Raw genomic sequence first — 205,088 nt, forward strand, 5'->3', positions numbered from 1 at the left:
CTTCTTCTTCTTCTTCTTCTTCTTCTTCTTCTTCTTCTTCTTCTTCTTCTTCTTCTTCTTCTCTGGGTATATTTACCCTGAAGAAGAGAAGACTGGGGTCAGAGAGGCATGATTGTTGTGCTCAAGTCTTGGAAGGGCTCTCATGGCAGGAGTGGAATGAACAGAACTGGCCTCTAAATCAGAAAGATCTGGGGTCAAGTGTCACCTTTGACACAGCCTGGTTATGTAATCTGAACCTCTTAGTTCCCTACGTAACTCTCTAAGACCATCAGTTACCAAGAAGGTGCTGCCTTGACTTTGTAGAAGGAGCTTACTCCCTTGGGAGTTCCCTATGCCAGTGAAATAGCATCAGGTCCAATCCTGATCCCTCATGTAGAAGAGGAATTAGCCACATTCTGCTTGGTCCCAGAGGGCAGAACTGGGAGCCGGGTTGGAAGTTACGGTTTTCCTAACTGTAGGTTACTAAAAAATGGAGCTGTCTAAAAGCTCCAGAAGTAGTAAGTTTCTGGCATTGGAGGTCTGTAAGAGTCAAGTGAATGACCCCTTGATGGGTAAGTTGTGGTAAGGATTCTTGGTCAGGTTTAGTTTGGTCCTGAGCACCTCTGAAGTCCCTTTCCATGCTGGGATTCTGAAATCCCCCAGTTTTGAAAAAGATCTCTCTCTCTGCTTAAATTTTCCTAGAGTCCTTTGTTCTTAATCCATACTATTTGTGTATATTTAATATCATCTCTCTTAGACTGTAAGCCTTCTGAGGGTAGGAAATATGTAATGTCTCATCTTTGTATGCTTGGGACCAAGCATAGAGCCTAGACATAGCATAATAGGTACTTAATGCTTATAAGACACATTAGATTGTAAAGCTCCTTGAGGGCAGGGATTATGCCATTTCTCATTTTCATGCTTGGGACCAAGCATAGGGTCTAGTCAATGCATAATAGGTGCTTAATAAATGCTTACAAGACACATTTGATTGTAAGCTCTTTGAGGGCAGGGTATATGTCATTTCTCATCTTTGTATGCTTGGGACCAAGCATATAGCCTAGTAAGTGCACAATAGGTGCTTAATAAATGCTTATAAGATACATTAGATTGTAAGCTCTTGAGGGTGGGGGCTGTCTTTTGCCTCTTTGTATCCTGGTATGCAGTAGGTGCTTAACAAATATTTATTGAATTGAGTGGATTAGTTAGTGACTGCTGGGGTCTGAGCTCACTTTGCTCTGAGGACTCTACCCCAGTTCCTGTTTTGTTTCCAATTGCTGTGTGCCTTTGAGCAGCTCCCTTCCCCTCTCTGGGACTCAGTAAGGAGGCCTCTGTAAAAAGAAGCTCAGTGTAAAGACAGAAATCCTCTCAGGACATGAGGCACCAATGGCAGAGCAGGGGAGGGCTGGAGTGAAGGCTCTTTAGCGTCTAATCTTGGTACAAATGCTTCCAGCCTGGAGAGGACAATAGGGGAGCTGGAAGCCTAGAGTCTGGGAAACATAATAGGTGATTTAATTCCTAGGAGAGGAGGGGAGGAAAGCCTGGCCCTGCTTGGAGGGGTGACGCCACCAGCACCGGTGATACCAGCTCTCTGGCCCCCAGAGCCTTGTAGGGGATGGACCTGAGAGCTGGGCTGGCCTGGCCCGGCTCCGATTTCTCCGCTTCTGTCCTGCTCCAGGTGATTGGGTGAAGAAAGAATATTCTTGAAATGGAGATGGCAAAGCTGAGCCGAGCAGGCCTTATAAGACAGAAAAGTTACGGGAATAGTACTCATGCTATTGGAGAGAGGAGACTTCCAGGTAGAGGGAATTAAATGGAGTTAAATATATACCCTACAGCGCCTGGGTGCTTTCGAGGTCCATGTGGGGGCTGAACAAAGGGGCAGGAACACGGGGAGCTTATGTCTATCAGAACAAAGATAGGATTTCTTTGCACCCAAAATAGTTTGGCTTGGTCAATGTGGGTCGTAAGTGCCAAAGGGGGTGGTGTCCCTAAGAAGAAAGTTGGAGGAAGGATGGTTTGACTGAAAAGGCCCTGGCTTTTTTGTTTGTTTTGCAGGGAAATTGGGGTTAAGTGACTTGCCCAAGGACACACATCTAGTAAGTGTGTCAAGTGTCTGATTCCGGATTTGAACTCAGGTCCTCCTGACTCCAGGGCTGATGCTCTATTCACTGCACCACCTAGCCTCCCCAGGCCCTGGCTTTTGAGTCAGAAACCTGGGTTAGAATTCTGACTCTGCTTTTTACTTAGCTCTGTGACCTTTGGCAGTTCACTTTTTTGCCATGAGTCTATAAAATAAGGGGTTTCAACTAAGTCATCTTTGAGGTCCCTTTTTCTAATCTCTCTCTCTCTCTCTCTCTCTCTCTCTCTCTCTCTCTCTCTCTCTTCCCCTCTTTCTCTGTCTCTCTCTCTCAGTTATATGTTGCATCCCCCATTAGAATATGAGTTCCTTGAGGGCAGGAACCTTGTTTTTTGCCTTTGTATCTCTAGCTTAGCATAGTACCTGATATACAGTAGGTGCTAAATAAATGTTCGTTGACTAACTGATTGAGTGAATCATTGGGAAGGGATGCTCCTGATGTGTTCTTAGAGTAAGGTCTGACCTAAAAACATTTCATGGTCTGGGCTCAACCCTAAGGACCCCATGTTTTCCTAAGAAGGCTACACTGAACCCTCTTCTGTGCCTGGGGGCTGATTGGGAGAGGAAATGACTCCAGAGGTTCAAGAGACTGATTTCCTTCCCCAGCTGCTCTCTATGGGTGGGATCACCTGGGATTCCTTAGTACCATCAGGGTTTGGGGAGGCAGATGTCACAGGGCCAAAGGGCACATACATCAATAAACCCATGAGAAAGGGTGAGTAGGCTCCTACCGTCTGTTCACAACTATGGAAAGTAGAGTCACTGGAAAAAGCCATAGAGAGCATCAAGATTCTGGAGAGAGAAGGTCCTTAATGCCTTGCTGAGTACTCAGGACAGGAAGAAGTGGTGCTATCTGTTTGGGGACTACATTTCCCATTTCACTCAGCTAGGATCTATTCCCCAAAGAACCATTCTTCTCCAAATCTCACTAGACTGCAGTTTACAGCCAGGGACCTAAGACCTAGGGAAGGGAAAGAATCTGCCAAATCTACATTCCTAGTATTTTATGAGGGTAGAGAGACCACATGAATTTACACTCACTCACTCACCAATCGAGACAACTCATCTTCAGTTCAGGGGTTCCAAATATGAGCCAATGAAACCCTCCACGCAGTGGAGACATCGTTTTTCCCTGGTCTGGTTCAGAGGTGCTTTTATGGAGGGAGCAGGGAGTGAGGCTTTCTGCCTCAGCAAGGAAGAAGGCCAGAGAAGACCGTTTCTGTAAGGTAAATAGCATGATAGCTAGGCAGATCATGAAGTCAATGGTTTGGTCTGCATGTCCCAGTGGTCTCTGGGAGCAGAAAACAAACCAGGAAAATGTCCAGGTGCTCTTGGGGTGCCCGGCAGAGCAGGGACAAAGACCTCATCTTGAGAAGATGCTGCACACAGTGGACAGAACATCTGGGTTCTAGGCCCATCTCTGTCCCTGGCTCAGATAGTAATAGTTAGCATTTCTATGGTGCGTGAAGGTTTGCAAAGCTCTTAAAGTTAACTCAAGTAAGCCATTTTCTTTTTCCAGGCCTCAGTTAACCTCCTTTATTAAACGAAGGTGTTGCCAGTAGATAAGAAGTGGTCAAAGGATGTGAGAAAGCAGTTTTCAGGACATGAAACATCCTTATGAAAAAATGCTCTAAAGCAAAAATGGTAAGATAAATGTAAATTAAAATCACATGGAGAGGCAAAGGTGATAGATGGCAGACAGCGTAGAGAGAAGGGGCCGTGGGGCTCGGGCACTAATACACCATTGATGCAATGGTGACTCAGTGTAACATTTCTGAAAAACAATTTAACTACCTGATAGAAGGCACTAGAATTGGTGCCATTTACCCTAGTGATCCCCCCACTGGGCATTTACTCTAAAGAGACCAAAGATAGACAAAAAGGTCCCACATTTACCAAAACACTCACAGCTACTCTTTCTCTGTTAGCAAGAAACTGGAAATAACAAGGCAGGGACCCATGGATTAGGCTGAAAAAAATGTGAATGTGGAATAGCATTGGGCCATAAGGTAAAGAGATGTCTAGATAAAGTACAGTACAACCTTGGTTTATGAATTTAATTCATTCTGAAATTTTATTCGTCATGTGATTTGTTTGTATTGCAAAGAGAATTTTCCCATAGGAAATAATGTAAAGTTAGACGATCGGTACCGTATCCCCAAAAATATTCATATAAAAATAGTTCTTTTTAATTTTAAGTAAGTTTTGTCCCCAGTGAACCTGAAATACAATAGAAATGATTATTATACAATATAAACCAAAAATAAAACAAATTAACCTACAGAGGGGGTAGGGGTAGGGCTAGATGGGTTAGGGAATTGAAGGACTCTAGGAGAGGGTCTGGGTCTGAGGACCAGGGTCAGAGGTCGTGGCTAGAACTGGAATTGGGGGAAGAGGGATGGCCTGGGACCTGGGGGTAGGAGGGATTTTGCTTCTGCTGCTGCCCCTCACCCCTACCTCCGCCAAGAATGGCCAGAATGTCAGCTGAGGCCACTGGCCTGGGATACCCGATGCCCTCTCCCCTGGGGTCCCAAGCCCCCTGGACAGTCACTGCCACCTACACTTCCTATCCTCAAGACCCTAGGCATAGGTGAGGGAGCTGCCTGACCAAGCAGGACCTCCTGCTCAAAGCTAAGTTCAGTGGCCACATGGAGTGCTCACAGACTCGTAAGGCAGGTTGCTGATTGATGGGAGTGGTCATCATTTTGGTATAATCCTGAACTTCCTTCAGGATAGGTCAGCGCCTCTTCCAGAGGGCCCTCGGAGCTGGGTGAGCCTTTGGATGAAGCACAATTCCTCTTGGGGAAGGGGTTAGCTGAGGATTGCCAGTTGGCTCTACAGCAAAAGAGGGAGAGCCCTTCCCCACTCCGCCTTACTCCCATGGTGACATCTCCCTAAAGAGCAGCAGCTTCTGGCTAGCACCCCTAAGCTGGCGGTGAAGCAAACAGATGTTCCTACTGCGAATTTTGGTTCATCCTGCAAGACAAATTTTGTGAAAAATTTTTCCTCGTCCAGCGAAGCATACGTGAACCAGATTACCAAAAACCGAGGTTCCACTGTATTTATCAAGTACTTACTATGTACTAGACCCTGTACTAAGCACTGATAATGGAAATATAAGTAAACAAGACTGCCCCTGCCTTAAAGGGGTTTACATTCTAACGAGGGAAGAGATAGCACAAAGAAAAGGACTGGAAAAGGAGAGAAAAGAGACCCAGAACAGGGGCATAGTGAGGAGTGACCAGATGTTTAATGAAGAAGAAAGAGGAGGAGGAGAATTCAGAGAAACTTGGGAAGAGTTGGATAGACTGATGCAAAGCAAAGTAAGCAGAAACAAGAAAATCCCATAGAATAACATATATCATGACCACAACAATATAAAGGAGAACAACACGAAAGCCATCAGAATTCAGAACAATACAATGCTCCTTCTTAAGTCTAGAAGGCTGGCAATAGAACATACCTCTCTTCTCCACAGAGAGGTGGTGGCCTACTGGTGTGGAACGAGGCAGGTGTAGACAGACAGGAGCAATGAATCAGTTTGTTTTGCTTAACCATTTCTTTGCTACAAAATGGATACTATAACAGATGACCATGAGAAGGGAAGGGGAAGGGAGGCTCATATATCAGGGTTTTGAGATGTGGGGTAGTTCTGAGGGGGGGCGGTATTAGGAAATGCAGGAATTTTTAAAAAGCATCAGCAAAACATCTAAAAAATTAGATGAAAGGGTTATTTATTCCACAAGCATTTCTTCAGTGCCTGTTCTGTTCTAGGCACATTGCTAAGCCTTGAGAATTCAAGACCTTGAGGGTCTTTCCCTCAAGGAATTTATATTCTATTGAGACATACAAGCACATGTATGCACATACGAGTGTGACACGGAGGAAAAGAGGGCTTTGTTTGGGGTCAGAGAGTCTGAGATCAAATCTTGACTCTTCTATTACTTATGTGATCCTGTGTAAGCCACTTTGGGCCTCAGTTTCCTCATTTGTAAAACAAGAGGATTGGCCCAGATGGCCTCTAAGGTCCCTCTCAGTTTTAATGCCATGATAAGAGGCTCTGACAGTCACCAGGTGAGTGCTGGAACCAGCTACATCCGACTAGGGAGAGCTGAAATCAGCAGACTGTAAAATGGGTCTTGATTTATTAATTTGTTGATTTCTAGACTTTAGAAAATGATGGAGAAAAATGTTAATGATGTAGATGAAATTTTAAATGCTCTGCATACTTTCTGGAGCGCCAGATGCCCAACATTTACCACCCTATCCATGGTGATAATACACACATGCATGTACAAATACATGCAGACCTATGATTCCACTGCTACGAGGAACTCCTTCTCTCCATGCAGGCCAGCACTTCCTCTGCAACTTACAGTCTCAGAGACATGCACAGAGCACTTCACTGACCTGCAGCGATCACATAGTCAGTCTATGGCAGAGGCTAGATGTGGACCCAAATCTTATTTTTTGCTTTTTGAAGGGTAGTTGGGGTTAAGTGACTTGCCCAAGATCACACGACTAGTTTTTTGTGTTGTGTCTGAGTCCGAATTTGAACTCAGGTCCTCCTGACTCCAGGGCCAGTGCTCTATTCACTGTGCCACCTAGCCACCCCAACCCAAATCATCTTGACTCTGAATCTCACTCTCTATGCATTAAGGCCCACTGCCCCTGATAGACACACATGAACACGTGCAAACATATATATGTCAGAAGCACTTGCATAAACACACACGAGAACGCACGATCATATTTTTCTCTCTTTTTTTCCCCTAAGATCACACACGCCCAGGGAGTAGAGAACACAGGTTTTCACTGGCCCATCCCACTCCTCAGCAAGGCTGCCCTTCCCCTTCCCCTCTGGGAAAAGGTGAGTTATGGGCAGGTCAAAATAAAATATTTCGTTTTCAAATTAAATGCCAGCTAAAAATATTCCCAGTGCAGTGGAGTCATTAATGTAGATTCCTACCCAGAGGGCAAGTAAAACCTCCTGGCCTGGCAGACCTATAACTCCATAAAGCATTCTGGGTGTCACTGGGTGCGTAGCTGGTCTCAGGTGCCTGTGTGAAGTGGGAGCTGGCCTGATGCGGAGGGAGAGTGGGGGGGGTGGAGAGCAGGGGTGGCCTAGATCCCTCTCCTCTCTGTGTGCCTCTGCAGGGAGATGCCTCCCCGGGCCTCCACCCATAGAGGGGCTGGACCAGAGCATCCCTTCCAGGCTCCTTGCTGATGAGTGTGAGGGAGTGGGGAGGGGCAGTCACACAGGGTGTGAAGCTCTTCAATGCCAGCCCTGCTGCTGTCATGTTTCTCAGGGGGTTTATGATGCTGAGCCCATGGGAGAGTGAAGCGAGGCAGCTTATTAGGTAGGCTGTATGGGGAGCAGCTTCCAGCTGGGACAAGCTCTAGGCTGCTCCCACTCTCCCACAGGGGCTTGGGCAAGGAGGCTCCTGGGTTCACCTGCAACAGCTGCTGTCTTCAAAGCCCTCTGACTCACCCTGGAGACCATGAAGGCCTAGAAGGAAGAGGGCCCTCCCCACTCTTCCAGCTGCCACATGACTTCTGGGACGAGCCAGTGGGCCTTCCAGCCCTCCCACGGAAGGCCTTCTTTCCCCCATTCCGAAGCAGCCAGGGGAGAGAGGCTGGCCTCCTTGTTGTCCTTTGAGGAGGGAACAGGCTACTTCTCAGATGTTCTTTTCTACTTGCTCCTCAACTGTAAAATGAGTAAGTTTGACTTAGCTGGCTTCTGAGGCCCCGTGACTATAGAGGTCTAGTTCTATGAGCCTGGGACCTCCCTTGGGCTTAATTTCCCCCTCTATAAGACAAGGGTGCTGGATTCGGGATCTCTAAGGTGCCTCACCCCTGGCATTCTATGAATCTTCAGCATGAGCCTTATTGAGAGGAGGCTGGTGGGACACTGCTTAGAGATGCCTCAGAAGAGAGACCTGCTCAAAGATGGGCTTGATGGTGTGGGTAGAGATCTGCAACTTTCCAGAGTCGAGTTTAATATGAAATCCTTACAGACATTATTGACCCGAACCTTATATCCTGGGGCCATACCTTTCTCCTCTTAGGAGGATTTGAGAGGTAGCAGGCACTCTGGGCAAAATGGTGCCTTAGCCCAAGGGAAGTCCTCTTTAATGGGCCAGGGAGATTTTAGGCATGGCTGATGGGAGACATAATTTGGGGCATCAGGACCTTGCTAGTATTCATGTCAAATGCCCTCTTCATCTGAGAATAATCAAGCTATAATAAGCATTTCTTAATCTTCTCCTATATACTAGGCACTGTGCTGAGGCCTGCCTTGCCCGAGAGTCAGTGGTCTTAGATCTGCCTCTGCTCAGCCTAATCTGAAAACAAAGGGGTTCCTCAGTTTCTTCTCCATCCGCTTCTCTGTTTGCTTGGTAAGAAACAGGGTTGGGTTCGAGCCATTGCAGGTGATCTTTGGAGAAGAGGGGCTCAGTACTCATGGGAGATGGGAGCCAAGGAGTCAATGAACATCAATCTCTCAGATCTTCTCCATCCATCCTTCCATTAGCAATTTAGTCAATACATGTTTCCCGAGTACCAGAGAACAGTGGGTACACCCCTGTGCTTCACTCTAAGGGGAGGGGGACAAAATGATGGTGATAAACAACAGCTTTCTTGCCCTCGATGAGCTCAAAGTCTACTAACAGACAAATGGCATAGAGGCAACAGTTCAGGAGTCAGAAGACTGAACTTGTAGCCCCAGTTCCACTGGGCCAACTGTGGGGGAGTGACTTCTTTCTCTGAGCCTCAGTTTCTGCATCTCTAAAATAGAGGAGCAGGACGAGAGACCGGAGGGTCCTGACAGATTTCACAATCTGTTAGTATGCAAAAAGATAAGTAGCCATGTGTGATCAGTGCCAGATGAGGGCTACGGGGTCGAGACAGGCTTCTTTCAGGAGGTGGGAGGTGAGATGGAGAGAAGGGAGAACCTTCCTGCTGGAGAATTCCTTAGTCCTATCTAGTCCAATCCCTGTATTTGACAGAGGAGAAGGAGGAGAAGACAAAGAGGAAGAGAAAGAAGAAAAGAAGAAGAGGAAAAAGAGAGAAGAAGAGGAAAAAGAGAAAAGAAGAGGAAGGAGAGAGAATAGGAGGAAGAGAAAAAAGAGGAAGAGAAAGAGGAGGAGGAAGAGAAGAAAAGAGGAGGAAGAGGAGAAGGAGAAGAAGAGAAAGAAGAAAAGGAAGAAGAGGAAGAAGAAAGGAGGAGAAATTTGGAAAAAAGAAGTGATTTACATGAAGTCACACAGCAATAAGGTAAGCAGGAATGGGGGTGGAATGAGGAGAGCAGCTGGGGTAGAAAGCTTGTGGATGGGGATAAGGGGAAATGAGACTAGAAGGTTAGGAGGGGACTTGAATGTCAGACTCGGGAATGTTGACTTGAGTTAGCAGGCAGTAGGGAGTCAGTGAAGGCTCCTGAAGGTGATGGGCACCTCCTCAGTATTGAAATCAGCATTGGGTTTTACTAGGGGAGCCACCATCACTAAAGGAGGCCCCGGCTTAGAAGCCTGGGTTCTAGGCCCATCTTGGATGCCAACTGAATGACTTCGGACTGGTTTACTTCCCTCCTATGAGCTTCACATTCACCATCTGTAAAATCAAGGGTTTCAATCAGATGATCTCTAAGGACCTTCCCAGCTCTGACATCCTGTGTTCTAAGGGCCCTCCCAGCTCTAACATTCTCTGTTCTAAGGCCTCTCCCAGCTCTGACATTCTCTGTTCTAAGGGCCCTCCTGGCTCTGACATTCTCTGTTCTAAGGGCCCTCCCAGCTCTGACATCCTCTATTCTAAGGTCCTTTCTAGCTCTAACATTCTAAGAGATTATGACTCTTGGAGGGTCTGGTGATAAGGTATGCTTTAGGCATACAAGACTAATTTGTAAGAGATCAGCAGTGATCCTGTGGGTCAAGATCATAGGATTTCGAGCTAGAAAGGACCCTTAAGATCAACTGGTTTAACTCTCTTGTTTTACAGGATAGAACCAGAGAGGCCCAAAGTCACAGAAGCAATGAGGAGCAGAGCCAGGATTTGAATTCAGGCATGATGGAAAAATTCCAGAGGCTCCCAGGGAATGGTCCTTCCATACAGAAGCCCCAGGTACACAGTTGGGCTTTCTTTATCGGTCCAGGTCTTCTCTGTCTATGGCCTGCTGGCACCCTACAGGAAGCAGATGGCAGGGGAATTAGAGGCAGGGAGAGGAGTCAGAGCAAGAGGCTTTTGTTTATGGGCATGGGCAGATGAATAGGCCCAGGTTTTGTGGGGTGAGGTGAGGAATGACTAAAGGGCCTGTGGGGGGAATGAGATGGGTGTGGTTCCCTAGGAAGGGGAGGAATTCTCTGGAGTGGTACAAAGGAGGCTTAGTGGGCTGGGATGGACCCGTGCACGGCCAAATGAGGGCCCAGACCAGCTGGGGATCCCTGCCCTCCCAATCAGCTGCCTGACAGTGTCCCCTGGAGAGGGGAGCTGAGGAAGGCCCCAGGCCTGAGTCATCCCCAACGAGACTGGACAGGGCTCAGGGTAAGCCTGTGGCTGAGGGGTGGCCCTGATGAACTCATAGCACTTTTCATCTAGGACATGTAAGGAGCTGCCAGCTAGGGTGGGATCTAGGGGAAGAGCATTGTCTCCTAATGGGGTCCCCTTGGGAGTTCCTGCTGCCAAGCTGGGGCCCTCCCTTCCTCCCTCCCCTCCACCCCTGACAGCTTGCTCCTTGAGTCCTGAGATGACCGTCCTCTGAGAACCTTGCACTGGATTCCCCAAGGCTTCATGTGGGAAAAACTCCATAGGAGGCTTGTGTAGACCAGGGGAGTTGGCTCAGGTGTGCGGCCCCAGCCTCCACTCTGCTGCTCAGAGTGTCCGAGGGGACATGCTAGGAGGGCATAGTTTGGTCCCAACACTCACTTGCCAGAGGGAAAAACAGGCCTAGAGAAGCCCCAAGGTCAGCTGAGCTGACCTAGCCAGGGTCACACAGGTGATACATCTCAGGGCTGGGACTCGGGGCCAGATCCTCTCATTCCAAAGCCTAGGCCTTCCCACCACACTGCATGGCCTTGAGCAAGTCACTTTCCCTCCTCTACCTTCATCTTCCCCATCTGTAAAATAACCTCATCTCTCAAGTCATTTCCCCCTCCTATGTTCTAGGTTTCTTCCCTGCCTCTTGCTTCCTATAGCCAGAGCCCAGATCTCCTGATGCCTTCTATGGGAGCTATGCCCCTGGAGGAGTAATCCCACCCTGTGTGGCGGCAGTTGGGGGTATGGTGAGGAAGGAGGGGAAGGAGGGTGCTGTCATCTCTTCAGTATTTTCTGAATTTCTAGGTAGAAATTGGCTGAGGGATCTGGGTGACAAAGGACCGTATAGGTGAGTGTATGTGTGTGTGTGTGTGAGTGTGTGTGTGTGTGTGTGTGTGTGTGTGTGTGGTCAAAATGGGAAAGACTCCTCTGCCTAGCACGTAAGGCCCTCCACTGCCTAGTCCCTTTCCTGACAAACCTTATAGCCTATTGCCCTTCATATAGCAATAGGACCTGGACCTGAGAACTCCAAGGTGAAAGGGACTCTCTCAGCACTTTCTCAGAGATGATGTCCTTCGTTCTTGAAGAGAACCATGACATCAGGAAGGTGAGGCCATGACTTGCAAATGAATTGGATTACAGTGAGGCAGGTCTGTGCAAGGTCACCAGCCTCACTTTCACCTCTGGAGCCATCTGGGTCTGGTGGCCAGATATAGATCAGGATGACTGGAGACAGCCTCTCTCAGAGTGGCCTATAGCACTGAGAGCCTTAGGGACTTGCCAGGGGTCATACAGCCAATGTGTATCAGATTGGAACCTGACTCCAAGGCCGGTTCTTTTTTTATACTGACATTGCCCCCTTTTGCTTTGCTTGTCCCAAATGGACCATGCTCTCCCAGATTTGTGTCCCATGCTTTCCTGCCTCCTGTCTCTACCTCAGGGTTACTCAGAATGTTCCGCGTGCCCCATCCCCCTCTACTTGTCAGAGACCTCCCCCCTTATCCTATTTCCTGCCTTCTCAATGGGTTGGAGAGGAAGGGAAGTTGGCCCTCAAAGTTTAAAAAAATTAATTTTCAATTAACAAACAATAAAGAAAACAGAACCTTAGAAACAAAACAATCCCCCCCCCTCCATCCTTTGAGGCTCAGTTCTATTGCTACTTCCCCCAAGAAGCCCTCACTGATTTCTCCCCAAGCCCAGTTAGAGGTGGTCTCTTCCTCCCTTTGAACCTCCATGGTACATTAACCTCCTCTTCCATGTCTGATCCCCAATCACACCCTCCAAACTGTGACCCTCTGTGAACAGGGACTTGTCTTCTATTATAACATCTGCCCCTGTCCTGAGTTCAGGACCTGGAACCCAGCAAGAGTTAAATGGATACTTGGAAACAGCACCTAAGGTGGAATCTAAGGGCTCCAACTCAGTTCTAGTGATGCAACAGGGCCTGTCTTCAGAGATCTTAAGTTTTAATAGCAGAAAAACTGGGACACAAATAACGGTGGCCTACAGGAGACAGAAATAGGCCCAGGCAGACATTGGAGGGATTGTTACATTTTCAATGTGAGCATTTACTTCTCAGAAATCAGCAAACACTACAAATCACAGTAGGATTTATTGTTTTGTTGACTGCCTATACTTAAGAAAATGATGGAGAAAATGGGAATAATGCCATTTAAATGTAAAAACATGTCGTGCTTTTTGGAGAGCCCATTGTTAAACATTTACCAGCTCATCACTGGTTAGGGCCTAACTTCTGGGATCCTACAATGTTCATTGTAAAGAGGAGGCTGAGGCAAAGTGCTCTGAGAAAGATGAAAAGCCTGAGTATGCTGATAGCTGTTTAACAACCAGCTTTCCAAAAAAAGTATGCATGATACATTTCAAAGTTTAATATGCACTATTAAGACTCTTTTGATCACTTTCTTAAATCTAGATGATCCACAAAGCAAGGAATCAGGCCTTGACTTGTCGCATTTGCCAATTTCTGAAGAGTAAATTCTCACATTGGACATTGAATAATAGGCTCTAGTGTATCCCTCTCTGAGGAGGGAGAGGTCATTCTTATCTGAGTATATGTAGGACACGAGGGGGTCTAAATAGGACAGGCTTTTTAGAGCTGGCAGGACCTGATCTGAGACCTGAAGAAGGAAAAGGATTTCAGCAATTGGAGGGGGGCAGGGTTGGAATGAGGAGGGAGTCCGTTCTAGGAAGGAGCAAAGGCACACAGAGGTCTGGAAGGAAATGGTCAGAGAAGTCAAGTTTGTTAGAATGACAGGACATAGCTGGGAAAGCCAGTTGGAGTCAGATGACAGAAGGCCTTGAATGCCAAGATAGGGAGGTCATCTTTTGTTTGGGAAGCCACTGGAAGGTACTGAGTAGAGGGGTGATGGGTTTGGAAGAAGAAGATGGTCCTCCTTGATCAGAGGAAAGGCCTCCCTGGTTTCTTCAAACCTTTCCTTCCACAGGGGGCCAAGCCCAGGATCCAACCTGAGCCCATCCCTCACACCTTGGCTCAAAGCCAAGGCCAGAGCTGGGTCACCAACCTCCCTGTGTATCCTTCGGTGATTAGAAAGGAAGGAAGGATCCTGAGGAAGGAAGTGGGCCAGAGAGGCCTCTGTCCATCCACTGCAAGCCCTGCAGCCTGCCCACAGCCTCAGTAATGCCTGACCAATGAATTCAGTGCAATGCTAAACTGCCCATCTCAGAGGTGTAGGAGAAACTTAATCGTCTAGATAAGGGGGGTACCCAGCAATATAAACAGTGCCTCTGTGGCTTCACTACCCAAGGCAGACACAGGGGCCCTGGGCTCTTCCTCTCCCATCCCCCCCACTCCCACAGAGTCCCTGAAAGAGGATTTAGCTGCCTCTGACCTCCCCACGGCCACCTCTATGCTCACTCCCACTAGACATTAAATTGAGGCTGCCAAGGTGTCGTGGAAAAAACCAGGAACCTAGGGTCAGACTTTGGGGCCTCAGTTATCCCTGCTGAAAAATGGGAATAATTATAATTATCAGTAACACGCTAACTGCCTTGAGAAATTATAGAAAAGGCAGAGCACTGAACATGCCTAAAACATGAATCTGAAGGGGGAACTACATGGTGTGGCTGAGGTAACCCCGTTCTGAAGGCAGGAAGACCCGAGTTCAAATCCTGCTTTAGATAGCTGTGCGACTGATCTTTTTCTATGAAATGGGGTTGGTAGTAATGCCTTATAGAGTTGTTGTGAGGACCAAATGAGATAATAGATAGAAGTGCCTGGCAAACTATAAACTTTGACTATTATTTTTATTCAATTCCATCTCTCTGGAACTCAGTTTCCTTATCTGAAAAACGGGGAGAACACTATTAGCAGTGACGTTGTTGTGAGGAAAGTGTTTTGTAAACTGCAAAGCGTTCCAGGACCGTGGCTTATGATCCTAACAACAGTTGCCATGATGGTGGTGATGGCCTTTTTCAAGGCCACACCGTCCTGGATATCGGCCCAGAGCTGGGGCTTAATGTTCATGGTGAGTCAACAGCTAATAGAAGCTTATTCAGTCTTAGCTGTGGGAAGGGGTACTCGATGTCCAGAACATGAGGAGTGAGCATCCCGCTGCCCTCTGCCCTGCTCAGAAGACATGTGGGATTTTTTGTTTGGGTCCCATATTTTATCAGGGACACTGGCAAGCTGAATTGCATGCCAAGGAGGACAGTTAGGATGGCGGGGAATTATGAGAACAGCAGATTTACGTAGCATTGTGCAAAACTAGAGCAGAGGTGGTTTTAAAATCTTCTTTACAAAGGGTGTCATTTAATGATAGTCATCTTAATTGTTATCATTATAGAGTATTAGAGCTGTATAAAATGTCTCATTTGGTCCCTCAATAACTCTGGCAGGGAGGTGCTATTATTATCCCCATTTTACAGATGGGGACATGGAGGCAAACAGAGGTTAAGTGATTTGCCCAGGGTCACCCAGCCAGGAAATGTCTGAGGCTGGATTTGAACCCATGTGTCTTCCTGACTCCAAGAAGCACTAAGCATCCTCACTCAGTCCTTGCTACAAGGCAGACTGAATGCCCATGCTGTGAAGAAAAGTCAAAGAGAGACCCTGCTCTTGAGGAGCCTACAGGGCTTGTCATTCCAACTCCAAAGGATGCAATATGGTCCAGTGGCAACAGCACTGTTAAAAGGGCCATCTCTGCTCCCTACTGCCTCTATAACCTTGGGCAAAGCACGTGATCTGGAGCCTTGGTTTCCTCTTTTGTAAAATGTGTTCCTTCTGGCTTCAGAGTTAAGGTCATCTGATTCTGGACCCAATGTTCTTTCTATTACTCTGTCTTCTTCTTGTTGTTTGGGAGAGCAGGAGATATAATTTCATCAGTGGAGGGATCTCCCTTTACCAATGCAGGTCAGCCCCCTTCTCTAAGGACTTAGAGAGTTCCCTGGGGGCACTGCAAGTTAAGTGACTTGTCCATGGTCATACATATACTGGCAGTATAGAGTGAAGGCAGGATTTGAAAACAGGTCTTCCTAACTCCTAGGCCTCCTCTCTCTGCTGTATCACACTGTTTCGCCAAGTCCTGAAACAGTCTGTAAAGTGGGGAGAAAGGCAGAGAAGAACTGAGATTTACCATTCTGCCCAGCATCCATGACTCCACTTGCCCTTATCAATTCTTCAGTGTATTTACTGTGTGACAGGCTGTGCCAGGGATTTGGGGAGGGAAGACAAAAAAGGCAGAGGCATGGGTCTTGCCTGCAGGGAGGTGGAGGGGGCAGGCAGGCTGGTCCTAGATGAAGAGACAAGACTTACACACAAAACACCAAGAGAACAAAATGAAACGGACTGTGCTCAGGGCTGAGGAGGATAGGCAGTTCTGGAGGGAGATCCCAGAGATTAAAAAACAATTATAAACTGCCGGGAAAAGGCCCTGAAAACTCTGCTGCTTCTTGACCTCAGAAGGTTTGAATCTGTCATTGCTTTGAAGGGAGAATACCTTCTTTGTGAAAGGAAGCACAGAAGGGCAAGAGGGAGCTGGTGGAGCAGAAGTTTTGAACCGTATCCACATAGGTCAATGAGCCCCCAGTAGCGGGACTACCATTGTACAGGGCAGTAGACAACAGAAGAACAGAAGTGACTCCAGTTTGGCATCTTTTCAGAGATGTCTCTGGGACAGATGATGGTACTGGTGATGTATGAAGATGAGTGTCCCAAGGTCTTCTTAGACCCTGAGAGTGGCCTTCCTGGTCTATGGGGGAACCCTGGGAACTCCAGAGATTAGATTGGCCAGCAGGCTGAGGTCCCAACCAGTGGAGGATGGAGAGAATCTATTACTTGGGAGGCAGCATGGTACAGTGAGACCAGTAGGGGTCAGAGGCCTGAGTTCAAATCCCACCTCTGCCATGCACTATAGGCATGATCTTGGGCAAGTGTTTTAACCTCCCAGACCTCAGTTTCCTCCTTTGCAAGATGAGGGGGTTGAACTCAATAGCCTCTGAGATGCCTTCCAATTCTAAATCTAAGCGCCTGTAATTCTCAATTACCACAGCTTTCTTCTTATTTCTGTATTTGTCCTTCCTCCTTGTGAATAAATCCTAGAAACTGGATGCCTGTAGTGGGGAAGAAGTGAGGACAGTGGGAAATTAACACATGTAGAGTGCTTTAAGATTTGCAAAACATTTTTTATCCACATTATATCATTTGACCCTCATCACCACCCTCTGGGGGTAGGTTCTAGAGTTATCATTAACCCTCATCTTACAGATAAGGAAACTGAGGCTCAGAAGCTTAAGAAGAGATATCCTCAATCACATAGTTAGTGACGGGCAGAGCCAGAACTCAAATCTAGTTCTCTCCTGACTTCCAAGCTCTCGTTCCTTGCTCAAGGAAGAAAAGGAGCAAATTCTAGGTGGTTCAGTGAATGGAGCAGCAGGCCTGGAATCAGAAAGACTCGGGTTCAAGTCTGGCTTTGTATACTCCCTAGCTGAGTATTCTTAAGCAAGTCACTTAATTTCTGTCTGCCTCAGTTTCCTTATCTGTAAAATGGGGACAATAATAGCACCTGCCTCCCAGGGTTGTTGTGAAAATCGAAGGAGATAATGTTTATAAAGTACTTAGCACAGCGTCTGATACACAGTAGGTGCTATGTATGTGCTAGCTATTATTATTAGTGTTAATTATTATAGCCTGGTACAATGATACAGTGGACAGAGGCAGGAGAAAGGGAAAGGAGTCCTGAGCCCAGAGGCTGAGGCCAAGGATGCTCAGAGACCAGGATCGGGGGGAGGGGGTCCTCTGGAGCCTGATGAGGGATTATTGGTAGAGTTAAGAAGTGATGAAAGCAGAAGCCCCAAACCAAGCATGACCCAGGCTGGCTCTGGGGAGGAGCTGATGCCCTAGGAAGAAGTGGTCACCAACAAAACCAGAGCCTTTGCAATGCCCATACTGACATGACAGATTAAGATTAGAAAGGGAGGGGGGGGGAAGAGAAGGAGGAGGAGGGAGAGAAGAAGGAGAAAGAGGAGGAGGGAAGGAGGAGGGGGGTAAGAGTGGGAGGAGAAGGAGGAGGAGGAGGAGGAGGAGGAAGAAAAGGAGAAGGTGAAAGAGGAGAAGAGAAAGAAGAGGAAGAGGAAGAAGGTGAAAGGGTAAAAGAAGAGGAAGAGAAGGTTAAAGAAGAAAGAGGGAGAGGGGAAGGGGAGAAGCAGGAGATGGGAAGATGGAAAGTAGGAGAGAGAAGCAAGAAATGAGAAAATTAGAGAAGATTGGCTTGGTTTCATGCGTGACCCTGAGCCTCGAGCTGCTGCGTGAGGGAGTCCAGTGTCCCCTATGTGCCTCAGAGGCATGATTCTGGGGCAATCTCTATTCAGCCTAGAATAGGCTCCGACCTAAGTCTATGTTTGTGAGCAGCAGACCCCTTGGTGGGACCCAGCTGGGATGGTGCCTCTGTGTGCCCAGAGGAGTTCTGGGGCCTGGGGGGTGGGGGAGGGCCTACGGCAGGACCACACCTGTGTATCCTGGACGTAGGACAGTTCTCAAATCTGGAGCTAGAAGGGATCCCAGGGAGACCATGCAGACCAACCGCCCTTATTTTACAATAAGAGAGCACTTTAAGGTCTGCAAAGCACTTTATAAATAACCACACTGGGAGGTAGGTGCTATTATTATCCCCATTTTACAGATGAGGAAATTGAAACAAACAGAGGTTAGGTGATTTGCCCAGGGTCACACATCTAGTGAGTGTCTGAGTCTAGATTTGAACTGAGAAACAAGGGGGGGTAAGAGGGGAGGAGACAGAGAGAGACAGAGACAGAGAAACAAAGAGAGAGAGAGACAGAGAGGGAGACAGACAGAAAAAGAGAGAGGAGGGAGAGAGAGACAGAGCAGAGTCAGGGAGAGACACAGAGAGAGAGAGAGAGGAGAGAGGGGAGGAGAGAGAGACAGACAGAGCAGAGTCAGAGAGAGAGACACAGAGAGACAGAGACAGAGAGAGTCAGAGACACACAGAGAGAAACAGAGAGAAAGAGAGGGGGGGAGAGACAGACAGACAGCAGAGTCAGAGAGATAGACACGGAGAGAAACAGAGACAGAGAGAAGAAACAGAGACAGAGAAACAGACAGAGACAGAGAGAGGCAGAGAGAGACAGAGACAGACAGAGAGAAATGGAGAGACAGAGACAGAGAGAAGAAACAGAGACAAAGACAGAGACAGAGAGACACACAGAGAGACAGAGACAGAAAGAGACATAGAGAATGTTGCCTAGAGTCACACAGGGAGTTAAGTAGAAGGAGCAGGATTTGAACCCAGGTTCTCCAGAGTCAGTGCTCTTTATGCTGAAGGCCACCTGCCTTCCAGAGATGGGAGTCACAGAAACTGGGGAGGTTGAGGAATTGGGATGCCAGCGTGTCTGAAGAGGGCAAGGATGGGGTAGAGGAGAAGACTTTCGCTGCCAGGAGGAAGGAATGACCTGGAGGTCCCTTGATGGCAGTGACCGGGATCTGAACAGGATGAAATAACCTAGAAAGGCCATGGATGTCCAGTGATGGAAGCAGAGGCTGGCTCTGAAAGCAGCAGGTGAGAGCACAGAATACGGCCACCTGCTTCCGAGTTCCGTGTGACAAGGGAGTGTGAAGGAAGGAGGAGCATGCCCTCGAGAGAGTGCCAAGGCAAAAGGCATCTTCAGGTGATGGCTTCAGGCTACAGGGCGCAGCAGCAGGGGGAGGGAAGCCCCCTGGGATGAAGGGCACTGTAACCATAGAGGAGGCTTCTAGAGCAGAGAGAGCTGCAGAGGACAGGGACTGAGAAGGGCTAGGGAGCTCTTCATTATGGATCAGTTAGAGAGGGTGGCAGATGCTAGCACCTGAGGACTTTCCCACAGCCTCTTTTGTCTTACTGTGAGCTGATCCTCAGCATCTGTCCAGGGCATGCACTTTCCCAAGCAAGGTATCAGAGATGACAGAATCTGCCATTCTTTCTCACTCTTTTCTGTGTCTTCCTCAGTCAGGAGTAAGGTCTCATCCAGAGGAAAAGTAGCATGGGATGATGCATCGCCCACCAGATATGGAATCACAGAGTCAATTCTGTCATAAGAACATTGTCTTGTAGCCAGCAGGGACCTCAGAGATCCCCGAGTCCAATTTCTTTCTTTTACAGGGGAGGAAACTGAGGCCCAGAGAAGAGAAGGGATCTGCTCAAGGTCACACAGGTGGTAAGCACTCTGAGAAACAGGATTCAATCAATGGACTACTTGCAAGCTATACAACCGTGGGCAAACCACTGTCTTTGCTGCTTATAAAATGGGGTGGGGGTCCTGACTGATTTCTACAACACATTGTAAATGCATAATAAATGTTTATTGATTGACTGATTGTAGTCCCTTTAAGCTCTAACTCTTTTGATACTGTGAGGAAACGCGCAATTCAATGTTTTTTGTGTATACGTGTATGTGTGAGCATGTGTGCGCATGTACGTGTGCACGCATGTGCGCGTGTATATGCATGTGTATGTGCGTGCATGTACGTGTGAATGCATGTGCATGTACGTGTGTGCATGCACACAGATACACGTGCTTGTGTGCATGATTGTGCATGCGTGTGTATGTATGAGTGTGCGTGCACTGATGTATTGCTTGTGTGTGTGTGTGCATGTGTGTGTACGTGTGTGTGATGGAAGAAGCCCTGTTTTGGAAGTCAGGAGACTTGAGTTCAAGTTCACCGTCAGGGCCTGCCACTGGCCCTCTGTGTGGCCTTGGATGCCCCACCATTCCGTCCAGTTCTGCCATCTGAGGACTTGGGTTTTCCTCCTCCTTAGAGGCAGAGATCTGCCTGAGAGTGCCAGCTTCAAAGGCTGGTCCCCATTTTTTCTCCAATCCCCAATCCCCTTCCCCACCTCTCTCATCTTAGACAAAAGATTCCTTTTGAGTCTCCTTTGTTCGTCCTGGAGATGGGCGGGCAGAGGAGGGCAGCGGGAGCTCTATCTTGCCTGTTTTGGGAAAACAAAAACAAAAGGCCTCCGGTGATCAGTAGGCCCCCTGGAAGAATGAGTGCACACCCCCCGGGGGTGCAGGGAGCAGGGGGCCCTTCGGCCCTCCTGGGGAGAGGAGCAGTCCCTTCTTCCCACAGCTGCCCCAGGCAGCCTGGCTGCTGGGCAGCCCTGGCTGGCGGGGGAACCTCCTCGTACCAATTTTGGTAATAGCGCGCTACGCTACGTGACTAGAGACTGAGTCAGCCCAGAGGAATGAGTGGGGACGCTTTGTTCTCCCAGCCATGCTGTAATATGAACGTGCCCGATGGACCAAGCCAGCTCTTGGCAGAGAGGGAGACAGAGGTTAATGAGTGACATAATTGTGTATCTAGAAATGCCACCCGGCCAGGAATGAAAGCGATGTAGGGCAGAGACAATGCCTGCCCCGCGGCCCCTCTGTCCCCTGGGAAGTACAGTGGCCCTCCCTGGATGGGACAGGCCTCACCAGCTCCACACCACGGCCCCATCCCACACCACATATGGAGGTCTGGCTCCAGGCCAGGCCAGGAGCAGATGGGCCCTGCTTTGGCCTTACCTCACTCCTGCCCTGGACAGGCTGAGGGAGGGGGCTGGGTGGGCAGCGAGGGAAGGTACAGAGCTCTCTGGGCATTGGGGGTGGGAGAAGAGAGACCACCAGGCTCCTTTGTCCTGAAACATCCCATTCTGGGTCAAGTGGCTGCTGAAGTTTGAGATGGGGGTGATGGACTCTAGTCTAAACCTGTTAGTCATTGTGAAACTAATCCTTTTCCAACTTGGGGTCTTAGTTTTAGCATCTGAAAAATGGGCATGCTCATCCTGGCCTTGGCTCCCTCCCAGGGATGTTTTGAGTCAGTCAATGAGCATAGGATGTCGTAGAATCATAGAATCTTAGAGGCAGAAGAATCCTTTGGAAACCCACTCCCCACACCCTTCGTTTTATGAGAGGCCCAAACAAGAAAAATGATCTCAAGGACACATAATTTATAAATGGCAGAGTCAAGATGGAAACTCCAGCCACAGGATCATAGGCTTTCTAACCAGAAGGAGGCTTTAGATACCAGAGAGGCTGAGTCCCTTATTTCCTATCGATAGGAAAATTAGACGCTGAAAATCTAGGGGGCTCGCCAGGGTTCGACCCCTTAAGAGGCTGGATTTGGACCCAGGTCCTCTGACCCTAAATCTAGAGCTCTTCCCAATATCCTCTAGGTGGCTTAAGGAACAGCCTCCCTTCTTGTGTGGGACTTTGGATGCGGCCCCTGACACAGAGACATTTGCAGGTAGCTGTGTGGGGATGCCTACCCAGCCGAGTGCTTCTTATAGAAGTCAGGGGACTTAACTTCACCTTTGGTCACTTATCGCTGTATGATTGTGGGCAAAGGGTGAAAAGCAAGCAGGAGACTTGGAGTCAGGGGACCTGAATGCGAATCCCTGCTCAGTTTCCTATGATCCCCAGAATTGTTCTTTCTTATCCAACTAGAACAGTATTGCAGTTTGGAGGTATGTGTGTGAGGGAGGTTCGGGTCTGAATTTAGCACTCGTGATTCTGTTGACCCTCAGGTGGGGGTTCAGGGGGGCAGTGCTTCAGGCTCAGATTTGAGAATACCTGGGTTTAAATCCTATTAACTTCTCTGGGCCTCAGTTTCCTCACCTGTAAAATGTAGAGGCTCAACTCCAAGACCTCTGTGGTTCCCTCCAGCCCCAAATGTGTGACCCCATGCTCCCTAGTTCCTGCTTACTTTCTCACACTCTTTCATCTGGATTTCTCTAACAAGGGCTTCTGTTGGAAGTATATGGGAGAGTGTCAGAGATGGACTCCTCCCCTGCCCAGGGGATTCACCAGGAATAAGCTCTCTTCTTCATAAAAACCATCCCTGAGGGCCACTCCAACCCCACCCAGGGAGAGCCATGGATTCATCTAGGAATGTCCTTCATGGCCTCCAGGCCCAGAGAGCCAACGGAACCTTCTAGAGGCTGAGTCACCACTAGGGAGGGACATAGGCCCGAAGGGGGAGAATCTGAATGTCACTCCTGAGTTATCCTGAGGTTGCCTTCATACTAGCATCTAGTCATACTTTATTCCCAAAGGTCCTGTAGGAGTAGATAATATAACTTTTGTTGGACCTGTTTTTCAGAGAAGAAACTGAGGCTTAGAGAACAGAAATGGCTTATCCAAGCCATGGCCATCTGATGGCAGAGCTGGGGGAGGGTTTATGTGACATAGGCTTTTTTATGGTCATTCCTCTCTAATCTTGAGTTTCCTTATTTGTAAAATGAGGGCCTTGGCCTAGCACTAAATCTCTGATCACTCTCCCCTCCCAGATTCAGGACATGACTGGGTTAGGCCTGAGAGCTGAGACACCAAGGACTCAGGCAGGTCCCCCTGCTTCCAAGGAATGCATCAGACCCCAAGGTAATTCCTCTGTCTCCTCTCCAGGGGACATGGTGCAGGATGGGCACGGGTGCAGTGTCCCTCTCCCCATTGGGCAGGAAAGGAGACGCAATAGGAGAAAGATCAGGCAGGTCCCCACCCCAGCCACAGAAATCTTCCCACTACTGCCACTTGTCACTTGACCTCAAATTCCATCATTAGAGAATGCTGACTTGAAAGCCTTTCGATCCACCAGAATTCTCTCTTAGAAAACTTCCATCCCACCTGGTTGTCTGAACTAACATGAAATTGTAGACTTTCCTAGCTAGAAGGGACCTTGGAGATTGTGCAGTAGAAAAGGGAACTTTACTGGGAGCCCGAGTACCTGGGTTCAAATCCTGACTCTATTACTGCCTACATATGTGATTCTGGGGTAGGTCACTTAATCACTATAGGCCTCAGTTTCCAGCTTTGTAAGTAAAATAAGAAGATAACTTCTGAGGTTCATCCCAGCCCTAAACCTACATTCCTATGATCCAACCTCACCCATCTCTGTTCAGGGATCCTTCTTATGGCATCCCTGAAAAGTAGGCTTACCCAGCAATAGAATGGACATCCTGGTAGGATCCTCAGCATTGAAGATGCTGTCCATTCTATTACTGGGCAGCTCTGATAGATGGGAAGTCCTTCCTCATGCAAGGGTGAAATCTGCCTTTAACATCAACCCAGGGCCAAGGGCATATATTTGGAGGCCCCAGAAATGGTTCTAAGAACCAGCAGATGCCATAGGGGTAGGGGTGCAGAGGCTTCCTGGTGGGCCCTCCTCAGGGCAGCTCTCCTGAATGCTCCAAAGAAATTCAACAGGCATCTCAACTGGTCCCCCCTTTTCTATTCCTCTTCTCTTCTAACAATGATGGGCATGAGTTTGACATTTCATGAGATAATATGTCAGTCAAATTCAAGGGAGAATTTGGGTTCCAGGGGAGGGGAAAATGGAGAGGAAGAAGAGGGAGGCAAGAAAAATTGGTCCCAAGTCCTTTCCATAGACAAGGGGAGGGAGTATGGATAAGGATGGCATCAGAGATGGGCAACATTTTATAGAAGAAGTCAAGGCCTTTCTTTATCTGATGGACCTGCACTGGGTGCTGCCTGTATATTATTATCTGTGGACCAGGGACATGAGGAAGACACCCCATGAGGATTCTCCCAATTGTTGGGTGGGAGCAACATTTCTCACAGATTTCTGGAAAAGGAGCGAGGTGGCAGACACACGAAGGGCCAGTGACCAGAGATGTAACTAATATGGGGCAACTAGGGCTTTGACCTTGGGTGACTATATCCCAAGCAGAGGATACTTTCTTCCCTCGATAGTAGTACTAGGTTGGTGCACAGGGAGGAAATCTGCCCCTGTCCATGTCCTAGCCTCTGCTCACTCATATGGATCTTGGGCTGCCATTTGCTGAAGCTCCTATTACCATCATACCCTTCTCTCAGGTCTGCCTTTCCCAACCAAGGTATTGTATCCAAGTGGGGCAGACAACCTGGGGGATGAAGGTCAGTGGTGATGGTGGGGCCCACCAGCCTTGAGTTGTCTTAGAGTGGTGGCATTCAGGGTTCCACAGTGCCTCCAGAGTATCTCTGAGCCCTGCCCCCTGTTCATTAGCCTGTCTCTGGGCTAGGGGTCCCTCGTTGAGAGACAGCCCGAGGCTTGATTGGAGGTCTTCAGGAGTCCCTAGATTGGGACAGATCGATGCAATGTCCATATACATCATTTCTGCATTTCAGCAAGGATCTGCTGAAGGAACAAGGGATGGTTAGTCCAGAGAAAAGAACGTGCTGGCGGTGGGAATCACTGACTTCCTGTGCTTGAAGAGCTATTATGCCAAAGAGATGCCCCTGAAGGCCACTGGACAGAATTCCACGTAGATGCTTAAGGAGTCAGTTAAAGCTTATGTATTAAGAGTCAATTATGTGTCACAGGCATTGAAGCAATAGGTGTGAGTGGACAAGAAGCAGACCCTGGATCTTCTTAAGGAAAAACCCAACAACTCCTGAGCAGCAGTGCTGTTGCAGGAGCTGGTGAGGTCCCCTTCTCTAGAGATCTTGTCAGAGCTATAAGAGGGGATCTCTCCTTTACAGGCTAGACACACTTCAGTGGTCCTTCCAGGTCTGGAATTTAATTTAATTCTATTTTCCCCAAGGACAGGAAGCTGGACATGGGGGAATTTTGGAGGGGACAGCAGCTGCCCATTCCTGAGGACAGACAGTGTGCAGGAAGGGATAGAAATACACATGGGATGTGGACTGGAACCGCCTGAAGTTCTGCCAAAGAGCCACCAGGGGGCAGAGCTGCACAGGGCATGCCGCCATTCCCACCCATCTACACTGGGTGGAACAAAGTCTGCACAAGGCAGGAGATCGAGGATTTGGTCTCTGCTGACTCTGGCCGTGTGACCGTCTTCCCTCTCTCGGCCTCAGTTTCTTCCTCTGCCAAATGGGGTTGACAACCCCCCAGTGTGGAAAGTAGCTGATAACATGATGCTAGGACGCTTTAAAAGGATAATAGCTCTTGACCCATGAGACTGTCTTTTGCTTCTTTTTACAGTGCCTGGAACACAGTAGGAGCTTAATAAATGTTGATTGATTGATTGATATCAAAAGCCATCTAGTCTAACCCCCTCCTTTTACAGATGAGGAAAGTGAGGCCCCTCAAGTTGGCAACTAACCAACAAACAAGTCAATGTGCATTTATTAAACACCTACTGTATGCACCATGCTAAATGCTGGGAATGCAAGAAAGGCAAATAATATCCCCTGCCTTCAGGGGGTTATCACTTTAATGGGAGAAGGCAGTATGTAAACAGCTACGTACAAACAAACCACTGACAAGATATGTTAGAGGTGATTGGAGACCTGAGTGTCAGCTGAGCAGAAACAGGGAAGTTTACGTGGGGAGGAATTGGTGAGTGCAGGAGAGAATAATATTGTCAGGAAATAAACATTTCCTGTGCATCTGTGAAGTCCCACTTCTTCGTGCCATGAGGACCAGAAAGGACAAATCCTTGTCCAAAGTCACATGGTGAACTATTGGCAGAGACGTTACTGGAACCTGGGTCTCTGGACTCCTGGGGTTGTACCATTCTGACTTTTCTGAGGAAAAGGTCCACATGTGCATGTATGAATGATGCCAGGCATTGGTGCCAAGCATGGGGGGCACCAGTACCAAGAAGGAAACAATACCTACTCTGGGGAAGCTGAAATTCTGTTGTGCTATGGAGGGGAGTTAGAAGAGAGCTGTTTAATCCCTGAATTTCTCCTTATTCTCCAGTTTTTATTCATGGTTGATAGGTCAGGATAAAGATAAAAAAGCAGATATAGAAGGATCCATTTAGGGCTAGAAGGGCCCTTGGAACCATCCAGTCCAATCTTATTTTACAAATGATGGAATTCAGGCCCAGGAAGGCAAGATAATTTGCCTAGGAGTGTATAGATAGTAATAATAACTTAACATGTATATAATACCTACTATGTGCTAAGTGCTTTACAAAGAGCATCTTATTTGATCCACACAACAACCCTGGGAAGGTATGGTTATTATACTCATTTTACAAATGAAGAGAATAGGCAAATGTAGGCCAAGTGACTTGCCCAAGGTCACACACTAATAGTGTCTGAGGTCACATTTGAACTCCGGTCTTCCAGACTCTAGGTCTGGCGCTCTGTCCTCTGAGCCACTTAACTATCTTAAATAAAGGCATCAAAAGTAGAATTTGAATCCAGATCCTTTGACTCCAAAGTCAGCTCTCTTTACTATATCAGAAACAAGTAGGGTTAAGTAGTAAGGATGGACAGTGGTGTCCCAAGAGGATGGTGTTCAAGTTCCAAGTCTTGGAGGGGGTGATGGGAAAGGAGAAAGGGTGAGTCCCCGGGGGGTGAAGAATTCTAGAAATGTTGAGGACGCCCAGTGGGGAAGGCTGAGGTTCAGAGGACGACAGCTGGGCAGGAGAAGCCCGGGGGCGACTTCCCGAAGTGCTGGAGGTGGCACCTTCGTTTGGCTGGATGGCAGGAGTTTCAAAGACGAGGTTATTGATTGGTGTTGGCAGAGGGCAGGTCTGGAAGCGGGGATGGGGAGGGAGGAGTGTGCCAGATCCTTTTGGCTTTGAGAGAAGGAGTGGGGGAAAGAGAGGCCAGCCCTGGGGAGGGAGGCTAGAGAGGGCTAGTATGCAGGGGAAATCCAGGTTTGCATATATAAGAAGGGAGATGGGGCATTAAAAGTCGAGGGTCATTAGCTCAGAGATTTAGGGCTGGAAGGGCCTTAGAGATCCCTAGCCTAGCCCTATCGCTTTACAAAGGAGGAAACAGAGGCTGAGAGAACCCAGGGCCACCCCAGGCCTTCCTGACTTCAAGTTCTCCCACTATAAACCATGGAGCCAGTGCTGAGGAGGGTCGGGAACTGTGCTGGGGTGGGATTGGGAGGAGCTGGGGGCAGAGCTCCTGGGAGGCCTGCTCCCTCCCATCCTCACCTTCTAGTCCCACTGTGCACAGGTGGAGAGATGGCTGTGGATTCCCAGAATTTGGAAGGACCCTCAGTGGCCATCTCCAGTATGGCTGACCAGGGGTCAGTCCATCACCCCCTGCTTGAAGGTATTCAAGAATGGGGAGCTCACCATCTGCTCAGGAGGCCCAGTTCTCTCTGCACAGCTCTCACTGTTAGAAAAGCTTTCTGATACCAAGCCTGGATTTGGTTCTTTGCCCCAGATCCTCCTGACTTAAGCCCGGAAGGTATCTTAGCAGCTGCCCAGGATAACAACAAAGCTGGAATGTTGGCAAGCCTCACAACAACTCCCGCAGGTAGGTGCTATTATCACCCCCATTTTACAGGCAAATAGCGGTGAAGTGACTTGTCCAGGGTCACACAGCGAGCAAGTGTCTGAGGCTGGATTTGAACTCAGGTCTTTCTGACTCCAGGCCCAGTACTCTATCCACTGAGCCATCTAGCTGCTGTGCCCTTTGTTTTCAGAGGAGAAAATCGACCCAGAGAGACTAGAACCCAGATCCCCTGTGCCTTCTTCCACTGCAGTCCAGGACTTACAGAATAAGGTAAAACATTCCTGCACATGCCGGCCCTCCCAACAATTACACAGCCATCCTGTCCCCTGAGTGTTCTCTGTTCTAGGTCTTCCCTTGTTCCTTCAACCAGTCCTCATACAGCATGACTTCACGGTCCTTCACCATGGCCGGGCTAAGATTCTGACTAAGGAGAGGCAATGTGCAGAGTGGCCAGGGAAGGGGCTGGCCTGCATTGGTGGAGGGACATTCCCATCCAGTGAAGTCACAGGTGCAGCCCCCCCCCCCACCTGTGTGCATGTGGACAAGGCCTGTCTCCTCTCCGAGCCTCTGTTTCCCCATCTGTAAAACGGGGTTAACAGGCATTGGCACTGGCTAGGTAAAGTATTGCATGAATCTTCAAGGGCCCAAGGAATGTGAGTGGTTAATATTGTTTCCGTTGGCTCATAGCACACTGCAGAGCACCTTACTTTAGGTTTGCAATCACTGTGGCTCAGAGAGGGTGGGTGTCTCCCGTGGCTGGTGCTTTCAGGGACACCACAGTGGATTTGTTGCTGGTGATAACAGGGGCCCTTCTTCTCCCCGTTCCCTGGCCTCTGGCCTCACTGTGCCAACCCTTCTCAACTCCCGCCCGGGTCTTGCCCCGGTGCTTGGGCCGGGGACAAGATTCCTCGACTGCTCGGGCCCACGCCTCCCAGTGCCTGGCAGCTTCACCGCCAGCTGCCGCTGTTTCTCACGTAGGCCTGGCTGCAGGAGCCCCATGCCTAAAAAGGAGTGAGCTGGCCGCCGTGTCACTGGAGGCTGCCATGTCACCTGGTGGCTGGGGGCCCGCCCTGCCAGCCTGCAGACAGACAGCTGTGGTGGGGTGGGGGCAGCTTGGCAGCCAGCCTCCGGGCTCCTTGCATTCTTGTCCCATGAGGCCCCAAAAGACTGTTCCACTAAATAAACAGACAGGTGGGAGCAGCAGGCCCTGGGGGAGGCCGGGCTGAGGCTGAGCTGCCTTGTTTGTCCTTGGCATGCCGACAGACACGGACTCCTCTCTGGGCCTGGCCTGAAAGCAGTCTGAGGGGGCCGAGAAGGGAGGCCGGGAGACTAGGCTTTGAATCCTAACTTCACTCCTCACTCACTGGGTGGCCCTGGGCTCACACATCCTTTCCCCTCTAGGAACCTCAGTTTCCTCATTTATAAAATGGAGGTGATGATACTTTTGCTGCCCATATGATAGAGTTGTTGGGAAGAAGGACTTTTTAGATCATAAAATATGATGAATGTGGGATGTGCTGTTCATATGACCCCTAGAATTTGTGGGTGGCCACAGGCCCTCCCCTCTTACTACCACCGTTAGCCATCCATGAAAGGGCATGGTAGCTGCTTCACAGAACTCTGGGGCATTAGCCTGGGAGGGCCCTGAGGTGACTGAGTCCCACTGCTTCCTGTTATGGGGGCCAGAAAGGACAAATCCTTGTCCAAAGGTCACACCATGAATTATTGGCAGAGTTCTTACTCGAACCCAGGTCTCTGGCCTCCCTGTCTAGGGTTGATCTCCATTGTAGCATTCTGCTGTACATGCATGAACACAGGCATTACCAGATGCAAACAGGGGCACACTCAGGTTATGTACCTGCACACATACATTTATGTGTGTGTATGTGTTGTGTATGGGTGAACATGTATACATGATCATGGCCTTAAACAAGCAAAGGAATAAATGATGTAACGATCTGCACAAATGGGGACGTATACAGTGGCCCAAAAGTCTCAGTGCAGTCTTAAAACCTTTTTTTTTTAATTCGCTAATACTTTTGAGACATTCTGGGATGTCATATGTCCCCTACGGACCCATACAGGGTTTCCCTGGTTACCTCTGCTGAATCTTGAGTTTGTACATGTGTGGACCCATGTATAATTATATGTGTTATTGTTCAGTGGGTTCAGTTGTGACCTGCTCTTTGTGACCCCATTTGGGGTTTTCTTGGCAGAGACACTGGAACAGTTCTCCATTTCCTTCTCCAGCTCCTTTTACATATGAGGAAACTGAGGCAAACAGGGTTAAGTGACTTGCCCAGGGTCACACAGCTGGTAAGTGTCTGAGGCTGGATTTGAACTCAGGACTTCCTCACTCCAGTCCCAGCACTTCATCCACATCCCACCTAGCTGCCCTACAATCACTGTGCATGAGGATAAATGTATGTGTCAAAACCAATACATGCATCCTGGTCTGGAAAGCTAGGAGCAGAGCTCTGGGGAGGCCTGAGGTCCATGGGCTGCTCATCCCCTTCTGTTGCCTCCTGCCGGGGGAGTGGGTCCGGGAGTGACAGCAGGGAAGGCTACCCTGACTACTGATGTGAGATCTGTGCAGAGGAAGGCCCAGGTGGGAGAAACAGGGTCTTGGGGTCACCGTTGGGGTGGCCTAGAGATAGAGGCCTGTGGATGTTGACCTTTTCAAAGCACCTTCCCCCATGTTCCCTCCCCTCATCCCGGAGGGCCGAGCACAGGTGAGATCATCGGCCCCATTCTACAGATGAAGAGCAGAGGTTTCTCGAGGAGAATCGTCTGCCAAAGATCACACAGCAGGCCTGTAACCCTGCTCTCTCGACTTCCATTCCAGGGCAGATTAAGGAAGGAAGGTGACAGAAAGGCGAGTAGCATCAACAGGGCTGGGGCCTACAAAGCCCTGAGCAGTGTAAGTGAAAGGTCTGAATGCTTGGGCCAGGCCCAGGGCAGGACCAAGCCACCTCCAGGCTTTAGCAGGTCTTCCCAGGCCACCTCTGCATAATCCTGTGTCTATATTTAGCTTGCCTCCCTCCCTTGCTGCCCCAGGTCCCCAGGTAAGCAAACAGCACAGCTGCCAGCCATCCTTCGGTCACGTTTCTTGCCTGCAGGCCCACCTTCCACCCCACCCAGTCAGGCCCAGCCCAGCCAAAGCTTCCCAGTCTTTGGCTGCTCCTGGTGCCTACCAGGGTGAGGTAAGCAGAGGTGTCTGGGGGGATGTGTGTGTGCTGGGTGGGGGGAGGAGCAGCAGGAGGACCTGGGCTTGCAACACCCAGTGGCTTACTCTCAGGGCTCCTCCCACATGCCTTGGAAGAAGCTAAGCCAGTTGTGGGGCGTGCAGACACGTAGGGACGATGTGCTAATCCAGCCTTGGCCCAGCTGCTGTCTGGCCTCCCCGGCCCCATCCAGGGCCACTGCCCGAGGTGAGCTAAACTTACACTTGTTTCACTTCTACTACTAGTGACCTATATGACCTTGGACAAACTTATTTGCCTCTCTGACACTCAGTTTTTCAATGAAGGAGCTGTACTAAAATGACCTAAAGCTCACTTCTAGCTTTGATATATTATTATCATTTTGTTTTTTGTTTTTGCTTTTTGGAGGGCAATTGGGGTTAAGTGACTTGCCCAAGGTCACACGGCTAGTTTTTGTGTTAAGTGTCTGAGGCTGGATTTGAACTCAGGTCCTCCTGACTCCAGGGCCAGTGCTCTATTCACTGTGCCACCTAGCTTTGATATATTATAATCCTATGGATGTGCACACAATGAAAATTGAAAATATATAGGTCTATGTGTGTCCAGATGTACAAGATATATATATCTTGTGCATATATATATATGTGTGTGTGTGCATATATACACATACATACATATATATACACACATATACACACATATGTACACACATACAGGGACCTTTCACAAAGGCACACCTTTTCTCCCACCTTCCACCCCCACATCATGTTTTACAGAACCTAGAAAAGTCTTAGAGGCTGGAACTGGAGAAGCTAGGAGCTCAGGGGCCCAGGAGAAAAAGAGTTAGAGCTCAAAGGAGATGGGAGAATGGGTGCGCCCTACTTAGCTAGACTTGGCCCAGAAGAGGGGATTGTTCAATGTGAGTATTTACCCCTTGGAAAGTGGCAAATGCAAATCAGGACTTGATTTATTGTTTTGTTGACTAGGCTTAAGAAAAGGGACAGAGAAAATGTTAATAATGCAAATCAGACTTAAAAGTGTATGGAGCTGGTTGTTAAACAATTACCAGCAGGACACTGGGCAGGAGGACACATGTGAAGGTCATGAGGGTCGTGTACCCCCACCCCCTCTTGCCTCTTAGAATCCCTGGTTTCCTTCAGTGCCTAGCTCAGATGTCTTCATAGGCTTTAGCTATTCTTGTTCTCTATCCAGCCCCCACCACACCTCCCCCTGCCAAGTGGTCATCATTTTCTCTTTAAAATTATTTTGCATTATTATTTATACTTTTGTACTTCTCTGCATGTCTATGTACCTACTCTCCAAGAAGGAATTGGTTGTTTTTGTCATAGACTCACAGATTTAGTGGGGGCAGCTACGTGGCACAGTGGATAGAGGGCTGGGCCCAGAGTCTGAAGGACTCGTCTGCCTACGTTCAAATCCAGCCTCAGACACTTACTGGCTGTGTGACCCTGAACAAGTCACTTCACTCTGTTTGCCTCAGTTTCCTCATCTGTAAAATGAGCTGGAGAAGGAAATGGCAAACGGCTCCAGCATCTCTGCCAAGAAAAGCCCAAATGGGGTCACAAAGAGTACAGCATGACTGAAACCACTGAACAACAGTAACAACATGATTCAGAACTGGAGGGAGCCTTAGAAGTTATCTGGTCGCACCTTCTCATTTCATAGAGGCTTAGACCTGGGAAAGGACATGTCTAAGGTCACATGGCTACCAAATGACAGCGATTGGAACATTTTAATTCTGGCCCTCTGACTCCAAATCCAGTGCTTTCCACTATCCCACGTTGCCGTTTTTTGGTATCCCATACCAAGCATGTAGTAGGTGCTTTAAAATATTTGTTGCATTGATTTGCATTAATACACTTTACTGAGGTCACAATTTTTGTCATTTTGTTGAGCTTCAGGGGAAACAGGCAGAAGGAATTAGATTTTACAAGAGCTAGGAGAGACCATTCTCCTCTACCCTCCACCCCCAAAGAAAGTCTTGCTTGTGCTTGCAGGGACAGATTAAGGAATGGAAAGGAGGCTGGTCTTGCAAAGGAGAGAGCTTGGCATGGCTCTGTTTGACTCTCATGTCCACTGGTGTGCGCAGGCTGACTGGGCTGGATTGGTGGATGGTGTGCAAGGAGCTGGCACCTTCTTTATGCTGGTGGGATTTTAGAATTGACAGGGTCCTTAGGAATTATTATTATTATAGGCTACTTGACTTGGAGGAAGAGCTGAGTTCAAATCCTCCCTCCAACCCTTACCAGCTATGTGACCCTGGTCAGGTCACTCAACCTCAGTCTCCTCATCTATAAAATGGGGATGATGACCGTACTGAGCTCCCAGGGTTGTTGTGAGTATCAAGTGAAATAATATACGCTTTGCAAACTTGAAGTTGCTATATAAGGGCTAGCTATTAGGATATAGTCTAAGCCTCTCATCCTACAAGGAAGGAACAGACCCAAAGGGAGGAAGGCATCTGTCCAAGTAGGTGCAGCCTTTTGTGGAAGCATGTGGAGCTCCCCACCCTGTCCCTGCCAAGTTCTGGCCTCCCAGGTTGGTATTAGGAGGACGTGCAGGCTGGAGAGAAGGGGAGCAGAGGCGGGGCGGAGTGCCAGGGCCTGGGACGTGGCCGCTCCATGCCTGATTGGGCGCCACCACCCCGCCGCCTGGCAGCCTTGTATGGCCCTGGGATGCAGACCGAAACGGGAGCGTTGATTGGGCCAGCCAGCCTCGCCGCTCTTTCTCAAAACACCTGGTAACTGGATCTGGTCTCACTGACAAGGCAGCCTGGGCAGAGGGATTAGGAGGCCCGGGACCGCTCTTTTCTTCCCCTAAAAGGGAAAAGCCAGGTCTGCTGCCTCCAGGAAGCAACAGGGTGACAGGCTGGAGAACACAGAGGCTGCTCGTGGGAAGAAACCAGGGCCACAGGAGGCATGGGAAGGCAGGAATGACTTCAGGGCTCAGGGTAGCCAAGAGGGCACAAGGACAAGAATGGGGAAAGGAGGGGCAGGATGAGAAGGGCACAAGAGATGCAGGCCTGTGCTGTCATCTGGAGGGTAGACAGCCTGGTCAGGGCCCCGAATACTGGATGGGAAGCCAGAAGACCTTGGTGAGGGGAAGGGTTCTGGCTCTTCTGTAAAATGAGAGGTTTAGACTAGATGCTCTCTCAGGTTTTTTTTTGACCCTGACTGCCTATGGTCACCTATGAGTGTAAAGCAAGCTGGGGTAAGGTTTGGGAGGAGGCAACATGGCTTAGTAGGGAGGGCACTGGCTCAGTAAGGAAGACTTCACTTCAGACCTGGCCACGAACACTTGCTAACTGTGTGATCACGGGTCACTGGACCTCTTGGTGTCTCAAGTCTCTTTATTTGTAGAATGATTGGGGTGGGGGACTTGATGCTTTCCAAAGTGTCTTCCAATCCAGGAGTTAATGAATGACTCAAGAACAGCTTCAGCATTTAGAGAAGTATGAAGGAATGAAGGGAGGGAAGAAGGTCAGAAGGAAGGAAGAAGGAAGGAAGGAAGGAAGGAAGGAAGGAAGGAAGGAAGGAAGGAAAGGTGGGAGAGAGGAAAGAAGGAAGGAAGGGAGGAAGGAAGGATGGAAAGTAAGGAAGGAAAAAAGAAGGAAGGAAGGAAAGGAGGAAGGGAGGGAGGGAGGAAAGGAAGGAGGAAGGAAGGAAGAAAGGAAAGAAGGGAGAAAGGAAGGGAGGAAGGGAGGGAGGGAGGAAGGAAGGAAGGGAGGAAAGAAAGAAGAAAGAAGGAAGGAAGAAGTACAGAAGGGGGGAGGAAAGAAGGAAATAAGAAAGGAATAAGCATTTATTAAGAGCAGGCACTCTGTGCCAGGCACTGTGCCAAGCCCTTAACAATTATCATCTCAGTTGATCCTCACAACAACTCTGGCTGCTACTATTATCCCCATTTTATAGTTGGGGAAACGGAGGCAGGTAGAGGTTCGGTGAATTGCCCAGGGTCACCCAGCTGGGAATGTCCAGGCTGAATCTAAGCGCAGGTTTTCTTGACTCCAGGTCCGGCGCTCTCCACTATGCCAAGGGAGTGAGAGTATCATGTTTAGGATGACAATAATGAGGAGGAGGAGGGAGGAGGAGAGCACAGCAGAGAGCCCCTGCTCTGCAGGCAGAGGACCTTGGGGTTGTCTCACCTCTGACACTTACTACCTTTGGCTTTGCCTCCTGAGCCTTGGTTTCCTCCTCTGGATCCATCACCGCCATTTTCCAGGTGACTCACTTGGGCTTAGAAAGGAGGAGAGACTTGTTCGAGGTCACCCAGTGGGCCAGTGACCGAGCTGGCTATTGAACCCAGGTACCCCTCTGCAGGTTCTGTATTCTTCCAAAATTCTTTCCACTAATTTGTGCTGCTGATAATCCCTGCCCAAGGCCCTCTCCTCTTCAGGCAGGTACAGGCATCAGGGACCGCTGTGGACACCAAGGACAAATGTGTCTCTGTCCTTCTTGTCATTCCATTACTTAGAGCCTGTGTGACCTTAGGCATTTCAATCTACTTTCTTTGTGTCTGAGTCTCTCCATCTAGACAGTCAGAAGTCATGGTGGATAGAGTGCTGGGTCTGGAGACCAAAAGACCTGAGTTCAAATTTGGCCTGAGACACATATTAGCTGTGTGAACCTGGATAAACCTCAATTTCTCCATTTGTAAAATGGGGATGATAACAGTATCTACATCCTGGCATTATTCTGAGGACCAAAAGAAAGAATATTTGTAAAGCATTTGACAATCTTTAAGCACTATGTGAATGCTAATGCTTATTTTCTGTAAAATGTGGTAGTTGGACTCTAATGTCCCTTTCAGCTTTCTACGATCCTAAAGGTGATTTGGGTGGGGTGATCATGGCAGTGCTGGAATCAGTGGGTTCCAGTCTCAGGTTTGTCACTCTCTCCCTCAAGTATCGAGATCTTGTCTCTCTGCACCCCAGTTTCCCCATCTGGGAAAATGAGGGGGCTTGACATGATGATGTTGAAGGCTCCCTCCAGCTCTTATGTTCGGTGAGTAAAGGTCACCAGCCAGGCAAGGAGGGCTATGTTGGGACTTAGAAAATTTATTCCAACATGCTGTTTAAAAAAAAAAATAGACCCAGACTGAACAGACAGCCTGAGCTGTAATAAATTATTATACTTGTAAAAACTTCTCATTCACAGTCCGGACATCATTTACAAGAAGAGTTGGGAACATCACACATGGAATATTGTTTTCCTCATTTGTACATAAAGAGGCTGTGCTTTAAACCTGGGTGGGCTTTTGTTGTGAGGTTTTTGCACCGATATATACCATACAGACATTGCAAGATGCAACTGTGGAAACCAGAGTTTAAATAAAATTACAGGCAACTCCCCCCCTCCCCAAACCCCTCTGTACATATATAGCCATATATCTACAGAGTTCTTTTGGAATGATTACTATTGCCATTTGTAAGAACACAGAAATCGTCTGAAGACATGCCCACTTACAGAATACCTTCACGCTTTAGCACAGAGACAAAGCATGGCATGAGTTGGCATGAGGGACTTTAGCTCCCTAATGTGACCACCAATGAGAAACAGATGGGGTGTGTGGCCTTCGAATTGGGTTGGTTTCTGCAGCCTTCTCCTCTCCCAATGCCCCTGAAGGTCAAAAAATATAGCAGAAACTCAGGGGAAAAAAGAGAATGAGAACAGGGAGGGGAGAGGGGTACCCAGGTGAATTGGGTCCTACTGGGTGGCAACATCATCGAGGGAGTGAGCATTTTCAAAGCAACCCACCACACCTCCCCACCCAAGAAAATGAATCAGATAGAAATATTTTCTAGGTATTGTTGTTCCCAATTGATCTCAGAGGGTATGAAAATGCCAGAGGGGGAGCAGGTGTGGAGGAGGGCGACCAGAAAGACAGAGGACTGAATACCATAGTGTAAGAATATTGAGCCTGGAGAAGAGAGAACCCAGTGGGGCACATGATCCACTATTTTAGAGGATTTGAGGGGCTGCCATAGGGAAGAGGGAACAGATGGACTCTGTTTGACCCCAGGGGGGGGGACTAGGGGCAACGGGGGAAAGTTGAATAGAGGAAGATTTCAATTAGGGAAACTTCTCGATTTCCTTCTGTTCTAAGTTAGCAATGGGCTGTCTCAGGAGGTAGTGAACTTCCCTTCACTAGAGATGTTCAAATCAAGGTCAGATATTGACTTGTCAAAGATATTGGCTGTAGAATTACAGGTCAGGTTACTTTCAGTTCCACATCCTAAGATCTTATGATGAATAACCTATTCCTATCCCTGGCTCCTCTGTCCTACCCTCAACCAAACCATATTTTAGCCAGAGTCCTTCTTTACCCTAAGGGGGAGAAAGGGATCATATGGTTTTGACACACTGGTCTTTCACACCTACATATTCCTTCCTTGACATCTTCCTAGATCCTTGGATAGGGCATGCCAACAGATGAAAAGATGTTGGAATTTGGTGACCAAATAGTAGGGCAAAGAATATAAAAACCTACCTTTTAATCTGTGTCCCAATGCCTGAGAAAATTGTTGGCATTCCTGATTACTGGTCAAGAGCAGGATATATGGCACCAAGAATCAAGGTCAAGTGACAGGTGGCAAAAGGCAACCTGACCTCAACTATAACCATCACTTCCTACAGAAATGACAACTAAAGGAGACCCAACCTGGCTGGCCTCCTTAAAGAGGTTTCAGAATATTTAAAACTGGAAGGGACTTTAGAGAAGGTCTATTCCACTTTCTCATTCTACAGAGGAGGAAACCAGTGATGCTAAGTGACAGAACTGAGATTGTACCTAGATCCTTGGGCTCCAAAAACAGTGCTCATTATACCACAGCAAATTGATCAAGTCAGGTCAACACTGAGCCATTCCCTAACACCTGCCAATAACTCCTGTAGCAAGAATGTTCTTATGAGCACAGTGAGCACCAAGAAGGGGTGTGTGTTTAAATGTTTAACAACCAGCTCTCCAAATAACAGGGCACACTTTTCAGTTTAATTTGCGTTATTAACATTTTTCTCCATCACTTTATTTCTTTTTTTTTCTTCCGCCATCACTTTCTTAAGTCTAGACAATCAACAAAACAATAAATCAAAGCCTGGCTTGTAATGTTTGCTGGTTTCTGAGGTATAAATGCTCACATTGAAAGTTTAGCAATAAGTTTTCTGGAGAGGTGCTTAAAGCTGACTCCAGCACACCCCTGACACCAAGTCTCCTTCCCACTCACAAGCTCCTTGACTACTTTCTGCTTTTTTATATAAGCTTTTTTTTTTGAAGGATAAGGCAGGGCAATTGGGGTTAAGTGACTTACCCAAGGTCACACGGCTAGCTCTGTGTGTGTGTGTGTGTGTGTGTGTGTGTGTTAAGTGTCTGAGGTCAAATTTGAACTCAGATCGTCCCGACTCCAAGGCCAGTGCTCTATTCACTTTACCATCTAGCTGCCCCTATATAAGCTTCTGAAGACACTGCAGACAGATGAATTAGAAAACAGCTTCTAGATAGTAACCTGCCCAGAAGGAGGGACCCAACCAGGGAGTACTGTTAGAACCAAAAAAAAAAATGGGGAAATGAAACTGAGATCAGCAAAGCCCATTTCATGTCCCAGGAGTGCCAATGTCCTTTCTTCATATCCCTGACAGTATGGAAAACAATTCTCTATGAAAAGTGCAATAGCCCATCATATGACTCTGACTCTACAAGACTAAGTGTGTCAAAGAAAACAGGAGACTCTGCTTTCTAGCAGAGTGACATTGGATAAGTCACTTGATTCTTTGGACCTCAAATTCATCTGTAGAATGACCTCTAAGGTCTCTTCAGCTCTAAATCCTGTGACCTAGAATCCATGAGACTAAGTGCTTCTGATGATTTATTCACTAAAAAGAATGAGAGACTCTGCTTTCTAGCTGTCACTTGATCAAGTCACTTGATCCTTTAGATCTCAGCTGTATCATCTTCCATATGAATGAGTTGGAATACATGTAACCTTTCAGGTTCCTTCAGCTCTGCATACGATAGGGGATCCCATGGCCACCTAGACCCCAGGGAGATTTAAGACCAGAGTTTTATGAGGTATGGGGCCAACAGCTCCAATCCCCAAAGATCTTTCCAAGCGTTAGGGTTTGGTAAGTCATTCACTGTCCTCTGTGAAATGGGCAGCAAATGTGAGCTTCTAACATCCAAAGGACAACTCAGCTTTTTGGGGAGGAGGGAGAGGGAGACGGGCAAACGTCTAAACCCTAGTCTTTCATACTTGGTACAGGGGGAAAGGAGGGGCAGTTCTGTACCATCTTAGCCAGCTAGCCAATGTCACCAATGTCACCAGCATCACCAGTGTTAAGAAAGCCAGAACAAGAATCTCACGGCCCTAAGAAGTACCATTCAGATACTGGCTCCTCTGTTCCTCTGTTTGATTGCTTCCTGTATCCTGAATGTGAATCCTCAAAGATGAAGCTTCTTTTCCTTTCTAAAATACTACAGACAGAAAATGATGCTTTCTGTAATTGATGGGGGGTCTGGGGCAGGCCATCCTCAGTCTGTCTGGTGGTTGTCAGGCTTCTCTCCTCAGGCTACTCCCAATTTGGAGGGGGGGTGGTGTCGTTAAAGTGGAAGGCATTTCCAAACTATCTGAGGGTATGGGGAGGGGGAAGGCCATCAAAAAAAGACAAGCAGACAAGCGCTTGGTGGATGATTAAATAGAGCCTGCAATAAATAGGAACCATAAACATCTGTACAGAGGAACATTTTTTTTTTCATTTAATCAGTATAAAAAAAGGTTTCTTGGGTTTGTTTTTTTTCAGTGCATAACCTCCCGCAGTAAACAGCTGCCTCTCCCCGGCCCTGGCAGGGGCCGGGGGACATCCAGCTCACCATGACTCCAGAGGACACCACTCAACCAACCCCCTTCGAAAAACTCTACAAAAATATTCACAGCCTTAAACACCTCATTTGTTTTTCCTTTTAAACATTTCAAGCAAAAAAGGGTATCAGAAAAGGCACAAGTAACTGCATACATGGGAAGATAATACCAGACGGGGACAACTCAACAAGGGATGTTTCTGTGAGTTTGGTCGGAAGTGAGAGTGCGTCTGCGTGATGACTATTAGACTGCAGGAAATAGTGTTGGAAATGTCTTTTCCTTTCTACGGAAAGCCTAACGCTGATGCAGAGCGGGGAGACCTAGGACCTGCCTTCGTCCGTGTCCTCCGGCCTCCCGGGAGTCTGTCCGGGCCCCTCGCTCTCCAAGGGCGGGGAGCCCAGCTGACGACAAGGGCTGGCCGAGGGCCTGAGCTCCCCTGACAGGTTCCTCCTGCGGGTCGCCAGGCACCGGCTGGGCTCCATGAGACAGCCTGTGGAGCTGCTTCGATCCAACGTCTGGGAAGGAAACACCGAGGGAAAAGTGCGTGGTGTCTCAGAGTCAGTGCAGGGGCTGCTGTGGGCTGCCTTCGGGCTAGGCCTCTTGGCCTGCCCTGGCCTGCCAGGGGACGGCCTGGGAGACTGCTCAGAGCTCGGGCTGGGGCTGTCTGTGGGGGCGGGAGCCTTGGGCTCTGAGGACATTCCTCCGATCCTGGCTTTCTCCCAGTCGGGCACAACCTGACCCTCACTAGTCCTCGTTCTCTCTATGGAGTAGCTGCTACTCTCCAGCTCTGAGGAGAGAGTGAACTTGGAGACCTTGGCCACTGGAGACACAGATGCCGAGGAGGTCTCTGGTGGGCCTTCTCGGCTTCTCTCCTGAGCCTGCCGGGAGTCGGTCAGGTCGCTGCCCCCGCCAAAGAAACAGGTGGACCATGGCCCCCCAGCCCCAGGCATCAGTGTGGGATGGGTGCTGGGCCTGGCCTGGACCATTTGGATCCCCCCAATGGGGATCATGGGGCATGGGGTCCTGGCTAAGCGCTGGGAATGAAGAGGGAGATGGCTAAAGAGGTTCTCTCCTGTCCGGCCTGGGATGTGGCCATGGAATTCGTGAAGTGAAGAGGAGGGTCTGGAGGGAAACGGGTGAGCAGGACCTGGTGAGCAGGCAAGGCTTCTGGGCTCCAGCTTCTGCATTGGCAACAAAGACACACACAGAGACATAAGGGATGAGCACAATAGCAGGCTCATTACCGGCTGAATAACAGGATCACAGGGTGATGCGGGTCACAGGACTGTTAGAGAGGCCAGGCCTGGGCACCACATATGGCCAGGAGGGTCAGGGCGGCCACTGTGGGCGATAACACCCAAGATTCTAGGTCTCCTTTCTGCTTCCCTGGATCCCCTTGCTTGAAATGGTGCATGCCGTTGGAAGGCAGGCAAAAGAAGCTAACATGTGGTCTGGACACAGTGCTGAACCCCACTCACCTCATCTGCCCTCCCTCCCTGCAAGACCTCTATTAGAAACAAAAATACATGCTGAATAAATAGAGAAAAAAGATTTCCTAATCAGAGATCAGGCAAGATGCTATTTTACAATGTTAGGTTCTAGACCAGTGGTGTCAGATTTTAAATGGATCCCTGTTGGCTGCAAATAGATTTAGAAAACCACAAATCAATATTATCCATGTTATTCTGTATTTTTATTTATTTTGTTAGATGTTTTCCAATTACATTTTCATCTGGTTCAGGACCACCAGGAGTGCTGGCTGAGGGCCACAAATTTGACACCTCTGTTCTAGAAAATAGCGACTGTGTGGATATAGCAGACCACACGCCAACAGACACTGATGAAAGGCCTAGTAAGTGGTAATGGTGGTGGTGATGGTGGTAGCGGTAGAGACGGTGATGGCAGTGATAGTGAGGGTACTAGGGGCAGTGATGGGGGTGGTGATGGTGATGGTGAGGGTAGTGATAATGGGGCTGGGAATACTGCTTATGATGGTGTTACAGGAAGAGATGGTCGCCATGGTGATGGGGTGATAATGAGGATGCTGATGGTGGGAGGGATAGTGAGGGCATGGATGGTGATCATGGTGTAGATGGTGACCACAGTTTTAGGCTATGGCATTAATTCTTTAATATATCTATAGGAACAATTAAGGACTGGAAACTCCACTGCACAGGCTGAATGGTAAACCCATGGGGAGGAGCTGTCACTCTGATCTTGTTCAGAGGACACAGAACTTTTGAGAATGACTCTACCCTTCCTAACTTCTTTCTCCTTTTATACCCCAAGGGGAAATGTCTTAAATGCAAAAAAAATACTCTTCTTAAGAAGATCCCAGGAAAATCCACTGAAGGGGCACAATAACTCACCATCTTGGATTCAGAGGTCTCCACGTTTTTGCCAAGGAGCTTGTGAGGTAGAGGCTTTTGAGAGAAGAGACCATGCTGAGCGACTGTAATACTGCCCAGGGTTTGCTCGTCCACTGCTGTGCCACTTCTGAACACTAAGTCATTTTTCCCTGGCAGTGGGTACCGTGGGGGGGACTCAGAAAGTCCTGGAGACATTTTCTTGGGGGATGAGTGTCTTATGGGTATCATCTCCTGGCCAGGAGACAAGTTCCTCTCTGGAGAGACCCTGCCCTCTGATGAGAGATAGGCTCGTGGGGATAGTTCTCTTCTTGGGGACAAGTGAGTTGAGGGTGACACACACCTGAGAGGAGATGCCATCCATGGACTGGGTGAACCCCCTCTCCCAGGAGAGCCACACTGGAAGGATGGAATTTCTCCAGCTGGTGCAAAACGCTGGGGAGGACTTTCATTTTTGGTTAGTGAGTGTTTTCGGGGGACCATGGGTCGGCTGCTGCAGGGCTCCTTGCCTGGGGACCATGGCCTTCTTGGGGATGGGGCCTGGGAGCTCAACAATGGGCCCATGGCTAAGATCCCCCCGTGCTGGTTTGGGGCCAGTTCCTGCTCACCAGGAGCCAAGGGCTCCCGGGACATCAGAGCTGGCTGGTGGAGACATAAGTGGCTCCGGCAGGTGGTGGCTTGACTCCAGTCTGCTGGCCATCTAGCCTCCACTCTCAAGCTTGCTGTGAGCTGGTCACGCGAGGTCACATCTTGGGGCAAAGATGGGGTTGCTCGGGGGCTTTTGTCCTGAGCTGGTGGAGAGCTAGCCTTTGAGTGTCCGGCAGGTGGTGGCCCTTCTGAGGGCTTCAGAGTAGGCTCATCCTGGCTCTCCTCCTCCTCCTCCTCCTCTTCATCATCTTCATTGTCCTCTTCCTCATCGGATTCCTCCAAATCAGAAAACTGGTGCTCCTCCACTGCCTCAGAGCCCTCCCGCCCCTCGGAATCCTGGAAGGGGTCATCGCTGGCTCCTGAAGGAGAGACAGACAAAAGTCAGGGGCATGGACAAGGTCAAGCGTGCCGGGCCTCAGACCCTCTCCCTCCTCTCCAAAGGCATTGGGATTTAGCGCAGAAGAGGAGCTTTTTCCAACTAGGGCATCTTCTGCAAGAGAGTCCAGCACAATGATGTCCAGATCACAAAAGGATGCATGGCCTTGGGCAAACTACTTCCCCCTCCAGACTTCCCTTTCTTTCTCTATAAAATGAAAGGGTTGGCTTGGAAGACCCCAAAGGCCCCTGAGCTCTGATATTCTATGACTCTAAGCCCCTGGTCACTGGGGGCCTCTCAAAGCCAGAAAGAGTACAACCTGTACCCCACTGAGCTCTGGCCTAGATGACAATCTGGCATCAAATAGCCTCTGGCCCTTAGAGTACTTCCTTGGATGGGAGCATAGTGGTGTAATGGGAAGAGCCCTGGGTTGGAACCAAGGTTTGAATCCTTCTTCTGGGTCTAACTCACTGTGTGACTTTTGGCAAGTTATGTAACTTCTCTGGGCCTCAGTTTCCTTCTATGTAAATGGAGGCTAGGGAAGATTGGACAGGATGATAACAATGCTAGAGCTTTGAGCCAGGAGGAAGGTTAAGCTTCCTATTTGTACCACAGGCACAATTATAGATGTTACAGATAACATCAAATCCTGAGGCCCTCTATAAATGCCAGCTATCATCATCAGCTTTGCCATCAGCATCTCTTCCAAGCCCATCATCTTACAGGTGGGGAAACTGAGGTGCAGGGAAGTGATTAAACAGAATTATAAAATTTTGTCATTTAAAGAGACCCCAGGGGGGCATATTTCAGTAGAAATACTCTCTATCCCAACTCCAACAAATTCCTTTTTTTTTTCTTTTTGGAGGGCAATTGGGGTTAAGTAACTTGCCCAAGGTTACACGGCTAGTTTTTTTGTTTGGGTGTTAAGTGTCTGAGGCCAGAACCGAACTCAGGTCTTCCTGACTCTGGGGCCAACACTTTACTCACTGCGCCACCTAGCCACCCCTGCAAATTGTCTTTCAACCTGTGCTTTTTTGGCGGGGGCCAATCAGGGTTAAATGTCTTGCCCAGGGTTACACAGTTAATCTGAGGTCGCATTTGAACTCAGGTCCTTCTGACTCAGGTCCACTGACACCGAGGCCAGAGCTCTCTCCACTTCACCAACTAACTGCCCCATTCAACCTATACTTAAAGATGGCCAGCAATGAGAGCCTCACGGCCCAGCCACCCCAGCCAGGACATTCCACTTTTGGACAGTTCTAACTGTCAGTAAGTTTGCCCTTCAATGGAGCTGAAATTGATCTCTCTGGAAATTCTTGATTGCTCCCAGTTTTTCCCTTCAAGTCTAAGGAAAACAAGTTTAATCTGTTTTCCACAAATAGCCCTTTGGGACACCTGAGACAGGGATTGGGTTCCCACCTTCTCCACCCCAAACCAAGCTTCCTTTTCTCCAGGTTAAACACCTCCACTTCCTTCACCCAATTCTCATTAGGTCTCTAGGCCCCTCCCCATCCTGGCCCTTCATCAGACTATGAAGTCCCCTCCTCCCCCATCCCACGTGGCCTCAGAACTGAACACAGCCATCCAAAATGGGAGGCAGGGAAAGTTAGGGGGAAGAAGCTCAGGGCTGGGAATCAGGAGATTCCTGGTCCAAAATCATCCTTTCAACAAGTGTAGTTATGTGATGGGGGATGGGGGGGGGGGGGGAAGAGGTGAATATCTGTGCCTCATTTTCTCCTCTGTGACATTAAGGGACTGGACTAGGGCTAGGGGTGAGGAACCTGCGGCCTTGAGGCCACATATAACCCTCTAGGTCCTCAAGTGCAGCCAAAGGGCCCTGAGGACTCAGGTTCCTTACCCCTGGTCCAGATCCATTTCTAAGGGCTCACTCATTCTTTGTGATTCTGCATCCTGGCAGACAGATGGCCCCTGAGGCCTCTGAATGGGGGTGGGTTGTTCTCAACTCACCCCACTCCACCCCACCCCACCTCCACCCCCAGTGTCAGAGCAGGAAGAAAAGCTGCAGAAAAGCCACTGGGAAAGCTGGAAAATTGGAAAAGCCAGTGATCCTGGAGGAGAGCTTCAGGGATCCGACCACTGGGGGGCACTCACGTTCAATTCAAAAGATCATCTCTGCTGGAATTTGCTAAACCAGGCAGATTTGGAGTCAAAGAGGAAGCTTGCTTAGGGATTATCAAAATGAACTTCCCATTTGGGCCACAGACTTGAAGTGCAGACAGAAAGAGGCAAAGGCCTGAGTGTTTGATGCACAGAACCATGGGTGGTCAGGGGGAACACTGAGGCCTACAGAGGAAAAGGGACTTAGAGTCACAGTCACAGAACATGATATCTAGGGGACCATCCAAGCTTCCTGATTCTCAGGCCAGTGCTCTTACACTGCCCTATCCCACTTCTCAAGGCCACTAGGATCCCAGGCCAGGGAGCTCTGCTAGGGCCAGGGTTGGGCACAGGCAGGGCCCGTGGGGATCATACCTTCCTCGGCTTCCAGCTCCACCAGCAGCCCCATCTCCTGGCACTTTTTGCTGTGAGCCTTGGACTTCATGTGCTTAGTCAGATTCCCTAGAAGGAAGCACAGAGAAATAGAGGCAAAGGTCAGGGTGTCTCTCTCTCCTGAGGGACTGGCAGAAGAGGCGGAGAGGGGCCTGAGGAGATACAGGGAGGGTAGTCTCAGCAGAGCCAGTCCTAGGTACATCTGCAGAGCTGGGGCTAGTTTAGAGCCTGGTAGAGGGGAAGGGGGATGGAGTGCAGGGATGAGGGGGACCCAGAGTAAGCAAGCAGAGCAGAGCAGAGCACAGGCTGCTTTGAAGGCATCATCTCTAAATGTGGACATTCAGCCACGGCTACCACCACCCAGAAAAGAAGCTGGAGCCTAGGAAGGGGGAGGGATAGGGAAGAACGGAAAAAGGGAAGCCAGGGATGGAGTGATTCAGGATAGGATGAGGGCAGGTGGGATGAAGGTACAGGAAAGGCCACAGATGGAATGAGGAAAAGATGGGATGATTGACCTTGGGGCGGGAGGGGATGAGAGTGAGTAGAGGATGGAATAGTGATGGAATGAGGTGGGAGATAGGCTCATGTGGGGTTTGTGAGACTGGGACATGATATGACTGCTGATGAAGGTAGGATGAGGAGGTTGGGTAGTAATGGTAGAATGAGATGGTGATGGAATGATGTGGGATCAGATGACGGTAGCTGGGATGAAGTCAGGCTGAGTGAAGGGTGAAATGGTTGGAGTTAGAGGATGCCATGAGAAAGGGGCAGGATGACAATGGTGGGGTGAGGGTGGAATGGTGACTGGATGATGATGGATGGGGTGGGATCAGGGTGCAGAGACAAAGGAGTGAAGTAGAGTTGTATGACGATGGGGACGTAGGGGTAGCATAAATAGAGTGGGGTGGGATGAAGAATGCTTGGGTTGGGGTGCAGATGGGGTAGTGTGAGGATGGAGATGAGGGTCAGGGACAGAGTATGAAATGAGAAGATAAAATAAGAAGAAACAAGATACAAATTATAAAGTTCCTCTGGCTATGGACTTGTTGGCCATTGTCACCATGGTCAATGAAGCCCTTATGGCGTCCCACCCCTGGCCAAGGTCTTCTGCTCCTATAAAGTTTTCCTATGGCTCAAGACATACATCCCCATAGTCCAGGTCTGGTGAAACACCCAGGGCTGTAATTGAAGTTTCCCTCAATTGGCAATATCTAGGGGACCAAGCTAGGTGTCTGGGAGTAGGGTGGGATGGGGGTGGTGTCCTGGTCTACTGTCATCTTTGGTATCAGAAGGGCAGATTAAGTTGGCAGACAAAGCCCCAAGCCTAGCCCCCCTCTCATGGAGCCCCTGGAAAGCTCTAGGAAAATGAGCCATTCAGGGCCACGGTCAATATACCAAGGCCAGGGCCAGGGCCTTTTCCCCCTCCCTAGGCTGTGAATCCCTGAAATCTCTCTGCTAAACTGGTACATGCTTGTCTTTGAGGGACAACTCAAAGGAGGGGGCAGAGGGAAAGAGAGAGAGAACTTTCAAACTGTTTTTCTCATTTCACCTTTACTGGCGCAGGTCTTAATGAAGCATTATCTCAGACCAGGGCTCCTGGTGAGGTTGGGATGTCTTGGGAATCAGATATGAAATGCATTTGTCTTTAAAGCTAAGGTATCTGGGTAAGATACTAGGTTTTCTCTTGGAGTCAATTATGTCTATAGGTCCTCCCTCCCTCTCCTTTGCCCCTTCCCCATCTAAGGTGATCAGACCAACCCTAGCCCAGTTTTTGATTACCTGTAGAGGGAGGACATATTTTCCAGAAAGATAATGGAGTCCTTTTTTTGGTTTCAATACTGCTGCAGATAAACTGTGAAGTGTGTTGTTTACTCTGTGAATGACCACATCCAACCCAAACCAATAGCATGGTTATTCACAAAGTTATTAAATTGTTTCACAGTTGTTTTATATCTTAGAACCATGAGGGCTCACAGCTGCTATATAGGGAGCCTAATGAGCTCTCTTGGGCTGAAATTCCCTGGTGATCTCAAGTCCCATGGAGGGAGAGGAGGGAGGGAATTTCCTCTTGTCACCTCCTCTGTCAGTGCCACCTACCACAGACTGGAGATTGGAAAGAAGGATGAGGAAATGAATTTTTCCTCTTTATCTGACTCTCATTCACTTCTCACCCATTTCGTCTCTTCTCCATCCTTTTCATGCTGGCTGATCAGAAATCTAGTCATCATACCCTTGGATGAAAATGGCTACAGTACCACTTCTCTCCCTATCCTCTCCCCCTATGATTCTCATGACCTCTTTTCTCTTTTTCATCCCCTCTGCCAACTGCCTGTTGCTACCTTCCTGGTACCAGAGGGCTTCCCCTCTCCTTCCTCCTTCCATCCTTACCCCCACCTCAGAGCCCGAAGCCTTCTCCTTCAGTATGGCTCTTCATCAAGGGTTTATGGCTTATCTGGACCTTGTATCTGCCACCCAATGGGCCTAGGGCTCACCCAAAGAAGTCTCTTAATCAGTGTTTGTTGAGCTGAATTGAATCAAACAAATCCCTATCTGGGGTAGCTAGGAACCAGGCTTTTTGGACTGAGCCCAGTAGGAACTTCAAAAGGACTCTCCCATCATGTTGGAGGGGACTCTTGCGTTAGGAAGAAAGAGGAAAAGTTGGCCACCGCCCTTGGTATGGAACTGGCTGCACCAAGCACATTGAGACTAGGTGTCTCCAGGAGAGGGATAGGGAGAGAGAGGGGGCAGACCCAGGAGGGCAGACTAATGGAGGTAGAATGCTAGGGTGTAGTAGGGAAAGGAAGGAATGATTGGAAAATGGTGCCGATGGTGAAGGAAGAGATGCTCCTCTCTTTCCAGGAATGCCAGGCCAGAGAATGATTTCAAAATGGCCACACTCTTCCTCAGTAACAAGAACACTGGCATTTTTTTCCCCAGAAAATAAGTTTGATCTGCACCCTTTTGTCTTTGGGGGAACTTACAGAAAAATAAATTTTTGGTTTTCCTCCCCTATATCTTCTCTCCCCACTTTCCTCTTTATTTGCATTTTCAAACTTTCTTCCTTATCATCTCTCACAATATGCCTGGCATAGTCCCACCTCCATGCTTTTGGACACACTTTCCCCCTGCCTGGGATGCCCTCCCTAGATCACTGTTTATCTACATTCTTCTGATGTTTCAAGGTCCAGCAGAAATCCCAGATCCTCTGGGAAATCTTCTCTCATCATCTTAGACCTCAATGACCTCTCTTGCTCCTCAGCTCCCATAACATATAGGATTCTGAGCAGGAAATGAAATTAGTGATCATTGAGTCTGAGACCCTTATGATACCAGTGAAGCCCAAAAACAAGGGACCAGGCAGGTGTCAGTGATAATTAGGAAGGCAAGGGTCTGAGCCCAGGGCCTGTGGCTCCAGATTCAGGGCTCTTTTCTACCTATCATCTGTGGTCTTGTTCCTTGGCTAGCTACTTGGATCCCATGGCCAGTTATCATGGCACCTGATTGGGCAAAAACAGTCTTATGACTATGAAGAGTAAACTCATTCCAAATCTGCCCTGATGCCCATCACCAAGCTTTGGGTACTGCCCCTGACATCCTGGTTGTGTGGTAGGAGACCTGGAGGTCCACGGGACCATGGCTGCCTCTGAGAACAAGGGGACACTTTGGGACCTCTTTGCTTCCCAGTCCTTTTCCATTTCTAGGACTCTTCCTTCATGGGACAGCTCAAGAGGGCAAGTGGTTACCCCAGTTAGAAAGCTGGGAAGCATCAACAAGAGCGCAGCTTGGGAGTGGGTGGGAGTGAGTGGGCTCAACAACACCATTACAGACACAGGAGGCCTTAGAGATCTTCTAGCCCAGCTTCTTCATTTCACAGGGAAGAAAACCAAGGTCTGGGAAGGAGGAACGGGATTGTCCAAGGTCATGTAGCTAGAGAATGGAAGAGCTGAGATTTAACCCAGAACTTTTTATTCTGAATTCACTACTATTGGAGCAAAGCCACACCAAGTACTTCCTCAGCTCCCTTCCAGCCTGGCCTCCAGTCAGACAGGAAGGACAGTGGAGCTGGGCTGGGTTAAGTGAATGATTGACCTATCAGGAGCACCAGAATTTGGAGGAGGAAGCAAGAGAGGCACAAATGTCAATTTTGAGATTCACAGATTTGTAGGCTACCAGAGTTGGAAAGGACCTTAGAGACCATCTAATCAGACTCCTTCATTTGACAGAAGGGGAAACTGAGGCCCAGGAAAGGGAAGTAATTTGCCCAAGGTCATACTGCTAGCAGAGGGGCAGAAGCAAGACTAAAATTCTGGGGCTCCTGAGTCCCAAGTCAGTACTCTTGCTTCCACTGCTAATATCCAGCAATAATAATAATAATCCAGTCCTCACTCAGGCATATTAGGTGGTACCAAGTTCTCTTAATAAGCCCTGGTGTCATTTTCTGTCACTCATACTCAGGAGTCTGGTGATTAAATTGTTAAAGAAAGGTAGTTAGGGTTAGATAGGGATTGATCAATGAGAGTAGGCACCTGGGAAAGGTGGAGGAAGTAGGTCAGATGAATTATAGCCTCAGTTTCCCCTTCCTCTCTTCCCTTCATCATCCTCCAGGAGTGGGCTCCATTGGGCTTGTAGCCCTTTGGTTGAGAAGCACAGTTATGGTTTTTAGCTACTCCTTTCTTGGCAGGGAGATAGGCTCTAATTTTCAGGGAAGAGAGATTTCAGTGACCTGGGTCTTTTGTGGTTGTCCCAGAACGCAATTACAAGGCTGGAGGTAGAAGTCAAGAAAATGGAGGAAGGATGGGGTGTCTGGATTTTGGGTCTGGAAAAGAGACCACTCTCGACTCAAGTACAGTGGCTAGTAAAGTCTGTGTTGCTCAGCCTCGAAGACCTGCCTACCAGCCCCAAAGCAGGACCTTCCTAGACTCAGGAAGAAGTCCATGGTCAACTGTAGCATGGTACCTGTGGATCAGAAACCAGAGGGCTAACCACCAGCCTCAAGATTCTGCACAGGAGTGACCCTTTCCCGCTCGACCCAACGCCTGACTGAGGAATCAAGCCCCCAGTGCTCTGCCCTCCTTAAGGCCATTGCCATTGACCTTGTAATTCTGTGCCAAGAACTCTTCAGTTGGCTTTCGGAGAAGCTAAGTCAATCTCACTCATCTGAACGTAGAGACCAAGACAGGAAAGCAGACAGACAGACAGGCAGACAGGGGAGAGAAGCAGACCAACAAGCAAAGACAGACAGCTAGTAGAATGCAAGATCTTCCAGGAGAATATAAGCTTCTTGAGGTCAGGGACTCTTTTTCCCACATCGTCCCCCTTTTCCACCCATTTTTGTTTCCCCCAGGACTGACAAACCACAGGGGTTTAATAAATGATTGTTTAATGGAATTTCATTGATCCCAGGAAGAAGGGGTAATAGAGATGTGTGGGCCATGCTGTCTGAGGGCAGAAGACTTGATGGGTGCCAGTTCAGTACTGGGGAAGCACTTGAACTCCATGTCCTTGGTGGAGACTCGCAAAAGCATGCCAGTCTTCCCAGAGAAGAACAGGGAGCTTGATGTAGGTAGAGCCATGACTTCAATGTGTGGATGTTGTCCTCCCCAACCAGGGCTGGTCCTAGCCATAGTCATCAGTTATCTGTGGGGTCCGATCCGAGGGATTCCCTTTCTGACACTAGCTGTCACAGTGCCTGAAATTCCACCATTCTAGATTTGTTCCTTTAGAATCTCAAAAGCATTTCAATCTTCCAGAGTCCCCTGTTAAATTTAACCTCCACTTGGGGGGAGAAAGGGAATATTATAAGCTAATACTTTATCTAATTAGCTAATAGCATCCCCTCTCTAAAAACACATCATAAGGGAAAGGGGAAGAAGATAGTAGGAATGGTATAGTACCTCCGAAGTAGAAAGGTATACAAAAATGAGGGGTGGGAGGCACCTCCTGTATTTGATTTGGGGAGGCTGGTCTGAAGCTCCACCAGGCAGAATTGACATAGTTTTGGCTCCACTGGAGACGATTTCTCAGATGAAGTTCTGGGAAGGGAGAAAGCCCACAGATCCTCATGATCTGTGGTCAGCTTGGAAGCTGGGCCAAGGCTCAGCCAGAAAGGGGTTTTTAGTGTAAAGGAATGGGAATGATGACTTGTCCATTCCAATCCACCAGGAAGGCCAGTGGTGCTTGTGAGCAGAGCCTTGGAGAGAAGGCCGCCCCAATCACTGGGGTCCACCAAAAGCAGAACTCACTGCTTCTGGCCCTCTCTCTCTCAGAGAGACAAGGGGGAAGAGAATATTTCCAGGGGGGTGGTGTGATGTTGCAGAGGCTGGACAACAGCAGCAGTTGGAAGATTTTGAACAAGTCCCTTCCCCTGGCTGGTCAATGGCCCAGGGAAGACAATGGGTTATTGGTGTGAAAGCCAGATTCATTGCATCCAAGGGAAAAAAAGTTCTGCTGACATGACTCTGCTTAAGAAGAATGTGGGAAAAGAGGTCCCACATCCATCTACAAAAAAAAAAGCCTTAGGAAACCCAGGCTGATGCCAAGTGCAAGCTAGAGAACCGAGGAGAACAAAAGGAGGCCACAGGAAGTCAAGGGAATCCTAAAAAGTTGAAGGAAATCAGAGAAGATGAAAATATCCCAGAAACTGTAAACAGAAATGTAGAGAAAAGAAAGATAGCCAAGAAATGGCACTGGACAGGCTAAAGCGATGGTGGGAACCACAAAGCAGCCATCATCTTTTTCAGTTTCAGGGAGCTGTTTGTCTAACAAGGAGAAGCCAGCCAGTCAGCAATATGATAGAAACTTCTTCATGACAAATCTCAGAGACTGAAAGGCTCCTTATTGGGCTGGGTGGCTGATCCTGAGTGCAAGGCAGCTTCCTACCTCTCTCCTCCTCCTCTCCACCTTCCACGGCCTCCTGGAAGTTTGGTGAAGTGGTAAGGGCCTCCTTCGGAGTGTTTGAATACATTATTTCATTTGACTCCCTGTTCCCCCAGCTATAAAGTGAACTAAGTACTACAAGGTGTCCTGATTACTCCCACTTGATGAATGAGGAAACTGAGAAAGGTTCAGTGATTTGCTCAAAGTCACATAACTACTAAGTGTCAGAGGTAGAATTTGAACATGGGTCTGTTCTGACTCCAAGTCCAGAGCTCTGCCCAATGCTGCCTAACTTGAGAAGAAAAAAGCCCTCTCTGGGCTGAATCCAAGCTTATTCTTTCTTTCTTGATTATGTGCAGAGTAGTAAGGTTAGAAGGGCCCTGGTGCAGGTCCCTCCATTTACAAATGAGCAGGTTGTGGCCCAGAGAGGCGTGTCTCAAGGGCAGACAGCTGGTGGATGGTAGAGCACAAACCTTGTGAACCCAAGGCCATGGCTACTTCCATTGCACCACCCTACCTTGCAATATACCACGTAAAGGCAGCAGCAGCATTGTCAGCCACGTAGACGTGAATAAAACTGACCTGCTGGGCAGGATCCTGTGTCCTGCTCAGTCCTCATCCAGCTCTCATTCTTAAGCCCCGGGCCCTTAGTCATCTGGTGCTGCCATCAGCAGGAGAGCCCAGAGCCCTCCTCTGCCAATGCCAGGCCTTCTTCTCTTTGCCCCGACAGACCTAGATGCTGGTTAGAATGCTGGACCTCACTGTCCCACTTCCTGTCTCTTCCTCTGGTCTCCTCTCCACCCTGGCCCAAATACATTTTGCCAGCCAAGGAAGTGAATTGTGGCTGGCAATGGGGAGGATGAAACTGCACATGTGAAGGACAGAAATGGGGTATTGAGAAGAGGGAGAGGAGCCATGGGCATTTCTGTGCTGGGGAGACGGGAGAGAGAAAAGGTGAGTTTGGGATGAGGTGGATGGATTATGGCAGTGGGTGAGGGTGGGGGCAAACTTTGCTTGCCATGAGCAGTGGTCATGTGTGAGTTTTGTGGATCTGAGCAGAATGGACTTCCAAAACCAGTAAGACTTCTGTGACTGAGTATGGATGCCAGGTTTGATCAGCTCACTGGGGAAAGGAGTACAGAGCTATGCCAAAGGAAAGGAATAATGAGGAGAAAGCTGAGGCCATTTCCAAGAGAACAATGGCAGTCAGGGAGCACATTCGCCAGGATGGGTTCCAACCTGAGAGGATGGAATGAATGGACCAGGGTCTGGTTTCTGGGAATAGGGAGCCCTTCTGCCTGCTTTTTCCTTCTTCCCTGATTGTGGTTGGAAGCCCCCTCCTGGAATGTGGCTGGAGAGCCAAAGGGGCGCTCCTGCTTGGTGCCTGCTCCCTAGGGCCCCCAGAGCTGATGCTCAACAGTGTGAGGGCTCTGGGAGAAGGGAGCCTGGCTGGTCCCGCGAGGCCAGGGGTTGCTCACTGGCAGGAACGGCCTGGACACAGGAAGGGAGCGGGAGCTCCCCATCTCTTACCTTTGGTTTTAAAAGCAAAGTGACAATGCTTGCAGACATAGGGCCTGACGTCAGTGTGCGTGCGAATGTGTTTCTTCAGCATGCTTGGTTTCCTGCAGCGAATTCCACATTCCTCACAAACATATTTCCCTCGTCCGCGGCCTCTCACATACACATATTCTTCATTTGATTTGTACCTATGAGCAACAGGTGTCATGATAAAAAAAAATAAAAGGAAGAAGAAGAAGGAGGAGAAGAGGAAGATTCCCCCACCTGGGAAGATGTGGACCCCTGGATTGGTTCAGCAGGTTAGGGACACCCAAAGGCAAAGATGCATGACCACGGGAGGACATGGAGAGCTGAGGCAGACACAAAACACAGCAGAGAAGCCAGACGCTCTGGGGGCATTAACACTTGGCCCTTTTGGGAAACAGGGTCATCCCTGCTAGCCGGACCTCTGCCTCAGAGCTCTGGGAGTAGCAGGGGCAACTCCACACCTACCAGAAGGAGGGCAGGATGGAGCATGTCTCTGCCTGACCCAGAGGAAGCAGGTGAGGAAAACCTGGCCTTCGGTGATGAAGAACGGTGTTCATTGCCATTCCTCCTCCTCCTCCTCTTCCCTACAAGTCACCTACCTCTCCTGGGCTCCCAGGAGGAACTTTCACTCCGAGAGCTAGGTTCCTGAGCCATGTTCTCCCCGAGTCTAGGTCTGAACTATGGGGCCAAGCAGATCAAGTCTGATCCCTCTTCCAATGCGACGGCCGGCTCTTCAAATACTCGAAGGACAGCCATCTACTCCCCCCTCCTCCCCCCATCTTCTCTTCTTTCAACTGTACCATTTATTGCACACTCTCAATCACAAAGTCCTCATTCAGGCTCTTCTTCATCTTATCAAAGTCCTGCCCAAGACATGACTCCCAGAAAGGCACGCAATAGATTAGATTTGTTTCATCTTCAAAGGATCTAAATGATTTACATTTCAAATAACTTGAGCATGAATACTTGAGGCTTCTAATTTATATTTACAACCTTCCCAAATTCTGCATCATTCATTCACATTTTCTGGCATTCCACGCAACCGTTACACTTTCCCCCTAAATGTTGATGTCTCCGCAGGAAACCGCCCACAGGATGAAAGAGATGTTAGAGGAATAGACCTTAGATTTCGAGCTGGGAGGGGCTTCAGAGACCACCTTGTCCTCCCCCTTCCTTTCATAGATAAGGAAACTGAGGACAGCAAAAGTCAGGTAGCTTGTCAGCAAGGGACTAAGTAGCAGAGGTGGAATTCAAACCTGGGGCTCCAAATCAAGGACATTTCTTGCTGTGCCATGCTCTGACCAGGACTGAATATAGCAGGACTCTCTCCTTCATGCACATGACACTTTTAAATGTAGCCTAAGAGATCATATTCACTTCCTCCCCATGTCACTTTATACAGATTCACCTCTGTCTCATAAACAGATTTCAAGAAACCGCTCAAGCACCAGATCCCCCTGCCCCTCAATTTGAGAACATTTCCTCCCTATTTCCCTTGTGTTCATTCTATATGTTCTTAAACATGCACATGTTGTCTCTTCCAATAGAACGTAAATTCCTTCAGAGTATGGATTGTTTCATTATTTGTTCCTAATACAGTGTCCAGTACACAGTTGGCGCTTAATAAGTGCATACTGATTAGCTTTATGCTCCCAGTTCTCTAGATCTTTTTCAGATGACTACTTGTGATCTAGCTATGTTTCACCCATCTTTTACTTGTGAGGCTGACTATGATGGAAGAGACCTTAGAGAAGGTCTAATCTAGTCCAATTTTCTCATTTTATAGAGGAGGACACATAGGCACTAAAAGGGAAAAGTGATCTGACAAAGATCACACAGCAAATGTTTGGTAGGGCTAGGATTCAAATCCAGATCTTTTGATTCCAAAGATCTATTTTATGATGGTTAACAAGTGGTGATGATGGTGGCTTTCATTTTAAGAGTCACAAAAGTGATTTTGCCACAACACTCTCATGAGGAAGGTAGCAGAAGATCAGACACTCCCATAAGACAGATGAGAAAACCGAGGCTCAGAGAAATTCGTAGTCAGCAAATGTCATGGTGTTCTTCCAAGAATTGACCAAGGTCTCTTTTAAATGCCTTAAGAGGTCCCCAGATGGCAAGAGCGACAGTGTAAAATGGCCATCAGTTTTTCAGGCCATTCTAGAACCTCTGGGCCATTTGCCATGCCTCTGTGGGAATGAAAAGAGGACTTCCTGGCATTACCACATATTTCTGTTTTCATGCTGAAAAGAAAAAGTGTCAGTCCCGTGAGGCTCTGTTAGAACATTGTCACAATGGCTTTGCTGATCAAATATTCTTCAGGCTCTCTGGCTCCAGACAATGGTCATAGCAGCTTTCCTACTGAGTCTTACATTATCTTCATTTCTCTCTGCCCTAAGGTATGGCACACAATGTCCCATGTGCGATAATTCCATGATGTCGGAAGGTATGTGCTCTGAGAATGATGCTCTGTCAGACAGTGATTCATGATGTCTCTGGTAGCTGCCATCAGGAGATTAGCAGGGCTTTTTTGGGTTAGTGTAAACAAAGCAGTGAGACTTTCTTAAGCCATGTTTCTATTAGTTTTTCAACCAAAACAGGGGTGTGCTGGTAAATGTTTAACAACTAGCACTTAAGAAAAAGAGACATACTTATAAGTTAATGTCTATAATATTAACATTTTTCCTATCAGTTTTTAAGTTTAGAAATCATCAAAAATGGTAAATCAAGCCTAAGTTTGTATGATTTGCCACTTCCTGAGATGTAGATGTTAGCACTGAAAATTAAACAATCAGCTCTCCTAACCTGTCCATGCTAGCTGCAGCATCTTGGATATTCACCCCCAAGTGTTACCAGTATCTTGAAAAATGAATAACCATATAAGTCAAAACAACAGAAGCAAGTCAAATTTACTTTTAAAACCATGTGATAAAAGGGAAAATAACTTCTAAGTACAAAAAAGTATACTTTGTCACTTAAGTACAATAAAGTTCATTTCTAACCTGTGCTTTGTTTCTCCTATTTCATTTTGGCTCCATCTCCTCCGGATTATTCTCAATGGTTAAGTAGCCTAAGTGATTTTTATCAATATATAGATGGAAGAATGTAGCCCTGGGATGATGATAATGGTCTTTGAGGCAGGAAGCTGCTGTCTATCCTTCGGTTTCCTGGTTGATAAAATGATAGGAATAGTGGTTTCCAGCTGTCTGTCAGTTTTAAGGGTCCATGTTGGCAAAGCAATTAGGGTAGTATATGAGGTAAAAGATACTGTGGAAAGAGCCACAATGACATCTCATCAATAGTGGGTGCCTTGAGTATCCAGGAAGCTTTTGCTAATAGGACAAGATGATCAAATCCTTACTCTTTTGTTTAGCGTTCCCCCAAGATGGTAGATATGAATAAACTGCTCTGTGGGAGATAAGGATAGATTTGATCCTAAGCTTAAAATCCACAGAAAGATTCGCCTATCTTCTACTGAATCCTCTTTAAGGTCCTAATAACTTTCATTAAAGATTTATCATCCCTTGGGGCAGCTAGGTGGCACAGTGAATAGAGCACCAGCCCTGGAGTCAGGAAGACCTGAGTTTGAATCTGGCCTCAGACACTAACACTTACTAGCTGTATGACCTTGGGCAAGTCACTTAACTCCAACCGTCTTGCCTTCCCCCCTCCAAAAAAAAAAAAAGCAAAGATTTATCATCTTCTTTCTGAGCTCCTCCAACACTTGATTTGGGCTTTATGACCAAGTCTTTAATTTTATCTTCTCTCTTAATGTCCTCAAATTGTTGGGATTTTTGTTTCTTTTATTTGATAGTAAACTTTCTGAGGGCAGGTCACTCAAGAGATTTGTAACAAATAATCATTGATTGATGGAACTCTCTTGATAATAATTGATCTATCTGGATAGCACCTGGGGTTCAGCGTCCTAGCTCTGGCTCTGAGTGTGACCATGGACATTTCACTTCTCCCTGCCTTTCCCAGTCTTCAAAGCACAGATAATGGATCCAACTCCTACCTACCTCACAAAGTTGAGAGGGTCAACTGAGATGGGAGAAATGGCAACGCTTAGAAATGTTTCCAAAGTACCACTCATCAAGCAGTTTCATCTGTTATCCAGTCTGCTCCCAAGAGTCTCAGAAAATAGAGTCTTAGAGGCTAAGCATTTACCAGTGAAGCAGGGAGTCCTCAAGTGTCTGTGTCTTTTTGTAAAGTTTGAAATCAAAGGAACTGAAGAAGAATTAAGTCTTATGTATGGGTGCCAAGAAGGCTTTTAACACTGAATTTCCCTCCTTATAATTTACTTTGTTTCAGATCTTAATTGTTTTGGCTTATAGAAAAAAAGAAAAGCACCATCCTTCCATCCATCCATCCATCCATCCTTCCATCCATCCATCCATCAATTCATTTACTCACTCACTCACTCACTATTCCACAAGAACCTGCTGTAGACCCAGAAAACGTTGGTAGGCTCCAGGGGGATACAGAGGATCAATAAGATGTAGCTCCTGCTTTCATGGCCTTACAGATAAGTGGCAGATCGGATACAGAACTCAACACACAACATCATGTGATAAATGAAAATTGCAAAACAAAACAAGACATGAATTTTCTAGGGGAAGGTCATTGTTGACCAGTGAGAATAAATCCAGGCCAGTAATGAGAAGCTGAGGTCAATAATGCAAGTAGGCTTTTTTTTAAATTTTTTTTTATTTTGTTATTTTATTTTTTTAAGCAATTGGGGTTAAGTAACTTGCTCAAGGTTACACGGCCAGTTATTTCTGGGTGTGGTGCTGAGTGTCTGAGCCCGGGATTCGATCTCCAGGTCGTCCCAACACTGGAACCGGTGCTCTTACTCGCTGAGCCACCTGGCCACCCCTTAGGCTTTTTTTTTAAATGTCTATTTTATAGATGAAGAAATGAAGACCCAGAAGGCTGAGCTGACCTGCCAAGGGTTACACAGCTAGTAAATATCAGAGCCAAGACTAACACCCAAGTCTTCTGACTCTGGGTCCAGTGATCTTAACATGACACAACACCACTCCAGCATCTGCCCACATGGGGCTTCCACGGAATATTTTTGTTGGTGTAAATGCTAACCTTCAAGCAGGCAGGGATGGGCATATACCACCAAAGCTGACCAGTGGGGTCAGGTAGTTTGTTGTTCAGTTATTTCACTTATGTCTGATTCTTCATGACCCCATTTACAGTTTTCTTGGCCAAGATATTGGAGTGGCTTGCCATTTCCTTCTCCAGCTCATTTTACAGATGAGGAAACTGAGGCAAATGACTTGTCCATGGTCACACAGCTAATGAGTATCTGAGACCTGGTTTGAACTCGGGAAGATGAGTCTTCCTGACTCCAGACCCAGAACTCTATTCACTGTGCCATCTAGCTGCCCCAAGACAGAATTGCTACTGTCCTATTTGACAATACCAACCCAGAACCCAACTCAGATCCTGGTTTCAAACATGGTGGATGGACAGTTACAACGTAGGAAATGCTCCCTACCACAGAAGACTTCTTAGCTGGGCTGCACTCCCTGATGCTCCTGGAACTCACACAATGAGGATAACGCCCACTCACATTTCTATAAGTACCACGTTATACTTACTGAACAGCGCTAAAATGTATAAGAAATGTACTTTCCCCCTAACATCCCTTCAAGGTAGCACCAGTATAACCATTCTTATTTGCAGATGAAGAAATCACTCAGTGAACTTCCTTTCCCATGATCACACAGCTAGCTAAGTGTTGGAAGAGGGATCTGGAACCAGATTTCCTGACTCATTGTCCATATTCTATTGACCATATATTCCAGCATTTTGTTCTGTCTAGGATCTCATAGCCAGCAAGTGGCAGAGTGAATAGGGACCAGGCCTGTGATTTCCCCAGTGCAGGTAGCTCCATGGTGAGAGAACTCCTACCAGTGTGGGTTGGTACCTTTTCTATACCTTATAATTTTCTAGAGTTGTCTGGGGCAGTGAGAGGTTACCCAGATAAATATGTAAGAGGTGGCTCTTCCTGTCTTCAAGGCCTGGCTCTCTATCCACTGGGTCTTTTAGTAGCTTAGCTAAGCTTTCAAATCCCTTTCTTTGAACTGCAAAGACCTTTCCCTTATAACACAGCTCTCTGCTAAGAGCAAAGACCCGGGAAGGGCCATTGCCAAAGTGTATTTTGAGGCAGACAACAGCTGATGTGTCTAGTCTAGGCCTGTGTTAACGACTCCCTGGGCACAGATAGAGTTATTAAAGCTTTGGTGCCTTCTGGATTTCTGGTGCAGTTACCAGCTGGCCTTTTTGGACTGTCTCGATGACTTTTTTTGTTTGTTTTTTTGGAATGACTGGAAGCCAAACATAGGAGCAGAGATCTCGAGGCTTGTGGGCCCTCTAGTCCAGTCCTCTTATTTTAGAGTAGAGGCCCATATAGGTTAAGTGATTGGCTCAACATCAAACAGGTGGTTAGTTGGAGGTGGAATTTATCCTAAGTCCTCCTGACTCCAGCCTGCCTTACCAACCAGGTCTCTGGGGAAAGGGCAGACATTTGTTCCTGAGGGTGGTATGAATCAGACAAACCTTAGACACTGGCAAGAAGTGAGAGGGATAGGTAAGTAGAGCTAAGCATATCTGAAATTAGTTAAATGGTTGGTCCCAAGAAGTGGCAATTAATGGGTCTATGTCAGCCCAGAATAAAGTCTCCAGTGGAGTACCCCAGGAATCTTTCTGTTAACATTTTTTTTTCATCAATGACTTAGAGGAAAGTGTACCCACCTGGGCTCATTTGTTAAATTGTCTGCAGATACCATAAAGATAGAAGGGAATGGATGTCTAACTCACTAGATGGTTCAGGCTAGATTTTTGAATAGGCTGGGATGACAAGCCCAATGTAAAAAAATTTGGATGGTTAATTAGAGTTAGCATTTATATGGTGCTATAAGGTTTACAAATTACTTTTATAAATATTATTTCATTCGATCCTAACAATAACTCTAGGAGGCAGGTGCTATGATTGTGGCCATTTTACAGATAAGAGAAATTAGACTGAGAGAAATTGTGACTTGCCCTGAGTCACGTAGCCGGTAAGGGTCTGAGGCTGGATTTGAATTCAAATCTTCTGAACTCCAGGTCCAGGAATCTGTCATTGTACCACCTAGCTGCTAGTGATCGTACATACGGTATACAAGATGGGAGAGATGAGATTAAACAGAAATCTTAGTGAAAAAGATCTGGCAGGTTTAGTGGACTGCAGACTCAATATGAATGAATATCATGTGGAAGCCAAGAAAGCTGATGCAAGCTTAGGACACATTTTAAGAAGTACAGAGGAAGAGTATAATGATCCTGCCGTTTTCAGTCCTGGTCAGACCGCATCTAGGGCCCCACGGGTTGAGGATGACATTGACAAACTGGAACCGGCCTAGAGGAAGGCAATCTGGATGGGGAAGGGACTGGACACCGTGCCATGGCCTATGGAACAGGAGAAAAGAAGACTGCAGGAAAGGATATGGCGGACATCTTCAAGTATCTGAAGGGCAGTCATGGGGAAGGAAGTGGGATCATGCCTGTTGTCTTTGGTCCCAGAGGCAGAACCAGGGTCAAAGTGTGGAAGTTGCTAAGAGGTAGGTTTCCGGGCAATGTACGGGAAAACTCTCTAATAATCAGTTCTTTCAGGAGGTAGTGAGCTCCCTGTCACTGGAGGTCCTCAGAAGAGGCTGGATGACCTCTTGTTAGGAATATTGACGAGGGATTCCATCCCAGTACTCCAGATCTCCAGATATGGTCTGCATGGGGCAGGGCACCATGAAATTGATACCTGATGACTATAATCTGAGGATTCTTCACCCCCAAAATTGGACGGTCAATGATTGCGGCCACACAATGACCCATCTTTAGTCCTATACTTTCTGAGGCCTTTTTAGGCCCCTTCATTCCTAAGAAATTTCTCCCTTCTCTGGGTCCTTAGTATCTTTCCCACTATCTGGCCTTTTAGATATAGTGCCCAGCTTTGGAAACAAGCATTGGATTTGGGATTAAATGCCAGGTCTGACACTTATTATTGATGTCACCTTGGACGTGTTTCTCTGACCCTCAGCTTCCACATCTATAAAATGGGGATATTTATATTTGCATTCCTAGTTCACAGGCAAAGAGTTTCATAAATCTATAGATGGGGGGTCTATTATCATCTGACCTGTAGCTATCAATTTTGGCACCGGGGGCAGGGAATTGAAATACTTCCTCAAATCAACTTTAGTATTCGGGATGTGAAAATAATACAATAAATAATAAAGACAAATTCAGTTGAGGCAGAGCAGGAATTACTCTAGTGACTCATAAGTGAGTGCTATTAACAATGTATGCCATCTGGTAGCTTGCTATTTTAACTAATTATTCTTGTTAACGAGGTGCTAAGTTCAGTCATTTCTACTATGCTGAAGGAGTGCATGTATCATAAACATAATGAATTTTTTTTTAAATTGTACAATTTTTTAAAATAATTTTTAAAAAAATATTTAAATTTCCATCTACTATTTACTTGAAATTTTAGTGCCCTGGAGCAAAGCTCTGCTTGCTACCCACTAGTTACAGAGCTGATAATTGTTATTGAAAGCCAGTCTCTCCACATCTATATGCCTGGTTTTGCAACTCCAACGAGAGCACTGGCATGAGGGGCCTTCCATGTTCAAGTACATTTTAAAGGTCAGATTGGAATGATAAAGACTGGGAGATAGGTTATAATTCATATCTATAAACTCATGAAAGAAATAGATAGGAATAGCACAATGAGTTGTTTTCCAAATCACAGAGTCTCAGGGGCCATTTAGTCCAACAAGAAGTACCTATGTGACCCAGGATCCTCTTTGTGATAACTCGTATATTGCTCTGGAATCTTAAAAAAGGAAAGTTTGGGATAAACAAAGAAAAATGCATTTTTGCATACAGCACATAGTAAACTCATGGGACTCATTAACCCCCCTAAGAGGTGATGTGGAATGAAAGTAGAAATACTTTTTTCCCCCTAGAGAATGGTTTTTATAAAATGGTATGTGAAGATTTTAGTTTCTCTGTTGTATTGATAAAATTTCAGTTTACCAGCTTCTGTCTTTGAGCAAAGGGCTTTGAGAAGAACCTGAGTCAATCACCAAACATTTACTAAGCACTATTTGCCAGGTACTGTGCTAAGTCCTGGGGATACACTTATCCCTCCAAGAAACCATATACATAGATGCCAAGAGACATGTTGCATTGTTATTAAACCTATCCCCCTCTTTGTTCATTGTTACATACAGCCTCCCCCTTAATGTGGATGGCTTTGCACCAACATATCGAAAATATAGGTTCTTTAAATCAATCATCAAGCATTTGTTAAACACCTACTGTGTGTTAGGTGCTCTGCTAAGCTTTGGGGATAGGAAAACAAAAATGAGGCTGTCCCTAACCTCAAGGAGCTCACATTCTGCTAGGGAGGGACACCACATGCAAATACTTTTTTAAAACAAAATTTAATTAAACTCATGGAGCTGTACCCATTAGTGGGAAATGACAATATTCTACAGTCTAGTGCTTCTTAAACTGTGGGTCGAGAAAAATTTGGCAACAGTAAAAGGTTTCTGAAAAACTCATTCAAGTAATGAATCTGTTGTGTTTGTGGTAGCATTTGCCAACTTCACTGCAGCCTTGGTTCTGAACATACAACATGCACACTTTGCACTGGGCATGCCCTCTGGCCAGGCAATGCCAACAAACGCTGCTGAAAAAAATAACCAAGTGGAAAAAGTTGAAAAAGCCCTGTACTCTGGACAAGTACAAGATTATAACTGGAAAGGACCTAGGAGACCATCTAACCTAGTACAGTTATTTTTTTCCTAAAGGAGGATTTTTCTAGGGACCCCTTCCCATGCCAGAAGCCTGGGCTCTCTGTTTTCGTCAGCATCCTGCAGGCAGCCTCTGAATGGAGGAGAGGTTGGGGCTCTTTTTAGGGCTACAGTAGCATCTGTTACTTTCCTACCTAACAGATCCACAGAACCTCACACTGTTTGAGCTGGAAAGGAGGGAGCTCAGTGAGCAGCTGACCAGCCATATCTATACCTGAAAAGAGTTCTGTCTACAAGATACTCACGTGGTAATGCAGCCTGTGCTTGAAGGCCCCCCAGTGAAGGGATATCAGTAGCCCTGACTCCTGGGTTAGAGTCCCAGTGACTTGCCTCACCAAGTAGACTATAATCTCCTTAAGGCATGACCCATACTTTTCTGTATCTCGTGATAATAATAGCTTCATAGTTTACAAAGCTCTTTCCTTAGGGTAGCCCTGTGAAGTAGGTAGGGCATTTTACAGAACGAGAAACTGAGGCTCAGGAGAGGAGGTGATTTGTTCAAGGTTGTACAGTTAATAAGTAGCAGGTCCTAGGTCCCCTGACTTTCAGTCTAGGGTTCTTTCTATTCCCACATATCATCTTATTGATAAGACAGGCTTAGAACAAGGGAGGACCATTCATTTCCTAGATGTATCACGGATGTCCAGGAAGTATCCATAGGTCCAGGATCTCAGAGATTATATAGTCTAAATCCCTTGTCACAGATGAGGAAACTGAGGCTCAGAGAGGGTAAGTGACTTACTCAAAGTCACACAGTGAATGACACAGGTGGAGAGCTGGTTGATTACTTGCCATTCATCTTGACACATCCCTCCAAGCTACATCCTTGGTTCTACTGGTGCCTTCCTAAACTTATTCAACTTTCAGCTCTGGTCATTTTTCAGTTAGCAATGGACATTAAAAAGGAAGGTTTTAAAAATCACAGCCAGCATTAATATAGCACCTACTACGTGCTAAGTGCTTTATAGCTATTATCTCATCAGATCCTCACAACAACCCTGGGAAGGAGGTGCTATTATTATCGCCATTTCACAGATAAGAAAACTGAGGCAAGCAGAGGTTAAGTGACTTGCCTATAGCCAGTATCGCAGGCTAGATCTGAACTCAGATTTTCCTGACTCCAGGCCCACCACTCTATCCACTGTGCTACCCAGCTGTCCAAGATGCAGAGAAGTAGATTACAACCAAGTTTAAGGAAAAAAAAAACTTCCCCCAAATCAGTGCTGTCCAAATCAGAGTACAATGAGTGTCTTGGGAAGTAGTGAGCTCCTCATCACTGAAGGTGCTCAAGTGAAGGACAATTGTTCACTCGTTACAGGCAAGAGAGTACAACACTTGATTTGGGAGTCAGAAAAACATGGGTTTTAAATGTTGCCATGGACGCTTACCAGCTGAGTGGTCCTAGACAAACTACTTAACTCTCTGACCCTCAGTTTCCTCATCTATAAAGTGGGGATAATAAAAAGTACCCACCTCCCAGGATTGTTGTGAGACTCCAGTGAGAAAAGACACATAAAACACCTTGGAAAGCTCAGAATGCCCATAACTATGGTGATTATTATTTAGAGAGGATTCTTATTCAGGTGTGAGCAGGACTCTAACATTCCTGCTTCCAGGACTCTGAAACACTGAGCTATCCAACAACAGGAGGTCCTGAATGCTTCTGTCCCTAGAGATATTCCAGTAGACGCTACAGGAAAGAATGTTACATTTGGCAGGAGATTGGTTCCTTCAGATCTAAGCTGCTTTCTCTCGGCAAGATGAATTCTACAACCAATCATGCTCCGACAAAGGTTGTACATCTTCTATTTGTCTGAAATTGGGCATTTTCACACTGATTCAAATAGTTTTCCCCTTTGGGGACACAGCAAACAAATCTATCCACGGTCAGCTGAACGGAGAATTCTTCCTAATCTCTGTGGCTGATAGACACCTCTCCTTCGTCCCGCCTCTCTTTCTAGAGCATTCTGTCTGGACACCTTGCTAGTCTCCCCATGCCCTACTTTGTAGCTCACACAGGCATGTGTATAGTGTATCTACTGATTAGAGGGTAAGCTCCTTGAGGGCAGGAACTGTGTCCTTTTTCATTTTTGTATCACTAGCTCCTAGAACAGGGACTGATACTCATGTGGTTGGGTTTTCTACCTGACATTCAATTCACCAACTTGTTGAGCCAATCATCTCTTAATAGAAAATCATCATTTTATCATTTTAGGAAGGGCCTCAATAAGCCATGGACCAGAGAAAAGAGACCTGATTCTAGAATCAGGGAACCTACTTTGGCTACTAATTACTTGTGTGACCTTGGGCAAGTCATCGAGCTGCCCCAAATTTCAGTTTCCCCATCTGTAAAATGCAGGGTTTAGATTAGAAAGCTGAGTTCCTTCCAGTCCTAGCTCTAGGGTCCTCAGGTGCTGAAAGTACTTAGTGTCTGACATATAGTAAGTGCTGCATAAATGTTAGTTATTATTATTATTTAAGGGAAAAATTCCTAATAATTCAAACTCTCTAAAAGTGGTCTAGGCTCTCATGGAAGTCCGTGGGGTCCTCTTCACTGGAGGATGATAACTTATCTGGTATGGTATAAAGAGGGTGATTTTTCTGGTAGATCTAGTCTCAAGTTTCCTTATCTGTAAAATGGGGATAATGTCTCACAGGGTTGTTGTGAGAACTAAATGAAATAATAATTGTAAAATGCTTAGCACACTGTCTGGCACATAGTAAGTGCTATATATGCATGTTATTATTATTATTATTAATTATTATTTAAGAGGAAATTTCTTAACAATTCAAACTCTCTAAAAGTGGCTGGGGCTTTCTTGAAGCTAGTGGAGTCCTCCTGACTGGAGGATGACTGATTGTCTGCAATGATATAAAGGAGATTCTTTTTCAGGTAAACCTGACCCCCCCCCCAGTCCCTTCCAACTCTGAAATTCTGTATAATCAGTAACTCAAACATGTGGTTTAAAAAGAATTACTGATGTCTGTTGCCAAACATCTTTTCATAGTACAGGAAGAGAACAGGCATCATGGTATTGAGACTGGATTTGGGAGGAAGGAAAATTTGAGTTTGACTCCTGCCTGTGTGACACCTGCTGACTGTGTGACCCTGGGCAAGTCTTTTAACCTCTCTGAGAATCAGTTTCCTTATAAGCAAAATAGGAGCTTTGGATTTTATCTCTAAGGCTCCTTCCAATTCTAAATGTATAATTTCATGGAACAAGGATTCTTAATTTGGATGCATGATCTACTGACAGAATTCAGAGAATTTGTGAACTTGGATGCTAATAAAAAAAATCTTTATTTTCACTAACCTGTAACTAAAATTTAGTGTTTCCTTGAATTACAAAGTTAAAATACACTTCACCAGACTGCCAAAGGGGGCCACCACACACACACACACACAGAGTTTATGAACTCTTGCTATGAACAGTCTCTGATTTCATTACACAGCCCAATTGGAAACTATGACTCAAGAGACACCAGTCCACTTGGAATGGAGGCTCATTTTCCCAGAGGGCTTCTGTTCTGTACTGCGCTGCTCTCATTAATCCTCCCATCCTGGGTAGCCGGGAGAGCATGGCTGTCTGTTTGGCTTCCAAGTATTGGGGTAAAAGCTGCCCTAGGAAGAGGAAGGAAAGAGAAGGGAAGTCTGTAGGGAGAGGAGAACAATGATAGGGGTGTGCTGAAAGATGTGAGGCTGCCAGGAGGAAAGGGGCTCCTCCTGAGCATCTGGGCCTTCCTCTTCCCCCATTCCCCCCTTGTTGAGATCACTCAGGATGTTAGAAATGCCACCTGATGGCAAACACATTGAAGGCCAGGGCCTCTGTAGGTCCACGTGGAAACCACAGGCTGAGGGAGCCTCAGGGGCCACCATTCCACAGCAGATGCAGAAGAATGTGAACTCCTGGGCGCAGGACCCTTTTCTCGCTTTTCTCCTTGTTTTTATTCCAAGCACTTCTCCTGGTGCCTGGCCCATGGTGGGTATTTAGAAGCATATTGGATTAGTAGCTGGGAAGACCTCAGTATGAATATACTACCTCTGAGATTTGATATCTCTGCTATGCCTCTGATACCTAGCTGAGGGACCATAGGCTTATAGATTTAAAGCTGGAAGAGACATTAGTCAGAGGTCATGAAGACCAACCTCTTCCTTTTTCAGATGGGGAAACTGAGACTTAGGGAGATGAAGTGTCTTGCCCAAGGTAATGTAGATGGTAAGCAGCAGATTGGGGATTCAGATCCAGGCTTTCTGACTCCAAATCCTATGCCCATATTGTAAAGATAATCAACTCCAAAAGACTTAGTAACTGATCAATAACAATGATGTACCACAATTCCAAAGGACTCATAATGAAAAATGCTTTCCACCTCCAGAAAGAGAACTGAAAGACTCAAAATGCAGACCAAAGCATATATTTTTCTCTTTTTTTTGGAACATGGCTAATATGAAAATATATTTTGCATGACTTCATACGTATACCCATTGGTATCATAATTCTTGCCTTTTCAGTGGGTGGGGGAGAGGTGAAGGGAGAGAGAAAATTTGGAACTGAAAATAAAATTGACTTAAAAAAAACCTCAAAAAATTCCATGACTTTTCTACTGAACCATTCTATAGTTATTTCCCTTCTCTAAGCCTCAGTTTCCTCATCTGTAAAATGAGGATAATAACACATAGTACTTTACCTTAAAGGGTTTGTATGTAAAGTGTGTGGCAAGCACTGACAAAGCATATCATTGTTTAATATTGTTATTATCGAAGAATCACAGATCTAGAACTGAAACAGACCTTGGAAGCCTTCTAGTTCAACATCTTTGTTTTATAGATGAGAAACTGAGGCCCCAGACAGGCAAGTCAAATGATTTGCTCAAGGTCACAGGGGTAGAAAGTTAGAAGAACCAGGATTTCATCCCAGGGCCTCTGACTCCAAATTTGAAGTTCTTTCTTTGCCCCTTAAATGTCCATTGCTAATAGAACCTCATTCTTTTGGTTCTTCAAAGTCTCCTGTAAAATGTGAATACCTCTCAGAGCAGATGGGATGAAAGAAATCATTGTGAACCATCAACACCTTGGGAAGAATTATGACAAAGGGAGCTTAGAGTAAGGCCCTGTGGGAATGGTCCATAGGATTGGAGACAGGAGGAAGAGAGTCTCTGACAGAGACAGAATTAGGAATTTTTCCACTTGGGAAAGCACTTCACAAACTATACCCAGAGGTAGCTGCACAAAATGTGCCCTCACGAGGGTGTGAAAGGGTAAGGGCTGAGGGCTGGGGTTGTGAGCTAAGAAACAGGGTGGAACGTGGAAGGAATTCATAGTAGCTCACATACCAGTAGAATCCACTCTTCTTTCTAGATGCTAAGCTCTGATTTTTTTTCGCTTTTTTTTTTGGAGGGCAATGGGGTTAAGTGACTTGCCCAAGGTCACATGGCTAGTTTTTGTGTTAAGTGTCTGAGGCAAGATTTGAACTCAGGTCCTCCTGACTCTAGGGCGGGTACTCTATTCACTGTGCCTCCTAGCTGCCCCTAAGCTCTGATATTTCTATGCTGCTGAAAGTAATACTGTTGGTGCCATTTAAGTTCGGCACTCTGGGACAAAGCTCTGATCTTCCCACCCTAGTTGCATCTCTGTCACTGGACTGGAGGCTCTGGTAACTACCAAGAGCATTTATTTCCTTCAGGAGCACTGACAGCCTTCAGCTGGAGTCTAGACTCCACCAGGGGTGGGGAACCTGTGGCCTCGAGACCACATGTGGCCTTCTAGGTCCTCGGGTGCAGCCTTTTGACTGGGTCAAAGCTTTATAGAACAAATTAAGGGGATTTGTTCTGTGAAGTTTAGATTTAGTCAAAGGGCTGTACTTGAGGACCTAGAGTGCCACATGTAGCCTTACAGGCTACAGGTTCCCCACCCCAGCTAGGTTCTAGAGTATAGATTTCATCTGGGTTCTGGGTGAATTTTTCAGACCTGGAACCTTCAATGCATGTCTACCCAATGCCTAGAGCCGTCATACAGACATTTGGAGAAGCCTAACTCTGACATTTTCCCCCAAACGGGATATGCCTTTGTACAGAGCACTTTTGGAAGGGGCCCTGATAGAGGACAGAATAACTCGGGGGATGGTGGTGCTCTAGCTACCGAATATCTTTCAGGCAGGTCTCCAAGCCTTTGGTGCCCAAAAGAAAAACAGCTGATAGGGCGTTCTAAGGTATGCAGAGCCCTTTACATTCATGGTCCCACTGGAGTCTCACAACAGCTCTAGAGGTGGGGACTATGGGCATAGTTATCCCCATTTTAGAAATCGAGAAACTGAGGGGCAGAGAAGTGAAATAATTTGCCCATGGCCACAGAACTAGAGAGCATCATCAGAGGTAGCATTCGAACCCGGGTCTTTTCTGATGCCCAGACCAGTGCTCTTCTGACTCTTTTGCACTGCTGAGGAAGGCAGCTGACTCAGACAGAAGATGTAACTAGGGCAGGTGGTGGAAATCTGATGGGCCTGTCCCTGATTGGAACCATGTGGGCTCAGCTGGCAGGGGCAGAAGTCTGGCGGTCCTCTAGCATGCTGTAGGACAGCCCACTTAGACTGCCAGATCTGAGAGGTAGCTTCAGCTCATCCTGTCCTCATTGTCCAGGGCTTCGACAAGGAAAAGGGGATATACCCATGGAGATGCATTAACTGAGACAAAAGGGTCAACGACAGCCTAGGCATCCTGGGACACAAGCTAGCTCTCTGTTTGCTATGCCAACTCTGATCCTGGCCATTATATCCAGATTAGCATCTTAAACTCTGCAAGTCTCAGTTTTCTCATCTGTGAAATGGGGGTAAATAATCTCTGCATACTCCTTCACAAGAGAAAAATACTTTGTAAATCTGAAAGTGCTTTACAAATGGGAATCATTGTTACTGTGCCATTTTCTGGTGTGTGACCTGCTAGTGACCCTGCTCCCATCTGCCATGTCTGTTCCTGGCTGGGAATTTCCATAACAGGGATGTTCTTTGAGACATATCTTGGCTTGCCAAGTGCAGATACTGGGAGTTTTCTAAGGGAATGCCCTGGACCTCTTGGACCACATATGGCTCAAAGCAAGGTCAGGTTCCCTCAGATCTGTTTATCTTCCTTTATCAAGACTTTAAATGGCTGACTCATTGAAACCCAGGCAGGGCTGGGTGGAGGTGGGGGCCCATCCCATAAGAGTCTGAGCACCATTCTCAGGCTGGACTTCCTGGATGGGACAGTCAGAGTGAAAGTGGGAAGTTGAAGGTTTTAGTTTCACTGTACCCATGAAAAATATAGTAGGACATGGGGATTTCTCAAAGTCATCAGACACAGAATTTCAGAGCTGGAAGAGAATTCAGAAGCCATCTAGGCAACCTCATATGTAAGCAGGAATCCCCTCTAGAGTATGTCCCCAAATGGTCTTCCACCCTCTACTTAAAGACTCTCTTCCTTTCCTGCATCCCTAGATGGGGAACTCACTACCTTCCAAGCCAGTCCATTTCACTGTTGGGCAACTCTAACATCAAACTTGCCTCTTTGCAACATTCATCTACTGCTCCTGGCCTTGATTTCTGGGGTGAAACAGAATGAGTCCTGTCCCTTTTTCATGTGACTGGTCTTTCGAATACTTGAACTTAGCTCTCCCATCCCCTGAGTCTTCTCTTATCTAGGCTAAGCACCCTCATTTCTTTGAACCAATCCTGATATAAAATATAAAAATTATAGAAAATTATATAGAAATCAATAGGCATTTACTTAACAGGTGTTGAACACCATGCTAAGCCCTAGGAATACTGAAACAAGCAAAAATAAAGATACTTCGCAGATTGTCAATGTCTTTCCTAAATGGTGGTAACCAGAACTAAACATACTATTATGGTTGTTGTCTGAAACCAGGTCTTCTCCAACTTGTTGTCTGAAGTCTTTGCAAAGATATCCATCCGCTAAAGGAAGTCTAACAAATGGTCTTGAGCTGAGGCACAGCAGAATAAACTTCAACCAATCCACCAATCAATCAATAAGTAGTTGATTTAATTGATTGGGTGACATAAAAAATTCCCAAGGAAGTAAATTTAAGGTATATACCAAGTAATATAAAGTAGATTGGAGAGAGAGAGAGAGAGACAGAGAGAGAGAGAGAGAGACAGAGACAGAGACAGAGACACACAGAGACACACAGAGACAGAGAGACAGAGAAGAGACAGAGAGAGACAGAGAGGGAGGGAGAGATGGAGAGAGAGTTCTAATACCTAAGAGAAATCTGGAAAAGCCTCATGTGGGAGGTAACATCTAAACTGGGCTTTGATAGAAGGTAGGAATTTTAGGAGGCAAAGGCAAGAAGTCGATCAAGATGTGGAGGATCATGGAGATGGGAAATGGAAGTTTGTGTACAGGAAACATACTGCAGTGCCCCTTGGGATGTCCACCCCACTGTCCACAATCTCTCTGTTCTCTGTAGCCTTGAACTTTCTAGCTAACACACTTTCCACATCCTCATCCTAATGGAAGCTCATTTCTCCTCTGAGGCTACCACATCGAGTGCAATCATCTCCATTAGGGGTCATCCCATCCACTTTCTCTGACTTACAATGATGAGGGGAAGGGGGATAAGCATATTCCTTGGTTTCTGTGGGAGATTCTACACCTCTCCTTTTATGGCACATAGAATATGTACAGAATCCATTAGGCAGCCTCTCTAATCACATTGGAAGGGCTAGAAAATTAGAAAACCCATTGATGGATTATAAAATGGATTCCTTATACCCCATCTAAGATGCGTTCTCCAGCAAGAATAGCATTTTCCAGGCAGTGACCATCCACCCATGACTATGATATGGGCCTGAGTTGGTCATCCTGGACCAAAGTCTGTCCCCTTGACTTCTGTCTGACCCTGGATTTTGATGACTCTGGAGGAGACAGTGAGGCTGACGACTTTGCACAGCTCTTCCTCACTTAAACCCAATTCACACACAATTCAAGACATTACCCTCCTGATGTCATTAATCCTCTTAGACAATGAAGGATGAACAACTTGGCCAAACAAGGACTGAACCATGATGGGTTCTGTAATCTGCCTGCTTCTGGGGCTAATGGCTGCATGTACAGAGAGTTCATGGGGGCTTTAGCTGAGAAACACTGGAGGTAACATCCAGTGGAAAGACGACTAGAATTCGAGTCAAATAACCTTGGTTCAAATCCCATTTCTGTTAACTTGCTGTATGACCTGAACAAGCCTCTCTGAGCACCACTGTCCTTACCTAATGAGGAGGATAGACTAGGTCACCTCTTAGGTGCTTTCTGGATTTAAATCTTCAATCCTAGGCAGCCCATTCAATCTATCTGATCTACTCTCTTCCCACCCATTCTGATAACCTATTCAATAACACTCCAAGCTCCCATGTAGAACCTTTTCTCTGAACCCTTATAGCACCCCCATGTCACTATTTGTCAGTTCCTTCCATTCTTCCCCCTCTCCCGGTCAGGAGTGGCCATGAAGCTGACAGAAAGTAAAAAAGTATAGTTATTATGATGGACAACAGAAGCAGGGCCCCCCAAAATCTTAGGAAGTTGGAATATGGAGTCAAATCTGATAAGGTAAAATGAAATGGTTTGATTATACAAATTCAGGGTGAGGGAAGGCCAGTTAGACTGCAGTTCTTGCACATAGATGGTCCAGGGGAGAACTGGTCCAACCATCTAGGATATTCATGTTGAATGAGACAAGAAAAACATTAAATCATTCATTCCCCCTACTCCAGCATACATTCCAAGAAGGACAAAAATAGAGACAAATTAGCAGCCATTTTTTGGAAAGAGCTTTAAGATTTGGAAATGGCATTACTCTACATGTTATATACATATTATATTACACATAAAATCTCATATGATCTCACAACAACCCTGTGAGGTAGGTGCTATTCCTATTACCTCCATTTTACAGATAAGGAAACTGAGACTGAGAAAAGTTAAGTGACTTGCTCAGGGTCACACAGCTACTTGATGTCAGAGGAAGGATTTTAACTTAGGATTTCTGACTCCAAATTCATTATCCTTTTGGACATTCCACTTAGTTACCTTTAGAAACAAAGGTTTCATATATACCCAAATGTGGCTATCAGCACTTCTTGTGGTAGCAAAGATTTGGAAACAAAGTAGATGCCTGTTTTGTTTTGTTTTTGCTTTTTGGAGGGCGATTGGGGTTAAGTGACTTGCCCAAGGTCTCATGGCTAGTTTTTGTGTTAAGTGTCTAAAGCCAAATTTGAACTCAGGTCCTCCTGACTCCAGGGCAGGTGCTCTATTCACTGTGCCACCTAGTCACCCTAGTAGATGCCTGTTAATTGGAGAACGGAAATAGTCATATAGGAATGTTGATGAATGTTACTATGAAATTAGAAATGGCAAATAGGAGGAATTCAAAGAGACAATGGGAAGAACTGTAGGAATGGATTCAGAAAAAGAGAATCAATAATCCAATATTCACCATGACTACAATAATGGAAATGAATTGATCATTTCAAAGGAACTAAACCACAGGTTACTGAAGAACCAATGCTAATTCTGGAGAACGGACACCTTGCTTCTCTCCTTTTGGGAGAAGGTCAGGGGACTAGTAGGGCAGAATGTTTTATATATTGTCAGACCTGTGTGCCACATTGGGTGTCTGTTTAATGATTTTGTTGTTGTTGTCATGAGAGAGAATTCAATTTGGAGCTAAAAGAAGGAAATTTTCAGAAAAAATTGAAATGATGCAAAAACAAAAGGCATGTGTGAAATGGATTACAAGAAAAAAGAAATCAATCACTCAACATTTATTAAGTGGTTACCATGTGCAAGGCACTCTGCTAGCTTCTGGGAATACATAGACAGTAATGACAGGGTCCTTGTCCTGAGACAGCTTATGCTCTACTGGAGAAGCCGACATGTGTGCACCAAACAAACAGCAGGTGATTTTAGGGGGAAGGCACCAGCAGCTGGGAGGATGAGAGAAAACTTCATGTAGAAGATATGCTTGAGTCCAAATGTGAAGGAAACCGGGGATTCCAGAGGGCAGGGATGAAGTTAAAGGGCCTTCCAGGGATGGAGGAGAGTGAGTTCTCATGGAGATGACCTTACGTATGTGCTCTGTGTGTGAGCAAAGAGCAAGAAGAAGAAGGTCAGTGTGGCAAGAAGAGAAGCGAAGTAAAACAAGGCTGGAAAGGGAGGTTTCAGGAACATGACATCGTTTTTCCTCATGGCATCCCTATGGGAAACCCAGTGGATACATTTAATCAAGCCATTTTAAGGATGAGAAAAAAGTTCTGGGAATTAAGGCAAGAGGAAACAGATCCGCCAATGCCCTGCTCTATCCAATTATTCCAATTACAATCCATGCTTTGTCAGTGGTTACCATCATGGTTACCCAGGGTCTCGTGAACGTGACCTGGCCTTCCCTGCTTTTGATCACTTTGCTCTCTCTACCTACAAATGTCTTCCCAATCTGATCCAATCCAAGAAGCTGGCAAGTGCCTCCTATGAGTAAGGTGAACTTCTGGGTGATGAGGACACAAAAGGAAAATGAAACAAAGAGCTCACACTCCGGGGGGGTGGGGGTGGTATACAACATGTAAATGTGTACACATGTAGTAATTAGAAGAGGCAAAGAACACTAAGGGCATAGTGCCTCAAACACAGTAGGTGCTTAATAAATGTCTATTGACCATTGACTGACTGATTGATAGCTAGGTGAATCAGACAAGACTTCCAGAACATAGAACCTGAGCTGAGCCTTGAAGGAAGTCAATGATTCTAAGAGGCAGAAGCAAGGAAGGAGGGCATCCCAGAGACGGGTGGAGGGGTGCAGTCTGACAAAAAGCATAGATATTACTACTGAGACAGTACCCCCAAGCAAGTAGGTCAGTGTGACTGGCATGTGAAACAATTCTGGGAAGGTAGGCATAAGCCCAGCTGTGAAAGGGCTCTCAATGCCCAACTGAGGAGTTTATATTTTATTTTAGGAGTTTGTACTTTAGTAATAGGGAGCCACTGAAGACTCTTGAGTATAATTAGACTTGTACTTTAGGAAGATTAATATTAGCAGCCACATGGAAGATGTACTGGAGAGAGGAGAGGCTGGAATTAGGAGGCTGGTGTGATAGACCTATGCTGGGGCCTGGAGTTCAAATTCTACTCCAACACTTATTTTTTTTGTAACCATGGGCAGGTCTCTTCATTTCTCTAAGACTTCACTTATTTCAAATACACCTACCTTATGGGTAGGGTTGTTGTGAGGCCCAAATGAGATCAGGGATATAAAGTACTGTGTGAACCTTACGGCTTTATTTTGACTCTTATTGCCATTGTGGCTAGAAGGCCAGGCTCAGAGACATGTTTGGTTTGTGCCCTGCCTCTGACACATACTGGCTTGCGTTGCCCTGGCCAAATCACTTCACCTCCAGGTGCCTCGAAGGACTTTAATACTAGAAGCTGCAGAGAAGGTGCTGGTCTGCTTTAAGAGAGTTTCCTTATCCTAGAGCTTGCTCTGTATACTGATGAAATCACAGGCTGGTAAGCAAATAAATAAGCAAATGAATAAAAATATCTACGTATTTATGTATTAGAGTATTATATATAATAGGAAACATATTAATACCATATATTAGAACATTATTGGCATCATATTGTAATGGTATTATAATACAAAATAGTAATAGTTTCAAACTGAACTAAGACTTTTGGGACTTTTTTCTGTGTGTGTATGTTCATAAATATATATTCACACACATATTGTTGTATGTGTGACACATATATGTATATATATGTTATTTAGAAGATGGAGATGAATGAATATTCAGGGGAGGTTAAAAAGAACTTCACATTTTAAAAGTTTCATTCCGACTTTTTAAGCTTAAGTGAGATCTTTTTAAAACAAGTGAAATGGGCCCCACAGTGAGCTATTCTCCATCTGGCACTTTGAAAAATAACTGAGCCCTTAAAGTCTCTGCATACAAACCATGGAACACCACACTCCTCCGGGAATCAAGATGGCTGGTGACCCACATGGCCATGGAGAGGCACATGGGGGGCAGGGAGGGGGGGGGGATGCGTTTTTCAGCACAATGCAGAAATAAGCTTTGTGTATGAAGCAACATCAAAGATAAAGCTATACCTGGGAAAAGAGGTGGGACAGTCATGTGGGAAGAGAGCAAAGGGTGGGAGTGGAGTGGTCCAAGGGCTTCCCCTCTTCTCTTTCACTCACCAGCCCAAAGTGCCTCTCCCTAGGCTTAAAGTCTCCAAGCTTCAAGAGGCCTAAGAGAGGCCCCTGCCCCAAATCCTTTTGCTTAGGGTACCTACTACTCCCACCAAGGAATCCTCCCCCGCCTCACGCCTTCTGCCAATCCAAACCCTTCCCATTCTTCAAGACCAAGGTTTTCCTGACTTTGAGTTAGATCTCACTCCATTAGGCAATGTCTCTCAGATAACAACAACAATAACAACATCAACACAACACCAGTAATAATAACAATAATGGATATTTCAATAATTTTTTAAAGTTATGAAAAAGCGTTTTACATATACTATTCCATCTGAGCTTCATGGCAAACCCTGAGGGGAAGCACATAGGTATTATGATCCCCATTAAAAAAAAACAACAGTGCTTTTCTTTTTGAGGTAAAAATGAAAATGCCATCCCAAATCCTAACGTTGCTTCTATAGTTTTTCTCTGAGATTTCAACGTCCATGTGTTAGTTCTGATTGGCTTTGATTTTTTAAAAAATCTTTTTTATTTTGAATTTTAAAAATATATAATGCCCATTTTACGAATGAAGTTGGGCTTTAGAGAAATGGAGAGTGTGCACACAGTTGGTGCCATCCAAACACAAGCTTTCCTGATTGCAAGTCCAACCCTCTTGTCCCTGGACCACTGTGCTCCCGGGAACAGTCACGTCCCCTATGCCTTCTGTGCATAGAAACTGTGGCTAAAGTATAGGATGCTTTAGGAAACCTTTTCCTCTTTCCTTTCATAAGAGACTTTTTTCATTAGTGCTCTCTACCCTGCTATTTACCACGAAAATGTTTTGTTGACTATGACTACTGTTAAATTTGACTAATACTTCTCTGAATTGTACAATAAAGCTTAGTTTTTTTTTTTATTTAGGACTACTGAATACGATGATTTGTGATATTGTTATATGTTCAGATGTATACATTCACAAAATTCACCAGAATTGTTCAATGGAATTAAAATTTGAAAAAGTCTGAATATAATAAAGCACCAAATTTAGAAGGTTAACTCTTTTTAATCTTCACAACAACCCTGAGGGATAGGTGCTGTTATTGTCCCCATTTCACAGTTGAGGAAACTGAGGCAAACAGAAGTTAAGTGACTTGTCCAGGGTCAAGTGATTCCCCCCACCATAACAGCTGGACCAGCTCTGGGTATACAACAGACGCTTGAGAAGTGTTTGTCTGATGGCTGTGCAAACACAGTGAATGCTGCCAAGTCCGGCTTCCCGGGGATGTCACCAGGATCCACATAAGAGAAGAGCTGTCAAAGGGCTCTGGGAAATGTCAGCAGGCCTCTCATGAATGCCAGACATTGTCATTAAAAGGGGATCATTGCTGGGCCAGCCCATCCTTTTATTCACAGAAATATGGCAAGAATCTCCCAACATTCAAAATGGCTCTTTTGATGGATGATGGGGACCTGAATCAGCAAGCAGTACAGGCCTTTTGAATAGCCAGCTGCCATGAAATTAAGACTGATCTGGGAGGCTTAAAACAGAATAACCAAGCAGGCTCAGGAATCACCCCCTGCCAATTTTGAAAGTATGATGTGTGTTGCAGGAGGTTGTAGGAAAGAACGCTGGACCTGTTGCCAGTGAGACTTGGGTTCTAATTCTACCAGTGACATTGATTGGCTGTGTGATCATAGGCAATTCCCTCATTAAACCTCTCTGGGACTCAGTTTCCTTATCTGTAGAGTGAGAGCATTGGATCAAATGACCTCTAAATTTAGACCTTCCAGCTCTAAATTTGTGAGTTTTTGCATACATGATTGTGTTTGATAATGCATACCACATTCCATACCTGTTGTCCCCCACCTCTCTTTGGAAAGGAATGAGATAGGCTCTAGTTCATCTGGAAATTCACAGGGAAACTAAGTGCTCTTTTACTGATTCCTCGCTTTTCCTGGGTTTCAACTCCCTGTGACCCCCCTCTGCAGAGCCTACCATTCTACCTGCAGCACATACTGAGGCCAAATGCTCATTGTGTTCAATCATTCAGTCATGCAAATTCTTCATGACTATAACATGTCAGTCCTTTCTATCCTCCACTATTTCCCAAAGTCTGTCAAGGTTCATACTCATTGCTTCCACAATACTCTTTCCATCTCGTCCTCTGCTGTCCCCTTTTACTTTTGCTTTCAATCTTTCCCAAGATCAAGGTCTTTTCCAATGAGTTCCATCTTTGATTATGTGGCCAAAGTACTTATTCTTCAGCTTCAGTATTTGACCTGCCAGTGAATAATCTGAATTAATTTCTTTAAGCATTGACTGATTTGACCTCCTTGCTGGGAGGGGACTCTCAGAAATCTTCTCCAGCACCACAGTTCAAAAGCATCAATCCTGGAGCACTCAGCTTATAGTCCCACTCTTATATAATGTTACTGGAAAAACCATAGCTGTGATTATACAGACCTTTGTCAGCAAGGTGATGTCTCCGCTTTTTAGTATGCTGCCCAGATTTGCTATAGCTTTCCTTCCAAGGAGCAAGCGTCTTTTAATTCCATGGCTGCTGTCGCCGTCTGCAGTGATCTTTGAGTCCAAGAATATAAAATCTGACACTGATTTCATTTTTTCTCCCTCTATTTGCCAGGAAGTGACAGGACCAGTTGCCAAGATCTTAGTTGTTTTTTTTTTCTTTATGTTAAGTTTCAGACCAGCTTTTACACTTTCTCCTCCTTCCTCCTTATCAAGAGGCTTCTTAATTCCTCTTCACTTCATTGAGTGCCTAACTGCTCAGGCCAAAGAGCTATCTAAAGGCTCTGTTTCTGGAATGTAAAGGTCAGCTGAGACCTCATCTCAGATCAGCTCGTTAGAAAGGCCTGCCCCATCCTTCACAATCCTCTTGACAATTCCTCTAGCAATCCAATCTGACCATACAATTCCTCAGCATACTCAGCTCTGCCATCCTCCCTCCTTAGCAGATCTAAGACAGGACCCACCTGAGAGTTCTCTTTGCAAAGAGAACAGTGAGGTTGTCCAGAGGACTGGGGTGGGGCCAGGTGGGAATGTGAGTATTTAGAGTTGGGTACCTAGGAAGCTAGGGGAAGGCTTATGAGGCTTCAGCAACTACCCACTACTTGACCTAGCTTGATGGAGTCATGCTGATGTGCCGTAGGATCCATCTCTTGCAACTGCTCTTATGACTTTTATCTCATCTCATGGACTCATGTCTGTCTCCCTAACTTCCCCTGCCTTAGAGTGAAGGTTTTCTCTAACCCATAACACTCCCATTACCACATCTTCCTGTCCCTGAACTAACTCACCCAGAAACCTCCTGGGGAGGAGAACTTTTTGTGAGTCTGTACTTTTATTCCTAGAGCCTAGCAGTGTCCAACACATATTAGGTGTTGAATAAATGCATGTTGATTGAGGTGCCACTTACTACATGAGGCCTTTCCTCAACCCAAATCTAATCAGCTTTTGCTTTATATTTTATATTTATTTACACGTGTAAAAATTGTTTACTCCAGTTGCATTTAAACTCCTGGAGGGCCAAGAGTTTCTTTTTGTGTCTGGAAAAATGTGCCTAGCACATACTGTAACAGACCACTGCCAGAGAGGAGAGGTCCCTTCCAAGCCCGAGGTTCTACGATTCTGAGCTTGGTCCAGAAGGTCCTGCTGGTGGGCACCTTGGCACTGCTTACTGACCTACTCTCTTTACCCTTCCCAAAGAGGAATGGGGTGAACTTGGTGCCAGTAACTGATGCCTGATGATGCAGATGATAACCAAGTAGAAAAGTCACACACACACTCATCATTTGTCTAATGCCTTAAGGTTCACAAAAAGCTTTACATAGGCTGTCTCATCTGATCCTCACCACAACCCTATGAACCAGGTACTATGACTATTTTTGGAGGCAGCTGGGTTTCTCAGTGGATAGAGCACTGGGCCTGGAGTCACGAAGACCTGAGTTGAAATCTGGCTTAAGACACTTTACTAGCTGTGTGACCCTGGATGAGTCACTTAACCTCTATTTACTTTAATCCACCAGAGAAGGAAATGGCAAACCACTCCAGTATCTTTGTAAGCAAACTTATGGACAGTATGGTCCACGGGATCACAAAGAGTCAGACATTACTGAACCACAAAAACAAAACTATTATTACCATCCCTATTTCACAGATAAAGAAGCCGATGGGTTAGGGGACTTGCCCACAGTTACAAAGCTCGTAAGCGACTGAGGCAGAATTCAAACTCAAGTCTTCCTGACTTGTCCTCTGAGCTATCGATTATGGCAACCGTTCCAAAATATTAGTAACAGCACTTTTTGTAGTAGTGAAAACCTGGAGGCAAAGTTAATCTCCAAGATAACAAGACTTCATTGGCCAGGCTTTCCAGCACTGGATTTGTCTTCTGTTCTTCCCCAGGATACACTGGTCCTGGAGGGAGAGTCTCCCCATTGCCACTTCCTGACCCCCGTCACCTCCCCCCACCCCTCCAGTCAGCATGGTCCAAACTCTCCTTGTATTTATTAAGTACATATTCTGTCTTCTGCATAGAACATGCCCTTAGGGGGAGGGACTGATTCATCTTGTCTTCGTGTCCCTATTTTACCTGGAACATTGTAGATCTTTAATATGACCTAATGACCCAATAGACTGACAGGCTCAGCCAACCCAATTTCAGGAGCAAAGCATGGTCCTGAAGGCCAGGCTGGATCATGGCATTCATATCCTACTCACTTGTCCACCAGGACCACCTTGCCACCTTCCTTGCTGTTCCTAGCCTGGGGCTAGGCTGTCTTTACTTGTAAGTGAGATGGAGGAAATGGCTTGTTTAGAAGATCTTTGTGTGGAGGGCACACTTGGCTTAGGGAGGCATCCTCTGGGACATGAGGTTGCTTCTTCCCTTCCAGATGTGAGGCTTGTTGACAAGTTGCTTGCCTTCTTGTCTCCAACATGGCACTGGGGTTCCCCCGCCACTAAGTGGGACAGCAGAGATTTGTGCCTCTGAGCTCTCAGGTTGGACAGGCCACTAGGCTTTGCTTTTCATTGCAGAAAGCAACCTTGCTACTGGGAAATGTTTCCCAGTCCAGAAAAGACTGAAAATAACCTTTATTGGCTAAGACAGTCAATCAAGGGGCCTGACAATTCCCCCAGGGTTGAGGGTCTATAACTGATTCTAATAATCCTTTCTACCTGTCCTCTGCCTGCCAGCCAAGTTTACACTGGAATGAAATGCAGCTCAAAAGACAAGTTCTAAAGGGACTCTCCAATCTCATAAGGGGTAAACTGATTAAATTAGAAAACATAGCTACCCTCCTACATGGCCATCCTCCTTGCCCCCACACAACAATGTACATGAACCAAAGGGGTCTTTGATCCTCTCCTCCCCCAACCCCAACACACAAACATACACTCAATACAGATGATGATGCATTGGACCCATCATCATCAGGTCAGCACCTTTTCCATGAACATCAAGGAACCCAAACAGGTCAGGGAGTTGGGGACCCAAGTGATACGGACACAGCTTCCCTTCCAGTAGAATGTAACCTCCTTGAGGGCAGGGACTGGTTCCTTTTGGCCTTGGCATACCCATTGCTTAGCCCAGTGAACATAGCAGACAGCTCTAAAGCTTGTAATTGCCTGCGCTTAAAAAAATATATCTTTAAAGGATGCAGTTGCCTGTAGCCTAGGTTTTGGACCACAGTGCTCAGTACAAGGACAAAGCCATATAGAAAACTGGTGACCTCTAGTGGTCAAGACTGCACACTGCAGGCAGGACTCCTAGCAGTTTACTCCAAGCATGAGCTGCACTCCACCGCCTCTGCCCTGTAGCAGAAACCCACAGACCATGCATGGTTCTAGAGTCACTAGATTAGGCTAATCTGAGACAGAGGCTAATTAGCTGTGTGCCTTTGAGGAAGTGGGCAAATGACTTGGCCTCCCTGGGATGATGTGGAAAATCTGGAGCCCTGTCAAGAGACCTGGACCCATGTTCTGGCCCAGCCAGGGACCAGCTGGGTTACCCGGAGTGAATTACGTCACCTCTGTTTCCTCATTTGTAAATACGGATTAAAAATACGTCCCTTTATCCTAAAGGGTTAGGTTTTCTTTTGGGGGGAATGGGACGATGAGACAAGTGTTTTGTAAACTTTAAAACCGTAGAGACTTGAATTGTTGTCATTAATAACGTAAAGCTACACTAAGATCCTCTGAGGCCCTGTTGCAGTCTGGAGGTGACCCTAAGATCTCGGTGAAGTAGACATTCTAGCAACTTCTAGATCCAAGACTTTAAATGTGGGCCCAGATCACGTGACTATTGTCCAAGGATTTGGCTAGCAGCGACATCACTATGGCAATGCTTATGCATTTGGGGGGCGGGGCAGGGTAGTGTCCAGATTAGTGCCTTCATCTATAATAAGGTCTCCCAGTGTGGAAATGCCCTCTTCTGATGCAGACTGGCCATTGTAACCTAGAATCTCAAAGAATTGCCTGGAGTGGAGGTGAGGAGGTGGGATGGGGACTGAGAGGTCTGTAGGGGTGAAGACTTGCCTATGGTCCACAGCAATTATGCATTAGAGGCTTGAAGCAACTGGCATTTCTGACTTCAAGGCTAACCCTTTAGCCATACTATGCATTTCTTTGTACACTATAAGTGTATAATGAATGTTTGTTGGATTGAATCAAATTCTGGTTTGTGGATCAGGGTTGAGGAGGAAGATATTTATCTGGGAATGGGTTAGGAGCGTATCCTAGTTGATAACTACATCATGAAAAGCCTTGAGAGATAAAGTTCATGAAACCCTCGGTGTGAACCAATCCCCTTGGGACTAGGACTGTGGTCTGTTAAGGACCCATGAAGCTGACTGGATCTGAACCTTTTTCCTCATTTTTATCCCCCTCCCCCCCAGCAGAATGATAACTTCAGGGCAGAGATTTTTCTATTTTCTCATTTAATCTTCAGTGCCTAGATTAGCAACGTTGTATATTAGGCACTAGGTCAAATTTCATTGGATTGAATCAAATTGAATCCCCTGGTTTGGGATGAGAGGAGGGGGAGGAAGGGAGGTGTGCTCATAACAGAAATTCCTGCATAGAAAGGGTTCGGAACCACAAGGGACCACTCTGGGGTCAAGAGACCAGAAGATGAATTATTTACCTCAAAGAGTAAAAGGCAAGAAATGCCTACAGGAGAAGCTTGGTCAAAACCAGGGGTCACAACATGATCATGAGGGAACAAGTGAGAGGAGACATTGACCTCCAATGGTCTGGACCCTGGCGGGTAATGGGGAGCTGAGCGAGATAAAGAGCCGTCCCAATTCATTCCATTCAGATGTAAGTCTGTATCTGCACTTTCCGGTTTCCTCTGAAGCTCCTGCTCCTCATAAAATGTAAACTTAGTAAGGGCAGAGGCTGTTTCTTGTTTTGGTGAGGTAAAGAAGCAAGCATTTTATAAGCAAATACTATGTGCTAGGTACTATCACTGTAAAATGTTGTCTCATTTGATCCTTACAACACTGTTGTAAGGTATGGTTATGATTATATGTATACTATTACATATTGTATCTTGTAGGTATGATTATGATCCCCATTTTGCTGTGGGGAAAACTGAGGTAGACAAAGGCTAAGTGACTTAACCCAGGGTCACATAGCTAGTAAATGTCTAAGACCAGATTTGAACTCAGGGCTTTCTGACTCAAAGTTGAAAGCTCTATCCACCTAACTGCCTTTGCCATTGAACTTGGAGTTATGAGATCCAAGCTCAACAACAATAACTAACATTTATATAGTGCTTGGTATGGACTGAGCTCTTTACAATTATTACCTTATTTCATACTTCCAACAACCCTGAGATGGAGGTGCTATTATTATTGCCATTTTATAGGTGGGGAAACTGAGACAAACCAAGGTTAAGTGCCTAGGGTCACATAGCTAGTAAGCATCTCAGGTCTTCCTGACTTTATGGCCAGTGACCTAGTTGCCCTCACTGTGTGACCTTGGGCAAGTCATTTAACCTCTATGAGCCTCAGTTTCCCCATCTGTAAAATAAGGGGGTTAGCTTATATGACTTCTAAGGTCCCTCCATCTGTGAGTTTATGAGCCTTTGACTCCCTCTCATAGAAGCAGGCTTTTGATCAACATTTCTTAAATTGTAGTAAAGGTGACACAAGGTATAAATAAGGCAAAAGGTCCTTCATGCTGGCGCAGTTGATTCCGTCCCAATCCAGCTCTCCCTACACCTGCCAACCAAAGGTATCACTGGGAGGCAGCGGCAAAGCCAGATCTGGGTGAGGCAACAGAAGGAAACAATACTCATGGCCTATTTGGAGGACAAGGAGACTAGAAGGGAGGAGGATTCCCGCACCTGCCGAAGGTCACACAGCTAGTTTATAATAGTGTCCTCGGGCCATCGAGTGAAAGGCACTGATGCAGCTTGCCCAAGGGCACACGGTGAATTGGTGGAAGCCTGGTGAGTGGGCTGCCCACAGTTTCAGGAGAGCTCCATCATTCAGTGATTCTTCAAGGAGGTCTTCCTGGGCAGAGGAACACAAATGATCCAGATGCAAATCAGCAGCCTTCAAGCACTTCTCAATTTATGTGTCAGGTTCAGTATGGGCCAGGCCATGAGGCTGAGCAGACAGATTTGATATCTTCAAGACCTGTGCCATTTACAGTTGAAGGCTGGCCAGCATCTGTGCTGGTGATTTCATGTTCTCATTCCCAGGGCCAGCTTTCCCATTGGGGACTTTGAGTTTTAGGCAAAAGATCCTTTATATTGGTGCAGTTGACTCCCTCCCAAACCATCTTTTTTTTTTTTTTTTTTTGCTTTTTGGAGGGCAATTGGGGTTGAGTAACTTGCCCAAGGTCACACGGCTAGGATTTTGTGTGTGTGTGTGTGTGTGTGTGTGTTAAGTGTCTGAGGCCAGATCCGAACTCAGGTCCTCCTGCCTCTAGGGCCAGCACTCTACTCACTGCACCACCTAGCCACCCTCCCCCCCCAAACCCTCTTTCACAGAGTAGGTCTCCCTACAGCTCCCTTCTTTAATGAGGAGGAAATGAAGGCAAAGGACTCTCTAAATCTCAGACTTCAGAAGGGACCTCAGTGACTAACTAGCCCCAAACCCTGTTGTTGTCGTTCAGTGATTTTAGTTGTGTCTGACTCTTTGTGAACCCTTTTAGGGTTTTCTTGGTTAAGACGCTGGAGAAGCTGGTCATTTCCTTCTCCAGATCATTTTATAGATGAAGAAACTGAGGCAAACAGGGATAAGTGACTTGCCAGGGTCACTCAGCTAGTAAGTGTCTGAGGCTGAGTTTGAACTCAGGTTTTTCTGACTCCAGCCCCTGCACTCTGTCCACTGTGTCACCTAGCTGCCCTGGCCCAAACTCTTACCTGACCAAGAATTCTTTCTCCAGAATCCTTGACAAGTGGTCATACACTCGGTACTCTAGAGTCCAGCATATAAGGCACATTTTCTCTGAAGTCCTAGAATCCTAGAAAGGAGACTTGCAAGGGGACCTCAGAGACTGTCTAGTCCAGAGATTCTGAACCTTTTCTGGGTCACAGACCCTTTCTACAATCTGGTGAAACCCACAGACTCCCCAGAATCATGCTTGCAAATGCAGAAAATAAAACATTTATAATTACATTTTTTGTACTAATCCTATTGAAATGCAGCGAACAAAATATTTTTTAAAAACACAAATTCCTCAATCCCAGGCTATGGATCCCTGCTCTAGGCCACCCTGGACCTGACCAAGAATTCTCTTTCCAGCATCCCTGGCAAGAGGCCACTCAGTCTCCACTTGAATAGCACCAGTGAATGAGAACCCACCATCCCTCTAGGCAGCCTGGTTCACTTCTGGACAGCTCTAATTAGGAAGTTTTTTCCTTATATCAAGTCTAAATCTTCATTTTTCTAAGTTAGTACAGTGTTTAGCACATAATAAGTGTTTAATAAATGCTTCTTTCTTTCTTCCTTCCTTCCTTCTTTTCTTTCCTTCCTTCTTTCTTTTCTTTCTTTCTCTCTTTCTCTCTCTCTCTTTCTTTCTTTCTTTCTTTCTTTCTTTCTTTCTTTCTTTCTTTCTTTCTTTCTTTCTTTCTTTCTTTCTTTCTTTCTTTCTCTTTCTCTTTCCCTTCCTTCCTTCCTTCCTTCCTTCCTTCCTTCCTTCCTTCCTTCCTTCCTTCCTTCCTTTCTTTCCTTCTTTCTTTCCTTCCTCCCTTCTACTCATTGTTCTTCCTTCAACTTTCTGGGGCTAGGGGGAAACTACTCTAATCTCTACTCCACCAATAGCTCTTCGCATAAAGTCAGTAAGCAAATCTTCCTAAGTCTTCTATTCTCCAGAATAAACATATCCATTGTCTTCCAATAATGTCATGGTCTCCAGTTTTCTGCTCAACCTGGTTGCCCTCCTCTGGACATGGTTGTCATTATCCTTCCTAAAATATGGTGCCAAGAACAGAGTCAGAAAACTCCAGATGTGGACAGACCAGGACAGAGGGCTGTGAGACAGTCACCTCCCCTTTGTGGCTGTCATGCCTTTATTAACATGGCATCAGATCCCATTGTGATTTTGATTCTTGCCGGGAACCCAAAGCACCAAGAAAAGACACCTAGTAGGTCTACCCAAGATGATGGGATCATAGATATGGAGCTGAAAGGAACCTGAGAGACCTTCTAATCCAATCCCTTCATGTTAGAGATGAGGGAAATGACGAATAGGTATGACTTGTCCAAAGCCAAAAAGCAAGAGGAAGGTACAGGATTCGATATGCATGTGGGAAAAGGCATAAAAGGCCCCATTAAAGACATGTGCCACTGGAGAAGGGGAGCAGGGGGGGTGGGGAGGGTGGTAAGAGTGAACAGTTGGGTGTTGCTTTATTATCTACCAAACATTGAAAGGATCAAAAGATGGCCTCTGGCATGGAATAAAGCCTGGTCTGAAGGCCTGTGGTATGATATGTGGTTTTGCTGGTCACCTTCTTATTTTTCTGAAAAATTAGGATGACATTTTCCTGTCTCCGATCTTCTAGTCGCTCTTCTCATCTCTAGCCCCAATTATGGCTGTCAACTGTCCAGCAGCCACATTCCCAGGTGATTTCAGGATCGCAGGCTACAGCTTGACTGCCTCTGTTGACCTGAAGTCACGGTAGGCAGCTTGGTACTCCCTTCCCTTACCCTTGGACTCCCTTATCTTGGGGTTGAAAAGATTTCTGCTCTCTCCTCTCCCTATATGAAGACTGGAAACCAAGAGGGGCGTGTGTGTGTGTGTGTGTGTGTGTGTGTGTACACATATGTGTGTATTTTGTGTGTAAGTGCATATATCGAAGAAGCAGCAGGAAGCAGTGGAGAAGCGGGCTGGACTCGAAGTCACTCAGTCAACTCGCATTTTATTAAATCTCCGCTATATGCCGGGCATTGTGCAAAATATTGGGGATACAAAGAAAGACAGAAACAAAAAAACCAACAAGAAAACCCCCCAAACAAAGGAAAAAATCCCTGTTGTCAAGCAGCCCACAATCCAATGGGGACACAACGTGCAGACAAGTATACACACACAAGATGTGTGAAGGATACATCGGGAGGCATTAAGACTGAGGGGTCTGGGAAGCCTTCTTACAGAAGGTGGGATTTGGTGGAGACTCGAAGGAAGCCGGGAAGCAGGAGGTAGAGAAGAGGAGGGAGAGCATCCTGGGTGTAAGGGCTGCCCAGTAAAAAGGCTCAGAGTTGGGAGAGGGAACATCATGTGTGAGGAGCAGTAAGGGGCCCAGGGCCACTGGATTGCAGAGTACATAGAAGGGAGAAAGATGGAGAGGAAGAAAGGGCCACCAGCAAGTCAGACAGAAGAACCAGGTTCAAGTTCACTCTCTGACCCAGGGCAATCCGTGTGATCTCTCCTTTCCCTGGGTTTAGGCTCAACGACAGCTGATCTGCGTTGGTGAAGGAAGATTTCTCTCTAGGTGTTCCCTACACTGATGAAATCCCTATCCCTGGTCCAATCCACTTGTTATCTTTGGTTTCAGTACATGCCCATTTCTTTCAGTTGAATATGTCCTTGGAGACACATTGGTAAAGTTGAGGAAGAGATTTAGGAAGAAGTAAAGCAGAAGGATAGGACATTGTGAAGACAGGAATTTCCAAATTCTGAATCACACCTGTTATGGATGATGGTGGATCAAAGACAAGTTGCCTTGAGACAGCTGGTGTTACAGTGATAGACTATTGTAACTAGAATCAGGAAGACCTGAGTTCAAATCTGGCCTCAGAAACTTAGTAGCTGTGTGACCCTGGGCAAGTCATTTAATCTCTGCCTGCCTTGGTTTCCTCAACTGTAAAACAGGGATAATAATAGCACCTCTGTTGCAGGGTGGTTGTGAGGATTAAATAATATAATATGTATAAAGTTCTTAGGCATATGGTGAATACTTATAAATGTTTGTTTTCTTTCTTCCTGTGTGTTTGGTTGAAATAGAGAAAAGATGGAGGTCACCGATGCTGCGGAGGTTGAACTGGAAGAAGAGGATGTCAAGGGGACATCACCATATACACTGAAGCCCCTGAATATGAGAGTCAGAGATTGGTGTACAGGAGAATACTGTGGGACAAATAATGAAGGAGGGAGGATGGAGCCTGGAAGATGAGAGCAAGGTCTCTCTTATGTGTCCCTCGCTATGCCCATGGCTACTAAACTAACTCAGGTCCATGGTGCCACCCACCTAGACCCTCCCAGTGGCTTTGTCTGGGAGGTAAGAGCCTTGTAACTGGTCCTCATGCCTCCAATCTCTTCTCTAACATAGCCTTCATGTGCCAATTGGTTAATCTTCAAAAGGTCCATCTCTGAGGCCATTTCCCTATTCAAAAGCCTTCAATGGATCCCCATTACTTAACAGGATAAAGGTCAATTCCTCAAGCTACATTTTCAATCTAATCTCCCTTTGCACTCTTATAGAGATTGTGTGGTCCAGCCAAATGGGAATATGCTGTTCTCTAAATACAATATGTTCTTTATCTACCTCTGAACTTCTACTCACACTGTTCTCTCTGTCTGCAAAGTCCCCACAGTCATCTCTGCCTATCACAATTCTATTTATTCTCTAAGGCCCAGATCAAATACTACCTCTTATAGGAAGCCTTCTCTGATCTCTACAGCTAGCAGATCTCTCTCCCTCTCCCTCCCCTCCCTCATTTCCCCCCTTCTCTCTTTCTCTCTCCTCCTGCTGCTGCTTTCTCCCTCTCCTCCTCCCCCTGCTGCCTTCTCCCTCTCTCTTATACTCCAACATATCATACAGTATTTCCCTCATGGCATCTATGACATTCTGCCTTGATTTGGACTCTGTTGTGTCAATCTCTTTCTTCATATGGGCAGGGATCTTTTGCTTCTTTTTATCTGGTGAAGTAACAGGTTCAAGGCTTTCTTGGCACAGAGTGGAAGCACAATGAATGATAAATGAATGATGACCACCAGGCTGAGGCTCAGATGGTAAAAGGCCAAGGGCTGAGGGCAAGCCTGGGAGTTTATATGCACAGGAAGGAGAATAGCAGAAACCTCAGGTTAGACAGGCCAGAGATCCAGAGAGGGAGACAAAGGCAGAAAGGAGCAAGCAGGTGCTGTGGGTCTGGGCAGGCAAATGGTCTGGAGTCCAGGGAGGTCAAACACTTCAATTCAATTCACAGAATCACAGTGTTGGATAGGACCTCAAAGGGCATCTAGTCCAACTCGTACCTGAACAGGAATTCCATCTACAATATCGATGACAAGTGGCCATCCCGAATTCACTTGAAAATCTCATATAGCTGAAGAATACAGAGAAGCATGGAAAAATTTATATGAACTGATGCAAAGTGAAGTCAGCAGAACCAGGAAAACAATATTTGCAAATGACTGCAGCAATGAAACTAGAAAGAACAACAATAATAAAAATCAAACTGAGTGCTATGAAATTGTAATGATTGAGTTTGGCTTCAAAGAAGAGAATTGTACTTCTCTCCTTCTTTGCAGAGGTGGAGGGTTATGGGTATGGAACCCTGCAAAATAGGTTGTGTGTGCTGGCTAGTGTAGCAGAACTGTTTTTTCCTCATTTTTTATTCTTTGTCATACAGGATGGTTTTCTGGGAAGGGGATAAGAGAGAGAGAGATTCAGAAATAAAAGTGACATAAGAGCAAACTGTGTCAATAAAACATTTTAAAATTGAAACCTCATACTTAGTCCTCAATTTGCTCTCACTTATGTGTTACTTGTGTGGGGGTCCTATTCTCCTCCTCCATGAAGGTGGTATCCCCTACATTTTATATGTCTTCCAATTCCTAATTCAGTGCTCTACATTCTTTAGGTGCTTAATAAATAGTTGGCAAGCTGTATTGTAATCTAGAAAGAAGGAACCATGTAAACATAAGGAAAGGCAGGAAGGAGGAAGAGCTGTTCTCTCTGAAGTTGAGAAGGCTATTGATCAAATCTAGGGGCTTTTGGTACAGCTCTAAATTCTGAGGATCTCTCTGTAGCTGCTGACCTCCCTACATGGAGGAAAACTGGGAATGATGGTCCCAGGCAAAGGTCCTAGTTATTACCAGCAGCTCCCATTTTTGAAGGTTGCTAAGTGCTTTCCCTCCTAACAACCCTGAGGGACCAGATTTTTTTGGGGGGGGTAGGAAGAAGGGGAGAGGGATCTGTACTTGTGATTACATCAGTTTGAGGAACTCTGGTGTGGAAACTTCCGCTACCAATACAGATGGATTAGCTCTTCTGCAATTTTTAATCTTTGCGTCAGAAGAAGGCTTTAATTCAGGCCGCCTTGATTCCATCACTGGTTCCCTATCCACTAATAGTTAGCTAACAACACTAGGTCAAGCTGCCCCATATAACCCTACTACATGCTGCAAGTATACCAGGAATTTAGAGAGGGTCAAGAGTAGTCTGGGTTGTCGATGTCAAAAGGAGGCTGGAAGAGGTGATTTAATCTTGAAGGATGGGAAAGGTTTTGATTGGCAGAAAGGGTGAGGTGGGGAGAGGGTGTTCTAGAAGAAAACACTAAGTAGCATAATCAAAGCTACTTTGGGCAAGAGCTCTTAGGTCTTTTGAGGTTTTCTGAGTCTTCTACCCTAGTGAGTGGTGGTTTGGGCACCTGTGTGAAAGAGAAAAGGGTCAGCCCCAACCCTTTCCTCTCCTCATTTTGGGTGAGGACCTTGCTTTGCTTAGGCCTTTTGAGGCCAAGAGTCTCTGAACCTACAGAGTGTATGCTGATTCTCAAGAATGAAGACTATTCGCTCAATTTTACAAATAAGGAAAGAGAATGACTTGCCCAAAGGGACACAGATAGTGAATATTAAAGGCAGAGCTTAAGCTCAAATTTTCCAACTTGAAATCAATATTTTTTTAATCACAGTCCTGCTATATGCTCAAATTTTTTATTCTGTATTTATGTTGTAAATACTTGGTATAGAGAGATAGTCTGTTGAAATGGATAGTAAGCTGGCCTCAGAGCCAGGAAGACCTGAGTTCAAGTCCTGTTGCTGACACATACTAACTGGGCAAATCATATGACTTCTCAGGGTTTCCGGTAATTCTCTAATATTTTAAGTGCAGGGAAAGTGGCAATTTGCATCGGGAGGAGTTTCCTCATCCAGTGGTATACCAATAAAATCACAGGCCAAGGGCAGCCAGGTAGCACAGCGAGTAAGAGCACCAGCTCCAGTGTCAGGAAGACCTGGGGATCGAATCCGGGCTCTGACACTTAGCACCCACCCAGAAATACCTGGCCGTGTAACCTTGAGCAAGTTACTTAACCCCAATTGCTTAGGGGCGACCAGGTTGCTCAGCAAGTAAGAGCACCGGCTCCAGTGTCGGGAAGACCTGGGAATTGAATCCGGGCTCCGACACTTAGCACCACACCCAGAAATAACTGGCCGTGTAACCCTGAGCCCGATTGCTCATAAAAAAAAGAATCAAAAAAAAAAATCACAGGCCAAATCTCAGTTCTTATATTTGGTATTTACTCATCCATATACGTGCAGTTTCTCCCCAGAAGACCGTAAGCCCCCTGAGGACAGGGACTATTCCCTTTCTTGTGTTTATATCCCTGGCACATAGTAGGCATTTAATAAACACTTATCGAATTGAATAGAACTTGGGGGTCCAAAGGGTGGAGTAAATGGCTGAGGACGTGGCTGTCAGAGGTAGGGGCTCCAGGGGGGCTCCCTGCCTAGTCTCAGAGATGGGCGCTCTCCCAGTGTGAGTAGCCAGACCCCACACAAGGAGGCAGGTGGGCCCAGCTGGCTAGGCCAGGCCTCCAAGGGGGTAAGGTCAGAGCCAGCTGTTGCTGATAATGGGAGCCTCTTTTTACCAAGTGGTCCAAGTCTTTCCCTCCCCTTTCCCATTGGAAGGAAGCCTTCTCTCCCTCTGGGTTGGCCAGGTTGGCCTGCACAGAGTCAGAGGCAGAGATAGATATACACAGAGCAAGGCCAGCCCTTCCGCTTTAACACACCAGGCGTGTCTGCGGACAGGCCCTGGAATCCTGAGCCTTCTCTCTGTTTCACTCTCTTCCTACAGAGACCAAAAGCTTGAATCAGGTCCAGGTTTCTAATTATTTGTACTAGAAAGAAGAGTATGTGGGCTGAGCCAGGCTCCTGCCATCCCCCTTCCCTTCACCCTCCTCCCAGCTCCGCCTGGCCCCGGGGAACCCTGGGGGAGACCACAACTTTCTGCTTTCAAGACTGAAATCCGGCTTGACTCGGAGGGTGTGGGAGCGCTGACAACCCAGCCATCTGTCACCGGCTTGCTCAAGCACTACTGGCAAAGGAAACCAAACAGGAAGGTGAGAAGTAGGGGGTTGGGGGGGGTCATGGGCTAGCCACAATCTCAAGCCACAGAGAGCTCGAGCATCTAGGGGCGCTGCCTCCAGAAGGCTGCAGAGAACAAACTAGCCGCACAACAATAACAATTATGAACCAGGCCTGTCTCCTAGGGTCTTTATCACAGCTCTGGGATTGAGGGACTGCGCTCCCCCATTTGACAGATGAGAAAACTGAGGCTCAGAGATGCTTATGACTGGTAAATATCACCTGAAGCCAAGTGTTCCAACTCTAGCATCCCAGGGGTTTTCCAGGCTAGTGCACAGAGTGCAGTTAGTGGGGAACGAAAAACACAAACTCCACACTGTTCTCCGCAGTCATCCCTCCTCTCCCTTTCCCTGTTTCCCACATATACATCAGAGGCTCCAGGCTTTCTGAGTTTCCTACATCAAGGAGGACAGGAAGAATGGCCATTTGCTCCGACTTGAGGGGAGCCAGATGTAGCTGGCCTGAGAGGGTCACGGCTCTCCTCTTCTCACCCCACAAACTGTGTATATACTCAAGGTTCCCGGGAAGGCCCCTGGTGCAGCCAAGACAAGAAGCCAGTGACTGTGGATTGTAAACTCAAAACCCTTATCCACTGTTAGAGCTGGATCCTAAGCTCAGGAAGTCCTGAGGAAACTGAGGCCAATATCACTATATGGTTTGAGAATGAATGGCAGTCAAAACTCCAATCCAGGTTATCTAAAGAAGCTGAGTTTAGCCACTGTTGTCCTTAGTTGCCTGGAAGAGGAGGGGTATCGATAGGTGGGGGAAAGTTGGCCTCTTCCTCTCCTGCTCCCAACTCATGTTTCAGGGGTTTCCTCTCCTAGCCTTGGAAACAGCTTTCCCTGAACTTTCATGCACTCCCTCAAGGTAAATCTCAGACGAGGATTGTGGGGAGGGTCCTGGTATGGAGTTAGAGGGGACTCAGGATTGAAGTCTGTCATTGAATATTTAGTACCCCTGTGACTTTAGATATGTCACTGCCACGGTGTAGAATCTTTTATCCTCATCTATAAAATGGAAGGATTGGATCAGAAGGCCATCTAGGTCCCTTCCAGCTCTCAATCTGTGATTCCATGATGAAGAAACAGATTATTTACAAGTTAGGTAACTCAAGAAACTGGATATAGATTCTGGCTTAGCAGGCACTTCTAACAGGGAGGTCCCTCCATTGACCTGGGCCAACTCTTCTGGCAAGCAATCCTTTCATCTGGTTCTCTCCATTCCACATCTGGGATGAACAAATGGAAGGAAAACCACTTTGAGTGCCACAGAGAGTGGGACACAGATGCATTTAAAATAGGACTTCTCTGTGCACCCATATATTTCCAAGGCTAGAAAAACACTATTCTCCCTGGAACGGACAGAGAGGAGAGCCCAAAATGCTCATACGATCCCAGGTGGCCTCAATAGGATAACAGTATCCAGAGCAAGGGTGGTGATAATTCAGCTGCCCTCTGCTCTGGTCAATCCGTGGCAAGAGAACTACTGGGTTCAGTTCTGGGAACCACATTTTAGGAAGGATATTGAGAAACTGTCACAGGAGGGCAACTGGGATACTGAAGATACTAGAGATTATGGCACAGGAGGAACGAACCAGAGATATTTATTTTAGAGAAGGTCAGGGGTAGAGGGTTGGGTAGAAGCGATATAATAGCTCTCTCTAAGGTTTTAAAGAGTTGTTACATGGAAAAGAAATCAGACTTGTCCTGCTTGGCCCCAGAGGTCTATGTGAGGGAACTGAAGAGACACAGATTTTATAGATTGAGGTAATTGGTAGTTGGAGGGGAGGAAGGGTCCAAGATTAAAGGCAAATCTCGATGGCCAATGCCAGCTGGAGACCAGGGGTCAGGTGGTTGTCCCTTTAGGGTGCCATGTTTTCACCCTTCCTTGTGCCTTGGCACTTTCCCTCTTGACTAAACTCTGGCCCAGAGTTGGATGGGACCTCAGAAACCACCTTCTCCAACCCATACACACAAAAAACAGATCTGAACTATAGTCCTCAACAAGTGGTCATCCAAACCATGCTCCAAGACTCCACAGTGGAGTGCTTATACCATATTATCTGAGAACATCTAATCCAACCTGTGCCTGAACAAGAATTTCCTCCCTGCAACATCCCCAAAGAGCCATCTAGGCTTTACATGAAGAACTCTACTGGGAGGGAACGATCTGCCTGCTGAGACAACCCATTTCACTTCAGCATCGCACTAATCAGTAAAAAGCTTTTCTGCACACCAAACTAGAACCTGACTTTGCTTTAAGCCCAACTCTCTGTACCTTAACTGCTCCAATGTCCTTCCCCAGTGCATGGAGTTCCAGATATCTACATCTAGTTGGACATCACTCATGTTCATCCTCCTTCCAGACCCCACTTGTCCTAATTTCCTCCTTTTTGATACTTTGAGAAGGGTGTGGGGACCTCAGATGCCGTTGAATCCAATCCATTCATTTCATAAATAAGGAAGACTTTCATAGAGTAGGTAGTCATCTTGTCTGTATGAACTACAGCATTCAGGAAGGGCACTTCTTCTTGTTAGTGGGCATCTTTTTCTAGTGACCAGGGAAGGACTGAATCATTCTCCTTATTCAAGAAGGAATAGAGGAAAGGCAACTATGTGGTTCAGTGGATAGAGTACAAGCCCTAGAGTCAGGAGGACCTGAGTTCAATCTGGCCTCAGACACTTACTATCTGTGTGACCTTGGGTAAGTCACTTAACCCTGATTGCCAGAAGAAGGAGGAGGAGGAGAAGAGAGAATAAGGAAGAAAGAGAAAAAGAAGAAAGGAGAAAGAAGGAGAAAAAGAAGAAAGAAGGAAAAAGGAGAAGAAGGAGAAGGAGGAAGAATAGAGGAATCTGTGACCTTTAGAGTAGTGTGTGGGGCCTGGAGTCAGGAAGACCTGAGTTCAACTCTAGCCTCAGATACTTATTAGCCACATGACCTTGGGCAAGTCACTTAACCTCTGCCTACTTAAATTTCCTAACTATAAAATGGGAAAAATAATAGCACCTACCTCACAAGGCTTTTGTAAGGCTCAAATGAGATATTTAAAGTACTTTAAAGAGTTTGGTTTATGGTAAGCACTTAATAAATACTTGCTCCATCCCTCTCTTCCCCCTTATCCTTCTTGTGGCCACCAAAGACTTTCTTGCAGTCAAATTAGAGAGGGATATAACCCTGAAGGCCCATGTGGCCCAGCTCCAACCTAAGAATATAACTTTGCAGTGTTGGGTAGTTTTGAGAATAGGCACCTGGGGCTACTTACAGTCTGTTCCATTAGGACCCTTTCCTGTACAGGCCACTCAGGAAGATGAGTTGCTTAGCCTCTTGGCCCAGACCTGGTCCTGGAACTTCCTTACTCACTGAGCCAAGGCAGGGTTTGTGTTATCATGGCTCTGGCCTATGTCCCATAGAGAGGAAACGGAGTGGCGGCTGCATGATGATGAGGTAACCTTTCTGGTCAAGAGAGCCCTTGATACTTGAAGCCATGAACCACACACCAAGAAACTCCACCACATCCAAGGGACAGTTATCAACCTTGCCAGCAGTTTACAAACCCTTAGCCAGAATTCTCCTTGGAAAAAGATGGTACTCGGGGATCAATTTATGGAGGGATTGTTGGCCATGGCCAAGGATGAAGCAGCCTAGCTGAACAGAACTGGCCAGCCTGCCCTCATGCAGAAATGTCGACGACTTGAGGAGCAGCTAGGGATCTGACTGGGGGAGATGTCACTCCTTACATACATCAGCTAGCTGGGGACACTGACCCCAGTCTGACCGAACTCCTCCTGTCTCTTGGCTGAGGGCCTCAGTCTACATTGTGGGAAACATGGGCCACTTTACCATGAACTATTTAGTCAAGAGGGAACAAGGCACAAGGAAGGGTGAAAACGTGGCATCCCAAAGGGACAACCACCTGAGCCCTGGTCTACAGCTGGCATTGGCCATCAAGATTTGCCTTTAATCTTGGACCCTTCCTCCCCTCCAGCCACCAATCACCACATGCTCTGAGTGTGGAACTCATTCAATAAACTCTAGTAACTCCCTGTCATCTCCAGGATCAAATGCAAAATCCTTTGTTTGACTGTTAAGGTCCTTCATATCCTGGCTCCTTTCTACCTTTCCATTCTTCTTACATTTCACTCCCCACCATTACTTTTTGATCCAGTGACACTGGCCCCCATCCTTCAGCTCCAGGCATTTCTCGGCAGTCCCCCAGGCCTAGAATGCTCTCTGTCCTCTTTATCTCCTGACTTTCTTCCCACCTCAGTTAAAGTCCTACCTTCTGCAAGAAGTCTTGCCTGGATCTCCACCTTAGTGTCTTCAGTTATCTCCACTTTACTGTGTCTCTATATCTTATCTGTATGTAGTTATTTGTAAGTTGTCTCCTCAGTTAGACTGGGAGCTCCTTGAGGGCAAGCACAGGTTTTTGCCTTTGTTTGTATCCGCAGGGCTTAGCACACTGTGCCCAGAACACAGAAAAGGCTTAATGAAAGCTTGTAGACTTGCCTGAAGCAGAAAGCCTACCTTTCTAGGTTTATTGCAAATTGCCCTCTGTTAAACACTCTAATTTCCAGCCAAAGTGGCTGTTCCCTGAACTCAGCATTCTATTTCCCACCTCTGTACCTTTCTCTTTATTAACCATCTACTATGTGCAAAAACATCAAGGCTACCAAGACAAAAATCCAACTTGGATTTTACTTTTTAGAAGCTTGGATTCTACTGGATTGTTGCATATAGCATTCTTACATTTTACTGGGGAAGAGGTCCCCACACCCAACAAAAGACTGGTCTTTGGGGCCAGTATGCCTCCCCACTCCCCCACAAAAGGTTTTCGTGACCTTTCATGGTCTTAGCTCCATGGTGTCAACATCTACTTGGATGACACCTTAGCCTACCCTCAAGATCCTGAGCACCACACCCCATGAATCTATGTGGTCTGGGCTCACCACTATACCTCCATGCTGAGTTTAACAAATATCACTGTTAGGAAGTAAAATTTTCTTGGGCATCTGATTTGTAGGTAGGGAGCCAGGATGGATTACCAGAAAGCAAATCTAGTGGGGAATCTTGAGGGGATGGCAAAGAGTTTCCCAAGAATACAAAAATATCTGCAGTGATACCTGGAGTTTGTGACGTCCTTTGGGGATTCATCACCAAATAAGGGATCCCTAGAGTTCTACTCTTGGGCATGCTAGAGACCCGCCCCACTGGTCTTAGCTCTCTGACTTGCCAAGTGGCCAGATGCTGCCCAATATATAGCACCAAAATTTAAAAAGACCTAAATGCTTGCTCTTCTTGAGAACAGATACCTCTGAGACGATGGCATGCGCTATCTTTGCATAGGGAAAATGTAAGAGGTAAAGTACAACCAAGCTATCTGGGAGGGGCAGGGGGAGTAACCAGTGGTGGTCAAGCCAATCCCTGAAGCAGGGCAATGTCTCACGGAAAGAGCACCACTCTAGGCTGTGCCCAGAGTGACTATTTGCATTTAAAGTATTTTCTGCCTCCAGATGAGCTAAGCCCCTGTCAGTCCGGTGGGTCCAGTTATTTATCCAGCTCAACTTGAAAGTCAAAACCTTCCTCAGAAAGCAGAACTGATGAGCGGAGACCTCCACCAGGAAGCTGGAGGCCCCAGGGTGGGGCCACCCTTGCAAGCTTTCCTCCAAAATGAGAACTGTCGGCTGGCCAACTGTCTGTGACCTCTCTGAGGTCCTGCTGTAGTAACAATGGGCTAGGATAGCTGCCCCTCAAGCCCTTATCAGCAAGAGAGAACCAACTCCTAGATCTGGGAAGTCTTCCATGGGTAAGACCACCCATACCACCTGCGACACAGCTGGCTGTCAACTCAACTCAAGTCAGTTCAGTCCAGTTCAGTTCCATTCAATTCAAAGCATTTATTAAGCACTCTTAATATGCTAGACTCTGTGCTTGGTGCTAGGGATACAAAAGGACAAAAACAAAACAGTTCCTGCCCTCACGGGGCTTACATTCTACTGGAGGGAACTGACAGATATGCAAATAAGTAAATACAAATATATACAAAGCAAATACAAAGGAACTTTTTGTAGAGGCCAAAGAACCCTAGGAAGCAGCTCGGTGCCATGGAAAGAGGGCCAGTGCTAATCAGAGGACCTGGGTTCTGCTGATACTTAATACTGTGTGACCTTGGGCAAGTCTCTTAATTAACCTCTTTAGGCCTTGGTTACCTTATCTCTCAAAAGAGGGGGGTTGAACTCATTTTCAGGTCTAGAAGTATGAATTATAAGGAGATCAGGAAAGGCTTCCAGGAGGAGGGGGTCCTTGAGGTCAGCCTTTCAGGGAGCTAGGGATTCAAAAGGTGAAGGTGAGGGTAAGGAACATTCCAGACTGGGGTGGGGGACAGGAGGAGGGAAAGGGAGGAAGTAGGAAGGAAACGAAAGTGGGACACAAAAAATATTCTGCCATGACTGGTGGGAAGCCGGCCATGTTGGAGGGTTCGGGATACCTTTGGAAAACCAGTTGAGTGGTTCCAGCTCCTTCCCACCCCATGGAAATCTCCTGAGCTTCTTTTTTTTTTCTGAGGACTTGATCATAGACCTGTCACCTCACAAGGCTAAGGGGCCCATCTTGATATCGGACAATATTTTGACAAAGGAAGTTCCAATTCTTCCCCATGCCACACCCTTCTCTCTACTGCCAAAAGGACGGGATTATTTTTCCTAAGGGGCTCCCAGCTTCATGGACTTGCCTCCTGACTCAACTCAGGCTGGGGACATGAGTTCATTCATATAAGACACCTGCATTACCCTGTTCACTGACTACCAAGTCCAAAGTCTACTGCTGCCTGCAACAACAGCTGGTGTTTATATACCGCTTTGCAAAATGCTTTACACTCATTATCTGATTTTACCCACACAACAATACTGGGAGGTAGGTTATTTATTCCTATTTCATAGATGAGGAAACTGAGTCACATGGAGGTTAGGTGACTAACACTAGGTTAGGTAACACTAAGCTAGGTAAGAGTCTGAGGCTGGATTTGAACTTGGGTCTTCCTCAGTCCAAGTCAAGCTCTCTGTCCACTGTACCTCCTGGCTGCCTCAGGGTATATGGTATGTATGAATCTTACCTCCTACTTCCAGTGTAAGTAAGGATGACACTCCTCCCCATGACAGGGTTCTGCTACAACAATTCTATCTCCTTTTCTCTTCCTTCTCCTAATGTCCTTCTAGCTCTATTTTCCAATACTGGTCTAGGCGCTACACTCCAGTTCCAATGGAGCAGGGATGTACACAGCTGTGTAGCCACAATCTTACAGAAAGGGCAGGGCTGACAGATCCAGAAAACCAAGACTGGCCAATCAGATGAGTAGCTCAGCAATTTCATTTCAGACCCAGTGGTGTTCTGCTCCAAGCTGGGTTTCTTGGAACTCATTCTCTGCAGTCCACCCACTGTTCCCCCAGTGTTTGGGTCTCCCTGGTATGTTGGTCTCACTTACTGGCATTGTGCCAGATCACTACAGTTCTACTTGCTTCCCCTGCTGACGCTGGAGCTTCCTTCTCTGGGTTAGCCCTCACAAGCATCTCTTTTGAAGGAACTTCAGCTGGCAGCCATCCTGCCTTCTGCTTTTCTGGACTTCACTTCCCAGATGCCTCTGAAGGAGGCACTTCTATTTGGCCACCCTCTTGCCTGCCTAGTCTGCATCTCCTAGTGTCCCTTGTGAAAGGGATTTCAAGCTGGTGACCATCTAGGTATTGCAATGGTAGGGAGATTTTTGAAGAGAGATGAAAGTTTCTTGTAATTTACAATTAACCAAAGCACCCAGGATCCTGACTTAGACCTGCCGAGGGAAATTAATTCGCATTACACATTTCCTAAATTTATCTTAACAGAAAAATTTTGCTTGGTGACTATCTTTACTGTCTCCAGGAGTCTATACCAGCAAACTGCTCCTTGCTGCCACTGTCACAGCTTGGGAACCAATGACACTTTCTTATTCTATATAGACTTTTGTATTGACCCACTTGCTGAATATTGCTATAATCAGGAAAAGAGGGCAGTTTGGGCAGGAGAGTAGGAAGTTAAATGCTACTCCTAATAGCTGTAATGAGGGCACCAGCCTCTTCTACTCCAAAACTATGCCTAGGCAGTTTATAAAAGCAGAGATAGCCCAGGCCCCCAAGCTGATATTTCTAAAGTGGCTCTTCTGTTTTGGATATAAAGTCAAGAGGGTCCACAGAAGGGAAAGCAAGAGACTTGGGTGATTCCTATCATAGCAGAGCAATGCATCCCTGGGTAGCCTGATTATCTGAGTGGAGTTTTCCTTGAATTGACCCCTGTTGTATGTATTTCTAGGAAAAGTCTTAGGCATTGGACTGTACTATATGATGCTTGAGGTGTTAGGGAAAGAATACACTATGGATATGGTGATGTCAACTTTGCATCACAACTTCGGCAATGGCTATGTCTCTACAGTACCTTCTAAGACCTTCTTCTTTGGGCCAGTCAGAGGCCATGGGACCTTGACACTTTGTCACCTGATACAGGTATGTATGAGTTTAAGGCTGGAAAGCCTTTTTAAGTTAGTTAGAAGAAAGAGAGACATTATGGAATTATAAAAAATCAGCTTAAATAGAATATTTGAAATCCAGTGTTTTTATTGGGGAGTATCTTTGCTAAGGAATAACCTTTCCCAAGTGCCAAGTAAACTCTTCAATTCTGAAATTCCGTGTCCTCTTGCTTTGAACACAGTCATTAGGCACTGTCACATACATTGTCGATATGGAATTATTATTCACTTCAGTACTGACATTTGCCTCTTTCCAAGGCTGCCATTCTTAGAGCTTCAGATGTCGACATGGCAGAACCATTGGGCACACACATAGGGCACTGTTAAGCCCTTGGCTGTGGCAGGAGTAGCACACACAGCTGCCCGTGGATGAGCACTCCACCTATCAGCAGAGTCCAGCAGGTCAAAGCCTGACCACAGAAGCCAGCAGTTGGGGACCACCCTTTGCTGGTTATCACTCTTGTAGCTCTAAAGGCTCTCTCCAAGGTACTATAATCCCACATTATAGGGAAAGCAAACTTAGCAGAGTCTTGTCACCTGTGGGGCACCACCCCTGCCGCCGTGGGTTTCCTGTCCCTTCTTCGTATATGATGTGAGTTAAGTATGCCTTGTTCCAGGACAGAGCCATCATGGTCTTTGTATTCTCGGGAGAGCAGGATCTTGGTGTAGGGGCCCTCTGGTCTGCATCTGTTGTAGCAGGCTGAAGGTCCCCAGGGGCTGGTCCTGAGTTAGTAGAGTCACAGGTAAGTCAGCGACCAAGGATGAGAGTTGACTCACAGACTCTTGTCTGAGACATATTTATCTGAGACCCCACCTTTACAAACAACTAGAGGGAAGAGGTGGGGGGGCAGGGTAGGCAAGCAGCTAGTATAATACCTGTAACCAAAGTAGCTAATGCATCTGGAAAAGTCCTTAGAATTGGGGAGATAATTGAGGGAGGGAGTTTGTATGCCTCCATGTAAGCTGGGATAAGCTCAAAGGTGGGACTTGGCCAAGAACCTAGTTGCCACAGATCTAGACTGGTCTATATAGGGGAAGGAGGGAGTAAGCTGAAGTTCTAAGTTAGCAAAGGATTTCTACATGGCAGACTTTGTTTTTCAACTGGAAAGAAAAAAGGAAGAGAGAACAAAACTTCTTCCCATTCAGCTCTCCTCTCATGCTTTCCTGTCTTTCACAGAATCCCATTATCTCAAGCTAAAAGAAATTTTACAGATTATCTAGGCTTCCCCTCCCCATTTTACAGATGAGAAATATGAGCTCTCAAGATGGGAAATGATTTGCCCCATCATTTCTGGAGGATAATCTAGAAAGCAACAGAGTCAGCTCTGACTGCAAATCTAGTCTTAGAGAAGCCACATTGCCTAGTTGCTAGACTAGAAATACGGGACAGGCTCCTCTTCTCCTTCTCCCCTTGTCTCATCACAGGTTGAGCTGTCACCAGCCTGCCTTATCATACCATGTTCTGCAGGGCCCACCCAGAATTACAGAATCATGGTGTTGGAAGGGACCAAAGTGGTGCCCTAGGTCAACCTCTATATGAATGAAAATCCCCTTTATAGCACACCCAATAAGAGCAAGAGGGAACCCTGCCCCCTGCCACCTCTCAAGGCATCCCATTCCACATCCTGGTTTCTTGGATTATCAGACCTTAATCTGGCTTCTCATGACTCCTACATCCTCTGGGGCCAAGGAGAACAAGCCTCGTTGCTCTTCTCACAACAGTCTTTTAAGTGCTTAGAGTCACCAAGTTCTCTCCCTTTTCTGAGATGCTGTGGAATGAGGGATCAATTGAACTAACAGCAATGTTTAATCAAGGCCACATTGCTCCTTTACAGATTGTATAGCAGAGAATTACAGAATTTTTAGAGGTGGAAGCAACTAGTTTAGTCTGTACCTAAATAAGAATCTTTTCCATAACATGACTAACAAAAGGTATTCGGCTTCTCTTTGAAGACCTCCAGTAATGGGGAAAATCCCCACCTCCCAAGGCAGCCCTTCTACTTAGAGACAATTCTCACTGTTTGGAAGTTTTTCCTAACAAGCTTAAATTGGCCTATTTGTAACCACCACTGCCCTGGTTCTACCTCCCTGCCTGGGGCCAAACAGAACAAATTGAATCCCTTTTCCATCTGACAGCCCTTAGAAGACTGTCTGATACCTACCTAGCTATCAGTTTTCCTCTGAGTTTTCTCTTCTTCAGGCTAAAACTCCTTAACCAATTCTCATACTCAAGGGACTCATCGGATTTCTGTCCTCTGGACGCTATCCAACTTACCAGTGACCTTCCTAAAAACATGGTGCCCATGACTGTAGATAATGTTCTAGGTGAGGTGTGAGCAAGACAGAGGGAAGTGATGCTATCACTTCTTTGTTCCAGGAAGCTCTGTGCTAGTGTAGGCTAAGATTATATCAGGGGTTTGGGAGCTACATTACCACAGACATTGACTCATGACCCCTCTGCTGACATATAGAGTGTGGGAGTGGCGCATGGGAGGTGGGCCAATGGTCATGACTTGGTTTGTTGATTAGCATTTTGTATCTATCACAGGACGCCTTCTCCCATCCACTACAAGGAAGGTTTCAAGAGCTTATAACAATGACTGGCTACAGTAGGTCACGACCTTCTTTAGAACCAACATGAAACGATCTCTCTCAACCAGCTAGACACTTGGTGAACAACATTTACCAAGTAATAATAAGAATAGCTAACATTTATCTCCTATGTATCTCCTATGTACCAGGCATTGTCCTAAGTGATTTACAAATATTTTCCTATTTTATCCTTAGAACAACTCTGGGAGGTGAATGCTGTTACCATTCCCATTTTACAGTTGAGGAAACTAAGATAGAGAGGGTAAATGACTTGTCCAAGGTCACACAGCTGGTAAGCTTTTGAGGCCAGATCTGAACTTAGGTCTTCCCGATTCTAGGATCAGCACTCTATCCATTACACTGCCTAGCTGTCTCAAAGTGCCTGGTATTTAGCCCTGTCCTGTCCAGGCCCTATGGAAGGACATGAAGAAACAGGAGACTTGAACTATCCTTTCCCTCAAGGAGAGATAGTAATATATAAGAGGTGGCAGACTTGCTCTCCCCTATCTGAGCTCCTCCTTCTATTGGTGAGCTCTTCCTGGAACCCCCATCTTGGGGAAGGGCTCTAGATCTTCTACCCCTCCTTCTCTGTACTTAGCCAGCACGACCCCACGTAGGTACTTGACATCCTCTTCCCTCACCCCCAACACTTTGCAGCTCTGCTTTTGTGTGTTGTGTTCCCCTAGAATGTAAGCTCCCAGAGGGAAGAGACTAATTTTTTTCTGGTTATATTTATATGCCCAGTACTTCACACAGTGCCTGGTACACAATGAGCATTTAATTAATGTTTATTGGCTAACCAAGTGAATCACTCTTCCAAACCAAAGGGCCCCTTTGCAAAAAGCATTGTGCCAAGAAGTATAAATTAATCAAATGATCTAGGTAGAAGTGTGAAAGGAGGCAAAAGTGAAGCAAATCATTTCAAATGGGTCAGGCCTAGACAAGGGGTGCTTCTCTGTGACAAGTTTAGAAAGGAGGGTGACAGCCCTGGAGTCAGGAGGACCTGAGTTCAAATCCAGCCTCAGAAGCTTGACACACTTACTAGCCGTGTGACTTTGGGCAAGTCACTTAACCCCAATTGCCCTCCAAAAATAAAAAAAAAGGAGGGTGACAGTGGCAGAGAGCAGCTTTAGTATTGAAGATGCAAGCAGATGTGGCTTGACTGGGTGTGTCCCACTAGAAATAAAGTTGGAGGTCACCCAGTTGGAATTTAGGTTTGAAAATAAGGCTGAGCACTTTCAATGTTTTTCTTCTTCTGAGGAACAAGAAATCCCGCCCATGGGAAATTTTGACAACAGAGAAATGAGATGCAGAAAATTGTGCCTGAGGAGGATGAGCCCAGCAGTGCCAAGAATGGGCTAGTTAGAGAAGACCCTGGGAGATGAGAAAGAAGTGAATGTCCTAGGGAGGGAGTGTGGATAAAGAAAAGGAGGACAGGAACTGAGAAAGAATTGGAAGAACTCAGAGATCGACTAGATAGGGGAGTAAAGAGATAACAGGGACAGAAATCAGAAGAGATTCCAAGCTGAAAGTTTACATAGGGGGAAGGAGGTTAGGGCTACGGATGATAACATGGAATCAGGACCACAAGGTCATAATCTCCAGCTGGAAGGGACCCCAGAGGCCATTTGGAAGGGGTACTTGCTAGCTGGGAGGAGAGAATAGCAACACCTCACATTTCTATCATGTTCTAAGGTTGACAAAGCACTTTCTTCCTTGTATCCCCCTGAGGGACAAATATCATTAGCTTCACTTCATAAGGGGAAAACTGAGCTAAAGAGACCAAATGACTTCCTCCAAGACACACAGGCAGAAAATGGCAGAGCTGAGATTCAGACCTAGGTTACCTGGCTCCAGGCTGAGCATGCTTTGCATTGCTTTGTGTCACTTCTTCTAAATGAGGAACTCAGCACCGGTGGGTTAAGTTTCCTGGCATGGCAGGACATCTGCACTGAGATGCCCTGTAGCCTTCTTGGGAGGTGGAGCCAGAAAGCAAGGGAGTCAGAGCTGAAGATGGAGACTGGGAAAGAGGTCCACTGAAAGAAAGAGCAGAAACTGTAGAAGCAGAGGGGAAAGCAAGGGAACTGGACTCTTGGAGTGTGGCTTGAAAAGAAGCAGGAGGCCTTAGAGGGTGTAAATGGCAGGAGTGGAAGAACTAGCAGTGACTGGGGAGAAAGAGAAGACAGAGAAGTCTGGGGTCACAGGATTTGTGGAAGGAGAGTTTGGAAAAGGAGGTCAGAGGCAGAATAAAGACAGTAACAGCCTGGAGGACTGAGTTCTCTAGGCAGAAACAAAGACATCTCTATTCATATCCACAAGGATATAGAACTTCAGGCCAGGGTCTCCCTTGGTAGCCCCACAACTACCAACAGACAGCCCTCTTGCCTTCAGTCAATTTAAAGATGCTGAGATGTGAAGGTTGAGATATAGGCCTGCTGGGATCTCCTCCCACCCTAACTGTTACTAGGGATGTCCTCCAGCCTTAATACCCAGAGGAGGCAATCTCTGGGCCACTTGGAGTAATTCTGAGCTTCTCCCATGTGGTTCTTCAAACAAATGTAGAGAAAAAGAGATGGCTAGTACATAGCCAAGTTGTGGGAAAGAGTCATGTTACAGCCTTTGAAAATCCTAAAATGATAGCATTCTGCCAAGACAAGAGTATACTCTGCCCAACAGCAATGGAGAAGAAAGTATTGGGCCTAAATAAGTAAGGCATGAATGTTCTTGGAAAGAGGTATTTGTGGCCTTCTGACAATGACGTGAGTGAACTCTGACCTCTGAACCTTACCCCCTCACCCTGCTTGGTTCTCTCATAATGACTGTACCAAGTGCATAGTGCTTCATTATAAGTTGTATCTTTCCCTCCTGGGACCTAGAATTTGCACTTGATAAATACTAATAAAGCAAACAAATTAGAGTCCACTGAGATGAGTCTGTCATTTCAGGGTCAGTCCTTTGATCTGGACCTGGAGTAGCTTATGCATACTGGGATGGGCAAGGGGGTGGCAGTCATGGTACCAGGTACTATGTGTCCCAACAGGGGCCAACTCAGGGACACCCTGTACCATCTGGCTTTTAATAAACCTTCCCATATTCCCTATTCAATATTATAGGTAATAAAATCTAGAGTTTACCCATGCCTAGGCAGATAAGAAATAAAACAAATAATTAATTTCAAAAGGATAATATAGTTATTTACCATATACTCTTTATAACCATACCCTAGGTTGGGAACCTCTTCCTTAAGTGGTAAACACATACTCACAACCATGCACATGGGACCTGACTAAGAGAAAATGTTATCAAATTCCTTCTGGATTGACATGCCCTCCCAAACATTGGAATGGAAATGAAGATGGGTTTCCCAGAGAACTGCATTTTGAGACATTTGGATTGTCACATTTACAAAATTATACATGTTAGACAATCCTATGGGAGAGTTGACAGTGTGCCCCAAACAAAACTGGGGTATTAGAAATCTCTTCTCAAGGTATTCGAAAGTTGCCACTGGGGAAACCAGAGGGTTATTACTCTGTGACTGGCTAGAGGAGCCACTTTGATGGAAATGGCCATTCAGAGCCAGTCTACCTCTTTGACCTCAAACCATCCAGAAGGTTGGCACCACCCTTCCCCCCAGTTCATGGGTGATGGTGAAACCTGGGAGCAGGACAAGGTAGCTCGTCCTCCCTGCAGGGACCCTTATGGCCATGGTCATGGCCATCGTCCTCAGCCTGAGAGGAAGCTCTCCTGAGATCTGCTGAAAGCCAACACATGAAGCCCGGGTAAAGCATCTCTGAATACCAGTTCCACAAGGAACCTTCTTAACCAGACTCAGGCCTGAGCTCCTGCTCCCCACCCTACATCAACAACAAAGACAGAGCACCATCTTCCTTCAACAGAAAGAGCCTGAGTACAAAATTAGATTCTTACCCTCCTTCGAAGATTTTGATCCTCGCTGGCTCCCCTCTTTTGGAGGCAGGGGCATCCTCCTCAGCCTTCCCTCTCTTATCTTCTTCCTTCTTGGCTCGAGCTAGGTCTTTCCGACCCTCGCTGGAGACCATCGAAGGGAGATGAGCCTGTTCCACCAGAGAAATAACAAAAAGGGTTACACTTCCAGGTACAGACACCATTTGTTTATTCAATCAGAGATGAGGAAACCATAGAATGCAAAGGAAGCCAAAGACTCCATGTACATCAGTTACATTTAGCATCTCAAGAAAGGCAAGTAGCATAATGAGAATTATATCAGCCCCAGATTAGCTCTTGGCACACTTGAACACATTAACTTCTGTTGGTTGAGTTAGAAAACATACTGAGGATCCTCCATCATCATCATCATCATCATCATCATCATCATCACAACTATCATAGCACTTAAATGTTTAAAAAATCATATATTTATATACAGTCTCACTTGATCCCCACAAGGAGGTAGGTGCTATTATTATCCCCATTTTACAGATGAGTAAACAGAGATTGAGTGAGGGTAGGTTGACTTTCTCAGGGTCATATAGCTACCACATAAGCCAAGAAGAAAAATGCTGGGTGTTTTGAGTTCCAGCTTGGCTAAGAGTAGCAGTGTTGGGGTGGCTAGGTGGTGCAGTGAGTAGAGTGTTGGCCCCAGAGTCAGAAGGACCTGAGTTCAGTTCCGGCCTCAGACACTTAACAGCCACACAAAAATACTAGCTGTGTAACCTTGGGCAAGTTACTTAACCCCAATTGCTCTCCAAAAAGCAAAAAAAAAAAAAAAAGAGTAGCAGTGTTCATCACCAGGTGGGGTAAAGAGTGGAGAATTTTCAGCTACAGCATCACTCAAAGACTATCTCAAATCTGAAGAAAGTGGAAGGAGTGCCCACACCAACAAAACCACAGGTAATAAGAAGAATATGGATGTCATGATCCGATGAATGAATGCAAAAGCATTTATTAAGTGCTCACTTGTTATGTGCTGATCACTGTTCTAAGGGCCAGGGATATGAAAGTGAAACAGGTCCTACCCTCAAGGAGCTTACTTTCTAAGTGATTCCAGGTCTATGGTTTCATCAGTGTGGGCTTTCCCTGCACTGATGCAGACTTCCATATGGTCTTCATGGGTAGATGGTGCCAAAGAAAATTGATCATGTGACAACTAATCCTCCAGTAGAATGTAAACTCCATGAGGGCAGGGGCTATTTTTCACTTGTCTTTGTATTCCCATTCCTGGGATGTACATAGTCTTGTATATAGTCATGTGTGCAGGATGATGATTGTTGGGTGGGACTGGGTTAGTGATGAATTTCTTCAGATTTAAGCATAATCTGTTGGCCGCCATGCTGGAAGCTGTTCTAGCTCAGAAGGACCTGTCAAAGGTTATGTTTCACTGGCCTAGCCTTCAAGAACCAAAGTATAAGAGGACTTAATACAATTATTATCATCATCAATTTTAATTACCAAATATTATCATATTTATTATTAGTATTAGTAACAGTCAGGGTTATAAAGAACTTTTCAGATGACAACTTTACAAGGCAGGTAATAAAAGTACCACTATCTTCATTTGACAGATGAGGAAAGTAATGCTGAGAGAGGTAAAATTACTCACTCTCAGTCAGGTGGATGGGAAGTGGCAGATTTGGTGCTTAATTGCAGACAGATCCAGAGCCCATATTCTTTCTATTATATCCCTAGAGTAGGGGTTCTTAACTTTTTTGTGTCATGGATCCTTAATGGCAGTTTGGTAAAGGCTAGGGGCCCTTTACAGAATTGAGTTTTTTAATATATAAAATGAAATCCATAGTATTACAAAGGAAATCAATTATATTGAAATACAGTCATAAAAATATTCTTTAAAAAAGTTCATGGATCCCAAGCTAAGAATCCCTGCCCTAGCATCTTGAAGGATATGCAAATGTGATGCCAACCAGCTTATGATCTAGGTGGGTATGATTCAACATCTACAAAGTCAGTAACTGAAAAGTGAAGTCAGCTAGACTGATTCTTGGTTTCCATTTGGTCCTTTCTCTAGTTGAGCTGGCTAACATGAGCTTTCATAGGGCTAAGGTCAAGGTAACAGTGAGGTGTACCATGAGAATATCACATATCATTTATTAGGAGAGCTCCATTGGGTAGACTCTTGGAAAGCTAAGGCTGAAGAACACAGTTATACTCAGCTAAGGATTAGCCCCTGTAGCCAGTACAGTCATGCCATGTGGTCCTCACATGATCCACTTCCTCTCCTGGTACACTGATGAATTATTAGTGTAGTAAACTGTTGATGACTATTTATGAGTATGTTAAAAGAGCTGGTTTACATTCTAGAAGAATGTAAGCCCCTTGAGGGCAGGCATTACTTTTAAAAATTTTTGTCTTTGTAGCCTGGGAACATAACACTGCACTTTGTACACAACAAGAATTTGACAATATTGGTTGGATTGGATGTTTGGTTTAAGAATACTTAGAAATGAGAAGTAAGACAATCCAGGTCAGAAAGGGAGTAGGTGGAAACTCCCATGCCAATCAGCAATGGGGTTGAGGCCTGGGCGTGGCTCCTGCTCTAGGACAGGATGGGGACATTCTGTCAAGGAAGAGGAGAAGGAGAAAGAGGAAAAGAAGAGGGGGAGGAGGAGGAGAGGAGAAGAGGAGGGGAAGGGCAAGCAGGAGGAAGGAGAAAGGGAGGAGGAAAAAGAGGAGAGGGAGGGGAAGAGAAGAAGAGGGTCACTACAGGTTCGTCACGAGGTAGGCATGCCAGATTCCCCTTATTTCTCTTTTTAACTGAGTTTCAAGAATGGCAAATCAGGAAAATGCTATACCTGGATTTTAGCAAGGCATGTCACTTATCATCATCATCATTTTAATTCTCATTATACTTCTGTGCAGAGGATGGAGAGATGTGGGATAGATGAGAATGACATACGATGGATTTATAACTAGCTATGTAACTGGAACCATGGAGTGGAAGTTAATGGATCTCTGCTAGCTTTGAAGGGGCAAAACAGAGCAGTGCTCTAGGGTCCTATTCCTAGCCTTGTTTAGTTTAATGTCTTTGTCAATGACTTAAATGAAAGCATATCGATGGAATGCTTATCAGATCTGGAGATAGCATGAAGCTAGAAGTAACTAGAAAGGTGAATAACAGAACTGGGACCTAAAAAAAGAGCCTGACAGGATAGAGTGATGGGCAAAACCTGAGAAAAAGTCATCAAATAGGGAACATGAGTTCAAAAAATCAACTACAGAAAACTAAAATGGTGAAGATGCCCAAGTGGGACTAGGGAGAACACAGTGATAAGAGATCAGTAGGTCTGGGTGAATGTTCACTAAAGTCCCCAGTGGGGACTGAGAAAATCAGCATGGCCTTAGGTGGCCCTTAGATGGTCTTGCATCTAGAATGGGAGAAGTGCTTGGCCTATTTCTTCTGACCTGGTCAAGCCATAGCTCAAGCGCCCTGTTCAGCTCTGGATAATACATTATTGGACAAGCTGGAGGATGTCCAGGGGTAGGCAGCCAGGATGGTGAGGAGACTAGAGATCCCATGCCATGATGAAACTCAGTTGCAAAGCAACTGGGTGTGGTTATCCCAGAGAAGAGAAGACTGAGAGAGTGACATAAACACCATCGGTTAGGTAAAAGATTGGACTTGTTCTGTTTGATACCAAGAGAGATGAACTTGGGAGCAATGAATGGAAGTTACAGAAGCAGATTTCAGTTTATCATAAGAGGTAAGACCCCACCTTCCTAACGATAGATCTATCCAGCAGTACTGTGGGCTACATCAGGAGGCAGTGAGGTCTCTGGAGGTAGAAGATGGAGGACAACCCCTTGTTAGGAGTGGTGTAGAAGGGGACTATCACTGCTCAGATCAGGGATGGATCAAGTCCCTTCCCACAGCCAAGAGTCTCTGACTTGATGGATGATGCCTGTGTCTATTCCTAAAGTCATGTGAGAGGCACTGCTTTGGTTGAAGAAGAAATCATTGGTCCCTGAGATCTGGCATCTTCCTCTACTCAGTCTCACTCACACAGATTCTCAAGGACTCTGTAGAGTCAGGATCAGAGGCTGAAGAGTGCAGCAAGAAGGGCCAGAGGGGAGGGGGCAGGGTGTAGCTTCCATTGTTCCAGGTCTGGTCCCTATTGCTCTGCAGTTGGATAACTTAAATGAGGTCTACTTCTACTCCACTCCATTACAGAATAAGGAATCTATATATCCCTACAGATCTATCTGGAAACTCAAGGGCCCAGGAGGGATGGCACATGCCTGTAGTCTCTGCTACTAGAGGAGGCTGAGGCTGGGGGGGGTCACTTGAGTTTGGGAGTTCTGAGTTTCAGTAGGACTAAAGCTGATTGGGGCAGGGGGAGGTCTGCACTAAGTCTGGCACCAGTATGGTGAGCCCCATACTGTGAATTAGACTAAGGAGAAGTAAGACAGTCCAGGTCGGAAAGGGAGCAGGTGAAAGCTCCCATGCCAATCAGCAATGGGGTTGGGGCCTGGGTGTGGCTGCTGCTCTAGGACAGGATGGGGACATTCTATCAAGGAGGAGGAGGAGGAAAAAGAGGAAGAGGGGGGGGAGGAAGAAGAGGGGGAGGAGAAGAGGAGAATAAGAGGGGAAGGACAAGGAGGAGGAAAAAAAGGAGAGGGAGGGGAAGAGGAGGAGAAGAAGAGGGAGAGAGGAGAAGAGGAGGGGGAGAAGATGGTGAGGTAGAGGAGGAAAGGGAGAGGGAGGATGAGAAAGAAGAGGAGAGGAAGGGGAGGAGGAGAGGGAGGGAAGGAGGAAGAGAAGAAGGGAAGGAGGAAGAAAGGAGAAGAGGAAGGAAAGGAGAAAAGGAAAAAGAAGGAAAAAAAGAACATTCCAGGGCAGGATGCCTGGGTTTTACATCAGGAACTCAGCCACAGAAACACTCATTCTGAGTTGAAAAGGATCCCAGAATGAGTTCATCATGGCTACCTCCTACCAGTGGATAGGAATTCTTTCTAGAACATTCCCAGTAAGTGGTCATTCACCTTCCACTTGAAGACCTCCAGTGACAGGGAGTTCACTATACTACATTAAAGCAACTCTACTTATTTGGAGGTTTTCCCTTGTATCAGTCCCAAATTAGCTACAACTAACTCACACCCACTGTTCCTAATTCTATCCTAGAGGGAGGGGTCTGAGAAGAACAATCCCAATCCCTCTTTCATGTTACTCACCTTCAAATATTTGGCGATAGCCATCATTTCTCTACCCCATACTGTTTTCTCCCAGCTAAACACCCTCTTCTTCCTTCACCTGACTGTGAGCACATGAAATGGAGCAAACCTTAGGACTAGCTGTGATCTGACCTGGGCAGAGAACAAGGGGGCCATTGCCTCCTTGATTCTCAATGCCATGTCTCTCAGGATGCAGTCCTGGGCTGCCTTCCTAGAAGCATGTGCTCCAGAAAGAGAGAAGCAATAGTCTCACTGCCCTGTGCTCCGGGTGGACCACACCTGGAGTATCCATCCACTTCTGGCTACCACACTGGAGTAGGGAGGGGTGTTGACAAACTGGGGGAACTCAGGAAAGGGACAATCAGGAACAAATCCTCCCCTGAAACCAGTCACCAGAAGAGAGAGTCAAGGAATTGGGAACAGAAAAAAGGGAGCACATAAAAAAGGATTAGGGAGTTTCTGCCTACCTAGATCATACATGTGAGAAGACTAAGGGACAATAGGAACAAGATGGCTGACCTTCCTGGTATGTTTTTACCTTAAAATGTCCCCTTGGCTATAGCTTTTAAGATACAAATGCATCCAGTTTCTTCACGATATAATCCAAGAGGTTTCCCATGTTTTCTAACTCTATGGGCTTATCCCCTATTAAAAATGGATTATAATGAATGGTCTGGCCACTGGGACAAAGGAATAACATGATGCTGACTTGCGAATTCCTTGTGATGGCAATCACAAGCAGTTGCATGGGTGTCAAAGAGTCCTCACCTTCCAAAGCTTTTACAAAAAGCAAGGAGATGCTCATGGAAAAACATAAAAAGAAGGGGCTCATCTCTGAATAGCCCCCATATGGATAGTCTGAGCCAGACCAGGTGCTGCTGGGAGATTTGTTCCCGACCAGTAGGACCAGGGCAAATGAATTGGGTTATTCCACACTGGAGAGTCTGAGTCTTTGCTGTGATATACAGCAAGATTACTTACCATAACATAAACCTCTATGTGCAGACCACAGAGAGAAGAAATTTCTGGAATTAAAAATAGGTGCATTTGTTCTCTCATCATTTGAGAAATGAAAATTAAAGCAACTCAGGTTCCACCTCAAACCAATTGGATTGGCAAAGATGAAAAAAAAGGAAAATGGTAAATGTTGGAAGGGCTGTGGGAAGCCAGGCACGCTACTGGGACACAGTTGGTGGAACTGTGACAAGTCCAGCCATTTTGTAAAGTAATTTAGAACTGGACCCCACAAGTCTTTGTGACTTCGACCCAGAGATACCACTATGAGGCCTATGCTGCAAAGAGATAAAAGAAAGCAGAAAAAAACCCATACGTACAGAAATATTTATAGTAGCTCTTTTTCGTAGGAGCCAAAAAATGGAAACTATGAGGGTGCCCACCTATTGGGAAATGTGTTATAGAAATGTAATGAGCTACTATTGCAGCATAAAAAATGACGAAATGGACAGTTTCTGAGCAAACTGGGAAGACCTCTAGGACATACTGACTCAGAGTGAGTTTATGGCAACATTACCACCCCACCCCAAAAAAAAACCCCTACTTTGAAAGACTTGTGAAAACTCTGAGCAACACAATGATAAGCCATGGGTCTGAGAATTAAAGATGAAACATGCCAGCCTTTCCCTGCTAGAGAGGTGACAGATTTAAAATGAAGAATGAAGAACAAATTTTGGGATATGGCCAATGTAGGAATTTGTTCTGCTGGGCTCATTATAAGGTTTTTATTGATTTATTTATTTTATTGTTTGATATTCAGGGTGGGGAAGGGGGCAATGGGAAGGAGAAATAATGGTTTTTTGAAATAAGCAGATTTTTAAAGTAAAAAAAAATACAGATGCATTTATCTAAAGTCAGATTTTTGAAAATGTCCTTCATTGCACTCTCTATGTGTATTGCGTTTGAGGCAGCTACCAACGTTGGCTACCCTAAGTTCAGTTCTGCTCACCAGGGACATTCCTGGAACTGGACAGCCTGGTAAATCAACAAAGCCAGTGAGGTTTAGGTAGTTTTGAAAGGTAAGGTTCCCAAAGAAACCTTGCTGGGTATAGCTCATATTCAAAAACAAAGGGGTATTTGCCAAATCAAATAGGACTAAATAAGATCTTTCTTGTTTAATTTTCTTCAATTAGCTGCCAGTCCCTCAGTTTTCTGTCAGTCCAAAAGTAACTGGGGAATAACCCATGTTGGCAAAACCCAATAATTACACTTGGTAACTTTTACCGGAAAAGTGAACAATATGGTCCCTACTGGAAAGGGGTTAGGGAACCCTGCAAAGTGACAAAGGCATTCCTAAGACTAACCATTTAGCAAACAGCATGCAAGGCCTGCAGCTGTATTTCCCAAAGGAGGCTCTCCAGTCAGGGCTAAGGTCCTGATCAAGATATACTCAGTGAGCAAGAAAGAAAGTGAACACAGGGTGCAGAGAGTAGAGCACTAAGCATACCTTTGTCCATGGTCTAGTGAAAAGAGCTCTGGCTCTTGAGTCAGAGGAGCTGGGTTCAAATCCTCTCATGCTTATGACCTGCACGACCTTGGGCAAATCACTTAACTTCCCTTGGTCTCAGTTTCCTCAGCTGTAAAATAGGGGAAATAATAGTACCTACTTCCCAAGGCAACTGTGGGGATCAAATGAGATACAATTTGTAAAGCACTTATTAGGTGCCTGGTATGTAATAGGAAATTAATAAATATTTGTTTCCTCTCTCTCTCTCTCTCTCTCTCTCTCTCTCTCTCTCTCTCTCTCTCTCTCTTCTTCCCTCCCTTCCTTCCTATGATCTATCATCTGGATTTGCACTGAAGAAATCATAGGATTAAAGATTTTGAGCTAGAAGGAAACTTAAGAGGGCATAAAATTCAGCCCTGGCATTTCAGAGGAGGAAATTGAGGCTTAGCTAATTACTTGCCCAAAGTCACATAACTATTAAGTGGACCAGCCAGAATTTAAACTCAGGGTCAGGAATTTATGTCTGCCTTGGGGAAAAGCTGAGGCATGTCTTCTAACCTTGGGAATCTTTTGAAATTCCCCTTTCTTTTTCTAAGGAAAACTTAGAGGAGGAGGAGGAAGGACCCCATCCACCCAAAACAGGGCTGCTTTCCTCAAACAGTAGTTCCCTATTTACTCAGTCAGCTAATTCAGCCGACTCAGCAGACCTTCCGATGGCCTCATCCCTTAAAGCAATCTCATCACTTTCCGGAGCAAAGTCGCTAACTCAAGTAACAGAACTCTGAGCATACAGAATTCGTGAAGTAGGAAATGAGTTCATTTTACAGAACCTAGAGCCTCACTGTTAAGGAATTCTCAGCTTGGAGTTGGTTACACCACGTGTCAGATGGTGGCTCCACCTAAGAAAACAGAAGCCAGCTCTATTAGGAGGAGAACCAAATACCAGAAGTGATGAAGATGAAGGTTAAGAGTTTCTGGGAACAGAAAATACTTCAATGATTCTAGGGGATAGGTGGGGCAAAGTGGGGCTGGTAACGGGAGGATTAGGGGAGAAAAAAAGACAGCAAAAGCATTGATGAGAAAGGGTATGATCTAGGATTCAGGAAAGTGCTAAGGATTTTGAAACCACTACAAAGCAATCCCATTAACCAAACTTTCCAGCTCAGTCTGCTGGGGGAGTCATATCCTGTCTCCCCTACCATCCACCCCCCACAACGCATCTCTACTTGTAGAATGTAAGTTAGTGGGGAAACAGCATTCTCTTTTATAGAAAACCAAGAGCCAGTTTTGCTAGGATGCATATGCATACCTATCCAGAGAAACAGCATAAACTTCTTTTATATGGTGACCAGGCTAAGCTATCAGGAGAGAAAATTTACAGTGGAGACTGGATGCATGATGTTTCAGGGAACCTTGGGCTGGGGGAGGCATGTTGTACTAAGGGCTGTTTAAGGTCCCTTTTAACACATAAGTCCACGAGCCTTTGATCTTTAGGTCACATCTATGGAGAGAGGGAAAAATCCCAGAGTGGGGTCAGAAAACCTGGCTTCGCTACTTATTAACCATGTCATGACCTTTGGCATATCCTTTCCTTTCTCTGGGCCTCAGTATCTCCATCTATAGCATGAAGGGAGTGGGCCTGATGCTCTCTACAGAGACTTACAGTTCTGATATTCTATGCTATTCCTTTTCCTGTCCTGAGCCCCCATCGGGAGATCACTTAACAGAATTATCAGGCTAGTTAGAGGTGACAGAAACAACCATGATGGTTCTTACCTCTGTCATTCGGGGCTTTCGGGAGCTGGACGGGACAAGCCTTCCTGTCTCAGGATGTGGAGCCATGGCCATGGTGTATGTCTCTTTGCTGACCTTCTGCTTGGACCTCAGGAGGGACAGAGCTGCTTTAGTGGATACCCCAGGCAGGTTGGGGTTGTACAGACTTATACACCAACCAGCATAAACAGAGGACCTCCTATCTGCCTGCTGGACGGGATTTGGCTTAATGTAGTTTAAATAGCACCAACTGACATTAGTGGTCGTATGGAGGCTTGGGAACTGTAGTACCTTCTTGGTGTCTGTACCTTCCCGGGATTTTGCTATCCTGGGAGAAGTGGAGGAGGAGGTGGGAGGAGTCTTCGGTGGATGGTCAGGCAGATCCTTGGAGTCTTCCTTCTTCAATCCCTGCAGTGGTGACTGCCGCCGGGATGGCTTTCCAGGCAGTTGTTTTGATGCTTCCAGGCCTGGAGCTCCTGAATGTGGCAGCCCAGAGTACTGAGAGGGAGGGCTTTCCTTGGGAAGAGGCTGTGCCAAAGAGGAGCTGGGGAGCATCTCTTCCTCCCCTCTGCCCTGGCTGGGGCCTCCGAACTGGGCCCTCTCTTGCCTCTTGCTGGCTTCGGCAATGGCGAGGATGGCACTAGCTGGTCTAAGCAACTCAAGCTTCTCTTCGGCTTTGGAGCCTTCCTCCTCCTTCACCCTCTTCTGCTGCTGGGTCTCTGTGGTGAGTTCCAGGCTACCAGCAGGGGACAGCACCCGTTTGCTGCCTCCTGCAGTAGACGGGCTTCCCTCCGAGCCCAACATGCTTTCTGAGGACAGAGAAGAACCTTTCCTCTCTGCTAATGGAAGAGGCACCCTCAGGTATGGTGTTGGGAACCCCCTTCTTTGCTCCTCGCTGATCTGGGCCAGCTCAAGACCCACTCCAGGAGCTTCTACACCACAGGCCAATGTCCCTTTGGTCTGGTAGTCATCAAACTTGGGGAGCACGAGGGAAGATGGGCTGCACTGGGACTGAGTGACCAAGATCTGAGAAAGGGTTGTATACATCACGCTTCCATAGGAGGGCATGTTGGTCTGGATTCGGACAGGAACAACCAGAGATACTGAGGGATCTGGGCAGGAAGGAACGGCCAGCTGTGGGGCTGACGTTGATACTGGAGGGCTGGTGACACATGTCACTGCGTGCAACCGGACGTCGGTGCCATATTCTGTGCTGGGGGAGAGGCCAGAGGGCCCTGTGAGAGGGGACAGGCTGGATTTCACCGGGGGCAGATGGGTGCCAACCTCTCCAGGCAGATGAAGGGTAAACTGAGACTGCAGAGGCAGAAAGAAGCCTGAAGAGAGTGTGGAGGAGCTGGGATGGGGCATGGGGAGAAAAGAAGGGTGCTGACGGAAGGGAAGATCAGCTGGATGAGGTATGAGCTGGTGAGGCATATGCAGCTGGCCTGGATGAAGGACAGCTTGCTGGAGGGGAATTGGTGGAGTCTGAAATAAGGACGGGGGAATTGGGGGCATGGAGTATGGGGCAGAGAAGATCTCTGGCATAGCAGGAGTGGAGAACAGCTCTGAAGACTGTCCTGGTGGCTGGAGGAAGTGTTGAAAAGAGAAAAGGGAGACCGGAGGGGGCAGGTATGGTTTTTCATGCAGGGAGAGCTGGGGAATAGGCGGATGGAACACTTGCAGAGCTTCAGTGTAAGGTGGGCTGGACACCAGCTGGGGACTGTCCTTCTGCTGGCTCTTAGCACTGAGGTACCCACCATGGGAGGAGGAGGAGGAGGAGGAAGATGAGGAGGTGGTGGCAGTAGAAGCTGAGCAGGTGGAGGAGAAGGAAGGCTGATGAAGAGAACTTTTGGAGGAAGATTTACTGGAGGAAGGCAGCGGTTCCTCTGTTTCCGGTCTCCCCTTAGGAGGTATCTCAGTCTCATGCTCTGGATGCCGACTCAGGGAAGCCTGTCTTACCAGAAAGCATTTCCTTCTTTCTGGGGGCGCCGAGGAGGTGGGGATGCCTGGTGTGGGAGGCAGAGCCAGAGACAAGCTCCCATAGTCGAATGACTTGCTGCGTGTCTCAGATATTTGAGAAGGATGCGGCACGTTGGGGGACTGCTCAGAGGCCGACCTCCGCATTTCTCTGGAGTGGTGAGGGTAGCTCGGAACAGTCAACATGTGGCTGCCAAAAGACTTGGAGTGAGTTTCCAAGGAAGGACCAGGAGCCTCTGTCTTCCCATGGTCTTCCCTTTCAAAGGATGCCGAGTGGCTTGAAGTATGTGACACACTGCTTTCCAGGCTAGGGCTTCGGGTCAGGGAGACTGACTCAAAACTGGACTCGCCTGAGGACTGGGCCATCTCTGCCAGCCGCAGCCTCTTCTTCTTTGGGGGCAGCTTCTCCGCGGGGAGCTGAGCAAGCGTCTGACTCCGCTGAGGCCACTGAAATTCCTCAGTCTTTTCAGGTTCTTTTGGTGGGGGCTCAGGCTCCGTGTCTGGCCTGTCAGGCTCCTCAGTCACCAAGATTTCAGGAACCTGGATGTTAGGCTGGCGGACTAACCTTGGCTGCAGGGAGTGAGAAGAGCGGCCATGTGGAGTGACAGCTGGCTGGGACGAGAACTGGGACAAAGTCTTGTCTTCTCCTTCCTGGTGGCTCGGCTGCTCCGCCGGGTCAGGTTTCTCAAAGGAACTGGTGTGCTGGATGACCGAAATTTCTGTGGAGATTTTTCTTCTCTCCTTCCCATACTCAGAGCTTGCCGCTGGTTTGGGAGTCCTTGGGTGGAAGGCCATGGTCCCCTCCAGGGATGGCACCGATGGAGCTGGCTCTGCTGGTGGCTTGGTGGGCTCCTGGGGGAGGTTCAAAGCAGCTTCTGAGGAAGCTGGGTTGGCAAACTGGCTCCCAGGCCCCACAGAGGAGTGACCTTTGGTCGCCTCAAAGGAGGAGGGGTCTTCCTCATCCCCAAGGCTCTTTTCTTTCCGTCTCTTCCTCAGTGGAGTAAGTTCTAAACTGGTCCCCAACTTATAGTGCATCATCTGAGACCAAGACTCGGGCTCCCCTTGGCTCTTCTCCACTTCTGAAGACAGATGGGCACCCGTGGGAGCAGGCTTGGAGAGCTGGAGTTCTGAGCAATAGTACTTTTTATGGGCCTCATAATTATCCCGTTTCTTGTACCGAGCCCCACAGATGTTACACTCGAAGGTTATGCCTTTTGGTTTGGAGCCTTTCCGGGACTTTTTGGTGAGTTCTATTTCCTTTGCTTCTTTTTCTTCGGAGGGTTTGGAGGCCGTGTCCTTAGGGCCTAACCCAATGTCCTCTGAGCTATACTCCCCTCCCAAAGGGAGCTCAAAGGCGGGCTGGCGTTTCAACGTGCGGGGGTGGGACGTGAAGACTTGGCTGCGGCTCAGTGTGTCCGACTCACTGATGTGGTCGTCGAAGGAGTAGCTACCTCTGAAGGTGTGCGGGGAGCTGATGGTGCAGGTGGCAGAAGGCATGGAGTGGCTCCTTAGGAGGGGCGCGGGCTCAGCAGAGCTGGGGGGCAGCTGCTGGAGGGAAAGGAGAGACTGTTCCGGCTTGCCTTTCTCGCCGTGGGAGAGCAGTGTTTTGGATGGGTCCAGCTGAAATGGGTCTCGGAAGATTCCGGACTTGGGGGACTCGATGCTGCTCCGCCGGGACAGAGAACTCCTCCTGGGCTTCACGCTGTCTATCTCGCTGGTGTCTACGACTGCTTCGTTAATTGTGATTAGCTTCGTGATGTGCTCGATGACCTGCGTCCGGGGCACGGAGATGGGGCCCAGGCTGGGTTTGTCCTCAGCAGATAGGGGCAGGAGCGGCTGGGTGGCAGCGGCCGTCAGCATCGCCGTCCTCTGTCCGATTCGCCCACACTTGCCAAAGATGATCTCGGCGTAGGACTTGGCGTTGGTATTGGGAGGGCTGATCTGCTGCTCTGCGCTTTCTGAACGGGAGAAGTAGCCCGATTCTGTGCTCCCCTTGCTCCCAGGGCTCAGGAAGGCCTGCTCATCCAGCACTTTCTTCCTCTCGCTGAGCCTCAGGGCGAGTTTCTGCTTGATGGTGTGTGTGTCCTCCGCTTTATGGCTCACAGAATGCTCCGACGAGGACGACAAAGGTTCTGCAAACTGGGGGTTCTCCTCCAGCGACTGGGAGGTGCCAGAATGGGTCGAAGAACAGCGTTCGTGGCCCGGGCCATGGCTGCTCGCACCGTAGAGGCTGCTGCTGCTGCCAAGGAGGGTGTGCTTTTGTCTGGGGGACAGGTCGGCAGGCTGACTGGACGTGGCCCCCGTCTCCTCCTCGGAGTCGGTGCTCTCTCCTTCGGTGGGCTCCTCGAATTCCTCCCCACCCATCCTTTCCATCTCCAGTCCCGGAGGGTACATCTCGGCCCCGATGCCTGAAGCCAGCCCTGCTTTGATCCGATGTGCGTGGGACTTCCTATGTTTGTACAGATTGCTTTTGGTTTTGAAGGAGAAGCCGCAAGGGATGCAGGGGTAGGGCCGCTCACCTGTGTGAGAGCGAATGTGCTTTTGAAGCACACTGGGCTTGGCACAGGGACGGCTGCAGTATTGACAGATGTACTTGCCGGGCTTCTGAGGTTTCTTCTCCTTCTTCGGCGGTTCCTCGGCCTGCTTCATAGAGATGTGGGAGGCACGCGGGATGTAGACTTTGGGGATGGACTGCAGTTCCTCAGGAGGGATGATGGTCGGGTGGGCGGGAAGGAGCTGGCTCTGAGAATGGAGCCCCGGGGATACAAAAGACGCAGAGGGGCCTGGCCTTATTGGCTCAACTAGCTGCCACGTGGGCCCTTCCAGGAGATGCTCGGGCTTGCCCGGCGACATGAATGCTGGTGACAGAGGGTGTTGAGGGAGCTGGGGGATGTGGGCTGGGCCTTCAACAGTAGATCTCTTCGGGGGCTTCTGGTGTCCGGTTTTCTCCTGAGACCCCTCCCTCAGAACCAGTGGAGGCCCTGAAAAGTGCTGCTGCTGCTGCTGCTGGGAAAGGAGCTCATGGAGGGGTGTGGCTGTGGAGGAAGTAGAGCTGCCCTGGAATGGAGCTGGAGCCGGGCCTGGAGCCGGAACTGGGACTGGAGCCAGGGGTGGGGCCGAAGCTGTGGCTAGGGATGGAGCCAAGGCGGGAGCTGTGGTGGGGCCACTGGCTTGCACGGCTTCTCCTTTGGGAAGCCGCTTTCTGGGACTGCCCTCCGATGTCTGTGCACTCTTGCCACTTTGCTCTGGATCCATGGCCTTATCAGAGGCTGGGGATGATGCTACTTGGGGAAGGGTGGACCAGGCTTCATTTACAAATGGCCCACATGCCCTGGCTCTGCCTGCATTGGAAAAGAAGTAGGAAGCCAAGGTGGTTCCAGAGGATCTTTTACTGAACTGCTGCTGGCTTCTATTGGACTAAAAAATGCATGAGAGTCAAAAAAAAAAAGTACCCACTGGTGAGGCTACTTCAATGCCTGGCAATAGCCTAGAATTGTGAGTCCAAAGAGTTTCAGCGTGAGCTTTGTTAACGGTTTGAGTCTGGCCATCTTGTTTCTGTTGACGGCAGCACCCTCAGAGTCAGGAGGCAACCCACGACATGTCTGTCTCTTGGTTGTTGGCAAGTCTTTGCAAATGCAGGACAGTCCAGCTCATGTCATTGACTGCAGCTCTCTCCCACAGGACGAGCAAAATAATACTGAATGGTGAGGGCCGGTCCCTTTGGATCCCTTCCCTTTAGGTTGGTATTGGAACCTGGTGGTCTTGGACAAGAAGGTCACACTCTTCTGGAATCATAGGATCCACAATGTACACAGACAAACACACGTGCACATGTATATTCCATAGACATAGACATACATAGACATACATCACACCCAGATCCCACACAGACATTCCACCACACATATCACACATACCACATACACAGAACCATGCATCACACATATATCACGCCGAGGAAATGTATAACAGGTATAACACATCACACAAAACACGCACCCATCATGCCACATGATACAGGTATACACATACACATACCATGCACAGCACAAAGACAACACACGTCACAGATATACACAAATACATTCAAGGACAGAGACACAATACATACACATAGACAAGCAAACAAACACATACCAGAGAGAGAAGAGGGGTGGGGAAAGGAAAAAAGAAGTCATTGTAGCATCTTTAAAAGAGTCTAAAAGTTATGACTTTGTTTTTATAAACTGTTGTCCACAACCCTCACAAATACAATAGAAAACCCTCAAGTGTCTGCCTCCTCCTGCCAAAATCCCTTCCTCCCCTCCCAGCCCCCCCTGACTCTAACATGAGTGACTCACACATGGCTGGAAGCTCCCAAATCTGGGAGAGTTGGGGACGATGAAAGCCACCACACTGTCTTCCTTCCCACCTGCTGGTCCAGGTGAAAGCACCCAGGGTTCACTTCTGCTTAAGATACTTATTGGCCGTGTGATCCTGGCCAAATCCCTTAACCTCTTAGCCTCAGTTTCCATACTTGAAAAACTGGGCATGATAATAATAGCACCCACCCCACAGGGTTATTGTAAGGATTGCAAGAGATACCATGGGAAAAGTGCTTTGCCAATGTTAAAGCACTACAGAAACCAGAGTTGCCATTATTAGAATGATGACTTTGCCCCCACATATCCCCCTAATCCCACCCTCAAATTCCTCAACCCTTCAAGGAGCCTGAGGATCTGTGAATCTAGATTGGGAAGCATGCAAAAGACTGTAAAATCCATCCTCCTCATTAAATAAATGGGGAAGCTAAGACTCAGATTGTGAAGGTACTTGACCAAGATCACACAGCTCAGTGGGGACAGGGCTGAGGTGAGTCTCAGGGTGAACCGGCTGACCAAATTTGGAACCCTATTTTCCCAAAGTTTAGAGTCCTGCTCTAGCCAGCAGAGTCTGTGGCAGAGAAAGCTTCACAGGTATGGTTTTGCCCCCACTGGGCACAGAGGCAGGGCTCAAGGCCACTCAAGGCCTGGCATATGGATGGGGAAGGGAGACAGTTGACAGCCCAGTGCATCATGCAATGAGAGATTCACTGATGAGAGTGTGACACGAAGGGAGTCAGCTCTCCATTCCTTTCCAGCCCCATTGACCATCACTCCCTGTCTCACACTCTATTATCCAGCCCAGTGGTGTTCCCTCCATTCCTCCCATCTCCTCCCCCTAGGTCTTTACCCTGATAGTCCTCGATGCTTAGAAGGCACTCCCTCCTCCCCTCCACCTTACAAGACTCTGCTTCCATGCACCTTCCACAGGGAAGCTTTCCTGGTCCTCCCCAACTGCTGGGACCCTCCTTCCACCCACAAACTGCCACATATTTAAGCATTTTGTGCTTATTTTTTTGTTGGTTCTCTTCATATGTAGACTGTGTCTGCTCATACATGTATATGTTGTCTCCTCTGATTGACTATAAGCCCCCTGACAGCAGGGTTGGCTTCATTCCTTGTACTTATTTGTCCAGCCCCCAGCACAGTACCTGACTCACTATTGGCACAAGAGAAATTTTTACTGATTGATTGATTGATGGATGGAACTTACGCCCATGAGTCACGACCTGGTCCCTGCCTCTGGTTCTTCTGGGCCCAGGGAAGTTGGAGGCCACATGCCTGAAGGGCTCTGTGGGGATGAAGAAAACAGGAGCTGTTACCATCAGGCTCAAGAGAGGGCTGGATGATTCTTTACACAGGAGCAGGCCCAGGGGAAAGAGTGAGGCAGCCAGACTGGAAGAGGGGAGTGTGACATGTACCAGCAACACCCAGATCCACGGGAGCCTAGGACTTCTGTAATGATCACTTGAGGAAACAGTTGAGCCCAACCCCTTCACTGCACAGAACAAGATGCTAAGACCCAGGGAGGGGAAGGGACTGGTCCAAGGTCACACAGCTAGGAGGAAGTAGAGGCAGTATTACATTTGATCCTGGGAGGGAATTACTGTTATTATCCCCATTTTATAGTGGCAGCACTGAGGCAAACAGGTTAAGTGACTCGCCCAGGGTCACACGGTGAGGAGAAAATAGAGGCAGTATTGCAATCCAGGTCCTCAATAACATTCGTCTTTTGGTCCCTGGCATGGTATCTTTGTCATAATTCTGAAGACCAAGTAATGATGATGATGATATTATCTCATTCAATCCTCATATTTGATCCTGGGAGGAAGGTACTGTTATTATCCCCATTCTATAGAGGGAACATAAAGGCAAACAGAGGTTAAGTGACTTGCCCAGGGTCACACAGGTAGTAAGTGTCTAAGGCCAGATTTGAACTTGTCTTCCTGATTCCAGGTCCAGCACACTGAGCCACCTATCGGTCATCTACTTAGAGAATTCTCTTCTCTTCTCTTCCAGGGAACATCATTAATCCCCAGCAATGAAGCAGCTCTTGAAAAATCACCTGAAAAAATGTTCTAATAATAATAGTGCTGGACAGAAGGTAAGGCTTACTGGTTAGAGATCTCTGCTGAATTCAAAGCCTGGGATACTTGGTTTCAAGTCCCACCCTGACACAGACTGGTCACATGACCAGGAGGGTAATTTTCATTTCTAACTGCTCCTTAAGACAAGGGGTCCGACCCTTCTTGTGTGTGCCATGATCCCCTCAGGCATCCTGGGGAAGCCCACAGACCCCTTCTCAGAGCAATACTGTTAAATGTATAGAACAAAATACCCAGGAAACCAAAAGTTACTGGAAATTAAGATGTCATTTTGATTCTCTTGGTACCACTTCAGGATCTTGGCTATTGTCCTTCAAACCCTGGCTCTTAGCGCAGTGTGATTGCTGAATCATGCTTTCTTCATCTGTAAAATGGACACTTTTCTTACACTCTCACCCTCTAAGTGTGGTTGTGAAGAAAGCAAAGGGCAAACCGTACCGTGTGTGGGTAAGATGGGAGAAGTGGAAAGGGTGATGGGTGACCTCCATCTATTCTTTGAGATCTAGACATGTGCATGATTATCATTGCTAGTACCTAGGGGAAGGGGTGGGAGGCAACATTTACTAAGCACTGTGCTAGGCACCGGACATACAAAAAAGGTCTAAAAGATGGTGACTGTTGGGATACAAATAAAAGGCCAAAAGATGGTGCCTGTTGTCAAGGAACTTGCACTCTAATTGGAGAGACAATACGTAAATAACTACGTACCTACACTGTATAGTATAAATGTAAGGTAATCTCAAAGGAACACAACTTGAATCATGCCTCTTTCCTCAGGAGGGTTTGGGTGTAGTACTCTCTGTCCTGGTCCCCTTGAGGGGTCGTGACGTAGCAGGAATCCTGATATGGCAGAGAGAAAGAAGGGCATGGAGCGAGGAGAGAACCAAAATCCCGCCTCTGACATTCATTAGATATGGGACCATAATCCAGTCATAAAACTTTGAGTCTCAGTTCCCTCATCTGTAAAATGGGGATATTACCTACAGTACCTACCTTTTCTCGTCCCCCCATTGCTAATGGCTTGATCTGGTTACCCCCAAAATCACCCTGTCAATATCTAGTCTCTTCTAGCTTGGACACTCTCTATTCCAAGGTCCTTTTTAGCTCTACTAGGTTCCAAGAGTCCACTTGTGTTTGTAAGAATTTCTAGACTGGCTGATGGGTTGGACAAGGTGCCATTATTCTGCTGAGTATGGCTTTAAGCGAATTGGATTATGAGACAAAGAGCCAGAAATAGGAGCGGGTCTATCCCCATGTGTGGGAGCAGGCATCCTGTCTTGGGAAGTCTCTCTAGGGTGTTCTGTGTCTCCAGAAGTGGTTTCATTGTCTCCATCCTGCAGGTTCTCAGGTGTGTATAGGTGGTTAAGGAGTGGGAAGTGTCTGTATAACACTGCCCATGTAAATGCAACTGGCATTGTCCATCAGGGCCACGGAAGCAGTTTTACAGATGGTGTCAGAGTACCACATTCACAAAGGGAATTGTCTTATATTTAACGAGGGCTCTCACACCTGGTTCATGGTGCCAATGTGCACTCCCCTAAACTGAGATATTCCCACCCAGGATAGTGGCCAGATGTGGGGGCTTCATTCAGACCCTCAACAAAAAGAAGCTGCTCTGTCTCATTTCTATAGACACCGAAGGGAGATGGTCCCCAGGAACAAGGATCTATAACCTTCTCTGTGTCCCGGCCCTCTCAGTCAGTCTGATGAAACATAGGAACCACTTCTCAGAAAAATGGTTTTCAGTGCATAAAACAAAATACATAGAGTGGCAAAGGAATCCAACTATATTGAAATAGTTATCAATTTTTTAAAAAGATCATAGGTAAAGAATTACTGTAAGCAAAGGTCTCCTAGTCACGTGCATATATATGTATTCATAGGGCAGCCCATTTAGATAGAGTGCTAAACCTGAAGTCAGGAAAACTCATCTTCACGAGTTCAAATTTTGGTATTTCCCAATTCCATTTTAATTTAGGGCAGCTAGGTGGCATAATGAATAGAGCACTGGCCCAGGGCTTAGGAATACCTGAGTTCAAATCAGGCCACAGACACTTACTAGCTGTGTGACCCTGGGCAAGTCACTTCACCCTATTTGCCTCAGTTTCCTTATCTGTCAAATGAGTTAGAGAAGGAAATGGCAAAGCACTCCAGTATTTTGGCCAAAAAGAAATCAAAATGGGGTCACAGAGTCAGACATGACTGAAATGACAATAAATGTGTACTCATTAGGAATAAATATATGCCCACACATGTAAATAGAGAGTAAGCACGGATCTGTGATCAAAGATGGAGAGAGGTGATGGGCAGGTGACTGAGATGACACTTTGCCTTGGTGTTCTGGCTGGCTTAGCACAGTGCATGGCATACTAACACAATTTATAAATGCTTGTTGGATTGGATAGAATGCAATGATTGGGCGTACAGGAGAAGGGTGAGATTTGAAGACCTTTTTGTCTTCTCACAATATGACCCTCAAAGGTGTGCCTGGGGGTGGCTATGTGGTGCAGTGATTAGAGCATGGGCCCTGGAGTCAGGAGGACCTGAGTTCAAATCCGGCCTCAGACACTTAACACATTCTAGCTGGGGGACCTTAGGTAAGTCACTTAACTCCAATTGCCCTACCCCCTCAAAAGCAAATAAATAAATAAATACATTTTTTTAAAAAGGTGTGCCTGATCACACATGTCCTTCCTACACCTCACTGACATGTCTAGTGCCTAGCACAATGCATGACCCACAGTAGGTATTTAATAAGAGGTTCTTGATTGTCAGTTGACTGTCCTTTTATTCACCTTGCCTCTCAATCATGAGTCCTCTCACACACCAGCCTTCTGGCCTTTCACAGGGTGGTTTAACCCGGGGCAGGGAACCTGCAGCTTCAAGGCCACATGTGACCCTCTAGGTCCTCAGGTGTGGCCCTTTGACTGAATCCAAACTTCACAAGACAAATTCTCTTCATAAAGGGATTTGTTCTGTAAAACTTGGACTCAGTTGAAAGGTCACACCTAAGGACCTATAGGGCCATGTGTGGCCTCAAGGCTGCAAGTTCCCCACGCCTGGTCCAGGGCTTAGCATTAAAGTGGCACATAAGAGGTCCTTAAGAAGTGCTTCTTAGCTTATTGATGATTTAATGAGTATCCTCACATGTCCATATGCTCTTCTGGCTGTTTCCAGGTCTGTCTTATTACCTTCCCTGCCTCTTACAGGTCTGTCTAATGCTGAGCACAGTACCTGGCCCATAGAAGGCTTCTAACTAATGCTCATTGAGCCAGTGTTGATCGGCTGAACATCAGCCAGTCCCCTCACTAAGAGGTGTGTCCTCTAGCTTGAAATGGGGAGAAATCAAAATCACTATTGGGAGACCCTGAAAAAGGCATCTTTTTTGCAGCCCTCATCTCTGTAAGGTTCTTGCATAGAACATGGAAACAAATGGGGAAAGGCCTTAACTACCTGTCCCTGCTTTGGTGGGGGAAGGAAACGAAGCTAGGAAGACCTTGGAACAATGTTGGCTGTGAGTCTTAGGCTGAACAGAAAGAATCCCAGAGGAGAAATCCCAACTCCACTATTTTTGCTGTTCAGGCCAGAAGACAGAGTATCCCTTTGGTTGGGTCGCAGTGAAGAAAAACTGAGATGGCTTACAGCAAGATGTATTTCCTGGGCTCCTGGACGTGGGCATTCTCTGCCAGTGGCAAGTTTAGCTCCACCTGTGAAAATAATACCATCACTTACTAGAGAAGCTGAAACAAGGGTGACCAGAGGCATCTCCTCAGAGCGTCCTGCTCACGGGGACCCTGAAGACACAGCAGGTCCCCCATGCATGGTGCCCAACTCCTGGATCAAGCTTCTACCCCAGGCCTTGGCCCCACTGCCTTTCCCAATGATAGTGATGGAAATAAAACATTTCTAAGGCTTTAAAGATTGTCAAGTGCTTTCCCCAAAGCATTGTTACCTCCATTTTACAGATAAATGTACATGGCAAGGACTTAAAAAGTGCTTTATCCATCTATAGATATCCAATCTCCTTATCTCTCTGCCTGCTCTAAGTCTCTTATCTATCCATCTACCTCTATCAGGCATCTACCCTATCTACATCTGCCTGTCTAAAATCCCTATCTCCTTTTCTATTTATCTCTGTATCTATCTATCGAGGTACCGCCATCGTTTATCTGTAGTCTATCGAAATATATGTCCATTTCTATATACCTATGCATCTACACCTCTCTCTGTGTATATATATTTACATATTCATATCTATCCATCTACCTTTATCATTTGTCTATATCTATCTAAATATACATCTACCTTCTATATTACTATCCATTATCAATATCTCTATATATTCATCTACCTCTATCTTTCTATCTCTATTTGTCTATCTCAGGCCTCTCAGGCCTTGAGGCCACAGGTTCCCCACCCCTGGATCTAACACACTCTCTGTCTCTGTCTCTTGTCTCTGTCTCTCTCCCTCCAGAAGCCAAAAGTTAAATGATTTGATGAAGGTCTCACTGTGCCTGGCACTGAGAATGCACAGATAAAAACCAAAGCATTCCTGCCTTCAGGAAATTTACATTCTAATGAAGGAGACAGCATGTACCTATACAAGCATATGCAAACCAGTCTTATATTCATGTGGCACAGGGATGCTCTCCCCTCCCCCTCCTATATCCTGTACAGGAAATCTGCCCCTATTAATCAAATCTAACTCCAATTATACCAGGCTCTCTTCAGCACTTGGAAACTACCCTGTTACTTAAATATCTGTGGTTCAGGGAAAACAGCTCTGGATTTAGAGTCCAAGGATCTGGGCTTGAATCTCAGCTTTTCTGCTGGGCACCACCTTGAGCAAACCACACCCCTGCCTCCAGCTTCAGTTTCATCACCTCTAAAATGAGAGGGTTGGGCCAGATGGCCCCAGAGGTTCCTGGATCCATACTCTTGCATTTGCTAACATGTTTCAAGCAATACAGTGAATTAGATATGGCCCCAGGCTGGAGGTTGGGGATGCCCCAGCCCTATTCCCTGCATGCTAACTTGCTATGTGAACAGGGTCAAGTGACTTCTTACTCTGATGGTTTCTTCATCTTTCAAATGGGGCTAAGCCCTGCACAACTGGCCTCCTAGGGCTGCTAGGATGAGATAATGTCTGGGAAAATGCTCAGCCCAGATGCTCTCGGTCTCTTCTAGATCTAATGTTCAGTGCGTCTGAGTTTCAGAACAGGGGAGCTCAGGCCTAGCTGTTAGCGGTCCGGAATGGCAGATGACATCACCCCCAGGGAGCAGGGAAGGCTTTCAGAGGCTGGCCTAAGTCAGAATGTAGGGAACACTCAGGCCCTCACCCCAGCCAGAAGCTAAGAAGGGACAACACTGGCCAGCTTTTGAGCTGTGGAAAGGTCAGGCAGCAAGGCTAAGGAGGAATCAGGCATTCTCAAGGCATTGTATAGCAGGTCACAAACAACGTTCTTAAAAATTATTGAAGACCACCCCCCACCCTGCCAAGAGCTTTTGCTTATGTGGGTTTTATTTGTCAATATTTACAGTATTAGAAAATAAATGAAACATCTTAGTATTATTATGTAACAGTTCTGGACTCACAGATCCCTTGAAAGGACTTGGGGGACCACTAGTGGTCTTCAGAACACACTTTAAGAACTGTTGATTTAGTGGAAAGTATACTGACTTTGGTATCATGAGGGACTAGAGTTCAAATCCTGTCTTAGACACTTACTAGCCATGTAATTTGGGGCAAGTTATTTTACTTCCTCTCAGTCTCAATTTCCTTTTCTGTAAAATGGGCATAAAACCCCTACCTCCCAGGGTGGTTGTGAGGATTGGATGAAATAATCTCTACCTAGTGCTTTGCAAATCTTAAAATAGTTAATAAACATCAACTATTACTATATTTTATCATTAGTATCATAAAATGAAAGTTCTCATCTTTGTGATAAATTTTAAATTGAAAAGATCTTGGTTCATGTCATTATCTATTATTATCCTTTTACATTTATTGACTTCTAGATTATTATAGCTAGGTGGCACAGTGGACAAAACACAGGGAGTGAAGTCAGGAATACTTGAGTTCAAATCCAGTCTCACATATTTACTAGCTGTGTGACCTTGGGCAAGTCACTTAACCCTCTTTGCCTCAGTTTCCTATCTATAAAATGAGCTGGAAAAGGAAATGGCAAATTCCTCCAATATCTTTGCCAAGAAAACCCCAAATGGTATCACATAGTCAGGCACGACTGAAACAATTGAACAGAAGCAGATATTACATGTGTAGATAAAATAATTACTTCTTGAAGTTAAATTATTATATAACTATATTACATATGACTATATGTACATATATCAATATCTAATAACATCTAATCTATTAATTTATCATATCTGATAATATGTGTGTTCATCATAATATCCAGATATCTAAAAATAGATGTTAATTTATTATAACAAATGAATATGTGAAAATATTATGATTATTTCTGCTGTGGTTATTAAAGAGTCATCTCACATCCCTCTAAAATCTGAGCCTAGTGACTTGGAGACCTTGAGCTGCTGTCCTTGGGACAGGAGACCTTGGCTTCATTAAAAAAAAAAAAACTTAGACAAGTATCTGGGGTGTTTAAGTCTTTTCTTCCCATCCAGACTCAAGTCTTTAGAGAAGGGGTTCTTAATTTGGGGTCCATAGGCTACTTGCTATGGATATATTTAAAGGCATCTCTGAACTTGGATGAGGAAAAAAAGCATCATTATTTTTTACTAACCTTTAAACTGAAATTTACCATTTCCTTCAATTATTTAAGAACAGAATCCTCAGGAATCCATAGGTTCTAACAGATTGACAAAGGAGTTTATGCATGATACATAAAGGTGAAGAATCCCTGCCTTGGGGTTAGGAACCAGATCTACTTTCTTCCTTCCCATTCCCCCTCCCTTGTCTATCCCCTGGTCAGTTAGACATGGAGTAAGGACTCAGGAAATAATTATGAATTTGACTTCATAGTGTGGTGAATCAGAGAACCGATTGGCTGACAAGACTCAAGAATGCAGTGCCGGAATCACTGAATGCCAGAGCTAGAAGGTCCCTGGGAGGTCACCCAGTGTTATCCACAACATGTTAAAGTCCAGAAGGGGAAGTAGTCGACTCAGAGCCATGCAGAGAAGAAGTGGCTGAGCTAGGACTCAAACGCAGGTCTTCCTAATTCCAACTTCGCTTGAATTGTCTTTCTACTGTACAAATCCCAAGACCCAAATGGGTCCGACAAAAGGATCTTTCTTTTGCAAAGCTTTGTGTGCTTTTTTGTTGTTATTGTTGAAACTGGGATTGTCCTAGAAAAGCTAGGGAACATTTTTGGGTGAGAGTCTAGGAGAAAGGAAACTGTACAACCAGGGACATGGGCAAGACCCTCTTTCTGCTGCTGTCCATGACACTAGCTGCTAGCTGGGCATTTCCTGAAGAGTCCAAATGCCTCACTTTGTAGTAGTAACTTTCACGTTGGGGCTATCACAGTCATCAGATATCATAGTGGAATGGGAAATTAAAATTATCTAGTTTTTAGGGGTTCTTAACTGAGGTCTCTGAAATTGTTTTAAAAAAATATTCTGATAACTGCATATAAGTACAATTGGTCTCCCCTGTATTGTAGTTTATGCATCTAAAAGTATTATTTTGGGAAGAGGGCTATAGGTTTCACCAGACTGTCAAAGTGGTCTGGGACACAAAAAAGGTAAAGACCCCTAGAATTTGTCCTATTCCCTCATTTAACAGATGGGAAACTGAGGCAGCATGACAGTGGGACAGGCACTGGATCTGGAGTATGAGGACTCAGGCTCCAATCTTCTCTTTGCAACTTGGACAAGTCACTTGGTCTCAGCTTTGTCATTTGGTAAAATGAGAGATTTGGACCTGATGTCCTCTAAATGGTGCTTACAGCTCAGAGTCGATAAGGAACAGAAGGGGCAGGGACTTGCCTCTGGTCTCACAGTGAATAACGAACCTAAAACAAATTCTTGCTTCCAAAAGGGCATTCCCATGGCAACTCAGCAGTGCCTGCTACTTTGGTGGCGATGCCCCTCCTTCTTCATGCCAGCCGGGAAGCGTTCTGCTATTTCTGGGCTCCCTGCAAACTTGACAAAGGCCCCAGAGCCAATGGTGATTGAGACTGGTTGAATTCCTTTACACTTGAACTTCTGGAACCAGAGATCCCAGATTTAGAGCCAGAAGGGTCCTTCAAGGCCAGTAAGTCCATACATGAAGGCTGACAGAAGTGAAAGAATGCCCAGAATCACATAGCTAGAAAGGATCTCAGACAGGTTTGGAACTGAGGTCTTCCTGACTCCAAGCCCAGGTTCTGGGCACTATGGCAACCTCTAGCTGCCTAACTTAGTGCTATGGTTTAGAGCTGTCAGAGATTCCACAAAGAGATTTCAGCAGGTCCAGGAACCTGGAGAGGAAAAAATGACATTTTTGTTTTCACTTATCTCTGATTTTCTTCATAATCCTATGGATATTATTTTATGCATTTAACGACATCACTCTAAAAAGGGATCCATAGGTCCCATTCATTCAGGCTGCCAAAGGGGCCCATGGCAAAAACAGTTTAAGAACAATGCTTGCCTCAGAGGAAAGGGGATTTTGTTTTCATTTCAGTGGGAAAGTAGGGGCTCTGACCCAGTCTTGTCATTTCATTAGGTTTCAAAATCACTATTGACAGTGGGTCTGACAGGGAATAGGGGTGTCAGAGTGGAGAAAACACTGGTTCTGGAGCCAGAGGCCCGGAGTTTGAACCCCATCTCTGGCACAGAGGCAGCTGGTAGCACATTGGCTAGAACTGGGTGTGGAGTCAGGAAGACCCAAGTTCAAATCTGGCCTCAGACACTTACTAGCTGTGGGACCCCAGGCAAGTCTCTGTTTAGTCTCTGTTTGCCTCAGTCTTCTCATCTGTAAAATGGAGATAATAACATCACTTCCATCCCAGTGGTGGTATAAGGATTGAATAAAATAATATCTGTCAAGTGCTCAGCACTTAATAAAAGCTTGTTTCCTTCTTCCTTTTCCTTCTACTGAGGACCTGTGACCTGGAGAAGGTCATCTGATCATCCTAGGTCTCATTTATAAAATAAGGGGTTAGATTAGATGGCCTGTGAGGTCCCTTCCAACTCTAACCCTATGGTCCAATGACTTTTTTAAAAAAATATCATTAAAAAAGTAAATTTTCTCTTTTGGAAGTTAGGTCTGTGATAGCATTTGCATGGACAGTATTCATCCCCAGGAAAGACCTCTGAGGGAAAGAACTCAGGGGAATCAGAGCTATTTACAGAACTATTTATGTAGACCTCTGGGTGGGGCAGTGGATACATCACTGAGTCTTTAGTCGGGAAGATCTGAGTTCAAATTCAGCTTCGGCCACTAGCTGGGTAACAAATCACTGAACCTCTACGTGCCTCAGTTCTCTTAACTGTAAAATGGGCAGCTAGGCGGCACAGTAGATAGAGTACAGGGCCTGGAGTTGAGAAGACTCCTCTTCCTGAACTCAAATCTGGCCTTAGATACTAGCAGTGTGACCCTGGGCAAGTCACTTCACCCTCTTTGCCTCAGTTTCCTCATCTGTAAAATTAAGCTGGAAAAAGAAAAAGAAAAGTATCTCTGCCAGGAAAACCCCAAATGGGGTCATGGAGAGTTGTATACAACTGAAAGCTACTGAATAACAAAAATGGAAATAACAGCACCTACCTCTCAGGGTTACAATATTACAAACAATAGCTGTAAAGTGCTTAGCAAAAAACCTGCTACGTTGTAGCTACGCAGCAAATGTTTGTTTAACTGACTGATGTCAGAGGCAGGGTTCCAAGCCAGATCTCCAGACACCAAATCCAGGTTCCACTCAACACAACTAGACTTAGGAATAGGATGGAGAGCAGATCCGACGTGTGCAGTGAGGGGCATTGCTTCCCTACCCTTCTCAGTCCAGTTAAAATGACCGCAGAAAATAAGGGGCAGAAAGCAACAAGTGTGTGTGGACCGTGTTAACCCCTTTAACGAAGCCTCAAGACGTTTCTCAATGAAACTACAAGGACCGCTTGCCCTTGGCTCATTGCAGACTGTCTGGTAGCCTTTACAAAAGTTAAGCAGTGGAGGCAGGCAGCTCTGGGGAATGGGGAGGGCATCATGGAGGAAGGGGCTTTCTTCCTTACTCCCTGAACAGCAAGGGCAGCTTGCTGCCGAGTTAGGAAGACATAACACATCTTCCTGGGAGCGGGAGAGGAAACAGCTTCAGGGAGCACCATCCCCAAGGGCTGAGAATGGAATTTTTTTTTGGAGGGGGGAAGGCAGGGCAATTGGAGTTAAGTGACTTGCCCAAGGTCACACGGCTAGTAAGTGTTAAATATCTGAGGTCAGATTTGAACTCAAGTCCTCCTGACTCCAGAGCCCCTTCCCCTCTCTTCTTATGGAGCCTTCATGCTACTCCCTGATGGGCGCAGTCTTTTTGCTGGGCTTGTGTCAGCTCAGCTCCCTGGGTCTGCTCTTCTCTATGGCTTAGCCATAGCTGATGGTGGGAGGAGAAAAGAGAGAAAACCCTTCGCTGCTTGCTGCCCTTAGGTAGGAGCACGGCTATTACTCTCCATTAAAGCTGCTCCCTATCTCAACTCCTTTGATTGTGTGTCTGGGGCTAGCCACCAGGGACCCCCCAAAGGCCAAAGGCAAGCTGCCCTTCCAATTCCATCAGGTAAGCCTCTTCACACTGTGTGATGGCTAACAGGGCATAGACACTCGTTGCACAAGATGTAACCTTATTGCCTCTGTTATGTACCCCTCACTCTTCCCCATGGGATGCATACAGTCCTTTAAACTTTGCATATACTTTTTCATTTGTTTCTTACAACCCTGTTGGTTGTGGGTTTTTTTTTTAATTTTTAATTTTTTTTTTTAACCAGACCTGTGATTTCATCAGAGTAGGGACATTCCTGTGGGGAACTTCCTCTCCCAGTACGAGTCAGCGCCTTCTCTACAAATCTGCAGTTTTCCCATCCACCCCTCCCCCAAACTTAGAGTTTGAGAGTTGCCTGGGAGAGTAGAAGGATCAATGGCTTCCCCAAGATCACACATCCAGCATGGATCAGAGAGAGGATGGGAACTCGGGTCTTTCTAACTTGAAGTCCAGTGTTCTCATCCACTATACCCCTCCTCTACTGCAAGAGTTATGTGCACAGAGAAGCCCTGGAGGCTCCTTAAGGGGCTTGCCCCATTCTGATGGACTGACTGACCTCCTAGAGGTGCTGGGAGTGAGAAAGGAAGGCTCGCCTTTCACCCTGCTGCTTTCCACACTCACACTATGGCAAAGACCGGGGAAGACCTGTGGCCTCAACAATGTAGCCCTCAAGGCAGGATGGTGACTCCAACCCTGCAATCATAATAATGGTGTAATTGCCATCACAAGCTGCCATATATTAAAGCAGTGCGTCTGCAAGCATGCTAGGCCAGCACTCCCCACACACGGGCTCTGCCTATAGGATTAGAGAACTACTGCCTACAACTCGCGGGATCAAGCGACCTGTCAACGGACCAGCACCATGTGCAAGGTGCTTGGGGACAAATCCAAAAGCAAGATGGTCCCTGTCCTCAGGATGTTTGCATCCAAATGGGGAAACGGCATATTCACACATAAGCAAACACACAAGTACACATATCTACATGGACATGTACACACATCTGTATTAATATACACACACACATAAGTATCCATATTGGTGTATATTGGGTGGGTGGGTGCTTGTTGTCCTTTCTCAGTGAGGACCAAAGTGACCTCACCATGTTAGAGTCAAGTTTCATCATGTCCGACTGTGACAGATCAGACCAATACAAGCTTGGAATGCTCTACCACAGGTCGGGCACAAATAGGCTGTGTGGACATTTGGGGTGGACGCTCTAAATTTGTGTATCCTGCGTTTCCTTTGAGCTATTTCAATTCTGCTTTGCTCATAGAGCACAGCACCTTCTCTGATGTGGGCACGCCATGCTTGGCAGTCCTGTGCCAGTGTCTCCCATGTCACACAATCAATTCCAATGTTCTTGAGAGAGACCTTGAGAGTGTCTTTGTATCACTTCTTCTGACTTCTGTGAGTTTTCCATAAAATAGTCTTTTTGGCCAGTGTACATTTGGCAAACAACAAAAGACATGACACAAACCATTGGTGTGTGTGTGTATGTGTGTACATACATGCATATACATACACACACATATATATATATGTACATCTCAAAGTAATTTTACATGGGATGGTACACTAGAGGGAATTCTCTTTAAGGAGGTAGAAATGACCTCACAGGTCTCCACTGTGACGCCTTCAGTGCTTCTTAAACTCTGGATTGTGACAGTTTAAGAAGCATTGCATTGTCCAACCTCTTGTCCCTAAGCAGGCATTTTCTTTACAATACTCCTAGGAAGCAATCAATCAGCCTCCATTTGAAGATCTCAGCGATGGGGAACTCACTACTTCACCATTCCACCTTGGGGATACTTATAGCTGCTAAGAAGCCCTTCCTAATGTAACACACCTTAAGATTGCCAAGGATATATGGATGCTAGTAAGGCCAGAAACCTTCCCTGTGTTGCTATCCTTAACCCCACCCTTCACCCCCTGCCAGAGGGTGAGTTCCATCCCAGGACTGATGTAGCTTTCTAATCCTAATGGTGGGGAATGAGCAAGAAGAATCATGGTGGAGCAGGACAAGAGAGGATGGTGGGTTGGAGGGAGAGAACAGACACAGCTGCCACTGGATCAGCTCAGCATGAGAAGGGCCAGCCCAGGAGCTATGATGAACATACATTGAGTCACCAAAGCAAGGACCAGGCTATGAAGAAACCACTTGAAACAGATACAGAATTGTTGGAACTGTTCCTGCTGAGAAAAGAATGGGTGATTCCTCACTTCCTCCATCTTCTTCTTCCTCCTCCTCCTCCTTCTTCTTTTCTCTGCTGATGACGCTGTTCCTCAATCTTTATTTCCTAAGAGTTTGTTGGCTTTCTCTTTTGCTATTGTTTTAAAGCTGATTTCTCTTAAGATAAAAGTGGTCAACCATTGCATTACTGTTTATGTGTATTGTGCAAATGTGCCAAAGGCAGAAGCAATCAGTGAAGGGAGAGACAGACAGACAGACAAAGAAAGAGACAAAGAGACAGAGAGAGATAGAGACAGAGAGAGGAAAGAGATACTTTTGGATATGAGGGCATTTCCTGGCATGGACCCTCAGAATGAACTAAAAAGAATTATTGATTCATTTTACATAACATCTCAGAATAGTAAGAAAACGTGGATCCAAATGGGCTAGCAGCTCTTCTTGGGGGAGAGGTTATGATAAGCTAGGGGAGTTATGAGAAGTGACCTCTCAACCACTTCCCCTTTCCATTGTCTTCCCAGGGAGCTGAGAGGGAAATCCTCCTTCCTTAGGGAATGCCTGTAGAGAACATCATGCCCAAAGGGTAGGACAGAGGAATGCTTAGGAAGGAGTGGCCCAATCCACAGGAACATGGGGTCCAGCAAGGGAGAGTAACTTGGCATTTCCTCCTTAGGCCACCCAATCCCTCCCCATACCACTGCTGTATGTACACTGGGTCAATACCTGCCCCTCTGGGACTTCTGTTCATGGCTTCTAGTTGAGCTCTCTAAAGAGGTGGAGGAGTATAGTGGAAAGAACTTTGGAGAGAGAAGGTATAGGTTGAAAATACTGGCTCTGGGGCAGGGGAGAGGGCAGCTAGCTGGCACAGTGAATAGAGCACAGGCCCTGGAGTCAGGAGAACATGATTTCAAATCCAGCCTCAGACACTTAACACAAAAAATGAGCCATGTGACCTGGGGCAAGTCACTTAACCCCAATTGCCCTCCAAAAAGCAAAAAAAAAAAAAATATTGGCTCTGTCATTTAACACCTATGTTACCTTGGTCAAATCACGTAACCTCTGTGAGCCTCAGTTTCCTCATCTGTAAAATTTAAGCTAGCCTACATGACTTAAGTTCCTACCAACTCTATAAAGTCAGTCAGGTAACAAGCATTTATTGAGCACTTACTAGGTGCCAGTCATGATGCTAAGCACTGAGGATACACGGTTCAGTGGGGCGACAATGTGAAAACGCCTCTGTGTAAACCAGACACGCGCAGGAGAAACTGGAGAAGTCAATAAAGGGAAGGCACTAGAATTAAGAGAGACTAGGAAAGACTTCTTGCAGAAGGCGCAACTTTACGTGGAGCCAAGGAAACCAGGAGGAAGAAATAAGGAGGGAGAGCATTTCCAGGCGTGCGCATGGATTATCCTGCTTATAATCCTGCCTCTGACTGTCTCAGTTGAAGGCTTGACAGGAAGAACAGGTTAGGCTGTAAGAAGTTCTCTGGGACTGGCCCGTTTTTGTCTTTGGTTTTCCAGTGCCTCACACAGTGCATGTGATAAATACTTGTTGATCGACTTATTGGCTAATTTGACTTACTGGTTAATTTTTCTGCTTGGCCTAAAAAGGCAGAACTAGAAACAGTAGATACAAGGTGCAGGGAGTGGACATAAGGAAAAACTTCCTCACCATTACAGTTCTGCTAACATGGAGCAGATTGCCTTGAGAAGCAGTGAGCTTCCCTTCGCTGGCTTCCTTGTCAGGGGTGATGTCAAAAAGATTCCCTAGGACTTATGGACCTCTGATGTCTGTTCCAATTGTGATGCTGCTTCTCCTCTTCTCATTTCCAGCCCACCTGTGGGTCAACTCTGCCCTGTCTGCCTCTCAGGTTTGTTTTTAGCCTTCCCTGGACAATCTCCTGCAGTGATACTGAATATTTCTCATCAGTATGCATTCGTAGGGTACATCCTGTGGGCTCCTTGCTGCTGGGCTGGATGGGCTGAAGGAGTGAGATGTCAGTGACTGCTCTGTTCTTCTCCCAGTGCCCTTGGCCCCTGGGCCAACCAGTGGTGCTCACCCACCTTCCCTGTTAGGCTCTGCTGCCCTCCCCTCCTAAGCTAGGCAAGGAGCCCAGAAGGAGCACCTGCGTCCAAAGTTTCTTTTCTCATTACTTTCAGGTGGCCACCTGTCAGTTCTGTCTTGCTTTCACTTTACACTCTAGGTCCAGTAGTTCTGATGGTTTTCTTTTACAGTTTCTAATATGGTAGCCAGGTTTTTTGTCCTGCATGGTTTTAAGGAAGCCTAGTGATTCTCTCTTACTCTCCTGTTTTCTTGGTCAGTTGTTTTTAATATTAGATACCATATGGGTTTTTCTAAGTGGCACAGTAGATGGAGCCCTAGAATTACAATCAAGAAGAACTCAGTTTAAACACAGCCACAAAAACTTACTATGTGACCTCAGGCAAGTCACTTAATTTCTCTTATCTTGTTTCTTCATCTATAAAATGAGGGTAATAACAGAACTTACCTCAAAGTATTGTTAGGAAAATCAAATACGATAATATTTGTAAAGTGATTTGCAAACCTTAAAATACTGCAGAAATGCTGGATATTATCATTACTATGTTTTGTTGTATCATTTCATTTTTGAGTTCTGTTTGCTCCATTCTTTTTTTCATACTGTTCACCACTAGGATAAAGTCCTGGGACTGGTTAGAAAAGCCAAGAGCTGATCTCTCCTGTCTAGGGACCCTAAAGTGAGGACTATGTTCCCCATGTCCTGCCCCCTTCCACAAGTGGGGCTATAGAAGGGACTATGAAGGAGGGATAGGAGCACCTTGGCATTAGCTCTAATCCAGAACTTCCAGTGGGATGTTGTTTGGTCTTTTTTATATGTATAGGGAATTACACCAGTGGCCTTTTTCTTTGTTCATCTCCCATACTGGATTCTCTGCTTCATTTGGTACTGTCTTCCATTGTCCCTGAGGGACTGTAGAGGGAGCTAGAAAGGCTGGAACCTTTCTTTCATGTTACCATCTTGATCTGGCCAGTTAATTACTAAGAGAACTCTCGGGGTGGCTAGGTGGTGCAGTGAATAGAGCACTAGCCCTGGAGTCAGGAGGACCTGAGTTCAAATCTGACCTCAGACACTTAACACTTACTAGCCATGTGACCTTGGGCAAGTCACTAAACCCCAATTACCCTCCAAAAAGCAAAAAAGAAAAAGAAAAGAAAACTCTACTCTGGGGTATTTTTTTTTTGCCCCAGTTCCTATTCCTAGATTGCCCAGACCCTCTTCTTCGGTATTGAACCTTCCATTCCATTGCCTATCTTGGATCTTCATTGTCCCTGCCTGACATCTTTGGATTCTGGACTTCTTGTCTGGGTGGATCCACAATACTTGACTACTTCTCTCTGCCTTGGCTAATGCTTTTGGCCTTGACCCTTTCCTTGCTGACCCAAAGATAATTCACAGATGCCAAAAACTAGAAAATTAAATAGGACACAATAATTTCATGAGAGTTGTGAAAAGTATATAATAAATGTCCATGAGAAGAATAAAGCACTTTAGGCTAGGAATGCAAAAATGTAGCACCTACTGAATACCTATCAAACACTAGCTGTGTGATCCTGTGCAAATCACTTAACCACTGCCTGCCTCAGTTTCCTCAACTACAAAATGAGGATAATAATAGCACCTACTTCCCAGGGTTGTTGTGATGGTCGAATGCCATAATATTTGTAAAGTACTTAGCACAGTGCCTGGCACATGCTTAGTAAAAGCTTGTTCTCTTCTTCTCCTTTCCTATAAAGACATAGCCTGGAGGCTAGAATTATAAATCAGAACTTCACTATCTAATAGGCATTAAACCACTATATTACAGATAAAAACCTCAAAACATCTCAGAGAACTCAACCAATAAATTGTATGGGAATCAGACCATTATCACAGGTGGAAATATAGCCTATAATCTCCTGAACAAAACTTTTACACACAAAAATTTTTTTAATGATTTTTAAATAAGATGCCACTGTGCCAAATACTCAATCTCCAAACTATATGAAGTGAAAAGCTTTCAAAATATAGAGACCCATTCAAGGGAATCCATTTTTCTATGGGCACAGGAGGAGGGGCACATCAACCTTGTCATCCTGGCTGCTACTAAAAATTTTTCCATCATGCTTTCAGTGATTCTGCAGAAAGAACCTTCTATCTCTATATTTTAATTCAATAACAAAAAGCATTTATGTTATCCACCTATACACATTAGATAAATAAGAATAATAGCAGGATAGTAACTTGTCCCAGGGCCATTTCCATTTGAACTCTATCAAAAAAGATGAGAATGACATTTATAAGGATGATGGTACTGATGATGATGACAATGATGATGATGGTATTGATGATGATGATGATGATGATGATGATAACTATGACTGACCCTTAAATAGCCCTTTAGGGATTGCAAAACCCTTTACCTACATCATCTGAGTAGATCCTTAGAACAAGGACTATGTGTGGGAGATGCTCTCATTATCCCCATTTTATAAATAAGGAAATTAAAGCTCAGACAGATGAAATGTCTTGCTTAGGATCACACAGCTAGTAAAGTCAGAGGTGCGATTCCAACCCAGGTCTTCCTGACTCTAAGCCCAACAATTAGACAAATTGATGTTCAAACCCAGGTCCTTCAGTTCCAGATCTGGAGCTGACCACACATTTTGAAATCACTGGTATAAAAAACAAGAGAAGTAGGGTAAGATGGAGGGCAACAAGAACAGAGGAACCCAGCTGCAAGTCGGATACAGGTTACAATTCCACTTTAAGATAATGACTTGAGAATAAATCATTAGTGAATGGAAACAGTTTATATTAAGGAGTCTGGGGTTCAGGGTCTAACAATATCAAAGGATCAGGTAAAATAGTAGGAGAGCTTCAAAGGACCTTGGTTCAATCAGTGAACAAAACCCCTTCCCTCTCTCTGGATCTCAGCTTCCTGATCTGTAAAATGAGGGGGGTTAGACTCACTGACTTCTCACGTTCCTTCCTCCCTCAACTGTCACTAAGACCAGAAGCCTCTGACTCTTCCCTCTCATGCTCTCTCTTTCCACCACACTCAGCTAGCACAGTTCATCAAACTCAAAAGTCCACTATCACATCCCACCTTTGGGGGTGGATGCCCATGGTGCCTACAACGTAGTGTCTGCCCCATCTCCTGGAGAGCCATGTGCAGGTCACAGAGTGACTGCTCCCTCTGGGCTGTTTGTAAGGGAGTCCCTCCCTGCCAACTCCCTTCCCACCCCCACCCCCAAGTGACCAACCAGCAGGCTGAGCAAGGTCAAAAGTAGACCTTGGCTGGGAAGGTGAACGAGGTGCCAGCTGCTATGGGAAATAGGAAGGCTGAGTCAGGAGAAACTGGTCCCCTGAGTCAGGATACAGGGTGCGGCCAAGAACCAATCTAGGGAGACTGCCCATTTGTCAAGGGTCAACATTGACATCAGTGCAAAGGTATGGGACAAGGGTCCCTACTACAGCAAATCACAGAATATTAGAGTTAGAAGGGTTCTTTGAGGTGATAATAACAATAATAAGCAGGATGGTAGGCTGGAAAGGGAACCTTAGAATCAGAAAGACCTGGGTTTAAATCCTGCCTCTGACTCATACTGGCTGTGTGACCTTGAGCAAGTCTGATTATACATCACTTAACCTTTTACTAACCTTTCTTTAGGTCTAAAATGAGGATTCCTGTCATTGACCTGTTAGAGAGAGGGTTGGCATGCCTTGTTCTGACACCGTGTGAGCACAAGTGTCTGTGTGTGTGTGAGTGTGCGCGTGCGTGTGTGGGTGTGTGCGTGCGTGTGCACTGCACATTGGGCTACAATGGAGCCTTGTGGGAGGGGTATATATGTTGGTAGATGGTAGAAGTGTAGGGGGAGAGGTCTGTTGAGCTTGGAGAACAAGTCTCAGTCATGGTCCCAGGCAGAGAATTATCCCTCACCTCCTGTGCTGACATCTAACCCCTCAGTGGAGTGGACTGAACCTATGTTCATTTCCTGTGCCTGAGATATCAGAGCCCAGGATATGGAGGAGACCCTGCTCTGGCCTGGAAGTCAAGAGACAGGGGCGGGGGTGGGGTGGGGATAGGGGCATTCCTAGTCTGGCTTTTACTCCTTATCAGCTATGTGACCTGGGCAGGCACATCTGTGCTTCTCCACGGCCCAGTTTCCCCATCATCAAATGGGAATGATAACCTCCACCTTGAATGGATGAAAGAAAGAAAGAATGAATAATACTTTGCTTTTTTTTAACCCTTTCATTTATTTATTCAGTTTCTCTACCATCAAATGAAGATGATAACATTGAGGTCAAATGAATGAATGAATGGATGAATTTTTTTTTCATTCATTTATTCAATTTCCCTATTTTCAAATGAGGATAATAATCCTCACCCTGAATTAATGAATAACTCATTTTCATTCATTCATTCATTCATTCATTCATTCATTCATTCTCAGCCACCACCAGACCCATACTTAAAACCTTACCAGCCAAAATTTGTGGTCTACTGGCAAAGCCTTTGAGAACCCAGGGTCACCTCCAAACCATGATGAGATATTAGAAGAGCAGTTTAGAGAGGGTTGAAAAACTGCAACTCTCACTCCCTCCTCAACCACCTTCCAAAGATCTCCCTGATACAAAGTAATTCTATCATTAGAGATTCATTTCTTTAGGTTAAAATATATATGAAGATCCCATGGGATGGGAAGGCATAGAGGGCTATGATTTTCATTAGTGAAGGGAAGACCCATGGCTTTATAAAATATTATTAATGGGCGCATAGATTTAGAACAAAAAAGTGTTAATAACTATTGTTTCCATTTCCAGAGTGTTTTCCAGTTTGCAAAGTCCTTTCCTCACAATACCCCTGAAAGAAAGGTGGGGCAAAGTGGGAGGAATCAAGTGACTTGGCCATACCATTAAGAAACTGTCGATTTAGGACTGAAGCCTTGAAATCCCCATAATAGCCTGCATCCCTGCCTAGGGAATTTCTAATAGCCTCTAAAACTTAACCCAAATGCTACCTCTTCCATAAAACCTACTCTGATCAATCAGTCAATCAATCAATTATAGATTTAGAAGTTGAATCAAACTAGAGGCCATCAATCTAGTCCATCCCTCCCCCCATTTTACACATGAGGAAACTGAGGCCCATGGAGAGGGAAATATTTGTCCAAGGTCACACAGCTGGGGTTTAAACTCAGTTTCTCTGACTCCAAATGTAGCACTTTCTCCCACTGTACCATACAGTACTAAATAGTCAATGAATATTTATTAAGCACCTACTAAATACTGTTAGAGGTTTCAGGCACGTAAAACAAAAATGAAACAGTCTCTGAGCTCAAAGAATTTACATTCTATCAGGGTAGACATGAACAAATATATGGGTTATTTACCAAATACACATGGCAAATATTAGGAGAAGGCCCTGGTGGTTGGGTGAGGTGTAATTGGAAAATCATCATTTTAGGAGGTGGTGCTTGAGCTGAGTCTTACAGGCAACCAGGTCTACCAAGAGGCAGAGGGGACAAGGTGGAACATCTAAGGGGGGGGTATAGCCTAGGCCAAAGGTATAGAGGTAAGTGCTTTTAGGAGGAAAGAAAGGAAGGAAGGAAAGAAAAGGGAAGGAAGGAAGAAAGAAAGAAAAGGGAAGGAAGGAAGGAAAGAGATGGAGGGAAGAAAGGAAAGAAGGAAAGGAGAGAGGAAGGGAGAAAGAAAGGAAGGAATCATTAAGTGCCTATGTGCCAGGCACTGTGCTAAGTGCTTTACAAATATTATCCCATTTGATCCTCATAACAACCTTGGGAGGGAGTTACTGTTATGATGCCCATTTTACAGTGAAGTAAACTGAGGCAGAAAGAGACTTTTTAAATTTTGTTTTGGTTTTTGTACCACTTAGTGAATGTGAGGAACAGCAGGAAGGTCAGTTGGGCTGGAGCATGTTTAATAATGCCATGATCTACACTGGCTAGGTCTGGAAAATAGTAACCACACAGACCAGTTTAGAAGTTAAATAACACCTGGTCTTTTTATTTGTGTGTTTCATTAACTTATACTTGCATAATGGATAGAACACTAGACCTGGAGTCAGAAAGTCCTGAGTTCAAATATGGTTTCAGACACTTACTTAGCTGTGTGACCCTGGGCAAGTCACTTCACATCACGTCACTTCACTTCTGCCTGCCTCAGTATCTTCATCTATAAAATAGCACCTACCTCTTAGAATTGTTTGGAGGATTAAGTGAGCTCACATTTGTAAAGCTCTTTGCAAACCTTAAAGTACTATATAAATGCTAGCTCTTTTCTGGATGCAAGGTCTCTTTTTCCTTGTAAATAAAAGACACCCTCATGATATGAAGTATTGGTGAGAGTAAGGAAAGGAGAAGGGAAAAAGGGGCTGTTTGCCAGACTCTTGAGCATCTAGTGGGAGCCAAAGTACCAGAAGAGTAAGTAGGGATTGGGGTCAGCAGATCTCTGAGCTCCAGTCAGACAGAAGTCAGGAAACCTCAGATTAGACCAAGATCAAGGCAAGTTCAGAAAGTAATGAAAGGTAAGAACCTTGGGGCCATGGGGTTGCTTGGTAACTCGGGTTTGAGGCTTAGCACTGCTTCCACACATTCCTCACTCCCTGTCTTGTTCATAACCAGGGATGTCCCCATTATAAAAACAATCAATTTGAGAAGGCTGGGGAATGTAGTAGGAAGATCCCAGTAAGTAGCGTTAGCATTTATGTCAGGCATCTAAGCCAGGAGGACACCAACTCTTTCTCTCTCAGTTTCCCCATATGTAAAATAGAAGTGGAATTTAAATGATTCCTCAGGGCTCTTTGGGGCAGGTAGGTGGAGCCATAGTGCACAGAACACCAGACCTGCAGTCAGGAAGACTCATCTTCCTAAATTCAAATCCAGCCTCAGACACTTACTACCTGTGTGACCCTGGGCAAGTCACTTCACCCTGTTTGCCTCAATTTCCTCATCCATAAAATGAGCTGGAGAAGGAAATGGTGAACCACTCCAGTATCTTTGCCCCCAAAAAAAGTCCAAAGGGGGTCACAAAGAGTCAAGACTCTGCTGAACAGCAATGACAAGAAGACTCTTTAAACTCTACTATATCCGATATTCTCTTTCCTGCCTATGCCTTACCCTGGCTGTCTCCCAAGCCTGGAATGTCCTCCCTCCTCATCCTTGCCTTTTGGCAAAGGTGAGCCTTTCCCTGATCCCCTCTGGTGTCGATACTATTTCCAACCCATCTCAAATTAGAGTTACCCCTTCCACATCACAACTTTCCTCATCCCGGTTTTGATATATTATGGGTCAGCATAAATTAAATGGGAATTTCAGGGAGAGTTTTGTGGACACCACAAATGGCATGTGAAGGCCACCAGACAACAGAGAAAAAGTTGACAAAATCAGAAATGCATAAAATATATGTACAGTATTATATCATATCGACCCAAATTTTACAATAAGGTTTTGTAAACACCCCATGAAGAAAAAAAAAATTCAGACTTCTTGTTCAGCACAAAGGGAAGGTCAAAAAATTTTACATGGATGTTCCAAATAGCTGGAGGCACCATGTCCCTAACCTCTGCCAAGTGGAAGGGATCACTGTACTTTGCAATTCCTTATTTTGTGGTTATTTTTCCTTCAATGCATTTTTCTGCCTCGTAGAATGTAAGCTTGTTGACGGTGGGGACATTTTTGGCTTTAGTTTTGTATCTCCAGGGGGCAGTGTCACTTAGCAGATAACAAGCTGGCCTCAAAGCTAGGAAGAGCCACATTCAAGTTCTGCCTTTGACACAGAATGGCTTGTGTGACCCTAGCCAAGTCACTTACCTTCTGCAATCTCTAGACAATTCTCTAAGATTGTAAATTGCCGAGAAGGTGGTGACCAGCATTGGTAGAGGGAGTTTCTCACTTGGGAGTTCTCTCTACCAATAAAAGCCATAAATCCCTTTGTAGATACAGCAAGGGCACAATGCCTGGCAATCACTGAAGAAATGATTGTTGAATGCAAATCAAAACAACTCTGAGGCACCACATCTCACTGGTCTGATTGGCTAAGATGACAAAACAGGAAAGTGATAAATGCTAGAGAGGATGTGGAAAAATTGGAACACTAATGCATTGTTGGTGGAGTTGTGAACAGGCAATCTGGACCTATGCCCAAAGGGCTATAAATAAGTGACCTTTTGACCCAGCAATACCACTTCTAGGGCTGTATCCCAGAGATCATAGAAGCGGGAAAAAGACCTGTATGTCCAAGGATATTTATAGCAGCTCTTTTTGTGATGGCAAAGAATTGGAAATCAAGGGGATGCCCATCAATTGAGAAATGGCTGAACAAGTTGTGGTATATGAATGTAATGGAATACTATTGTGCTATGAGAATTGAGGAGCAGACAGACTTCATAATAACCTGGAGAGATTTATATAAACTGATACTGAGCGAGGAGAGCAGAACCAGGAGAACTTAATACACAATTACAGACACATTGTATGTATGATGACTGACTTTGGTAGACTGGGCTCCTGTCAGCAATGCAAGGCTATAAGACAACTCCAAAAGACGCATGATGGAAAGGGATATCCACATCCAGAGAAGGAACCACAGAGTCTGAATGCAGACTGAAGCAAACTACCTGCTCTCTCTCTTTTGTATTTTGTTTTGTCCCTTCGTTCTCATTGTTCACTCCATTGGTTATAGTCCTTCTTAACAACTTGATTAATGTTTAATGAGAAGATATTTGTAGAACCTGTATTTGATTGCATGCCACCATGGGAAGAAGGGGGGAGGAAAGAGAGGGAGAGAAAATTTTAAACTCAAAGGATTATGGAACTGAATGTTGTAAACTAAAAGTAAGCAAATAAATAAATTTTAAAAAAGGAATTGAATTGAATTTGATCCTGAGGCATCTCCCTGTTGTCATTGTGACACATAGGGGTGTTTACTGTTGTCTGGATTGCTCTGGGGTAGGCTGTAAGTCATATTCAGCCAAACAAGTATACAGTGGTACCTACTATGTGCATAGCATCATGCTAGACCCTCTGGGTTCCTGCTGCTCCAGACTCCCTCCCTAACCCTCTCCTCCCTAATTAGAGAAGGAAAGCAACGCTGGACAGCTCCAGGCAGATCTAGCTTCCAGCTGGGTGCTGCCTGTATCAATGGTGCCTCTGTAAAGCATTAGGTGAGGCAGAAATGGGAGGTCTTATTAGGGAAGGAGCCATCTCTGGCTTTAGAGGGAGAAGGCCCAGGTCGGCCTCCCTGCCTCAGGTCTCTCCCCACCCCAGTCCATCCTCCACTCAGTTGTCAGGCTGACCATGTCACACCTTCATTCAATCAATTCCAGTGACTCTGTCACCTCTGGGACCTTTGTTGTGACATTTAAAGCCTATTATAACCCAGGACCCTTCTATCCTTCTAGTCTTACACCTTACACTCTCCTCCCTGTAACCCATGCTCTTCTGTCCAGGGACGCAGGCCTCTTTGCTGCTCTCCAGGTAAGATACTCCGTCTCTGGGTATCTAGTCACTCTCACTGGCAATCCACCAGGCCTGGAACCCTCTCCCTTACCTTCACCTCCTGCTCTTCCCAGTTTCTTCCAAATACCAGATAAAATCCTCCCTGTTACAGGGAGCTTCTCCTGATCCCCCTTAATGGTAGCCCCGTCCTGTGTTAGTTATTCCCAATCTGTCCTGTCTATAGCTGGTTTGTTTATAGCTGTTTCCATGTTGTCTTCCCCTGTCAGACTGGGAGTTCCTTGAAGTCAGGAACTCACTGTTTTGTTTTGGTGTTTTTGCCTTTCTTGGTATCTCTAGACCTTAACATGTTTCCCGGCACACAGCAGGAGCTAAATAAATGTTTGTTGATTGGGTTCAAATGCTACCTTTAACACCTGCTACCTGTGTGACCCCAGGTAAGTCACTTCACCTCCCAAGCCTCAGTTTCATCATTTGGAAAGTGATCTGTTAGCCTTCTAAGGTTCCTTCTGGGTCTGAGCTGATGATCCAATCAGGCCTAGGGAAGGATGCTCAATGGTGGCTATCAGCTCATGATAGGCTTATGGTGAGAAGCCTGCCAAGATGGCAAAGAAAATGAGGACCTGTCTGAGCTTTCCCAGCCTCCTCTCCAAATAACTTTAAATAACACCTCAAAACAAATTCTGGAGTGGCAGAATCCACAAAAGGATGGGTGAAACAATTTTCCAGCCCAAGACAGCTTAGAACGTCAGCAGGAAAGGTCTATCACACCAGGGTAAGAGCGGAGCATCGTCTGACACTGTCCAAACTGAGCCTCAGCAATCCAGCAGCAGGCCTTGGAGGTGATGGAAGCAGTGGACCTCTCAGCCCACAGATGGTAAGAGGATCACCCAACTAGTCAGGAGATTACAGGGGTCTTTTTGCTGGCACTGAATGTAGTACTTTATTACTCTGCCCATACTGGGATTTGGGTTGCAGTCCTGGATGGCAGTCCCAGGGTGAGGAAGGTCACTAGCACACCAGAGATTGTGGCCACAGTGGAGCAGGGACCCTTGTCACAGTTCCAGGGCAGAAAAGAGTACTTGTGGTCACTCACACATCAGAGTATGGACCAAGAGAGCAGTGACCACATATGTCCTTAGATCATACAGCCCTGGAAAACTAAAAACTTACAGACCCCCAGAACTAGCTAGAAAATAGCTACACAAATAACCTGAAGTTTGGGACTGTTCCCTCTACCCTTGGAGCAGAGCCTAGTTTTAATATAAAGTTAAAAGTCAAGAAATAGGCTGGAAAAAATGAGCAAACAGCAAAAAAAGATTTTGATCATAGAAAGTTACTATGGCAACTAGGAAGCAAGGGGATGGCATTTATTCCACAGTCAATCCTCCATATATCTGAGGTTCAGAGCAACAGTAAAGAATCCGCAGGGGTTCAGATATTGTCTCTGGCATGGGTTGGGAGTCAGTACACCTGCGTTCAAATCTTGGCCCTGCCCCTTATGAGCTGTGTGATCTATGACCCATCCCTTCACCCCTGTTTGCACAGCTGTACTATGGAAGAAGGTGACCTTTCAGGGCCCTTCTACCTGATTCCAGAGTCATTCAAAATCACTCCCCTGCGGAGAAGGGACCTTCCTGACCACAGTTGGGTGGCTCCAATGCTCTGAGCCTCAGTCTACTTCTCTGTGAAATGGAATAACAAGTCTTGTACTACCCACCTCCCTAGGCTGTGGTTAGGTATATGTAAAGCAAAGTTTTACAGAAATGCCCCTTATTACTCATAGGAGCATAGATTTAGAGCTGAACGGGAGTATAGAGGACATCTAGCCCAAACCCTTTATTTTCACAAAGAAGGAAACCAAGGTCTAGAGATTGGAAGTGACCTGCTTAAGGTCAATGTGCATTTAGTCAGCTATTCTATGTTCAGTGTCAGGAACTGAAAGAAAGATCCAAAGAGGGTCCCGGCCCTTGAGGGGCCAACCATGCCATGGGGGAGACAATATGCAAACAACAAGGTGAATCCAGGACCAGTGGAAGGCAGTCTCAGTGGGAAGGTGCTGGTCGTGGGGGAGGCAGGGCTGGGAGACACTCAGAGAAGGTGGGATTTGAGCTAAGTCTCACAGGAAGTCAGGAGCTAGGAAGGAGAATAGAACATGGGGGAGAGCTTTCTAGGCAAGGGGGAGAGTGTTCTAGACCTGGGGGAGAGTGTTCTAGGTACAGGGAAGAGCATTCTAGGCAAGGGAGCATTCTAGACATGGTAGAGAGGATTCTAGACATGGAGAGAGCATTCTAGGCACAGGGAAGAGAATTCTAGGTAAGGGGAGAGTGTTCTAAGCAAGGAGAAGAGTGTTCTAGGCACAGGGAAGAGTGTTCTAGGCAAGAGGAGAGTATTCTAGGCAAGGAGGAGAGTATTCTAGGCACAGGGAAGAGTAGTCTAGGTAAGGGGAAGAACGTTCTAGACATGAGGGAGAGCCAAAGAAAAGGCCCAGAGTCCAAAGATGGAGAGTTGTGTAAGAAGGCTGGTGTTGCTGGATCCTAGAGTGTGCAGACCAGGGCAAGGTGGAGAAGACTGGAAAGGTAGGAAGTGGTCAGTTTGCAGAGGGCTTTAAAAAAGCCATACAGCTAATGAGTGTCAGATGGAAGGATCTGAACCCAGATCATCTGGCCCCAAAGTCAGTGGCCTTTCCATGGGGTTCTGCTGTGCCATTCCCCCCAGAGGCAGAGCCCCAAGCCTAGCTCTCCAAAGTCATCCCTTTCTCCTTCCCTCAGGCCATGGCTCTGTGTAGGGTGGTTGGCAGAAGGTGTAAGGCATGGGGTCGAACTGGAACATGGACAGGAGGTGCTTTCTTACTGTGCCAGGGCCCAGTTGCTGCCTCTCATCAGCACAGACCGTTACACAGGCCTGGAGTCCTTGAAGGAGCAGGGCATGGCAGGGCAGGGCAGCCTTAGAAGACAATGGGGAGACCTTGGTCCCCACACCCAGTACAGCACGGGTCTCCATAGCAACAATAACCACAGTGTAGGGATCCCTAGAGCCCAAAGACTTTCAAAGTGCCTTTGTAACTCCCGCCCAGTGAGGCAGCTAGTGCATGGATTGTTTTCTCTATTTAAGAGAAAAAATCTGAGTCACAGAGAGGACAAGTGGTTTTCCCAAGGTCACAGAGCAAGCAAGGGGCAGAGCTGACTAGGACTGGAAACCAGTTCTGCTGACTCCGAATCGAGTGCCAATACCAGGCTGCCTTCATAATCCAATGCTCTGAGCCTCAGTCTTCTTCTCTGTGAAATGGAAGAATAAGGTTTGTACTACCCACCTCCCTGGGCTGTGGTGAAGTATATGTAAAGCAAAGTTTTACAGAAATGCCCCTTATTACTCACAGGAGCATAGATTTAGAGATGAACGGGAGTTCAGTTCTTTTCCCTGCCCCCAGTCCCACATAAAAAAAGGGTGATGGAACTCACTTATTTTGGAGTCCTGATGGGGTTTCATAAGTACTGGGAGCTTCCCGAGAAGGACACTCCTTTCCAAAGCTTTTCAGCACCTCATCTGCACCAGTCTAGACAGTTGCTAGAAGCACTGAGAAGCTATGACTTGCCCAGGGTCACAAAGTCAGAGGCAGGATTCAAACCCAGGCCTTCCTGGACTCCATACTGTTTCACTCTATCAGTCACGGTATGCTAGGTCTAGCAAGGGCCTTTAAGCTCATTATACCCATCTCCTTCCATTTGCAGGGGCAGAGACTGAGGCTCAGAGAGGAGAAGGAATTTCCCTAAGGGCAGAGCCAGAACTGGAACTCAGGTGTCCTGACTCCCAGCCTAGGGCTCCTTCCAGCGCGTTGCAGTTAGTTCTCCAGCTGGCTCAAGGCATTGGCTGGGCTGGGCTGGCCAGTCTGTGCTGGCAAGAAAGGCAGAGGCTCTGTCCAAGCAGGGTCAGGGCAGGAGCATGGCTGGATCTCTCCCTGCTCGTGCCTGGGAACTGTTCTACCCAAAGATGCTGGACAAATATTTGGTTAAGCTGCAGAGGGGGAATGTACCCAGCCCTGTGCTGACATGGGCTGTGATCTGCTCTTGGACACAATGCTGGAGGGCGGCTTGGTATTTCATGTTCCCGATGGCTCTCTTGTGCTGGCATCCACACGGAAGTTCTGCCTTCCTCCCTTCCCTGTTCATCTTTCCTCCACTCCTGCCCTCTCTTCTCCTTGCTCCTCTTCCCTCTTCTCTCCTCCTGTTCTAGTCTCACTTTGCCACTCCTATACTTCTCTCTTTCCCTTTCTTCTATCTCTTCTCCATACCTCTTCTCTCTCACTTTTCCATTTCTCTTCTCCTTTCTCTACTCTATTTCTTCTCTCCTTTCCTCTCTTTACTACTTCTATTTCCTTAGAGTTTTTCCACTACTATAATTTTCCCTTCCTCTCTTCTCCTCTTTTCTTCCCTCTCTCTCCTGCTCTCTTCTCATCTCCCTCTCCTCCTCTCTTCTCTTCTCCCTCTCCTTCTTTTACTCCTCCTCTCTTCTCCTTTCCTTTCCTCTCCTCTTCATTTTCTCTCTTCTTGGGAGGTAAGGAAGAAGGAAAGGAAATGAGATGCAATCATGAGGCAACTCCTGATGGGAAGTGAGGCCCTGCCAAAACTGAGGCTGGAACTCTCTCTCTCCCTCTTGCTGGGGCATGCCCATCTGACAGAGCTCTCTCTATCCTGAAGGAACAAAGGAGTTAGGTGAAAGCTCTGTCTCTCCCATACAGAGAGACTGAAGACGAAGGCCCATGAGCTCCAGAGAGCATGAGCCCTTGGGAGCTGAGTCCCAAAGAGATGAGTCAGACTGAGTTACCAAGAAGATTACTGACTCTTCTAAGCACTCCATACTTTAAGGAGGAGAGGACGTTATAAGAGAAAGAACTCTAGAATTAAGAGCCTTCCATTCAAATCAGAACTGCCATTTGCTGCCTCTGTGATTTTAGGCAAATCCCTTAACTTTTTGAGCCACAGTTTTTTCTGTAAAATGGGAGTGATGCTATCATACCCCTTCCCTCACACAAAAAGTCAGCATGGTTTCATCAAGAATAGACTACAGGGGACTAACCTCATTTCTTTTTTGTCAAGATTCCTAAACAAAGAAAAAAGGGAGGTGCTGTGGATGGAGCTTCCTTAAATTTTGGCAAAGCTCAAGGCAAAGTATCTTAAGCAAAGACTATTCTTGTGGAGAAGAGATTGTGGGGATCTCTTTGCAAACCTGGAAGTGCCATACAAATGGAGGGTGCTGTTCTGCCCACTCATGGGGCCACCACTGATGTTTTCACCCACTACTCCCATTTCCACAAGCGTCAAGGTGCTGCAGTGGTAAGAACATGGAACGTGAAGTCAAAGGGGCTTGGCTTTGGGTCCCAGCTCTACACCCTGTGTGACCCTGGCCCAGTCCCTTCACTTCCCTGGACTTCATCTATAAAATATAGGGGTTGGACTAGCTGGCCTTCTAGCTGTCCCTCTATGATGCAATGATCATCTTAGGCACCTACTAAGCTCCTCAGAGCTATGAATGGGCTGGTCTCATTTCCCATAGACAGATGGGGAATAGTGACAATGCCTCATGGTTTGGAAAGGCACTTCAGAGCATAGATTTTTAGAACTACAGAGCACCTTGAGGTTCTGCAGGCTACAGTGGATTGAATGCTAGATGTGGAGTCAGGAAAACCTGGGTTCAAATATCATCATTCACACTTATTAGCCAGGTGACTATGTCAGTTAACCCCTGCCTCAGTTTCCCCAACTGTAAAATGAGGATAATGATAGCACCTACCTATAATTAACATCACTAAATTACAGAATCAGAGATTCATAACAATCTCTTCAATGGAAGAGACTTCAGAGGTCTATTCCTACCAGTCCTTGACCAAGAATTCCTTCTATCATTTCCCCAACAAGTAGTCATTTATCCTCTGTTCAAAACCAACACCAAGGGGAAATCCACTATCCCCAGTGGCTAGCACTATACTTCTTTCTTGAGAGAGTTCTGCCTTACAATCTTCCTCTCTGAAAGTTCCATCCACTGTTCTTAAGCCTGCTCTCTGGGATCAAGCAGGACAAATCTAACCGCTTTGCTAAACCTTCAAATAAGCAGACAAGTAACATATCCCCTAAAAATCTCTTTTCAAGGCTAAAAATTCCCTTCTAGGGGTGGCCAGGTAGCACAGTGAGTAAGAGCACTGGCTCCAGTGTCAGGACGACCTGGAGATCAAATCCCGGGCTCAGACACTTAGCACCCACACAGAAACACCTGGCCATGTAACTTTGAGCAAGTTACTTAACCCCAATTGCTTAGGGGCAGCCAGGTGGCTCAGCAAGTAAGAGCACCGGCTCCAGTGTCGGGATGACCTGGGGATCAAATCTGGGCTCAGATACTTAGCACCACACCCAGAAATAACTGGCCATGTAACCTTGAGCAAGTTACTTAACCCAGATTGCTTAAAAAAAAATCCCTTCTAATGATCCTTGCTGGGCCATGGTCTATAGTCCCTTCACCATGCTCGTTTACCTTCCTCATGATGTCTTATTCAGTCATTCCTACCTTATGGCACCCAGAACTGAAGTAAAGGCCCAAAGGTCACAAAGGTATGACCATGGTCACTTTCCTGCTTAAAAAATTTTTCCATGGCTCTCTATTGCTCTTAGGATCAAATGTACACACACCTTTGGCTAGCCTTCATGGCCTACCTTTCCAGCATGGTTTTGCAATACTCCTCTACTGGTATTCTGTGTTCTTTCCCAGGCACTGTTTACTGGAGGTCTCCTCCCCACTTCTAGAGCCATGATACTATGATTCCAAGTCTGACCAAGTACTGGTAGTAAGGGGTGGAAGCAGAGAGTACCACCTTGAGTCCTCGGGATATATACTTTATACTCTGAAATACTTGGAGGGTTTTCTCCACACACAAAGGCTAATATGCCATTGTGGGAAAACAACTTCAGAAGTGAGATACCTCTGCAGATGAGAGACAGACTAGATCAGAGATGTCAAGTTCAAACAGGTATAGAGCTCTACAGACCACATATAAACTTAGAAAACCACAAATTAACATTGTCTGTGTTGTATTGTATATTTATTTATTTTGTTAAATATTTCCCAATTACATTTTAATCAAGGGGAGCTAGATTAGATTTTAATCTAGGGACAGAGCATTGGACCTGGAGTCAGGAAGACCTGAGTTCAAATCTGGCCTCAGACACTTACTAGCTGTAGGACCCTGGGTAAGTCACTTAACCCTGTTTGTCTCAGTTTTCTCATCTATAAAATGAGCTACAGAGGGAAATGGCAAACCACTCCAGTATCTCTGCCAAGAAAACCCCAAATGGGTTCAAGAAGAGTCAGACATAATTGAATAAAAACAAACGTTTTGTACATTTATTTATTTTGTTAAATACTTCTCAATTACATTTTAATCTAATTCAGGCCACATTTGTTGAGATTTGCCAGCTGGCTCTGAGTTTCACACCTCTGGAGAAGATGATATCTAAGGGAGCTGTGTGTGGCCTTAAACTAGTTATATTCCGAGTCTCAGTTTCCTTCCCTAGAAAATGAAGGATTTGGTTAGATGACCAGAAGTCTGTCCTAGCTCTACAGTCAATGATCCTTTATGGGCAGGAAACTGCATGCCAGGTGTGAAAACAGCTCACCTTTCCAAAGTCCTTGCCCCACCCACCATTCCCTTACCCCACAGGTGACCTAGGACCAGGCATGTACGTACTGGTCCCAGTTCAATGCATCTGTCTATACTGTCTCCTTGAGGAGTGGCTGTCAACTCTGGAAATAAACTGAGACTTATTTGGATGATGGAAATGCCAAAGGGTCCAATCGAGCATCCAAGATTCAAAATTATTAGAATGAATAAGGTGGCTGAGTGGGTAGAGGCTTGAGAATCAGGAAGACCCTAGCTCAATACCACCTGAGACAAACACCAGCTGGGGAACATTGGGCAATTCACTCACCCTCTCTGAGAGTCAGTTTCTCCAGTCATAAAATGAAGGAACTGGACGCAGTGGTCAATGAGGTCTAAACCTATGATCTGACCACACACAGCCACTCTCCCACAAGGAATCTGAAGAATCTTCATGCCCACCCGTGATGTAGCTCTGAGGCCAATTCCAAAGCTTGCAGGCATAGAGTTGGGAGGAATGGTGCAACAGTGAGATGCAAAGAATATGAGTGCCCTGCTTGGGAGAAAGAAGACCTGGGTTCTGCCATTGATACCGACAAGTGCTGACATTGATATGGGCTTTGAGGTCTGAAGCCCATATCAACCTTGGAAGGTAGGTCAACGGGTATTATTACCCACACTTGGGAGGTTGGGAGGGAAGGAGGCAACCCTAACAGTGATTTCATTACAGTAGGTAACTTCCTATAAGAAAACTCCCTTTACCAACGCAGTTCAGCACCTTCTCTTCAATTTAATACTAACAACTAATAATAAAATATCATTTATTATACACCAGGCACTGTGCTGAATGCTTTACAACTATGATCTAATTTGGTCCTCACCACAATCCTAGGAGATAAGTGCTATTATGATTATTCCATTTTACAGATGAGAAACACAGGCAAAGATTAAACCCCTTAACCATGGTCACCCAGCTAGTAAATGTGAGGCGTGGTATCTGAACCCAGATCTTCTCGACTCCACTGCTAGCACTCAACCCACTGTGAACTTCAGCATCTCTGCTCTGTAGGTCTAAAAAGCCATGCTCTGAAGTGATTGCCCAGGCTGAGAGGTCTTGTCCCCAGCCCTTTCTCTTCCCTATCCATTTGTAGAAACTCGGCCAGCCCATTCATAGCTTTGAGGGTGCTTCCTTCTGCACAGTAGGTGTGCAGATGGTAGGCCTGAGGATGACAGGAAGCGTTCTTTGCTTGGTGCACTTCAGCTATTTTTAAGGGACCATGTAAACAAACTGTGCTATATCAATAAGAAGGAATGAGGTCATCTTTTGAAAAGCCAAAAACTCTTTTAAAAAAAAATTTTTATAACCATGAAACATCTCAAAGTATCAGCATTTTAACTTTTTAAAGGAGGCTTGCTCTGAACAAGAAGCCTCCCAGAGCTAATCCCACCTTCCCTGGCCTAGGACCCTGTCCCAGAAGGGGACCCTTCCCTAGAATGATAGCTGGATAGCAACTCGTCTCAGAGCAGTTTCTATCTGAATTTCATTGGAAAGGATGATAAAAGGAGGTCAATAACAGTACAATAGCATTGATATAGTAGCTTTAAGGTTTGCAAATATTACCTCATTTAATCCTCACAATGGCTGTAAGAGAGCAATTGTTATGGTCTCCATTTTACAGATGAGAAAACTGAAGCAGAAAGAGGGTCAGTCTGGGGCAGCCAGGTAGCACAGCGAGTAAGAGCACCGGCTCCAGTGTCAGGACGACCTGGAGATCAAATCCCGGGCTCAGACACTTAGCACCCACCCAGAAACACCTGGCCGTGTAACCTTGAGCAAGTTACTTAACCCCAATTGCTTAGGGGCAGCCAGGTGGCTCAGCAAGTAAGGGCTCCAGTGTTGGGATGACCTGGAGATTGAATCCTGGGCTCAGATACTCAGCACCACACCCAGAAGTAACTGGCCATGTAACCTTGAGCAAGTTACTTAACCCCGATTGCTTAAAAAAAAAAAAAAAGAAAGAGGGTCAATCAAGTCAATAAGAATTTATTAAGTGATTATTATGCAACTTAAGTGACTTGCCTAGGGTCACACAGCTAAGTGTCTATGGCCACATTTGAACTCACATCTTCTTGACTTCAGGTCTGGGACTCTATCCACTGTGCCACCTAGCTAATATAGGTTATTTAACACTACTAATATTAGTAATACTAACAACAGCAACAACCTTGCTCTGGGTATCAGATCTCCAGGGTTTGCCTCTTGGTTCTGTAAATATCCCCTGGCTTTACTGCCAAATCATCTCTTCTGAGGGTTCTAAACCTGGATAGATTTCAGGAGGTCTGTGACTTCTGAAAACAATATTTTAATTATTGTATTTCAATATACTTGGATTCTATATAAACTCATGTGACTTATTTTTTTGTGTGTAAAATCTTAATTCTGGGTCTGGAGCCTTCAGCAGAGGGCCAAAGGGCTCTGGGATGCCAAAAAGGGACCTCTGATCTACTCCTCCCCTTACCCCCACTGTGATTAATTGGCTTCCATTCTCTTTGCATCTTAGGAGCTACTGAAGCCACCAGTGGCCTCCTAGCCAAACTATCCTGATTCTTCATCTCAACTGCCCCGTTCTATCTGAACCAATGACCCTTTGAGCCTTCTCTCCCCCTCCCCTCCATGGTTTCTAGGTTCCCCTTGCCTTTCCCCCATCTCCCCATACTCTTTCTGCTTCCTTCTAAAGAGACACCTATGAGTATTCTCAAAGATTCAATCTTTAGCCTTCTTTTTCACCTTCTACATTACCTCCCTGAAGCTACTGATACAGGCTCTAATTCATTTCCACTTAGAAATCACACTTTGAATGCTTTGTATATGTAAGGTCTTGTGCTCACACACAGAAAAAAAAAGTCTCTGTCCTCAAGGAAAGCACAATCTAATGGTCACAGAGGGAATGCACCAGACGTACAAATGAACATCATCCAAGGGCTGGTGTCATAGGAGCCATACAGATCAAGTGCTCCAAGCAGGTCTGAGGAGATGATGAAAGAGATTCTTTTCAGCTGGGAGACCTCAGAGGCCATCTAGGCCCATATCCTTCTTTTATAAATAAGGAAACTGAGGTACAATGAACTTGCCCAACATCATGCAGCGAGTAAATGTTAGAAGTAGGATTTGAACCCAGATCCTCTGACTCCAGGGTCAGTGATGTTTTAGCCATACCACAATGTCTCCCAAATTAAAAAAAAAACTGATCTGAGATTTGAAGGACTTCAAAAGTCAGGAATGAGAAGGATGTTCCAAACATGGATGGAAGAGTGCAGGATAAAATTCAGGAAAATTTAATAGTTTAATTTGGCTGGAAATGCAGGAAAAGGGAGTCACATGAAATAAGGCTCAAAAAGTTGGAAGGAGTCAGATTTGGAGAGCCTTCAATGTCAAGGTAAGCAACCTGTATTCAATGCTATAGGTAGTAAGAAGTCACTAAAGGTTTTCAAGTAGACTCAGGTCTGTGTTTTAGATTTCAACTGTGCCCAGGAAGAAAAGATTGGAGGGAATGAGACTGTAGGCACAGGCACAAGTTATGAAGATATTACAATTATAGAATTTCAGAGGTAGAAAGGATCTAAGAGGTCCTTTCATCTAATCTTCCTACTAAATCCATCATGAGGGGTTATCTGCAGCAAGAGGGCACAGTGGTTAGAAAGTCTGGCCTAGAGTCAGGAAGAGCCGAGTTCAAATCTGGCCTCAGATACTTACTATATGATCCAGGGCAAGTCACATAACTTCTGTCTGCCTCAGTTTCCTCAACTATGAAATGGTGACCATGAATAGCACCTACTTCCCAGGGTTGTTGTCTGGATCAAAGGAGATAATATTTGTAAAGCACTTAGTACAGTGCCTAGCACAAAGCAATAAGTGTGTAATAAATGCTTGCTTCTTTCCTTCCTTTCCACACTTCCAGTACAGGAATCAGTCAAGCATTTATTAAGTATTGCTTTGTTCCAGACTCTGTGCTAAGAGCAGGGGACACAAAGAAAGGAAAAAAGCATGCCTGCCCTCAGGGAGCTTACCTTCTAATGGAGGTGACAACATGTACATAAACTGAGACATACATACAGAGTAGATACAGGGTAACCTTAGATGAAAAGACAGTAGTAGCTTTTTAAAAAAAAAAAAGCTTTTAACTAATTAATTAATTAATTAAACCAGGGATTCTAGAAAGTAGAAGTGAGGAGGATGGGACTAATTTTGACTTTGTGGTCCACCAAGACGCTCAGATCTTTTTCACACAAACTGTCCTTGTTTTCTGGCCATACCTCTCCCATCAGTGCCTGATTGATTATCTGAATGTCAGCAGTACAAGACTACGTCTATCCTTGCTAAATGTCCTCTTGCTGTTTGCATGTGTCTCCACCGTTAAAATGTGAGCTCCCCGAAGGCAGGAATGGCAGGTTTTACCTTTCTCATGTTCTGTCACAGAGACTGGCACATAGTTAGAAGTTAATAAATCCTTGTTGAAAGACTGATTTTGTTTTATCCCATCATTCCAGCTTGCTGAGATTTTTTGGGATCCTGGTTGTCATTCCCCTTCTACAAACTCCAGCCTCTCATCTTCTCTCTAGTCCTGACTTTTTAGTTGTCCACAGCAGAGATGTCAAATACCCACTTGTGGCTCACAACACTCTTCAGAGTGGCCTGAATCAGATTAAAATGCAACTGGGAAATACTTAACAAAATAAATAAAAGCACAATATAAAAACAGATAATATTAAAACTGAGTCAATATGTGGCCCCACACAGATCCTGATGTATGGTCCCCATTTCTATTTGAGTTGGACACCCCTGGTCTATAGAACATTCCCCATGGATGTCAAGCTGGATCTGAAATTTAACTCATTGCCTTTACCCTGTCTTCCCCTGCTTCTCCACGGATTCCATGAATTGGTCTATTTCTTTTATCTTTAAAGACCTCCAGAACTGTGACACCATCCAGCCTGCTGCAGCAATGTGGGGGACAAAAGAAGAGGGGGGGCTCTGCCCATCCCAGAATCCTCTGTGTCCAGCCCCCAAGGTCTGCTCTCAAGATGATTCCTGCTGAGAGTCATTTTAGCTTGCCTGGTGGTAGGGGTGGCAGGGCGGGGTGTGTGGAGGGAGGCTGCCGAGAGGGGGATGCTCGTGCTCCTGTTCAGGAAATTATCCTTAATTATGCTCCCAGCTGCACTGCTTGGTAATTTGGACCTAGAGAATAGCATCCAGAGATGCTGGATTTGCAAAGCAACGAGGGAGGGTTGAACCAAGAGTCAGAAAATATGGGTTCTGGGACCATCCCTGCCACTCGTTAGCTGTGTGTCCTTGGACAAGTAACTCCCTTCCCTGAGCCTCTGTAAAATGAAGGAGTTAGATTAGTCTCTAAAGGCGTTTTCAGTTCAATTCTAAATTCTGAGTCTATATGAGCTTTGGGGTGGTCACATGCATGGGCACTGCCTCTCCAAACTCAGACTGCCTCTATTCACCCATTCATTCATCAGCATTTATTTATTTAGTTGTGTTGGTCAGTTGTTTTTCAGTCATGTCTGATCCTTCATGATCCCATTTGGGATTATGATTCAAATTCACTTTGTTATGATTCAAAAGCAACAATGAAACTGTCCCTCCCTTCAAGGAGTTTACATTCTTTTGGAGATAAACAACATGTACACAAAAAAAGCAAATATAAACTGCATGCAAAGTAGCTAGAAAGTAATTTGCTGGGCCTGAGACTGGACTTCCTGTAAGAAGAGGTAGCTGAACTGAGCTCTGAAGGGAGCTAGGTATTGTAAGGGGCAGAGGAGAAGGCCAGTGTACATTCCAGGAATCAGGCTCAGTTTCTGCAAAGGCCCAGAGATGAGACAGAACATCACATAGAGAGAAACACAAGGAGGCCAGTTTGACTGCGGGGGCAGAGACTGTTTTGTTTTTCTCTTTGTATCTCCATTCCTAGCAAAGGTGCTTGGGACCCAGCAATTACACATAAGCACACAGAGTGGGTGGCTTAATAAAAGTATTATTATTAACTAAATTAATTACATTCTATTTAAATATTTTATAAAAGTCATTTTAAAATTAATTAAAGAATTAAGTGCCCACTCAGTTGTCAATACACATTGACAATCGTCAATATGCAATGTCAATAGACATTGCCTGGCACAAAGCCCATTTTACAGATTGTAACACTGTGGTTTTGAATCCAGAGGGGCTCTTCAAGCTACAACCCCTTCATTTTACAACTGAGGTGCACTGACTTGACCAGAATGACACCAGCTCCATCTTGCTACCAAGGGTCAGACCTGGGACAGATTCCAAGACCAGAGCCCTTTATACCAGATCACCCAAGCAGGGCCACATCTAGACGGGACTTTTGGTTCTGATGGCCACACTTTAGGCAGGACATTGATAAATATGAGAGCGTCCAGAGAGAGACCAGGATAAAAGGTTGTTGCAGGAGGAACAGCAGAAAGAACTGATTAGATAGTCTGGAGAGGAGAAGACCCGGGCCACTGGGGCAGGGACAGGATAACAGCCTTCACAAACTGGAAAGATTATTATGTAAAAGATTGATTAGGCAGATTCTGCTTGGGCAGAACTAGAAACACTAGGGGTAAATGGTAGAGAAAAGGTTTTTTTGCCAGATAAAAGGAAAAGTTTCCTAATGCCTGGAGCTGTCCCCCTGGTGTCACAGGCTACCTCAGGAGGTGGTGACTTCCCTCCCACTTGGGTCTTCCAGAGGTTGGCCAACCATTTGTTGGGAATTTTATAGATGAATTCCTGAATCACAGGCAAATAGATTTGGAGCTGCAACAACCCAGTCCAAATCCTTCATTTCACAGAGCCTAGAGAGGTCAATTAAGTGGCTTGCCCAAGGTCTCATGGTGTCAGAAATGGGATTTGAACTCAGGTCCCCTGATTCAAATTCCAGGGCTCTTTCTATGTACCACATGGCCTTGACAATCTCTCCCTGAGATTCTGTGATCCTCTGAATGAAGAAAATTTCTCTACTCCAATTCAGCTCATTCATGTTCCTAATCTGGAGGAGCTGAATTGCTTTGGAACTTCCCATCCCCCCATTTACACAAGCAGAAAAATGCCCACTTTAAAAATGAATCATGAGACAGACCTAAGTTACAGATCATACATAAAACAGCTGAGAAAAGCTCAGTCAGAATTCTCTTTTCCAAAATACCTTCAGGGTATTTCCCTCTGGCTCTCCCAGGTAGCTTACAGCCATGCCACCATTAGCAAAAAGGATACTTTACAATGACCCCAAGAATTGTCAGAAACTTCAATCAGAAATTGGAATCAGAGGGCCATGCCCAGAATGCAGAGTCTCACCTTTGCACTTCAGAGTCCTTTTCCCCCTGCTGTCCAGGCAAAGAGGCTGCCACTCCCTGCCCAGTTGGCCCCGACAGACCACACAACAATAATAAACAGCTTTAATTCTGGTTCTCCCAAGATGCCAAGAAGAAGGCTGCCATTATGGCAATGGACCAGCAGCGGTGAATTTGTAGGAAAATCTGGACAACAATTAAACAGGCATGGGCAGACATGAATAGGTAGCGACCAATATCACTGGAGGGTGTACCCACATCCATGAAATCACAGATTCACTAGAGGTAAGCTTAAAACGACACCAAGATGGGGCAGTGAATAGAACACCTGGCCCTGGAGTCAAGAGGATATGATTTCAAAATCGGCCTCAGACACTTGACACTTACTAGCTGTGTGGCCCTGGGCAAGTCACTTAACCCCAATTGCCACACAAAAGCAAAAAAAAATACATTAAGACTTCTGGGACACCCAATATAAAGATTTTTAAGGTGCTTTACATTTGTCTCATTTGAGAGATGAGATATTACAAAGAAGGCTTTTGAGCCTCCTATTTGTCCCAAATGTCAGGGCTGTAGGTATTATTATCCTTGTTTTACAAATAAGGAAACTAAGGCCTAGAGAGGGACAATGACCTCTCTGGGGTCACATAGTTATTAAGAGACCTTAGCAGGATTTAAACTCAGGGATTCCTGTTTCCAAGTCTGTCATGCATTATGTTGCCTCTCATGTATAGAGGCTATAAGCACTCAGCCCCTTATCTAGGGGCACCCTGGGAATGTGTGCTCCCACCAGCTTGGCTTGTCACTGAGCTGTACCTGAGAAGATACCATTGCCTCTTCTTCCCTTCCCGTTACACAGACTCAGCACTGAGGAGGCCACAACTCTTCCCAGCCCCTCCCCCCACATCCCCACCCGCTGGGCCAACTTGGTTCAATGGAGCCCTGTTCTCAGAAGAGTTGCTAATTGAGGTATCCTCTATCTGTGGGGTGGTTGGTTCAAGGGGTGGGTGTTGTTCTGCTTTTTCAGAAATACACTGATGCTCTTTTGCCACCTGCGCCCATGTGGTCTCTCCCAGGGTGGAGGGATGGGAAAAGCATGTGTGCATTCCTGTCCACCCACACAGAACCTGTCTGTGTTTATGCTTGGCTGAGAAGGGCCAAGAACAGCTCTTCTCAAGCCCCAAGCAACCAGGGAACTTGTGTGGCATCATGAAAAGGGTGCTGGATTTGGAGTCAAAAGAACAGGGTCAAAATCTTCTCTCCCCAGCCGTAGCTATATCACTTCCCTTCTCTGGGCCTCTGATGATCTCTAAGGCCTCTTTTAGTAATAAATCCTGTGGCTGAGAAATCACGAAGAAAAACAATAGAGAGGCAATGTGGTAAGGTAGATTTCAAGGCTGAGGATCTGGGTTTGAATCTTGGCTTGGCCACTTGTGACCTACTTGATTCAGAGGCAGTGATTTCCCTTCTGTCGAGCTCATTTTCCTCTTCTATAAAATGAGGGGAATTGAACTCAATGACCTCTCAGGCCTTTTCTAGATCAACGTCTGTGGTTCTAGGCTTTTTAAGCTGTAACTGATGAAGCAATAGCAGACTGGTCCCTTCTCCTGTCACTTCAGGGGTAGACCCAGGCAGGACCTAGGATAGCGCCCTGGCTAATCTCTAAGCTGAATGCTTCGAGGGTGATTCTTGAAGTCCTTTAGTGGGTGATGGGCAGAGGAAATCTTTCCCTGGCAGGATCCCAAGACATGTCAATAACTCTTTTAGGGAACTAGAGTTTTCATACAAAGATTATTGTTATTATTGTTGTTAGCAGCAACAACAAATAATACTAATGAATAATTAATAATAATAATCACATTATGGTATAGTGGATAGAAAGCTGGTCTCCAAGTCAGGAAGAAATGGGCTCAGGTCCCACCCTGACACATGCTGGCTGGGGGATCCTGGAGAAAGCAGGCAAGCTCTCAGTGCCCCAGGCAACTCTCTAAGCCTTGAAGTTCTAGAGTGGGTGACAGCATGCAGTGGTAGAAGGAGTTCCTCACTGGGAGTTCCCGGGACCAATGAAATCATAGGTCCTGCCCCCCAAATTCTGGTAAAAATGATCATATTATTATTACTCATAAAAATAGTAAGTTTCATCAAGCAGGGAGTTCCCAGTGAAGAAACTCCCTCTATCAAGGCAGATCAGAACAGGTTCTGCAACTTAGGGTTTGAGAGCATTGCTTTGGGCACCGAGAAGTTGTCTCACTTGCCCAGGGTCAAAGAGCCTGAGTCAGAGGCTCTTTTTCTAGGGGGGAGGCAATCAGGGTTAAGTGACTTACCCAGGGTCATGCAGCCAGTAAGTGAGGTTGGATTGGTACTCAGGTCCTCCTGACTCCAGGGCCAGCACTCTATCCACTGTGCCAACTATCTGCCCCCCAGAGGTGGGTCTTGAACCTACCTCTTCCTGAGTAGAGAGCAGGCTTCTATCCATTCAACCACCCTGACTATGATAATTCTAATAACACACATTTCTTCAAGATTTAAAAAGCCCTTTGCTCAATGTAGCAGGTAGGTAGTTCAGGCATTATTCCCATTTTACAGATGAGGAAATAGAGAGGGTCAATGACTTATTCCAGGGACATACACCTTTTAAGAGGCAAAGCTGGGATTCAAACTCAGATCTCCCCAGTTGAAGGTCAGAGCACTTTTCCTTAAACACACCAGTACCAAACGTCAGAGAAGGGTCTTAGGGAATATTTAGCCTAACCCTGTTACTTTACAGATGGGGAAACTGAGGTCCATAGAAGCAAAACTGAAGGGTCTGAGAGTCAAGAGAGAGGCACTGAGCTGTCTGAGGTTAAAGCAGCAGAGCTGGACTAGAACACACTTTTAGCTCACAGGCCAGTGCTGCAAAGATGAGAATCATCCCTAACCCCAACCCCTCCATGGGAAAGAAAAGCAAAGAAGAAATGAAGGAGGGGCCCAGACCTTCGTCCTCCCCCCCCCCCCCAGTTCCTTCTTGACCTGCTCCAGAGTCCCTACAGCCCAGAGTCTCTGGCAGGGGCCCAGGGAGTGACAGGCAGCAGGAGGGATGCTGACCCTAGGAAAGTCACCTGGCTGCCTGCAGGACTCCGCTGGCCCGAGGCGGCCCCGGCAAAGCCCAGCCGGGGCGAGCCAAGCCGAGCTGAGCCATGCAGCCGTGGCCATCAGGCCTAGGCACTGAGCCTCCCCAGCTCTGGCTCCAGTGCCTTCTCCTCCCTGTCACACTCCCCACGCTTGGCCTGGAGGGGGGCACCCACCGCACAGCAGGCAGCCATTACTCTGCCACTCAAGAGGGGCTTCGTCAGCATTTCATTCAGTGGTCCCCAATGCAGCTCTGATTACAAATAATCCATTCTTCCCTCCCAAGAGGAAGAGAAAGAGAAAGAGGCCCCGCCAATATTTCTGGCTGCAATTTGCAAACTGTCTGAGGGCAGCATTTCCCTCCAGGCAAGGCCCCTCCCATGAATTCCAATTTAGAAAAGGCAAAGCCCACTGGCCCAGAATCCATGGATCCACCATGGACAGACTGGGTCCCTGGATCATGGGACATGATTTTTAAGGGCTCAAAACATCCCTGTGCCCCTCCAATGCCTCCTCAATAGTTACTACTGATATCTGAAGATTCCACAGTTAGAAAGTCATTCCTTTGGTCTACCGTGTTTCCCCAATAATAAGACCTATCCCGAAAATAAGCCCTCCCCTTACTGTGTAAGATTCCTCTAAAATAAGCCCTCCCCCAAAAATAAGCCCTATTGAGATTGCTACTGTAGTGAAGGTGATCCCCTGCGCTACACGCTACATTACGGTACCCTCTGTATGCACCGTTCCCCCCCCCCCCGTGAAACGCACGCTGCGCTCCAAGCTGCATCCAATCAGAGCTGCAGCAGTGAGCACGTCATCCTGTTCTTTATTGAATTCATTATTGAATAAAGGTACATTTTTTTTGTTCACATTTACCTGTTTATTAAAATTGCTGTCAATGTTCATTAAAATAAACCCTCCCCTGAAAATAAGCCCTCTGGTGTTTTTCTGTCCAAAAAAATTAATAAGACAGTGTCTTATTATCGGGAAAATATGGTAAGCAGACTTTGATCACTCATAACTTGCAAACATGGGAGAGATTACTGGACTTGGAGCTGGGAAGACCTGGGTTCCAATTCTGCCTCAGACTCTTACTACCTGTGTGATCCTGGGCAAGTCACTTAACCTTTCTTGGCCTCAGTTTACTCATCTAAAAAATGGGGATAATAAAAGCACCTCTCTCCCAGGATCAAATGAGACAGTAGCTGTAAAGGGCTCGGCACAGTGCCGGGTACCTAGTAAATAACATAGAAATGTTAGCCATTTCCTGGGCTAGTTCCTTCATCTCTCCAAGTCTCAGTCTCCTCATCTGGAAAATGTGGAATTTGAGATAGATGACCTCTGAAGTCCCTCCCAGACCTAAAACCCTACAATCCTTTCCTGAGTCACCAGACTCTGGGGATGCTACTTGGGTGACACTTCTCACATCCTTGGGGTCATAACTGGAGAGCCAGAGGGGACCCCAGATGGGAGCTCATCTAAACCCTTCATTTGACAAATGAGGAAACTGAGGCCCTAAGGATTAAGTGATTTGCCTAAAGTCACAGAGAGGGAAAAGAAAGGAAGGGAATAAGCCTTTATTTAGGCCCTACTATGTTCCAGGCATTGTGCTAAACGCTTTTACAAATATTATACCATTCCATCCTCACAATAACTCTGTAAGGTGAATGCTATTATTATCCCCATTTTAAAGTTGAGGAAAGCGAGATAGACAAAGGTAATGTGACTTGCCCAGGGTCACACAGCTAGTAAGTGTCTGAGGCTGGATTTGATTTCAAGTCTTCCTGACTTTGTTGTTGTTGGGTCATTTCATTCAAGTCCAACTCTCTATGACCCCATTTAAGGTGTGCCATTTCCTTTTCCACTTCACCTTACAGATGAAAAAACTGAGGCAAACAGGGGTAAGTGACTTGCCTTGGGTCACACAGCTAGTAAGTTTCTGAGGCTCAATTTGAACTCAGGTTCTCCTTCTCTATCCACTTCGCCACCTAAGTGCCCCCTTCCAGACTTCAGGCTCAGTGTTTATCCATTTTGTCACCTAACTGGGACTTGAAGTTCGGTCCTTTGTCTCTAAATTAGCTTTCTTTCTTCTATTAGAATTGCTACCTGGGACTCCTCAGAGCATTCTAACAGTCTCTTAACAGGTCTTTCTGCCTTCTGTTTTTCTCCTCCCAAATCCTCCTCCATCCATCTTTCATGGTCATAGTACTGCTTAAACTCTTCAGTGCCTCCCTGGCACTTTCAAAGAAAGTTCAAAACTTCCTTTCCTGGCATTCAAAGCCCTCCATAATCTGGTACTCCATTTCTGCTCCAGTCTTGTCTTATATTAGACTCCTGCACACACTCTATGCTCCAGCAAAGCTAGATGCCTGACTTCTCATTCAACGTGCCTTGGTTCTCTCTGTTCCCTAGGCCTGGAATGTCCTCCCTCTCTCTCTGTTAGTCACTAAGCCCTTTGGACTTCTCCAAAGCACGGATCATGTAATAGTGTGCATTTGAATCATCCCCCTGCTGCTGAGGCAGTGGTTCTTAAGCTGGGTCTGTGGATTAAAAAAAAAAAATCTGATGCCAATATTCTAATAGAAATGGTTTCCATTGTAATCCTATGTATTTCATTTTATGCATTCAAAAACATAATTCTGAGGGGTCCAATGGCTTCACCATATTGATCAGAAAAAATGAAGAGCTCTGGGCTGGCTGGTAAGCTCCCTGAGGACAGGGATTACATCTTATTTGCCATTGGTATCTTCCCTGGTACCAGTTTAGGACTGGGCTCACAGCAACAACTGTTAGTTTGGAAACATTTGTTTGTTTTGAATTTGAATCCCTGGAAGGGGCTCTCAGTACTTCAGGATTCAGTTTTTCCCCCTCCTCTTCCGGGATGAGGGGAAGGAAGGGTCATAGGAGAAGTGGGAAGACCTGTTGGGAGGAAGGCAGCTATTAGAACTCAGTTCTTCCTGAAGCCAAGTCCAGGATTTCAGCAGAGACACCCACTGAGCTGGAGATGCAATCTGCAGTGATAGAGGGAAAGCCCACACCAAAGATATTGAGGCATATCCTAGGGTTCCCAGAAAGCCTGCCTCTTTCTCTGTCTCTGTCTTTGTGACTGTCTCTGTCCCCCCCCCCTTTTCTCTCTCTCCTTTTTCCCTCTCTGTTTCTCTCCCTCTCTCTCTCTCCTTTCTTCTTCTCCTTCTCTCTCTCTCTTCCTCTTCCTCTCCCTTTCCCTCTCCCTCCCTCCCTCTCTTTCTCTTCTTCTTCTTCTCCTCTCTCTCTGTCTTCTCTCTCTCTCTCTCTCTCTCTCTCTCTCTCTCTCTCTCTCTCTCTTTCCTCCTCCCCTCTCTCCATCTCTGTCTCTCCCCTTCTCTCCCTCTCCCTTCTTTGTCTGTCTCCCCACACCCCCCCAGGCTGCTGAGCTGAATGGAGACTACATCCCCTGGGCAGGGAGTTGGGGAGGGGGACTCCCAGGCAGCTGAGCAGCCAGTTATCCCCAGAGAACCTCTATCCCTGAGGGCTGCCTCCATTCCTTGCTTAACCCCTGCAGCTCCCCTCTGCCTAGCAGCAGCAACCCTCTGGGATGAGGGTTGGCACAGGGATCCTGAGCCCATCATTTTCCAGTTTGGTGTCTCAGTTTCCTCCGCAAATAAAAGGGCTTTTGTGCTAGTATTTGCTCCCAATTCAAAGAGCTACTTGGCCACTTTAGTACTTTTTTTCATTCCTCTGCCATCTTTCCTACTTAAAAAAGTGACTAGAGTCATGGGATCATAGAATCATCAACAAACCCAACCCTCTTATTTCGCAGTTGAAGAAAGTGAAGTCTGGAAACGAAAGGAATTCTAAAGTTAGGCTCCTTCCTCCCAGACCCAGGGCACCAGCTGTCCCAGTGAAAGGGACCACTCTGGCTGTGGCTGCCTTCCATGTCCCACAGCCTGCTACAGTGCAAAGAGGTTGGCCTGGCATGAGACTTGGGTCTGAATCTTGCCTTTGCTATCCTCTGCAATCTCGGTGCATGAGTCAACCTCTCTGAGCCTCAGTTTCCTCCTCCATAAAATGGAGGCCAGGATGCTTAGACTACTCACTGAGTAAAATGATGGGTAATCTTAAAGCTATACAGAAATGGTAGGAGCCATAGTCATTGTTGTATTGTTATTTTTAATTATTACTGACCCAGGACAATCTTCTGGATAGAGGAATTCCCCACATTTGACTTCTCAGCTACAACTGGAGCTTTATATATATAGGGTATCCCCCAACTAATAGATTTAGAGCTGAAAGGGACCTTAAGGAATACTCCTATTCAACCCCCTCATCCCTTCATTTTACAGATAAGGAAACTGAGGCCCAGGGAGCTTGTGACTTGCCCAAGGTGCTAAATGACTGAGGTGGGGATTGGGACTCCAGAAGCACTTCTTCCCCATCCCCCACTGTATTTTGCTGTGTCTTTGTTTCAGGGAAACAGGTAAGCACCAATTGGCATTCAGGAGATTTGGGGGAAAGGTCTGGGTCAGAAAGTGACCCCTTTCTTAGTCTTACCTTCTTTCTCTGTAAAAAAGAGGAGCTGAATCAGTCAGAGGTCAAACTCTGGGACAGAAAGCTGCAAAAATACATCAGAACTCCTCAGCATGGCCCAAACCAGATTAAAATGTAACTGGAAAACGTTTAACAAAATAAATCAAAACACGATACAATACAGGTGATGTTAATTGGGGGGGGGGGGTTCTAAGTCATTAAGCAGCCCAAGGGGATCTATTTCTGCTGCTGATTGTAAGATGACCTCACAATGTCAGCTCTAAATCCAAGTGGGAAAAGGCTGACTTTGGAGTCAGTAGACAGAGTCAATGGGCAGAGTCGATGGGCTTGGATGACAAGCCTCACTCTGGTGTTGTCTTTCTGTGTGACTGTGGCCAAGTCACTGAACTCCCCAGGCCTCAGCTTGCTCATCTATAGAAGGAAGGACTTTAGAGGATTAGATGATCTCTGGAGTCTCTTCAAGTTCTTAATCCTTGAACTAGGGCCCCACCTACACCTCCAGGGTTTGGGGCCTAGTCAACTGGCCTCCGTGCAGGCAGAACCTTGGGGAGCAATGCACAAAGGGTTCCAGCTCAGCAGTGGGGAGGAGCCACCCACAATGATCCCAGGTTATCCCTGCTGTGATTCTCTGCTCTTGGAGCAGAAAGAGCCACATATCCTGTCCTGCTGGATAGGACAAGGAGAGCAAAGGGAAATCAAGAGGAAACCTACTGGGCTTCTGATTGGCCTTGGGGGGAATACTGACCCAGAGGGAAAGGAGCTCTGGTACGTTTCAAACCAAGGAAACAGGTCATAGGGTTTAGAGTAGGAAAGGACTTTAGAGCTCATCTAGGCCAATCCCTTTGTTTTACAGAGAAGGAAATTGAGATCTAGAGAGGTGGGGTGACTTACCTAAGGGCACACAGTAAGTAATTGAGGGTCCAACTTGGGGCCTCTGGGTCCAAAGCTAAGCAATTTTTCCACTGTCCTAAACTTGGGCAGAGATTTCTAAGTTCCCTGATCCCCATTGTACCACATTAGCATTGGCACTGGACATTTTTTTCTCCTCAGACCTCACTCTCTGTACTTGACTCACGCCCTTAAAATACAATCCTGGGAAATAGAGTTTTGTTTCTTTGTTCTAGGCCATGGACTACACAAGGCCAGGGACTATATTATTTTTCTTTGATGCCTATTAGAGTTCACTGCACACAGCATATGCTAAGTCAGGAAGACATGGGTTCTAATCTTGTCTTTGACACATAGTGACTGTGTGAACTTGGACAAGGTACTTCCCTGCCTTGGGGTCTCAGTTTCCCCATTTGTAAAATGAGGAGCTTGGACAAGATGATCATAGGATAATTTTTTTAAGAGCTGGAAGAGACCTTAGAGGTCATCTAGGCCAACCCTTCATTTACACACAGGGAAACAGGCCCAGAGAAGGGACCAAGTGACAAATAGTAGCACCAGCATTCAAATTCAGGTTTTCTGACTCCAAATCCAGGGATGTGAGCACTAGACATGGAGTGAGGAGAGTTGGGTTTGAAGCCTTTCACTGATATGTATTAACTTGGTTACCATGGGCAAGTCAAGTCATATGATCTCTTTGTATTTCAATTTCCTCCTCTATATAAATAAGTGTAATAATAATGGCTGTAGTAGTTCCCCCTGCAGTTGTCATGAGTAAAATGAGATCCACTCCATGGGGTACTTTGTGAACCTCATGCACTAGAGACATGCCAGCTGTGATCATTTATGCTTTGTGTTTGGTGGCATGGAGGGAAGTGGGCAGGGGAAATGAGAATAATGGCAGAGGGGGAGAGATGGACAGACAAAGGACCATTGGACCAGAGAGTTGGGGTTCTGTGAATCACAGCCGGCAAGGGGCCAACTCCCTCCTGATGTGTTAGGAGTGGTGACCTGGTTGGAATGCCCTTAGATCCAACGGAGTCAGGACAAGAGTCTCATATAGGAGGGAGGGCTTCCTCAACACCAGAAACCAGATAGAAAATTCTGTGAGGCCAGAAAGGGTGCCAGAAAGATCGCTAATAATAGGAGCTGACATTTCTAGAGACCTACTATGTGCTGGGCACTTTACAATTTTTATTTTATTGGATCTTTATAACAACCCCAGGAGGTAGGTTATGGGGAAACTGAGTCAAACAAAGGTTAAGTGACTTGCCTTGGGATCACACAGCTAGTAAGTGTCTGAGAACAGATTCAAACTCAAGTCTTCCTGAATCTAGGGCCAGCACTCTATGAACTTCATCCCTTGGCTGCCTCTGGATTTGAGAGCAGAAGACCTTGAGCCAAATCTCCACTCTTCTACTTAGTACCTTAGGTAAGTCTGAATTTCGCTGGGCCTCACTTTCCTCTTCTGTAAAATGAGAGGGTTGAGCTAGGCAATTTCTAAGGTCTCTTCCAATCAGTCGTGTGCTGGAACCAGTTCAAACTGCCTCCTGAGAGAGGCTGTTAAATTTTCAGGGAGATCACTTACATCTCAGAAATGAGCAAACCCTATAAATCAAGGTTTGATAATTTTGGGTGGTCTAAACTTAAGAGAGTGGTAGAGAAAAAGCTAATTATGCATATTAAACTTAAAAATGGATCTGTACATTCTCCTCTCCCCAAAGAAATGGTTATTGAACATTTACCAGCACACCAAAAGGGTTTGTACATTCTCCTCCCCCGGAGAGCTGGTTGTTAAATGTTAAACATCTACCAGCACACTACTGTTTTCAAGTTCTATGAGTTTATGTCTAGTTTTCCATGGCCTAATCAAAATTCACAATTGAAAGGGGCTACAGAGGTCATCTAGCCCCATCACCTCATTGTACATAAAGGAAAACTGAGACCCTAAGAAGAGAGGACAAGGATAGTTCCTACTCTGCCTGCTTGATCATTTATTCTTATTTGACCAATATTTCCTGAACACCACCCTCTGTGCAAAGTACATCTCTGGGATGGTCATTTCCCAATCTCAAATAGGTCTCCAATATCTGCACAATTTTTAGACATGGAGACCAAGGCTGAAGAAAGCCTTGGTTCTTCCAGGATGATTCAACAGGCTCAAGTAGTAGCTTAAGAATGGGAGTCCCCAGAAACTTCTCATTAGGACTTCAGATAAATTCCTTAATCTTTTCTCCCCCACATGAGGAAGAGCCCAGATCAGCAAGCAGCATTGACTGCCTGTCTTTGGAGCAGAGAGGGGAGAAACAGGATCCTTCCAGCTGCTCACTGGGATAGTCTTTATAGTCACAAAACTCCCTCTATACATTATCTGAGGTGTTGAATCTCATCACAACCCAGTAAAACAGGTTCTACAGGGATCACTAAGTCCATTTTACAGGTAAGTAAACTGTGGCTAAGGGTGCTTGAGAGCCTTGCTAAGAGTAAGCCTTTTCTTAATATTTACTGAACCAAATGCTTTTTGAATTAAGTGACTTGTCCACAGCTAGAATGTCAGATCTAGAAGGGACCTAGAGGATCATTTAGTCCAACTCCCTCATTTTTTAGTGAAGGAAACTGAGGCACAAGAAAGGGAAACATGCCTTGTCCAAGAAAGGTCACAGAGCTGGCCTCGAACTGTGGTCTTCTATCATCATGCCCATGCCTATATTAATGGAATGGAAGCTCCTTGAGGGCAAGGCTGGTTCCATTTTTGACTCTATTATCTCCAGTCTAGCACAGTGCCAGGCACAGAGCAAGCACTTCAGAAATACCCATTGACTGGTTGACTAATTTACACTCCATCATACTTCCCAGGCCTTACACAAAATTCCTATTCCAGTCTACATGTGATCTCTCTCATCAGCTTAAGAGCTTGCTCCCTCCATCAATGCAGACCACTGCCCAACATGCCTGCCTGTTCTGGGCCATTCTGGTCCATGTTCTGCCATAAATTCCCCATGGCAGGGGAGAGAAAACATGGTAAAAGACAGACAATGTTGGATACTGGAGTACTGGGTAAAGATTCAAATCTCAGCTCTGATATTCATGATCCATCAGATTTTGGAGCTGGTAGAGCCCTAGATATTTTTCCAGGGGTGGGGGTAACTAGTTGTTTTAACTAGTTTAAGAGCTATTTAGTGGAGATTAATGCTTTGGTTGGGTTGTAACCTGTGAACCCTCCTGAGCTTGAACACTGACTAAATATCTCTTGAGTCAATGACAAGCTAGTCTGTAGTCTGTCCAGAGCCCAAATCACAAGATCATAAGTGTAAGAACTGGGATTTTAATATGGGTCCAGTACTCTAATAGTCTGTGTTATCTACCTGAGAAAAAACAGGCTGAGACCCCAGGAAGCTTTGAAATTCTATGCAGGATGAAGGGTCTGTGAACCCATGGGCATGGTGGAGACAGGGAATAAGTATTTTACACATTCCAAGGCTAGGTGTTGCAGTGGATAGAATGCAGGGCTTGGAGTAAGGCTCATCTTCCTGAGTTCAAATCTGACCTCAGATACTTATTAGGTGTGTGACCCTGGGCAAGTCACTTAACTCTATTTGCTTCAGTTTCCTTATCTGTGAGATGAGTTGGAGAAGGAAAATTCAAACCACTCCAGTATCTTTGCCAAGAAAACCCCAAATGGGATCATAAAGAGTCAGACACTAACTCTGAAAAACTGAAAGACAACTCAATAACTTACACATATTGACTTATCTGAACCTCACAATAACCCTCTAAGGTTACTATTGTTAGTATTATCCTCATTTTTGGAGATAAGGAAACTGAGGCAGAAAGAGATTAAATGACTTGTCCAAGGTCATACAACTAGTGTCTGAGGCAAGATTTGAACTTAGGATTTTTTTTTTAACTTAGGCACTAATCTTTTGGAGTCCTCTACCAAGGGTTGCTTGCTCCCCTCTACAGACATGTTTGGGGAGGGAGGGGTCCTGGGGTGTCTTGAAGTCCCTCCAGAGACTGGAAAAAATATCTAGATCCAATTGCAGCATTGGCCCATCCCTGCCCCACCACAGAAGAGCAGTGAGCTGTAAGGCAGACAGAAGGTCACATGCCAAAGGACACAGTTGTCTACAAAGCCCATTTTGTTTGGTGGCTTTGTCTTTTGATTGCCAGGCTCTGCAAACTGGTACCTTCTCTTCATAGAAAGTTTCCAGTGCATCACATCAAGACAATCATTGGTCCACCCATGGCCACACTTTAAAAGTCAGGGCTTTGGGATCTTAAAAAAATGAGGAGGGGTCCTACCCTAAGAAGCAAAGAAATCACCGCTGGATCAGAACCATCATCCCTCTAGGTCAACATTCAGGTGCCCCACAGGAGTCCAAGAGAAACTCTAGGCTGAGAGAGGGGGGCAGAGCAGGGGTGGAGAATCAGTGAATCACACAGAAGGACAGAAGGCATCTCATCAAAACTGTGCCAGTCAAGAATCCCTTCCACAACAGCTCCCACAAGTCACCATCCACTCAACCCAGGGAATCAATCAATCAATTACTGAAGTCCTACTATGTGTCTGCCAGGCACTTGGGGAATTCAAGTGTAAGGAATTAAACACTCCCAGCTGGCAAGGGGCTGATATTCCAATGGGGAAGACAACAAGTGTGTATAAAAATATACAGAGCATAAGTATAAAGTAAATAAATACATTTATTTTTGTGAATGAAAAGCCACTAAAGGAAACCCACCTTTGAGTTATTTGCAAAACCAATATTAGTCCCAGAAAATGGATCATAAAACATAGCCTGGGGTGGAGGGGCAGGGAACCACAAGGGCAGAACAAGGCATCACGGGCAGAGTCGGCACTGTCGGCTTTGCACTTAGCGGCTTTTCCTTTTTACAAGGGAAGGGAGGGGACAGTAGTGACAGTATTGTCATAAATGGGTGCAATGTAAGAAACAAAAGAAAGTACTAAAAATCAACAAACAAGTGGTGATCGAGGCCACTGGAACCCTCCCTGGGAAGAGGCAATCCCAGCTTGGGAGAGAGCCCATCCTCCTCTAGGGACGTCAGGAAGCATTTCTTCCCATCCCTCCTAAATGGGGCTCTTGGGCCCCTCTCCCCAGCCCTCTTCCCCAATGTTATCCAGACCCTCCTAAGCCTCCTTTTCTCCAGGCTAAACAATATCATGTAAATGATGAAAATGAACCTGAACTTGGGCCTTGTGTGCTGTGGTCCATGGGGTCACAACCAAACAGCAGCAGCAACAACAAAAAACAAACCAGCCTTAGTTCCCTCACCTGATTCTCCTACGGAGAAGTCTCCTCACCTTCGGGGCTGATGAGGACAATGATGAGGACAGAGATGACAGAAACTGGCATTTACACACACTTTCAGACTTGACAAGCACTTTACTGAGATGACTGGATTTGAGCCTGATAATACCCTCTGTGAGGTAAGTAATATTATTTGTATAATGTCCCCACTTTACAGATAAGGAAACTGAGGTTCGAGGAGGAGAAGTGAATTGCTTGGAGTCCTACAGGTGGCCACATAAGTGGCATAGCTGGGATCCACATGGAGTTGTTTTGGTTCCAAATCCAGCACTCAACACTGGTGTGGGTTAGGACAGTTATGTATTAAGCACCTACTATATGCCAGGAGCTGAGCAAATATTATCTCATTTGATCTTCACAACAATGCTGGGAGGTAGGTAGGTACCATTTTTATTCCCATTTTACAGATGGGGAAACTGAGGCAACCAGGGATTAAGTGACTTGGCCAGGGCCACTCTATTCACTGTGCCACCTAGCTGCCCATACACATGGTAGATATTAGCAGTAAGAAACTTGCACCAATGTCCTCTACAACTTAATCTCTGGGTTCAGACCACACCTGCCAATGGCCCATTTCTGGGCCATTGTTTGAGATTCTGAACCCCAGGGTTTCCTGTCAGGATCATTCAGGCCAAAACAGAGTGATGACCCTAAGAAGCATCCTTAGGTCATCCCATAGATTCTCATCCTCAGGCAAGGAATTAAGACCTCTACTAGCATTATTCTCTTTAAAGCTAGTTAACGACATCATAAAAATATTTGTGGGAAACTAGGAGGCGGGAATATTTCTCCAGGGTTCCCAAACAAAACCTCTGTGGTCTCCTCCCCTATTAAACCTTCCTTCTATTTCCTTTTTTTTAAATTCACTTCAGTTCAGCCCTACACTGCCCCATGTCTGACCCTCTGAGTCTAGTCTAAGGAAGCAAGCTAACCTTGGAACATTTTGCTATTGAAAAGTCCAAGCTCTGGGGCAGAAGCCTGCTGGTTTGAGTATCAGTTAAACAATTCACAAACATTTATGAATCACTTCCAAGTGCTAGCAATAGAAAGGAAGGGCAGAAAATTGGTAACTGCCCTCAAAGGGCTCACATTCTAATTCGGGAGAAAATATTCAAATAGTTAGCTATGTCCAAGGTCCAGAAAGAGTAGAAGGGGTCATCAGTGTCCCACAATCATGCTGTATAACCTTTTGTTTTGCTTTGTTTTTGGAGGGGGGGAAGACAAGGCAATTGGGGTTAAATGACTTTCCTAAGATCATACAGCTAGTAAGTGTGATCAAGTGTCTGAGGTCACATTTGAACTCAGGTCCTCCTAACTCCAAAGCCAGTGTTCTTTTCACTGAGCCACCTAGCTGCCCCAATCCTGTATATTGTCTTTGGATATTGTATATTTGTCTATGTATGTGTTAAGAGACTCACTGTGGCCTCTTGGAGACCTTGGGGATGCCTCTGATACTTACTGACTATATGACCTTGGCTAAGTCATTTAACTTCTTAGTGCTGTAGGTATTGCCTTATATTGTTTGGGAGGCATTCTCTCTATTAGCAAAATTGTCCAGTCCTTCTTCCTCCGAATGTGTGGTTTTTCCCTAGTAGATTTTTAAGCCCTTCTGGAACTGTGAGTGTTTCATGTTTTTGTCCTTCTATACTCGGTATCTGAGGCACACAGTAGGTGCTTAATAAGTATTTGCTGAGTTGAACTGACTCTCAGCTCCACAGGGAATCTTGCATAGTTGTCTACTCCTGCACCAGGCCCTCCTGGCTAGATATACCCCAGTGTTTCCTGAATTAAAAGAAGGCAAACCTTACCTGGGAGCCACTGGGCTCTCCTTTTTTCCCATACCCCTGCTAGGACCTTATTTCTTTCACACTGTGATGTCACTGCAAGCTATGGTGTCTACCTTCTTCATAAACTCTTTCCTTACAGTGTCTACCTCCCAGGGTAATCCTGACTTCCTCATCGCAGGAGGTCTTCAGGCAGTTTTAATGAACAATTGTCCCAGAGAGTCTGCCACCAGACATCCCCTGATGCCCCTTTTTAGCTCTCAGATTCGGCCACTCTGTGAAGCAGGTAGAAGTAGAAGAGAATTTGGCGGAAAATCTTCCTAGCAATCAGAGCTGTCTCCAAAAGGAATGGATTGCCAAAGGAGGCAGTGAGTCCCCCATCACTGAAGGTATTCAAGAAAAGGATGGACGAGTTTCTTAGGGATGTGAAAGGATGACGAAGTAGATCAGAGGTCTGTAGTCTTTTTTGGGTCACTGAAGCCCCTCCTTTTAGCAGTCTGGTGAAGTCCATGGACCCCTTCTCGGGATAACTTTTTTTAGACAAATAAAACAAAATACATAGAATTCCAAAGGAAACCAATTATATTGAAAAAAAGTAGTTAATAATTTGTAAATAATCAGAATAATTTTGAAAACAAGTCCGGAGACTCAAGATCAAAACCCCCTGGATGACATTCCTTGCCTTCCACCGCTGTGAGTTGGTGACTCAGAGGCGGATGAGACTTCCCTACCAAGCTGTTCCTTTTCCTTGGGATCTGTCTAGGCCCTGAGAGAGCCTTTGCTGGCTCTGTCTACCTGCCTGGGCCCAACAGGCAGAGCCAGGGATGGTCTAGAAATCAGTACTCTCAGGACTGGACAGGAAGGACAAGGTTACCAGAAAGGCTCCAGCAGCTGAACTGAGACAGATGGAAGGCACAGAGACAGTTTAAAAATCAATCAAACATTTACTAAGCTCCTACTATGGGCCAGACTTTATCCTGGGTGCTATAAAGACAACAGAGACAGTTTACATTTGATTAGGGAAGACCAAATATATACAAAGTAAATGGTGAACAGATGAGATGAGAGCTGGACTATGGGCTGCCTGGTCTCCCTGCCTAGTGTCTCTCTCCAGTCCAATTCGCCCTCCAATCTCATACCTCCTGAAGAGCAGGAGGGACAATGAAGTTGCCACCTCTACCACCACTACCACCACCATTCATTTATTAAATGAATCAATAAGTAAATAAATAAAGTACCACCAAAATTCAATAAATAAAGTCAACAGCCCCTTCTGGGGTCCCTTCCTACATTTCTAGTCTTCATATACCTCACTCCCATCCATGTACACTGCAGCCCTGTGATATTGATCTCCTTGCTGCTCCCAGCACTCATTGGCTGCCCCCCACCCCTCACGTCTGGAATGCTCTTTATAAAGCCTCATGTCGAGCTCCCAGGGTCCCTGGCTTCTATCAGGTCCCAGCCACAATCTCACTTTTTATAGGAAATCTCTCCCCAAGTCCCTTAATTCTAATGTTTTTCATTCTTTTAATAATGGACAATTTATCCCATAGAGAGCTTCTCTGTCCCCAGCTGTTTGCATTAGACTGGGATCTCCATGAGGGCAGGGATTGTCTTTTTTTTCATCCCTAGCATTTGGAACAGTGCCTGACACATAGTAGTCATTAGGAAGTCAGGGATTCTAGGAGGTAGAGGTGATGAGGGATTGCCTTCCAGGCATGGGGGGAACAGACTGCAAAGATACAGAGATGGGAGATGGAGCTTTGGGTATGAGGAACAGCATGTGGTGCAGTTTGACTGGAACAGAGAATATGAAAAAAGGAGAAATGTGGAAATCATCCTGGAAAGATCAGCAGGAGGCAGACCAGGAACAAGATGAAGGTTAGTTGTAATCACATCAAGCCTGTGAGCTTGTCAGGGAAGGAAAGAAGGAAAGAAAAAGGCATTTATGATGCACCCACATATGACATTCCAGGCCCTGTGCTAAGCATCTTTACATCTTTCTCCTCTGATCCTCCCCACAAGCCTGGGTGGTAGGTGCTATTATTATCCCCGATTTACAGGTAAGGAAACCGAGGCAAACAAAAATGGAGTGACTTTCCCAGGGTCAAATAGCTAGCAAGAGTTTGAGGTCATATTTGAACTCAATCTTCCTGACTACAGGACCAGCTTTCTGTATACTACACTATCTAGATGATGAACAGTATAATCATCAATTTTATTTCACAGATGAAGAGACTTAGGCTGAGAGAGGGGAAGTGACTTGCCCACAGTCATGTGGCCAATGAGTGACAGGGCATGTTTAGGACTGAGGCTGATAAGACTTAAGAGCCAGTCTTCTGCTATGCAGTCGGGTCTCCCAGTGTTCTGTCCTCAGTAACCTTGGACTGTGGTCTTCTAAAAGGAAAACAAAAGGCTATGTTTTTTTCTTCTACCACTGGCTTGGCTTAAAACCTTTATTTAACTAGTTATTTATCTAGTTTCTGTATTTATAAAAGAAAATAATGTTGGTTTGCATTGAACCCAAGCTCTCCTAGAAGAAAGGGAATGCAAGGAGAAGGTAACAGGATAACAGAATTTAGAATGACAAGAGGCCTTAAGTGCCATAGAGTCCAAACTGTGCCACACTATGCAAAGAAGGGAACAGGTTGGGGTGGAGTACTTAGCTCAGAGTCAAATCAACTGGAATTGTCTGGATGCTGAATGCTGACCCCAAGACTCAGTTATGTGCTAAACCTAGTGTTTTATAGAAAATGCAAGTGCTTGGGGGCAAACACTGTCTCCTTTTTGTCATTGTATTGTCAGTACCTGGCACAGAGTCTTTTAAATCTTGGGCACTGAAAAAATGCCTGTTTAGATAAAACAGATGAAATGGAATGTTCTGAAATAATAACAATCAAGTTTGACCCCAAATAAGGGATATGGGAAGGCACTTCCTTCCCTTTGTAGAAGTGAGGGACTAAAGGTATGGAAAACTACATGTAATAATTCATATATTGATTAATTTGGTCAAACTGTGTTTTTTTAATTCTTTGTCATAAGGAAGGGCTCTATATGAAGGAGGAGGTGCAGCTGATATAAATGTAGGTGATATAAAATTAAAAGATAAGGTTAAAAATCTCAAAAATGTTTACTGAATTGAATTGGAATGTGACTCCAAGCCAAGTGCTAAAGCTTTGTTTCACTGTCTTCTGCTGTAACCCTCTATGGAAAGGTTTCTACTTGTGTCATATGCTGCAAAAAATTCCTCCCTTTGCATTGAGTGGCTTACAAAAAGCTCCCAGCGACCCCAAACCAGTTATATTTCTGGTATACCCAGAAACCTGGGATCTTTATTTTTCCCCCAATGAGGGTATCCACTCAGGGCTACTACCTAAAAGGGGCCTAGGTCATAGGATCAAAACAGGACAGAAGAGGAACTCAGAGGCCATCTAGTCCAGCCCCCTCCCTTTACAGAGGAAAAATCTGAGGCCCCCAGAAGTAACTATCAAGGTTACTACCTTGAATTTGACTTCAAATCCTGTGTCTCAGTTCATCCATCCATCAATCCATCAATAAGCAAATATTCAGTTCTCATTCTACGCCAGGACTCCCAAGTTCAGTCCCCCAAATTTAGTATACTTTCCATGACATCCCAGTGGCATGACTTCCAGCTGAGTGTCTATGGGTACATAGGCTGAGGAGAGGGAAAAAGGCCCTGAAGGCCCCACTCTAAAATCCAGTCTGGGAAGTGTTAGACTTTCAGCAAGAGGCATCATAATCCACTTTGAGTTGCTTTTCTGACCTTATCTATTCTTCAGTATGCAGACAATTGTGGGGGTGTTCAGATCCAGCGCTCAGACTTTCACTTTCCTGCCTACTTTCTAGAGTGGGTTTCTTAAGGTCTATGGATTTTAGAGCTAGAAGACACCATCCAGTTTACAGAACAGAAGGCTGAGGCCTAAGTAATTGTCCAAGGTTGCATAGTTTGTAAGTGTCAGAATTTGAACTTGGAACACTGGGTTCCCAATCTGGTATGTTTTCCAGGCCACTAAACTCCTCCTGGCTAAGAATTGTAGGAGGTTTTAAGGTTTGGTCTACCAATTTCCTTGACCCTGACATCGTAGAGGGACCATCCCAGCGCTACTTCCTCTGGGCTGCTAAAGTCTCCTACTTCCTGGGCTAGTCATTTATTACTCATTGGAGAATTCCAGACCTACTGTGGAAACAATCACTGGCATTGTTCCATGTTATAGTAACAGGACTGACTCTCCTAACCTTTGCAAGGTAAATCTCCTTGCCCAACAGCAACCCCATCTGTCTCCTCCTTTTCCCTTAAACAACAAGAGCATGAGATTGGCCCTTCATCACCTTTTGTCTGAACTTTTGCCAGCCCTCCCTGCTTGCAGTCTTCCCTCTCTCATGGATTGTTCATAAGCAGTCTAGGAAATCTTTAATGACAGGTCTGAGCCTGTCACCCCTTCACTGGCTCCCCTAATGCCCAGCTAAACTAATTCCTTATCCTGTCGTTCAAGGTCCTCTGAAATCTCTCCAACATCCATTTCTTCTTGCTTTTTGGAGGGGGGGAAGGCAGGGCAATTGGGATTAAGTGGCTTGTCCAAGGTCACATGGCTAGTGTTAAGTGTCTGAGACTGGATTTGAACTCAGGTCCTCCTGACTCAAGATGAGTGCTCTATTCACTGTGCCACGTAGCCATCCCCCAACCTCCATTTCTAATTCTACCGCTCTCTACTTTTTCTTCCTTTACGCACTCCATGAAATTGTGCCATCTTTTCTCCACACTAAGTTTGGACATCCCAGATCTACCCTACCTTCATTAAAGGCCTAAGCTGCCACTAGGTCCACAAAACCTTCCTTAATCTCTCTAGCTGATTGAGATCTCTTCCTCCACAATTCCTTAGCCTTGTCCAGTCCTTTCTTCTGCATCAGTCTAATTTGAATCCCCTGACTTTGAGAGAGGTAGTCAGTACTTAATAAATGTTTATGGTCCAAGGGTTGAGTTCACTTACAATTATTCACGTCATATTCAAGTACATAAACTCCCTGAGAACAGGGATAGTGATGACATCCAGCTTTACACCCCCAGGGGGAATCCCAGGGCCAGGCCCTGGACTTTCTATATGCTGATGGAATTGAACTCTAGAATGTCCATCCAGAGGTGAGGCTTCCAAACTGGAGCTTGCACCTAGCAAGTCCTGCTTCTCCATAGCAGCCCTGCTGACAGCCCTGCTTTTATTAATTGCTTGCTGTGTTGACATCTGGCTCTCTCTACTCAATTTTCCTTTTCATGTAGTTTGCTTCCCAGCAGGGTCACCCTTTGAAACCCAAATTCTAGTGCTCTACTCCAGAGACAATTCAGCAGGGCCTGGCTCAGTCTGATCTGTAGCAGCCTAGGCTAAGGAAGGAGCTGCCCTTCCCAGTAGGGAGGAGGTTAAGTAGGTATCAGCTTGGGCAAACTGGACAGTTACCCATGGTGGTTACCTATGGGGGAAAGAAGGATGAACCTGGCATCAGGAGAGACCTGGCTTCAATTCATGCCTTTGTTATCTCCTAGATATGTGACCTTGGACAAGTCTCTTCTCTAAGACTCTAAAATAGGGAGAATACCTGCTGTACCTTCCAGGCAGGACTGCTGTGAGAATCAAATGAGCTATAATGTCTTGTAAAATGTTTTACAACCCTTAAGACATCCAAATGTTAGCTCTGGCAGTGGAGTCAGGAGGACCTGACCCAGTTCAAATCTAGCCTCAGATGTTTACCAGCTGTGTGACTTTGGACAAGTCACTTAACCCTGTTGCCTCAAAAAAGAAGGAAATAAGGAAACTTCTGGAAGGAAGGAAGGAAGGAAGGAAGGAAGGAAGGAAGGGAGGAAGGAAGGAAGGAAGGAAGGAAGGAAGGAGGAAGGAAAGAGGGAGGAAAGTAGGGAGGGAGGAAGGGAGGGAGGAGGGAAAAAAGGAAAGACATACAAATATTGGTTCTTCTATAGCCTGGGAGGTCTGTGAACTTTATTTTCTGTGAATTTTTAAAAAATATATATTTTGATAACATTATTTCAGCACATAGATTTCCTTTGTAATCCTATTTGATCCTGTTTCATTTTATGAATTTGAAAACCTTTTTCTGAGAAGAGGTCCAGGACACGAAAATGGTCAAGGAGCCCTGGTCTAGAAAAAGGTCTGTGTGACTTATTTTGTCTCTTGTTGTGCAACTGAATTCCTGGAAACCCAGACACACTAATAACAACTGCCATGTTTATGTTACCTTCCTTTAACCCTATGAAGTAAATAGTGCTAGAATGAGTATGCTCATTTTACAGATGAGGAGACTGAGACTCAGGGGAGTGAAGCCACTTTCCCAAGCTCAGTCAGGTCATAGCCAGGTTGGGAATCCATCCAGCAGAGGAGAGAGATCTCAGGGGTGAAAAGCTATGCCAGATGAGGTCATTCTGTTAAGAGGATTGGTTAAAGGAATTGGGAATGTTTGGCCTGGAGGTGAGAAGATTAAGATAGAATCTAATCTCTAAGTATCTGAAGGGCTATCCCTTGGAAGAGGGGCTTGACTCAGCCCCAGAGGCCAGAAGGGGTAAGAAATCAGCAAATACTTGTTAACAATTAGAGTTGGCCTTGGGGTAGCTAGGTGCTTCTATGGATAGAGCACCAGCCCCTGAGTTCAAATTTACTGACTGGGTGACTATATGCAAGTCACTTAAACCTAATCCACCCCCCTCAACAAAAACCCCAACAAAAATAAATAAACAAACAAAAAACAATTACAGCTGTCCTAAAGCAGGTTGGGTTAAATCCAAGAGGATCCCCTTCATTGGAGGACTTCAAGAAAAGCCTGCTCAGCCACTTTCCTCCTCATTTATGCCTGGGCTGCATTAGCCTCTTGGAAGGCCCCTTTCAACTCTGAGATTCTAATTCACGTCTTCTAAGAATGGTGCTCTGGGTACTACTACTGGGGAGGGTGGTGGTGTGGAGAGGGGTAATAGTAGTAATTGACCAGGGAGATGCTGGTAAAATTTTTAACAACCAGCTCTCTAAAAAAAAAAATTGTGCATGACATACTTTAAAGTTTAATCTGCATTATTAACATTTTTTCTCCATAATTTTAAGTCTAGACAATCAACAAAACAATAAATTAAGTCCTAATTTGTAGTGTTTGCTGATTTCTGAGGTGCAAATGAATATGCTCACACTGAAAATTTAACAATCAACTCTTGAACCTGTATTGAGTCAGTGTTAGAATACCATTGGAGAGCCATACTTTTATCTTTGTGGAATCTGCCATGCATTCTCCTCTTTCTCAGATAAGCAGTTCGTCTGTGACTAACAATCCTTGAAGGCACTACTTGCCCAGGGGCACACAACCAAAACTGTCAGAGGCAGGACTGGGTTTTGGTCTTCCTGACTCCAAGGTTGGCCCCAGTGCCTCTGGCTACTGCATGCCAGTGTGTCAGCACATATCCCCCATACCAAATACAGGATGGTTATACTAGAGTTCATCAGGGCCTCTGCTTCTCTTTGCTAGGGTGACTGGTAAGGAATGGGTAGAAATTATTATCCCTGGTCATTTCTGCTACTCTGAAGTTACCTACATAAGCATCTGGTAAGAAGCTGCTGGGCAAAGACTGCTATGAAGGAATACCAGAAGAACTCAGAGAAGGAACGCTCTCTTCCGCCCATCAGCAAAACTAACCCATGTGGCAATCAAATGAGCTTCCTGGGCCCACTGGCCAGACCTGTTTCTTGGGCCCACTGGCCAGCCTGCTTCCTGGACGAGGCCTGGAGGCTGTGGCCCAACTGCGGTTATTGACTGGTGACCCGGAAGGGCTGGGGTGGCTGCTAAGACCAAGGCCATCCCTTGGAGAGTTTGATAGAGATCACATGGGGCAATTATTAGGATGGGCTGAGTGACCAGATCAGCAGAGATTTATAAAGTATTTACTTAGAGAAAGGGCCAGGGGTAAAAAACCCAGCACAGGTTCTGCCCTCAAGGTGTTCTTGGTCAACAAAGGGGAAAGAGGAGCATCTAACAAATGGCAAAATGAGGGAGAAGGAGAGAATCCCAAAGGAAGGGTTTGCACTAAGGTCTAGGGGAACCCTGAGAAGGGAGGGAGAGAGGGAGGGAGCAGCAGAGGAATCCAACTGAAAACCAGTGAAATCTTGGGTCCTTCCCCCATGCTTATTCTACTGTGTGCCAGACACTACACAAAAGCCAAAGTGATCCCCCTCTTAGGGAGATTCCATACCCCTGGTGGTGGGGGTAGGGAAACAGCAACCCATAAAAAGATACATACATACAAAAACTGTATTAAGTAAATATAATTTGGGATGTGTGGGAGGGAACGCTAACAATGGGGGGGGGGAGGCAATCAGGAAAGCCTTCCTATAAGAAGTGGCAAATGTTCTGAAGAAAGGGATTCTATGAGGCTGAGGTGTGGAGGGAGAGAATTCTTATCATGGATTGATCACAGCCTTTACAAAGACATGGCGGTGGGAGATTAAATGTTGTATACAGGGAACAAGAAATAGGCTGTTCTAGTTTGAACACAGAGTTAATGATAGTAAATAATGTGCAGTCCAGAGAGGTAAGTTGGAGTTAGATTGTGAAGGGTTTTCAATGACTGATGGTGAAATTTATATTTTATCCTAGAGGGAAATGGGTAGCCATGGAGGTTTCTTGAGCCATGGGATGGAAGAGTCATCTCTGCACTTTAGTAATATCAATTTGGAACTCTTTTCACATGAGTGAAGGTTTCCTGGAGGAGGTGAATATATAAGCAGAAGCTTAGTAGGAGGGTGGAAGACGACACCTAATTCTAGTCACAGGGAACAGCATAGGCAAAGGAGGAAAAAGCCTGGAGGTGGGGAAGGGAGGAAAACAGTATGAAATAAGACTGGAAAGGGAGGCTGAAGAAGGATTATGAATAATTCTTAAATGCCAGGATTAGTGTTTATATTTCCTTGGGTAAGCAATGGGGAGCCACTGAGGATTTCTGAGAAGGTAAGTGACTATGAGAACTGGGCTTTAGCAAGATTATCAGGCAGCATATAGAATATGAATTGGAGAGAGAAGGAATGTAGGCAGAGAGACCAGTTAAGCTTCCTAGCTATTTCAGAGTCCAGCCAAGGGATGATGATGTGATTGTAGAGGAGGCACCAGGTAGGATATCTTAGCTACTGCCATTCTATACCAGAATTCCAGAGTTGGAAGGGATGGGACACCAGCTGATACCTGAGCCAGAATCATCTCTCCAACAAGGGCTCATCCAGCTTTAGTCTAAAGATCTCCAGCTGGGTCTTTCTCCTACTATCTCCATTCTAGGCTAGCTCTAATTGTTAGGAAGTTTTTCTTTACATTAATTCCAAATTGAGCTCTTTTTACAATTTGTCCCTGTTGCTAGTTTTGCCCTCTGGAATTCAAAAGAACACATGTATTCCTTCATCTAAGAGTTCGCTCTTCAAATACCTGAAGGTATCTTACTACCTCCCTCTTACTCAGATGTGTGTGTGTATACACAGGCATATATACATATGCACACATATGTGTGTATAGATAGTATGTATAAAATATGCAATATGTATAAAACATAGATATAAAGCAGATACATTGAGGTCGTGGCCCAACTACAGTTGTCAACTGGTGACCCTGAAGGACTGGGGTAGAAAATATGTGAAAAACATTGAACTAGATTAAAGATAAGAATAATAATACTCCAAGTATTTGTAAAGTGCTTTACACCATGTGATATATATTTGAGATGTGTGGGAGGGAATACTAACAACTGGAGACCAATCAGGAAAGCCCTCTTATAGAAAGTGGCCACTTAAACCTGCTCTTCTCCAGGTCAGTCATCCCCACTTTCCTCAGCTGGCCTTCATCCGGCATGAATTCAATGCATTTCTTTTTCCCCCACCAATGTGATGACCTTCCTTCAGACAACTCCTCATTGTCCTTCCCCAAAATGTGGAACACATAACTGAGTAAGATGTTCTGGATTGCCTGGCCAGAACAAGGGACACTGGGACTATCATCCCCTTATTCCTTTTATCAACAGGGTTCACAATTACCCTACACATTTCAATCCAACAACTAGCCCCTAAATAGGGGCTAATAAGAAAATTTGCAAAGGATGGATTCCCTCATAAATATGTTAGGGGGAAAAAATGCAGCCCAGGATGCAGGGCTAGAAGACAGCTTAAAGACAAAACAACACATATCGTGGAAGCCATTGATGTAAGGGTACTACTGAGTGGAAACATCCCAAAATACAAATGAAAAAAACCATAGCCATGTGTAGCCCCATGAGAGTAGCTGTTACAGCCCATGTGACAACTGGGAAAGCTGATGCAAAGACAGTAATTGTCACCTCCATAACTTGAGGGATCTGCCATGCCTTCTTCACTTTACAGAACCAGAGACAAGCAGGAGGGTAACAATTTAAAAGATGGCCCTTCTAGAAACCTGCCAGATCCACAGGAAATTTCTTACAACAATTTAATTCAAAAATAGAGAGCCAGATTGGGTTTCAGTAGGACCTAGTTTCCAGTCCTATCTCTGACACATGCTGGCATCCCACCTGTCTGGCCCTCAGGCAACCCTCCAAGACTCTAAGTCAGGGGTGGGAAACCTGCAACCTGGAGGCCATATGTGGCCATCCCCACTAAGTTACAGAACAGGTGCCAATATGCATTGGTAAAGAGAGTTTCCTCACTGGGGGGACCCTCATACCAATGAAATCATAAGTCTACATGTACAAAAGGATTTATAGCAGACCTTTTGGTGGTAGCCAAAGACTGGAAACTTAAGGGGCTGTCATCCCACTGGGGTATAGCTAAATAAATTGTGGCATAAGAATGCAATGGAATATCATTGTGCTAGAAGAAATGAGGAAATGTGCGATTTCAGAGGAAACCGGGAAGATGTTTATTAACTGTTGCAGAGTGAAAGTAAGCAGAACTCAGAGAATACTTCATACAATGTTGACATTATAGACAAAAACAACTTTGAAAGACTCTGGGACTGTGATGGATGCAATGATAAATCAGGGGTCCATAGGAATGGATGAAGACAACATTTGCAGCCAGCGCTAACATGGGAATTTGTTTTGCCAGACTATTTCGATAAAAATTGAGTAGTTTTTCTTTTGCTTAATGGAAAAATACTGTTACTTGGAAAATGTTTTAAATTTTAATACATTAAAAAGAAAAAAGAAATCATAGATCTGGTCCCCCAAGTGCTATATACCACTAGATGAATTATAAGATCATAGATTTGGAGCTTGGAGGGACCTCAGAGGTGATCTGGTTCAACCCTCTTTATTTTACAATAAGGAAACCGAGGCCCAGAAAAGTCGAGTGACTTGTCCTAAGGATACTTGCTAGCAAGTAGCAGAGTGTACTAATTCATGTTCAGCTTTGGCCTCTAAGTACGGTAAGAAAGATATCCTTCATATTCTGCCTCAAACCTATTCCAGATGTATGATCCTGGGTATGTCATTTAACCTCTGTGCCTCAGTTGTCCCATCTGTAAAATGAAGGGGTTGGACTCAATTACCTCTAAAGTCTTTTCCACATCTAAAAATCTCTGATCTTCTGACCTCTGATTCCAAATTCAGGGTTCTTTCCAAAGCACCATGCTGTTACCTTATAAGCTTTGAGAAGGGATCTTTTTAATTTATCCTCCTCCCCCACCTACCCCCTTCCCAACTTCTCACTGTGTAATCAAAGTGAAAGACATTTAACAAGTGTTTTTTGGAGTATTGCTACACTTATCCTTAATGTGGTTCAACATTTTAATATATTATGTCACACATATTATCTTGTACAGCCTTCCCAACAATGTTCTAGTTTCATTTATCCGATTTTTCAGATGAGGAACGTGAGGCCCAAAGCTCAGTTTTCCCAAAATCACAGGGTTAGTTAGGTGGCAGAGCTAGGACCCAGGGACCTAGCCAGAATACTTTTAAAATCCCTCACTTAGTCATTCATTCATTCAGTCAGTCAGTTTACAAATATGGGTGCCAACTATGTGCATGTGAACACTGTGCCTGGATGCTTGCCCCTGACTTCTCCAGCTCCTGCCACTGTAGCCTGCCGCTGGATTCCCCCATCCCTTCCACATACAGCTGTGAGGAAGCACCCGAAAGCAGCCTTTACACTAGAAACAACCAGCCTGGAACAGAGGAGAGTCCCAGGGGCAGGGCTGCTTTTCCCACCCAGTCCTTCCAGCCCCTGCTTCCTCGGGCTCTCAGGGAAAGGCAGGGCTCCCTATTTGCCCATTCATAGCAGAGTTTCTTTGGCTTACTCAGAAGCAGGCTGACAGGCACCCTGCTGGGACTGCTCTGTCTGACAGTGGGAAAGTGCCCACACCTAACGGGAAACACACCCAGGAGAGGCAGGGGGAGATTTGCCTGGCTGGCTGGCTAGATGTGTCCTGTGGAAGAGTATGCGGCTAGGTCTGTGTGTCTGTGCGCCCGAATTTGTGTGTGTGTAAATGTCTGAGTGTGCCTGCATTTGTCTCTGTATGTATTTGTGTGTCTACGTGTGTCTCTGTGTCTTTGTGACTATGTTCTTCTGTCTCTGTGTGAGTCTGTTTATCTCTGTATCTTTGTGACTTTCTGACTGTGCCGATGTGGCTGTTTGTGCGCCCCAGTCTAGAAGCATGTGTGTGTCTCTATGTACGTCTGTGTCGCTGTGTATGCCCAGGTGTTTTCCCATGGAAACAAGGTGGCTCTTAGCTCCTGCAAACCCTGGTGGCAGCGGCGGTGGTAGCCCCAGCCTTGCTCCCGGTGGAGGGAAGCTACCAGTGGCAGCCTCCTCCTTCTCTTCTCCAGCCCGACATGCCCATTGTCCCTGTCCCTGTCCCGGTCCCGGACCAGCTGGGCGCGCCCGCTCCAACACACAGGGCATCCCGCCTCACCTCACTCGCCTCTCGGCTCCGGCATCCCCTCCGGTGCCGTGGGGCTGTGTCCAGCTCTGCCCTCTCTTCCCTTTCCTTTCCTTGCTTTCCTCTCCCCTCCCTTACTGCTCGCGGCTCCGCTCCGTCCGCCTGGGGCCACTCTGGCACCCGACCAAAGGCCCCCAGGGCCGGGAGGTGTCCCTGTTCCTTCCTCCCTAGACTGGGCTCCCCCGGGCTGCCCGTACCCCATCGCAATCGCGGCCCCGCGGCGCCTCTCTCACCTGACAGCGGCGCGCTGGCTGCTCCAGCCTGGGGCCGGCGGCTGCTCTGGCCTTGCCTGTCCCGTCTGCCCGGTCCGGGTCCAGATCCCCGCGAGTGCGCCCGAGCCGCGCGGAGGGCGCGGAGTCGGAGTCGGAGCCAGAGCCCGAGGCGCACCCGGAGCAGGAGCTGGGGGCCGGCGCCACGCACCAGGGCGCGAGCTGCTCCCGGGGCCGGCCCGGGGCCGAAGCGGTTAATTGGAAGCTCCTTATTTGGGCAGTGATGTAAAGGGAAGTCGTTTAGCCGGGGCCACCCACTTCTTTCCATTCACTACACATTGTTTCCTGTTGTCAGGCAGCTGCGGGCGGCGCTCGGCCCCGGCGAGGGAATCCTTCAGCCCTTGGCTGCCTCTCAAGCATTGCACAAGGATGTGCCTGCCGCCCTCCCGAGCCAGCCCCGCTCCAAGAGAGCGAGGAGGGAGCGCCCAGCTCCCAGCGCCTCCCGCCACCTCCACCAGCCTCGCTGGTGCTGGCCCCAGGAGCTCCCAGCCCGGGCTCCTCCCTCTCTCGTCCTCCTCTGTCCTCCTCCTCTTCCCCAGACTCTTCCTCCCCTTCTGCCCTCCTCCCCCTCTCCCCTACCCCTACCTTCCTCCTCCTCCCCGCTCTCCTTTCTCCCCCTCCCCCATCTTCCTCCTCCTCCTCCTTCCTAGCCTCTTCTTCCTCTTCTCCTCCTCCTCTCTCCCCTCCCTTATCTTCGTCCTCCTCCTCCTCTTCTTTTACATCCCCCTCCCTAGTTTCTTCCTCCTTTTCTCCCCTTCTCTCTTCTCTCCTCCCTGCTGTTCTTCTTCATCCTTCCCACCCCCTCCTCCCCATCCTCTTCCCAATCCCTCCTTTCCCACTGGTCTTTCTCCTCCATATCCCCCTGCACAACCGCGGGACCCATTGCCTCGGGTCACCGCTGGGTCAGAGCTCAGCAGGAGGGAAGGACAGAAAGGGAGAGAGGGAGGGGTCTCCTTGTCTGGGGAATCCCTGCGTGGGAATTGTACCCCCTCCCCCAGTCTGTCTCCTTCCAGGCGAACACCGGGAACTGGGGGGGGGGGGGGGGGGGGGGGGGGGGGGGAGGGGAAGACTCCAGAGTAAGGGGGAGGGAGGGGAGGGATCCAGGCCATAGAGCGGGCTGGCGGGAGGCCGCGGCTGAGCTTGTGCGCTCCTTCCGCTCCCTCAGTGACAGGCGGTGTCAGTCTGTGCTCCTGGGCAGCTGCACCCCTCCCTCCTGGCCTCCCTCCCCCTCCCCCACCCCCCACCCCCAGGGTCATTTCCTCCGGGAGGGAAGGGAGGGGGAAAGAGGAAGGTCTGAAAAGCAGTCGCTGATGCTTCTGGCTCACCTCGAGCAGCACCCACTGTTAAGGGCTGAAAGTCCTGCCCTAGTCCCAGCCTGTCTGACCAGTCGGAGACCGTCCTCTTGTCCTGAATTGGCCGCCCCAACAACTAGGATTCCGGGGGCTGGATTTGTATAATGCAATTTCCCATCACCCTCCCGAAATTCTTTTCTCTTCTTTCCATCCTCTGCCAGTATAAGATTTTCTTGCTGGATGGATGGGCCCTCTGATGCTCTCGTTTTAAAGAGGGAAAACTGGAGTTCAAGTGGGGGGATGACTTGCGGGGTCAGTATTTAGACTCCAAGTCTAGCACTTCTTTTACTCCTCTCTTCCACAGGTCCTCCATTTCATTTCATCCCTCTTGCACCCCCTGGGGGCTCTGCTCCTTCACTCACCCCATGAAAGGGGGAACAGCATGGGGTAGACAGAGCATTGAATTTGGAATCAGAGGGCCTGCATTCGAACCCTGGCTCTGGCAAGCACTGCCTGTGTGAGCTTGGGTAAATCCTCACCCTCCCTAAGCCTGTAGAATAAGGTGGGTGGCTTCTGAGGTCCCTGATCCCAAGTCACTGACTCCAAGCCCAATGCTCCTTTTAGGGCAGGGTGCTGTCTGATTCTTCCCTCCCTCCCTTCTACTCCTTTCTTGTTGGTGCTGCCCCAGCTGGCAGGATCCTTCTCCCAGGTGCCCATGAATGAGCTCCATGTGGTACATAGCCTCCAGCGAGCCCTTCAGGATGCACTGGGGCAGAAGCTAAGGGCAGCTTGCTGGGAGAGATTCTGTATGGACAGGACATGCTCCATAGTACTCAGCTTCCTGGACCCTTGACCAGAAGAGTCTTCATGCCCCCAGGGACTTCCCAAAGGGCAGTGTTTGCCAGAAGCACTGTGGATCTCATTATCCTCATGGCATGAGTCACACCTGAACTCTGGAGCCTGGATCTGCAGAGCAGCTGGGGACTGTTCTTCATCCACTGATGGGAAAGGAGAGAGTGAGAAGAGGATGGGGAGGAGGGGTGGGAAGGATGAAGAAGAACAGCAGGGGAAGAGAAGAGAGAAGGGGAGAAAAGGAGGAAGAATCTAGGGAGGAGGACATAAAAGAAGCAGAGGAGGAGGAGGATGAAGAGAAGAGGAAGAATGTGGGCCACAGGAGGGACCTGCAGGAGCCAGCAGGCCAAGACATACCAATATTCACAATTCAATAATACTTAGGGGAGCCTAGCACCGAAAGTAACATTTGGGATTATATAGCCATTTTACAGATGAGGAAAACTGAGGCTCAGAGACTCAAAGCAACTTAGCCCAGAGAGACCAAATAAGAGTACAGGTCCTTGGACCCCAGATCTATCCTTTCCACAATGCTTCACTGACCAGTGATGAAACCACTTCTACCAGGGCAGATCAATCACTATTCACAACTTACACGGCAGAGATTCTTAACCTGAGACCCACAAATATCCCCCTGCCCAATGAGGTCTGTGAGTAGATTTCAGGAGGTCCATGAACTTGTATGGGAAAAAATGATACCTATTTCAATATAATTTCAATATAATCAATAGGATCCTTTTGTAATCCTATGTATTTTATTTATGTGTTTAAAAACATAATTCTGAGAAAGGGTACACAGGCTTCACTAGATAGACTGTGGTCAAAGGAGTCCATGACACAAGAACAGTTAAGAACCCTTGTCTTAGAGAATTTTTTGGGGAGCCTGTAAGGTTATGAGACTTTCCCAAAGCCACACAATCAATATATATCAAAAGCAGGATCTGAATCCATGTTTCTCTGAGGCCAGTCATCTATTCACTCGCCATTTATCCAAGATACCTCTCAAATAATATGGCAATACAAGCGTTATTACCCCCATTTTACAGATGGGGCTCAAAAGCACCAAGTGACTTGCCTGGAATCACCCAACTACCATATATCAGTGACGATCCAAAACCACGTCTCCTTATTCCAAACTCTTAAGTTCAGCACTCATCCCATCAGTTTGCTGTGTTTTATATAGGGCATAGAAATCAAGGATGTTAGAACAGAGAGGTATTAAAAGACTGCACAAGTCAACATCTCTCCCTGAGAGGCTCTTAGATAGCCTCAAAAGCCAGAGAAGAGAGGAGGAAATGATGACAGGGCAAACAGAGCCTCAGAATAAAGCCACAGCCGTATCCATCCAATCCGCTAGGCTCTCCAAGAGCAAAAAAAGAGAGGCTTTTTCTTTGGGGGAAAAAAAGCCCTTTGCTCTCTAATAAAAGGCAAACACAAAATGAGCTAAATCAGGACGATGCCCTGGAGTGACATGGAGAAAATCACTACCACAGCAGGGATGGTGGTGGAACCCTGAACTTCCGGGCCTTTGCCCAAAGGTCTCAAAGCAAACCTGGGAAACCTTCTGCCCTGCCCAGAGCATGGCCTGCCCTGCCAAGGGCAGCCTTGAAGAAATAAGATCACACTGAATGGATGAAGGTTTGCAAAATGCTTTTTATACCTTATCTCAGTCAAGCCTCAAGACTTGTGAGGTGTTATTATGATTTCCATTTTTACAAATGAGGAAACTGAGACTGAGAGAGGTTAATTGACTTGTTTGGAGTCTTGGTGCTATAGTCCAACCTTATCATGAGTTGGTTATCCAGGGTCATTGGGAAGGCACAGTAGAAATGATCTCATCACAGATCTTGGCCTGGGAGGGACTTCAGACCCCCTCTAGTCCATTTTATGGATGAAGAAATAAAGGCTCAGAAGTTAAATGACTTGCCCAGGGTCACAGAGCCAGTAAGCGTCTGCGGCCATAGATGAACTCAATTTCTCTGATTCCAAACCCAACCCTCTTTTCCCCCTCACTGTGCTGGAGCTAGGAAGTATCTTAGGCAGAATTTCAAACCAAGTCTTTATGATTCCAAAACCAGTATTCTATCTACTATGACTATGCTTCCAGAAAAAAGTTTAACAGCCTTCTGGAGAGTGAGTATTTATTGGGTCCTTATCTAGGCAGAGGACTGGCAGTCTCCAGGTTCTAACTCTTCCTAGTTCAGCAGTATTGGGCAAGCTACCTTTCCTTCCTGAGCCTCAGCCCCCTCATCTGTAAAATGGGAACAGAAGGTTCCTTTGTTCTAAAGAAAACTCTTGTTGCTACTGTTGGTGTGTTGATTTACAGTTTGGCAAATATGCAATTTTTCCACATTTTGTTGGCAATGAAAATGGTTTGCATGGTTTCCAAAGTTAAGTACTGGCTACATTGAAAGAAAAACTTAAATTCTCTAAGGAGTTAGTGTCAACCAGTGCTGAACTTCCACAGCTTTCCTACTAGGTCAATAGTAAGAAGGGTGGTAGAATTTCCTAGGGTCATGGACTCTAGATATAGAGCTGGAAGGGACTAAAGAGGCCTTCTAGTCCAAGGGAGGAAACAGGACAGTGAATTGCCCAAGGTCACACAGTGTTAGAGGCTAGGGCAGATTTCAGCCCAGGTCCTCTGACCCCAGAGCCCTGGCTTTTTAAAACTATGGTGAAGGATAAACAGGATGAATGAAATAGACCTAAAAGATAGAATGTAAATTGCCCCCAGTGAAAGGCAAACTCCTACAGGGCATTCTGAGAACTTAGAATAGTGCCAGGCATACAGTGGGTGATTAATAAATGCTCTTGGCTAAACAAATGAAATGTATCTTGAAAGGAAGAATTGAGGGACGGCATGTAGGAATAGTGGGAAGAGCTCTGGAGTCTGGGGGCCAAAGAACCTGGAAACTGAAGCCCAGAGACATGGCCACATTCACCCAGGGAGTGACAGAGTCAGGACTTGAACCCAGATCCTCTGACTCCAAATTCTATGCTCTTTCTAACCATACCACAGCCTGAGAAACACATAAGAATAATCATATTGCCATACATCTGTATAAAGTTGTACAGTTTTTAAAGTGCTTTCACATGTACAAATAATTTCCCAGTAACCCTATAAGGTAGGCAGGGCAGGTATTGTTATATATTTCCATTCTGTAGATGGTCCAGGAAACCTGATCCCAGAGAAATTACTTCCTTAAGGTCAAATGACTATCAAGTGATAGAATCAAAACTAAAACTCAGATCTTCTGATTCCAATGTCTAGAGTATTTTCCATTCAACACAGGTGAGAACACTAAATTCAATCAACCGATAAGCATTTATTAATACCTACTACGTGCTTATATGGGGGCAGCTAGGTGTTACAGTGGATAGAATGCAGGGCCTGGAGTCAGGTAAAATCATCTTTCTGAGTTCAATTCTGGTTACCAGTAGAAGCCAGCTAGGAGGAGTCAGGAAGACCTGAGTTCAAATTCAGTCTCAGACACTTACTAGCTGTGTGACCCTGAGCAAGTCAATTAATCCTGTTTGCCTGGGTTTCCTCATCTGTAAAATGAGCTGAAGAAGGAAATGGCAAACCATTCCAGTATCTTTGCCAAGAAAACCCCAAATGAGGCCATGAAGAGTCAGACACGACTGATAAAATGACTGAATAACAATCGAACTATATGTTAGGCACTGTGCTAAGCTCTAGGGATACAAAAAAAGAGGCAAAAGACAGTCCCGGCCCTCAAGGAACTTCCAATCTAATGGGGAGACAACATGCAAAGAAATATATACAAAACAAGATAAATACACACCCTCATACAAAGCAAGACATAGATACATACATACATACATACCTACGTACGTACACACACAAACACATGAGGGATTGGGGAAAGGCTTCTTGTAAAAGATGGGCTTCATCCTTGTATGATACACACTTGGGTTAGATAATCGCTTAGTCTTGACTGAACTTATTCTAGACCTTCTTGGTCTAGATCTCCGGTCCTTTTAATAGACTGTAATCTCTAGGAGGACAAGGTCTTCTCATTTCTCTTTGGCTCTTCCTCAGAGCCTAGCACCAGGCCATGGGGACAGTGAGGAACAGAACCCAGGCATCTTGATTCCCCATCTAAGGCTCATCCTGTTATAGGGTTACTTCTCCTGGGAACCTTGGGAGTACAAATGAGCCCATTTACCATGGCCAGAGAGGAACTGAGGCAAAGGATGTCTTTTTTTTCTTTTGGCCTTTGCTGGGGGTGAGTCGCCCTAGTTACACCATAGTTTTCAAGAACTTCTGTGGGTTTCAAAATAGTCATCAAAGGCTCTAGAAGGGGAAACAAGAACAGAAATGAAAGAAAGTAGCCCAAGATCACACAAGCAAGAAGATGAGACAAGTATCTGGGGAAAGAATCACAACAGAAGACGTGGACGGTTCTACTGCTGCCTTCCTCCCATCCTTCTAACCTATGGGTCTGCCCTTGTAGCTTCTGTACTGTACTTTAATGGTAACCTGTATTCTCTAGGATAAAATACAAATTCCTTAGCTTAGAATTCAAGCATCTCTACATTATGGCTCCAGTTTCACCCTTGTACATGACGACCAACTGAAATATTCACATAGTTGGTCTACCTCCCTTAAGTCTTTCCCCACTCCAGCCTCTCCTCCCCACAGCTGTCAAATGGATCTTCATAAAATGGGAGTCTAATACCCCTATTCAATAAACTCCAGGGGGTACTCTAGTACCACCAGAATCAGATAGAAAATCTTCCGTTTGTGTTCTCTAATCTTTCACAACCTGACCCATTACTACTATTCCAATCTTCTCAGACCTTGTTGCTTTCCAAGGACTCTGAAATCTAGTGACAACTGGCTAGCCCAGCTTGAGATTCCTCATGTGTGATACCTTAATTCCTGACCAGGAGCATTTTCAATGGCTGTCCCCCCCATGACTGGTATTCTCTCCTCCCCTCATCCCTGTATCCGGGTCTCCCTGGCTTCCTTCAAGTCCCTGATAAAATCCCAGAAACCTCTCCCAATTGCCCTTAATGCTAGTGCCCGTCCCCCAGAGATGACAGGCACTTGCTTGTTGGTACATAGCTGTTTGTATTTTGTCCCCCACCCCATATTGAAAGCTTCTTGAGGGCAGGGACTATCTTTGGCCTTTTTAAAATTTGTATTCCAGTGCTCAGCACAGTGCCTGGTACATAGTCAGTGCATTATAAATGTTTGCTAACTGACTGCTGCCCTGATCTCAAGGACATGACCATGTGGGGCTGTATGTGTCCCTTTTGTCCTTGTATCTCCAGTGACTAGCATAGAGCCTGGCAAATAATGCCCACTTTAAAAATGATTTCTTGACTGATTTTGCCTCTGCTGATTTACATCTTTTCAGCCTAGCAGCCAGGTAGGGTACTCTCTACCCAGGAGTCACTTACTAAATGCCTGTTGAATTGAATTAAATTGGCCAAAGGCTCAGAGATGGAAAAGAAAGGTAAGTTCATGGATCTAGATGCAGAAGGCACCTTAGAGATTCTTAAGACTACTTCCTTCATTTAAAAATTGTGGAGCTAAGGTCCAGAGAAGGTAAAGCACGTGTCCTTTGTCACATAGTAAGAATGGTGACATCTGAAACTGTTTTCCTAATTCCAAGTTCAGTACTCTATTGCTCTCTGGTGCACCCCGCCTCCCTTCCCTTCTCACTGTGTTTTTAGTGTGGGTTTGTCAAATTTTATTCTTGGGGAAGGGAAAAGGGGAGAGGGAGGAACTAAGCAAAGACTTCCTGGAGGAGGTGACATTTGAAATGAGCTTTGAAGGTCAGGCAATATTTTAGCAGCAACTTTAAACTTGGAGTTCCTTACTCCGAGAAAGTCAAGCCATACATCTTAGTTTTCCAAAGGGAGATGGGTGCTTGCAGTAGCCATGGAGAAAAGGAGCTGTGGGCTGTTCAGCCATGCCCCTGGCCCTGTGGTCCTTCCACCAGGAGGGCCTGTTCAGGGAGGAGCAGAAGGGCACCAGTGTTAGCCCCTTCCCAAACCCTGGTGACCATTCTGGACCCTGGGGCACCAGAGACCCAATGCATCACTTTCTGGGTTGTAATTGGACAAGTGTTGTTAAGCTAAAGGAGGAAGACTGAGGGTTCCATTAAATTCCACTGGCTAACCACCACCTTAGGCAGAAGATGCTGCTATCAGTCCCTTCAGAATACCAAGCAGTTAACACAGGCCTGCAGGGAGAGGTAGGGTCAACAGCCCAGAAAGCCAGTCCTTGGATTAGAGTCAGCAGGGCTGGTGTAAGTGAGCAAGGCAGTGTCTAGCCCCACTGACATCTGAGCCTCTGAGGCCCTCTTTCAGCTTCTATTAATCAATCAACAACCAACAAGCATTTATTAAGCACCCACTATATGTCAGACACTATCAATATGGAGATACAAATTTGAGATAGTTCCTGCCCTCCAGGAGCTTACATTCTACAGATGATGTAACATCTACACTGATAAGTATAACACTGGCACAGGGCCACTCAGCCTGGCATGCCCATATCAGAGAAGGTGCTGTGCTGTATGAGCAAAGCAGAACTGAAACAGTTCAAAGGAAACGCAGGATGTACAAATTTGGAGAATCCACCCCAAATGTTCACACGGACTATTTGTTCTTGTAGAGCATTCCAAGCTCACATTGCTCTGATCAGCCACAGTCGGACACACTGAAACTTGACTCTAGCACAGTGATGTCATTTTTATCCTCTTCAAGAACGAAGGACAACAACCAACCATGTACCATATAATTTCAAGAGGAAGAGAGCATCCAGAAAGCAGGGGCGGGGGTGGGGTGGGAGAGGGGGGAGAGGAAAGGGCAGGGAGGGGATCGAGAAAGACTTCATGCAGGAGGGGGCAAGGATTCTAAGAGGCAGAGGTAAGGAGGGAGTGCATCCCAGACAGGGAAGACAAGATGGATGGAGGTGGGCAAAGGCAACTTGGAAACAGGCTGTGCTCAAAGAGTTCTATCGGGGAAACAATAGACAGTTTGGTTGTTCAGTGGATACACTGCTGGGCTTGAAGTCAGGAAGACCTGAGTCGGAATTCAGCCTCAATCACTTACTAGCTATATGACCCTGGATAAGTCATCTGTCCTCATTTAGCCTCATATTCCGTATCTGTAAAATGATAAATGATAATAGTACCCACCTTACTGAGCTGTTACAGAGATCAGATCTGATGATATATGTGAAGTCTTGCAAACCTCAGGGCCTATCAACTTTAACTGTTACCGTGTTTCCCCGATAATAAGACACTGTCTTATTTTTTTGGACAGAAAAACACCAGAGGGCTTATTTTCAGGGGAGGGCTTATTTTAATGAACATTGACAGCAATTTTAATAAACAGGTAAATGTGAACAAAAAAATGTATCTTTATTCAATAAGCAAATCACTGGGGAAGAACAGGATGACGCCACTGCTGCAGCTCTGATTGGATGCAGCTCGGAGCGCCATGCGTTTCCCGGGGGGAGGCGGGGGGGACGGTGCATACAGAGGGTACCGTAATGTAG

At 46.1% G+C, this 205,088-nt stretch overlaps 1 protein-coding gene and 1 long non-coding RNA gene across 2 annotated transcripts; one reads left to right on the top strand and one right to left on the bottom strand.

Annotated features, from left to right (window-relative positions):
- Positions 1 to 36,080: 36,080 nt before the first annotated feature.
- Positions 36,081 to 195,425, bottom strand: HIVEP3 (HIVEP zinc finger 3). The gene is made up of 10 exons (XM_069068153.1): positions 195,369 to 195,425; positions 130,764 to 130,828; positions 127,830 to 127,961; positions 126,230 to 126,307; positions 118,682 to 124,440; positions 109,210 to 109,355; positions 54,203 to 54,378; positions 45,779 to 45,865; positions 42,265 to 43,268; positions 36,081 to 41,076 (listed from the first exon to the last, which is right to left on the bottom strand). Exons 5-10 carry the CDS (start codon positions 123,908 to 123,910, stop codon positions 40,216 to 40,218), a joined length of 7,503 nt encoding a protein of 2,500 aa, XP_068924254.1. The 5' UTR covers positions 123,911 to 124,440; positions 126,230 to 126,307; positions 127,830 to 127,961; positions 130,764 to 130,828; positions 195,369 to 195,425; the 3' UTR covers positions 36,081 to 40,215.
- LOC138146340 (uncharacterized) lies at positions 112,721 to 130,839 on the top strand. Its single transcript, XR_011164456.1, has 3 exons — positions 112,721 to 112,976; positions 127,036 to 127,120; positions 130,704 to 130,839. It is a non-coding gene; the product is annotated as an uncharacterized lncRNA (long non-coding RNA).
- Positions 195,426 to 205,088: the final 9,663 nt, after the last annotated feature.

The sequence above is a fragment of the Petaurus breviceps genome, unplaced genomic scaffold (genome assembly GCF_028583685.1).
Source record: "Petaurus breviceps papuanus isolate PSGF00001 unplaced genomic scaffold, PetGlider_PUasm1.0 90760, whole genome shotgun sequence".
Taxonomy (NCBI): Eukaryota; Metazoa; Chordata; class Mammalia; order Diprotodontia; family Petauridae; genus Petaurus; species Petaurus breviceps.

Coding starts and splice junctions, on each gene's coding strand:
- HIVEP3 (XM_069068153.1), bottom strand. CDS start 123,910: ATGGATCCAGAGCAAAGTGGCAAGAGTGCACAGACATCGGAGGGCAGT. Junction 45,866..54,202: donor CTTTGCTTTTAAAACCAAAG/GTAAGAGATGGG, acceptor GCTTCCTTCTAG/GGAATCTGACTAAGCACATG. Junction 43,269..45,778: donor GGAGCTGGAAGCCGAGGAAG/GTATGATCCCCA, acceptor TCTCTCCTTCAG/GAGCCAGCGATGACCCCTTC.